The sequence below is a fragment of the Halichoerus grypus genome, chromosome 15 (assembly GCF_964656455.1).
Source record: "Halichoerus grypus chromosome 15, mHalGry1.hap1.1, whole genome shotgun sequence".
Lineage (NCBI taxonomy): Eukaryota > Metazoa > Chordata > Mammalia > Carnivora > Phocidae > Halichoerus > Halichoerus grypus.
In genome coordinates this window covers 42,071,853-42,315,645 of record NC_135726.1, presented here as the reverse complement: position 1 = coordinate 42,315,645, position 243,793 = coordinate 42,071,853, and the positions used below count along the sequence as shown (strand labels likewise).

General features: G+C 42.5%; 2 protein-coding genes across 14 annotated transcripts; both read right to left on the bottom strand.

Moving 5' to 3' along the window:
* Nucleotides 1-6,515: 6,515 nt before the first annotated feature.
* Nucleotides 6,516-78,691, bottom strand: DPY19L3 (dpy-19 like C-mannosyltransferase 3). Of its 8 annotated transcripts, XM_078063005.1 has the most exons (20): nt 77,577-77,790; nt 76,178-76,276; nt 75,721-75,862; nt 72,274-72,407; nt 50,774-50,864; nt 46,881-47,002; nt 45,783-45,928; nt 43,674-43,797; nt 42,994-43,128; nt 34,370-34,501; nt 32,921-33,022; nt 30,923-30,996; nt 30,586-30,744; nt 27,588-27,710; nt 27,136-27,247; nt 26,252-26,308; nt 22,261-22,343; nt 14,098-14,230; nt 11,681-11,839; nt 6,516-10,287 (listed from the first exon to the last, which is right to left on the bottom strand). In XM_078063005.1, the coding sequence occupies exons 3-20, from the start codon at nt 75,821-75,823 to the stop codon at nt 10,126-10,128; spliced, it is 2,151 nt and encodes a 716-aa protein (XP_077919131.1). In that variant the 5' UTR covers nt 75,824-75,862; nt 76,178-76,276; nt 77,577-77,790; the 3' UTR covers nt 6,516-10,125. The 8 variants fall into 8 exon arrangements, with proteins under 8 accessions (XP_077919131.1, XP_077919133.1, XP_077919132.1 ...); XM_078063007.1 differs by lacking the exons at nt 76,178-76,276; nt 77,577-77,790 and adding an exon at nt 78,567-78,691; XM_078063006.1 differs by lacking the exon at nt 76,178-76,276.
* Nucleotides 78,692-93,179: 14,488 nt separating this feature from the next.
* On the bottom strand, nt 93,180-134,529 carry ZNF507 (zinc finger protein 507). 6 transcript variants are annotated; one of them, XM_036068993.2, is made up of 8 exons: nt 134,365-134,527; nt 132,824-132,917; nt 131,312-131,434; nt 124,968-127,096; nt 123,404-123,521; nt 119,650-119,764; nt 97,153-97,287; nt 93,180-97,039 (listed from the first exon to the last, which is right to left on the bottom strand). In XM_036068993.2, the coding sequence occupies exons 4-8, from the start codon at nt 127,092-127,094 to the stop codon at nt 96,673-96,675; spliced, it is 2,862 nt and encodes a 953-aa protein (XP_035924886.1). In that variant the 5' UTR covers nt 127,095-127,096; nt 131,312-131,434; nt 132,824-132,917; nt 134,365-134,527; the 3' UTR covers nt 93,180-96,672. The 6 variants fall into 6 exon arrangements, with proteins under 6 accessions (XP_035924886.1, XP_077919278.1, XP_077919279.1 ...); XM_078063152.1 differs by having other exon boundaries at nt 134,331-134,365; XM_078063153.1 differs by lacking the exon at nt 131,312-131,434.
* Nucleotides 134,530-243,793: the final 109,264 nt, after the last annotated feature.

Here is a 243,793-nt window from a genome sequence, read left to right as displayed (position 1 = left end):
ACTTTTGGAATCACATTAATGTTCTAAATATTAAATAATTAGAATAACAACCACAATGAAGTGGTGGGAATAGAATTAATTCAAGTGACGTTTAAACATAATACTTTGGGTATATACTCACAAAGAAATAATAAAAGAAATGCAAACAAATATTGAACTCTTTTGAGTAGGTTTGATTTTCATAGTGATTTAGAAGTATAGCAATTCTGAAACTATTTTGTTGATTTTCTTTAAAAAAATTTTTTTTAAAGTAATCTCTATATCTAATGTGGGGCTCGAACTCATGACCCTGAGATCAAGAGTTGTATGCCCTCCTGACTGAGTCCCTATTTTATGTGATTTTGAATTGATAGTATTGGGAGCCAGAGTGGAAATAGGCGGATATAAATATAGATTTTTTTTTTATTGAGAGAAGGCAAGGAAGAACCTTGTGGAGTTGGATTGGAATTGGTGGTATCAGCACAAACTTACGTTTGTGCATATGTGTATGTGTTTATATTAATTATATTATTTATATTATATATATTATATATTTTTATATATTATATATATATTAAAAATTTTTTTTAAAGATTTATTTATTTGACAGACACAACGAGAGAGGGAGCACAAGCAGGGGGAGTTGGAGAGGGAGAAGCAGGCTTCCTGCAGAGCAGCGAGCCCGATGTGGGGCTCGATCCCAGGACCCTGGGATCATGACCTGAGCCAAAGGCAGATGCTTAACGACTGAGCCACCCAGGCGCCCCTATATATTATATTATATATATATTATTATATTTATATTATATTATATATTATATTAATTTTCTTGTGCTCACATGTATGTGTGTGTGAATTTCCCCACATAGTCCAGCAAAAAATCCTAGAAGTCCATGACAATAGCAATGAGCACACCTAGCATCCAGATTTTGGTGTCTAAATAGTATTTCCCACTAAAATGACCAGGGCTCCTTGGAGAAATGGTTGATTACAGGGCTGGGGTAGGGAATATACAAAATAGGCATGGGAGGTCTTGTTGTACCAGAAAGAGAGTAAAGGCTAAGAGAAAAGACGGGGCACGTAAAAAAAAAAAAACCATAAGAGCCAGCTTGATGGACTCTCACTGTTCAAATCTGGAAGAACATGAACATTGAAATAAAAAGATCAGTGATGGGTGGTAGATCTAGTAGGAGGAGCAGGGATTGATGAAGAACAGGGTTTTTGATCTCAAAATATCTTTCCACACACCACTTACTACTGATCCTTTTGTAATTAGTAACTATACAGTAAGTAATTGGGCAACACCTTAACTAAGTGATCAAAATCAATATCACTGAAAAGGGAAACATGGATCTCACATGCCTCCAGATGGGACAGATAACCCGAGAAGGACATAACATCACTGTGTAGTAGCACTGTATCTACCCCAATGTATCTATCATGATTACATTAACATCTAAACAGACTAAACACTCTTATCAAAAGGAAAAAAAAAAAAGGTCAGGATGGAGATCCCCTCCAACTCTATGTTTATAAGAGACACATTATAAATATAGGAATACAGAAAAGTTCCAACAAGAAGGGTAGAAATATATATACACCATACAGACTAACTGGTATGGCTCTGCTAATATCAGACAAAGTGAGCTAAGGCAATAAGCACTACTTAGATATTAAGTGGGGGCACTTCCACAATGTTAGAGATTCTTCTGCCATTAAGTTACAGCAATTCTAAATCTTAATGTATCCAATAGCATTGCTTCAAAACATATAAAGCAAATTAACAGGACAAAACCAAGAAATATACAAATCCATAATCAAAATGGGAGGTTCTAACACTTTTCTCAACAACTGACTAGTAACAACTGACTAGTAATTATATATATTGAAAATATGAACAACAAAATTAAACGTGGTTTAATTAATAAATATTGGAGCAGTGCTCCTGATAATGACATAGCAGATATCCTGTTGAAATGGACATATAGTCTGTCACTAGCAGTTCTTGTTGTTGTTGTTGTTGTTTCTGTTGACTTGATGCCTGGACAATTTTTCAGTGGAGTTTTCACAGTCATACATTCCTCTTGGAATGTGTAGTGGATCAGTTTCCTCAGTTGGCAGCAGGAAAGGAAAGTTAGCTTGCCAGACATCACGGTCCATGGTCCCATTCCGTTTCTCTCTCTGGGAGGAGTCGACTAACTATAACTCGCTGAATATTATTTAATCCGATGAACCTGATCTCAACTGCAGACTCCGATGCAACAAGGCTTTATGACACACTCACTCTGAGCGTCCAATGGGAACTTGAAGACAAAAAAGAAATAGCCCCTACCCTCAGGAAGTTCACAGCACAGTGTGAAGGGTAGAAACATATGTAATTAACTAGAATTCAGGGTGACAAGTGCCATGAGAACCATGTGAAAAAGGTGTAATGAGAATAAAGAACATTTAAAAAAGATGTCTGCCTCAAGAAAACCAGACTCATGAGAACTCTGCCTTCACTGGAGTGTCTTCATCAGGGATCATTTGGTTATAAAGAATGGACGCTCACACTAGCTCAAGTCAAAGAAGTAATTTATTGAAAAGGTAACAGGGGTGCTTCATGGAACCCAAGAACAGTGAGTGGAGGTAGTATGTTAATACTAATTGCAGTAAAGCAGTGAAGTGGGCAGAGAGGCACATTTCTTGGACACGCCATTGATTAAGCATCTCAAATTTACCATGGCCGCTCCATAACCCTTTATTCCTTTTCCTGTAAAAGGCCTGCTCCTCCTTAGTATGTTAGGTCAGGATAAGCGATATTGTGGCGCAATAGCAAACAGCCCTGAATCTCAGTGACTTAAAACAACAGAGGTTAATTTTTCAACTGCATGTGGAATGCAAGTCAGCAGGAAGCACTGTTCCGTGCTGCCCTTATTCCAGGACCCAGGCTGATGGAGTAGCAGCCACCATCCGGGAGAGAAAGAATCTTGAGGATTTGGGGTTGGCGTTAAATGCTCTGAGCCAGAAGGGACACATCTCATTGGCCAGAACTAGTCATAAGGCCACACTCAACCAAAAGGAGGACAGGAAGAAGGGAGAACCAGAAATATTTGTTGAACACCAATAATGACTACTGTACCAGTCTTCTCCATCTCAAGAGAAGGCACTACCATCACATACCCAGTTAAAAAAAAATCTAGGTGTTACCCGTGATCTCTTTCCCTTATTCCCAATGTATAATCCACCAGCAAGTTCTACACACCTTACTTCTCTTCATTCTCCACCACTACCATTTTGCTCGCCAGACTATAACCTTTCACTGGGAGGACTAAAATACCCTTAATGCAGGTCTTCCTGCCTCCAATCTTACCCTCTGCACACCCAAGTCTAATTTCTATACAACGTCGTAGGCTGAATCTGTCCCCCATCCCCGGTCTCCACTTCCTAATCTCTAAAACTTGTGGATGCATCATGCTACTTGGGAGAAGGGTCTTTGCAGATCTGATGAAGGTTACAAACCTTGAGATGGGGAGATCATCCTGTGTTTTCTGGTGGGTGCAATCTAATGCTGCACACCCTTCAAAGTGGAGAACGTTTTCCAGCTGTAGGCACGAAGATGTGGCAGAGAGGAAGTAGAAAGTGGTGCAGCAGGGTGGGGAGCCGGTGCGCTGTTGTGGGTCTGAGATGGAGGGGGCTGTGCACAAGGATCCCAGGGAGGCTTCTAGGAGCTAAGGGGGGTCCCTAGCTGACAGCCGGCAAAGACATGAGAAATTTGGTTCCACAAACACATAGAACTGAATTCTGCCCACAACCTGAATCAGGCTGGAGGTGGACTCATCCCTAGAGCCCTCAGGGCGGGGCTGGCTTTCCTTGTCCTGAGACTCCAGGCAGAGAAACAGCTGAGCCATGCTGACTTCTGACTACAAGACAGAGAGACAGTATATCTGTAATGTTTTTTTAAAAATTTTTTATTGTTGGGGCGCCTGGGTGGCTCAGTCGGTTAAGCGGCTGCCTTCGGCTCGGGTCATGATCCTGGGGTCCTGGGATCGAGCCCCACGTCCGGCTCCCTGCTCAGCGGAGAGCCTGCTTCTCCCTCTCCCTCTGCCTGCCGCTCTGCCTACTTGTGCTCTCTCTCTGTCAAATAAATAAATAAAATCTTAAAAAAAAATTTTTTTATTGTTATGTTAATCACCATACATCATTAGTTTTTGATGTACTGTTACATGATTCATTGTTTGTGTATAACACCCAGTGCTCCATGCAGAACGTGCCCTCTTTAATACCCATCAGCAGGCTAACCCATCCTCCCACCCCCCTCCCCTCTAGAACCTTCAGTTTGTTTCTCAGAGTCCATCGTCTCTCATGGTTCATCTCCCCCTCTGATTCCCCCACTTCATTCTTCCCCTCCTGCTATCTTCTTCTTCTTCTTCTTCTTTTTTTTTTTTTTAACATGTATTGTATTTGTTTCAGAGGTACAGATCTGTGATTCAATAGTCTTGCACAATTCACAGCGCTCACCGTAGCACATACCCTCCCCAATGTCTATCACCCAGCCACCCCATCCCTCCCACCCCACCACCCACTCCAGCAACCCTCAGTTTGTTTCCTGAGATTAAGAATTCCTCATATCAGTGAGGTCATATGATACATGTCTTTCTCTGATTGACTTATTTCGCTCAGCATAACACGCTCCAGTTCCATCCACGTCGTTGCAAATGGCAAGATCCCATTCGTTTTGACGGCTGCATAATATTCCATTGTATATATATACCACATCTTCTTTATCCACTCATCTGTCGATGGACATCTTGGCTCTTTCCACAGTTTGGCTATTGTGGACATTGCCGCTATAAACATCGGGGTGCACGTACCCCTTCGGATCCCTACATTTGTATCTTTGGGGTAAATACCCAGTAGTGCAATTGCTGGATCGTATGGTAGCTCTCTTTTCAACTTTTTGAGGAACCTCCATACTGTTTTCCAGAGTGGCTGCACCAGCTTGCATTCCCACCAACAGTGTAGGAGGGTTCCCCTTTCTCCGCATCCCCACCAAAAAGCTTTTGCACAGCAAAAGAAACAGTCAACAAAACCAAAAGACAACCGACAGAATGGGAGAAGATATTTGCAAATGACAGATCAGATAAAGGGCTAGTATCCAAAATCTATAAAGAACTTCTTAAACTCAACACCCAAAGAACAAATGATCCAATCAAGAAATGGGCAGAAGACATGAACAGACATTTCTCCAAAGAAGACATCCAAATGGCCAACAGACACATGAAAAAGTGCTCAACATCACTCGGCATCAGGGAAATCCAATCGAAACCTCAATGAGGTATCACCCCACACCAGTCAGAATGGCTAAAATTAACAAGTCAGGAAACGACAGATGTTGGCGGGGATGCGGAGAAAGGGGAACCCTCCTACACTGTTGGTGGGAATGCAAGCTGGTGCAGCCACTCTGGAAAACAGTATGGAGGTTCCTCAAAAAGTTGAAAATAGAGCTACCATACGATCCAGCAATTGCACTACTGGGTATTTACCCCAAAGATACAAATGTAGGGATCCGAAGGGGTACGTGCACCCCGATGTTTATAGCGGCAATGTCCACAATAGCCAAACTGTGGAAAGAGCCAAGATGTCCATCGACAGATGAGTGGATAAAGAAGATGTGGTATATATATATACAATGGAATATTATGCAGCCATCAAAAGGAATGAGAGCTTGCCATTTGCAACGACGCGGATGGAACTGGAGGGCGTTATGCTGAGTGAAATAAGTCAATCAGAGAAAGACATGTATCATATGACCTCACTGATATGAGGAATTCTTAATCTCAGGAAACAAACTGAGGGTTGCTGGAGTGGGGGGTGGGGTGGGAGGGATGGGGTGGCTGGGTGATAGACATTGGGGAGGGTATGTGCTATGGTTAGCACTGTGAATTGTGCAAGACTGTTGAATCACAGATCTGTACCTCTGAAACAAATAATACAATATATGTTAAAAAAAAAGAAGATAGCAGGAGGGGAAGAATGAAGGGGGGGAAATTGGAGGCGGAGACGAACCATGAGAGATGATGGACTCTGAGAAACAAAATGAAGGTTCTAGAGGGGAGGGGGGTGGGAGGATGGGTTAGCCTGGTGATGGGTATTAAAGAGGACACGTTCTGCATGGAGCACTGGGTGTTACACACAAACAATGAATCATGGAACACTACATCAAAAACTAATGATCTAACGTGTGGTGATTAACATAACAATAAAAAATAAAAAAATAAAAAGAATTCCAGAGGTGAAAACAAACAGCATTAACCTCTTTGAGGATAAATTCTTCTCTTCAGAAATACAACTATAGCCCTGAGGTTCAAGTGAAACAAGTACGCGGCTATCAAACCAAATTCCATGAAAAAATAAACTCCTACGACATTAGCAAGTCCAGACAAGATCTTGGCACATCCATCATTAAGGACTAGACTCCATGTAGCAGATACTTAATACACTTTAATAGATGGTTCCTTGGTTTCTGACCTTCAAAGACAGGAAAAACACTCATCTTGTGTACTTTAAAAGAGCTTTATTTAGTATATAATGTCCATACAACTCAATACAACAAATTATAAAAGCTCTTTGTAAGATTTTACCCAGAGGATGTTAAATACAGAAAGTCAATTGCCAGTTGCCATAAGAAAGCAAGCTACTCTCATCTTAAAAGTTTTTTCCATCAACAGATAAGCACTCTCTTCTGGGCCAAAAGGCTGTCATATATAAAGCATTTGGGAGCATATTAACCAAGATACATGATCTGAAAATGTTTTAATATCTTCCTATTAATTCCAAGATTTAAATGAAATCTAAAAAATGGAGTATTTCTATGTTAACTCATGTAGGATTTGGCCAAAGATGAGCTAAAATTGGTACATCTTAGACAAAGTTCACGTGGAATCAGAATAAACATTTTTAGTTAATTGTGAAGTAAAGATGCAGACCAGATGAAGTATCTACATCTGTCCTTGCCCCACCCCACACACGCGCACACATGCACGGCGACACACACACCCCTAGCTGACCTCACAAAGTTCAAGAAAATCATCTCTAAGTGGACAACAGATGGCTTAGATAACACCTAATTATGCTCCTGGCTCTTACATCTGAAATGAATCCCTATTTCTTAAGTCTGTAATAAAAGAGTAACTGGAACCTTTCAACTGTAGTAGAATCTCTATTAGCCACTGTGATCAGTATCAGTCATTTAATGAAGTCATTTAATGAAGTAAGTAGATTTAAGTAGGGAATCATAACTTTAAAAGTATAATTGTCCATTCATTTGCTAATCTGCTGTGAAGCCAAGGTCTTTCCTTTGCAATAAGGATTCAATGGTTCCAGTTCTATGCTTGCATAAATCATACCTGTAATACGGTTTGGGTACATTTTAATACCTCTGGTCAGTCTAGATATTTTTAAAGGTGGAGCGAGTACTTAAATCTATAAAGCAATCGAAGCTCAGAAATTTTCTTGAATTTTATGTTTTCCCAATATTTTAGAATTTTCCCAACCACACCTAATTTATTTAAAAGCAATTTTTATCAGCAACTCAACCTTTATCAAACCTTACCAAAGCATTCCAGTTAATGTTCACAGAAATAGCTTTTTCCACCCCTGTTTCCTAGTTTGTGTTGAACTGTGTCCTCACAACAAGAAGGAGAACTGGCACAGAGCAGTTTGGCACGGGCACTGAGCACACAGCAGGGAGGGGACACGGGGAGCGGCCTGGTCAGTCAGCTCACAGGACGGATGGAGACTGTCGGGGAATCTGGTGAGTCACGTAAGCAGAGGATCGGTAAGAGCACTTATTGTACTTAGAGGTTCTTCTGAATGCTAACTCTGAAGCAAAATCAAGTGGTTATTCTACCCATAAAAAAACCCAGCCACAATCTGAGGCTATTACCAAATATTCACACAGCCGCTGTGATCTGTGTGGCGGGGAGCCAAGGCCCCGGGTGGCGTGCTCCGGCTTGGCAGAGGGCCAGGAGTCAGTCACTCTTCCTGTTTCCTCCTGTGGACTCCAACGAGAAGGTCGTAAAAGAGAAACTGATGAGCACTAAGAATGTTCAACATGATTTGTTGACAGACTTGGTCATCAGAAAAGAAAAATGTCTACATGGTCACAGTGTCTTGGAAAGAGCGTATGCGTGGATTTTGTCTTGCAAGACTTTTTTTTTTTTTTTTTGGCACTTTATATTTTTCACTGAAGACTCAACACTCAGTGTCTTGGCAACAATGGCACCTAAACTAGGAGAAAGAGATCCCTGTGTGCCATCAAGGTGGTGATGATCAGCGTACAAATTTAAGTACATGTTTCTTACACTGAGACTCCACATACCCAAATGCTTAGATTAGTGCATACAGAGAAATAGTTAAAATAAAACCGAAATCTATCAGGAAGGTAATAGAGGACTTGAAAAAAAAAACTACGTGGTCTAACATGTACCTTACATGTGCTTCGTTTCAATTAGGAGTAAGGCACTCGCCGAAGGAAGTACTGACCCATGCTGTCAGCCACACCACGCATGCATCATTACTGGCTTAATTAAAGTTCTCGTACTGATTACAGTGTTTTATTATTGTATTATCCTAAACTGCAGTGGTCTCCAACCTTATTACAGGATACAGGAAAGACATAATTCAGGAGTTTAAGCTGCCTAATTTAGTAACCCGGCCAGTGTCAATTTTTTTTTATTTAAATAAGTTTTGATAAAAAAGCCACGTATCCTGGAGTCCGACATGACAGTGTAACATTTCTTTCTGAATACTGTTTAATAAGTAGTAACTGAATGTGAAATAATTTGAACATGTGATATATCTATCTTGATGCCTAGGGTAATTTACTTCAGTACAACTGCAAGGAGAAACCTTTACATCATTTCCAACTGGCAAGAACAGGGGAGAAAGTTAATTTCATTACCCATCTTGATTTAATTAAATGTGCAATATGCTTTTATCAGCAGCTTTTACATGTCCCCCTCATTAGAAATTAATTATAAAAGCAATTATCAAAAAATTTTTGAACAGGTATACATAATCCTCTTTGTTGTTTACAAATAAGCATGACTTAGAGGCACTTGGTTACCTTTTAGTAAGAAAAACAGTAACACTACCCAGGCCCTCACAGTAAGATTGGAGACCACAAATCAAATTTGGTATGAAAATGCTCTCTGCCAAAAATACTGTATTAATGAATTAGTTAAGATAGAACATTTTAAAAATATTCAGACTTTGCAAGGTTCTAGGCTGTAAAAAATACAAAGGCTAAAAACAAAAAGTTTAGAAAATTTTGCAAACCCAGTAAATTTAAATGAGTAAGAAATGAAGAAAAATTTTCTTACTTGCAGGATAGGCTAAATAGTATCAATAGGTTTTAAAATAACACTAAACAGTAACAAAACCTGCTTGGCTACATCACATTTCTGCTCCTTTCACGACTTACAATAAGGAATTTGTCACACTTTCCTGTATCCGGCATTTAAACATGCACCCACATGCGCGCACACACACGCGACACATGACTCATATACTGAGGTGCTAAACTTTACATTTCAGACAGGGCACAACAAAAAGTTTTAGATATATACAAAAACCTAACATGATTTTTAAAAAAAATATTAAAAGCATGACAGTTGGAAAACATTATAAAATTTTTAGGTGAAACAGGATGATAAGGAGTTTTTTAAAAAGCCATCCATTGGTCTTCACTAGTGAACCAACACTAAAGAATTTAATTATGCATCCCCTTAATTCGATTCCACCATAGCTGTCTGAAGTCAATTAACAGTACTTCAATCCTGAACAGCCTCTGGATTTCCACCATGATGTGTGGCTGCTCAGGCCACTGTGGCCCACTTAGTATTCTCCCCAGCAACGAAATTCTAGACCACTCCTAGGAAGTTGAGAAGTTTAGGCTAAAGAACATCAATGAAACAAGATAAAAAAGACAGAAGCTTGTGTAAGATACTTTCAAGGACAGTGACGCTTGTGTAAACATCTCTACAACTTACTCATATCACAGCTTTGTGGTACAGGCTACCTAACGACATACGAAATGTTACTGTTGGTTTCATTAGGATGGACTTTCACGTATCAAAAATAGAGGCTGAACAGAGAGCTTGGTTACTTGTTTCTTGATAGCTTGTAAACGTGGAATGTTTTGTTCTGGAACACTCTAGTGAAGTATGCTGTGTAGGGTGGCAGGTTTCTCTTTATCTCTTCACAGAACCGAGGGTGGCCCGCAAGTTTCAAATCGGGATCATTCTCTCCTGGGCCATCCATCATCTAAAGCCAAAACAAAACCAAATACAATTTGGGGGAAATATCACATTTATAGGAGACAAGACAAGTAGGAATAGGTGTTGGGTTTCTTTGAGAGTGGTATGTTAGGTGAACATAAATTGTATTATTTCAATGTCAGTGGCTACTTAAAAGATGATCTGGTCCAACTTCCCCTTGGAAGTATACATCAAGGCTGAGGAGGGAAGCTGAGTGTAACAGGATGATCACCTTTAATGGCAAAGCTAGAAGGAGAACTTGGATCTCCTTGTTCTTAGGAATGTACTACACTGTCGCTCTCACAAAAATGAAGTACAGAGAAGAATGACTATGACCAGAGGAAATCCTCCAACTCATTAGTTAGAAAAAATTAAACACAAATCAAAATTTAAATGCATGTCTTTGGTCTGTTATCCTCTGAATTCAAGACAGTTGGGCAAAAATTTGAATCTCATGTTCTCTTTCCCCCGGGTTTACTGAGGCGTAACTGACAAATCAGACTGTGTATGGTTAAGGGATGCAACCTGATGGTCTGATTCACATAGACATGGTGAAATGATCACCACAATCAAGTGAATGAGTACATTTGTGTTGGTCAAAGGACAAACCTGCAGTTATAAGGTGAATGAGTCCTGAGGCTCTAATGTACAGCATGGTGACTACAGTTAAAATAAAATACCCTATACTTGAAATTCGCCATGAGAGTAGATCTTAGGTGTTCCGAATCTCCAATTTTGTACAGTCAAGTTTTTTCTTTTTTTTTTGAGATTTAGGCCAGGTTTATCATTTTTTCCCATTCATTTTTTAAAATATCTGTCAGCTTTTATACCAAATAATTACAGCACACACCACCTCTTAAAGGATGAAAATCTTCTGCTTGCGCTGATCTGAGACCTGGCATAGCTCTAAGAACATTTTCCTCAGGAGGAGGAGGGAGAAATAGCTTGTTCTTCTGCTCTGGAGTGGAGGCTTGGCCGCAGAAAGCCATCTCTGTGGCACTGTGCCCGTGGACAAAGGGGACAGTGACAGGAGCGGCTAGGAGGGAAGCCCTGCTGTCACAGTCACACTCACGTGCCAGCCAAAATGATGCTTCGGAGCGTAGGTTTTAAAAGGTCAAGGTTTTGTTTCTGATTTTAACAGCAAAGCTTTAAAAAATGGATGTTATGCAGAGCCTCAGGATACAAATCAGCTGAAGACAGAGCTGCTCTATTTGACATGAAGCTCCCTCATCTGTCCCCTCAGCAGTCCCCACGGCCGTCACTGAAGTGCCAGAGCCGGGAGTCCCACAGAATGCGGTGAAGCTGGGTACTCGATTCATGTCATCATTCTGTAACGTATAGAGGTTCCGACTGGACCCCCGTCCCCAGGAGTCCCGCCCAGGACGAGGGGACAGGCTTACGTGCCCGTTGGCGATGTCCAGCAGGTCCCGCAGCCGGCAACCCCGCTGGTGCCTTCGCTCGTAGCAGATGCTGTCTTCCAGGATGACGTAGTCCGCGCCGAAGGACCTCAGGAGGGCATGCACGTCCTCTGGGGACCTCTTTGCATAAATCTGATAAACCTGCACGATGAGAGGAAAGGAGAATAGGGAAAAATGCCACTCAACTGCCAGGAAGTTAGTGGAGGGGCTCTGATGCGGTGGCGTCCCACGGGGGTTGTCTAAGACCCAGACACCTGTTTCCGTGCGGGCCACTCCCTCACCCACAGATCTGCAGCACGTGGGGGACACTGCCAAACAATATTGTGATGACTCAGCCTTGAGAAAAGGAAGGGTGAGGCATGCTGCATACATTTGGATTTAGACACCCGACAGATACGGATTTAGAACTATCACTGGGAGTTGTTCATTGGTAGGTGCCAATTCTAAGGCTGCTTCCCAAAGGTAAATAACACGGTGGAGTAAATCAGACTCACTCTCTACCTTTAAAAAGATCCTTGGACGAAAAGGGTCCGTTAAGCATGATGGTGCAGTTTGGGGCACCTACACTTGTCAGGAGCCCCAGCTTCTGACAGCAGCAGCTGTGGAGAAGGAGCGCCACAGGTCCCTGGTGCCAGGCTGGTTGGTCCCTGCGTGAGCAGCAGGAGACCCTACGCTTCTCTCTCTCTCACCCTTCCCAGAGCAAGAGCACCTTGTAGCCCCCAGCGGCGGTTCAGCGGGAGGCACGTCCTTCCTGCTCATCACCAGCGTCACATCCCTTCCGTGAAGACACAGATGGCGAGCACCCTGTGTTCTGCGACTTGGCAGCAGGAGGAGGCTCTGTGTCTTGTGTGTGTGTGTGCACGTGTGTATGTGTGCGGGGGGTGGCGGAGAGGGCTGCCGACTCCTTTCCGGCACACTGATTTCTAATGATGTGGCTCTGACTGAAGAGACGGGGCGCCGAGGGCCAGCGTGCCCGCACAGATGGGCGCTACGCCAGGGGGGTGGTCTACTTCTGCTGCTGACGCCGTGGGGCCATCCTGGTCGGAGCCCAGTAGCGGGCCTCACGCCGAAGGTGTTCCCGTGACTGCAGAAGGGCACCAGGACCTTCGGGACGTTAGTTCTGTGAGAGCACAAAGCTCGGTCCCCAGACACGGACGGGGTCCCGGAGGTGGTGGCGCGTGGAGGAGCCCCCCCGTGCACCTGCTGTGGCTTCTCCGCCCCTCCCCCGAGTCCCAGCCACACGGGCCACCGCCCCGCCGAACTCTGGGTCTGGGGAGCCAGGCACCCTCCCTGCTTCCTCCAGCTAACCTGGGGCAATCTCGAACACTGGCACCAATTGAAAAATTCCCATTTTAGCAGGACTCTAGGTTCAGATATTCTCATAAAATCCAATGGATTTAGTAAAAATCATGTGCTTTTAGGCTAGTTAAGTCTCAGGCCAAAACAAGACTTTTCAGCAAATTTTCAGCGACTAAGATTAAGAAGTGACTGACAGAAAACATTAAAACGTTTGACGCCACCGCTGGGGAGATAGGTGCCTCCTGCCCCGCGGGCTGGAACGTCCCTGGTTCCCTCTGTAGAGCGTGACTCAGGACGTCCATCTCGCTCGGCTACAAACGCCGGCGCGTCCACCTCTAAGAATCGATGTGCAGAGTCATACGTATGCAAGTCTATCATTTGGAACATTGTTTACATAACTTCAAAAGACAGAGAAACAACCCCAATGGTTAAATAAAATATGCTACATTTGCATAACACAATTTCTGTAGATTTAAAAACAAGAAAGCTGTTAATATACGGATTTGGAATGAGCTGCAAAATATATTAAGTGCCAAAGAAACCAAGATGTAGTATGTGACTTGTCTCGTAAAACAGGGGGAAAAGAATATGAATATGGGGCATGTGTGTATGTATACACATTTGTATATCATAAAATCCCTGTGGAAAGATATACAATAAACTGGTAACGCTATTTGTCTCCTGTGAGGGGACCCAGTAGCTGGCAGAGGGCTGGGATGTAGGCTTTTCACTAAGTTCCCTTTGGTTTATTCTGAAGTTTGAACCATGTGGCCATATTACCAATTAACACACACACACACACACGCACACGCACACGCACACAACGGTCCATAAAATAAGTGACCAGTGTGCCCCTACTCCTTTTCCTTCCTTCTCCGATTCAAAAGCTGACAGCTTTGTTCTCAAATGCTCTTTTCAGTACATCTCAAGCTGTTTTTCTTCTGTGATTCTTCCAACCAAGGGGAACACATATGGATGCCTGTAGTGGACGTGGGGCAGGGCAGGGCAAAGTCTAGGCTCAGCAGCCGCCAGCCCCAGGGGCTCAGGCCCGACTTGCTCTGATCAGCTACAAGGCAAGGAAAGGCCGGCCGGGTCCTCACCGCTTTGGTCCGCTCCCTCAGGCTGTTGTCTTCGTAGTGTGGGTGGTTGGTCAAGGTCCTTCCTGTGCACAGCTTGACTCCGGCCAGTAACTGCATGCTCCCAGCAAACACGGCCTTCCTTGGAGTGTGAGAGCTGAAAGATTTCAAGGGTCTGAATTAACCTCACAGCTAAGATCTCCTCACAGACAACAATGAAGACAACATCACACTCCCAGAATCACCCAGCTGTGTCAGGAAGGGCTGAGACTTTGGGAAAAACACAAGAGGTCCCTTGACATTTGCACTCAAATTGTTCTATGAAACTTCTATCTGTTTTTGACAATGGTTGGGAAATTTCTCATTCACTGTTTTGCTGGGTTTACTCTTATAACGAATGGTCTTAGGATGTGGGTATCTCCTGGCTCGAAGTCTTCCAGGCTAAATCCCATAATCCTCTCCTACTCTTGACAAAAGATTCTGACAAAAAAGAACTTAGAAGACTGTCATCACGTTTTGTATTAAAGTTAACTAAAGGGCTGCCTAGAGTAAAACAAATTATAAAGCCAGAAACTGCAGCTGATCATGAGTCAATTCCAACAATTTCCTTGTTTTTGTTTAAAACCAGAAAAAAAGATCACAGATATTATGATAAATTGCTTTCCAGAAAAAAAAAGAATTTGTAAAAACAAAAGAACACAGAAGATTCTGAAAAAGCAAGTAATTTATTACTCAGTATGGGGATATACACCATTTCTGATGTGGGAACACAAGTATTTCCTATGTTCCTTTCCTCAGTCCTGATTATGAAAGTCTAAGGAATGTGGGGGAATACGGGCACTCTTATATTATTAAATCATGACCTCGCTCCCCGTGTGCCACCGAGCTGCAATCCTCTGCCTCCCCGTGGGGTGTGAAGGACAAGGAAGGAGGATGAAGGAAAGACTCCCCGATTACAGTAAGAGCATTTTTCCTTTTCCCTCTGGAAAATAGTTTTAGTAGTTGATTTTAATTCCATATTTTTGGGAACCTGGGAGTCCCTTGCAAACTGACAAGGTGTCAGTTTACTGTGAAGAACATAAGCGCCCTTCTACAGGCTCTCCTCAGTGCGGCGCGTCCTCAAGAGGCCCACTGGGAGCACCACCGGCCACACGTGCCCTTCCTGTGCTCAGAAAGAGGAGTCTCGGCCTGCCAGGGGGAGTGAGAAGATGGACAGTTTTGAGAAGGAGTCTAACTGAAATTATTAAAACGCAACATGCTCTGTAGAAAGAGCTAGAGCAGGCTGTCCTCCTCAGTGTTTTTGGAGGTCAGGGCAGAGACTTACTCTGGTGCTACATTTCTAAGAGAGGCCGCCATCATATTCCCATATGGCACGAGGATGTTCCATGCACTTCAGTGTAATGCTAAGGTAAGACTACAGTGTGAATGCCATCCAATAAAGGCCTCAGGATGCCTATGAGTGAGACATCCTACAGTTTAAGTTGCAACACTTACAAATAACTTACTTGAAGAACTCAGGCTTTTCTAACAATGACACTCTCATTCACTTGGATTTCAAGGCGCTTTCTCAATGGGCACCTGGGGATGACACATAACCTGCGTCCCCCCTTACTCACGCCAGAGCCCAAGGTGTGGATTCCAAGAGAAAACAGTTTTTAGTTAGCTTGGCTGTGCTCGGTAGGTTGTGAGCGTTCTAACAAGCAGACCCAGGAGCACGAGAACAGACAGATGTTTGCTCTGTCCCCTTGAACTGACAATTTACAGGGAATTCTTGATATCTAGCCCCATGTGGTCAGGGGGACACAAGGGTTTCAATGACAACATGTGAAGGTGTAGTGCTCCTTAGCGGGAGATTTTACAAATACTTAGTTTAATTCAACTGACCCTTATTAAACACTTAGTCTGGGCCCCAGGCCTGGGCCGTTCTCATCATAGTGTGTTAGAATTGCCAAGGACGAGTAAGCGCGGGCAAATACTAATTCAAGAAAATGTCAACGTTTTTCCAAGCCAGTCTTTCTTTTTGTATACTCCTAACTGGCTTAAACCATTCCACTGCAATAAATAATGCAATAATGCCGCATATTAAATAATGCCCCACAGTGCCTGTCTTTGGGGCCACTGACCTGATCAGATGCAGAATGCAGGAAGGAGTGAAGTCTGGTCTCCCTATCTGGCAGAGCGTGGGGTAGAGGTGAGACTTAACTGTGGTTGAGCTATCCTGGTTTCTGCCTAGAGGGTGCCCAACTGGTCTTTCTACACAGCTGAGCTGATAACATCCATTCAAATCTTCAGACTGTCTTAGCATCACCATTTTGAATTAGAACAGGGGTCAACATCAGGGAGATGCACAGAGCTGTTGCTAGTCTACATTTATTTTATAACTGTGGCAGACACAGATGACTGTTGTCTATTCATGGCTTATGACCAAGGTTTCATCTCCCTCCCTGGACTCTGACCATACCACTTGTATGAATTACACAGTTCATAAAGGTTTAAAATGTCCCAAGTCCTGAACTGCTTGCTGGGGAGTTAGAGAGTTATTCTTTATTCAAACTACAGCACCGAGGGCCTACAATGTGCTGGGCGGCAAAACACCGTACGGCGATAACCTGGCTTCGAGAAGCTTACTAGCTAATAAGCGAATAGAGCCAGACTCAGCTCCCACTACAGGCAAGCACTTCCGAATAAACAAGTAGTTAGTCCAGCACGTATTTACTAGCACTTTCTGTGGGCCTTTAGCTATCCTGGAAACAGAACACACAGGGTGCAGTCCCCGGGAGAGCAGTCATCTCCAGGCAGAGCAAGGTGATGGGTCCCATGACTGCTGAGAGGCGCTGAGGGAAAAATGAAATAAACTGCCCTCATTTGCGACGTGTTTTAATGTTTGGCCTCACTAGTCAGGAGTCAGAAGTTTAAAAGTAATGTAATCTGTTTCAACTGTTGGTGCAACAATCTTCTGGATTGTTCACAGAGTCTTTCACTAAGGTCCTTGGTTTTATTTTAAAGGAGCAAAATACAAGTATCCTAATGCCTATCAAATGAACTAGAAAGACTACTTCTTTGAAATCTACTGACTTCCAAGCATAGCGGAGATGATGTTTATTTGCTTTCTTCTACTGATTCGGTTTTCCGTGCTAGCCCATAGTAAATCTGGGACATTTCACTGCTACTTTAAATATTTAAGTTTACCCATAAAGCAAATGCAAAGTAAAACAAACAAGCAAAGTGGAACAGAATGAAAAACAATCACACATTTTCTGAACTTTAAAAACCTAGATTCACTGTGTTTTATATTTTCTGTGGTAAACTTAGCAGGCAGAGGGGAAAGGCATTCTTTGTCCTTAACTTGAAACATGCAGTGTGGCAGGTGTAATGCTTGTTCTTCTTCCTTCCCAGATACTTCTGCTGACACAGACTGTGGTCTGTGTCTAAAATAGCTTTAACCACTGAATGACACTTCTCTATTATAGAAAAACAAAGCAATTTTTACCAATGTGTGAACAAATGATGTATAAAATGAAAGGATAATTTGTTTTTATAGCTCTCTGCCAAGCTCTATAGGCAGGCTGCCCAACCTGCAAACAATTTATTCTGTAAGAAATGTCACTAAATAATGACAAGGACTCACAGGTCAAACGGATTTACATTACATAATTTAAATGTCATTCCAGGAAGACCTGATGGCATTTTGAACAAATAATCTCATTTATTTTTGAAGCTCTAAGCTTCAACAAGTTAATTACTGTTGAACTAATGGGTAAACTGAGCATTATAATATAATGTGTGAACATTTGCTTTATCTACACTTCAAAAATTTATAGAATTATGCAAATACCACAAAATGATTCATTAAATATAAAAGAGGCTTATAGGCATTTAAGGTCTGAACTTAACCTTCATCATATTTAAAATATCCAGTAATTCTTTCTGCTTTGATAAAATGATAAGGAAGTTTGGGCCATTTTCTTCGTCCCATTGAGAAAATATTGCACATGCAGGCTTCATCACTGAAAACAGACTACTGCTAGTGAAAACTCTTCTAAAGCCCCGTAGTTAAAATGTCACATCTCAAAATATTCAAATCTATAGGATTGTTTTTTTTTTAAAAGATTTTATTTATTTGACAGAGAGAGAGACAGCGAGAGAGGGAACACAAGCAGGGGGAGTAGAAGAGGGAGAAGCAGGCTTCCTGTGGAGCAGGGAGCCCGATGTGGGGCTCGATCCCAGGACCCTGGGATCATGACCCGAGCCGAAGGCAGACACTTAATGACTGAGCCACCCAGGCGCCCCATAGGAGTGTCTTAACTGCAAAACGTTAGAGAAGAATTTCAGGAACCGAGACTGAAACACTCAAGTGGTCACAGAAGAATGAGGTATGAAGCCTGCTATTGTGTTTGGCCTCGTGGAAGGAAATGTGCTTCCTAGTCACAGAGAAGGCCCAACAAATACCACCCCAGGCTCGCTGAAAGTGATACCAGAACAGAAAAAAAAAAAAGAAAGAAACCCAACAACCTCAAAAAACCAAAAAGCCCAAGATACCAGGTTTTTAACCTTTGTATTTGGGAAACATTATCAGCAAAAAGGAGTTAATATGAACACGGCACTTAATCTGGGGGGAGCAAGGTGTGCAGCCCGTCAGTGTCACGTGGGAGGCAGGTGACCAAGTGAGCGAGCACACGGGTGGTGTTGTGGAAGGGGTGGGGTGAGCAGCCTCCCAGTTCTCCCAGGGAAGGTTCTGGGGCTGATTTCAACAAAATGTCCTTGCTGGTTAATGAGGAATTGAATCTCAAAGTGTTCTTAATTTATACTTATATTTAAATCTCTACTCCAGGGGCGCCTGGGCGGCTCAGTCGGTTAAGCATCTGCCTTCAGCTCAGGTCATGATCCTGGGGTCCTGGGATCAAGCCTCACATCAGGCTCCTTACTCAGCACGGAGCCTGCTTCTCTCTCTGCCCCTCCCCCCACTCGTGCTCTCTCTCTCTCTCTCTCAAATAAATAAATAAAATCTTTAAATAAATAAATCTCTAAGGAACTAAAGATAGGACATTTCTGTACTAAAAATTAAAACTTTAAAAATATTTCAATTGAAACCTGGTAAGCCTCTCAAAGTCTTAAAATAGAGTCAACAATGAGAATATGGAAAAAAAAAAAGAATGAAGACAATGGCGCTGAGATGAGGCTCAACATTTGCCCTAGCAAAGAGGCAGTATTAAAATGGATGGAGGGGCATCTGGGTGGCTCAATCGGTTGAGTGTCTGACTCTTGATTTCAGATTAGGTCATGATCTCAGGGTCATGAGATCGAGCCCTGCATCAGGCTCCATGCCCAGCATGTAGCCTGCTTAAAATTCTCTCTCTCACAAAAAAAAAGGACAGCCACCCCATTTACGCATTCATCATCATGTCCTATATCTAGTTGGTGCTCAGTAAATAGCTGTTCGATTGTATTCGTAAGTATACAAGTTCAGATATAACTTCATGCATTAAGGCTTTCAATATTTTCACAGAAATCTAATCCCCCCCGGTATGGCCCCTCTCATATTAATAAGTGGTATCCTAATGGAATAAGCTGTCTGGTTAGCCAATAAAAGGTCATACCTGAGCCCCTCCGAAAGAAAAGAAAAGAACTAAGTCCTGCTGAGGTGATGGAATCCTTCAATTCACCCTCCGACCCCGAGAAGCCCAAGTGAATACCTGGCAAGACCTAATCCCCAAACGGAAGCTCAGGGTCCCTGGAGCACAAGAGCGATGCCGAAGGCCGGCGCTAAGTACACGAAGCAGAGACCGGGACATGGCGGGTAAGCTTCCTCTCAACGTTTCACACGGGAGGTGCCCTGTGCCATAATGGAGGGTCACTCGAGGTTCCCCTAGAGTTTCTGCAGGTCACTGCTTCTCATCCTGACGCATCCTCAAGGGCAGCCATCCTTAATGGAGGGTGACTCCCCGCCCCCGTCTGTGCTGCTGGCGGACGGCCATGGCATTGCCACGGTGGCTGGCTGAGGACAGCAACAGGCCAGGCCGGGAGAGGGAGGCGTTCCTCACTGACAGGGCTGGGTCCCCAGCGGAGGCCTGGGGGCGCCCTCGGACAATTGCAAACAGACTTTCGGACACACGCCATGTATCCTTAGGCCGCAGCCTGGTCTCCAGCCCAGCTCCTACCTACTCATGTCATGGGCACACGTGACTGATCAAAGTACTAAAATGAAAGCTGAAGGTCAGAGTTTATGTTTCCAAAACAGAGGAAATCAAGGCGAGTTAAAAGAATATTAAGTACATTCCCTTGTGTTTGGAATTGAAGGTGACAGACCAGAGCCGATTTAAATGTTGATTTAAACAAATAAATTTTGTGTCTAAATAGACCCTATTTTGGCATATATTCATCATCACTTAAGCTTATTTCACAAACATGCCCAGCAGCTATTTTTGCAAAAACAATAATTTGGATTTGAAGAATTTTAAGAGGAAAACAAGCAGGATTAGATCACAATGGAACCAACATTTTGGAACAATACAAAGCTTTCCAGTTGCTGAGGATTTTTTAAAAAGTAAAAAGAATATGTCTCCATACAGGGAGCGGACCTTGTTAATGAAAGGAGAAAGTAAGGAACAAAGATCGCTTTCCCAAATGAGAGAAATAACAGACTAACAGACTGTCTTCTTTACACCTGGAATATAATCTCTCATCCACAATTTTTCAGAACCAGAAACTTTAACTTTCTGTGAGGACAAGCACGGAAATAGAAGCTCTACAGTAAGTACACCCAGGCCGACACTGCCAAACCCGGGATCTGCCAGGATGCGTGCTGACTGACGTTACAAGTCATTCCCGTAAGACTGGGGAGTGGAGGTGGGATGTTTACAACAATGATCTGGGTAGATCTGCCAGAACCGCCGGCTTCGGGATTCTACCAGACAGAGAGCGGGTGCCCTGCATCATTCGAATTGGGAGTGCAATTTTAAAAACAGAAAACATCAGCCTCACCTTCAGATGTACATGTCATAAATTTCCAGCTGACTACAGTTAATGCAAAAGTAATTAGCTTTTCTTTATACGAATAACCCTCTTTCCCCATACACAATAAATACTGAAGGAATTATTTACTCTATAATTGTCTGCCATGATTTAAAGTTAAATAAATAAATAAAGACAAAGCCCTGCTTCGTAATCTCAGCACTGGAAATAGATGAAAAATTATACTCCCTGCATCCAGTCAAAGCCAGTCCGACATTGGGACCAAAGCCACATATATATTTTAGACATAAATCTCTATAAAACCCATGTATTGCACTCGAGAGACCTAAGCTATCAAACATTTACCATCTCTTAATACACAAGCAGTGCAAACTATACTGGTTAGTCAACATTAGTCACGAGCAAGTGCCAATATGGCTACTAAAATCCTAAGTAAGGGATGGAGACGATTCAGCCGATGCCTTCGGAATACGTCACACAAGATTTGCGACATGTATTTACATGTGAATAATTACACTGCTGCTTTTTGGTTATGAAGCAGGGAAATACAGTAGTACAGGGCACAGGAATACTGCTCTGGGTAGAAAAGTTTATGTGTGCTGGTGGGAGGCCGGTTTCACGAACACAGAGTTCATCCTGATGCCGGATGCTGAGGCAAAGCAACAGAACGCAGGCAACAATAAGAACCAATATAATGCTAAACACGACGATGTTCGAGAGAAAAGACTTTGTATTTTCAGTTTCCTTTAGGCCTAGGCTTGGGCAATATACTTCGTTAAAATGAAATGTGCACGGAGTTAGTAGGACTCTAACTGTGGTTTCCAGTGTAATTTTTACATGATTAACAAGGAAAGAATACTTCCATGTGTCAGCAGTCACAGAAAATCTGAATGGTATTAAAAGGAAAGCAACAATAAAGGTGAAATTGGCCAAGAGTAGAAAGCTTTCTTTCCACAGCTGTCAGTGGCGTGGAGTACATCCTCCAGCTCTGTTTTCCTCTCTTTGTGGGGTGTTTCCCTTCTTCATGAGATTGTGGTTAGAGAGAATATTTCTTGAATGGAAAGAAATTATTTCCAAATACAGAGTTTTAAAGAAAAACTTGAAAATGAATGTTATCTTTACAATTAGATTCAGAAAAAAGAAAACACCAAATGAGGTCTATAGTGACTCTTAAAAGGCACTTTACATTTTAAAGGTTAAAAAAAATCCTCTTACTTAATCCAGTTCATCAGCTCCACTGTGTCTGGATCATAGAATTCTCTCAACTCGGAGAGTTCATCCATCATTCCTGGCCAGAACTGAAATTAAAAACAAAACAAAAACAAAAACAAAATCCACCCCCGCGCCCACAACTATCACTAAGATTCAAACGAAAGAGGAGAAACTGCATAGAACTTGCGAGCTAGATCAACAGGACAACAGCAGTATCAGAACGACCTCACCTCCACAGTCTGCCCTCCTGGCCTAAGCGAGCCAACGTCTGAGACCAGTCCCCCAAATTATCTTGAGCCAAAGCTGCTCAGGGCTAGAGGGGTTGTCAACTTTTTAAAAAAGAGCTTTTATTTGAGGAAAAGTAAAATGCTGTCGTATGTGGTGTTAATATCTAGGCCAACGTTAATTTGGGTATCGGGAATGGCAACCACGAGGAAGCTCACAGGGTACCAGCAACTCTGACTTCCATCGCGCCATCTACCCTTCAAGACAGAAAGTGCCCTCACAAGACAGCACCGTTGTGGAGCTACAAACGTGCTCTGGAACGCAGAACCTCCTTCATCCCCGCAGTTACCCAGGGAGAAAGTGGACACAGAAGGCGTCATCCCTACTGCTGTTCACTTTTTATTTTACTAGTCAGGAGACGCTTGCTCAGGGAGATGACTTGACCAGGTCAAAAGGGACAGAGCTACCACTTGAAACCGGACTCCAAATCCAGCCCCCTCTTCACTGTGATTACAGCGTCTGCACTGGAAATCTGGACAAATGCCTCGATGTATTTTAATGTAACTGCAGGTACAATGGGAGAGAAGAGTATTTGGAAGTAGGACTGTCTAGGAAAATCTGGGGCATTTGAATATTCTGTTTATGCCACCGGTGCCTCCTACTCAACTTAGTTAGTTAAGGTGATGCAGAGAGTGTAAACATCCCACTCCGAGTCCACGGCTTTTCTAACATAATTGCCTGTTTAATTCAACAATTAATTACGTGTTCACTGCTGTATCCAATGATGATTGGCTAAGAAGCCTGGATCATCTACATACACCCTAAGGTGAAGAGCAGAATTCCTATGCTGGAAGAAGGCCACTGCCAATGGGTCTGTGCTTCATTAATGTGGAAAATGGAGTAATTGTACTTCAGAACCACTAACTGGAACCAGAGCGGCGCCCGACTCGTTGGTAGCTGTGCTTCAGCCCTGTCACTTTCTTATCTTGTCATCTCATCTTCGGCCATTTTTAGCACTCATTCTCCTCTTGTCCCCTGGGTGCGTGAACCAGGAAAACTGCTGGTGATAGAAAATCAGTACTTCTGGCTCCGAGTTTTAGAAGAGATGTAATCACAGGGACTCAGTGATAACCTGTGTAATATTTCAATTATCCCTACTAACTTGGATAATCAATAGAATGCCAACTTTTTAATGATATGTCCTCATTCTTTTGGTATAAAACATATGTTGAAATCTATGAATTCAATGGATATTAGATATTTTTCTAGCTTAGAAGATGCTGTTGTTAATTCTGAAAATGTTCAAATCTTGTAACACCATCTTGTGATAAACTTCTTAAACAACGTGAAAATAAGTGTTGGATTAACTAACTGCTGTTTCTAAATGATGTGAGATTTCAGCAATGCCAGTAAGTTAATCAACACGAGAGTAGTAATTTTATTAAGCTCCTGATTTTAGAGTGAAGTACATGCTTTTCCCTTTTAAACAGGATTGTCTTAAAGAGACATACAGCAAAATTGCTACTATCAACAAGAAAATTGGAAATCCTCATTACAATTGCTCCATAAAACTCAAAATCAGGCTTTGAAATACAGGAGTTCATTTTACTTACAGGTAAATCTGTTCAATAGCTGGAAAACAGCCTCAGTTTCACGGTACTTCTTACTATACATAACATCTTAATTGTCTTTGTGATTTTACATTTTGAGAGGCTGGACTATCTAGACTGTTTTGTACTGTGAAAGCTGGATGCATTGGGGTTTCTTGTACTGGGAAGGGCAATGCTGATGCCAGGCCAATCTTAGGAGGGAGTCTTCCGAGTTACTAACTCTCTTATTCAAAGAATGTCTACTTAGATTTCGTAAAATGATGGTTTTGGTGCTATAACTGTTTTTGTTTTTTGTTTTTAATAGTAATGTTTTTCAAGAGGGGTGCGTGGAGGGATTTTGCCCCACCCCCAAGGGGATGTTTCCCAATGTCTGGAGATTTTTGATGGTCAAGACTGGAGGGAGGTGCTGTTGGCACCCAGGGGGTAGAGAGTAGGGATGTTGCTAAACATCCTACAACACACAGGACAGCCCCCTATGACAAAGAATAATCTAGCCCAGAATGTCAAGCCCTCTGCCGAGAAGCCGAGTTCTATGCATTAGCCCCACCTAGAGGGCCGAGGAAAACACACATTTCTGGACTCCACTCCCAGAGGTTCTGATTCAGTAGGTCTGGTCTGGAGTGGGACCCAAACATCTGTATTTCTAACAAGTTCCCAAGTGATGCTATGCTGCTTCTCTGGGGACCACACTCTGGGAACCAGTGCTGTATAGCTCAGTTTATTTCTTCTATACTCTCCTTGCTCAATTTTACCAAGAACAAGAGATTTAAGTCCTCAAATAGCTGTAAAAAAATCAATAAAATTCCAAATACATAGCTGAGACCTAAGCACTCAGCCTACGCACAGAGAGACTGTGGAAAAAAGACTGATAGTGTGCGTCCGTCCTTAGTGAGAGACAAGAAGCATGATGAGCTCAGTCTTTTCTTTGAGGAGGGTGTTTTATCATTCAGAACCAATGTGGAGAGGTTAAGGTACCTCATTCATTTTTAAACATACACTCTGTTTATAATCTTTAGTTGTTGCTTTCCAGAGGTTTTAAAGAAGTTTCATTTATTTAAATTAGAGCAATAAAATTCCCAGAGGCGGGGGGGAAGAAATAACCTATTTCTGTTTTCCAGTATCTGAGTTAGCCCAGTGCTCTGCCTGCCACAGTAGATGCTTTGATAGACAGGAACATGATAGAGCGTAATTTTCTGAAATATTTACAGTAGAATCATCCAATATAGTGATTAGCAAACATGATTTTTAGCCTAAAACCTTTGGCTTCAGATAAAATCTTACATGAAAGTATAAGCAAATAAAACCAAAAGCTGAGCTGCTCTAGCTGATCCTCTCCGTGGGTGAGCCCCCTCTTCCCTGGAGCCCCCCGCCCAAATGAGGGGCTATACACAGTAGAGTAGGAAATCTATTGTTCTAACATAAAACCAAACTTGAAGGAAAAAAATCTAAAGTTAAAAAAAAAATGTCAGATTTTTAAAAAAGAGGGTAAAAGCTCAATTGGATAGCATAGTCTGGGCTTCCTGCCCAGGTATCGATTCAAGCCTCTAAATCTCAAAGATGGGACAAAAGTCACCAAATAGCCTGACTGGTGACTCCCTGTCTCTTACCGAGGATTCTCAGAACTGAACACAGTTAAAGCTATTTCAGAAATTAGTCAACTGAGAATCTGAAGAATTTCATGATTTCCTATTGAAACTGAAGGACAGCTAATGAGGCTAATCTGGGACTGTACATATTTACATATACGCAGCCTCTTACAAAGATGATTTTAACCGTCTAATAAAATACGTAGGTTAAAGTAAGATGTGTTTTAGGATCTCTCTCTATAAGGCAGGTAACAGCAGAAAATTATTTTTCTACTTTATTCACCTCAATATAGGTCTGAAAACATCTTTATTTTCCGAATTTGCATCAGCTGAATAGTAAGTCAGAACCAAAATTAATTAGAAAAATTAAACTGTAGTTGTTTTTACTTGTTAAATACTATTTGGGAAACAGATCAGTTTTCCCATCAATGCCAAGTGCCTTCATGAGAAGCGAAGGAGATGTTTGTAACCTCTGCAAACCATTCTATTTGCCAATAACATACAGAGTACACTGAGTCAAAGCAATTATTCTGCTAAATTAATGATGGCAAGAATGAGGAAAATCAGTCTTACCTTATAGCACAGATACAGCAGTATTAATATCGGTACTGAGTATCGCATTATACATATCTATATAAGAAAGACATTATTTAGATCACAGGTATTTTTGCCTTACAGTTTTGCTTTGTAAACACATGACTTTTTTCTTCTTAAAACAATAGAAATGTACTTTAATGGAGCGTGAGTCTCCAATTTGCCCAACAACTACGTCAATGTAAGGGTCCCAATCACTCATGAGATACTCATAGCTTCTACCATATTGCCACCTTGTGAATTTATAAGGGAGAACAACTCAAAACTGCATTTATAGGCTATTAATCATAACCATACACTTACTAATATTTGTTCTAAGTACAATTTATAATAATAATAGTGATAACTCTGGATAATGGAATTACTGGTGATTTTTAATTTTTCCTTGTATGCTTACAATACTTCCAAATTCAGTATAATGAGCATATCTAACTTATGGTCTGGGAAAAAACAAAGGATTTAAAAAATAAAGAATAAATTTATTTAAAAAATAACTCCTTATAAAATCATAATGTGTCGGGGCACCTGGGCGGCTCGGTTGGTTAAGCGCTGGATTCTTGATTTCGGCTCAGGTCATGATCTCAGGCTGTGAGCTCGAGCCCCGCATCAGGCTCCGTGCTGGGCATGGAGCCTGCTTAAGATTCTCTCCCTCCGCCCCTCCCCCCTTCCCTTGCTCGCGCTCGCTCTCTCTCTAAAATTAAAAAAAATCATAATGTGTCAGTTATTCTATTTTCAGCTTCAAATTTTAGTCTCCATTTCATCAGACCAATGAACAGGCAACTACTGAAAACAACAGTAACTGGTATGAAAAAGATCCTCAAACTCGTAACAGTAAGAGTGGAATGGCAAAGGACAGCACTGACCCTCTTTGGGTTATACAGATGGATCGACTTCAGGAGTAACTCCCATATCTCAGGGCTGCACAAGCCAAACGACGCGAACACACACATGTGCGACGTCCAGAGGTACTTCATTCTGTAAGAACAGAGACCCGTGCCAGCGGCGGACACACCCGCGGTGTGACTCAGCTGTGCTATCTGTGGGAGGGAAATCTGAGCCATCCACCAAGGGTTAGCTATGCATTTCATTGCCTTTTGAGAAAATCATAGAAGTAAAAATGGAGGAATGTTGGTAATTAGGAATAAACTGGTTACTCATAATATTTTGTACTGGAGAAGATAGTAAACAAGGGCATTTTTATGGGACCCATAATTATCAATGAAGAGGACTGTTAGTTTCCAAGTTGCATTGCTAAAATATGTCGGGTAAAGAGTGGTCGAATAAAAAAATCAAGCAAACAGGTAAGACAAAATACCTCATTGTACTCAATGCCAAGAATCCAAACAGAATGGTATGTATTAGGTTGTAGGCAGTTTCTGGTTTCAGGATGATCGTGCACTTTCCCAATTGACCCGTGGATTGCTGCCTTGTAGAATCACTGAATAAAACAGCACACATACAAAATAGAAGCTAGATACATCATTTTAAGTTAGTTAAATCTTTTTTAAGGATACCAGAAACTTATGCCTTCATGTATTTAGAAATGTGTTACTGCTCTAAGATAAAATGAATCAGCATTAATCAATTCTGAATTCGTGAGGATAAAACTGTTATATAACATAATGCATTAATAACTAAAATTTAACAAATTTCATTTTAAGTAAAAATTTAGAATGCTTCCACCCTTTAAATTACAATAGAAAAAAATTCTTTTGGAATCACTTAAATTGCAAGATATCTTTAAAGATATTTCATGAGTTACTAGGATTTTACAAGTTTTTACAAATAAGAAAAAATAAAAATGAATCCATAAACGTGGAATTCAGTTCCCTTATGAACAAATGATCACATTTTAACCAACCAATACCTCATTAAAGATGCCTGACATGATTTTTTTAATCAAATATGGCTACATTCAAATAATTACACCCATAAAATGAACAATAATTCCTTATCATGTAACGCCAAATTCATATTCTATTTTCCGTTAATGCCATTGCTTTTTTCAGGTGGTTTCTTTGAATTAGGACCCACAGCTTTCACAATGCATTTCATCAACATCTCTTAAATTATTTTCAATCAGTACAAGTATCCTCCACTTGGAGGCCGTTTATTGGTCGAAGGAAGTGTATCATTTGTCCTGTAACTACTCCCACCTTCTGGATTTGGCTGATTGTCTCCTTGTGGTGGTACTGAATACATTTCTCTATTCCCATGCTCCTTATAAACTTGTAATTAGATCTCGAGGTTAATTATTAGAGTCAAGTTCATTTATTCTGGCAAGAACACTGCATGGGGCATAGATATGCTGTACTCTAAACTGCATCACACCGGGTAAGCGCATACTGTCCTATCCTGTTGTCTGAACTTTAGAGACGCTGAGATGGGTGAGTGGGTTCGGATGTTGCACCATTTGTTGTCAAGGGGATAAGGAAACAGCAGGAAGGGCTGCCAGGTTAAGATCAAAACAATACCTTTATAAGGCCCCACTTATCCTTCATAAAATCCAACAGACCTGGGTATGTATGATGCTTCCATATAACTAAAGAACTCTTCTTTCCTAGAAATCCTTTCACCACCCTAGATTCACATGAGAATCAAGCTGATATTGCAGGGTAATTTTCACCACTGGTAATAATCTTTACTTAGATCTTATCTGTTACAACCCAAACTCTGGCTTCTACGTTGCTTATACTAAAAGATTGCTGCAGACAAGGAGAACATATGTTCTCATCTCCCCTTGGTACCTGAGAGAATTCTGCAACACCTCTCCCCATCTCCCTGGCCAAGCTGGAAAGCTCTTAATCAATCCCGTGAATACAGAGCCCATGAGTTAATCCCCTCGGAGTCCTATCCTTTACACTAATGCAGATGTGTTGTGTAAACATAATAGTATCATCCTTCCCAGTACTAAACTGGTAGAAATACTTCAAATACTTGGCATTGATAAAATATCCTTCAAATTACTTAAAAGTTATTTAATATTAAGATACTATAATTCTTGTATTACTTTAATTAATGTAATGTTTTTCTTTTAGTAAGGTTCTAATACCCCTACCTGGTAGATGAGGATGCTCTAAAATCTTTACCTACGCTCATACATCAAGTCAGCTTGCAGAGATGGCTCACAGATTCACACTGAGCACGGCAGACATTTTCACAAAATACTGCAGGCCAACTGAACTTCCTGCTTTGCATGCAGTCTAGAGTCCTGTCGACACTTGGCGTGTCTGGAATAATATTAAATTACACTGTCTAGAATAATTTCCATCTATTTTCACAGGGCTAAACTTTATCTTGGGCTAGGTATCGGGCTAAGAACACTTCTGAAAGATACTAAAATAGTTTATAGTCAATGAAATATTTTCACGGTTCAATGTGGCTTCACTCTTAATAATCATAAAGCATCTCAACTGATCTGGACTCATTTTAATGCCCTTTCCCAGCACAGCTCTCTGGTGGCTGCGAATCACAGCTCACCAGCACCTTAATTGGCAAGATAACTACAGAGAAAAGGGCTTCCTTCTGAGCTTCATTAAGTTTTCACAAATGACAGTAGCTTCAATTTCTTACACTTAATTTTCTTTCAATTGAACATGGATAGTAAATTCAAAAAACTCCAACAGCTTTGTAGGTCGGTATTCTACAAGCTTTAAAAAAGTCTTTATACTCCCTCACTCTTTCTTTTAGCAGATTAGTAGACACATTAAGTTTTTTAGACATAGTCAATTATTACTGAAGACTTTGGCGGATGCTAATAGTTATGGTCCACTCCAACTTTATAAGCCCCTTATAGCAAGATGCAACAAAACAAAAAATAGTTAACTCTTGATATTTTAGGAGCAATAAAAAAGGCAGCTAGATGAAAGGTAGAAAAACAACAGGAAACTAATAATGAGAACAAAATAGAGACTATGAGTCAGTAATAATACCAGCTAATGACAGCTAAAATCTACAAAATGTTCTAGGAGTGAGGCAGCATTCTAAGTACTATTGTTTTAACTTATTTATTCCCCACAAAACCCTGCAGAGTTAAGTCCTCTGAGTATCCCCATTCCATAATAAGGGCAGTGCAGAGCTGGCTCAAAGGGGACCTTGTTCCCAGACCAGTCTTTACTGCCTTGCCTGCTTTTTGCTGTCTCTTAGCTGGTTGATCCTTAACTACTGAGTGTGGGATCCCTTCTAATCAGGTTACGATCCCCCTTTGAGCTACCCTGTCTGTGTCTGACATTCTGAATTTCAACTGTGTAGTTTTTCTGCAACACAGAACAAGTTCATTAAAGCATAGGACAGGTTTCTGAAACATGCCATACCTGAGATTATGGAAGGCGACCGCTAAGGCTGCCATCACTGTGATGGACAGAACAAATACGTAAGCATAAAAAAGGAGAGTATCTGAAAGCCTTCCGAATGTATTAAAAGGTAAGAGGCCAAACGCTTCTTCACACAGATACAGATTTGCATCAAAATCTCTAGGGAACAAATGAAAAGAAAGCAAAGTATTAAATTCAGTACAAGATAAGTAAACCACAAATTTTTCCTCAAAATGAACCTGGAATTAATAGTTGAAGGCATAATGATAACTTAAGTTTTAAAGTCCCTGCTGATTTAATATAAAAAAGCAAACATAAATTTTAGATTCAGTCATACCTTGTTGCTCCAAACCCAAATTTTGCCTTCAGAAATTTAAATATGTGTTCGTCTGACTTCAGATTAAGAAGTTTCTATCAGGGAGGGAGAAAATGAAAGTTGTTATTAGTGCCTTATGCGTGCTTTCCTGATAACTTCCCATTGAATACATATATTCACTGTCCGGTTTCATAGGATTGTGTGCACATGGGTTTATAAAATTAGCAAATATTCTCAAGAGTGTTAGAACTGAAGAATTCTAACACGGGGACTTTCAAGCTCCCTCTGTTCCTTTTTTTTTTTTTTTTTAGCAGAATCATTTTTTCAAACCATCTTACATGTAAGTTCAACATGTAAAATAGATAAAAGATGAGCTTCTTTGGTATCAGTGAGAGGGAAAGGGCTGAAGCCCGGTAGGAGTACAAATTTTTTGATCAGAAAACCCGTAAGATGATGATCTGAAACCTCACACATATACAGAGCCCACAGGGCCTGTCTGGCTTTGGGGTTTCTGTTTGCAGACACAACTGATAGAAGACTCAGCCACACAAAGACAATCGACACCCCTGTGGTGGCCCTCCTGGGGAACTGACAAATGCCAGTGCGCATCATTAATGATTATAATTCACATCATTTTATTTTTAATATATGGCTTATAAAAATCCATCCAACATAAATGGGTGAAGAAATCCTGTCAGAAGGAAAATGAAGACAGAAAAGAAGATGAATCTGGGAAGTGAGGTCAGTACATAAAATACATTCGCTAGAGATGAGCCACACATTTGGGCTTACATATTCGACTAGCAAATGCAGAGGGAGATAAAAGCACAGGTTCTAAGATTAAAACAAAGCAGTTGCTCAAAAGAGGTCCTAACACTCCTAGAACTGAGACTCAAGAGAAATTTTCCCCATGGGTACAGTAAAAACAGCAGGAGTCTCAAAGAAGATTTTTTCTAACGCCTCTCATTGTACATAGTTGGCAAAACATCAAGTACAATTCAATAGATGTTATTCTTCGGGAAGTCAAGAATCAATGGTCCAGGCAGGCAGCTCTCCACTGACTTAATCCAGGCACAGATCACTGAACATCTAGAGTGGGGGAATGGATGAACTGCATATCTTTCAGCCAATCCTTCAGAAATGCTGATTGCTCAGCTCAAATAAGCTTTTGATAAGTACTGAACTCTATGGGGTTTAAGAACATAGGGACGAGGACCCAGAGTGGAAGTGTTTAATGCAGCTGGATGAGTGAGTCTTTGATAGTCATACAGACAGGAAGAGGGACTGCCATTCTCTTATGGAAGAGAAGGAGTCTGTCATGTACATGCAGATGTCCCCTGTCCTGAAACCAGCCTTCTAGGAGGGGCAAAATCATCTTAATAAATCACTGTGCTTCTGATAGTTAAGTTAGTTTACTTATCTCTTTTTTCTAAGTAATCTCCACACCCAACGTGGGGCTCCAACTGACAACCCTGAGACCAAAAGTCACATGCTCCACCAACTGAGCCAGCCAGGTGCCCTGCCAGTTTATTTAACTTAACCCAATAAAAATAATGTCATCTTTTTTTTTTTGTACCACAGTATAAGAAAATGCTCTCTAAAAAGTAGAATTTTTTAACTTTAGAGAAACACTTATTTAATGCTTTTAAAGTTGAGCTTTTACAAAGTTTAATAACTCAAAAAGTGAGTTCAAGTTAGAACATATTACAGAGTAAACAGGCGTGCCTGGGTGGCTCAGTCAGTTAAGCGTCTGCCTTTGGCTCAGGTCATGATCTCAGGGTCCTGGGATCGAGCCCCATGTCAGGTTCTGCACTCAATGAGGAAACTGCTTCTCCCCCCTCCACTCATGCTCCCTCTATCAAGTAAATGGATAAAAAAATCTTTAACAAGAGTAAACAGAAATCAGTGACTAAAAAATCAAGAAGACAACTTACTGAAACAAAGTTAAAGCTGAGCTTGTTACAAGTAAACCTGGTAATTCTGTAGTAATGTAAATTAAAGGTCATTTTATTAACCTACCTTAATAACGTTGTTGAGAAAAAGTGTCAAACATAAAACTGCAAATAAATGTACCAATAGTTTCCCAAGCCTATTAAAGAAGCTTCCAGTCTTCAGATTTTTCTAGAAATTAAGAAAGTTGAGTTTTAATTCTTAAGTTACTTCATAAACATTTAAGATGAGATTACTTAAGGATTTAAAACATTAGATCATGCAACATAGAGAAAAATATGTGGAAAATATAACCTAATTTTTATGAGGTTACAATGTCTTAATATTTGTAAATTTCTAATATAAGAGTAAATGAATTCCTTAACAATAAGTTTCATAAGATCAGAAAACTGTCCTAGTGTTTCTTCTTTTTTTTTTTTCTGCAGACCTTTGCAACCAGAGTATGGAGTCTGCCAGAAGGTACTCAGAATACACTGACTGAACAAATCTTGCGATCATTGATCCATTAATTAATGTAGCACAGACATGGCCATAACCCAATTAAATAAAAGACCTATCAGTATAAAAAAAGGTAAACTGTGCTCTTTGATATGTAATAGTTTTCTTATAACCCTTAGATAACTTTACAGATTATCAAATATAGTATCTAAAGAGTTCAATATGCATGATGTTTGTTTATAAGTAAAGTTAGAAGGATGAATTAAAAGTCGTTGTGACAGCTTGTCCACAACAGCTCTCACTCCAAAGAAAAAGGATTTATTCTTCCCAAAGCAGAAAGTAAAACAGCTTCTTGATATGAAAGTGTTTATGAGAAATGTTTCTCATATGCTCTTGAGAAAGAAAACAGGCTTTGTGACACTATATGAAGAGAAACAATGGACTCTTAATTAAATCTCATGTAACTTTAAGAAATGTGAATTATTGAATTAAGCCAAAAGATCAGGCCAGTGTTTTCAAACGTGACACTCTAGGAAATGTCCCCATAGTTCTAAACATATGTCATTGGAGTCTCAAAACTCTGAGTTAATTTTAATTCACTTACAAATCAATACCATGGTACGGAACATTGAGGTAAAGAGCATTGCTCCTACACATCAATAATACGGCGTCCACCTACTTGAAAGGCACTGTGGCAAACATATCTCCCCAAGCCACAGGTTCTTCTTACTCTTCATTCACACACAAAAAAAGTTAATGATTTTTGCTCTTTTATTTCAACTTTCTATCAATGGCATTCAAATAAGCATCTCTGGCTAATCTCTGAACTAAGATTCCAATTCTCTAAGAAAAGAAACATGTCACAACAAAGGGATGGCACATCAGAAAGCTAGAAAACAGAAATGCTATACCATGCATGTAAACCACTCCCCCCGACAAAACACCTAAATAATGCCCTCAGTGCTTTTCAGTGTGCATTTGCTCAGACATCCTCCTTTGTGTGCTGTATGAAAACGAGGCCCAACCAACCGCACAATTTAAAAAAAAAAAGTTTGCTTTAAGGACACAAAAATGTCCTACCTGAAGTTTTCTTGCAATTAATACGGAAAGGTTAAAACTGATAAGCAATGATCCAAGAATCATAGAATTAAAAAACTGAAGGATGCAGACCAGGAGCAAACCTGTCATTTGGATGCCATACAGCCACGTCGCCTGCAACAAGCAAAGATCAGATGGTGAAATGGGTTTTATCCAGAGACTACTGCATGCTGACATGTTGGTCACTGGCTGGATACATTTCGAGTTACAAACAACACACCTAGCTTCAAGTAGTTCAGTCTAAAAAAAAGTCCCCGAAACGAAATCATTTACATCCTGTTTACCTTTTAAATATACAGCACTTTAAACTTTGTAACGTTAATTAAGGAGGAAACAAACAGAAAAACTGAAGCACAGGAAGCAAACAATGGCATAAATATATTCTGGAAACGGGCAAATGTGATCTGCAGCCTTCCATTTTCTTCTAAATTCTTTTACAGTTACTGTCTACAGTATTTTCTCATCTTCTGTTATTTCTGAATGTTCTGCACTTCAGGCCTGTGTCCTTTACTGCTTCATTTTCTGTGTGTGCTGAATTCCATTAGACAGACAACTGCTCCCGGAGTGAGGCCTTTGACTCTCCGCCTCGTGAGCCTGAGGCAGGCGGCACAGTGCCGCGGTCGAGAACACGAGCCCTGAAGTGAACAGCACCTGCCGCTACAGCCCCGATTCTGACATAAACCAGCTGTGGGACCTTAATGGGCTGGACGCAGTTCATGTAGAAGAGGGATGATGACACCTTCTTCAGAGCTGCCATAATGGCCTGGCCTAAGGACCGGATGCGGTGATATTTTAAAATGCCTAGCACATAATGTGCACTAACTAAAGACAGCTCTTGGTGTAGAAGAACTGTTGCCAGATTGATATTGAAAGACGCAAAACTCAACCAACTTGAACACAGAAAATATGCCACGAAGAAAAAATGACAGTCTCTAATAAAGAGTTAATACCTTCTTTTTTCTTTTTAAAGATTTATATATTTACTTGAGAGAGAGAACGCGAGAGTGTGTGGGCGGGGGAAAGGGAATGAGAGAATCCTCAAGCGGACTCCCTGATGAGGGTGGAGCCGGAGGTGGGGCTCGATCCCAGGACCCCGAGATCATGACCTGAGCCCAAATCAAGAGTTGGATGCCTAACAGACTGAGCCACCCAGGCGCCCCAAGACTTGATACTTGGTCTCCTCTTTTAAGTTGGACAATTCCATATTCTTATTGGCATATGAAAAATTCTGCTTTTATTCAGCAGCAAATCAGATTTCCCTCCTAGTTTTGTTTTCTTCACCTCAAAGGAAACAAACCTCTATCAAGCATTTAAAGGCACACCCTGCAATGGTTCAGTGCTTTTGGTTGGTGTTAACAGAAACTTGGATGTTAGGATCTTTATAGACACAATATTTTATTGTAGGAGATTTAGAAAATCCAGGAACACATAAAAAGAAATAATGGATAGAAAGGTGGGCTCTAAAATCAAAATCCAACACCATTACCTACAGAAATAATATTGATTTCATAGTGGTGTATGATTTTTCATGTATCATTTTACTTATTTCACATTATATTGTATCATTTTCTCACATCAATGACTATTCTGTGAAAACTTAATTTTAAACAGCTATATAACATTCTACCATATGCCATAATTTGTCTGCCAGTGGACTGTTTCCAGCTTTTTATCATTATTAAAATTAATGTCATGAACAGCCTTTTAAAAAAAACCTCAGATCATTGTATCTGGTTACACTCATTCACCTTATCTGCCAGGGATATGTTCCAAGACCCCCAGTGGATGCCTGCAACCATGGAGAGTACTGAACCCTGTACATAGTACACATACCTATGATAAAGTTTCATTTATAAATGAGGCACAGTAAGAGGTTAACAACGATAACCAGTAACAGAACACTTATAACCATATACTGTACAAAATTTATGTGAATGTGGTCTCCCTCAAAATATCTTCTACTGTACTCACCCTTCTTCTTGTGATGGTGGGACGTGGTAAAATAGCTAAGTAATAAAACGAAGGATGGTGAGTGCTAGAGGTGTGGTAACAGTGTTAGGCCACGACTGAACGTATGTCAGAAGGTGGATTATGCTGCTCACCGTGGCTGACTGCACGGAACTGAAACTTGGATAAGGTGGGGGGCGGTGAGGGTGGGGACTACTGTCACTCCTTAACTTGTTCATTGTTGTATCCCTAGCACCTAAAACAACACCCACTAGAACAGTGTGGCTCAATTAATATGGGAGGAACGAATGAAGGAATGCATTTCCTTAGGATAGATTTCCTGAAAGTACAATTACTGGTTAATGAAGAAATAGCTTTTCTTTTTTAATAGCTTTATTGAGATATAATTCATATAGCACAAAATTCACCTATTTAAAGTGTACAATTCATGAATTTTAGTATTAATAGAGTTGTGCAAATATCACCAGAATCTAATTTTAAGACATCCTCATCATTTCCGCAACACCCCGCCAATCATGGGCATTTTGGGTGGGTTCCACTTTCTGGCCGTTATGAATCATGATGCTATAAACATCCATGTACAAATTTTTATGTGGATATGTCTTCATGTTTCATGGGTATATATGTGGCAGTGGAATGCTGGATCACATGGTAACTATGTTTAACACATGAGGAGATGCTAAATTGTTTTCCAAAATGGCTGCACCACCCTGTAATCCCACCAGCAATGTAGGAGAGTTCCAACGTCTTCATATCCTTGCCAGCATTTGTTATCATCTGTCTTTGTTGTTGTTGTTTTTAGATTTTAGCCATCTGAGTTGGGAGGGGGAAGGTAATGGTATCTTATTTTGGTTTTGATTTGTGTTTCCCTAATGAGTAATGAGGCTGAGCATATTTTCATGTGCTTGTTGGACATTTGCATATGTTCTCTGGAGACATGCCTACCCAATCTTCTGCCCATATTTTATTGTTGAAAGAGTTGTAAGAGTTCTTTATATATTCTGGAACTGCCTTATCAGATATAGGATTTGCAAATATCCTCTCCCATTTTGTAAGTTGTCTTTTCACTTTGATGGTATTATTTTGAAGCACAAAAGTTTTCTATTTTGATGAAGTCCAATTCATCTATTTTTTCTTTGGTTACTTGTCTTTTGGTGCTGGATTCTTACAAAAAGGCTTGGCCTACTCCAAGGTCATAAAAAATTATTCCTGTCTTCTAAATGTTTTATAGTTAAAAAAAAATTAATGTTTTATAGTTTTAGCTCTTACAACTAGGTCTATGATCTATTTTGAGTTAATTATTGTGTATGGTGAGAGAGGAGTCCAACTTCATTCTTTCACATGTAGATATCTAGTTATCCCAGCACCATTTGTTGGAAAGATTATTCTTTCCCCGTAATTATCTTGGCACCCTTGTTGAAAATCAAATTGACTGTTTATTTCTGAAGATTTATTTCTGGTCTCTCAATTTTATTCCATTGATTTATGTCCATCCTTCTACTAGTATCACACTGTCTTGATTACTATAGCTTGGAAGTAAGTTCTGAAATTGCAAAGTGGGAGTCTTCCAAATTTATTCCTCTTTTTCATGATTGTTTCAGCTATTCTGGGTCCCTTGAGTTTCCACATGAATTTTAAGATCAGCTTGTCAATTTCTGCAAAACATGCACCTGGGATTCTGAGAGGAATCGTGTTGAATCTGTACGACAATTTAGGGAGTACTCCCATCTTAACAATAGTGAGTCTTCCAATCCATAAACATGGGATATCTTTCCAATTTATGTAGGTCTTTAAAACTTTCAGTGTTTTGTAGTTTCCAGAGTATAAGCATAAGCACTTCTTTTGTTCAATTTATACCTAAGTATTTTATTCTTTTTGATGCTTTTCCTTCTAGGAAGTATTTTTTGCTCCCTTTCCTATTGGGGTGTAAATATTTTTCTTACTGATTTGTAGGACCTCTTTAAGGATAACAAATCACTCATGAATACATTTTAAAAAAATAAAACAATTTTTTGTCTGCCTTTTTTGAGTTATGGTGTTTTTTGGTGTTGCCAGTTCTTTTTATATCAAATAGGCATAATTCTAGAAAAGAGAACAGTTTAAGTTACAACAAGATTGCACAGTTTTTATAAATGTTATTATATCCTAGATTCATAAGAAATATTGTTGGTGAACAGCCAGAATGTAAAATTGAGCAGTACTGTGTATTAGAAAGTCCTAGATTATCAGTGGTAGATCTGATGTTTGACATTAGCTCAGCTTCTGGATTCTATAAGTTCCTATCTTTTGTGAAATTTGGGAAGTTTTCAAACATTCCTTCGAAAAGCACTTTTTCAAATACTTTTTTCAGCCTCATGCTCTTTCTCTCCTTTGGGGATTCTGATCACAAGAATATTAGAGTTTTTTTATAGTCCCACAGGTCCCCGAGGTGCTGTTCTTTTTTTTCCAGGCTATTTTCTCTTGTTTAAATTAGGTAATTTCTAACTTGTTCTAGCTTCAAGTTCACTGGTTCTTTCTTCTGACCACTCCATTCTCCTGCTGAGCCCGTCTATTGAGTTTTTAATTGTCATTATTGGAGTTTTTCAGCTCTAAAATTTCCATTTGCTCCTCATTTTTCTATTTTTCATTTGTTTCAAGTGTGTCTGTAATTGCTCAATGAAAAAATTTTTATAATGCCTGCTTTAAATTCCTCATCAGATAATCCAACTTCTGTGTGTTGGTGTTGGCATCTGTTGATTGTCTCTTTTCGCTCAAGAAGATTTTCCTGGTTCTTAGTAGAAGTAATCTTCAATTGCATTGTATTACGTTATGGGACTCTGGATCTTTTCAAAATTTCTGTGTCAGCAGGCCTCCTCTGACACTGTACCAGTGCTATGGCAGTGGGGGAAGAAGGATGCTGCTTCTTTATTTCCAGATGGGGTTAGATGTCTGGTTTTCCTCTTGACCTCCACTGACTTTTGGGAGACAGGGGAGAAGGGTGTCTCATTGCCGGGAGATGGTGAAAGTTTAGGCTCCTTACAAGGCTTCTGGCTGAGAAGGGAAAGGATGCCTCGTTAAATTGCTCTTCTCACGGCCTTCATTGACTGTGTGTGTGGAGGGGGGAGAGTGAAGGGAGAGAGGGAGGCTTGTTACTTCTGAGCGGTGGTAAAAACCCCGGCTTCCCTGTTGATCTTTTCTGACACCATCCTGTCAGGAAGGGGGAAGGGCTAGCTCATGACCACTGGATGAGGGCTGAAGGTTCTCCCTGTGGCCCTCACTGATGCTTCCGGGAGATGGCAGACTTCCGACATGGCCCTGGCAGAAAGTGAGTAGCTTGGTAGAGCTGGGTGAGGGTGGGAGTCTGGCTTCCCCACCAGCCCTCTGCCAATGGAGGTGGGAGTGAAACTGCAGTTTTTTTCTGTGCTGTTTGTCCGAAGTACTGCAGTTAATGTCCGAATGTTTTCTTTCTTGCTGGAGATAACTTGCCTCCCTTTTCCTGGTCCTTTTGGCTTTTCCTGGGGCTTCTGACTGAGTCCATTGGTGTTTCCTGGTTGCTGACTTTTCTAGCACCTTCTCTGGGATATACGGGGCAAAAAGAAAATCTAAGGGCCTCACTGCCGTGTTCTTCCTCTAGGCGCCAGGGCTCTAAGCAGCCTGCTTTCGTTTCTTCCCCACTCGAAATCTTCTTCTGTGAGTTTTATACACACTGTCCAGGGCTTTTAGTTGTACTAAGCAGGAGAAACAGGGAGAAGTGCATTCACCCCATCTTGTCTGGAACCATATGGAGTACTCTAAAATTTCCTCTTACGTAGTGATCATTCATGTGTCTTACTGTTTTCACAACGGGTTAATAAAACTTCATTAGCCTCCATATTCTTTAACAGAGCCAAAGTATATGCCTTATACCATCTACTATTCTGCTCTATATTTAAAAAGCCTAGACATATTTTTGAGTGAAACTTGAGCTTTTGATGGTAAGAGATTTTCCATTACCCAGGAAAAGATGAAATGTACTGAAGAGGATACTGCTTCTTGTCAGCACATCAGACGCTGAATTTGCATTACCTTTTTCTATACCAACTATTCTGACTCTCCCATTTGACATGATTAGAGGTCAGTGATTCCAATTTATGAAGATACGAAGGCTCCAAGAAGTTAAATCACTTTAAAGAGCTAGTTATTTTCATACCCAATAGCAGCAGCTTGGTTTTACAACTCAGGATTCTTTCATTACTATACTGTTCCTCCTCAAATTTTGATACTTACCACTACCACCACTAACATTGTTTCAACTATGAAAGTTTAACAAAGTAGAACTGAATATGACATAAATTACCTGTATTATTCTTTAGTTTTGTGGTGCGTGTGCCAACAGTATCTTTTTTTTGTTTTTTATTTTAAAAGAAAACAGAAAAAGTAATACATGTTCATTACAGAAAAATTCAAAAGATTTAAAGGACAAAAGGAATTTAAGAACATCATTCACATCAATCACAGTCAGCTGACTGCTAATACTTTGATGTATATCTTTTCGGAAACTTTTCTCACTTTCCCTATATGTGTTTTATTTTTTTCTATTTTTATTTATGTTTTTAAAGATTTTATTTATTTATTTTAGAGATAGGGAGAGAGAGAGAGAGTGCAAGCAGGGGGAGGAGCAGAGGGAGAAGGACAAGCAGATTCCATGCTGAGGGCAGAGCCTAATGCTGGGCTTGATCCCACGACCCCGAGATTATGACCTGAGCTGAAATCAAGAATTGGACACTTAACCGACAGAGCCAAGCAGGTGCCCCATATGTGTTTTACTTTTAAAAAAGAGAGAGGAAAAATAATGGTTATATAATACTGTTACATTGATATACCATATTTATTTAACAACACCCTATTGCTATTGACTTAGGTTTTTTCCAGCTAGCTTCTTCTTATTACAAGTATAACTAAAATGAACATGCTTGATTATTTCCTTAGGCTAAATCTCTAGAGGTGAGAGTGTCAGTGAAAGGGAAAACACATATCTAGGCTTTTCTGTGAAATTACACTGTAGAAAAATTTTATATAGTTGTTTTCAAAATGGCTCAATGTATTTATTTTTTATGTGACAACGTATAGAGTTCTTTTGAAAGTACTTGCTAGAAAGGGGGGAAACGTGCTATTACATACAAAGAGAGAAAGGGAGACCAACCGGCTCCAGAGAGCAGGCCGTGGAGAAATGCAAAGGCATCCAGGCATCCCTTCCCCGAAGCTTACACGTCACCATGATCAAAGTCCAAAGAGGTTACAAAACAGGAAAAGCAAATATAAAGAGACTCTGCTTCATTTGTACACAAGACTTTCTGAGGCACCTGGAGCTCCAATACCATTATCAAATATCATATATATACCCTACACACACACACACACACACAACACACACTTTCCTCTGCTCTACTTGCTTTCCTTCCTGTATTTTACCTTCATATCCTGATGCCCCCAGCACTCCATCTTCTCATTTGTGGCCCAGCTTGAGCCTCCCACTTCTGTGAAACCTTTTTAGCCTACAACGAACCTTCTTAGACTTCTAGCGCTTCCTGTTACTACAATTAACCTCTCTAGACATACGGACATCTCGTTGTTCTAACTGTCCACATCTTTACTTCCCACCATAGCACACACACGATGTCTCATACAGGTGGTGAGTCTCTGTCGTGCCTCTCCACTGACTGGCAGATGGACAACGCGTACTTGCCGGCGGATCTTAAGGTTTCCTAATTCAGATTCAGCCATTCTCTAAAGATTGCTGCATCTCTTTTGACACGGAATGAATGAATGCGACTCTTCTGTATTACAGTCTTGCTGCCTTAGAATTAGAATATTTTATGATACTGGGAAATACTTAAGTTACTTTAGAATAGTAACAATGAAGAGTTTTTACAACATCCACAATACATTAAAACACATTTCTGCATGTGAAAAACCCCTTGCCATGAAATGATAGCAGCACACATGGTTGTCACACACCATGAGACAAGCAACGGCTTCCTTAAAATGGCGCTGTCCCATAGGGGGCGCCTGGGTGGCTCAGTCGGTTAAGCAGTTGCCCTTGGCTCAGGTCATGATCCCGGGGTCCTGGGATCGAGTACCATGTCAGGCTCTCTGCTCAGTGGAGCCTGCTTGTCCCTCTCCCTTTGCCTGCCGCTCCCCCTGCTTGTGCGCCCATGCGCGCTGTCAAATAAATAAAATCTTAAAAAAAAAAAAAAGGCCCTGTCCCATGTGTGGCCTTTGGTCAGGCAATGGGGAGTCCCGCCTCATACCTGATCAATGTTACCATGAAAAAGGTGTTGTATACCCACTGATCTCCTTGGGGGACAAAGGCACTACATAATAAAACATTTTAGCTATCTTATATTTTAAAATTTAAGTCATCTCTGTAAAGGACAACTGATCTAGACATCTGTGCTCCAGATAAATCCATCTTTTACTGGAGGATAAACAGAATAAAAGTTAAGATGGTCAAACTAGGCTGCACAGATTACTCAACCGCAATCGACCACAGCGTATTTATGTTAGAACTCAGAAGCAGCTTGGACTTGATTGTTAAGCATGTGCACATTTTGAACCGTTCTGTCATCTAAACCGCTAAACGGCGGCTACCTCGAGGGAGAGAAGAGAGCGAAGCTTACCTTCACCGCCGGCAACATGTCCAAAGAGTCCAGTGTGAACAGCACTAATGCTTGCATCAGCATCATAAATTGATTAAATTGCCATGTCAGACTAAAGAGAAAAGTTGATATGAAAATGGCAAGAAGTGTCAGCCTCTGTAAAAAGAAAACCTTTGTGTAATTTCCATGTCTCTAGTAATAAAGGGCCCTGCCGACAAGTTCTCTCAAGAGCAGCCAGTATCTCCATAAACCAAATAGAGAAACCATAAACTGTGGCTCTGAAAACCCTTGCATTTGTTATTTAAGCTCTAAATATCCTAAAGTGACACTGGGCATATAAATATTCACATAAGGTATGTGTACTCCACAGTATTATGGAGGAGATAATGCACCATGTCACATCTCAAGGGCAATGGCTTAAGGATTCTGACAGTTTCGCAGAAATTGTGTGTGGGCTTGCTGCAACTATTTGAGGGCAGATAATGTAGGGTACATTTTTAACATCAAAAATGAAAACATTTTCTTTGCAAAGTAGGAAAGGGCTCAGAAAGGGAAAACTTAATTTAACTCAAGTTCAAAAACTGGTCATAGAATGAGAACTATTCACACACTCGATGGGACACCATGCACATCACATTTTCTGAAGCTTCTTCAACAAAACTGAATAATTAAAAAATATATAAAATATTACCAAAACTTACCTCAGAAAAAGGCTGTAAGTTTGGTCGCAGGAAATATGTGATTGCTGCTATCTGAATTGCAAAGAATGGCAGAGCCCAATTCTCCCTCAGCGGGATGGTAAACTCAACTCTTGTGGTATCTATTCTGCACAGAGAAAACACAAACGGCCACAGGAATAATTTTTACTATAATTACCTGAAAAGATCTCCTACAGTGAAAGATGTAGGACATTAAATATACTTAAGATTCTGGTTATCAGTTCTCAACAATAATGATTTGTCCTTACTGTTATCATCCCTGTACCATCAAGTTGCTTTGAGAAAATTTAAGGACTCTGTCCACAGGTATGCAGCTAGCTAAGGGGTAGAACTGGCCTCCAAGCCATGGTAGGTTGACTCCAAAACCCAGGACAACGCACTCATGCCTAACTGCCTCCAACTTTTATTTCCCTCAAAGTTATCAGTGCAAACTGGCAACGTGTCGATTTCTCCCTCTATTTCTTTGGTGCTTAGATCTGAATCTTTGTCATTGGAATAATTTGTAATAATAATTTGTATAAATATTATACCAAAAAAAAATAATTTGTAAAAGCTTCTTGTCCCTCTGGAATGTGAACCATCAGATGGTAAGTACAGCTAAGTTCTCACCTTTGTACACCCAGCACCAAGAAGCATCCCCACACAGACTAGGCGTTCAATAAATGTCTTCTCTTTCCTCTTGTAGAACAACAGATTTGACTTTCATTTACTCTTAGCAAGAATACTATGTTAAAATGTTAAGAGGTAGCATAATAGCGCTTTCATACTCTGTGTTTGAATTCTGATGGAGACTAAGCTGGGGCCGTGTGTGTGTGTGTGTGTGTGTGTGTGTGTATGACTTTATATATATATACACACACCTTTACTTTTTAAGTAATATGTGTGTATGTATGTGTGTATGTGTATATATATACATAATACATACATATATATATATATATATATATATATATATATATATATATAAAACTTAACTTTTAAGCTTTAATTTCCTCTCTCTGGGGCGCCTGGGTGGCTCAATTGGTTAAGCATCTGTCTTTGGCTCAGGTCATGACCTCAGGGTCCTGGGATGGAGCCCCTCAGTGGGCTCCCTGCTCAGCGGGAAGCCTGCTTCTCCCTCTCCCTCTGCCCCTCCCTGCTGTTGATGTTCATTCTCTCTCAAATAAATAAAATCTTTTATTAAAAAAAACTCATCATCTCTAAAACCGTCATAATATCTATACTATAGGATTGTTAAAAGAATATATATAAAGCATTTTTAAAGTGGTTAGCATAAAGTAGCACTCAATAAGGTTATAATACAAAGTAATTTGCTTAGGATTATAAAATAAAATCAATATTAGAACTTGGCGCTGAAGTTTTAAGACTCCTACTGAATACTGGTGTTGCTACTGTAGGTCAAGCAATAATTCAATGTATCTTGACTATGTTTTTCAAAAAATGTTATTTCAGGGTGCCTGGGTGGCTCAGTTGGTTAAACGTCTGCCTTTGGCTCAGGTCATGATCCCGGGGTTCTGGGGTCAAGCCCCATGTTGGGCTCCTTGCTCAGCGGGGAGTCTGCTTCTCCTTCTCCCTCTGCCCTTCCCCCCTCTCATGCTCGGTCCCTCCCTCAAATAAATCAATAAAATCTTTTTAAAAAATGCTATTTCATACTCTAGTATTTAGAATAATATTAACTAAATAATGTAAGAACCTCCTTACATTTGTACAGTGCTTTATGCTTTGCTAATTATGAGCCAAACACAACCCTATCAAGGTTGACAGTAAGGATACTATTAAACATCTTTAAGAGAGGAGACATGTGGCCAGAGAAATACTGATCACACATCCAACTGGTAATAGCACAGGAATTATTATGATGATTCTATTGACTTGTCATTCAATGTTCTCTTCCTCAGCTGGAAATATATGTATAAGCAGGACTTTCTACCTTGCTAATTATAAGACAAGTAAATACCACTAGGAAAACCAAAGAGAAAATACTCCCCTACAAACCAATGTGGCCGAACAACTTCCTCTGAACTGGAAATCAAGGACCTTTGTTTTCACTTCCATCTTAGAAAGGGAGAAGGGCTACTGATTGCAACTCACCTATTGGTGACGTACCAGAACGCTGCTAGAAGCCCCGAGAGCCATGTCCCACTAAGGAGCCAGCTGGTTATGTACAGGGCTGTGACATAGATCGCCTGCAGTCCAAACAAGGTATAAATATAAAAATAAACTGGCTCTAAATATTTCTGGAAAAAGGAACAATAAAAAATATTTGTTATGGAAGCCCTCATTATCTTTTCATTGTCACTTAAAAAATATGACAGTGAGGGGCACCTGGCTGGCTCATTCGCTAAGAGCATGTGACTCGTAATCCCAGGGTCCAGAGTTCAAGCCCCACCTTGGGTGTGGAGCCTACTTACAAAAAAAAAAAATTACAAAAAAATATGACAGTGGAAATTTAATATTCAGCAACTGGGTGTTAATTACAAGCAATAAGCCTCCATCAGTCCTTTCTGGGCAAAAGTGTGCTGGCAGCCTTTCCTCTTACTAGCAGAGTGGGAAAGGGATGGAAGGCCTGGAGAACTCTGGCTTCATTCTTTAGATAAGCCTTACATCTAACTGTGTCCAGTATTGCCTCATTCACACGGAGTAGTCACTGTGATTTGCGAATCTCCAATTTTTTAATTTAAAGATAAGGGAGGAATGATTACATGTTTCTAAATGAAAATATGTACCAGCCTCTAGGCTGCATGCATGTATTATTAGCCAGGATGCACCTATATGTAAAAAAATATCTTATAGGGGCGCCTGGGTGGCTCAGTCGGTTGAGCGTCTGCTTTCGGCTCAGGTCATGGTCCCAGAGTCCTGGAATTGAGCCCTCCATCAGGCTCCCTGCTCTGCAGGGAGTTTGCTTCTCCCTCTCCTTCTGCAGCTTCCCCTGCTTGTGCTCTCTTCCTCTCTCTCTCTGTCAAATAAATAAAATCTTAAAAAAAAAAAATAAAAAGGAGAAAAAAATATCTTATAAAAACATATATAAAAAGCAAAGTTCAAAACATATCTGGAGAAAATTAGGATTTTGTTGCTTTTCTACCAAGCCAGTGGAAGATCAGAATAACATATGTGAAAGTTGCAACTTAAAATAGCAGATTTTGACTTTCGTGTGGTATTAACAATTCAATGTCACAGAACACAACATACCTGTATGGGCAGGACTCTATATAAAATACTGAGGAAAACTTCTTGGTAAATATTCATTCGTTGAAGAAGGTTAATTGTCCTCATAGACTCAGTTTTGTTATCATATATTAAGCCATGAAAACCTAAGGTTGATATTTGAAAGATCAGGAAAAAAGAATTATAAATTATTCATTCATTTAAAACTATTCATAGATTCTTTAGTGTGTGCCAGAGAATGTGCTAGGCTTTGGGGATATGATAGTAAGCAAATAACACAGTCCCACCCTCAAAGAGCTTACTGTATATTAGATGGACATTCACATGTTTACACAAATACAGGTAAATTATAACTTGTGTGAGTATGATAAAAAAAAAACAAAACCCATACGTTCTTTTACAGAAATTTAGGCCAAGAGGATTTTATGTCCCCACTCTGCCCTCCCGCCATGAGACCTATAGTACCTCCTTTGGGGCTATAAGTAGCCTACGGGTTTGGCCACTGACTTTCTCTGACCAATGGCATGTGAGAGGATGTGACATCTTTTAATAAAAGACAATGTCTGTTTCCACCAGCAGTGTGATTATTTCCCTTTGTCATGACAACAGCAGGTTCCAAATAGGGGCTGGATAATAAAGGAAGAAATTAGCCTGTTGTTACAGAATTCCGTGGCTACGCTGAGGTCATCTACCGCTGTAACCAAGCTAACTAATTAACAGAGGTTTGAAGAGATGGTTCACAGAAGAAAACATGCGTACAGTCCTTACACGTATGAAAAGATGCTCAACCTCGCTCCTATGGGAAGTGCAAATTAAAACTACATTGAGAGGGGCGCCTGGGTGGCTCAGATGGTTAAGCGTCTGCCTTCGGCTCAGGTCATGATCCCAGGGTCCTGGGATCGAGCCCCACATCGGGCTCCCTGCTTGGCGGGGAGCCTGCTTCTCCCTCTCCCTCTACTGTTCTCCCTGCTTGTGCTCTCTCGCTCTCTCTGTCAAATAAATAAAATCTTAAAAAACAAAACAAAACAAACAAACAAAAAAACTACATTGAGATACCATTTCTCACCTATCAGCTTGGAAAAAAATTAAGTCTGACAACGTCCTCTATTTTATAGTCCTTATGAAATTAACAGATTCAGGCAATGATCACCAATGGTGCTAACCCTAATTAGGTGAAAGGCTAATTGAGAACTTATTAATGGGTCAGTCTCGACCCTAAAAGAGATAGTGCACATCATGTGCCCGGTGTGAAGTGTACACCACCACGTAGGAAGTACTCTTGCTAAAACAGAACCTAGGCCTGAGCAAGTCTCTAGATCTAACTACCAATTAATAGGAGATGCAGGCAACAGAGAATCATGAAATGACACCATGGGGCTCCAGCAATATCCAGAAAGTGAAAAACTCTATCAGACAAATGAATCTGTGTTTTCAACAAAAAAAATGAAGAAAAGAAGATGGAAAGAAATCTACAGATTAAATGAAACAGAGAGAGGGGTGCCTGGCTGGCTCAGTCGGTAGAGCAAGCAACTCTTGATCTTGGAGCTGTGAGTTCAAGCCCCATGTGGGTATAGAGATTACTTAAAAATAAAATCTTAAAAAAAAAAAAAAAAGAACAAATGATTGCAATGTGTGGACTTTATTTGGATCTCAAAAACTGTATTAAAACTCTGGAAGACAATCAGAAAAATGACAACACTGACTAGATATTTGATAGTAAGAAATCTCCTAATAGTGCTTTAAGTGTGATAATAGCAATGTGGTAATATTTAGAAAAGGGGTTACCATTCTTTAGAGAAATATACTGATATATTTACAAATGCAGAAATATGATGTCTTGGAGTTTCTCCAAAATCATCCAGTTTGAAAATGGGGTATAGAAAGGAGACAAGATTGGTTATGAGTTGGTAACTGTGTTAGCTGGTGATAGACATGTGAAAATCCACCAGAGGATTCTCTCTACCCTTTTATATGTTTGAAATTTTCTAGAAGGAAGAACTTAACAAATGACTTAGAGGAAGTGAAACAGAAGAACCATTGAGATAATAATGGTAATAATTCGAAAGAAAATACCCATTATTCATCTTTAAGAGCAGAGTTTCTCAACTTTAACACCACTGGTATTTTGACATTTGAGGCCTGATTATTCTTTGTTGTTGAGACATTGTAGGATGTTTAACAACATCCCTCACCTCTGCCCATTCCAGTAGCACAATCCTCCCCAACCCACCCCAGCTGTGACAACCAACAATGTATCTGGATGTTCTAGATGTCCCCTAGGGACACAACTGCCCCTCAATAAGAACACTGCTTTAGAGGATCCTAGAGAAGCAAATCACAATTTTGAGAACTCACTGACTCATTGCTCTCAGTAGTTATGTTCCACAAAGTTGCAATGAACACTGAATTAGCAATACTGAGCCCTGTAGGAAATACAGGGTTATGTTCTTATGAGCCTCTGCTCATGCATTTTCATCAACTGATCGACACATGACCTTGATTTACGTGTCTCTGTTTAAAGACACCTTCTTTTATATGAGTAATTCATTAACGCTGAACACGTGGTCAACAGCGCTCTAGCTCATGCCTGAACAAAGCTTATCTAACATATGTGTTTTCTCTGTATGCCTTCACGGCCTGCATGCACTTGGGAATTCCAGACAGCACTTTAGCATTATGCTGGGGGCCATTTCAAACTGCAGAATCACCGCCAAAAAGCAGAAAAATGCAAAAAGCATGGCCCTAGGTAGACCGTGAAAAGGACACTGTAGAAGGAGAGCTGAAACGAGATGGCAGTCATCACCTCGTTCCACCTCAGCTGGGAACATGCAAGCCAGGTGACTAAATGTTCTCACTGATCTGCACAAGCCCCTGAATGCCTGCCAAAGCACCACGAGTACGGATTCTGGGGTTACAAATAGGTTTTAGTAAGTGAATTTGCAAATATGGACTCCATGAATAAAGAGGATCAACTATATAGGGAAAGAAAATCAACACCTATCCTGCCTTTGTTGTATAAACTGTACCTCAGGGTCATCAAATAGTTGATGAGAAAAAGGTTTCTTAAATAACAGAGTTCCAGCTAACAAATACAAGAGGAACGCAGAATGTCACTTTTGCAACTACAGATAATAGGCAATAGGCATCAATGGCTGCTAAAACCAGTAAGTGAAAGGCAGATGGGTAATAATCTTACTATGGGGGAACCTGGCTATCTACACAGGAACCAACTGATTGATACTTAAGAGTGCAAAAAGAAAGATAACCAACTTTTCATGTCTCCTACTGTGATAGAATTAGAAGTGCAAAACATCACCCATGAAGGATTCTTGCCAAAAACGCATCCGCATCCAAGCAAAGCCCAGCAAATGTCTCTGTCGTGCGTGATCATGTTGAGCACAGCAAGCACACAGTAAGTAGGAGAGATCCTTTCTGGGGCTTCAATTAGTGGAGTCAAGGTAAAGGTTATGGGCTCTAAACCACTCACAAACAGCAAAAACGTGGGGAAATGGCAATTGCAAAATAAAGGACCGAATGGGGACACTGGGGACAAGAAGGACAACTGTAATTTTTGTCTGTCTGACCAAAATGCCTCCTGTTTTTAGACAATACTCCTTTCACTTGCAAAGACCTTTTCTAAAATGATCATGAGAAAAAAACTGCAGCAAAACCAAGAAATTGCAAACAGATGAGTTTTGGGATGGAGTAGAGCTGAGGAGAGGAGAGTTACATTAGGTATTACAGAACTTCTTCCAAAGCAAAACACTGGTTACTTGAGCAGGGAAAAACTGCACAAGTTTAAAAAAAAAGTGCACAAGTTCTAGAAAGCATTTAAAATGCTTGAGTGCATAAGTAGGTTTGGCTGAAATATTGAAAAGGATGAAGTAGATCCCCATAAAGCTGTTAGTTGTAATTACCTTGCATGAGGGTCGGAGCCTGCAGCATTTGCTTGTAGTAGGAGTAATACAGCCCACATTCTGTTCTGAATGAGATTTCTCGCTCCACTTCCTGAAACAAAGTTAGGTCTACTGGGTTTACATGACCTAGTTTTTTCTTTTTGTTTTGTTTGTTTGTTTGTTTGTTTTAATATCTATTGTCACTGCAGAAACAGGATCCAAAACTACAACTTAAAAGGAAAAAAAAAAAAACTCTCGAAATACAGTCTTAAGAAATCTTAGCAAACCGAAACAGTAGGAGGCCGGTAATTGTTGAAGCTGGGTGGGAATTACAGGAGTATATTACATGATTCTCTCTACTTCTGCGGATGTTTAAAACTTTCCATAACAAACGATTTTACAAAATGGAGACAACTAGTTCCATTTACGTTGATGTTTCACAGTTAACGTTTTTCTTTTATTTCACACAGATTAAAACTAAAAAAAAAAGCCACAAAACATACCACCAATCTTATGTAATATTAGTGCGAATCAAAATAGGGACAGTATAAAAAAAACTCCCAAATGAAAAGAACTATAATTGCATTAGACACCTACCTAAAAGCTAACAGTATTATATAAAATTAATAACTTTCTGTTTATTCTAAGAATATAAGGTATTCTGAGTGAAACGGGGCAGATCTTTTTACATGTGAGTTTTAGTTTGCCAAGTGTCACCCTGGTGGAAAGATGCTCACATAGGCAAATGGATACAACAGTTAACTGCTTTTAAGTAAGTATTCAATTTTAGAAGAACTGAAAATTGAAAGTGACAGCTATTAGTCAATTCGGTTGTAAGATGCTTTTATGAAATTTAAAATTTAAATCATTAACAAAATGTGGAGGCAGTTGGTGGTGAGGATGGGGAGGACATTCTGGAATAATCATATTAATATTCTTAAATACTGTGTTTCAAATATATACACATATATCGATATCTCTCTCTCTATATATATAACAGTATAAATGAATGAAATGGTAATTTGTCATTACAGACTCTTTTACACCAGTGTTTAAGAGGTCAGGCTGTATAAGTGTATTTCCATCTCTGTTTTTCCTACCATAGCTGATCCCTATTCTACAAACCCAACCTTACTGGTGGAAGCTGCTAAACATAAAACATGGTACATTCTAGGAGATAAGCTTCTTTTAACACACCTTTGTTTTTTCTCCCCTACCTCCAACTATTTTTCAAACTGTAATAAACATTTTGTGGAAAGAACCACTCATGCCACTTACCTGCAGGCCTAAAATTATTTCATGTATCTCTTCTACCCTTTAAATATTTCTCCTATCCTTTAAAAAAATATTACAAATTGATTCATGAATAAAGCACTCCAAGAAGTACTCAGTTATCTGAGTATAAATATCCAATTATTGACCTTGAGAAACAAACTTGTGTTTATCATTGTTTATCACTGTTCACTCTTTTTAAAAAAACTGGGAGGGAGGGGCAGAGTAGCAAACCTTATATAATGAGCTTCCTTCCATAGAAAACAGGTTTATCTCCGGGAAATCAAACATGGAAAAAAGGCCCAGTCAGGTTCTGAAATTTACTTTCATTAGCACACTTGCTTTATAAAAAGGACAATATACAACGATGGAACTCTTGGAGCTTTTGCATTTGCTACTGACTGGTGTTGTATCTTTCACAGCAGTAAAGGCAATTCTTAGCAGTCACGTTAATCCATTCATCTTTAATTTTTGAGAAAAACTGCTCTATTGCTTTTCTTAACATAAAACTAGACTGGTATCACTTTTTTCCATAATGTTCACACTCCTACTTGGTCAAGTAGCCACAGAGGCTGTGAAATGATGTTAACTGAGCAAATGTTAGCTTTTGTTCATGCAAATAAGGGGAAAAAAACCCCATTAAGTCTAATTACATTCCTTTTCTTCTCTCCAGCTGCCTTAAAGTGTTCAAAGTACGGCTGTCTTCAATGGAATATTCTAATGTCAAACCTATATCCCCAAATCAAACTGGAGAGCCAGATCAATCATTCACATGAAGGGGGCTAAGGATAAAAGAAGACTGGCCTCACAAAGATGGGGAAAAAAGGAAAAAAACAACAACAACAAAACACTGCTCAGGGTACAAAGGTAGAAAGCTTTAGTGCTCCACCCCTCTCTTTACTATACCCAGAATGTATAAAGAACAGAGGGGGTCCTAATTAGTAAAAAAGCATTCAAACATGATTAATTGGTAATCTTGGCACCAGCTGTATGGAACCAAATGCTAGACTTTATTAGACAGACACTTGCAAGTTTTACATCTGCTTCATGCTAAGAGAACATCTGCTTTACTCATTCAAACACTTTTCCAGTTTTACAGCAATTTATACTTTGCCTGCTGGATTGTGCTTATGAAAACGTACACCAATAGAAGCTATCCTCTGATGAATGCAAAATGAACAAATACTTCATATTTTAATTCGCATCGGTTCCACAGGGAAAGCAATGTCGGGAGAATGAAAGCATCTTTTCTGAAGACAATGACAGAAAGAAACAGAAAGACGAAATAATTGTATTTTTAAGGAATTGTACAGCTAACACCATTTAAGTAGTAGTTTATATAGTAATTTAACAAAAGTACTAAAAGGAAAAAGCATTAAAAAATGCTCATAATTAGTAATTTGCATCCCCTAGAAACACACAAAACGTACCCACCCCTTTTAGACAAATGACACCAAATCTGCCAAAGGAAACCTCTCATTAGTTTTTTAAAATCTCATGTAAGTAACTTTTGTTTACAGAAACTGCACCCAAAATAACGAGGCCGCTGGTAGTGGGGAAGCCATGGAAAGACTAACTTCATACATGTCATCTGTTTCAGAATTGGGTAACCAATCATCTCACGAAGAAACAGTAGCTCACGCTAAGACAGCTGTTCTTGAAGTTTTGCACTGGGAATCATGCCCTTAGCAAATATATTTACGGCACATACATGGTTTATGGTCTGGTTAGATTCCTGTCCATCTGTTGGAACAGAATGATTCTTGCCCTAGAGCTGATGAATGCCTTGATGTGTGATAGCTGCCAAGCAGCGTGTGGGGGCAGGTTAGACGGCTGTTGCGGAGACCGGCACCCGCTGGGCTCGCACAGAAGCCACCACCAGTCCTTGGTACCACCTGAAGTCGCCACTTCGTGGATTCGCCCTGTTTAGTCTAAAGAGTCCTTGTTTAGCAGGAGCATTCATTCGGTGGGACGATATGCAAATTCTGTAATATCAAGCCAATATGACAATAACAGGGGAAAATACTAGCCTAAGGAAAGATTGTACAAAATTGAGTGACAGGAGTGCTTTTTTAGCCAAATGATCTTTGGCTAAAGATGGAGAATGATCTTTTCTTATCACTCAACATTTATTTGCTTGGGAAACAAAGGTGTAAAACTTCAGGCCTTGATCCCAAGGGGTTTATGTTTCAATGAGAAAGAACAATGCATTTTTTAAAAAGGAAAATGATTCAAGGAAGGGTATCGATTAGAGGGAAGGAAGGGCCTTTTGCCTGAACTATTAACCCAGCCCCCACTGGATTCTGTGCTTCTCATTGGTCTCTTTTTCCCTCTATCTTCCTCATTCATTCATTCATTCATTCACTCAACGAACAGCTACTGACCAACAAGTGACAAACATTCACCTGCTGGGAGATTCAGCAGGGAACAAAAGGGACACAAATCTCTGTCTTCATAGAATTTATAATCTGGAACAGAGAGATGGATTTACTTGTTTAGTAAACAAGTACAATATAAGAAGTAAAGCAGAGAAGGGGATGGCGAGGGAGGGGTGGTGCTGTGGTCTTGCAGGTGGGTGGGGAAGGCTGCATCCATGAAGGGACAACTGAACAGAGATGAGGTGAGGTGGTGAGCCATGTGCAGAAGAGCCTGCCAGTCAGACAGGAGAGCCCACATACACCTCGAAGAACAATGAGGAAGGCAGTGTGGTCTGAGTTGGAGGGAGCAAAGGAGGTCAGGGGCGGTAGTGCAGAGTGGTCTGAGAAGTTAATATGGGGTCAGACACCCAGTCCTGGCAGGTGACAAGGACTCTAGGCTTGTACTCTGAGCTCGGTGTGTGTGTAAGGAGTGGTGCGGGGGGGAGGTCAGGAGCGTGGTTTCAGACATGCTAAGCTGGACTGTGAAGGATTCTGAGCAGGAAGGGAGTTGTTGTAATAACCCAGGTGGGGATAAAGGTTTTGAGAGGTGATCACATTCTAGATATTGTCAAAGGAAACCTTATAGTACTTCCTGAGGCTATAAGGTGGGACTTGAGAGCCAGGACTGTGTGAGAGCAGAACCCTAAGCCACTGAAGGATGAAGCTGCAATTTACAGAGATGGAAATACCAAGAGAAACACCCGAGGGCAGGGACGGTCAGGTGGTTGATGTTGCACCTGTTAAGTGTGAAATGCCCACTGGACATCCAAACTCAGGTGGCCAAGTAGGTGGCTGTATATACAAGTCTGGGGTTCAGGGGAGAGGTCTGAGCAGGGGACAGACATTTGGGAGCCATCAGCACAGAGATGGTATTTAAAGCTATAGGTAAGATTGTTCTTAGGAATGAGAGTGGACAGAAAAAACAGAGCCAAGTCCTGGGTTCTCTGCCAACAAGAAGTCAGAAGGCTGAGGAGGAGCTAGTAAAGGAGCCAAAGGATCAGCTGGAAAGGTAGGAGTAGATCCAGGAGACCACGTGTCCCGGAGTCAAGGAGAACTGCTAAGAGCCCAAGGAAAACAAGGACTGAGAAATGACCACTAAATTGAGCAACTTGGAGGGTATCAGTGACTTTAACCAGAACTTTTTAAGAGCGGTGCCATGGCTGAAGCCTGATTGGAGTGGGCTCGAGAGAGAGAGAGAGCGGGAAGAGAGGAACAGAGACTACGGGCCCACAAACTTTTCGGGGGAGTCTGGGTGTGAAGGTGAGCAGAACAATGGGACAGTAGCTGAAAGAGAAAGTGGGGCTCAAACAGCCTCCCCCACCCCCAGGACGGGAGAAGGCAAGAGAGACTCAATGGCTGGAGTGAGATAATTCAGAAGGCAGGGGAGGGGGTCTCACACACTCGGGGGGACAAGTTGGTGTACATGAGCAACATACGGGCAGATGTGGGGTGAAAGCATGTGGAAGGTCTCTTCAGCTTGCTTCTCCTTTCTCAGTTGACAGGGTTGGGAATACGCTACCTCCAAATATGGCATGCTGGCATAACTGAATGTTTGAAGTTGAAGGAATTCAAGAAATGGTAGGTGCAGGAAGGGCTCTCTGACCTCTCCCTTCTCCCCCTGAAGCAGGTCAGAAGACTCTCTTGTGAAAGCTGTACTCCCTAACCCGGGAGGAAAGAACATCCTTATCTCCAGAGATGCAGGGACAGGACAGGAGTCTGAACAAGCAGGCCTTGCTAAGTTCGCCCCGGTTTACTACCCCTAGCTCATACCTTTTGGTCCTATTATATTTTTCCATGGCTTTCTACTCTTGGTCAAATCTAGTATAAAAACGCTCGGGTTTAACCATTTCTTCAGGTCTTCATTTCCTTATGAAGGTTCTAGGGTCACGCAGAACTTGTATTAAATAAATTTGGATGCTTTTCTCTTGTTAGTTTGTCTTTTAAGTCAGCTCAGTGAACAGGACCCCAGCCAGAGGACCTAGGGGGGCAGTGGGTTCCCCTCTACAGTGAAACAGGAGGCAATGCAACAGCTGACAGTCAAGACTGGGGAAGGTCTGGGGGGAGAAAGGAGGGAAGACAAGGTGAATCATCCCAGGAGAGCTGGGGGAGGTGGTGGTAAATGGACAAAGGAAGTGGAATAGGCCTGCCAGGGAGCACTTCTAAAAAAGGCATGTTTGAGGTTTTCCTTCCCTATTAATTTCAATTTGACAAATTTCAAAAATATTTTGGTATCTGTATATTTAATTTTGGATTTAGTCCCTACTATTTTCTGAGTTTTCCTACTGCTTGTAATAATTTCTCAGATTATTCTCTTGTGGTTTCCAGGTATATAATGACACGATCTGCAAATAATGTTACCTCCTCTTTCCCAATTGTTAAATTTTTACTTCTCATGTTATGTTGCTGGTCCCTCCAAAGCAATGTTAAATAGTCCTAACAGACAGCTTTGGCTTGGTATATGCTGCCCCTTTTTTTTTTTTTTTAAGATTTTTATTTATTTATTTGACAGAGAGAGCCACAGCGAGAGAGGGAACACAAGCAGGGGGAGTGGGAGAGGGAGAAGCAGGCTTCCCGCGGAGCAGGGAGCCCGATGTGGGGCTCGATCCCAGGACCCTGGGATCATGACCTGAGCCAAAGGCAGACGCTTAACGACTAAGCCACCCAGGCGCCCCTTGGGATATGCTTCTAATGCCATGATGTCTCTAGCCACATGTGCCGACTTAATTAAAATGAAAAATTTAGTTTCTCAGTCCCTGAACACATTTGGTTAATGGCTAGAGTATTAATACAGCACAAAGAACTTTTCATTATCATAAAAAGTTCTACTAGATAGCACTGTTCTAGTGTTTCCCTAATGGGTAAGGTCTCAGCATTTGGTCTGAAATGTATGCATGCTATATTAAAAAAAAAATGCATTGATTTTTTTAAGTTTTACTGAAATAGAATTCGCACGCCATACAATCCACCCATTTAAAGTATATAATTCAATGGCTTTTACTATATTCACAAAGTTATGCATGCATCACTAGCATGAATTTTAGACTATTTCATAACCCCTACAAAGAAACACCACACCCCTGAGTTGTCACCCTGCAAATCCCTCATGCTTTCTAGCCCTGGGCAATCACTAATCTAATTTCTATCTCTTTAGATTGGCTATCCTGGACATTTCATTTTAATGAAATGATACAATATGTGCTTTGTGCCTGATTTCTTTCATTTAGCATGTTTTCAAGGCTCCTCTAATGTGGTAGCCTGTACCATGAATTCACTGCAAAATTGCCAAATAATATTCCATTATATGGATATGCCACATTTTACTTATCCATTCATCCATTAGTGGACATTAGGGTTGTTTCCTCTTTTTGGCTATTATGAAAAATGCTGCTATGAATATTCATGTACAAGTTTTTGTGTGGGTCTGTTTTCATTTTTCTTGGGTATTTCCTTAGGAGTAGAATGCTAAGATGATACGATAACTCTGTTTCACTGTCTGAGGGCCTGCCAGACCCTTTACCAAAGTGTTTGCGCCATTTTACATTCCCACCAGCAGTGCAGAAGGGTTCCAATTTCTCCACACCCTTGTCAACACTTGTTATTACATGTCTTTTTATTATAGCCCTGCTAGTGGATATGAAGGTCTGATTAGAATTTCCCTGACAGGCTAATGATGTTGAGAATCTTTTCAAGTGCTTTTTGCCCATTTGTAGATCATCTCTGGAAAAATGCCTATTCAGGTCCTGTGTTCATTAAAAAAATTAAACTGTATTTTTATTATTGAGTTATTATGGTTCTTTGTAGATTCCAGACTCAAATCCCTTACCAGGCATATGATTTGTAAGTATTTTCTCCTATTCTAAGTGGTGTCTTTTTGTTTTCTTGACTGTATCCTCTGGAGCACAAAATTTTCTAATTTTGAAGAAGTCCAACGTAACTATTTTTCCTTTAATCACTGGTGCTTTTGGTGTTGTATCTAGGATGGCTTAGCCTAACCCAAAGCCATGATAATTTATTAATGTTGTCTTCTAGAAGTTTCATAGTTACTTTTAAGTCTCTGATCCACTTTGAGTTAATCTGTGCGTATGTATGAGGACGGGGCTTAATTTCCTTGTTTGCTCACAAATATCCAATTGTCCCCAGATAATTTGTTGCAGACTATTTTTTCTTAACTGTCTTGGTATCTTTGTTGAAAATCAACTAACCATAAATGTAAGGGTTTATTTCTGGACTCTCAATTCTATTTCATCTCTCCTTATGCCAGTACTCACTGTCTTGATTACTGTATCCTTATGGTAAGTTTTGAAATCTGGGAGTGTGAGTCCTCCAACTTTGTTCTTCTTTTTCGAAACTGCTTTGGCTATTCTGGGTCCTTTCAGTTTCCATATGAATTTTAGGGTCAGCTTGTCAATTTCTGCAAAAACATCCACCTGGGATTTTGAGAGGGATCACGTTGAATCTGTACGCCAACTTGCCATCTTAACAGTACTGTCTTCCAATTCATGAACATGATTTATGTTTTATACTTCTTTTGCTCAATTTATTCCTCTAAGTACCTTATTCTTTTGTTGCTATTGTAAATGATACTTTTTTTTTTTTAAAGATTTTATTTATTTGAGATGAAACTATTTTCTTAATTTCATTTTTGGTTTGCTCATTGCTACTGTATACAAATACAATTAGTTTTTGTATATCGATCTTGTATCCTGCAACCTTGATATATCCATTTATAAGTTCTAATAGTTCTTTTTGGTGAACTCCATATGGAAGATCATGTTATTACAAACAGAGACAGTTTTACTTCTTCCTTTCCAATTTGGAGACCTTCTGTTTCATTTTATTGCCTAGTTTCCCTGACTAGGACCTCTGGTATAATGTTGAATAGAAGTGGCTAAAACAGACATCTTTGTCTTGTTCCTAATCTGAGGGGGAAAGCTTTCAATTTATCATCATTAAATATGATGTTTGCTGTGCAATTTTTGGCAGATGCCCTTTAGGAGGCTGAAGTTCTCTTCTATTTCTAGTCTGTTGAGTGTTTTTTATTGTGGAGAGTTGCTGAATTCTGACAAATACTTTTTGTGTCTTTTGAGATAATCACATGGTTTTTGTCTTTTATTCCAGTGATGTAATGGGCTCATCCGGTCTATTCTTAATTTTAAAGTTACATACGTCACATGGAAATGATAGATTTTTTTTCAAATAACCTTTTTTTTTGCATCTTTTGAAGTACTAACGTAACAAACAAGTATATTACTAGATTTCCCAACAATTTCCTTTAGTTTCCTGGCATAAAAATGACTCTTTCATGGTGCATTATACTTCTGATATGCAACTAGATTCTCTTTTTTAGTATTAATTAGAAGTTTTGCTTCAATATACATAAGTGGGATTAGTCTCTGAACTTTGTTTTTTTTATATTACCTAGATTATATACAGTTGATTCTCATTATTCACAGATTTCTGGTTTGCAAATCTGCCTACTAGCTAAAATCTGTAACAACAAAATTGACAAAATTAATACTTGCTGTGCTTTTGCAGCCATGTGCAGAGCAGTGAAAATGTAAGTTGCCTGATGTGCACGGTTCCCAGCTGTGCTCGGCCCCTTGCTCCAGCTCTCACACAGAAGCGATCAGAAGGTGAATACGGGAAGGGGCAGTGGGTGCAACACAGTGACTGAAGCCCCAGCTCTGAGCCCCCGTGGATGAAGTCTGAATACAACTCTGGTACCTGTTAGTGGGGCAGTCTTAGGCAAGGCACCTGACCATCCTGAACCTCATTTTCTCTTTTGTAAAATAAAGAAAACAGAAACTACCAGGAAGGGTTTTTATAATTTAAGACCTATGTGTGATACACACACACACACACACACACACACACACACACACACACACACACTTCCACAGGAACAATGGTTCAATATTCTCTAATTCAGTGTTCTCAGTGACTTTTAGAACATAACGTTGGGAATTAAGGAAAATTGATGGTAGTTATATTCTGATCCTCAGTTCTGGTGTGTTATATCTGATTTATAAAAATAATTTGGAATTTTTCTCCTGGGTGTTCTAGAATGGCTGAAATAGTACTAGAATATTTTGTTTCTTTAAGAGTTTGGTAAAATTCCTCCATAAAATCAACAGGGTCTGCTATTTAGGAGGATGTGGGATGGGTAGCTCTTCACCACGTTTTCTCTATCACATCTGCAGAAATAATTACATTTTCTGGGGCCAGTTTTGGTAATTTATATTCCAGAAAATCATGTTTCGTCCGTTCATTTAATTTGCACTGAATCAAACAAAATAGACTTGTGTGGCTATTTCTTATTTCATGGTCTCTATAGTTATTTCTCTGCTACATTTCATGATCGCTGTAATTATTTCTCTGTTATTTCTTATTTTGGATATTTATACTTCCTACACCTCATCCTTATCCTTATTTTTCACTCCCCAAATAACCATTCATTTATTATTTTCCTACTTTCTAGTTGATCAATTTCTCCTTTTACCTTTAGCCTTCCTTCCATTGCTAGATTTTTACTTTCCAACTACTTAAGTGGATAATCTGTTTGTTTATTCATTCTTATTTCATTATATAATACTTAAAGCTAAAAATTCTTCTGAATACTGCTCTAACTGTATTCCCTAGCCCTGAAATATGATTTCCACCCTTTTCTAGATTTCATTTATAATTTCTATAAATTCAGTTTTAATTTCCTGTGACCAAAAAGTTAGGAAATATTTTTAGATTTTTAGGAAGTGACCTTTTTCTTTTTAGTTATCTCCAGTTTTCATTTAAATGAATGAATAAATTAAAAGAGTATAATGTGAGTCTGTAACCATTATCCCCAAAGTCAAGAACAAGCCAAGACTTGAGATACCACCTTACACCAGTTAGAATGACAAAAATTGACAAGGCAAGAAACAACAAATGGGAGGTGCCTGGGTGGCTCAGTCATTAAGCGTCTGCCTTCGGCTCGGGTCACAACCCTGGGGGGTCCTGGGATCGAGCCCCACGTCAGGCTCTCTGCTCAGCGGGAAGCCTGCTTTTCCCTCTCCCACTCCCCCCGCTTGTGTTCCCTCTCTCACTGTCTCTCTCTGTCAAATGAATAAATAAAATCTTAAAAAAAAAAAAAAAGTTGGAGAGGTTGTGGAGAAAGGGGAATCCTCTTACACTATTGGTGGGAATGCAAGTTGGTACAGCCACTTTGGAAAACAGTATGGAGGTGCCTCAAAAAATTAAAAATAGAGCTATCCTATGACCCAGCAATTGCACTACTGGGTATTTACCCCAAAGACACAGATGTAGTGAAAAGAAGGGCCATATGCACCCCAATGTTCATAGCAGCAATGTCCGCAATAGCCAAACTGTGGAAAGAGCCGAGATGCCCTTCAACAGACGAATGGATAAAGAAGATGTGGTCCATATATACAATGGAATATTACTCAGCCATCAGAAAGGATGAATACCCAACTTTTACATCAACACGGATGGGACTGGAGGAGATTATGCTAAGTGAAATAAGTCAAGCAGAGAAAGTCAATTATCATATGGTTTCACTTATTTGTGGAACATAAGGAATAGCATGGAGGACATAAGGAGAAGGAAGGGAAGAATGAAGGGGGGGAGATCGGAGGGAGAGATGAACCATGAGAGACTATGGACTCCGAGAAACAAACTGAGGGTTTTAGAGGGGAGGGTGGTGGGGAGATAGGTTAGCCTGGTGATGGATATTAAGGAGGGCGCATATTGAACAGAGCACTGGGTGTTATACGAAAACAATGAATCATGGAACACTACATCAAAAACTAATGATGTACTGTATGGTGACTAACATAACATAATAAAATAAAATTAAAAAAAAAAAAAGAACAAGCCAAGACTATGCACTATCACACTGTGATAAGGAAATATTGTCTGCAGTTTTGGATGTGAGATTTTCTCTATGGCTTAACATATCAACGTTTTAGTTAATGTTCTGCGGATATTTGAAAAGAACATACATTCTGTCTTTAGATATTTATAGATTAGAACTCTTATTCATTATTTTCCCTATGTCTTCTATATTCTTATTTTTGACCACTTGCTTTTTTTTTTTTTATGAACTGAGAAAGAATTAAAACCCAGTATTAATGTGTTTCTCTATTTTTTGTATCTCCTGTGGTTTTTGCTTTATAAATATTGGTAAGTTATCTGACACATGGATAGTCCTATCTGTGGTTGGCATCTTTATTACTGAAAAATTGCCCTTCTTCACTTCATTTAACACTTTCTGTCCAAGACTTTCTTTCCCCCCTTTGGGGAAATATTTCAGCAAGTCCTTATCCACCTTTGGACTAATCCTTCTAAGGAACTCTGTTCTGGGAGAATCTTATGCATATAGTACGTGATTTGGATTTTGCTTTATGACAGAGTTTTTATCAGGTGACTAAAGCAGACAGATTTATTTATACAAAAGTATTTTGACTTATCTGTGTTAATACACATTTATCACATTTTTTGTTACCCTTTAGAATAAATCCTTTACTATACAGCCCGTGTCTGCGTGTGCGCGTCTGTGTGTATGTATGTCTTTTAATTTGAAAGGTTTATGTTTTTGTTCTAGGAGTTACCTTTATAACTGTAACTTTGAAGGATAACTTAATTCTCTATTTCTACAGATAGTATCTATTGAGTTCCTATAATAAGTAATGATAATCTCATGAAATTTATAGTTCTTCCCTGCCCCATTTTACTTGATAATACTTTTCTTGGAATTTTCTTTTACATACACTACACTGTTTTTTTTTTTTTTAAGATTTTATTTATTTGACAGAGAGAGCCACAGCGAGAGAGGGAACACAAGCAGGGGGAGTGGGAGAGGGAGAAGCAGGCTTCCCGCGGAGCAGGGAGCCCGATGCGGGGCTCGATCCCAGGACTCTGGGACCATGACCTGAGCTGAAGGCAGACGCTTAACGACTGAGCCACCCAGGCGCTCTACACATCTGTCTCTTGACTACGTATTTAAGTAGGCTCCACACCCAGCGTGGAGCCCAGCATGGGGCTTGAACTCACGACCCTGAGATCAAGAGTTAGACATTTAACCATCTGAGCCAGCCAGATGCCCCTTGACTTTTCATTTTGAAATGAAACTTGACTTCTATCTATAAAAAATAAAGAAATGGATTCCTCCGTCTTTTACCTTCTCTTTTCTTTCCTCTTCTAACTTATTATTACATTGTTATTCTGTTACTATTTCATAGTATAACACTGCTAGGTGTTACCACGTTGTTTACATCATATGTATTTTGTTTTATAACTATTTAGTGATAGTTCTACAGTTAAATATATTTGCACCTCAGGGGTAGTCTTTCTGCCATTGTTTTGCCTTTTCTCTCTCAGCTGGGTAAAGTTTTTCCTCTACCAATTTCTTCAGGTGTTTTAAAAAATACATTTCTCAGAATCAAAACAATTTGTATGGTGCTTTATACATGATAGAATGACCAGATTAAAATGGAACACCTGGGTGGTTCAGTCAGTTAAGTGTCTGCCTTTGGCTCAGGTTGTGATCCCAGGGTCCTGGGACTGAGTCCTGCATCAGGCTCCCTAATCAGCGGGGAGCCTGCTTCTACCTCTGCCTCCGCCTGCAGCTCCCCCTGCTTGTGCACGCTCTCTCTCTGACAAATAAATAAATAAAATCTTTAAAAAAAATAAAATATATAAACCACATTCTCTTATGTGAGTCTTCTGCAGCATCATTCCAGATCTTTAAGCATTAAATGTTACCATGGAGAAGTTGGAAGCCAGACTGACTTCTCTTATAGGTAAGGCGATCTTTGGTTTGGATGTCCAGGGGTTCCTTACTATTGAAGCCCAGCCATTTCACAGAACTATACCCAGCTAATGATTTTTCTAGGCCAAGTTTTCCTTTCCTGGGGCCCATTGTGCCCCGTCAATTTGTAGATTCAAGTCATCTTTCATTTTTCAAAAGTTTTCTTGAATCATATCTTTAGACGTGATTCTCCCTTCATTGTTTTGGTTCTCTTCTGTTGGGACAAATTATGCATGTTTGCTGTTGTCTTCCTTACCTGTCAGTTTCTCTCTACTATTTTAACTGTACTAATTTCATTTCGTTTTGTTTTCTTTTATCAGTGCAACATTTCTTATTCTGTGCCTTCTGCAGATTCTAATCTTCTATGTGTTGCTTCCAACATCATTGTGCTTTCTGTTATGGTTTTATCTTTTAATTCCACTTCTTGCCTAAGTTCTGCCACCTCATGTTTCATTTCCTTTTGTTATCTTCCTGTATGTCCTTGAAGATGGTCTATACCTTCTTACACCCCTGCTTTGAATTCATCTTCTATGGTGGCAAATGCTTATTATATTAGTTTTTTAATGTGACATGTCTGGTCACAATCTTCATGTCTCTGCTATAAATTGTTTCTGGTGACTACTCTTCATCTATCATCTGCTCCTGTTTTTCTCTTCCTTTTTTTCCTTGCAGTTTCATTGTACAGATCCTGTGCTAGTTCCTTTCCAGTTGTGAGCCATTTCTGAATGTGGCAAGTTCTTACCAAAATCAGCTACTTGCAGGAAGTTTATGTCGGGGAGAGGCCAGGGTCACCAGTCAGGCCAGCAAGAATTTTCCTTTTGATACAGCGTGGTTTATAAGAGTGAGCTCTTTAGTCTTTTCCTCATTTTAGTCAACCAAGACTGGCAGCCTCAGAGCTGTTCAACATGCAAGTTTTCTCCCTTTATCCTGGTCTTCTTAAACGCCACTTTTACAAAAATGGCTTGTCTCTGTGATTACTCCCTTCAGCCTGCCTAGCTTACCAGAGAGTCTCCAGGAAAGCTTCCGTCATTACTGCACACATCTGGCCCCGTGTTCTCCACAGGACACCTCAGGCTCACCCCTCAGGGTATGCCTGCAACCTCGGAGAAGTAGGCTTTGGTGACTTCCTCTAAAATCTGCAGCTCTGAGAGTCCCCCCCACTTCCCACACCCCTCTGAGTTTCCCTGGGCTTGGCGGCCCTCCCTCACACATTGTGGTTCCAGATCATAGACCTTTCTTAGTTTCATCAAGGATGGAAAATGACTATCTGTTTTTCATTTTCCTTAATTGCTTTGAGGTAATTCTAAAAAGATGAAGGAACCGACATCTCTACACTACCACTTTAAAACAAGAACTAATAAGCAATTTGAGGAGTTTAACTACACAATTAGGAACAATTTACCCCAAGTTGGGGAGCATAGAAATAGTGAAATAACTAAGAGTATAAAAATTTCAAAAATATTAAATTATATAAACATAATCATTTACATAATAATTGTGAAAGTTAATATAAATATGTAACTACATATGGGAAAAGCATATGATGTAACATCAGATAAATCTGATTATAAAAAGTATATTGGAGGGGCGTCTGGGTGGCTCAGTCGATTAAGCATCTGACTTATTTCGGCTCAGGTCTTGATCTCAGGGAGTCATAAATATGTAAAATATATACACATACAGGATGAAGCATGGAAGAGAAAAACAAAAACTGGTTTTTGTTAAGGGTAATGAGTACTGAGTAATGTTTTTTTATTTGAAGTTTTTATTGTTACGGTATAGTTTGTAATAAGTAACACAACACGTGTTCAAAAAATAAAAAGAATCATGCTATATATATTTTTACTCTAGCATCGACTAAACACAAGTCACTAAAAATGCACTGACTAGCACCCTACTTGCCAGTACTAACTATATCCTATCCCTGAAGGCCAGCTCCAAAAGCTGTATCCCTCTGCTCTCGTTCCAGCCCAGATCTTTTTATAGCAGCTGTTGTCCCCATCTCCCCTCTCTCCTGCTTATATCGCTTCCCTCACCTGTAGAGGTTAACTTGACTCCAAACAGACCACTGTTATTCAGCACTGATGATGTGCTGGGCACCATAAGGGTAGCACAGCAAGTAAGAGCACTGGCTTTGAACCCTTTTAGTGTGTTTTGTTTATAATAAAGGGCGGCAAAAAAGCACGTTGCATTTAAAGGACAATTTAGAATTAAAATGTTTGGGCTTTGGAGATAGCCAGATTAAATAAAATGTTTAAATTGTACCTAAAACAATGCTAAGCACACAGTAGACATTCAATAAGGAGAAGGGGGGTGCACCTGGATGGCTCAGTCAGTTAAGCGTCTGCCTTCAGCTCAGGTCATGGTCTTGGGGTCCTGGGATCGAGCCTCGAGTCTGGCTCCTTGCTCAGTGGGGAGTCTGCTTCCCCCTCTGCTTCTGCCCCTCCCCGCTGCTCATGCTCTGTCTCTCTCTCTCTCTCAAATAAATAAAAATCTTTTAAAAAAATGAGAAAGGGGAATCGTCTTGCACTGTTGGTGGGAATGCAAACTGGTGCAGCCACTCGGGGAAACAGTATGGAGGTTCCTCAAAAAGTTAAGAAGAGAGTTACCCTACTATCCAGCAATTGCACTACTAGGTATTTACCCAAAGGATACAAAAATACTAATTCTAAGGGATACATGCACCCTGATGTTTATAGCAGCACTATCTACAATAGCCAAATTATGGAAAGAACCTTAATGTCTATCGACTGGTGAATGGATAAAGATGTGGTGTATATATACGATGGAATATTACTCAGCCATCAAAAAGAATGAAATCTTGGGGTGCCTGGGTGGCTCAGTCTGTTAAGCATCTGCCTTTGGCTCAGGTCATGATCCTGGAGTCCTGGAATCAAGCCCAGCGTTGGGCTCCCTGCTCAGCAGGGAGTCTGCTTCTTCCTCTTTCTCTGCCCTTCCCCCAGTCGTGCTCTGTCTCACTCTCAAATAAATAAAAATAAAATCTTTAAGAAAATAATAAAATTATAAAAGAAAGAATGAAATCTTGACATTTGCAATGACATGGATGGAGCCAGACTGTATAATGGTAAGCAAAATAAGTCAGTCAGAGAAAGACCAATACCCTATGATTTCAGTCACATGTGGAATTTAAGAAACAAAACAAATGATCATAGGGGGAAAAAGAGAGGCAAACCAAGAAACAGACTCTTAACTGTAGAGAACAAACTGATGGTTACCAGAGGGGAGGTGGCTGAGGGGATGGGTGAAGTAGGTGATGGGGATTAAGGAGGGCACTTATTGTGATGAGCACTGGGTGATGTATAGAAGTGATGAAGCACTAAACTGTGCACCTGAAACTAATATTATACTTCATTTTAACTGGAATTTAAATAGAAACTAAAACTAAACTAAAAAATATGCTAAGAAAGGATAGTATATACACATTTTCTATGACCATTTAAACCAACATCTTCTTCAACTTTCAAGTTGCTCCCTGGTCCAGAGTTCCCACATGCAAATACTAACATTGTTAAGATTAGCAACTAACATTTAAAGTTATCATTCTGAATGCATAAACTCAATGTATGATTTGTCTATTTTGGAAGCAATGTTTTTACTCTGAATAATTACAACTAATTCAAAGTATTCAGAGAAGATCAAAGTATTTTCATAAAAAACAGCCTAGCAATTTTTGTAAGTTATGACCCATAAGTACAAAAGGAAAACAGATTTACACTTCTCAAATATTCCCATAATCCCCCAATATGAAAATGGTATAAATTAAGGAGTAAATTTCTGAAGGCGTATAAACTCTGAAAATGAGCTTTCCCTTTGGCTGACTAATGTCTCTGATCACTAATGGCTATCATTTTCATTGGTTTATTCACAGAAAATGTATACACATTTTAAAATTAAGTAAAATGTAAAATTTAGTTCCTCAGTTGCAATAGCCACATTTCAAGTGTTTAACAGCTACATTTGGCTAGTGGTTGCTACACTGAACAGTGCAGAAATAGATCATTTCCTTCACTGCAGAAAGTTTCATTGGATAGCACTGGGTTTACATAATCTAAGAGGAAAAATAAACCAAGCGCCTATGCAGAGGTATCGTCAGGTTTGAGTAGTTGAAACATCTGAGGATTCCTCTTGTGATACAGAGGGAAAAAAAAATTCTGTGCTACAAGCTATTGCTTGAATAAAGAGAAAAAAATGCTGTAAGACTGAGCTCAACTGTACGTTTCAGGGGGCGGGGGTGTTGGTGGAAAGAAACCTGTTAGATTTGAGGATGTTCCTGTTTTATAGCTTCTCCCAGATGGTATCTGAAGCATAGACAGAAACTAGCCTAGGGTCTCTTTCTCACTCTGCACACTCCTCAAACATTCTTGCCCACACGTCTACAAGCTGGTAATATGAAAATGTCCATTTCCAACACAGATGGATCTCCTGCCTCCAGATCCATGAATCCAGCTCCCTTTACTCTCCCTCTCTCTCCTTGGACTGTTTCAAAAGTGACTCATAACGTATCCAAACAAGGATGTATCATTTGCTGTCTTGCTGTCCCCTGGAAAGAATTTGGCTGGCCTCTGTCCCCAGTTCCTGGGAGAGAGCCAGTAAATCCTCGAATTTCTCAAGTGAGAACAGTGTCTTTGTTCACAGTGGGTTCCTCAGGACGACACTTGATAGTCTGTTCTAAGGAGATGACTCAGGATGGGGGCTGACCAAGCCAGAAAGACCAGCCGTGTGCTCAGAGGGTTGGGGCTTGGAGCCAGCTGATACTGGCCCAACCCCCGGGGAGGAGAGGGGGATTGGAGAATGAATTCAACACTGGCCAATGATTCCATCAGTCATACCTACATAATGAAAGTCCAGTCAAAGCTCTGGACACCAGAGCTCAGGTGAGCTTCCTTGGTTGGCAATGTTCAACAAATCGTCACACATCAAGGTGCCTAACTCCACAGGGAAAGGACAATGGAAAGCCTGAGTTTGGGGTCCTCTTTCAATGAGTCTCTGCCTTTGGCTGATTCTGATTTATATCTGTCCTAATAAAACTGTAATCATAAGTGTAAGGCTCTCCTGAGTTCTGTTAGGCATTCTAGTGAATTACTGAACCTGAGGGAATAGTGGGTATCGCCAAGTTTATAGTCTACTTGTAGTCAGAAGTGAGGGTAGCCTGAGGACCCCCAAACTTGTAAGTGGTGTCAAAAGTGAGAGCAGTTTTGTGGCACACTGTGCCCTTAACCTGTCAAGTTCAGCTTCACTCTGGGTAGGTGGTGACAGAAGCTCTTGCACTCTAGATCTGTTCCTCCCACAGGGTTCATTATCACAGTGGATGGCATATCCACCCATCTATTCAGCTGCTAATGGGAGAAAGCAGATCATCACTGATGATTCTTCCTTCTCACTCACCATCCACACAAAGGATGAATCGCTCCATCCTTCCTAAGCTCTGACTGTCCACTTCTCTCCAGCAGGATCCAGTCTTTTCTTCTCTGGTTCTATTCTCCTCTTTGCTTATAAGATTCTGGCCCCACGTGCCTTCTCTCTGATACTCAACTAGACAGGTTTTGTCCTACACAAGGGCCTTTTCACTTGTTGTTCCCTCTGCTTAGGAGACTTTCACAGACTTAGCTTGCCTGGTTCCTTCCTAGGATGTAAGTACTGATGTAGGTCTTGTCTTCAAAATGGTCTGCTTTCCCTCCCAATTTCAAGTAGCCTCCCAATAACTAGGTCACCACACTGTCTGGTTTCCACCATAATACACTTATTTTTTCCCTCCTCATCAGAATTCAGTTCCATATCCGATTCAAAGGCTATATTCTTAGGGCCTGAATCTGTGTCTGGCACACGTAAAACATGCATTTACTGACATTCAGGTATTACTGAATCCACTGAGTTGGATTTTCTTGGTGGTTTCCTCTCACTTTAGTGTTACCCTCTTCAAATCCACTCTCCACACTGTAGCCGGAGCCATCTTTCTCAAACAAGATGATGACATTGCTGTTCCTTCATGACCTGGCCTCTGTTTACCATCCCAGTACATGCTCTCCCCATCTACTCACCAGCCAGGCTGAACTACTGCCAACACCTTGAACGCTCTCAACGCTCTTGCCTCCTGAAGTTCCTGTACACGTCCCTTCCCTAGGACATTCATCTTTCCTCCCCAGTTTGTCTGGTTAACCCTTCTCATCCTTCAGGTCTCCTTAACCATTACTTCCTCTAGAAAACCTTCCCTAATCTTCCAGAACTGGGTTGGGCTACCCCTGCTCTGCGCTCCCGCAATACTCTATCCTACCCCATCAATGTACTGACTTTGGACGGGCTGTCGCTGTCCGCCTACTTGCCTATACCCTCCAGAGAGTAAACCCCTGAAAGCTGGGGCCTGGTTTTAGTTGGCAGTGTTGCTACTGGGCACCGCACCTGCTGGCATCCTGCAGTGCTCAACACGTATGTACAGAATTAGTGTATTACACTGGAGAGTCTGCCGGCAAATTCATTAGTCTTTGTTACTCTCTCCATGTTCCCCACAGTGTTTAGATCAATGCTACCATGGAAGAGGCGCTCAATAAATACTGGGTAAAAGTACAATGCCTCTCTAACCTGGCGAGATTGAAGAGAAAAATGAAGGGTGCTCAGGCTTCTTAATGATGGGGTGTATTTATTTGAGGTTATTAGCAAGGTCACTTAAAAACTTTAAGTTTTTAAACTTAAAGTTAAAATAAGTTATGTGATCTGTTTCAGCATCTTCTCCTTACTACAGAGTTACTAGCATTTAGTTTCAGCCATATGCCCACAGGGATATTTCAGTCTTTATTCAAAATACTTGTGTGGATAAAAAAGTATTACATTGTTTAGTTCTAAGAAATCTGTTTATAAGCACTCCATTTTAAAGAGATAAAAGTGAGTAGAATTTTTCTTGACAAGAAAAACTACCCACTGTCCGTGAAGGATAAGAATTATTCTTTGTACCATGATAATTTGTATGAAGGTATATACACACTATACCTATAGAGTAATAAGACAGGTTTTTAAAATAAATATACAAGAAGTTATTCCTATAAATTAAAGTTGTCATTCAAAGTAGTCTCTCCTTTGGAGACTCATTCCAATAATGGAACCAAAGCTCAAAATACTTTGGGAAAACTCTGAGAACTGTTTCAGATTCTGCACAGACTTTTTAAAATATTCACAGAGGTGATAAATATTTGACCTTTTCAAAGTGAATTTTACCTTTACCAGCAACTAGTCACTAGGAGCCATAGTAAATACGGTCAAAGATCATAACATTTTGGATCAAAAACAAAGTATATTTCGATGAAAAGTACTGGCGATGTTTGAGTTTCCTTGCATAAGTGATACTTGTTCCGAAAACAATGGCAAATTAACAGACGCCTAGAAATGTTTAAAAAGAGGAAACAGAGAACAAGGAAATTGGGGTTTAAGAAGTCACAGACCCTCCTGAGAACGTGATGAAAATCATGACTCCCTTCCTCAGAAAACCAGTGGCTCCCTGCCCTCTCAGCACTGCATCTATGACTAGAAAGGTATGAACACACCGCGGTCATCTGTAGCTCTATGGTTTACAGCACTGGCTTCTGATTTCTTTTTTACTGTACCGAACAGAAAAAAAATATATACTGTGACCCGGTTTGTACATACATACCTATAATTAATAGTTACACAAATACCTCTCAACCCTAGCGTATGTGATAATACTCTCTCCCATCTTATTTTAACTAAGAAAAACGTTACTCATGTTTTACTGTGCCAATTTCACAATGTACAGGTTGAAAAATACTGGTTTACAGTATCTGCCGTGTAACTGGAGCAAGTTAATGAAAATGAGAAAACTCACTGATTACAAAAATTCTGATGCAATTTTAAACTAACGAAGTCTTTTTACGCTACAGCCAAGCCTTTTAAGAGATTAGATTCTTTATGGCAAAACTGCATTATCTTGGTCATTCATCTATATGGTTAACTACTGGAGATACTGATGAGTAAATCATACAACAGTCATAGGAACCTCATACCTTAATATTAGAAAACCACAAATCGTTTTCATGTAAAGTGGCCAGGTAGACAGATGTTAGAAGTCCAATGCAAAGGGCAATGGTTCCACCAACCGTAAATGACAGAAGCTTCCACAACCTTCTAGTGGTACAACCTTTTAGAAAAACAAAACAAATAGCTAAGTGAGTAAAGAATGTAGAATTTACTAGTTCTACTTCAGCCTATCAGGTATGCTAAGTTCCAGCTGCCTGTCACTGCTGAAGCTTTCCTTATTCCCAGGAGACACTGAGAGGCTCCTTTCTGTGATTCTGGAGACCTGTTTTCATACTTTATTACACTTTTTATGCGACTGTATCTAATTGTTCACTTGTCCATTTTGCCAGACAGCGTGAGCTTTTGGAGGACAAGCAAGTTATCTTATTCATTTTTATATGTAGGGTCTGTGTTTGGCATAGTTCAATAACTGTAGTTTACCTATGAAATTCGGAGGAGTAAATGGGTTGCATGTCTAGGATAAAAAAAGTCTCTGTGATGGTCTACATATAATTTGTGGTTTATTCATTAAAAGCTACCAAAAAACTTGACAATTTAAAATCCAAAAACCCATCAGGGGAGAAAAATCCATCACAACTCAAGTTAAAGGACACATAAACTAGGAAAAAGTATTTATAGCGCATATAAGAAAGTTTAAGTATCCTTAATACGGGATGAACACTTTCAGGATTAAAAAAATAAATATTTCAGTTGGAAAAGATTAAACATACGAGTAGGCAAAGTACAAAAAAAAAAGACGGCCAATAATAGACAAAAATATTCACATTCATCAGTATTAAAGAAATGCAAATTGGGGCACCTGAGTGGCTCAGTGGCTTGAGCATCTGATCTTCCGCCCAGGTTTCAGGGTTTTGAGACTGAGCCCTATGTTGGGCTCTGTGCTGGCCCTTAAGGCTGCTTGGGATTTGTCTCCCCCTCTCCCTTTGCCCTCCTCCCTCCCCGGCCCACATTCTCTTTCTCTTTCTCTCTCTCTCTCTCTCTCTCTCTCGTTCTCTCTCTCAAAAAAGAGAAATGCAAATTAAAACGATGAGCTATAACTTTTTAGATGTTGGCCAATTTGATAGCTTAAAAATGCTAACACTGTTTTAATAAGGGTACAAAATATGAGTATTTCTCAAGCACTGCTGGTGGAAGAGTAACTTGGTAACTCTCTGGAATGCAACATGGCAGTAAGTAGTAAAAAGCTACCCAAATGAGCATACTATTTGACCAATAATTCTTTTTTTTTTTTTTTTTTAGATATAGTGTTCCATGATTCATTGTTTGTGCATAACACCCAGTGCTCCATGCAGAACGTGCCCTCCTCAATACCCATCACCAGGCTAACCCATCCTCCCACCCCCCTCCCCTCTAGAACCCTCAGTTTGTTTTTCAGAGTCCATCGTCTCTCATGGTTCGTCTCCCCCTCTGATTTCCCCCCCTTCATTCTTCCCCTCCTGCTACATTCTTCTTCTTCTTTTTTTCTTTCTTAACATATATTGCATTATTTGTTTCAGAGGTACAGATCTGAGATTCAACAGTCTTGCACAATTCACAGTGCTTACTAGAGCACATACCCTCCCCAGTGTCCATCACCCAGTCACCCCATCCCTCCCACCCCACCCCCCACTCCAGCAACCCTCAGTTTGTTTCCTGAGATTAAGAATTCCTCATATCAGTGATGACCAATAATTCTAAATCCAGGCATATACCCCAAAGAAATAAAAGTTTTAAATAAACATTTGGCCACAAGTATATTTATCATAGTTCTGTTTATATAGGTAAAAGGTTAAAAACCATCTAAATATTCAACAAGGAATTAAATTATGCTAGAGCCACACAACTACTACATTGATAACATTTTTAAAATACATTGACTGACTTATGATATGTTTGTAACATAATGAAAGAAATGTAGCAAGTTACAAAACAGCTGGGATCTCAATTTTGTAAAACCACATATGAATGCTTGCAGTTATATAGGGGCAGAGACATTTAGACAGCAAGATCAAGTTTCATGGGTGGAAGTCTAAGGATGGATTTGTTTGTGGGAGTATTTTCTTTTCCTTCTTTCTTTCTTTTTTTTTTTTGCTTTTCTTCAGTTTTCAGGGTTTTTTCTGACATGAATAAATAAATGCTGCTTCAGTAAAATGAAGAATCCTCAAAATTATGTTTTAATATAAAAAAGGAAACTTGGGGCACCTGGGTGGCTCAGTCAGTTAAGCATCTGCCTTCAGCTCAGGTCATGATCCCAGAGTCCTGGGATCGAGACCCAAGTCAGGCTCCCTGCTCAGTGGGGGGCCTGCTTCTCCCTCTCCTCCCAGCTCATGTTCTCTCTCTCTAATAATTTTTTTTAAAAATCTTTAAAAAATAAATAATAAACAAAAAAGCAAACTTGAAGTTACATTGTTTAAGTCTTTAGAAAGTACTCTGTCTTGTCCAAAATTGCTAACAGCGGAGTTGGATGGCATGACTTCTCAATACAGATTAATTTTATTTTATAAAACTGTTCCCCCAAATTACTTTACTTGTTCTGGCTGATAAGAATTAACATAGCTGCTGGGTGCCTGGGTGGATCAGTTGGTTATGCAACTGCGTTCGGCTCAGGTCATGACCCTTGAGTCCTGGGATTAAGTTCCACATGGGGTCCCTGCTCAGCATGGAGTCTGCTTCTTCCTCTGACCTTCCCCCCTCTCATGCTCTCTCTTTCTCTCTCTCAAATAAATAAATAAAATCTTAAAAAAAAAAAAAAAGAATTAACATAGCTGCCATTAATGTAAATTCTGTCGATATCCAAAATGGTTGATAGACATGGAATTTTTTCATGCTTATTTTTAAAAACCTTGACCACGCTTAGTTAAGAAAGCAACTCTGGAGTCAGGAAGCTGGTAATTAATATTTGATGTACAGCTTAGCAAGAGTCTTTAGCATTATATAAACAACTCACCAAATTCTGACCATCCTCCCTCCCCAAACCAAAGGAGAAAATTTCAGGAATTCATATAAAGAATAAAAAAAAAATGTTTGATTCATTTTTCAATACCTTAATGAAATGAGAAAGTCTCCCAAGGTAAGGGTGTCTAGAGTGAACAGAATACACAAACCCAGAAAAATTAGAAACAGACTAAAATCTGAACCGTGGGGGAAAGCATTACTTTAGAAAGTCAAAGATTGGCAAAACCAGAACCTACTGAACACACAGCTGAGAAACAAGGGGTTCTAATCAGAGCTGTTTCGCCTTTTATGTGATCGTAACTGAAACGCCAGTATTATCAAATTGCAATCAAATAATTTGTCGAACTAAAACATCAGGGTATTAGAACAAGTCTCCTCAACTGTTAGGTCTCACCAAATTCTTATCCTATTGGAGAGTGATATTTTAATATGCAGAAATAAAAGCAATCCCAAATGCTGCTTTAATTTAAATCACCTACCAGATGGCAATTTATTTTCCAACTTCACATTTGCTTCTTGTGCTGCATAATCCTCAGAAACTTCTGTGGTTTTCACTCCTTTTCTTTGCCTGATGGATATCATGGTGTCAAAGACTTACATGCATTGTTCTTCCAACCACTCCTACAAAACGACAGAAAAGTAAACTCCCTGTCCATATGCCAGTATCCTCTCCGCAACACACCCTGTGCTCATCTGTGCTTAAGTGACCTGAAGCCTTGTCCCTGACTTAGTATGCCCTCCCACTTTCCCATCTTAACCAGCCTTCAAAGTTACTGTGAAGACACAACACAAATATTTACTTAATACATCCCAACAAGAATTATGAATACAGGTGGGCATCCCAGACAAGCCCCTGCCCTTCTTCCAAGAAGCCTTCCTGTCTGTGGTTGTGCCAGCGGCCGCTGATCTTTCTCCTTCCTGAGCCACTGCAGTTACCTTGCAATTGGTCACATAATTATGCAGTTCTGGATCATGTTCTACAGTTCCGTACCACGGGAAGAGGTATTCAGTAGTAAATCTGTTGAGAGTCGGATTCTGAAGAAGTGAAATATTGTTTTGTCTCAGGTATCTGAATTTTAATACCGATGTTCTTTAAAAACAATTCATACTGGAAGCTTTAGGAATACGCCTCAGTGGTGATGGCAGCGGGGGTGTGCCAATCAGGGCAGCCTGCTATCCCAGGGAGCAAAAGTGGGAGTAAAGGCAGGGTGCAGAAGCCTGGTTTGGAAGCAGCGAGTGGGAGGCGAGGGAGTGGTGGCAGTGAGAAAGCTGGCTACAGTCCTCCGGAACATCTTGCTTCACTCCTCTGAATAATGAACAGCGTTTTACTAATTACTATGAAATATGACCAGGTGCCGGGCACCATTGTTTGGGCAGTTTATCAATTCCTAAACAACTTGCTTTATAGAAAGAACAAACCAACCAACCAAAATTATACAATTTATTCGTTCGTTCAGTCATTCATACAAAAAAAAAAAAAGTGAGACGCAAAAACAGTTAAGTACAAACAATGAAAATGGAGAACCTGTAGCAGCGAGGGAGGAAAAAGGAGTACAGGCAAAAAGTCATACTGCTGTAGATGGGCTCATCCCCCAGTCACCTTATCCTAGAATCATGCCCTTTCTAAGGGCTCGGGAGGAGTTGTAAATATCCCACAGCGGATACACTCTAACAAGTTAGGACAGAAGGGCAACAAATATTTTCGTGCCAACTCTGTGTCAGGCAACTGTGATAATCGCACGAACTACGAAACAAAAGTTTCCCCACCAAATGAAAGGGAATGCCATCTTAAACACTGGAAAAGGGAGATGAAAGCGACGCTTGTCCTCTACTCCGAGGCGCCAGCACGCCCCGAGCGTCCCGGGCGCTGCAGGGCACGTCACTCAGCATCCCACCGCACCCCAGCCCCACAGCTCCGGGTGTCCCCAGCGGACGCCGAGGGGCCGGCGGCGGCCGCCCAAGTTAGGGGACTTGCTCTGGCTGGGTAGAGTCGCGCGGCCGCCGAGGCCGGCACTGACCAGGCCGGCGCGGCCGGAGCGAGAAGTGGCCGGCGAACGCGACCCCGCCCTCGGCAAACTTCCTCACTCCCGACCTGCCGCCCCCGGCCCCGCAGTTCGCGCCGAGCAAACGTGCGCCGCGTCCCCCACCCGGGCGCCCCCAGACGCCCCGGGGCCCGGACCGCGCCCCCCGACTGCACGGCGCGGCGGGGCGGCCCGCGGGCTCCCGGTGGTCGCGGCCCATTCGGCGGAACGCCGGACACCCCGCGGCCCACAGCCGAAGCCTCGCGCCCGCGTGTCCCCTCGCGCCGCCAGCGGCCCGACACGCAGCCACAGACCTGCGGCCTCAGGCGTCCTGGCGCGCGGCTCCGGGCGGGGAAGGAGGCCGGCCGGCCGGCCGGGGGGCGCCAAGGGCCGCGGGGGCGGGGCCGCAGGACGGCCCGCAACGCGCCGCGAGGACAGAGAGGACCGGGCAGCGGCCACCGGGCAGCTGCGGAGCTTCGCGCGACACCCGAGAAATGGGGAACCGGGGGGCGTCCGCGGCCCCGAGGAAGGGGCGCGCCGGGGAGGCCGGGCCGCCGCGGCCGCATCCATAGGTCCCGGCAGCCGTCCGTCAGCGCGAGCCCCCGCCCCTTCCCGGGGCGCCCCGCCCCGTCTCGTGCGGCGTCTGCCGGAAGGAAGCAGCGCATTTCCGCTCGCTGCGCCGGCCCCGCCCCCCGCGTCCAGCCGCGGAGACCGCGGAGCTCCCGGCCCCCCGACCCGCAGTGCCAATATTGAGCCTCCGAGGCTGCTCTCGGCCACGCAGATTAACGCCGTTCCCAGGCCAGAGCGAGAGGTGGCGGCTCAGGGGGAGGAGGAGCCCGGCTCCGAGGGGGGGGGTCGCCTCAGGTCTGGCGGTGGCTCCACTGAGATCCCCAGGGTTGAGAGTGGGGCGCGCCTTGGGGCCGCGGAAACCTCTTGCTTGCGCCCGTGGCCGCCTGTTACCCCCCCGTGCTGGTGGATGCGGGGGACTTTGTAAAGGCCGCGCGGACCGAAGCAGGCCGACCCCTCGGGCCTCTCCCCGCCTCCCGCGTCGCTCGGCCCGGCGCGCCCCTTCTCGGGTCTCGGCCGCCCCCCAGGCCCCGCTGCCCGCTGGCGTGCGCTGGGAAGGCGTTTGCTGACTGCCTGTGAGAGCCCCCGGGGATACCTTCGCCTCTCCCAAGACTCCCCCCTAGTGTTGGGGTGGGGGCGGCGCGCTCGTTCCTTAATCTCGCCTTCAAGCATACGCTTGTCTTGCTCTCCAAACTAAGAGTGTAAGCCTTTTTTGAGGGCAGGTACTGTGCTCTTACCTGGGTTTCTTTCTCGTTCTTCTTCACTCTGCGAAGAACGGTAGATGAAGCCTTTTGTCAGCAGATGCGCAGACCACGTGTTTAATTGATTTTTCTTAAGGGATGGTCTGGTCGTCTGGGTCTTTCACCTGTGAAAAGACTGTCCTTCTCATTCCAAGACGAAATTCCTTCATCCAGGAAGCCTCTCCTGGTCACCCCTGTTGGGTATTTTCTCCTCCTCCCTGTGTCTGTTGCTATTAATAACAAGCACACATTCTGTGCAAATGGATTGAGGTATCTGCTGGGTGGCTTTAAGAAAAATAAGTAGTTAGGTGTCTTTTCAGATGGCATTTGTCATGTTTTAACTTGATTGTTGGTGTCTTTGATGTTACCGATTGGAGAGCAGGGATTATTTTTGTAATCCGTTTCTTTCATGTTTAGATGCCTTACATAAAACACGTTTGGGTCCTTAATAAATACATATGTGAATTGATTCTTCCTTCAATAAAATTTTTCCCTTTTTGTATATAGGGTTTTGTCTAAAACTGTGTCACTCTGGGGAAGATTGTGTCTGTGGTGCAATGTACATCCTCTGAGTAAAGGAAGTAGTACTCATTAGCAGCTGCTTGGTTTAATATGAAATGGCTTTACCAGCAAGATAAAGCTTTGAGACTTATAAAAAGTAGGCATCCACTGCTGAGAGTTAAGTCTTCAGAGCGAATATCTCAGTTAAGAAGGAGTCCTTCTCTGTGATAGAGTAACCATGAGGTGATAGATAGCAAGTAGTAGGCCCTGCCCTCCGTGAGCGCTAGTCACGGACTGACTGCGGTGGTATACGGGGATACTTCTGGTTTGCATTATGTTTTGAGATCCAAATGGATTTCTCTCTCTGTTGGGGCCAGCAGTCATTAAGCTGTGATGCTCTAGAGTGGTGCAGTTCAAACTGTGGTCTTGGGGAACTGTGGCATCACTGTCACCATCGCCAGGGAGGTTGTTAGAAACGCACATTATCAGATCCTGCCCCAGACCTACTGAATCATAATCTGTAGGGGCAGGCCCCAATAATCTGTTTCAAGACCTTCTCCATGTGAGTCTGTGCTCAGTGAAGTTTGAGAGCCTTGCTATTCCAGATGGCTGTGGGCTAGGAGCATCAGTATCACCTGGAACTTTCTTAGAAACACGATCTCAGGCCCTCCCCAAGACCTACTGAGCCAGAATCTGTGTTTTCATATAATCCCCAGGTTATTTGTATGTACTCCACACTTTGAGAAGCACCACACCAGAAGTCATCAATGCTGTTCACATCCTTCCCAGAAAAGTATTCTGTCTTAGGACTGAGGGAGAAAACTCTCTGTCTCTACTGTCTTTTTCTTAGCTGATGTACAATGTTTGTTCCGTTTTAAATTGCTTGGCTTAGTATGACCACTCTTGATCACCACTATCTTCTGTGACAGTAGACTCTCCTGGTGTTCCTCCTGTCTACCTCTCATTCCTTTTCAGTCTCTTGTAAACTCTTCCTTTTAAAAGCAACGATTCTCTGGCTCATGGCTGCCAGTTTCCACCGATATCCTGATGGCTCATGAGTTTTTATGCCCAGGCATAGCTCCTGACCTCCAGGTCCTATGGAGCCTCTGCCTATTCGACATTTCCATGTGTGCAGTCATCCCCAACTCAACTTGTTAAAAAATAAACTTTCTGAACCCCAAACCTGTTTTTTATCCCCCGTGCCCAATCACCTAATCGTTCAAGTCAAAACCCTAGGAGCCAAATGTGGTTCCCCCCATCGTGTAATCCATGTATCTAAACACTGAGTCCTGTTGGACTTGTCCCTAGATATCTCAGAACTTGCCTGACTTTTCTCCTCTTCTGTTGCCACCACCCTCATCCAAGTTACCATTCCTTGTCAGGATCATTTTAACGGCCTCCTAGCTGACAGCCTAACCTCCATCCTTACCCCCTTGTCCTTGTCCACTCAGTCCACCCTCCATGTAATAACCAGAGTTACCTTACTGAAATAGAACTCTGCTGGTGGCTTTGTGGCTTTATATAAAAATCAAGCTCCTTAACACAGCTTGGAATGATTGCCATGAATCAGCTTCCATTTACCTCTCCAGCCTCATCTCTACTTCCTGTTGGTAAATTTCTTTCAAGGTTTTTGCAGGTGTCTCCTTGCACTCTCTTTATCTGACTTCCCTGCTAGTCAGCCTTTGAACTTCAGCTTCAATGATCCTTGCTGCTGGTGTTTATACCCGCATAGACTCCCCTCATACTGAATTGTAGTTGTTCTGTGTGATTGATAGGATACCGTGGAAATGACGTTGTGGGGCTTAAAAGGCATCCCAGTTTCAGCCTTAGCCTCTCTTGGATTGCTCACTTCGGGTCCCCCAGCCACCGTGTTGTGAGGACACTCAAGAAACAGCCAGTGGAGAAGGCCACCTGGGTTGCACCCAGCCTCTGGCCAGCAACGAGCACCACCTTGGAGGAGGGTCTGCCAGCTCCAGGTCAGCCTTCAGGGAACTGCAGCCTCAGGAGAGATCCTGAGCCAGAAATGCCCATCTGTGCCACTCCCGAATATCTGACACACAAACAGTAAGGATAATAAATGTTTATTGTGGTTTTGAGTTTGGGAGTAATTTTTATTACACAATGATAGGTAATCAATCCATTAATATTCCTCCAGTAGATGTATCATAGTTTTATTTAACTATTCCCCTCTGGTTGGACATAATAGGCTGTTACAAGCAACGCTATGGAATTCTCTTATATTTATGTAATTCTTATGTATCCTTATATTTATGTAATTCTTTAGGACATATTTCAGGAAACAGAATTGCTAGAAGTCCTATTTGAAATGATAATGAACACTGGCAAACGACATCCCCAAAAGTAACGATTCTATTACTCTACCCTTCCACCGATGTGTATTACACCCTTGCCAACAATGGATATTTTTAATCTTTGCCAATCTTACGTGACAAATGAGTGATCACTTGAAATGCTCTGTGTGAGGTGGAGACAGTTGTGTCAGGGGTTTATTGGCTGTTTGTGGTTCTTTTTCTAGGATTTGTCTTTTTGTGTTCTTTGACCAGTCATGGATTTGATGTTGATAGGAAGGGACAGATTACGGAGATCAGCCTTTAGTTCTATGCCCTGCAGATATTTCCTCATTCTCGAATGCCTCGTCAGGTGTCTCGCTACATAGCAATTTTCCATTTTTATGTTGTCGAATCTATCACCTTTCCTTTAGAGCTTCTGGGTTTTTCCGTCATGCTTAGGAAAACCGTTCCCATTGTAAGATTGTAAAATTTTAAAAATACTTTGTTCAAGTTTTTAAAAATATGGCATCTTTTTAATATGGGGCGAGATGGGGATCTGACATAATTTCTTTCTAGCTGGTTGGTCAGCTGCTTCAACATTATTTTTCTATTGCTTTGAATTACCTGTATCACACCCTAATCCCTGTATGTATATGGCCTATTTGTTAACTCACTACTATGTTTAAGTGACTTAAAAAAGGAGCTCTATACAACAGTTCTACGCATTTGTAATTACTGTTTCTTTTAGAAAGCTTTGATACTTGCGAGAACAAGTGCCCCTTTATTATACTTTTTTTTTTTTAATTTTATTTATTCATTTGAGAGAGAGAGACAAAGAGCACAAGCAGGAGGAGAGGCAGAGAGAGAGGGAGAAGCAGACTCCCCGCTGAGTAGGGAGCCCGACATGGGGCTCGATCCCAGGACCCTGAGATCATGACCTGAGCCAAAGGCAGACGCTTAACTATCTGAGCCACCCAGGCACCCCTATTATACTTCTTTTAAACACATCTTGGCAAGTTTTGCATATTTACTTGCCCAGATGAACTTTATAATCTTTTAACGGTTTTTTCTTTCTTTCTTTTTTTGCTTGTTCATTTTCTTTCTTCCAAATTTTTATTTAAATTCTAGTTAACATATAGTGTAATATTGGTTTCAGGAGTAGAATTAAGTGACTCATCACTTACATACAACACCCAGTGCTTATCATAAGTATCCTCCTTAATACCCATCACCTATTTAGCCCATCCCCCCAGCCACCTCCCCTCCAGCAACCCTCAGTTTGTTCTCTATAGTTAAGTCTGTTTTCTGGTTTGTCTCTCTCTCTCTCTCTCTGTTTTTTTCTATGCCCTATGTTCATCTGTTTTGTTTTTTAAATTCCACATAGAGTGAAATCTATGGTATTTGTCTTTCTCTGACTTATTTCACTTAGCATAATACCATCTAGCTCCATCCACGTTGTTGCAAATGGCAAGATTTCATTCTTTTTGATGGCTGAGTAATATTCTATTGTATGTATGTGTATATACACCACATCTTCTTTATCCACTCATCAGTCAATGGACATTTGGGCTCTTTCCATAGTTTGGCTATTGTTGATAATGCTGCTAAAAACATCAGGGTGCATGTACCTCTTTGAATCTGTATTTTTGTATTCTTTGGGTAAATACCTAGTAGTGCAGTTGCTGGATCACAGGGTAGTTCTATTTTTAACTTCTTGAGGAACGTGCATACCGTTTTCCAGAGTGGCTGCATCAGTTTGCATTCCCACCAACATGTAAGAGGGTTCCCCTTTTTCTGCATCCTCGCCAACACCTGTCGTTTCCTGTGTTGTTGATTTTAGCCATTCTGACAGTTGTGAGGTGAAATCTCATCGTGGTTTTGATTTGTATTTCCCTGATGATGAGTGATGTTGAGCATCTTTTCATGTGCCTGTTGGCCATCTGGATGTCTTCTTTGGGAAAATGTCTGTTCATGTCTTCTGCCCATTTCTTAACTGGATTATTTGTTTTTCTTTCTTTTTAAAAATTTTTTTTAAAGATTTTATTTACTTGTCAGAGAGAGAGAGAGAGAGCAAGCAAGCACAAGCAGGGGGAGCAAGAGACAGAGGGAGAAGCAGGCTCTCCGCCAAGGAGGGAGCCGGATGTGGGACTCGATCCTAGGACCCTGGGATCATGACCTGAGCCGAAGGCAGATGCTTAACCGACTGAGCCACCCAGGCATTCCTGGATTATTTGTTTTTTGGGTGTTGAGTTTGGTAAGTTCTTCATAGATTTTAGAAGTATCCAAATCAGATACTGGATGTACCCTTTATCAGATATGTCATTTGCAAATATTTCTCCCATTCTGTAGGCCTCCTTTTAGTTTTGTTGATTGTTTTCTTTGCTTTGCAGAAGCTTTTTATCTTGATGAAGCTCCAATAGTTCATTTTTGCTTTTGTTCCCCTTGCCTCTGGCTACATATCTAGTAAGAAGTTATTATGGCCAAGGTCAAAGAGGTTGCTGCCTGTGTTCTCCTCTAGGGTTTTGATGGTTTCCTGTGTCACATTTAGGTCTTTCATCCATTTTGAGTTTATTTTTGTGTATGGTGTAAGAAAGTGGTCTAGTTTCATTCTGCATGTTGCTCTCCAGTTTTCCCAGCACCATTTGTTGAAGAGACTTTTTTCCATTGGATATTCTTTCCCGCTTTGTCGAAGATTAGTTGACCATAGAGTTGTGGGTCCATTATTCTGTTCTATTGATCTATGTGTCTGTTTTTGTGCCAGTACCATACTGTCTTGATGACTACAGCTTTGCAGTATAGCTTGAAGTCCCGAATCATGATGCCTCCAGCTTTACTCTTCTTATTCAGGATTGTTTTGGCTATTCTGGGTCTTTTGTGGTTCCATACAAATTTTAGGATTGTTTGTTCTAGCTCTGTCAAAAATGCTGTTGGTATTTCGGTAGGGATTGCATTAAATGTGTAGATTGCTTTGGGTAGTATAGACATTTTAACAATGTCTCTTCTTCCAATCCATGAGCATGGAATGTTTTTCCATTTCTTTGTGTCCTCTTCAATTTCTTTCATAAGTGTTCTGTAGTTTTTAGAGTACAGATGTTTTACCTCTTTGGTTAGGTTTATTCCTAGGTATCTTATTGTTTTTGGTGCAATTGTAAAGGGGATCAGTCCCTTGGTTTCTTTTTCTGCTGCATCATTATTGGTTATTTACCAGTTTTCAACAAAGAATCCATGGAGGTTTTTACTAGCATTGTATAAAATGCATAGAAACGTTTGGGCGAAGTGAGATCTTTCTAATACTGGGTATTCTTTTGTAGGAACATGTATTCAGTTGAAGACAGTTTGGCCAGCCACCTATGTTTTTCTAACAGTGCTTTCATCCAATTCATATTTTTCCACAAGGGTTGACTTTTCAAGTGTCTTGATAAAAGAGCAGACTTTTTGCTCTCATACCTTTATCAGATAAAAATTGTATATACATACATATATTTAGCTAAAGTAAATACAAATGGAAATGCTAGTATGTTCTGTGTGCATTCCACTGGATTGTTTTATACATCCTTGTGTAAGACTCACACGAGAGACCGCAGAGACAGGCCATGCCTGCAGCGCTCCTCTGAGCCTGGCTTGGCGTGCTTCGTCTTTGGGAACCATTGCTGAGTCCAAGGGAACGTTTCCTCAGTGCTTACAGATCATTACAGAGTTGCACAGGAATTGACCTGACACTGGAGTCCTTCCCTCCTTTAAGACATTTGTCAATATAGGGGCGCCTGGGTAACTAGGTTGGTTAAGCCTCCAACTCTTGATTTTGCCTCAGGTTATGGGATCCAGCCCCAGGACAGGTGCCATGCCATGCTGGGCATGGAGCCTGCTTACGATTCTCTCTCTCCCTCTCCCTCTGCCTCTGCCTCCACCCCCCACCCCGCTTGTGCACACATAGGGCACTCTTTCTATTTCTAAAAAAAAAAAAATGAAGAAGATATTTGTCAGTATATGGCTCCTTCCCTGTGTGATTCTTTAGAAAGGCATTATGAAATATTGTTAGTATTGATTTGTTTCTTCCTTTGATCAACTTTGTACTAACTAGATTTGTAGTGGTTTAAACAGTGAAATTCAGGGGCGCCTGAATTCAGCTGGCTCAGTTGGTAGAGCATGTGACTCTTGATCTGGGGGTTGTGAGTTCAAGCTGCGTGTTGGGTGTGGAGGCTCCTTAAAATAAAAAATAAAATAAAATCGTGAAACTCATAGGCAGATCAGCATAGGTGCGCAATTATCCGACTCTTAAGGTTAATAGTACTTTAGCATTACCAGTTTTGTTTCATTTTCCTTCTTAATACTTGCTACTCATACCTCTCCTTGTCTCTTGTTCCCACCTATACCTTCTTTTTTCATTTCCATGGTTAGAATAACCATTGGACTTATATATTTTAAATGAGGACATGAGGGGCACCTGGGTGGCTCAGATGGTTAAGCGTCTGCCTTCGGCCCAGGTCATGATCCCAGGGTCCTGGGATCGAGCCCCACATCGGGCTCCTGGCTCAGTGGGGATCCTGCTTCTCCCTGTCCCTCTGCCTCTCTCCCTGCTCATGTTCTCTCTCCCTCTTTCTGTGTTTCTTTGTCTCAAATGAATAAATAAAATCTTTAAAAAAAAATGAGGACATGAATAGTCAAGTTATTCAATTAAAGCAGATGGTGATGCTTTATCATATGAGCTTTTTGCCAAATGTGATGATTCCTAGATGTTGGCTGTTCTAGTCCACAAACCAGTGGCCTTGGCTGGTCTTCGCAGTTTGTCCCTTTGGACTGCTCTAATGTCATTCCCTGCAACAGGCCTAACACAACAGGTGTCTAAACTCCTAGAAGTACACATTTCCTACCAACGGTTGCCAAAGCGTATTGTCTGGCTTGGGAGTTTTTTTCCGTAGGAAGAAGTAGGACTTTGAGCCAGAAATGTATATGTTTCTAACACTCTCAAACTAAGTTATTTTATCCTGCCTTAAATTATGGCTAATCTAGCACTGGGCTGGATTCGTCACTAAGTGTTCCTGTGCAACCCTCCTGAGTCCCCCATGAGCACTGGTAAGCCAGCCGGAAGGACTCCTTCTGTGTAAGAATTCACAGGTGTGGCCGCAGCTCTCCAGGCCTGCCAGGCAGGGCTCACGCGACCCCCAGCAGCTGGGTGGACCGTGTACTTGGTGAATTCAGTACTTTAGTGATCCCCACATGATGGGGAAGCAGATACAGCCCCCTCGGAGAGGTTTTTACTCAAAATCTTTTGATGACCTTTTGAATTTTCAGTCTGGATACCAGAAAACAGTTTGTAGGTATCTTACTCTCTCGACAATGATCATCAAGCAGGTCATTTATATAAAGGCCTGCCTTCTCCATGGTAATATCCCCCTGACAGGGAGGAAACTGGTCTTAGGGGTTGAAAAAAATCTTACTCTTTTTATGTATCAAGCACAGATCTACAGTATATCTAAGGTATTCAAGTTTCAGGGACTGGGGGGGCTGATTAGAGAAAAAAGATCCTTAGAGGGGTGACAATGAAAAAAAAAAAGTTTGAGACACTGATATGGGTTAAATTTCAGTGGCCAGAGCCCTGCCCACAACCTGGAGGTATGCTTTTCCCTTTCCTGGATTTTCTCTATACACAGAAGGGGGCCGGTGGGTGGGGGGCCGCTAGAAATGATGGCTGAGGATTCAGTATTAATCAGGATACGGGTTGGATTGCTGAAGCCACACCTCAAAAAACAGGCTTCAACAAGACATTTATTTCTGTCATGGAAGCAACGCAGCTCCACAGTGTCAGGGACCCCGGGTCTGTGGCAGGGCTCTGCTCTCCCCAGGATGTCACACTTGTTCCTGCAGTCAGCGCGGGCTCGTCACCATGGTCACAAAACAGACAGTAGGAAACAGAAGGGAAGGGGAGGGAGCTCAACCCAGTAGTTTCAGGTCACTTCTGCACACACCCCATTAGCCTTCATGTGGTCACATGGCCTCACCTAGCCGCTAGGGAGATGGGGAAGCCGGCTAGCCATGTGGGTCCATCTAGAAACCCTCCAGCCGTGGGAGAGAGCGGGTGTCGGGGAACATGTGGGAGCGTGTGTCACAGCCCACGTGGGAAGTACTTTCTGCCGCGGGGCGAGGTTGAACGTGCGCTGGTTCATGCACAGCATTAGTCTCGTCTCTGATGGTCACAAACTCCGGGAGCACCAGCAGTAGAGAATCCTTCTCGAAAGCTAGAGCGTGGGAATGGCTCACAACCATGAAGCAAAACCAAAGTAACTCATAGTTAACGTGTATTTTGAAGGGTCCCAACTCGACCCAAAGGATACCTGATTGTCGAATTGGCTTCTAAATGAGGATTCCCTAGCTGTTAGTCCCCCCGGCGGCCCCCGCTTTATGGAAACCCATAGATTTCTTTTTTTTTTAAACCAGAAATTTGATCTTATGGGGATAGGTTTTACCAGAAGAGCTCACTTGGGGGCATTAGGAACAGTCAGTTTGAATTACTTAAAAAATTACTTAAAAAAATTAGTAGATGTTTGTTAAGTATTTGAGTAAATCAGTTGAAAGGTGCTACAGGTCACTGCATAGGTAAGATTTCGTGTCTTCTTGGAATTTCAGACACAAACCCCGAGGGGTATCTAATAACAAGGTATGGGTGTAGCTAGAATGTCATTCTGCATTTCTACCTAAGACAAAATGAGTGTCATCGTTTTAAGGTTTTAATTGGAAATCATGCCGTTGTATCTCACTTCCATACATACCCTTTTGTTTTGTAAGGGGTAACTCATACCTGGAAATACGGCTCCTTATTCTGTTTATTCTTAAGAGCGAGTTAGACCAGCGGATAACGCTTAAACACAAATGCCATTTGGTTTCTTCTCTGCCCCTTCTGTCACTTTCCCACCAGATCACAACCCCCCTTGGTGGAACGAGCACTGCTGGGCCCTGGGCCCTGAGGACAGACCCCCAGGGGAAGAGGCTGCGCTTCAGAACTGGGACTGCCCTCGTGTCACAGTCCCGCAGCTGGAACCGCCCCGGGAGATGGGGGGACACTGACTTAGGTGTGAGGGCCTTGCACGGTCTGAGGCAGGACAGGTCTCCTCATCCCCAAGAACCTCCGTCCCCCCAGACGGTCCAGCGCATGCACTCGCTCCCATACAGTTATCGGCTGATGATGCGGAGCGCACACAGCCCTAAGTCCGATCCACTCTCCTTGGGCCGAAGGGTCGCCAACGCTGCCAGCTCTCCGGCTCATTGAGGGAAGGGGTCGGTCTCCGGTCCTTAATGGCACTTGATAGGTGTGAGAAAAAGATTATATGAACTTAAGGCGACGGCCACAGAGTGATGTTCTAACACTTTCTCTTGGACTGTTACCTTTTTATTTTCATAATAAAAATTATGATTTTTATAATTTTGAGTATCCTGCCTCAAAACACAAGCCAGCAGGGTTCCTAGGTTCCTTTCCAAGGTTGTAACAAGAATCTTTGCTACTGTGATTTCTAAGGGCAAGCTTCATCTCCAACCCCCCTCACAGTTAATGCGCCCACCGAAGCTCCTAGATGGCCAGGCCCTGTCTTCGTGCGGTTATTAATCTTCACAACCGCCCTGCGAGGCTTTAGTAGTACCCTCTGTTCTACTGATGAAGAAGCGGGGGCTCAAGAAAGCTAGAATGCCCTCCTCAAGGTCACATGGCTTCGAACACAGTTGTGTCCAGAACTGTGTCAGCACTTGACTGTTTTAGACACAGTCTCATTTGAGCTAGGTAACTCTGTGAGGTAGGCTTACGTTTCAGAAAGCCGAAGAAATAGCTGAACTTCTAAGAGATTAAAAAGGGTAAAGCTGGGCGCCTGGGTGGCTCAGTCGTTAAGCGTCTGCCTTCGGCTCAGGTCATGATCCCAGGGTCCTGGGATCAAGCCCCACATCGGGCTCCCTGCTCAGTGGGGAGTCTGCTTCTCCCTCTCCCACTCCCCCTGCTTGTGTTCCCTCTCTTGCTGTCTCTCTCTGTTAGATAAATGAATACAATCTTTAAAAAAAGATTGTATTTATTTATTTCTCCCTCTGCCTGCCGCTCCCCCTGCTCGTGCTCTCTTGCTCTTTCAAATAAATAAATACAATCTTTAAAAAAAAAGTTATTAGAAAGGGTAAAGCCAGGCTGTGTTCCAACCTGGCAGAGGCGGGAGCACTCCTTCCGCGGGCAGCTCTGGTGGGCTGTTGCCCAGACCTTCCTCCCCTGGTTTCAGATGGGAACGCGGGCACCGCTTTCCCATGAGGAAGAGTCACACTTTTTTTTCCCCCTGCTATTATGAAGTTTAGTTTTAAACATTGTCAGGCAGCTTGCTGGGGCGGCTTCATCAGCATCCACGCACCAGGCACAAGGAGGCTCCAGCTGGGCACAGGTTCTGAAGAGCCTTATTTCAGTTTTTTTTTTTTTGACCTATATGGTGATACTCTGCATGGACTCCAATATCAGCATTCTAGAAAGACACCACCTCACCAACTGTGTTCTGCTTCACACCGGAGAAGGGCTGGAACAATGAAGGTAACCTTGAAAACACTGGTTTATTTATTTAATTATTCCGGCAGGACTATTTTTTTGTACAACGTGAGCTGTAGAAGATCAGAAATAAATACAGCTTAAGATTTGAACCACGTCCTGCTGTACTTTTTCTCAAGCCTGAAATAGAATTTTCTAACACCTTTTGTGGTTGGAAATACTGAATTTAAATAGGACTGCAGATATAAACAAAAAGAGCAAGATGTGGATTGATGTGCCTATTTCAGTAAAAATGCAGCCACATTATTTCTGAAATACAGATACAAAAATTGACAAAATGACAAGTGGAAAATACAAAAATCTGGAAATGTGCACTGTAGTGATAATAGACCTTTAAATAACACTATTAGGTACTAATAAAAGACCTGAAAAACGAATAACTTATGTTGTTGAGCGTCTCTTCAGGTCACGATTTTTAAGATTAATAATTAAAAACCCCATTTCATTATTATTGATACCAGTGGCAATGACATGGGTAAGTATTCATTTTTCTTTTTAACAAAAGATAAAGCTGAGAAATCAGAAAGATGAAATAACTAAGTAAGTCTGAGCTCATGGTCAAGATTCACTTTCTTCTGATTTGTGTTAAGTCAAATTCCCATCTACCTCTAACATGCAATGTCCTTTCCAAACAAAGGACCCAGGTACCTCAGTATTACTGTGGAAATCCCTGACTTACATTCAGTTTTGCAAACTGTTACTCAATGGTGCCTTCACTATCTGGATTAGGTGACAATCGATGTAAATGTCATTGAGTTAGGAAGCCAAAAGACAGCAACATTTGATAATTTAGTTAGGTAATGGTAAGAATTTATATTAGATGCCTAAAATTAAACTCTTTAATTTTAACAAAGGAAGATCTACTATCATCTACTTTTGTAAGGCAAACAAGTGGAAGTGATTACCCATTAATGGAAAAAATACTCAGTAGACAAGAAAACCAAGTATGTCATCATCTTACAAACACTTATGGTTCAAATAGGAAAATGCAGCACCACAAAATGAGGTCTAGTCAAACTGGGTCTTGCTGCACAGGTAGGAACCTGGAAATGGGTCAAGCACCTTACTTACAGTCATTTGGATTTTGAGCTATAAACCCAAACACACTACCTACGTAAGCCCGTCATATGGCACCCATTACAAACTTTTCTAAGAACTTACAAGGGCTGAAAATGTTCGTTTTACATCTTTGCCAGCGGATGTGGAAGACATCTAGGAAGGAAAGTACTGTGACTTTTTCTTCCCTCGGCCAGTTTGGTCAACAGATCTACACTGAAGCCAATTACAACCTCCGTGAATGTGGCTTTAGACTCAGACAAGCTATTATCCACCACAAAGAGGTGCATCAAAGACTCTCTTCTGTGTACCCTGGATTATTCCCTCAGCGGTCCCCAGGGTGAGGGGCGTGGCTTCCACAGTGACCCGGTTACCAGGTTACCAGGCACAGCGGTCGGGGGTGCGGGTAGAACAGCCACACCAGCTGAAGCGCCCGGGGCACCCAAAGGGTGAAGCAGGCAGGGGACCGGCGACACTGTCGGGCCGTCGGGAGGAAAACAAGACAGGACTTTTTAGTGCAGCATTATTTTCTTACTTAATGGTGCACTGTTATTTTAAAAACCAATTGTGTGTGGCTTTAAATAGCAGAGATGATGAAATAGGTTAAGTCATAAATTATGGATAAGGGCTGTGGAAGAACAGGAAGACTTTATAAAAATTACAGAGGGAGAAGTAATACGATTTAGCTAGAAAACAGTGCTATAAAAAGCTTTTTCTAGAAAAAGCTTTTTTTTTTTTTTTTTCTTTCTGGTAGCTTTAAAGCACGGGTCATACCATTGTTCCAGATCAGAGGTCAGCCAACTTTTTCTCTGGAACTATTTACTATCTGACAAAGAGTACCTAATTCGGCCTTCGTGGGCCATACGGTCTCTGTCTCAACTCCTCGACGCCGCTGTTGTACCTTGAAAATAGCCATGTGCCACACGGAAACCCACGGGTATGGCTTTACTCCATTTACAAAAACAAGTGGCAGGCCAGGGCTGCAGTTTGGTCTTCTAGACCAGCACTGTCCCACAGGAAAATTACATCAGCCACATGTGTAATTTACAATCTTCTGGTAGCTACACTAGAAAAATAAAATCAGGTAAAATTATTTTAATAGTCTATTTTATTTAACCCCAAATATTTCAACATGTAACGTAAAAACTATTAATAATACACTTTACCTTTTCTTGTAGTAAGTTCTCAAAACTGTTGTGTACTGTACGCTCAGAGCGCACTAGTCAGGTTTCAGGTGCTCGACAGCCGCACGTGGCTTGTGGCTGCCAAGTTGCAGCATTATGTTTTAGAACTTCCATGCTGGGATTTCTACAACCAGTCTGGTGTAGTGACGAAGTATTGCCATTTGCTTCTTCAAAGATAGGGGACGGAATTATGTTGCCTCGAGGGAGACAGGCGAAGGGATTACAGCTACTGGGAAGAGGTATGGGGCCTCAGACACTCTAAGCTGAGGTGGCCCAGGATGCTGGGGCACAAATGGGTAATTAGAGCTATGATACAGTCAGATGATGTTAGCTTCACGTGTCAATGCAACAAACAAATCTAATTCAAAAAAAAAATATCTGATATAGACCACAAAATGATCAAGGTGTGCACACATCACTCTAATTTTTGGCCTTCAATAAAGAATGCTAATTGTCCTTAACACAGCTGGTCTTCGGCACTGTCCCTGTATCAGAACTGAAAGTGTCTAAAAATGCGATTGGGAAGATAAAATGGAGAACCGTGTAGCAAGGGGAAAAAAAGCTTCGAAAGTAGACTGAATTTTTAAAATGATTAAAATGAACTAAGTGCTCTTCCATTTTTGTGTAACAGGGTTTAATGCTAGTTGGCGATAATTTAACAAGTTACCAAACGGTAATCTTTTTTTTTTTTTTTAAGATTTTATTTATTTGACAGGGGGCAGGGGGGAGAGCGCACAAGCAAGGGGAGCAGCAGAGGGAGAGGGAGAAGCAGGCTTCCCGCCAAGCAGGGAGCCCGATGTGGGACTCGATCCCAGGACCCTGGGATCACCTGAGCTGAAGGCAGGCACTTAACCAACTGCGCCACCCAGGCGCCCCCCAAAGGGTAATCTTAAGCCATAATCGTAAATTCAACCCTTGGGAAGTTCATCAGTATTTGAACCTAACTTTCCAAGTGACCAAATCAACATTTCTAAGATAAAACCGGATAGAACCTTTGGTAATAAAACATAGAGGCAAGTGTTTTTAACAAAAAATTTATTACCAAAATACAATATTAAAGTCAATACATGACAAACTCCTGTAAAGCAAAATAAATTATTCTAACATTGTACAGTATTTCCAAAGGTAGTTAAAGAAGCACTATAGACCTTGCTTCACTGTTTGTTGAACAGATAAACTGTCCTACCATGAACACAATCCTAGAGTTTTAGGCTTTTAAGGCATGCAGCTCGATGTGCAGGATAATTTTACAAAATGCAAATCATCCTATTTTAATAAGATACAGTGTCAGAATTAACTGTAGTCTTTACATGTCAGTGTTCCAGAAATTTTTAGACTTTGGCTATAGAAGCAATGCCATAGTGTTACACAATACTCATTTTTTAAAAAAATACATGTATTCATGTCCATGAATATCAAACTCAAATTTCTATTAAATATATTTTATAGAATATTACTTAGAGCACCTTGCTGTACAATAAAAAAAGATTAAATAAGTGTCTATGAAAACTAAAAATATAATAAGTCTCAATAGAGAAGCCTGCTTGTCTTTGTCAAGCCAAGTACATTGTGGGAAGATACAATGTAAACATGGGTGCCCACCATCTGCTTTGTGAGAAAAGACAAAGAAAATAAAGAAGCCACCAAGAGCTACCTCGAATAGGATGAGAGATCTAGAACAAAGGCTTCGTTCTGTCAGTATCCGTACACCCCGCAGGCCGGACACAGAACTAAAATCTATAGGCAGGGCACTGGGAGAACACTGGGGCTGCCCACCGTCTTCCGGGTTATTAGAGGAGGAGAGAAAACGTTGGCCCCCTGGAAAGTATTACTTATAATGATCAGAATGCATCGTCTTGCCCCCTCCCCACCTTTGCCTCACATCCAGTATGTTTCTTTTAAAAACTATTTTTACTATCAAATCTTAGAACTGTGTAAAGTGTTCAGAGTGGGAAACAAATACTATGAGCTTTATTATGGCAAAAGATCTACTACAAGTAAAATGTTATTCCTACAAAGATAATTCCTACTGATTAGTGTAATACCTATCTCTTCTACAATTAAAATTGCATACTTAGCCTTCATTATTACTTTTAGAAGTGTTCAATTGTTCTTGGTAGAGACAGCGTTCACTTAAGGCTTGCCACAAAATGGTAACAGGAAGGTACAGAACACCCATGGTACATGGTTCCTCCTACAGCCCCGGGGAAAGCGTTTGAGGATATTCTAGGCTAGGATCAGATGAACGTTTAAAGGTTTTGAACCTCTGGGTTAATTTTTTCTCCATGAGTTAGGTAAATTTTAAATCCATGATTCCAAATGGGAAATTTATGTAACAATCAATGGAAGTGGTTTAGGGAACTGAATGTAATTTAAAAAATTAACTATTGATGTTTTTGGGATTTTTTGGGTTATTAATATTTTCCAACTGATTACATGAAATTAAAACCAAGGAAACTTTATAAAACAAAATCCTGCTACTAAGGTTGTTAATTTTTAGAATGAGTGATAAAAATGGAACCATTTAAAATATTTAAATTTGAAACGAAATATAATTGTGTTTTAATTCTGAAAACAGGAGAAAATATATATCCACATGAATTTGGGTGATATAATTTAGTGTATATATATAAATTCATTTTATCTTTTTTAAAAACCACCTATCAGAGTGGTATTAACTCCCATAAATAAATTAAAGCTACCTAAATCAAACAGCCGCCAAGTTACAATCAATTGTTTGTTTAAATATCATCAACATGAGATTTAAAAAAAAAACTTAATGTTTCAAGATGGCCTGGCCCCACTTAAGTAGTTCCTGATGCGACCTTAAAAATACTAATTCATTCAATTCGTACCTGGACTTTGGGAAGGGAATTCTATCCTAAAATATGTCTACAAAGTATTCCACTCAAAAAATTCTGTTTTCAATGTCTTCTAAGTTTATCAGAGTCACAGCCTCAGCACTAGAAGATGTTAGAAATCAAGTTCAGAAAGAGCACCATGAAGATGGTGCACTGCATGGTGCACCGGCCTTTTGACTTGTATGCAGAATTTACTTTGACAAAACAATGCAAAAATAAATGATCAGTACAACAAAAGCCAAAACAAAAACAAAAACACCCCTCTTCTCTTCGCTTTGAAACACATTATAATACAAACTGTGTAATTAATGAAAAGATTACATGTATGCGATGGCGAGTTTTAGTGCGAAAGCACTGGTAGTTGGTCTTCCATATGTCCTATTGCACACTGACAAAATGGAATAACCTAGATAGGAGAAACCCTGTGGACTTGCCAAATGCTGTTTGTTATTAAAAGTTTTATAAACAACCTGAATTTTTACTATAGGTTAGCCACATTTGATTATACCTCTTATGCTAAGTATAACTAGATTAATAAACTCCCGGAAATAAAATCTCCACAGCAGTACTCATTCTAAGGGGCTTTTGAATTTCGCCCCTCTTCCCCCAAATGATTTTTATTTAAGAGTTCCAAGTACTTCCAAGGTCTGATGATCAAATGCAAATTTTCATACTTTGTTGCTTGAATAGACCTTCGCAATACCACGCTTGGTCTAGTTTGGGAGAGAGGACTATAAAGCATGTGTAGCTATGGAGAAAATTGCAGTGTTCTGTCAAACACTTTGAAAAGAGCCTTTGGGAATGTGCTGTGCTAAACGAGTCCCCATTTTCACGAACCTTCCGATTTGGTTTGAGGCAGGTGGGAATTCACCTATTTTCTCCTTTGCTCACAAGAAATTCACTGTAAATTTAAGACAATAATGTACTTCTTAAATGCCTATTTATACTCTGGATTTGGATTCAGAGGTCTCTTTCTTTTTTAATAAGTAATGTATTTTAAAAAAAAAAGTACTGTATCTTAGACTGAGTATATGATTAAATCCTATCGATTTGGGGAAAGACTTATAGGTAGATCATTTCAAAGCCCTCTGGTATCTTATCCTTGTTGACTCTGTTGGTGATAGTGAAAACCCCTCAGACAGCAGCCCCCCACCCCTCACAAGAGGCCCGTCCCTCTAGAGTTGGCATGTCCAAGCTCAGAATGAAGAAGAAAACTAAGCTCTGTTTAAGACTGTGACACTTTTACAACAAGAAGTTTTAGAATAGTTCCAGAAAAGCTCTTTCTTAATTCTTTTGCTTGCATTTCTACACTATGATAAGCTTTGAATAATAAATACACTCAACACTAAGAAGAGGTAACAGGGTTAACACAGGGTTACATCTTTGCTTCCTCCTCAACCCACTTGCCCTCACTCAGAATATTTAAATATCATTACCGTGTATCCACTTGCAATTTTTTTATTACACTGCAAATTTGGTTCCAAAGTCACATGCGTCTCTTCCTCAAAAAAAAAACCACCAAAAACCAAAACCCAAACACCACACCAACTATTTCTCCTGTGTCTAGTAAGTTACTTGATAGCGCAAAGGTGAAACCGTGGTTTAAAGGATTTCTCTTCTACCGTGTTCCTCTTCAAGTAGTTATTCAATCTAATTTGTGTTCAAAGTGGTGTTGTGGTCCTTATTGAGGATGATGTTTACGATCTCACCCTCATGCTCTTTCATATGATCCAAGAGATTTTCTTTGCTGGTAGATTCGAAGCCACAAATACAACAACAGAAGAGTAAAACACAATACTCCATGCCAGGAGGCGCCAGACTGGAGTTTTTTTCTAAACTATATGAGGTATTACTTGTAGGGCTCAGTTTCTCATTGTCGTTGGAACCTGCAACTTCACCAGGAGCCTGGGAAATCAGCTCTGAGGATGATACCAAATTTCCCGAACTTCCAGTGACAGGATCGGCTCTTTCCTCACTGCTGTTTAAGAGCATCTTTGCAGGGGATCTCCCCAGAACCCTTAAAAACAAAACAAAACACACCAAATCCTCAGTTGGTTATAACGTAAGACTAGGAGGTTTAACCCTCACTTTAGTTTACATACAAAAAGGGAAGGGGTAAGGATCAGGTACCTGCCACTCTGTGAAATGGCATCATTGATAGCCTTGTTTACTTGTTCGTAGTTGTAATTTTGGTCACTTGCATGCTTCCACATGTGAGACTTCAAAGAAGGAGGATGGCTGCACACGTACCCACACAGAGAGCATCTGAAAGACACAGGTGAGAGTCAGAGCGATCCCGTAACCTCATTTGAAGAATTACAGTGATTCTGTAACGACTATGAAATTCCTTCTCCGGAAGCCTTATGAGACATCCTATTTCACTAAATCTAAGATGTTACTCATTGTAAAGAGACGTACTGATTTCGGAGGCTGAAGTGTCCTAGAAGAGGTATCCTAGAATCAATAAAATTAAGTATTTTCTGTTATAAAAAATTTATTAGCATCATGACAAACATCCCAGATTACCTGGGCTATTACAGTATTTGGAAAGATTTCTAATATAGTAACATACAAAATCTTTGCTCTAAATTATTTAACCACACACAGGAAGAAAAATATACAAAATACATACTCTATACCACTCATTTTTTAAAAAATTTTTTAAGAGAGAGAGAGACGGCGAGAGAGGGAACAGAAGCAGGGGGAGTGGGAGAGGGAAAGGGAGAAGCAGGCGCCCCTATACCACTCATTTTTTAAGAAAGCAGAAAGGAGGGTGCTGGGGCGGCTCAGTCGGCTAAGCATTTGCCTTTCGGCTCAGGTCATGATCCCAGGGTCCTGGGATTGAGCCCTGCATCGGGCTCCCTGCTTAGTGGGGAGTCTGCTTCTCCCTCTCCTTCGACCCCTCCCCCCTGCTTGTGCTCTCTCGCACTCTCTCAAATAAATAAAATCTTAAAAAAAAAGAAAGCAAAAAGGAATTAAATAATTTTAACATGAACTATTTATTTACAGATCCACAGAAAATGGTAGTAGTCCTGAGAATAAATTAACAATTTAGATTTCATAAATAAAACTTAATAATCTTCAAAAAGTTTCTATTTAAAATAACATTTGTTTCACATAATTGGTTACATTTGGTAAAATCTGAACTGAATGAAGTATTTAAAAAAAAAGTGAAAAAAAAAGAGTATACATTTTTTGAATAGATTCTTTTAGCACTTTTAGGTTTATCTCCTTTCCCCTGCATCCAGTTCTCCCTCTTAGTGATATCTTGCATCAGTGTGGAGTATCTGTTACAAATGGTGAACCAAAATGGATACATCATTATTAACAGCTGACTGTTCACCGTTGGTGTTCCACAGTTCTGTGTGTTCTGACAATGCATAATGTCATGTATCTATCATGACAAATCATAAAGGATAATTTCCCTGCGTGAAATACCCTCTGTGCTCTATGTATTCACCCCTCACCGCCCCCAATCCCTGGCAATCCCTGATTCTTTTACTGACTCCACAGTTTCGCCTTTTGCAGAATGTCACAGTTGGAATCACAGAGTATGTAGCCTTCTGGACTGGTTTTGTTCATTTAGCCATATGCATTTAAAGCTCCTTCACGTCTTTTCCTGGCCTGATAGCTCTTTTCTTATCACCAAATAATATTCCATCGCCTGGACGTACCACAATTTGTTTACCCATTCACCTGCTGAAGGATATCTTGGCTGCTTCTACATTTTGGCTATCATGAATAAAGTTGCTGTAAACATATAGGTGCAGTTTTTTGGATGGATATGAATTTTCATCTTTTGGGTAAATACCTAGGAATACAATTGCTGGAGTGTATGGTAAAATTGTTTATTTTTTTAATTTTTCTTTTTTTAAGATTTTATTTTTAATTAATCTCTATAGCCAACGTGGGGCTCGAACTCCCAACCCCGAGACCAAGAGTCGCATGCTCTATCGAATGAGCCAGCCAGGTGCCCTGCAAATGTACTTTGTAAAAGAAAATTTTGTTAAATACTTAAGTAGAAGTCTAACAAATCAGGTAACTTATCTGAACTCTTCACAGCAATAAGAGACATGGTCACTGATAATGAAGCACAAAGAAAATAAAAATGCATAAATAAATATGACAATTAAACAGGCAAGGTCTAAACTCTCCCTCTAATCCACCTTCAACTTTATGATGGATACAGCAGTATTAGCTTTTTATTACATGTCCTGAGGCATCAGGTCCAAGGCCAGTGAAGGGCCTTTTACTTCAAGAAATACCAGGCCAGTTAAAGGCAATAAATGTGCAATTTTTGGAAGAACTTCCATAAATTCAAACATAAAAAAGATGTACAATTTTCATTAATAAGCAGAAAAATGCATCATGCCCATAAGCCTGACAGAGATGAATAAGTTTGATAATGCCATTTTTGTATAGATGTGAAGAAATGGAAATGTATAAATTGCATGTATTTAAGTACAAGCACTCTGAAGAGTAATTCTGTTAAGACTGAAGAGGCACACATCTGTGACCTTATATTCTAGTTCTAGGGTGCTACCCTAAAGATATTCTTGTGCGTGTTCACAAGGGCACATGTACAAAAATCATGTAGCCATGACCAGTTAAGATTTTATTTATTTATTTGACAGAGAGAGACAGCGAGAGAGGGAACACAAGTAGGGGGAGTGGGAGAGGGAGAAGCAGGCTTCCCGCAGAGCAGAGAGCCCGATGCGGGGCTCAATCCCAGGACCCTGGGATCATGACCTGAGCCGAAGGCAGACGCTTAACGACTGAGCCACCCAGGCGCCCCTAGCCATGACCAGTTTAAAAAAAAAAAAAAAAAGGGGAGGCAACTCACAACCACTGTTTTCCCACAGAAATATGGAAATAAAATGGTTTATTTTCATATAAAGGAACACTATACTGTGCCTAAAATGAAAGAACTAGATGTATACTTATCACATGAACCAATGATCAGTGAAAAGAAAAAGTAACAAAAATATTTGTTTGGTATATCATTTAAATAAATTGTGAAAATACCAAAGCCAGTGTATATTAATACATTCAAATATGTACACACACACACAGAGTAAAGTCTTGAAAAAATGCTAGGAAATGATACATATTAGTATCAGGACAATGGGAAGGAAGGGGAGAAGAAGTTTTACGTGTCCCTGTTTTATTTCTTCAAAATGTGGTAAGATGTTTGAAAGGTTTTATTATTTAAGATACTTTAAAACTGTTATACCATTCTCTTTAAGACTTTATAGACTACATAATAATTTTATTACTGGTCACACACAGAAAACCTTAAATCATTTTATTTTGCCTATTTATATCTGAGATGCAGTACTTTTTTTTTTTTTTTCCTAAGTAGGCTCTACACCCAGTGTGGAGCCCAACGAGGGGCTTGAACTCACGACCCTGAGATCAAGACCTGAGCTAAAATCAAGTCGGACACTTAACCGACTGAGCCACCCAGGTACCCCATGAGATGCAGTACTTTTTTGACACATCTCAATAAATCTGTTTCAGTAATATCTAGAAAAGGGCTGGCAGTTGGTGATCACTCCCATCTCCTTGCCATTAAGCTCAGTGTCCATATCTGACTATACTTGTTCGTTACACTGCGGGGTGAGTGTGCTCTGGGTACCGTCCCCGGTTCAAGTGTTTCTGGACTGGTCCCTTGAAAGGAGAGACTGCCCTGCACCACTGTGGCCTCGCACCCAGGTCTACACTGAGCAAGTGGGAGTGAAACAGCCAAGGCCAAGAGATGCCCACTCGTTCCCACCCAGTACTTTCACCAAGCACAATGCCTTTATGCAGGGCTAACACTTCCATGGTAATTTATAATATACACCTTTATATTTATCTTAGAAAAGGGGGATATATACACAAACTCTTGACTCTTCAGATTACTTGTCTCCCTATATTAAAACTCCTGCCCTGAAACCTCACCGGAAAATTCTGTACCCAGATGAACCACAGAATGCTGCACATCAAAGGGTCCTCTGAATGGAAAGTCAGTCTCATGCGATGAGAATTTCATACTTCGAGAAAAATGGGTCAAAAAATAAATGTCAGAAATTGCAAATTTCTCCCATGGAGCATCTCCAATGTAACTCAAACCTTTTAAAAATAAGAGTGGTGAATTATTCAGTTAAATAATTGATTTTTTTTTTTAAAAGCAAACTAACTTTAGAATAGTTTTAGAGTTTTACAAAAAAGTTGAGTTCTTCCTATTGTTAACATCTTTTATTGCTAAGGTGTATCTATCATAAATAAGGAGCCAAAGTTGATACATTATTATTAACTAAAAGTTCATACTTTATTCAGATTTCCTTAGTTTTCTCCTTTTTCTATTCCAGGATCCTATCCAGGATACCACGTTACATTTAGTCATCATATATCCTTTGGATCTTCTAGACTTTAACAGTTCCTCAGACTGACTTTGTTTTTAACGACCTTGACAGACTTTAAGAATACTGGTCAGGTATTTTGTAGAATGTCCCTCAATTTGGGTATGTCTGATGTCTTTCTCATGTTTAGACTAGGGTAATGGGCTCCTGGGGGGAGGAAGACCAAGGGGTATAGTGCCATTCTCATCACATAATACTGTCACAACATGAACTGTTGATGCTGACCTTGAGGCCAAGCTTCTCCACAGGAAAGTTATGCTTTCTTATCCCCTTTCCACACTGCACACTTCGGAAGAAAGTCACAACGTGCAGCCCATACTTCACTTAAGGAGTGGGAATTATAGTCCACCTCCTGACAGCAGAGTATCTATATAAATCATCGGGAATTTTGCACAGGAGCTTTCTCTATTCTCATCCATTTATTTATTCAGTCATTAATGTCAGTATGGACTGCTGGATATTTTATACTCCGGGATATAATTCAATACTGCACTATTTATTCTATTGCTGAAATCACTGAGGGCTCCTCCAAATGGCTCCCATGTTCTGTTGATATACTCCCATTGTTTTGTTTGTTGAGCACTTCCCTTACTTTCTGGCACTACAAGATGCTCCAGGCTTACTTATCTACCCATATAGATCAATCATTTCTCTAAGCCATTTCTCTTGTTCTTTTTATTGGTATTAGAAACCAAGATTTGGGTGCTGAATGAACTGCTCTCTTTCCTTTTTTTTTTTAAAAGACTTATTTATTTGAGAGAGAGAGTGAGAGAGCTTGTAGGGTGGGGGTGGGGGGCTGAGGGAGAGGGAGAATCCAAGCAGACTCCCCGCTGAGCGTGGAGAGCCCAATGTGGGGCTCGATGATCTCATGACCCTGAGCTCATGACCTGAGCTGAAATCAAGAGTCGGATGCTTAACTGACTGAGCCACTTAGGCGCCCCTGAACTGCTTTATTTCTATAAATAACTTATTTCCTGATTTCAAAAATTCACTGTAGGAAATTAGAAATAAAAATATACAAAGAAAACAAAAATCACTTATAGCTTAACCACTAGATGTAACCAATATTATCATTTTGATGTGTGCTTACCAATCTTAAAATACCATATATTTATAAAATTGGGATCATGTAGGTTAACTATTCTGTTAGTTACTTTAGATACTTTACCTATAAAGATACTTTACCTATAAAAGAGTGAAGGTAAGAATTATATCTGACTTCTCAAAAACCAGGCAAATGAGAATGGAGTGAAATATTTCAAGTATTGAGGGGAAAAAACAACCAACCTAGAATTCTGTAGCCAGCAAACCAGCAAGAGATAGTCTTGCAAGAAATGTTAAAAAAAGTTCCTCAGAAAGAAGGAAAATGATATAGGCCAGAAACCTGGATGTACATACAGAAAGAAAGAGCATCAGAGAAGGCATAGGAAATTTAAAAAACCTTCCACTTTTCTTATTCTTAATTGATCTAATAACAATTTGTTCAAAATAATAGCATACGCTTATGTATATGTGTGTACACACACACACACACCCTTATGTATAAATGAAATTAATGACAGAAATGATACAAGGGACGGGAGAGAAGAATTAGGATTATTTTATTATAAGGTACTTGTACTACCCATGAAGTTGGTATAATGTTATCTATGTGGATCTGGATTAGTTATAAATGTATATTCCAAAGTCTAGGGAAACCACTACTAAAAAGTAAAAAAAGAAGTGTAACTGATATGCTAAGAAAGGAAAGACAATGAAATCATACCACATCTTCAATCAAAAACACAAACGGCAGAAAAAGAGCAAAAGAAAAAAACAGGAACAAGGAACAAGGGCAACAAATAGAAAATAGTAACAAATATGGCAGATACAAATGCAATGTTATCAACAATAATTTTGAACATCAGTGGTCTAACAACACCAATTAAAAGACAGAGGTTGTTGGGAGTGGATTAAAAACAAGAATCAACCACATGTTGTCCATAAGAAACCCATTTTAAATATACACACACATAGAGGTGAAAAGTAGATGGATGGAGATACATATACCACACTAATACTAATTGAAAGAAAGAATACTATATTCATTTTAGACAAGGCAGACTTCAGAATAAAAAAAAGTGATCAAGGAAAAAGAGGGGCATTACATAATGATAAAGGGGGGTCAATTCTCTAAGACAGATGGTCGTTAGTATGATGTGCCAAACAACAAAGGATAAAACTGTATGAGGCATGGGTAATCCAGGTTCTGTTGGGAGAAATCAAGCTTCCCAGAGGATGTCTCAGAGAAAGTTACATGGAACAGGGGTGTTTCCCAGACTCCTAAGACCTCTCCATCCTTAACTGCCTGTCAGTAAGCTCCTGGCTAGAATGAGGCAAGGATTTCACAGAACTTGCAGCAAAAATCTCCCCTGCCATAGCTCTAAGCTGTGAAATTTTGAGGGAGCTGTAGGAGGGGAAAAAGAGACCTTCAAAGAAGACATGGCTTCCAGAGAAGAGAACACGAAAAGGACAAACAGAGTGCTAAGAATAAGGCAGCTGGATGCACTTGAACTGAACAAGGCCCTGGAGCAGCTAGTTTGGTCCCAGTTTTCTCAGTGCTTTCATGGATTTAAGCCAGGGCTGTTAGCCCACTTTGAACCAGAGGTGAAAGCGTTCTTGTGGCTTTTCTTGTGGCGATTCACCGTCTACTCTAAAAATGCCACCGTGGGACAATCCGTTTTGTACAAAAATGATTTTTCCCCAAAGCTGAGTAAGAATCAGAAGCTGTGGTATGCTGTGTGTACGACTGGCAGGACGTGGCTGGAAGAGCGCTGCTATGACCTGTTTCGAAACTGTCATTTGGCATCATTTGGGAAAGCCAGGCAGTGTGTGAATACCATAGTTGGACTTTTGAAATTAGGTGGGCTGATTAATTTCCTGATTTTCCTTCAGAGGGGCAAGTTTGCAACTTTGACAGAACGTCTCCTAGGCATTCGTTCTGTATTTTGCAAGCCCCAAAACATACGTGAAGTTGGCTTTGAATAGGGAGCTTCTCTGGCATGGTTTTGTTGAGTTCCTGATTCTGCTCTTACCACTTATTAATATCCAGAAGTTGAAAGCTAAGTTGTCTTCATGGTGTATTCCTCTTCCTGGTGCTCCTAATAGTGACGGTACATTAGCCACCAGCGGCAAACAGTGTTCTCTCTGTGGAGAGTGGCCCACCATGCCTCACACCATAGGATGTAAGCGTATCTTCTGTTACTACTGCGTGAAGAGTAGTTTCTTACCTGACATGTACTTTACTGGTCCTAAGTGTGACGCAGAGGTACACAGTGTGCAGCCACTGAAATCAGGAATCGAGATGTCAGAAGTCAACGCTCTTTAGAAACTAAGATTGTTTCCTTTGAGGAACACTGTATTATATTCAAATCCTTAATATTAGTCATCCTAAGCATAGTGTTTAGGTGTCTTTTATGAGGGGATGTGCTTCTCAGCCACCGTCTTCTGTTCCTTTCCAAGCATGATGAAATTCTAATCACTAGAAACCACATGATTCTGAACATATTAGGTAAACAATAATGTGTTACTTTTCTTTAAATCATTGCATTCAATTTTTAATGTTGAGAATAATGGACAGCTTTTGTCAGACTACTAAAAATGCTTTCATTTTGCTACTTCCTAGAAAGAGGTTAGATTCTAAAATGATTTCGGAGACTCTGGGATAAGTGTGTATTTATTTTCAGAGATGGCGTTATAACATCATAATCTGACAATGATAAAACCCTATTGTTTTGAGCCTTAAGATCTAGTGCCCCAGTTGTAATTTTAAACTTCTCTCTAAAACCTGTTTTTGAGGGGTTCAGTTCACTTCATTCTCGGGCAAAATGACGGCCACCAGGAGCTCCAGACTGATGTTCTGCCAGCTTTCTGATCCCCGGGAATGAGAGCTTCTTGTGTAATAGTTCCGGCTAAGTCCAGGACCTCATTGTCTTTGGTCTGCCTGGGATTACACATTTGTGAACCAGGACAGAAAAGTACTACTCTTGATTACTAGATGTGTACCTCGTGGACCCATAGTAGGAGAGCAGGCAGTTCACCACAGGAACTCAGGTGCCATTATAAGAATAGTGGATGGTGGGCAGCTAAAAACAACAGATCCCTGCTAGAGTCCACATTTGCCTTATTAATATCAAAAGTCTGTATGCATTCTTTAATTTTACCATTGATCTGAGTTGATGAGGACATAAGTAACTGAATGGTTAACTTAGATTGCAGATTTAAAAGGATTAAATAAACATTTTGTTATACCAAAAAAAAAAAAAAAACTATATGAGGCAAAAACTGACAGAACTGCAAGGAGGAAGAGATGAATCCACTATTGTACTTGAAAACTTAAGCACCTCTATATCATAAATAGATCCAGCAGACATAATTGAACTCAGTACCACCATCAATCAGCTGGATATAACTGACATCTATAGATTACTTCACCCAACAACAGCAGAATACAGATTCTCAAACTCACATGGAATATTCACCAAGACAGATCACATTTTTGGCCATAACACCTGACAAATTTAACAGAAGAGAAATCATGCAATGTCTGCTCTCAAACCACAATGGAATTAAGGTAGAATAACAAAAATAGTGGAAAATCTCAAAATATTTGGAGATTAAACAACACACTTATAAATAACACAAAGGAGAAATGTGAAGAAAAATTTTATAGTATTTTGAACTTCTGAAAAAGCAATTTATCAAAATGTGTGGAATCCAGCAAAAGCAGTGCTTGGGAAATTGACAGCATTGAATGCATATATTAGAAAAAAAAGAAAAATCTAAAATCGATCATCTAAGTTTTCACCTTAGGAAACTAGAAAAAAAAAATCGAGCATATTAAATCCAAATAAATAGGAAAAAAACAATAAAATTAGAGCAGAAATCAGTGAAACTGAAATCAGGAAATCAATAGAGAATACAACAAAACCAAGAGCTGGTTCTTTGAAAAGATCAAAAAGCCAGTAAGTAACCAGGCTACTTAACAGGGTAAGAGAGGACACAAGTGATTAATATCAGATATGAAAGAGAGGATATCACCACAGATCTTACAGACATTAAAGGGTAATCAAGGAATAATATGAACAACTCTATGTTCATAAATTTGATAACCTAGGTGAAACAGACCTTTCCTTGAAAGACACAATCTGCCAAAACACACATAAGAAAGACAATTTGAAGAGGCCCTGTATCTATTAAAGAAATTAAATTAATAATTTGTGGAGTGCCTGGCTGGCCCCGTTGGTAGAGCATGCGACTCTTAATCTCAGGGTCATGAGTTCAAGTCTCACATTGGGCATGGAGCCTACTTAAAAAAATAATATAAAACGAAAAAAAAAGAAATTAAATCAATAATTAATAACCCTTCAAAAAAAGAAAGCACTGTGTCCAGATGGGTTCACTGGTGAATTCTATCAAATATTTAGAAAGAAATTATACCAATTCTCTACAATTTCTTTCAGAAGATAGAAGAAGAAGGAATACTTCTTAACTCATTCTGTGAGGCCGGCATTACTTTAATACCCAAACCAGACAAAGACGTTACAAGAAAAAAACAAAGAAAACTATAGTCTAATATCTCTCATGAATGCAGATGCAAAAGTTCCTCAACAAAATATTAGTAAATTGAATCCAGCAATGTATAAAAGAAATTCTATACCACAACCAAGTGAGATTTATCCCAGGTACACAAGCCTGGTTCAATATTCGAAAATCAATGTAATCGACTTCATTAACAGGTAAAGAAAAATTATAAGATCCTATTAATAGATGCTGAAAAAGCATTTTACAAAATCCAACACTCATTCATGATAAAAACCTTCAGCAAACTAGGAACCTCTTCAAATGGATAAAGAATATCTACAGTAAACATACAGCTAACATCATACTCAGTGAGAAACTAGAAGCTTTCCTGCTAAGTTTAGGAACAAGAGATGGATGTCCCCTCTCACCACTCCTTTTCAACACTGTACTTGAAGTCCTAGCTAATGTAATATGGCAAGAAAAAGAAATAAAAGATAACAGACTGGGAAAGAAAAAAAAAACTGTCTTTGAAGATGACATTATGGTCTATATAGAGAATCCAAAAGAATGGACCAAAAAACTCCTGGAACTAATAAGCAATTATAGCAAGACTGCAGGATACAAGGTTAATATACATAAAAGTTAATCACTTTTCTATATTCCTGTAATGAACAGGTGGTATTTGAAATTAAAAACACAATACCATTTACATTAGCACCCCCCAAATGAAATACTTAATTTTAACAAAATATGTATAAAATCTCTACGAGGACAACTACAAAACTCTGATAAAGAAATCAAAGATCTAAATAGATGGAAGAGATATTCTATAGTCATGGATAGGAGGACTCAATATCATCAACATGTCAGTTCTTCCCAACTTGATCTATATATTCAATGTGATCCCAATAAAAATCCCAGCAAGTTATTTTGTTGTTTTTGCCTCTCAAGTTTATATGGCTAGGCAAAAGATCTAGAAGAGCCAACACATATTGAAGGAGAACAAAGTTGAAGAAGTGACACTATACAACTATGGAATCAGTTAAGAGATCAGTGGTCACTAGGAGTTTGGAGTGTGTGTGTGTGTGGGGGGGGACAAACAGGTGGAGCACAGGGGATTTTTAGGGCTGTGAAACTATTCTGCATGATACTGTATTACTATAATGGTGGATACATGTCATTATAAATTTGTTCAAAACACACAGAATGTACAGCACCAAGAGTGAACCCTAATGTAAACTATGGTCTTTGGATGATAATGATTTGTCATTGTAGGTTCATCAGCTGTAATGAAAAATATGACTCCTGTGGAGAATGCTGATAATGGAAGACGCTATAAATGTGTGGGACCGGGAGTATATGGGAAGTCTGTACTTCTCCTCAATATTACAGTGATCCCAAACTGCTTTAAAAAATAAAGACTATTAAAAAAGGTTGACAGTCATATATTAAGAATTTTAGGCACTTAAGGCTTTTGATGCAAAAAGTCATTGAGAATACTGGCCATAAACTCTAATGTTTGCACCAGTATATGTTCACTCTTTTAGAAGATACTTAGAGTAGAAATTAGGAAAAGAAATGAAATATCAATGTTCTTTTCAAAGGACTACCAGGTCCAATGTCTAAAGTCACTAGAAAATAGCCAGTTTCTTTGTATTCAAATTAGTTGTGCCTTCAAGTTCCAGAAAGTTTTTAAAAAGTTGTTCAAAGTCTTTTTACAAAGTCAGAATCACACTGATACTGAAACTTGGCAAGGGCAACTGAAAAAAAAAACTACATACCAAATCTCAGTTACGGATATCAATGCAGATTATCCTGAATAAAATGCTGGCAAAAAGATTCCCACAGTGCATTCAAAGAATAATATACCATGACGAAGGGAGGCTTATTTTAGGAATACAGAGAATTCAGTATTAGGAAATTTATTATTATCACTCACCATTTGAAAGGATCAAAGAAGAAGTCATATTTTCACTGTTGTTGCTGAAACTTAATCTAAAGAAATTCAGTATCCATTTAAACAAAATTTTTTACTATGGAAATCTTTTTTTTTTTTCCCTGAGAGAGTGTGCTTATGTGGGGGGGGGGGGGGGCGGGAGGTTGAGGGAAAGGGAGAGAGAGAATCCCAAGCAGGCTCCACACCCAGTGCAGAGCCCAATGCAGAGCTCGAGACCCTGAAATCATAACCTAAGCCTAAATCGAGAGTTGGACGCTTAACCCACTGGAGCCACCCAGGTGCCCCCTCAATTTCTTTTAATATGAAGTCCTTAAAATCTTCTCTAAGAGAGGAAGAGAAAGACAGAAAGCAAGAACAGTGTATGGAATAACTAAGCCCTAATCCTAGGAGCATCGACCTTAGGTCGGCAGAAAGGTTATTCTGGAGGGACATGCACAATGGTAAATATTCACAGAAAGATCTAAATATGAAAAAAGTGGGAAAATATTGGTTAATCGGTAAATATTATTACAACAATTTTCAACTCATTAGAGGAGGGGGATACTATAGGAGAACGTCAACTTCAAAATAATGTACAGGCCACTTACACCTATACTACCTGCTTTTATTAGAACAGGTTTCCTTTAGCTAAATCACTACTCTCCCACTTTCCATTCCTTCTGCATTCTCCCTACACAACTCCATGGAGCAAACCAAATTCTCTTAGTTTACAAAAATGAGAGTGAACTATTATTATACTATCATCTTGTTTTATTCACTTTGCTTACTATACACTTACTTTCTGAAATTATGTTGTTTACTTATTGTCTATCTTCTTTCATGAGGGTATTGTTTTTTTGTTTTTTTAAGATTTTATTTATTTGACAGAGAGAGACACAGTGAGAGAGGGAACACAAGCAGAGGGAGTGGGAGAGGGAGAAGCAGGCTTCCCGCTGAGCAGAGAGCCTGATGTGGGGCTCGATCCCAGGACCCTGGGATCATGACCTGAGCTGAAGGCAGACACTTAACGACTGAGCCACCCAGGCGCCACCATGAAGGTACTGTTAACCTAAAAAAAATAAAGCTGCCAGTTATTTATCAGGAAAAAAATGGGTTTATTCGGGAATAACAGAGAACTGCAATCCGGGGCAAAGGAGCTTTGGCAAAACCAAGTCTCCTGAACAAAGGATAGGGATGCCCTTTTACAGAGGAAAGCAGGACGTTAGGAAGGCTGTTATAAACAAAAAATCCACTGGGGTAAACTGGGAGCTGGAAACATAGTGGCTTCTCATTGGCTGAGCTGTGACCATCTCTCACTGCCTGTGCTGTTGGGGGCTGGGAGTGGTGGTGAGGAGGTAAGCCTTTCTTCCTCCTGCTGGGATAGTAAAGTAGTATCCACCTGCAAGGTCAGTAAATCTCTATGAGATTTTTTTTTTCCCTGAGAGAGTGTGCTTCTCTTCCTGCTGGGGTCTGCAACTGACAATGAGTGGTAGGGCGTGAGAGCTCCCCCTGATGAACCTGCAACTCCATTCTAGTGAAGCTTCCCTTTATTAATCTTCATAGTATAAATGCCACGAGTCAGAAAATGAACGGGTGACCCTATACCAACCTGACCAAAATACATGTAGTATCTTGAAAAAGCACAAAAAATATGTTTTGAAACAGAGGGCTATCTATGTCTAACAGATCATTTCTAACCATGTTACCAGCAGACTATCAACATCCCTATTTCCAATTACCCCATATATACTGGGAGAAGAGAAAAAAAAAAAAAAGAATAAAACCCAAAACAAAACCCTATTGACACAAGAATAGCAGGAGCACATTTACATGACATCACTTATCACAATTTTGTTTTGCTTTTTTAGTGGACCAGCCTGATGCTCTGATGATAATCCCATTTGGTACTTCAATTATTCACATCTATTAAGGCAAAGTATACGTGCAACATGAGGAAACAAGCGAACACCCTAACAGATCAATTGCTGGTGTAGCCTCTGAATAAAGCTGGACCAAAGCTTTGGAATACCAGAATGAACCCTATTTCTCTGTCAACCATTAAAGTCACATCCATATCTGTATGAAAAATGAGATTTCTTCCTATTGCAAGAAAGCTATTTTGGCAACCAAAAGAAAGCCAATGGAGAAACCCATGACACTGTTATTTCTAATAAGAAATACGTATTTGGTCTTTGTCCCCATTCCTGGCACAGAGCTCCAAAACCCTTGGAATTTCCTAAGTGAGGAGAGCGATCACCGTCTTTTTTTTTTTTAAAGTTGGACAATGTTTTGTGTCTTATGGTATTTCCTGTAACAATATTAGATGCTGACATTTTTATTATTTTTTTAAGATTTTATTTACTTATTTGACAGAGAGATCGATCACAAGTAGGCAGACAGGCAGGCAGAGAGGGAAGGAGAAGCAGGCTCCCCGCCAAGCAGGCTTGACCCAAGGCGGAGGCTTGACTGAGCCCCCCAGGCACCCCCACTGTGTCTTTTGTTATGTTAATGAGGCGACCTTCTGAACCTTTCCAGGTAACCTAAGGATGGGGGCTGGCTGCCAGAGGAACCAACCATGGGACTGGAAGGTTGGAACTTTCAGTCTCTCCTTCCTGGGGAGGAGAGGGGCTGGAGATCGAACCAATCCTGACTGTGTAATGAAGACTCTATAAAAACCCAAAAGGATGCTCTGAGAGCTTCCGGGTTGGTGACCACGTGAAAGTGCTGGGAGAGTGGTACCCAGAGAGGGCATGGAAATTCTGCCCCTCTGGGGCCTTGCCCTGTGAACCTCCTCATCTGGCTGCTCATCTGTATCCTTTATAATAGCCTTCAAAATAAACTGGTAAATGTGGGCGCCTAGGTGGCTCAGTTGGTTAAGCGACTGCCTTCGGCTCAGGTTGTGATCCTGGAGTCCTGGGATCGAGTCCCACATCAGGCTCCCTGCTCAGCAGGGAGTCTGCTTCTCCCTCTGACTCTCTTCCCTCTCGTGCTCTCATTCTCTCTCAAATAAATAAATAAATCTTAAAAAAAAAACAAAACTGGTAAATGTAAGTAAACTGGTTTCCTGAGTTTTGTGAGCTGGTCTAGCAAACCTCTGATTTACGGTCAGTTGGTTAGGAGCACAGGTGACAACGCGGAAGTGGGGACAGTCTTAACCCTTAACCAGTGGGATCTGATGCTATCTCCAAGATTGAATTTGTAGGACCCCTCAACTAGTCAGTATCTGCTGAGAATTGAGTTAACTGCTTGGTGTAGAAAAAAAACACACATCATCGGGGTGCCTGGGTCGCTCAGTTGGTTAAGGGGCTGCCTTCGGCTCAGGTCATGATCCCAGGGTCCTGGGATCGAGCCCCGCATCGGCCTCCTTCCTCAGCGGGAAGCCTGCTTCTCCCTCTCCCTCTGCCTGCCACTCCACCTACTTGTGCTAATTCTGTTAAATAAATAAATAAAAAATCTTAAAAAAAGAAAAAACACACCTAAGAAAACCCAATGCTTCTCACGATCTGGCTAAAAAACGAAAGACTGAATTTTTCTATAGGCTTTCTTCTATTGCTCGTGGGTCAGTTACTTTAGTCCCAGAACCCCAGGAAAATAAGAATGTGGTTCAAACACCCTATTTCCCTGGTCTTGGATTCTACTTGGACCTCACTCCAGGTCTGATTCAATTAGGAACTGCCTTGAGGGATTAGGGAGAAGAAAGCAGAACCTGGATGTTCTACAAGATTTGAAGTGACACGAGTAGGATTTGAATATGCACAAAAAGATTTCGATAAAAAAATTCTGCAGTAGGGTTTGTCTTACCACATTTGTTTCCTATGTTTTCAAAGGAATAAATAACTAAGGTTCAGAGAAGTGGCCAAATTTTGTGAAGAACCCAAGAAGTCTTTATACCACTGTGAAAAACAAACTCCTTTGGTCCAACCCTTTAAAACAAAACATATTGTTTTCCTTCAAATTAAACTATCTGCTATGTTTCCTTAAAAGACTTGAGTTTTTCCCCAAGCCAAGAAAACTGACTGAACTTCAACATGCCTTCAGATTAAGAGAGACTGAAGAAGTCTTTAACTGGTGGGAGTGATGGTCTGTGACTTCTAAGGGTAGGTCATAAAAGGTAATACAGTGCTTGCCTACTTGTAATCTGAGCATTCATTCACTTTGGGGCACTAGCACAGCTGGGATGCCCTCATGGGAGAAATCGTGCACGTGTTCCAGCTGAGAGCCCTGGCCGAGGCCCCAGCCAACGGCCAGCATCAACCACTAGACTGGTGAGGGAGCCTTCAGATGCAGTCAACTCCAGCCTTTAAGTCTGCGCTGCTAAGGCCCCAGGCCTGATGGAACAGAGACAAGCCATTTCTACAGTGCTCTTCCTGAATCCCTGAGCTTAATAAAACTGCAGCTGTTCTATACCACTAAATTGGGGGTGGTTTGGCATGCAGTGGTGGTAGGCCTCACAGTTTTCTGGCATACCCGAGACTTGAGAGACCTGGGTAGTTTTATCTACCCAGTTCCTCTTTGCACATCTATGAAATTGGTAATATTTCTAAGTTATTATAAGGATTAAAAGTGAGCTGACAAAAATCAAGTGCTGAGCACACTGCTTGGCCCATGAAAAATGTTCTAAAAAAATGTTAACTGTTACTATAATTTCTAATATTTTTATATTTATAGAAAGACCAGGCTTTATTCAATGACTGAAGTGGCAACCTTATCATTCCAAAATGTCATTCCCATTGCTTAAAACTTTCCTGGATTTTTTTTTTTTTTTTTTGGTATTTTTAGTTTTAGTGCCATATTAGAAAACTAGGCTCATTAATACAAAAATACACAATATTTTAGACCCAGCTGATGTGCACCCCTGAAAATCAGAATCATTATTCTATGAGCACACATTTTCACAAAAACACTGACATCAGTTTCAGAATATAAGGACACAGAAGTCCTAACTATAAAGAAAAAGATTAATAAATTTGACTACATTAAAGTTTGTCAAAAACATCACCGAGAGAGCAGAAAAACAAGCCGTAGTTTAGAAGATATCAGCAATATACATAACAAAGAACTTGTATTCAGAACCCAGAACTGCTGCAAATCAGTAAGAAAAAGGCAGACAACCCAATAAAGAAATAGACAATAGCACACAAACAAATGAAAAGATACTCAACCCCATAAATCATCAGGGAAATGCAAATCAGAACCACAACAACATACCTCTACACATCTACCAGAATGATCAAAATTAAAGACTAACAATATGAAGTGTTGGTGAGAATATGGACTGGTATAGCCACTGTACATTTTGGATAATTGCTGAGAGTATCTACCAAAGTGGAACATATATGCATGCCCTATTACCCAGATATTCTGCTCCTAGGCATAAACCCAATGAAAATGGCCTCGTTTTATATATACACCGAGAACCATGTAAAACAATGTTCGGGGGCACCTGGGTGGCTCAGCTGGCTGTCTGCCTTCGGCTCAGGTCATGATCCCAGGGTCCTGGGATTGAGCCCCTCATCGGACTCCTTGCTCAATGGGGAGCCTGCTTCTTCCTCTCCCTCTGCCCCTTGCCCCTGCTCATGCTCTATCTCAAATAAATCAAGAAAATCTTATATATATATATATATATATATATATATAATGTTCAAAAGGCATTATTTGCAATAAGGGGAAAATATGGCAATAATCCAAATATCACTAGTAGAATGAATAAATTGCTAGTCTTACAATGGAATATCATATAGCAAAGGAATGCATTTATACCACATTATATTTATACACAGTGATGATGAATTAAAAAAAGCCAGACATAAAAGAATGTGCACTGGGGCGCTGGGCTGACTCAGTCAAAAGAATCTTTTTTTTTTTTTAATATTTTATTTATTTATTTTCAGAGAGAGAGAGAGAAAGAGAGAGAGCACAATATGGGGAGCAGCAGAGGGAGAGGGAGAAGCAGGCTTCCCACTGAGCAGGGAGCCTGATGAGGGACTCGATCCCAGAACCCTGGGATCATGACCTGAGCTGAAGGCAGACGCTTAACCCTCTGAACCACCCAGGCGCCCTCAGTCAAAAGAATCTTGAGGTTGTGAGTTCCAGCCCCATGCTGGGTGTAGAGCTTACCTAAATAAACTTAAAAAAAAAGAAAAGAATATGTACTGTATGATTTCATTTCTATTAAGTTCAAAAAAGGGCAAAACTAATTTATGATGTTAAAAGTCAACTGAACGCCTGGGTGGGTCTGTCAGTTAAAGCACCTGACTGTTGATATCAGCTCAGGTCTTGATCTCAGGGTTGTGACCCAAGTGAAGATGGTTAGGGGGTAGAGGGTGAGGGAGTAGGGGAGGAGAAAGGCAGTCAGTGCCTGGAAGGCCCCAAGGCCCCAAGAAGAGGGCGCCGCAGAGGAGCTGGCAAGGGCTTATTTCTTGGTCTGAGTAGTTAAAAGGAGCAGTTTAATTTGTGACCCATCCATCAAGCTGTACACTTACAGTTTATGTAATTTTCAGGATATATACTACCTTAAATTATAAAGTATTAAAAATTTTAAAGAGAGAAAGACTTAAGAGCCTTATCAATCAAATGCAATGTTTGGACCTTGTTTAGCTCCTGATCTGAACAAACTAACTTTGAAAGTATATTTGAAACATTTAGGGAAATACTGGGTATTTTTGGCCTAGGTACTAAAACTGGACTCAAAAAATTCAACATACCTATCTGGGCAGCTCTTCTCCTTAAGAAGAAAAAGCATAGTAACACCACTATACATTTATTTTCAAAACACAATCAACTTAATAGAACCAGAGCCATTTCATAGGTAAGAAAAACTGAGGTATACAGATAACTATCAGTCAATACTTACACCTGGCGTGTATTAGGTACACGCCAGGTAGTGTACCGAGTACTTTAGTTCAAAGACCATTCCTTGTCATGTTGCCCCTACCACCTCTCGTCATGCCATGGTGTAGTTTCAAAACATAAAGACCAATACAACTGTGTTTATTTTTTTATTTTAATTTTTAATTTTTTTGGGGGGGGAGGGCAGTGGGAGAGGGAGAATCTTAAGCAGGCTCCATGCCCAGTGCAGAGCCCGACGTGGGCTCGATCTCACAACCCTGAGATCATGACCCAAGCTGAAATCAAGAGTCAGATGCTCAACTGAATGAGCCACCCAGGTACCCCTCAAGTGTGTTTCCAAGGGAGAATAGCTCAATGTTAGACAGTTAGAAGGAAACTTGGTAACTTCAGGAAAATGTGTTGTCATCCCATCTTCCATCTCCAGCCAGTCAGTCACAAAAGTGATATTGGGGGATGTAAACCAGGGGGAATTCTAAAACTGCAATATTAAACTAAACAAGATGATGTACTATTTGAAAATTCTGAATGGAGCCCTTTAACTGTGGGGTCAATGTTATAAACATCAGGTATGTGGTTTACACAGAAGTTCCTTAACGAAGCACTGAAAAACCAAGTTTGCTGCATTTGGTAGGACTGGGGTGGGATGATGCCTTTTTCATCTTTCCCTGTCCTCACACACAGGATGGCAAATAGCTCTCTTCCTTCTGTGACAAGGACAGAGTTTCCGAGATGACCATACAGGCGCAGGAGCAGCAGCAGAAAACCAGCCCCTTTGACGCACTAGGAAACATGCTGGTGTGTTTAATACATACGACCTCATTCAATCCTCACAAAGCTTTATGAGGTAGGCAGTATTCTCGCCAGTGTCAAATGGGAAAGTAAGGCTAAGCCTGGAATAACATCCACAAGGTCACCCAGCTAGGCACAGGCGTGTGACCCAGGCCTGAGGCTCTAAACTAAAGCATGAGTGCTACCCAAGACACTGGGCTGCCTCTAAGACAGGTAACACAGCACGAGGACCTCAGCTGTGACAGCATTTCTACCTGGGTGTAGCATCTCTCTTGTAAAAGAAATAAGCTATGCCTGTCTATCCAGAAACAAGATTACTCTTTGTTTCTGAAATGAGAGGTCAACAGCATTTTTGGGGGGGCAGGGGAGGTGATGTTGCACAATGAATTAGTGAGAGAGGACGAGGATAAAAACTGGGCCCAATGAGTATTAGATGGCCACCACTTAGTGAGCGCTTAGTCTGTGCCAGTATGTTACACATAGTATTTAATTTAGTCCTCATGCCTGTCCTGTAAAGCAGGTGCCTTAATTATCCTCATTTTAGAAAAGATAGGACCAAGCATAGCAGGGTGAAATAGCTTCCCCAAGGTAATAAATGCCATAAGTCAGAGAGCTCAGATTCAATCCCAGGACTATCTGCCCCTGGAACCAGGGCTCTTAACCAGTACTTGAAGCTGAACTGCCCAGATCACACAAATGGGTTCTGTGAAGGACTGGAATGGAAACATAAAAGGGAAAGGCAAGAGCAAAGAATAGTTATACATACTGCAGAAACTCTGTTACCTAACAGGCACATTAAAATACCAATGCACCTGCTCTGCCCTTGTGCAAAGACTAGAAGTTGTGCAACAAGGCACTTTAACTCTGGAAGAAATTCATCATTGCTCCTGGTGAGCATGTTTCTTAACAAAAAGTAGGTAATCAGAAATGTGTAGGGCATGGATTCTGAGAAAAGAAGCCTAAACTCTGACCAGTAAGTGTACAGGCGGCAAAACTGAATGAAGCATATATGCAATTAGCTAGAAAGACTATGGTGATTACTTAGATTAAATTAGATCTCAAGAAGGTGATGCTAACTAGCTTAACTTAAGGCAAACAGTATTGCCAAGGAAGAGAAAGTCCTAGAAGCATACCAGAATACAGTGTGTTAATTCACAATCTCATGTGGATTTAAAGTATTTAAATAAGGTCAAAAAAAGAGTCACAAGATTTGACAGTTTGAAAATAAGACTTACGAGAAAATGTTGGGTATAATTACAGGGAGGGGGACATATGACATTTCTCCTAAGACGTAAGCACTCAGGCCAAACCCAGTGACAAAGTGTAGTGTGAATAAACCTGGAAAGTAACACACGGAAGTCGCTCTGTTGTAAGAGGAAGAGGGTTCTCATCGTGCGTTGCCCACTGGTAGGAAGACCCTAGGACAATCACAACCAATCCTAGGAATCTGTGAATATTTTAAGAACATAAGAAAACATAAACTCTAGAACACCGAAAACTATCAAATTTCATCTTTAAGCTATAAGAATAATCTACTCAGGTAGATGTGAAACCCTCCTTTACAAACCCAGAATCTTTCATAAACTTATCATAATTGTATACTTGAGAGTTCACCTATTTATTGTTTATCTATAAACTTCATGAAAGAGGCATAATATCCTTTTTATCATGACTAAATTCTAAGAGCCTAACACAGCTCCTGGAACATAGTATTTGTTCAATAAATACTTCTCAATGAATCTAAATGAAGAGTCTAATTCTAGACCCCAAAAATGTTATTTTATTCTTGCCTGGATCACATGAGTTTGGCACGGTATGTCATTGCATTTAAAAATAAAGATACCCAAAATATAAAGGCAAAACTTTCTCCTCTTATCAGATGAACTAGTGTTCCCTGTTTCCATCATGTTCTTCTAAATACTTCCTAGTGTAAATCATAAATGATACATGCTAAGTACCACCTATCACTCCTCAGCTGTAATTTCTGGCATGGAGTTATTATTAATAATGGTTAATGGCCTTCATTGTATTCTGGGGAAAAATCTTTCTTAGGGATCCTAGTTTTAAAAATGTTTGAAATAAAAACAAACACACCCAGGCAAGGCCAAACACCTTCCATAGAGCTATGAGACTCTGCAAATGAATATACTGTCTGAAGAGTGATTATAAATAAGTTTGCAAACTAAACAAATGTTATAAATTTAAAACCATACATGTACAGACATACACTACAGCATCAAATAACAGCATTTTCAGGCACAGTCTGTCAGGTTTTCACTTAGCTACTAATACAAGGGAATTTCCCACACTCACTCGTGTCATACCTATATAAAGACTGGGGAGAGAAGTTAAAAAGCAAAACAGGTTTTGATAGCCATTAAAAAAGTTCATGTCCGTGGCCTAGCGCAATTAGTCATGGTGACGGGCTCAGCTTTGAGCAGGAACCTGGTATTCCGTCACGGCTGCAAGTGGAACAGATTGCTCTGTGACAGCTGGACAAACTTCTGCAAAAATGTTTGTACTTTTACTACATGAACACGCAGCTTATTCTCAAGAGCTGAAGTGTACTTAAGAAATAATGGTTTCTATCTTGATCACCTGAGAATGTCTTTATTTCCTGAAAAGAAGTATTAGACTTGGCTTTTGTGAAAAATCAAGTAACGAAATTAAATTAAATGATAGCTTAATTTTCAAAAAGAGAGTCTTTCATGGGGAATTTTATTGCTTTTAAGTTTTTAAGCATCTTTTGTTGGAATATGGAGTAGTTAAACCACCAAATTACTGAAATGTACTCTAAGCACTGAAGATTACTATGGTAATTCATACCCACGTGAAACCGAGAACATCAAACTGACAGATGTAGATATCTTCCTATATTTCAACTAGATGAAATATAGTTGTCCTAAGACTCAAGCTTAAAGTTCATATTCCTGAACAAACTAAACAACACTCATGAAACCAGCAGCGAGTTTCTTTGCACCTAACTTGTGTTTAAACAAGTGTTATGAATCTTTAATTATTTGTTTTTTTTTCTTTACTGTAAAATATTCTAATACAAGCATTAAACTCTAGGATCATCACACTTACCTGTATGGCTTGTCAGAGTTATGGATTCGTCTGTGGTTTCTAACACCGACGTATGTTGTACTTGTATAATCGCACACATCACATCTATACTGTTTCTGGACTGAAGACTTAGTCCCTAGACAAGGGATTGGAAAGCCTTAGCGACATACACTGATTAGATACAAATGACATAATTTCCACTGTAAATGAATATTTATAACACATAGTATTAACATTTCAATCAAGGCTTTCTCATTTAATAAAGTTAACAAGTTTGAACACGGCTTTCCAGGTTCTCCTGCAACTGGACTATCAGCAGATAGAAACTGAACATCATCTGACCTGTAAACATAGATACATTGGGTTAGTTTCTGCATAACCTTGTACAAAATGCTAAAATATAATAAACTTGAAGCCAGCTGCCCTGCTGACTGTGTAGCAGCTGAGTTAACCAGAGATATACTGTTAATCTGCAAGGTGTTGATCTATTTGACACTGGATACACTGTCTTAAGGAAACAGTGATTTGCCAACAAGCTGTGATTTAATACTATACACAATATTATACAGTACGGCTACAGAGCCTCCATAACAAACTCCAGATAAAAAGACTAAAGCTTTTTTATCCTGTGGGTTTCCTTTGTTTATAACTGAAAGTCAGCTGTCAGTGCAACAATGGAAGGAAAAACCACTGCAAATTATTCAGTGCTAAATAATGGTGTATAATCATAACTAGCAAACTGGCAGGTGACAAGGACAAGTGTTATCACTAACGTGAATACGTGACTCTCTGAAATCCAGAATATGTGGATCCAATGGAAAAGAGGCCATGTTACCACCCTCACTCTCCAGCAATAGGGATGGGTAATTTTAATGAGGGTAAGCCTGATTAAATACAAGCTGGATGCCTTGATCATGTAAAACTGTTCCTGAACACTCTCTTTACTCTTCTGTAAGCACAAAGTCCGCAGGCCATTCACAGCCTGACGGCTTTATATTCAGAAACAAAGCAAGCATGGAAAGCTGGAGAATAAGGCAGAGCAGGAAGGAAGCTTAGGTAGAACACTAGCACACAGTGCAGAATCGTAAAATTGGTGGCACAGAAGAAACCCACGCTGAAATTTTAACAAAACAAAGAAAATCCTTAAGTTAAATTTAAGCTTTCTAAAATTGAAATTTTCTTTTGCCTGTAACTACTTTTGCCAGGCAGAAAAAAATGTCCTAATTTCCTGGTGTAAGTCTACAACATTAATATATACACTAATCATAATTATAATGTAAGTATTACTCTTAATTGGTAGGTTAAAAACTTGGACTTGATTGTAAGTGGCATTGTTCCAAATTCAGTTTTTTAAAAAACCTTGAAAAAATGAAGTGTGAAATATTGGATAATGGTTTTGTGTGAGAAATATTACAGATCAATGACAACTAATAAAAATGACAGATGGAAAAACTTAATATAGCACAGAATGAGAGCCCGTGCTACTTCAAGCAACTGTTTCCAACGGAAAGAATATTAGATTTGAAGTTCAAAACTCTGGGCTTTGTCCTTGCTCTTCCACCTTGTACCAGGGTGATCATGGACAAAGCAATTTATCTTGTGAGGACTCAGTTTTCTGATCTACAAAATGGAAATTCTAGAACCTTTCAGCATGGTTTACTTAGTAAGCAGAGAACTCTCTATTCTTCCTTCACCGCAGTCTGCGTGTCACCTGCATGTCTGTGTCAGATCTCTGACCTGTCCCTAGCTGTAGACTCCCCTGAGGGCAGAGATCTGTGTGTTTTGTTTATGCTGAATTTCCAGGGCTTCGCAAATTGTATGTTTGCAATAAAGAACGATTTAATTAAATTTCACGAAGGAGCACCATATGAGAGTGCTTTGCCCGTGGCTCTAGTAGAGCACCCGTGCTGTGGCCTGACATCCCCGTCAGTACAATTCTGTCTGCCTCCCCAGCTGCGGTCCTTACAGGCACCGATGCCTTCACTGGACTCCGGGCAGCTAGCTCAGGATGGGCACTCCATGCCTTTTGGCAGAACGAATGTCTGAAACACCATTACACTGGGTCTCGGAGTCAAAAACATGTCCCAAGTTATCTGTGCCATCAGAGTGGGCAGAGGCTGGGGACCACTAAGGCACACATCCCCCAACTTGTTCATTAACTTTACTAAATGGCTGAAGAAGTTTTAGTAAAACATGAATTTCTTTGACCTTCTTTGTGAGCTAAACACTTGTTTCTTGGCCCGACAACCAGATTTCCAGAGATCTAACAGTGAATTAATAAAGTATCAGCATAAGTATGCAGGAGGTTATCAGTCATCTGAAGTGTTACACTACTATGACAGAGAAAAGTAAATGGAGCAAAGTGAGGGAAAAACAGACATGGCAAAAGCAATTTAAAATCCATACATTTAACCCCAAAAACAGAGCAGAATGTACAAAGAAAAGACAAGCTGTAAGATGGAATATGATGGACAGATGCTGTCGCCGTAAAGCTCAAACTGGTTACTTTAATTTTGAGCTGACATTTTTAATCTTTTTTATTAAAATTGTGAGTTCTAATTTGTTAACCCATTTGGACAGTTTTATTAATTACTGCTTTTGAAGATGGTGCTGGAAAAGACATATTCCACCACTAGTATTAACCGCAGGGGGTGCCACTGAGTAGTATTTACTTTATTCCTTCATTAGGGATTTATGGTCCAATGACATCAAATGTTTTAATGTCTCCTTTAAAGGGGGATATGGAAACATAATGAATTAAAATAAAAGGAGGCATTTAGGGCTATTTTGTTAAAAGGAAACAAAACTGTTTTAGCTCAGCCATCTATTGCAGAAACAGATGCTATGTCATAAACTCCTTTTGTTTGGATAGTTTTACAGGGATGACATCTGTTTGACAAGGGAATTTTGGTGCTACAGTGGTGTCAAAATCAGTTCTTTCAGAAACATTCTTGAATCAGTTATGCTTTCTGGGGTATAATTTAATGAAACATTATGGTAAAACATTTTACTCTGCAGTTGTTTCTAACTTTAATTCTTAGGAAATCTAAAAAGGAAAGTCACCCCAATATGTTTTATTTCCCATAAACACTATGTACCGCACTTGAGACATTTAAAGTATATCAATTTAAGAGAGCTGATGCAAGGAAGCACAGTTTATTACGCTTTATCCCTAATTCTCCGGATGTGGCATCCGCCTTTTCATGGAACTCTAATTAAATCTTTTGATTCTAATATTCCTATTAGCAGAAACTTGGCCGACTGGTACCTAACTAGTACATAAAAAGATCTTGTGTTTTTTTGTTTTTTTAAAATAATGCAGATGAAATCTGGCAGTCATACTTGGGTAAGAATAAGATCACAGCAGGAAGCCTCACTTAAAGTTTGAGGTGGGGGCCTGTCATCTGCAAAAGCTGCTATGTTCTCAGTGGGTCAACTGGTACTGAGAGAGGGAAGGGCTTGCTTTCCATGCTGCGGCTTCCCCAGCTTGCTCGTATGTCACCCAAGGGTTTATGCTGGACTTGGCTCTTACAGGACAGCATAAAATTTCAACCTATTATCTACCCACACTGTCGAAGCTGAGTACTTACTAATACAGTATTGCATTCAGTACCTCAGGATATCCCCAGGAACACAGGTAAGATTCACTCCGCAGTGTGAAAAGAGAGAACATATGCAGCTTTAGTCCTGAAATTAACCCACATGACAACTAAGGGCTTTTTATGAAAACTTCATATGCTGGTCATGCAGCCTGTACAAAAAAAATGCACGATACCTTCTTGAACACATTTTCCATCAGCTGTATCACCGGCAATTCTCGACTCATTAGAAGTTGCTACTGACAAGGTATCTGGAAGACTATGTTGCTCTCTCTCATGGTTCCTCAGTTGACTCTAAAAATATTTGAGAAATATTCACATGTAACCTTCAATAAATGTACTTGCACTGTTACTAAGAGACTGTAGAAGCAGTTAATTGCTTTCACGGCCTAGTACCTAGAACACATTACCAATATTTTAAAATCAAATGTGCTAAAAGATTACCTGACTTATTTGACAGTTTACGAGAAGAAATACACCAGGGAAATCACAATCTCATCAAAAAGGCAGTTCTTTTCGCATTCTCTGAGAGGAATCCCTTGCTATCCCCTGCTTATGAATGGCATGTGCACACTTACTTACATACCGGCCTGCCAGCAGAGGGAAGAGCAGGGAACTCAGAATAACCCAATACTTTCACAAAAATAAATCCAAACAGTAACTGCTGGACTCCTGCTAATTTTTGCCTTTCAATATCAACTAAATGTGTAAGAGAGACCTAAGTGGAACCTCTCCTCCACAGTATCTTCTTCCTCCACCCCCACCAATCAAAAATGCAGGAGCCAAAGAAACTTCTGGAACTTGATTTTGCTGCCCGTTTGGATGCACTGCTTGTCTAGTAGCCTGAGGCCACTTTAGAATTTCATGAGGGCAATCCAGGTAGGCAGTGCATCTCAGACTCAAAGGCTTTTTTATTCCTGATTATCTTTTTACTACCAGCTAGCCCCCAACTCTGGGAAATCTGAGGGAAAAAGTCTACATCCTGGTTACCCTCTTAGGACATTCCCCCCCCCGCCCCCCCCCCCCACCAAACAGTCAACTGGCACACTGGAGAAGAAAAGTTCAAAACTAATGATTCAATTAATCCAGTTTCCTTTACCAAAACAGTATCTCATGCTGGTTGTTGGTTTCAAGGTAGCATATAAGATGAAAAGCAGTCAAAATAATCCTTGAAAGTCCCTTAAACTGCCCATAAAACAACACATGTGGCTCTATTTCCACTTTGCTGTCTTTCATTAAGTCCAACACAGGTTATTTTTCCTCCTGCAATGACACAGATTGCTATTGGCTGGTTGTGTCGCTGAAATGAATGACCTATATTTTGGGGCCATGGAAGATGAAAAAAAGCTATTTTTTTGCACTGATGATGTCGGATTACATTTGTGTAAATCAAATGTGTGTACATCCCTCCATTGTACACTCCCTTATAATTACCCTGCAATTTAAAATCAACACATTTTTAAAAAAAGATATCCACGCTAAAACTAAAGCAGTAAACACAGAAACTGTTGAGGAGGCGGTAGGCAGGGAAAACAATCCTACACCAGAAATTCTGATGACCCAGATTTCAGTCCCAATTTTAATACTAATTCAGTTGGGATCCCCTGGGCAAATGATCCAACTTTTCTGGGTCTCAGTTTCCTTATCTATAAAATGAAGTGGTTGGGCTCTCTCTACTGGGTTCCCTCCTGGCTCTAAAAATTCTCAGGTCCTCTGAGTGATTTCATAACTGATGCCTACCTTATAATGAAAAGATTCTTCACACCGCTTGCACTGGTATATTCTTGCCTTACAGTGGTTGATCATGTGGTTCTCCAGATCCTTGCTGTTGTCAGCTATGTGCTCACAGATGGGACACTGATACGGCTGTCTCTGCCGATGGACTCTCAAGTGCTGCTTGATGTAGCCCTTGTTTCCACTGGCATAATGACAAAGGCGGCAACGGTAGGGCCGATCGGCATTGGGGATGTATTCCACCACGCTGCTTCCCGACAAGCTCGTGTCGCTGTTGGGTTGGCACTGGGCATTGTCCTGCAACTCTTTCAAAATGTCATCATCTGAAGCATTTTGGTCTGTCCTTTCCCTCAGCTTTTCAATGACAGTCAGTAAGGACATGCTGATGCCTGTCTTAACTTGCCCATCTGACAATTCCTGCCTACCCTCTGGGAGTGCTACCAACGTAGAGTTGCTTTGGTTAAAAGTAGTTAATCCATCTGCAGAGTTTTTGAGTGGTGACATCATTTTAGAATATGCTGCCAATGTACTATCTACTTGCCTTTGTCCGGTGTCTGGATCTAAAAGGTTTATATTCCCATAGTGCCCGAGGTTGGCCCTTGTCAGTTCTGCAGCTCTTATAGGCATCGTCACGAGGGCTTCTGCAGCTAATGAGTGTAGTCTGAGAGACTCAGAATTTGTTCTTCTTCGGCCTGGTGGGGCATTCTCATCAGCAGCCAGTCCTTTGTTTATTAACTCACTGTCTTTCTTCTCTGGGCTACTCCAGCCTATGATCAGCCCCCCGATATCAACAGTACATTTATCAGCACGATAAACTTCATCTCTTCCTTCACACCCAATCTGGGATTCTGTCGGGCTCAGGTTTTTTCCCTCTTCGATTTCAGCATTCATGAGGAAATGTTTCTGTGAAAGAGTTTCTTCAGCACTTGGCAGACGCTCCACGATCACATTAACATGACCTTTTTTATTTGGGCTGCTACTAATGATCTTCTGTGCAGACGAAAGTAGACTATCAGCAATCAGATTCTCCTCCACATCAGAAATCACCTCTAGCATTTCTTCCTCGTTAGGGTCAAGAGTGACTGACTGACCTAGATGAACTCCTCCTTCTGCACTCTGTTCTAAAGGAGACGAAGAGGATAATGTTTCTGAGCTGCAAATCTGCACTTGTACTGAAGGCCCATTGTGGATACTCAGTTCATTGTCTCCAATAGCGATGACTACTGCATCTAGCCCACCAGGGTCAGCAGCCACTGAAGAGTCCAGCAAGCCTAGGGGCTCGTTTTCATTTTCAAAGATTGGATAGGAGCAATCAACCTCCCCAGCATGCTTCCAAGCATGTGTTTTCAACATTCTCTGCTGGCCACAGGTATAACTACAAAATAAGCATCGGTACATGCCATACTGTTCATATGCATACCATTTCCTCTTACCCATCTCCTTCACGGATGCATTTTGGGCAGTATGAGTTTGCGGACTGTCCGCACTCAAGGCGATATCAGAAGTGGTTTCATTATTTCCTTCTGTGGGTCTCTGAGAGTTGGAGGGGCTTACACAATGTTGGGCTTTGGATTGAGTGCGACTGTTGGCATCGTTTTCATGGTCATTTACCACATGAGCTTCAAGTTCCTCTTGGCTTTTAGATGTAATATGGCACTCTGAGCACATTAATATCACTTCATTCTGCTGACCATGCTGCTTGATATGATCTTTTAACACAGAGAACGATGACGACAGAAACTTGCAAAGGCTACACTGGTAGGACATAGCCTTCCCATCATTCTGGGCAAGAGAGCCAGGGGTAAAATGTATCTGTGACATCTCAGCCCTTCTAATCTCGGCAGCAGGTGACTGGGTTACTTTAGCTGGAATCTCACAAAGTTCCTGGGCTTCAAGAGAGTGCGCTGTAGCACTTGAACGTGAGCGTTTTTTCCCAATTAAAAGACATTTTTGTGACTTTTCATGTTCTACTATCTTGCTTAACTTCTGGATTACATGGATCAATGGATCTGTTTTAACTTTTCTTTGTTCATCAATTTCCAATGATGAACTGATGACCGTTTCAGCAGTCAATATAGCTTCCTGTTCTCCAATATCTGGCACCAACATGGCAACACTGCTGCTTTCTTCCATATCTAGAAAGGATAATACACAACAGAAAGAAACGACCAGGTTATAGGTACCCCAGGTATGTAATTACAGGAAATCAAAGCTAATCTTAGAGTTTAAGCCAATCTCCGTATTCTCTAACCTGGGAGCTCCGTTATCAGTACACCTGGCTATCCCCAACAGAGACTTCAATTGTTTACAACTTCTCTTTGGAGTGCCCTATATCGAGACTGATGATGATCTTTCCATCCATTTCTTTCTTTGGAAATGACTAACAATTTGCATCTCCTTTTTCTTCACTTTCTTTCCCCTAGACATCTAACTGGGCCCAATCAGTACTCCCTCTCTTTTGCCCAATGCCAAAATCAGGACTCCTATTCCTTGACTGAAGGAACACAGGCATTCCCAGGGCATGTGGAACCACCTCAAGTTACTACAAAATACCACTCTGTAAAGCCAATACATGATCGACACAACTCTTGGGAGACAACTTCTTATACCAAATATAATTGTAGTTTTATTATTAAAATCATAAATTTGTTTTTTTCTCCCCAAATCTTTGGAATTATGAAAATATAGTCGTGAACCTCTTGTAAAGGGCAGAGTGAATTTTGAGAAGTACTATGCAAACGAAACTACATAAAAGCAATGATCTAGTTCCTTCTTTTACTTCCTTCGATTTATCTTCCTGAAGATAAACCACAAACTACGCTGTGGTTTTTTCCTAGAGGCCATATTAGTGGTCAACTACTATTCATATGCATGTATTTTTTTTTTTTTTTCTGAAAGGGAAAGGGGCATCAGAGAAGGAAAACAACTGATATCGTAGTTGCGTTTCAGGTCTAAATATTCAAAGTCCTTAAAAGGGGTTCTCTGTAAGTTCTAGCAATGCATTACAGCCAAGGAAGTTACAAAACAAAAAATACTCACAATATCTTTCTGCCTAAATCTTGAATCCTCTATTTCCTGGCAGTACTTTCATTTCAAACATTTCCTTTGGCTCAAAGTGAGATTAATTTGTTGACTTGGATCACATTTTTCAGTTTAGGCTTTTTTCCAGCAACAAGTTTTGTTTTTCCACATTTTAGGTGCATTCTGGAGTCTTACTCACAACATTCAATAAATGCCAGCAAAATTTTTAGTGGCACCAGCTATAGACCAAAGACCATACTATTCTTAAACTTCAGTTGCAGGCTCTGAATTCTTATTTTAGGAGGTGAATAATGGCTTCTCTCCCCCCAGGTGGCTGAATCAACATGGAAGGGCCCTTCAGCCCCTGCCAAGATCAAACCTAACTCCTGCTAGACCCTACCAGCACTCTGACCAGCTGCGGTGCCAGTCCTCCCATATCTACTCTTGGCAACAGTGATGGCTTTTCCTCTCTGATTTTCTGCTCTTTCTGGCACACAAACTTTCTATATCTAGGTCCACATCAGGCAAAAATGCAAACATTTTATTCTCGGTTTCTTTAGTACTACTTCTTCCCTCCTTCCCCCATGTTCTGTCCAGTGTGATCAGCTTTCTTTTCTTTTCCATGTCCAACTGCACTCATGGCAGGGAATGCATTCTATAGCCATTACAACAGTGACTGTTACCCCAGCACCCAGACCACTGGCCCTTTAGCCACTCTCTCCCTTAAACAACCTGAGGGCATTACCTCTAAAAAGACTGTGGAGTTCCTTTCCATCTTTGTCAAGTAGGAAGATCAGTATTTTTAAATCTCTACACTCAATCTTAAGTCACTAAAGAAGGGACCAGTACGGGAACAATTTGTTTCTTCAGGAAAATCCTTTGTGACTTCGTAAGTCATTTTACTGCCTGAGAGTTTCACATTTTTAGGCCAAAGGGCGCTGTGGCTCTTTCTGTGACTACTGATTTCCCTTTAAGGTCACTCACTTAAGGCTTTATTTCATTCATAACAATTGTCAAATGCAAATTGGTTAAGTAATTGTTAATAACAGGAATCCTTGGACATTTAATTTCTTGCACAAGATCTGGTGGTCTACTGTAGATCTAAGGTCTCCTTCTCCATGAAATGTGACATCCATGTAGGCTGATTGATAGTCTGCAGGTTAACAAGTGAATATTTGCTCAACAGACTGCATACCCACAGGGTTACAAAGTTGATTCATGTTATCCCTCTTCTACTTAATGATAGAATAGGAAAGAGAGCAGTGCAAATTGCTCCCTGTGGATATTTCAGTGTGTAACCTTAAAAAGGAAGTGAAATGAAGAGGAGGAGGAGTTCATCTTATCTGAAGAAAAAGACTAATACAAAAGAAACTGACAAAACATTCAGATTTTAAAAGCTGTGTCTGCTCAGGCATTAAGAGCTAATGGAAATTTGCAGCAGATGCTCCAATTTTCCCTGAACATTTATGTAAGTACCTCATTTTAGAGGCTGCATACATTTGGGGATAAGTACAGAAATGGCAGCTATAAAACAGATATGACAACATAAAATACATTAAGGAACACCTGAAAAACCAGTTTGAGTCCACATGGCAGAATCAATATACAAGTTAAGTCTCGTTAAAACAAAAGTCTCTGTTAGAAAGGTTAGATAAACAGTTCATAATAGAGTATACACAGGGACGGAGTTAAGCTGACCTTAAGGCCAACCTTTTAAATTTTCACAAAAATTTCACTTAGGCCACCCATGTGCACATATATATGGGTTTCCATGTCAAGTGAAGTAAAATTTGGGGGGGAAAAAAAAAGAGATGAAAATAAGGAGTACAAATACAATCCCAGTGGCTCAATAATGACGACAACATGGATTATGAACATCTGCATACTATCCATGGCCTTCAAGAGATCAATGTAAATGCAACTTTAAAAACTGACTATGGTCAAGGAGGTGGGGGAGGGAAGGGGGGATACAGTAGGATTGGTAAATTTTGTAATTGAAGTTGAGTGATGAGTATCTAGGAATCCCTTATACTATTCTTTCTACTGTGTATATGTTTAAAACTTTTCATAATAAAAAGTTATAGTAAAAATTGTTATGTACAAGGCATTAAGCAAAATACAGTATGGAAAAAAAAATCACAGTACTCATGGTTTAAAACTGGGTTGACTGGATAGGACAAACATATTTAGAAGTTAGAAAGAATTAACAGCTTTTAAGTAATGAAACAGTATACAAGGTAAAACAGTCGGAAGGCAACAGTCAATGACCAAATCCTAATAAGAACTGAAGAGCTAATTTTGGTCTAGGAAGGTAAGAAAAGACTTTTTGAAGAGGTAAGAGGTGCACTGTATTCCAAAAGACGGCTATGCCAGATGTCAACCATTTGCCCCTCTGGGCTCACTGTCTCCTTTTCTCCACTGTGTTCTCTTCCCCAGGAGGTATTACATCATTAGACTCCCGTGCCCTCTGGTTTCTGGTTGCCAATGGGGAGCCATGACAGGCGATCAGAGGGAGGTAGCAGAGTGAGATCAGGATATTCATGTCCTTGATTCCCTCCCTCTAGGTCACCTGGGATTGGCCATGTTCCTCAATGGAAGGCCGTTCTCTCTAGGCGAGGGGGCTCTACAAGACTCTCCTGGTTCTGGTACCTCTTCCTTCTCCTGATGTTGCTAGCTTCAAGTAACTGCACTGTCCCTGTGGTTTGCCGAGACAAGTCCTACATCTTTATTAAGAGTAACTTTGTAAATACATCCTCCTTGAATTGTCCTAATTAGAGTGCTTCAGTTGCTCTTCTGGAATTCTGTTAACACAAGGGTAAGACCGACAAGGAAAACAGCCACAACATTATTATATTTTCATAAATGAGAATAAACCTGCTATCTAGTGGTTAGAGAAAAGATCAATATGGCTGAACGGGAAAGGTTTACAGAAAGAGGAAAGACTAGAGGCATCACCAAAGTAGGGAGCTTCTTGTTTGGAATCTTTAGACATAACAACATTAGACAAAATATACCAAATTGTTACAAATAAGTAAATATAAGTTGTATCCCCAACCAGAAAAGTTCAACAATCCTTCCCACCCAGTCTCAAATCTTTCCTAGACAACAGGACAGGTTTCCCCGGCTCTCTGAAAGTAGAACCTTCCTATGAAATCTTTTAGAAGCCGAAATGATGTAAAGTGCATAAGGAATTACCATTAATTTATATGGAAGAAGTTTTGCGTGTTCCCCAAACCAATAAATAACCTCTCTTAGGCTTTCCTGATACCTCAGGACACACCTTGCTAAAGAACGCACAAAATAAATCAAGATAAAGCACAGATGCTCACAGACACAGTTCGAAGCTGTGCCGCCTTGATGCTGAGATGCTGAGCGCAGTTCCCGGGCAGGGAAGGAGCTTGGCGGGGCCACTCTTGCCGCTTGGGGTATGTGCTGCCTCTATTAATGGCTCACTGCAAAACAAAGATTGAAAACTACTTTCACTTTTTGTCTTTTTTTTGTATAAGTGAAATCTTCGGGTTTCTTTCAGTACTTTCAGTTAGAGAAAGTAGGTACTATTGTGGGTCTTTCATAAAAGCAAAGTGGCAGAAAGCAAACTGAAAAGTGGGGGAGACCTGTATTCCACAGGCAAAAGCTTATAATTAATGTCTTTCCCAAGAAAAGAACCAAATTATTTCAGTTATCTTTCTTTCCTTATAATTTACTACTTGGTTTCTTTGTACATCTAATTAGTTCCTTTCAGTTCCAGAGTAGGGTTAGGATAAGTAAAATCAAGTTGAACAATTCCTATGAGCCTGAGGGGGACTGGAGAAAGGCTGTCATTTTCTGTGCGTGTGCAAAGGCAGTTTGCTATTTTATAAAGAAACTTTTCTTTCAAATGAAGAATTTGTTATTTTCCAACTAGACAAAAATTGTGTGAAGTATGGCCAATTTCCCATTCTTCTAGATTATCCCAATTCTAAAATACAAACCATTTTGCTCCAGCCAAATGGCAGAAGTTTCTGATCTAGAATACCCTGTTAGTTGTGGGATCTTAGGCAAGTCACTGTTTCTGTGGGTTTTATTCAGATTCCTCAGATGTAAAACAAGAGACTGGTACTGGATGAACTTTCATGTCCCCGAATTGTAAACTGTCTATAAAAAATTACCTCGAGATTGCTTACACATTATTTATAGATTTATCTTACTGTCAGCTATAATTTATTTGAATCAAAATCTCCTTAGCTTCATCTGATTAATTGCCACTAAGAAAAAACAGTATAAATATCACAAGTACATGAATTTCATAATCTAAAATTTCTTAGCTGGCATCTAGCCTGAGAGAATATTCTAATTTGGCAGCCACGGTGAAGACATAAGGTCTAACTAACATTAACCAATATTAAGATTTAACATTTATTGGGCACCTATAATGTGCCAAGCACAGTGCTGGAGACTACAAAAATAAGTAAGAAGAAATCCTTGCCCTTGAAGTGCTCACCATCCAGGGGGCAGTGCCTATGTAGACTTTGTGTATTATTCATGTTATTTCTGGTAATAGTAGCCTCTTTTTTGCAGGTAAGGAATCTGAGGCTCACAGATGTAAAGTAGTAACTGGCTTAAGAATTGGAATCCAGGCCTATCTGATTCTAAATCCCCTTTCTTAATACACCAATTTCCCTCTTACATCTCAGCGAGAACAAATATGTATAAAGAATCAATAATGAAAAGAATAACAGCCCCTTACAGCTAGGTTGTATCAAACGTGTTAGCGTGTTTGATCTTCATAACGCTTTGGAACAGGCCAGGGGGGTGTTACACAATTTTACACATAAGGAAACAGTGTGGTTTAAGCGACTTACCCAAGGTTACATGGCTGTTAAGTGGCAGAGCCAATGTCTTTCAAATCAATTCCTGAAATTAACACAGTCCCTTGGATCAATCTTCAGAATTCAGCTGTGGCCAAGAATGAAAGTATATAGTATCAAACATTTATCTTTCTTGGTGAAACAAAGTAATGATTTCTTTTGGCAGTGAAAAATTTCCCAATATTCTATGTCAAAAAGAAATTCAGAGGAATGTTCATGCAACCCAATCATGTGATGCAAATTTACATAATTTCTCTAACAAGAAGACTATGATTTTGCACAAGTTAGAAAAAAACTGCTCTGGAAACTTCTCCCAATAATTGTGTATTTTGTTTTAGCTCAGAATTTAACTAATTGACTCAAAATACTATTGGTTTTACTGATATCACTTTCTAATGAATAAGGAACAATAAACTGTATATTACTATTTTAATCCTAACCAAAAATAAATCTAAAGGATGATTCTGCAAACTTCAAACAGTTCTGCAAGCACAGTGGGCATGAAAAGAGAAGACACAGTAGACTGACCTATATATCTTCTAATGCAGTTTCCTGCCCTGGTCTTACATTTCTTTGCTACTGTTCTTATACTAGCTAGGCTGAATCTCAAAAATCAAATAATGCCTATTCGTTTCTCCTAGAACGCAGCTACCTTATCGATTATGGTTAATAGTTCGTTGCCAGGGCAGAAAGCACGTCTTTGGTCCTTCCCTGAAGTTAATTTTAAACGAGTTAGTGAGGTAAAGAAATGAACGGCCAGGCTTTCTCTTTTAATCAATAACGCAACCCATACACTGAGTCAAGGCAGAGTACTGAAGAAAGTACAAGCTCAAGGAGGTGATAAATCCAGTAACTGCCTGATAAAAGAGATGCAGACTGAGAGTAAATTACAACCCACCGCAGTAACTAAAAAGATCGCCTACGGGTTGGGATGATGGCCTCCGCCTAATTAATCATCCAGGCCTTCCACACAAACCATTCCCTCCGGATGCCCGCAGGTCTTAAAAGGTGGGAGCTTTTCCCACTGATCTCAGTGATCTCTGGGGACACCAGTTCACCGAAAAGGTTCGTAATAGGGGCAGAAGGCTAGGCTTTCCTGTACTAGCTTTTTCTACACCAAGAATCGGCTAAAGGGCTGGGGAGATGGGGCGTGAGAAAAGTAATCAGGAGATGCGGTGAGGACACCGTCGTGAGCTTTATCCCGGCTGGCCTAAAGCAGTTTCACATCTGCAGAAGGGAAGGAAGCAACCAACGCCTCGCAGGCCCGCCTGCAGACCAGGCTGGTGACAGTATGCGGAGAGCGGCAGGTTTCCCCCCCACCCCCCACGGCAGGGCAAGCCCGGGGTCTCCGCAGGCCTTGCTGTGGGCGGCGCGGAGCGCTGGAAGAGGACGCGGAACTTGGGGCATGTGGCGAGCACCGGGCGGTGTTAGCCCGCTGAAGAGGAAGCGGGCGCCGGTAGAGGCCTGAGGGGAGGACGCACATGGCCGGCGGCGGCGCTACCTGCGGGCGGAGGGGCGGCCCCGGGGCGCGGTACCTGCGGTCGGGCGGCGGCTGCTGCTTCCGCGAGCCTCCTTTGGCCGGCCAGGAGCCCGGCCGTGCCCTCGCCCTCGTCCTCGCCCACCCCTCTCCCGGCTCTTTTCCCTCTTTTCCCCCGCTTTTCCCCTCCTCATCCGGAGCTCCAAAATGGCGGCGCTGGGGACGGATCACGTGAGCCGCGGGCAGGTCAGGTGACCCGAGTGGCGGGCGGCGGGGCGGGGCGATGCTCAGGCCCCGCCCACGGGCATCCTAGGGCATTCCGGCTGGGCGGGCGCGAGGAAGGAACCCTGGCGGGTCGGGGTAGCCTCGGTCCCGGGTGGGTTCGGGTCTGGGTCGTCGGCCTCCCAAGGCGTGTACGTTGTCCTCTCAGTGGTCGCCTAGGCCTGGAAGTCGGTGTGTCTTCCCACGTCGCTCCTATCTGCTGTGGGCTAGCTTCATCACTCCGTCTCCTCCCTAACTGGCTTTTCACCATGAGCACTGGCACTCTTTTCAGCCCTATGCTTATGAATTTGTACCTGCGCTTATTGGACTATGTTTTTTTGTGGTATTCTTGGCTAAAATGGAGAGGTCCCAGCTAGGTTTGTGGCTGGACTTAAGGTGTGACTGGTGAGGGGCAGGGCTAGCCCTGGGTAATCTATTTGCTTGAAAGACAGAAGATTTTCAGGGAAAGAATTCATCGTAGGGGTTATGGCCTGACTTGGTAGCTCCACACGGTAACACAACCTCAGTGTTTCTGAGGGCACCATGGTGTTTGTCATTTGGCTCTGTTTTTATTCATGGCATATACACCAGGGTTATAAGCAGCCTTTTTTTGTTCCCCTGCGAACAGAGTAAAATACAAAGGGAGTGAAGCATTTCATCCAACTTCACAGAGAATGCTGGACTGTTTTGGTACATTAGGAACTGCACAGCAGGGTTTTTGGGTCTGGACTCAGTAGGTGGGCCAGGAGAAGTAGGAAGGGAGCAAACCTAAGATTCCCTGCACAGTAATGGATTGGACTTGTTCATTGAGATAGCCCTTGGGGACTTCCAGATATATTTAGAAGTCTTTGCAGCAGGCTGGGCTCTCAATTATCAAGTGGGAGAAATATCTAGCAAAACTTAGGAACCTTTCAGACAGGTCAGTAATTCTCCTTGCTGTATCTCAGGATACAAATTCACCTGAATTGGGGGGGGTTAGGAAACCAGGAAAGTTAGATTTCGGCTAATCTACAGACTCCTTTGCCAGTTGGACCAAATAGCTAAGAAGAAGGAAAAATAAAGTGTTGAATAGTTTTTTTCAAGAAAAGAGATTGAGCAGGAGATGACCCTGGAAGAGGGGAAGGAAAAAAAAATAAGGAAAACCAGAAATACATGAAAAGGAGAAAGCGAGAACAAACAATGTGCAAATTTCTTTCCTTTTTTTGCGCTATATGAATAATCCTAGTTTATAGCTATCTGAAGAGAAAATTTAGTAATAACTGTAATGTACATGAATCTGAAAGTGGATAGAAGTCAGAGAATTATTTGATCAGGAAAGAGGGCAAAAACAAAGTGGAGAAATTGTGATCTGGGGAAAATAAGGGACTTCTCAACAAGAGAAAGAAGATAAGTTTATCTGTCTGAAGTTTCTGTGGAATTCTGAAGAATTCTGTGGAATACACCATTATTTTCCAACGTCCCTCTTGCAGGACAACGTTAGATAAAACTTCCCGGCCCTCCTCCTGGCTCAGAGGTGTGGCCTGTGACTGGTCCTGGCTCATGAATTGTGTGTGGTGGAGGTGTCATCTCCATCCTGGAGCATTTGATCGCCAGTGACGTTGCTTCCAGAGTACTGTCTTCCTGCTGACTTGATGACTGGCAATGTTCAAAATGGTGGCCATCCTGTCAGCCCCCATCTTAGAGTAGCAACGGTGAGCCAAGCCCCCAGCTGTCCCACCATGGATATGAAGGGTGAGGAAGTCACTGACCCTTGGAGCTGTTTGTTACTGCAGCATGGCATGGCCCCTGCTGACTGACATTCCTCCTCCCTACACTGATATAACAGGAAGAGGCAGAACCAATAGAAAGAAACCAGTCAGATAGTGATGTTAATGAATTAGAACCTTCATTCCTGAAGACAGAGAAGGTAGAAGACCCAGAACCAATAGGAAAACAGTAGCAACTTCAAAAAGCCGGTGGAGCAAAACCTCAGTATTTTTCTTTCCTGTACGAGAGTTCTCCAGAGAATTACAGTAAATATTTTTTTTTAATTTTTTTATTGTTATGTTAATCCCCATACATTACATCATTAGTTTTAGATATAGTGTTCCATGATTCATCGTTTGTGCATAACACCCAGTGCTCCATGCAGAACGTGCCCTCCCCAATACCCATCACCAGGCTAACCCATCCTCCCACCCCCCTCCCCTCTAGAACCCTCAGTTTGTTTTTCAGAGTCCATTGTCTCTCATGGTTCTTCTCCCCCTCCGATTCCCCCCCCTTCATTCTTCCCCTCCTGCTACATTCTTCTTCTTTTTTTCTTTCTTAACATATATTGCATTATTTGTTTCAGAGGTACAGATCTGAGATACAGTAAATATTTTTAAGTCAGAGGAATGCAGAGACACTCAGATGTAGTGAATGTCTTTGAGCCACTGAATTTGTGGTCATCCCACTGAACTCTTCTGAGCACCTTCCACTTGCCACAGAATGTTATTTATCATGATTTAATTAACTGATCATAGTAAGATTTAGTGTCACAGATAGGAAATTTGCTTACTCAGTTCTCTTGCACCTACTCACTGGAATCTGATTCTGTCTCCAGATGAGAGATGGCTGGATCCCTATCTCCACGTATCTCATTATTCCACTTTGTGATCATTAATTAGTGGATGAGGTTAAAAGTTTTGCTTCTACAAGTATCATGGGTCTGTATCTTCTAAAATGACCAGGGAGTCTGATAATACGTGGCATGTGCTTGACGACTTCAACAAGAACACTGTTTAAATTTTGGGAACGCTAAGGGCAGTGCAGTGAGCAAGTTGCCACGGTGATGACTGGTTGTAAACTGAATGAGACACTGAACCAGTCGAAACTTGAGAAGACCAACTTGTTCCCAGCCACGATACTTATAAAGGACACCTTGTCTTTGGTGTAATAAGATTAGATTAGATTTCTTTTGACAGGATTAATCATGTAAGTCTTTGGCACAGCATGGAAAATTGGAGGAGACATGTTAGCCTGCATTTCTTTTAGTTGTAATTTTTATCTTGACCTTTAAAAAAATATCCTTTGAATATATTGCCTCAAAAAAGGAAAGATGGTCGAGGGGTGGCAGGAGGGGGGAGGGGGACTAAAAGGAGAGAAAAAAAAGAAGAGTAGTGGTGTGAACTGAGAAGATAAACACAAACATTTCCCTCGACTTTCTGTTTAGCTCCAGTGGGACTGTGAGCAGGTGGGCTCCATCTTTCTGATGTTTTTTCATCCTGCCTGTAAAACAAGAAGTTCATTCAATTTATCTTTTTTTTTTGAGCTTCAGATGTCTGGTATATGGAAGTACAGAGTTTAATTATAGGAGCCCTCCAGATTCAAAATGGGACTTTATCATTAAGAATAATGGCAAGGCTTGATTTTATTAATGAATGAAAGGATTGCTTGATGTAAGTCAGAAGGCATGTAAGATTAAAAGACATGATATATTATTATACATACAGCTGTCAGTAATAAATTAACATTAGCTCTAGGTTCCTTACACTTTGCATCCTGAATATACACCTAGAAATACTTCATAATTACAGTTCAGATCTCGAGAATCATCATAAATTATCTATCTGTCATTCATTCTCTGCTAAAAGCCACAGACCTACATTATTTCCGCAGCGCATTGACATCTAAAATCTCTGGTGCTACGAGGCCCACATATTAATATATTTCTTACCGAGGACCTGAATAAAGCCAGAAGGCTACCCAATGGCCAGTGATGGCTAGGACGGATTGGAGGGGGCACCTGTTGTGAGAGTTAGGGGCTACTCCAGCTAACATTGCTCATACTTACTTTCAGCTCAGCTGTTTGGGGTCTGAGCCACCGACTGGTTTAGAAGAGGCCTGCGAGGAGCTCAGACCGTCCTAGCATCTAAGGCAGCCTCGCATTCCAGGTGGTGATGGAATTCTGTGTAGGCTTCCCTTAGCCCCTGGGACTGGCTTGTATGCAGGACCTGGGAATAAGGACAGGAATCCATGGTGGGGACATCTAGTGGCTTACCTGGAAGGTGCAGTCAAGCCACAGAGCACTCCCGTGGGAAGTGGGACATTAGCCTTGTCCAGCTCACCCAGGTCCGACCTCTGGGCCCCAAATCAGCCTACGAGTTTGGTTTCTGGCAGAGATTCCCTGAATTCATGTTGATTTATGGTTGGGATCCAGGAAAGGCAACAGCAGGCTGGGAGTGGAGGTGAAGAGGGGCTGCTTTTGAGGACGTCGGGAGGCTCCTTCCAGTCTGGTCTGCATATGCACAGGCTGGTGCGGCGGCACAGCGTGGCTCAGTGGAGCTGCCGCGGAGCAGGGAGCTCGCCTCCGCCAGACTGTCTCTCTGCTTCAACGCAGACTGGTTATTGGAACGCTCAAGCAATTTTCAGTCGTCTTTGTCAATAAAGTCAGTCTCTTTTCCACAAGGGGAATGAAAATGAGATTCTGAGGCCTCCGGAGGGCTGTCTCCTTTGGTCACTTTATCTGCCCGGGAGCCTCAGCTGAGGTGGGTGGCAGCTATTTGCAATGTCCAAAACCCCGCTGACAGGTAATACCACCTGCTTCTGAGCAGGACAACGTGATTATAATAGGATACTGTTAAATTCTTCTCAGAGAAGCGATTTCCTTAACGCAGTGACCTTTATTGATGAGAGGGGCAGAGGAAGGAAATGAAAAGAAGGAGAAGAAGATGAAGAAGGACACTAAGAGGAAAAGTAACTGCTAATCAAACCAGGAGGGCCTGGCTAAGGGGTAATCCTGTGACCGAAAAGTGTGTCCTTTGTTATTTTGACAGATCCTTTTGAGGTGATAGACTAGGAGAGGCCACTGGCATGATCATTAGCTGGCTGAGAGCTCCTCTTCTTGCTTCCTGAAGACGTCAGTAAGTGGACACCCATAGATAGCAAGTCATCCCCCTTTGAGGGTCTTCCAGCTCCAAGCTCCTCACATACCATGGAAAACCAAGCATAAAAAACATTGCTTAGTTTTTGACCTTGCGGGAGGCTTCTTTCATTGACAAAGAAACAATAGCGAGAAAGGACAGGGAAAATGTGTGTGGCTCCCAGAGATCGTCCATGCTGTGGTTTTTATGCCCTTTCTGGCCATGAAGCTCCAGCAAGTCGTAAGGTTGGGAAGGCCCAGTTGCAATCCGTTGTGCGTTGGAAGTGGCACCTCCAGAATCAGGCACGAGTGGAGTGAGCTTCCTGAGCAGGTAGCAAGACTCCCACGTCATCCACCTCTCTTGCATCCGGGCCACACGGAAGGAGATCCCCATGACCAGCTGATGGGAGGGAAAAAGCTGGCTGAGCTAAGTTTCTGAATGGATCCGTTCAGTGTGTGGAAGGAAATGGACCAACATGAATGGAGGTGTGAAGTGGGAGTGGATGCAGGGCATCTGTCTGGGTCATGGAGACAGCTCTGCCTGGTATGGGGGGCTTGCAGTGGGGAGCAGGGAGAGCTTTGGCTAGAAAGGCACACTGGGGCCGGGGCTGGCCCAGCCACAGGCAGGCATCGAGCATCTGTCGAGGGCCTTCCTGGGCCAGGGCCCTGTGTTAGGGACTCCGTTTGTCTTATTTCACACATCTTTGTGGACTGAGCTCTGTGGTCATTAATTACATATGTAATCCCTGCTTTACCATCTGTCTACCCTGGTGGAGAGTGAGTTCCAAGAGCCCAGGGAGCTTGTTAGTCTTGTTCATTGATATTCCCCCCCTGGTTTAGAATAGGGCTTGGAATATAGGTACACTCAATACCCATTCATTGATTGAATGAAAAAAAGTGACTTCATTCAGCAGACACACTCCTAGGTGTGGACTTTATTTGAGGAGCTACTCGAGACCCGTCTTTTGGGAAGATCCCGCATGAGATTGAGAACCAAGGGCTTGGGAGAGAGAAGAAAGACAACATCCAGTTAGGGACCTGAGAGCTGGCCTCAGAGAAGCCCTAAGAATCCAGGCTGTACCCTGGGTTTCACCCTGAACTTCAAAACCTATTAAGTGTTCACTAGCTGTGTGAGCTAGGGCAAGTTACTTAACCTCTCTGTGCCTCTGTTACTTCATCTGTAGAATGGGGATAGTGACACCTATTTCACAGGGGTGTTGAAAAGTTTAAAGGACAGAATGCATAGGAAACCCTGATACACCTGACCCCTAGTAAATGATTAGTAAACAATAAGTATTATTGTTGCAAAGGTTCAGATTGGAATGATACTAAATGGGAAGGGAGAGACAGAGACAAGGGACACTGAATGAAGAACATGTCGCATTCAAGGCAAATTGGAAACAGGGTGTGAAGTGGAGGGCCAGTGAGCATCTCTGTTCACTCAGTGCGCCCTCAGTGGGAAGCACAGACAGCTCTTGGCTCCAGCACCAATAACAGAGTCAAGCACAGAAGTCGGGGGACACACGGAAAAGAAGAGGCCAGAATCATCCAGCTACTCTAAAATCAGCTCATCAGTTGTAGAAGTTGATGTGAGCCCAGTTAGTCATGTCACATATGACTACGTGGGTTTTAAGCCTATTTTTCCTAAACGCGGATTTTCTTGGCAACGGAATGCGTGCTAACACCCTAAGATTTAGTTACATTTTGGTTAAGAAGTCCAGAAGACTTTGGACTTGGCTTTGAAAAATTGAAAGTGAATTGAATTTGCATTATTTAAGTGGCTTATTCAGATTAACACTGCTATCTCTTCAGATTTAAAATTTCAAAGACTCAAAGATTTGATATTTCAGCAGCAACAATGACATCTAGGGGTTGGTTTCTACAGGTTTAATCTTAGATATATAGCCTCTGCATTTTGAAGAATGAGGGTGCTAACATGTTGATTCAATCCAAAATGATGTTGATTCAATCCAAAATGTCTGGACTGTGTGAACTTGGCTGATGGCTAGGGCAACATTGATGGATCAGAGAAAAGAAAAATCTGGAAGTGGTTTCTGCTGTCATCTAAGAAACCTACTTTTCTTCTAAAATTGCAAAACCTCTCATTTTGCTTAATATACTCATTTATATATTCATTCCCCTCCCTGACCTTTTAACCAGAAATACGCTGTGTTCCACTTTTCCCTGTGGAAGACAGAATTGCCTTCCCTGCATGGGGAGGGGCTGGGGCCCCAGGTTTTAGCTCCTTCCAGCTTTTTCTGTTCCCATTCTTTGATGAGCCAGTGGAAGGAGTCTTTGACAGTTCACCTCATCTCTACCCTATATTTTTACCAGATTCTTTTAATATATTTTTTAAAGATTTATTTATTTATTTTAGAGAGAGAGAGAGAGAGAGTGCGTGCATAAGTGGGAGGGGCAGAGGGAGAGGCAGAGAGACTCTCAATCAGACTCTGGGCTGAGCATGGAGCCGATGCAGGGCTCAATCTCATGACTCTGGGATCATGACCTGAGCTGAAATCAAGAGTTGGATGCTTAACTGACTGTGCCACCCAGGTGCCCCATTTACCAGATTTTTTTAAGTGAGGGCTGGATCATTCTCTCGACTTTATGGCTTTAATTGTCAGGTTTTTGCAGCCTTTGGTCTGTTGTCAGTCAACTAACAGTATTGATTGAGCACCTTCTGGGTACACTCTGTGTGTGTGTGTGTGTGTGTGTGTGTGTGTGTAGTTTGCATGTGTCCTACTGGGGTTCAGGTGGGAATGAGAGGGACCTACAAGGCAATATACATAGGTTAAGCCCATGAAAAACAATTTATTTAAGGGACACCAAACATACATGTTAATAGGAAATAAATTATACATGAAAACATCTATGAACATACTGGAAAAATTCACAAATATTCAGATGATATTTAAAGTTCTTTTCAGCATGAAATTTCTGTGATTTTTGTGCAGATTAAAATTAGTACCCTGTTATACTGATGCATGATAATGCTGGTGTCAGCACAAGAATTATAGTTTTTTTTTTTTTTATGTTCTAGTGAAAGTAATGCCAGATAGAACCCATCTCCATGGTTGAGTATGAGTTGACCCTCAATGTTACCAAGCTGTGAGGGTCGTTTCTGGTTTGCAGAACCGTACAGGGTGGCCTGAGGGTAGTGAGTCCTAACTGTCCCCCTGTGGGGATACAATGCCCCACCCGCCGTTTAACTTTCTGATGATGTGAAGATGGGCCAGAAAACCCTTTCTGTTTCAACCCTTGCTGTTGACCTTTTCTTTTCTCTCTTAGTGTCTCCACTGCGTTTCCTGCCTTAAGTGAGTAGAGTGAACAGAAGTGATGCATTCCCTGGGCTGTCAGTGGAACCTTCTGACAGTCCTTGGCTCTTTTCCTTTCCGGCGGTGCCCTAGATCTCCAACGGCTTCTAACAAAGATCCAGACCTTTATCCAGCCTTGGGGGTCCGACCTGATGTTCCCGGCCGCTGCCCCAGCCTCAGTCCCTCACAGGCCCCCATTCTCAGGGGTGTTTTTTGGTTTCCCAGCTGCACCAAGCCTGGTGTCCTCCTACCTCTTCCCTGTCCTCTCCTGGTCTTGGCAAAGAGCCAGTGTCTCAGGCAAGCCTTCCCTGACCTCCATGACCAGGTGAAATGCATTTGCCCTCTCTTTGGTGCCTCGTGCCCTTTGACTGCAGCTCTTACCATAGCTATAGTTGATCTGTGTGGATATTGTGTTCACGTCAACCCCCTTCCATAAATGGCAAATTCTGTGAGGTCATCTGACGTGTTGGTGTGGTGCCTGGTGCTAGTAGATGCCAATGAAGAAACAATGAATGAATGAATGAATAAGTGAATGAATGATGAGTGTAGTGGAGTCTGTCTTAGGTGACTGAGATTCTTGTGCTTTGGGTTTCTCAGCCCATTTTGATTTAAATGAACACTTCACATTACGTTACCGGGCCTCAATGTTGAGTATAGAAGGTTCCAGTTCTTTCAGTAGTCTCATTAATCAAAGGTCCTCCTGCACATTAATGCTGAATGATGTAGAAGAAAAGGGCCCCTGGTATGGACAGTTTTGCATCGATGGGGAAATTCGTCTGTGTTAGCTGAGCATTCTCGTAATCCAAACCCAGGCAGAGCCCCAGATGGGCTTGCTTTCTCAGCTCTAGGGAAGAACTGCATTCCACTCCCTCACAGAAAGAATTTTCTGAATCATTTGCCTTGCTATCCTCAGGTTAAGTATAGTCTTGATGTTTAATCTATAAGGGAAAGATTACCAAGTGACATCTTGATTTGGAGCAGAGGTTTGTAATTTGTAATCTAGTTTGAATGAAAAATAGGAGTCAGCTCAAGGAAACGTAGTGTTAGTGCCCAGAGACTTCCCTTGGGGTATCTTTCTAATTATTTTTTTGTATTTATCCTAGATTTTAGAGTCAAGAGAAATGGCATAACAGGGAGCTCCGAGTCTGGGCTGGACTGCCTACATCTCCTCCCTGACTCCATCACTTACTTAGCTGTGTGACCTTGGGCACATCACTTTACTTCTCTGTGCCCCAATTCCTGACCTTTGAATAGTGCCCCTGCAGAAAGCCCTATTTCCATGTTGGCTATGATTATTCCTTGAGAAGTGGTAGGAGATGTGCTTTTGCCTATTCTGATGCATGGATTAGATTTGTGGTTTGCAAGCTCTCTCATTCACTTGGGTAAGTTCTAAAGCATCTAAGGTGTACGTGGTGCTGAGTAAGATGCTAAGGGGAGCATCCCTGCTTTCAGGGACATTATCTAGTTGAAGAGAGGACGACCCTCTCAGCACAACCTCTGAGCAGAATATATCGTTTCCATTTATTCATTCAACGAATACTTCTTGGGTGAATCTACTGTGTGTCAGGGGCTGTGCTAGGCACTAGGAACATGGCGGCGGGAAGGGCAGACCAAATCTCTACTCTTGTGGACCTTGGAATTGAGTGAGGGAGATGGAAGCAGACAGGTAATCAGGCAGACCAGTAAGTAGCATGGCCACAGGACGAGGAAGGGGAGAGAGCAGTGGGAGGGTAGAAGGCACGGGGAGTGGGAGTCAGTCACTGTTTTTGAGAAATGGGGTGTTCATGAGGGGCTGCCCGGAGGAAGACCAGAAGGATGAAATCCAGGAATTGGGGGACCGCAAAGTGAAAGAGCCCAGGCTGAGCTACACCCAGCTCCGGAAGGCCGAGAGGCAACCCAGCGAGTCTTGAAGAAAATTACAGGCATGTCTGCTCGTGCGGTCCGCCCTCACTTTTGTGAAGGGTGTTGTGGGGGCTGCAAGAGGTGCCTACAGCTCAGGCCCTGGCGCCCAGCACTGGCCAGTTTCTGCAGCTGGTGCCATATCAAGCTAAACCCCTTCTCCTCTCCCTTTTGGTATTGGGAGGCTGAAGCAGGTGTGTGATGCCAGTTGAGAGCCCAAGAGCAAATGGGATTTTAAAGTTGTTAGGGCGTTTTGGCATCCAGTTCCCCGAGATGAACAAAGTGTCTTGTCTGGTAATTGCAATTAATGGCTCTGCTATTCAAGCATATCCGTCAATAAATCTCCTCTAATAACCGATTGGGCACAGTCGTTGCCATAGTTATGTCTCTAAATTGAGCCCGGGGTAGTTGGCCACGACATGGACCTTCCTAGGGTCAGGCCTACTTCCTGACTGTATGACTCCATATCCCAGGAATTAAAGTTACCCTCCAAATGCTTGGCTTTGAGCCAGCTGAAAGACACACTCAGCCCCTCGCCTTAACTGCCTGGAGATTTCCTGTAAGTCTCTTAAATGCTGAATAAAAGTCTTCAAAACCCCACAACGTCAACAGTTGCAGTAATTAGTCCTGTCCAATCCACTTTTGTGCAAGGCTGGGATGTAGTCAGCAGGGGGCCCACACGTCAGATGTGTGATCCGCAGTGTTATTTATGACAGGCCTCACCTTGGATTTCCTGGCTGATGGGGTCAGTGCCTCACTAAGGAGTCCTTGACTTCAGTTCCTCCCTTCTAGAGAATTCCTTCCCTCAACCCCAAGTTCTGTCATCAGGAGCCTTTCCCTTCTCCCAGGGACCCTAATTCCACAGTCACCACGCTGGCTCACTTGGTTAAGGGCTCAGCTTCCTGAGACCAGATCTGCTCCCTTTCCTCCTCAACCCATGACAGGTCTCGTGTCCTCAGGAGATCTTGGATTTCTAGAATGCCATCTTGAAACCAAGTTGGGAACACCTAATGAGGTGGGGGTATTTTTAAATGTATCTATTTATATATTTGAGTTGATTGCAGGTAATTACACAGAAGATGGAGGAAGGGATCTGGAAACAAAAATACTCAGTAAAATGGCCTCGCTTAATTCCTACCTGTGTAGAACCCCGGGAAGGGGAGGGAGGGAGGGAGGGAGGGAAGACAATGGAAGCTTCTTTCCTCACTCTGGCGGGGCCCAGGCTTGACTTAAGCTTTCCAAACTCTTGTTTCCATTTCTTTCCATTTTCACTTCCTTCTCTGCCTTCACCGTTTATCTCAGAATGAATGCTAGAGACTTTTGAAGCTGAAGGACCTCAGGCATGTGAAGGACAGTGAGGTGGGGCCACCGTGGGGGATCACAGAGTAGATGTGAGCCCAGGTCCCGCACCACCTTCCTTCCTGGTGGGTCCCTTTCACACGGTGCAGCAGGGTTAAGCGTGTTCCTCTTTTCTCCATGTGTTTCTGTGAGGACAGGGGAGGGGGATTTCCATACGGCATCCCTTTTTATATAACCCCTGTTTATCGTTTCGCCTCTAACTTTTCCATAACCTCTGGATACAAAAAAAACCCTGACGGTGTCTTTTCAAAATGGGTAAAGTTTGTAAAATTCACTGGGTCAGTGCAGGAACACTCCCGATCTTTTAAACCGTAGCATTTCAAATTATCACCAAAAGAAAGCTAACCAGCCCACATGTGGGTCTGGATGGGAAACGGGCATGCTTTTAAAATGCTGCCGCTCCGTGGCTTAGTGTTTTGATGGATGTTTGATGAAATTTGAATGATTAAACAATGTCAAATAGAATTCAGGCTTCCCTATTAATGATTTGTCATTGAAAGGAGTTTTAAAAATAGCAAGAGGTTTGTTTTCATAAAAGAAGGAAAAGGGAAAGGCAAATTAAATCCAATAAAGGCATGAAGCTCAACAGCTGGAGACACCCACTTCCTTTCTTTGCCTCCCTCTCTCTAAGCTAGGCCCTCCACACTACCTTTACTGAGCTTCAATGCAGCCAGCCAGTTAGTACTGGGTGACCCCAGTCCATATCCGAGAACTAGCAGGTGGACTCCCCACCCCATTGCCTTCTCCTAGACTATGGAATATCTCCAGGTTTCCAGACTCCATCCCAAATGTGTTTCTTCTGCATCCTGGCCAGTGCTGTTTAGTGGGCAGATAGAGAGTTCATCGTTGTGGTACCTGGGCGTAGGGAAGGAGCTGAATGCCCACAATTCTCTGCTGAACTTTGAGTTCCAGTAGAGGGCAGATGGCTGCTGGGGCTGTTCACTGCAATGCTGCTTCTTCACGCTGTGTACCTCGAGTGCACACAGCGTGGACCTGGCAAGCCCAGCCACGTGCTAGCACCAGGAGCAGGAGGGCTGGCTCTCATCCTCCTCAAGTTGGGGACTATGGGGGCAGAGGATCCCTAGAAAGAGACAGACAGAACCCAAGGAATCACAGAGAAATTGAAATGAGAATTATCTAAAGGGTCAGAGGAGACTGAAAGGTACGAGGAGACCAGAGAAGAAATGCAGGTTTGGGCTGGATCAAAGCAGGGAAACCAGCAAGCCCCTGGCCCCAGCGCACCTTCCCTTAACCGCCCTTCCCTCGGGGCTCCCTTCTTCCCTCCCTCCTCCCCTGGGGGCCTCCTTTGTCTTTCCTCACTGGTTTTGATTTTCCCTTTGAAAGGCAATCCAAAGCAGCTTTTAAAACATTTTATTTTTATTTACACATTTCAAGTAGTTAATACATATATACAGTATAAAATTCAAGACAAAATGGGTATACAGTGAAAATCGTCTCCCCTGCTCCTGTTACTAGCCCCCCAACTCTTCCACGAGGGAACCATTGTTAATGGTTTATTGTATTTTTTACAAAGAGATTCTAGGCAAATACATACACACAAAGCATACGATACACACTATTTTGCACATTGCTTTTTTTTCCCTCTACTCAACCATATGATGTTGGAAATCATGCCATATTGGTATGTATAGAGCTGCCTTGTTGATCTTAAAGACTGCACAATGTTCTATTTTATGGATTTACTATAATTTACTTTACAAGTCTTCTGTTGATGGACGTTTAGTTTGTTTCCGATCTTTTGCTGTAATAAATTTCCTTGTACAGACATCTTTGTGTCCATGTCTGTATATATCTGAAAAATAAATTTTTAGAAAGGGGATTGCTGGTCAGAGGGTACATGCAGTTTAAGATTTGAAAAATATCACCACATTTCCCTCTCTTCTAATTTACATACCACCTTGCCAAACCAGTGTGATCAAAAGTTGATCTTTGACAATCTGTTAGGCAAAACATATATCTCTCTGAGTGAGTCGGCTCATTGGCATTTCCTTCTCTGTAAACTGTTTGTTCATGCTAAGGGTAGTTTTGATAAATCCATTTGGAAGAGACTCAGGTTCATAGAGGTCACCAGCTGGGAAAGATTTAAGAAGGAGAGGAAAAGAGCCAAGTGAGCTTTATGGAAGAAAAATAAACTCCAGGACTATTTCTTTTTCTAAAGAAACCACTGTGTCTGGATTATGCCCCATCAATATGCCCGTTATGCACAGATGCCTCTACAGTTTGATGAATTGACATTTCTTCCCCTGGACTGTGATAGAAGAGCCTTTCCTCTTGCAGACCTGGTACTCACAATGGCATCCTCCCATTCCTGGAGCTGTTTCCATTGCAAATGGCATATAAAACCCATTGTTTCATTGCAAATATAAGTTTAGATTTACTGTGACATGACCACAATGTGATATTTTCATCCTTAAAGCCCTCAGTTACTTACTTGCTTTAGTGCATTGGACTGAAGTGAGCCACCTCATTTTCAGTGAGTGACCTTGAGGTGGCAGCAACATTACATTCAATTCCGTGATGCACCAAGTCCATTACAAAGTGAAAGTAAAAATTGCAATAAATCAGAATAATACTGATTGTTATAATTTTATTATTGGAGCATTAAGTCAATAAAACTTATCTGAAATGTCATTTGCATTGTACACAATTTTTACTAGTTATCCAGTATGTCTTAAAAGCATGTTTAAAACAACAAAATGAAGAAATCGGTGATAAATTGTGCACAAGCTGGGATTTGTCTCCTGCTCTGGTAAAACTAAATTCTCTTTTGATTCCTTGAATTGTCAAGTATTCTTTTTTAGACTTGAACTATAGTGTAATGCCTTAAGTCTGCCCAACTGTATTTAGGTCCCTATTGTCTGATGACTTATTTTCCTGCAGGTGTCTGGCTCTTTTTCATTTATGATTTTATATAGGAAGGTCATCTAATATATGGTATCCTTTCGGGAAAGGAGAATGTGGTTGTTTTTTTAAATAATGAGGAATAATGAAACTTGTTTATGAAGGAAGTCAGAAAAATTTATTGAAGAATCACTATAAGAGAAACATGCAAATTAAAAAAAGCTGCTAAATAGCATATTCATTACCAGGGAGTTTCCAAATAATGAAATAGTTGTGTAAAAGGCAGGATATTAGGTGATACACTATTGCTTGTATCAGGTACAATACATGATTGCTATGCATTTTAGTCTTGTCAATTGCTATTAGGTTATCATAGTATTACTGTGTAATTACTTAAGATGCAAGACACTAAGAATGTTTGGGCCTATGTTTTTGCAACTTTTTTTTTTCATTTTTATGCTGTGGATTATATAACTGACATATAAGTTATACGAAGTTGGAGAAGTAGATTCTGAATATGTCCCTAGTTGATAACATTAATGATGTTCTAGTTATAGCTTTGGTCTTGGTCTTTGATTAAACTTTTTTTTTTTTAAGATTTATTTGTTTATTTTTTAGAGTGAGAATGCAAGGGCACGCATGCAAGAGGTGGGGCGGAAGGGCAGAGGGAGAGGGGGAATCTCAAGGAGACTCTCTGATGAGCACAGAGTCCGATGCAGGGCTGGATCTCCTTCAACTGAGATCATGACCTGAGCCAAAACAGAGTCTGGCACTCAACCGACTGAGCCACCCAGGGGCCCCTTGATTAAACCTTTTTAAGAAAATGCCAAGTTGAGGCACTCTGCTGTAGTGGGCAGGCACTGGGCTGGAAGTCAAGAGGCTCAGATCCCCCTTTCAGCTCTGCCACAATTAGAAGCTTGGCCTCTCTGAACCTCAATGACTTCGTCTCTATGGTGAGCAGGCATTGGAATAAGTGCATATATGCAACCATTCACTCACTCAACAGACCAGTGGTGGATTGGGAACTGTATTGGGGGCTGGAGATCCTGAGATGAATGAGACACAACCCAGGCTGGTGGAGAAGGAAAGTGTGTAAACAAAGCCTCGTAGCAGGCGTCATGCAGGGTGTGGCGATGGGGGTCTCAGCGGGTGATCATGGCTCATATAACAGAACTGAGCACTTCCTCTATACCGGGTGCTTGGTGAGTGCTTTCCATGTGTTATTTCTTATAACCCTCCCCCTTACCCATGTTGCAGAGGAATTATGACCATCCCCATATTACGGATAAAAACACTGAGGTGCAGAGGCTTGACCCTTACCAAGAACACATAGTTAATAGATGATGAGCTGGGAGTTCTGCACAGGCACTCCTCATCCGCATGCCATACCACACACACGTGTTCCTTTCCTCCCCCTTTATTCTCACTCAGAAAATACCCTTTGTCTAAAGAATAAGATGGACTGCCGCGTCATTTCTTACACAACACTCCTAGAGAAGGGGCAAACATCCTAGACAGAGGGAAACTGAAGCACTGCAAACAGTACAGAGAAGTGACTTTGACCTTATTTGGGGACTGGGTCATCTGTTAGGTCCATTCTAGTATGACCCTCTGATTATTGGCTAACTCAGAGTAGAAGGGAATCTTAAAGACGTCTCCACTTGGAATTACTCGCGCTGCTAAGAAGTGGAGCCAAGTAGTGGTTGGAAGCAGGGCTCTCAAGTCAGACTGGCTGGGTCAAATCCTGGGGTAAGTCACTTAATGTCTCAGACCCAGTTCATCATCCCTACAATGGGGATACCAATCATGGCTTCCTTGTAGACTTGTCTGAAGATTAAAGTAGACAATCCCAGTGATGGCTTGAGCCCAGAGTCTGCCATGTTACAAGTGCTCAATAAGTGTTTTCCATAACTATTGTTATTAGCGATGGTCTTTTCCTCTTGGGCAATTGGCATAAATAGATATGTCATAGGAAATCCAAAACAAAATTAAATTAGAAGCTCAAATTTTATCCAAATGCAACTGATACAAAGATCAAAGTAATGTATAGTCAAATGTAAATAATTGAAAAATGTCTTTTGGTAATAGCAACCAGCATTGTGAATCTCAAATAAGTTGATTATTAGATACTTATTCATCTTTCACAAGAAGTATTGATTTAATTTTGGTGACAGCATCAATTTGAGGGGGCTGACTGAGTATGTTGGACAATATTTGTGTGAAGTGGTCTAACAAGATGAGTTCTTTGAATTGCATGGACAGTTATATGTATTTATAAATTTCAGAATTGACCTGCCCCCTGGATGCTCTTGGAGCTGGGAGTCTGGCTGTAACCCAGTCCTCTGTATTGGACTCTAGGGCAGCTCTTGTCTGTCAATTTTCACAAAGCCACATATTGCCTTGATAAAGCTTATTTTATATGTTATGGAATCATCTCACAAACACATCACCAAACAAAAGGTAAGTCCCAAATGGCTTGCTAATACTGGGTTCTTTGAGAGAGACATTGGGGAAATATCCTCTTTTGGAAAGTGACTGTATTTGCCTGAAATATTAGACCACAGACATTAGATCACAAAACATGTAAAAACAATTCATGGCTCTTCGGGGAACAACTTTTCAATGTGCACATGTTGGTGTAAAACCAATGAGCTCTGCAACTTCTGGGCTTGGCCTAAGGGGCCACAGTGCTTGGGAGGATTGTTTTGCTGTGCTGGGATCAGAAATTTCACTGTGATCAATTGCCAATGTGAGTTGAATCAGGTGCTCAGGGAGGCCGGGTATGCACTTCCTGAGCTTCCTGACAATATTTTCCAGCTCATGGTCATCTTTCTGTTTTTGGTAATTTAAAGGGACCATGCACCTTGTCAGAAAATCAATGGATGGTTTGGCTTCTGGTACTTTGAAGGTGTCACACACACACACACACACACACGCTCTTGTACATGTATGCACATAACACAAACCCATATGTATACATGTGCATACACATTCTTTCCTGTCTTCTTCTCCAAGCTAAGAAGGCCTTTAATTTTCATTGTAAGTCAAAAACACTAGTTATTATTGCCACCCAACCCTTTTATTATTGTCACTGAAGTTTCGTACATTGATGGAGTATAGCTTTTATCATTTCCCTCTGAGGACCCCGGTGGTTCTGATTAGCTCTGTGCAGTTCTCACCGAAACTCAGAGCACCAAGATTCATCTTCCACAGAGACTGTGATCACCAGTTTCCTTGCCTTGACCTTGTGGCAAGGAGGTTTGAGGGTGAGCTATTTTACCCAGCAAGTGTCCCATTGCAAAAGGAGCAGTGACACACATGACTGAACACTTGTCGGTATCAAAGCTAATGTGCAGTTTTCTGGAAAGAGGTAGGAGGAATGTGGGGAGGAAAGCCACAGACTTTTCAAGGTAAGTGGTAGGCTTTAATGGATCTTCAGTGAGCATGCTCAGATCACTTTGGCTTGGTTTTAAGATTTGGACAAACAAGAGAGAGTCCATGGACAGACTACTTCTTCTGGAGATGGCGCTTTCTCTATCTCCTGCAGAAGAAAATTCCTACTTTCCTAGTGCTTTTATACAGGATGACTTTTCATCTATAATCAGGATTACTGAAGTCAAATGCCTTTGTTCCTGAATTCTGACTCCTTACTCTTTGCTCCACCCCCTCTGGCTCGGTCTGCCCCAAGCCAAACTCCCAAGTGTCCTGCTTACTCCTGGGCTCTAAATTATTTTGAGCCTGAAAGGGAAGAAATGGAGAGGTCTAGTTCTCCCAACAAGAACAGAGGGCAAAGAAAGGTTGAAAAATGGATTGAGCTCTTGCCTGGAATGATCCAGAAAAGATTAAAAAAAGGCCCATTATCTGGGTCATTTTAGTATGATGAGTTCAAGATTTCAAGATGGTAACCTGATTGAACTCATTTTCTTTATCATCATCATCATCATCATCATCACCATCACCATCACCTTCACCTTCTTCTTTTTATTTCAAGCAAAAATTGTTTCAAGTGCTATGAGGGTTTCTGGCTGTCCACCCAGAACCATAACTCACCAGGTTAACAGGCTGCAGTGCTTAATGCAAAACAAATCACCAACCTGGCACTGAGCAATGTGAAATCCAACTAGCTAGAAACTGTGTCTCATTAGAGGCCATCCACGCAGCGAGCAAATGCACTTGGAAATAGTCATGTGATTCCTTCACAGGAACCACAGAAGTGATATTTGCTGCTGGGCAGCCAATCGATTCCCTTAAATCTGTTTGCAGTTTCTCTTCTTTGATAGTCTGCCTCTTCTAAGATCTCATCCTTCCCCTGCACCCTCAGTTTCCTTTTGCCCACTCACCTCCACCAAACACACTAACATCCACCACAAAGACATTCCATTAAGTTAGCTTCCAGACCCACTAGGATAAGTGTAAAGTCTGGATCTCTCCCTCCACCAAAGAGTTGACTTAAGGCCTCTCCTGCACTTTGCAGATTAGAAACAAACACATTTCTGGCAGAGAAAGGACCTGCCTTTGGTTGAGTCTCCACAGAGTGGATGTTTACATTTATGCCAAGATTTGTTCCTAACCTCTACTCAACATTTGTTTTTCTGAAGAAGTAAGGGAAAAATCACCATATGCAAACAAAAGCTAAAACATTTCTCATGTTGCAGAGTTGAGTTTTACCAGCACTTCTATTTCTTATGAGTTGGCTTCTAACCTCCTAAAACAACAAAAACAAACGAACAAACCCCTTGTCTCCCTCCCAAGGATATAGGAAAGGGTTTTTTTTTTTTTTAAATTTTTTTATTGTTATGTTAATCCCCATACATTACATCATTAGTTTTAGATATAGTGTTCCAAGGAAAGGGTTTATCTATTAATCCTGACAGACTGATAACTCATTTCCAATCGAAGAGTTGTTCCAGCCAAAAAAACTCCAGGAGTCACCCTGAGTTTCTTTCTTCATATCCCACTTCAACCATTAGCAGGACTTGTTGGCTCCATCTAAAAAAAAAATCCCAAGGCCAGCTGCTTACCTCCACATCCATTATCTCAGGTAAGCATCATCATTTACCCAACACCCACCCAACAACCTCCTCCCTGGTCTCCCTGCTGCCACACCTGACCCCTGCAAACACTGCAGACAGTGGCCAGAGCCATCTTTAAAAAGCATAAAGTCAGGTCATGTCACTACTGTGCTTGAAAATCCTCAGGGTTTCCTGATGCCCTTAGAATAAAATCCAAACTTTTTGCCAACCCTCCTGCCTCTTACTAATCTCATCTGGTACCCTTCTCCCCTGTGCTTCACGCTTCTCCCCTGTGTTTACAACTTAATTGCTGGTCTCCCCTTACCAGAAAGTACCAGAGGAGCAGGGACCTTGTTGGCCTATCCCTGCTGTGTGGGGATTCAGCACCTAGGACAGCACCCAGGCCTTTGTACCACCAGCAAATGCCTGAGTCACCCCAAATCCCCTAGGCCAACACATTAAGCAGTTGAATCCTCTCTGTGTTTTTTTTTCCCTCCACTATGGTCCCTGGACTTATTTCTTGCTCTCTGGAAAGTTTTTAGGTGAGCTAGTCCTTCCAGTTTTACTTTTTATTCTTTGTAACAAAATAGCCATCTTGTTGCTCTGTCATGGAAGTCATTCCATGCAAATCCATCAGCAACTGTTCCCCAATGGTCAGAGGCAGAGTGGTGTCTAATGTTAATTTCCTAGTGTTTGTATGCAGAGCTAATCTGTCCTAGGATGATAATGAATCAGAGGCAAAATGCTGAAAAGAGATCTCAGTCACCTGGACAGCCCTTGCAAAGTCAAGAGAGGCCTCCTTTGTTGGAAAACCAGCTTGTCTACCCTTCTGGGGAACTGGTGTTGCTTAGAAGCTGCACAGCCCAGTTACTGCAAGGAAACACGGTTAAAAGGGCAAAATTGGTGGGAAAGTGGGTCCTGGAAGAGTGTCCATGGAGAAGGGCTGCTCAGCACTCCCCAGTGGACAGCCATGGTAGAGGCCACAAACCTTGGTAATTTAGCAGGATAATTTTTCATAACAGAAGTTGCTTTCTTTACCATGTAGACCAGTGAGTATGCATGCATGACTGGTTCTTTACATTGCCATTGAAGGACACCTAGTGCTCTGGCTGGAGAAATTTCTGTTGGCTCTGGGATGTCAGAAACCATCATCTCTCTGGAAGGAAAAAAACATTCTATCCAAAACAGTCTACTTCCTCAGACTCCAAAGTTCTGAGATTTTATGAACTGATTACTAGGAAGAAGAGGCAGATCATTCTGCTGGGTAAAATCAAATTGGGGGATGGTTGCAGGGAACTCAGGGATGGAGAAAGCTAAAATAATGAAAATCAATAGTGCATCTGCAGTGATCTTACAGTTCAATCTAAGCAGTTCTTTGCACATGTAATTTGTGAGAAAATTCATTATGTTGTTGTGGCAGCAAACACATTCCATACAGATGCAGAATGCTCTGCTAATAACCACCAATATTCCATGTTGTGTTGTGAAAAGTGTTGAACCAAAATCAGAGTCATAGAATGTTAGGCTTGAAAGGCTGTGAGCCCATTTTAGGGTTTAGTAAATAAAGCCCAGAATGAGGAGTTTATCCAGGGTCTCAAAAATCATTGGCTGCAGAGCTGGGCCTGCACCCAAGCCTTGGTCTCCTACTTTGTGCTCTTTCTCCAGTCCAGATGCCAGTTCTGCCTTCATCCCTGGCTCCTGTGTCTAGGCATGCTGTATGCATTGCCTTTATACTCCAAAAGTCTTTAGCCACAAAGGCACTCATGAGCACTGATGGCAGAGAGGGTCATTGCACAAAGACCCTATAGCATCCTCAGTAGGAATTTCTGCTTACCAATGACCACTACTGGTAATTCCCAGCAGTGCCCAGCCACCTGGTTCTTCATTGTGTCAGGATGCAAAAATCTCTCTCCTCTCTATGCCAAACAGCTCTTTCCTCAGTTCTTTTTTTTTTTTTTTTTTTAAGATTTTATTTATTTGAGAGAGAGAGAGAAGCATGAACCAGGGAGAAGGACAGAGGGAGAGGGAGAAGCAGACTCCCTGCTGAGCAGGGAGCCCCACGAGGGGCTCTATCCCAGGACCCTGAGATCATGACCTGAGCAGAAGGTAGTCGCTTAACGTCAGTCCCTCCTTCCTCAGTCCTACCCTCAAACTCACTCACCCAAATCCACTGACACAAAGCATCCTCACTTACAGGATACTCTTTAGAAGGCAGTTTGCTTGCCATCTTTATTACTTGAGCATGCTCCTGGAGTTTCACCCCCAAACCACAGGCAGCTTATCAAAGTATTTCCTCTAAACAGATACAGTTTTTCTCCAGGAGGAAGTCTGAAGTGAACACTTTCCCCCTTGTCCTATATTCCCATCACATCATGTAGATTCCTAAACTGGCTTCCAGAGGCCTCTTTCAATCTCTCTTTTCTCCTCTGGGAACCTTACTGGCAACCTCCCCATTGTGTGTTCAATCCGACCTCCTAGACCAGAACTGTTGATAATGATAGTCAACATTTCCAATGCCTGTGTGAGTGCCCCACCTGTGTCCTCTCATCTCATCCCTCCTGAGAGGTGGGGCTCCTCCCCATGACCTACTATGGTCCCCTTTGGTTTTATAGTAGTCTTAGAAGATACTGCAGGGAATTGTTCTTTATGGGGAGCTGGCTGGTGACTTGCATCACCCACCCTCTTGGTGACTGGGCATATGTGTGGGGTCTGCTGCTGAAGGCCCACCATGTGAAGATTGAGGGGTGGAGAACTGCTGGTAGGACTCTGTCCCATGAGTTTCCTAGGTGCCTCCTTAATGTCCCTCACATTTTGGTCACCATTAATTCCTCTCTCTTCTAGCTGGGGCTGTGGGACAGGGTAGCACAGGGTTTTCTTCCTTTTCCCCGCAACCCAGGTCTCTGCTAACTGCTCCATACCGCTTTATCACCTGATCCCGCTTCTGATGTCCCTGACTCTTTTCCATGGACAATCCCAAGGCTATGATCCTTGAGAGAAGCACCCTGGTCTGACCCCTGCTTCCTGGACGGTCCTGGGGAAGGTCACCCTGAAACAGAAGAAAGACCACAGGCAGGCTGTTTTCCTACACAATGGGTGACCATCAATTTCCTCCTCCCCTTCCATGTGCTACACTCCTATTGGATACTAAGTGTGTTATGTACATCGTCTTTAATCCTCACAACAAACTCAAGGAAACAGATGGTATCATTCCCAATTTAAAGATTAAGAAATCAAAGGTCCGAGAGGTTCTGAAACCTGCTTGAGGTCACACAACCCCTGGTGGTGGAGGCAGAGGTTGAACCCAAGCCTGTGTGTTGGTTGCCAAAGTTACATTCTTTCTGCAGCACCTTGCACAGTTCCCAGTAAGAGTCCCAGGAAAGATAGATCTTCCTCTCCTTTTGAAAACAGACAGACACAGGCAATTTGAAACTGAGTTGCCCAGAGCTGCCATCTGTTAAGAGGTCATACCATGGCACTTGTTGGAAGATGGGTTGTGGGTGAAAATGTGGGTCCCCTTGGAGGAGCAGTGTCTGCTCTGGGGTTCACATCTCAAGGTGCTGCCCCTCTGGACGCCAGGTCTGTCCTTTCTGATACACGATCTATTATTCAGACCCTGGGCACATGTCCCTTCACAGGCAAGCCAGGCCTGAGGGAGGCACAGATGTCCCCACGTGGTTGCATAGTGCCCAAAGCCTTGGTGGACCTTGACTAGACCTCAGATCCCTTGAGGGGATCAGTGGGCATCAGTCTTCAGCCAGGCCCTGTGTTTGCCACTCCTGGGGAGTGTGTTGTACAATTTACAGGTGTTGAGTTGACCAGGAAGATCAACACGTGACCGACGCATGTGTTGCTGTGGAATCACATCGATGCCGTGTGCGGCTGAATATGTGTTAAGAACGTTGAGAAGGGGGAGAATCTGAAGCAACAGCTATTGACCTTTCTGAGTGTTTGCATCGCTGTGGGGGGAGAAGGAAGAGGCCACTGCGGTGCCGCCAGCCAGCTCTGCTGTCCCGGGTTCACACTCCCCGACAGCCTGCGAAGGCAGCGCTTATGGTCGGGATCACGCGTCTCTGAGCTCGGGCTCAGACTGCTAGGAATCAGAGGCCTCAACGAGCCCCTGGAGTCCTCCTGGCAGTCTCTGAGGCGTGGGCTGCTGCCAGATCACGGATCCCAGACGGATGTGTGAGTGAGTGCTCTAACTCAACCCAAAAGAGCTTTTTAAAAAAATCAAAGGCAAATCTTTAGAAAGTAAGGGGAAGATGCATTTGTGAGTTATTGTGTTCAGTTCTTGGAAGTTACCGTGTACTGACTGCACCTTCCTGAGGTCCTAGGCCTGTTCGGGCCAAGCTGCTGCCGGTGACAGACAAGTGGCAGGTTCTGGATGTGTCTGCCCTGGGTGCCTGATTGTCGAATGCACAGAGGGCCCTCGGGATGCCATGACCTTATTCTGCCCCGAATATACCGCAATTCCAATCAGACTAATATCCAGAAAGGCCTCGTCTAATATGTATAGGTAAAAATAAATAGCACAAAAATCTTAGCATCTTGTGATCTGTGAGTGAGACTGAGGCAGGTAATTTATGACTGTTAAGGGAATAGATGAACCCAACATGGGGCTCCATGAGCCTCTTGGATGGGGTTTCTTGGAAATCTCCACTATCCATGGGAAGTTTATTAAACACAGGAGCCACATAGCATTTCTCCTCACTGTGGTTATTTGATTACCAGGTTTTCACTTTTTTACATTTTACCCAACATAATATTTTCTTACAGAGCTACGCCATGCCGAGATTCTGACAGAATCCCACAGGGAGAGGCACAATTAAGAATCTTATATAATAACACATTCTTTTGTCCTTATGATCAGCATATGTATGGACATCCACAGTGGGGAAAATAGTGCTGATGTAGGTTCTCTGAGTTTAGCTTTTTATTTTTGTAGACCATATTTGGGGGTTTTAGTTATTCTACCATAAGCCAGGGTATTATATACCTCAGCATTATGGTCACATTAAGGCACTGACTTCTAGGATAATGACTATTGCTTCTGTAGCAATCTGCTCTTACGGACACCCTGGGAATATTTCATACTTATCAGGTTTTTGACCTCTGAGGGTATATCTATGTAATTCTAAAACATATTGTCATTTCAGCATAAAACTTAAAAAAAGAAAAAGCAATTAACCAGTTGCCTAGTGTTGTATGGATAAAACGATCTAAATAATCAACCTAATCTTTGATTTGGCTTGATTAATTAATTAAACACTTATTGAGCCAGGCCCCCACTAGGTGCTGCCATGCTGTGTCTGGTATTCAGGGGCCTGGAAGGTAGTTGGCAAATGTTGATCCTGCCTGGGAGGGGGCCTGGGGAGAGGAGAGGGTGCACCGAACACCCTAGTCAGCCATGTAAAGGAAGGCCTTTTCCTCACCAACACCTGCACCACAACACGTACCCCTGGGAAGCCAGAAGGTTCAGTATTTGGCCATGGCAGTGGGTCTCTGTGTGGAGGGCACGTTGAGTATGAATGTGTGCACACAAACACACAGCCATGAGGATTAAGAGGGACCAGAGGGGCGCCTGTGTGGCTCAGTCGGTTAAGTCTCCGACTCTTGATTTCAGCTCACGTCATGATCTCAGGGTGTCAGGCTCCATGCTCAGGACGGAGTCTGCTTCTCTCTCTCTCCCCCCTCCCTAAAATAAATAAATCTTAAAAAAAGAGAGGGAGCAGAAATTCCACTCTAATGGTTGGTGGGAGTTAATTAATTATACTCCATGGAGTATAGTACAGTCACATCTATGAAACTATAAGATACACATACCCTTTGATGCAGCCATTCAGCTTCTAGGAATTTATCCTAAAGCTATACTCACACATGTGCCAATGATGAATACTCGGGCTATTCATTATTAATGCATTTATCAAATATTTAAAGAGCTGCTGGTGCATTCCAGGCACTGTTCTAGGTACTGGAGAAGCAGTAGTGAACAAAACAGACCAGTTCTTATCCTTCAGGAGCTTATATTCGAGAGGGGAGGCAGGCAATAAATAAATACAGACAACGAATACATATGTACCAAGTTCAGGTGGGGTGGCCTTGCATCCCGGTTGCCTGGGACAGTCACATTTATGTCCTAGTTATAACTGTTAATAGTGCCCCCTTCTACTCTCAGAACTGTCCCGGTCTGCATGATAAATTATCTGGTCATCCTGACGTGGTGCTGATATAAGTGCTACGAGAAAAAAAGTAGAAACAGGACAAGAGTGACAGAAGTGGGTGCTGTTGTATGTATTATTCATTGCAGATAGTTTGTAGTAGCAAACAACTGGAAACAACCTGAATGTCCATCAGTTGGAGACTGGTTAATAAACTACGCTATGTTCTTGCAATAGAATACTATGTAGCTGTCAAAAGGAATGAGACAGAATTATGTTTACTGCGATGGAACAATCTCCAAGATATACTGTTAAGTGAAAAGAGCAAGATGGAGGACAGATGTGTAGTTTAAACCACCGCATATAAAGAAGGGTGTATGGATGTGGATGTGTTTGGCCATGCACAGCAAAGCTCTGGAAGGACATAAAATTCTGGTAATAGTGATTGCATTTGGAGGGGAAAATTGGGACACAGGGTGTTAGGGATGGAGAGAGACTTGCTTTTCACTGTATGCTCGCTTGTATTCTTTGACTTTTAAAAAGCGGTGTGCATGTATTACCTATTTACAAAATAAGAATAGGGAAGAGAAAGAAAATATCTCAGGTTCAGCTGGATATAAAGTGCAGGAGCCTTCTACGGCCACAGTTCTCACTCATGCCACTTGAGAATCCCTTGCAGAACTTTAAAAAATGCAGGTGTCTTGGCCCCACCCCCAGAGATTCTGATACGGTTGGTTATAGATGGGTGTGGGCATTGGCATTTAAAAATGAAACTTGTCCCATTGATTCTAATATGCAGCTGGGGCTGGGGACCAACAGTTCCCAAACTTTAATGTGTGCATGAATCACTTGGGAATCTTGATGAACTACAGAGTCTGAGCCAGTAGATCTGGGGTGGGTGTAACAAGGTTCTGCATTTCTAACAGGTCCCGGGTGAGGCTGGTACGGCTGGTCCATGGACCACACTGTAGCAACACAAGGCTAAAATATCTCTGGTTCAGAACACATAGTCCCTGCACCTCTGCGTACACATTTTTGGAGATGAGCTGCTCACTTCTTTTTGAATGTTGCTGTTTCATGCAAGAGTGGGTGCGGATAATTAGCTTTCCTAAGTTGGAAGATCTGAATGCTACTGAAGTGGTACAGGATCTGGGGCTTGAATCTTGTGTTTCTATTATCCCTCTAGGTCTCCTGTTCTGAGAGTACAGGGCGAGGTGTAGTGTGATGACTCATCCATTCATCCATCCATCCATCCATCCATCTGTCCATCCATTCATTCATTCACTCATTCATTCACTTCAAAAGGTAGGTTCCAACACTGGTGCATGGCTGATCTTGGGGAAGCCCCTCCACTGTGGGCAGCTCAGAGAAAGGCATTGATGGGATGAGTGGGTGGCCTTGGGAGGCACCCATGGAAGGCATTGGAGAGGAAGGGAATGTGGCTAGGAGGTAGTAGGATTTCCATCTGTTGGCAGATGTGGGGTTCCATGCCTGGCATAGGGCAGCGGCTTAGTGCTCCTGAAGATCTCCGACACAGGGAGTCACCTTCCTGAGAGCAAAGGTGGCCTTGGCCAGGCACTAACAAAACTGGGGCTCCCACCACACAGGTAGAGATTTGAGGAAGTGTCCAGTGACAGGTGGACACCTGCGCCTGCCTCAGTAGGAATCTCTCATGAGTGTCCAGGGCCCCCTTCAGCCTGAGAGTTCATTGTTACGGTTGCGTGAAAACCTTAAGAAGGTGGGGATCGGTACTTCTCTTTGTCAGTTTCGCAGCCTTCAACCTGTAGCTGCTCAGAGCGACTGCCCTATCACAGGCCTTTCTCCTTTCTCTGTGGGCAGGCGAAGCATCTGCATTTGGACCTTCTGGACTCTTCAAAGAGGAGCGGAAGCAAAATATCTGGGGGTGGTTTGTTGCTTCAAGGCAGCAAGGAGGAAAAGAACACCTCTTTCTCTGCAGAGAGGCTGCCTCCACAAAGTTTAGCTGGGCCATGGGGTTTGCAGGAGCAGCTGCTTTTGCTGCTATCAGAGGATGCCTGCTGTGGGGGGCGGGGTGAGGGATTGGGTCACTGAAAGAGGACGTGAAATCTACAAAGCGTAGAAGTCCCAGAGCATTTTCAGCATGTGTGTTTAAGGGGGGGCTCCCAGGTGTCACTCCTCAGCATGCCTTGCCTTACCCTGTAATGCTTCTACCCCCATCCCAGTCACCACCTGCCCCTCACTGCATAACCTTCCCTCTTGGGAGGGGCCCTCTTCCAGAATGCCTCCTACCCACCTCCTCTACTCCCCACCAGAGGAGGAGCAAGCAGAGTCCAACTCTTCCACCCTGCGCCTTCAGGGCTGCTCATGATCTTGACCCTGCTGCTTGTCCCCTCAAGGCCTGAGCTCCCGGCAGCCTGTCCCCTTTGTCAGGGCTCTTGCATCCCTCATCCCCCAACCCCCCCGGGGCCAGAACCTGTGTGTAACATCACTCCTGGGTTTAATTGGCAATGTGGGCAAGAGGCAAAAGCAAATTTGAGGACCAGCCGGCAGCTCCCGACTCAGGGAAAGATCTGGATGGGACAAGCTCTCTGTTTTACGATTAACAGAAGAAAACTAAGCTGGAGAAGTGATGTTCTGGGCCAGCCGTAGGGAGATTCAGTGTGCCTCTCCCTCACCTCACCCCATATGGCCCTATTTGCCTGTGACCCAGATGGAGGCCGAACCCAGGGCAGAGGCCTGCAGGCCGGGGTGGGGCCAAGGCTCAGGGTGCAGGACCAGTGGTGCCAAAACCCAGAGTCAGAAGCAAATTTGGACCTAGAAACTCAGTGGTAATGTCCAAACTAAACAGAAGCAGCTTTGCATCAGCAGTAAGGGCAAGTCCTTGAGGCCCATGATTGGATGAACACGACTTTCCTTTCTTAGCCTTCGTTTTAGACATGTCCAGGACCCAGTGGATTTAGAATGCCCCATTGTACTTTCCGTGTCCCCACCCCCACCCCGCCTCGGACTGTGGGTACCACGGACTCCTCTGTACGTTTTTTGTAGTTTTCATGTCTGTCTTCCATGGTGGCTGTAAGCCCTTCAAGAGTGGAGACCAAGTCTTATTCCTGGTACGTCTGGCATGCAACCCAGCAGAAGCTCAATTACTAGTTTTTTGAAGGATTCTGAATTTATAATATTTTACGTCAACTCCAAGGCCCCTGATTTCATTTGCTTGATTTTGGGGGTTGATGTGTCTGACCCTGGCTTTGCTTATCCCCACCTAAACAGTTTAGTAGAAAGGGCCCGACACTTAGCACGTAGCCCAGGATGAAGCATATAGTAGCCCCTCAATAAATGCCCATGCATTCAACCTGCGGGAAAACATCGTCTGTGTTTTACTTGGAACAGGTCAGTATCACCTTCGCCAGGGTTGCTGGTGGGCTGTTAAGGAAATTGCTTTCCTACCCAGCTGGAGCCTAAATCAGCTCGTCCTCCCTGGCCCTCAGGACCCAATTGACTAAGTTACCTTGTATGGGCCCAACTCCTGAAAGATTCAATTTTCCTCATTTCCCTCCAGGTACAGAGCTGAGTCAGTGACTGATTAGCTCTGGAATAGTCATGTGCTGGCTGTATTTATAGCACTAATTAATTAATACAGGTAAAGAGTGAGGAAGATAAAGTGCTGCCTGGGTGCAGTGTCTTAAAATGACTGTTAGCTCACAGGCTGGGGAACCTTCCCATGAGAGCGTATGGCCGAAAAAGTGCCATCACAGGTGGAGACTTTTAAAAAGCATCAACTAGATTACGGAAGACATAAATTAACCGGGGGAAGGATGCTGTCAGTGACAGACTGCCGTCAGGATCCTTTCCCGTTTGGTTTCCATTTAAATCGTCACATATGGCGAGGGGTTGTTTAAGGGTTTCAAGAATATATGCACACGCTCCTGCAGGAATAGGGATGCCTCGGTTTCTGTGAACTCAGTGGGTGGTATGGTCTCCCAGACTCGCCTGCTTCTCCTGAACAACAGACAGGGGAGCCGTGAACTCTGCAAGCATGAGGGAGCCCCAAGAGGGCGGCTTGCTTCCTTTAGCGGCATTCATCGGAGTACCTGAAGCCCTTCGCAAAATGTTGTGTTGGCACAGAGGCCCGGGAAGAATTGGTAGCACCAAGGCCTGGCATGAGGAGCGTGCAATTTGGGGAGGACTTGAAGCCGCCCTCTGGGTTCTTCCCGTAGTGAGAGGGGCCACGGAAAAAGATTTGTGGCTGTTGGGGTTCTCAACGTCTGGGGGCTCCATGAAGGCAGGGATGGGTCAGCTTTGTTGTTTTCTCTCCGCACCTAGCTCGGGGCCACATAAAGTGGGATGGAGGCCTGGGGATGTGTTGAGCAATGGGACACTGGATTCGGCGTAATTTCAGAAGTTCTGCTGAGTTCTGAGTCTGTTCTGTTCTGGCCTCGCCTCGCCTTTGCCTCACTGGAGATGCCCGTCAATCCTGACCAAAATGCTTCCCCTCTGAAATACCCCAGTCACTCCAGGGGGCTTCTTGGGAGGAAGCCGCTGGCTCTGAGCTTTTTGGGAAAGAGCCTGCCCCACCCAGATTTGGGCCTGGAACTATTTCAGCAGGACTCTCACCAGCCCACATATAACTTAGAAGAAGTAGGGCACTTTTGTGCAGTGAACAACCAGCACAACTGTACAGAGTGGCCCGTGTCTCAGGTGGGACTGGGAAGACCATGGGGCTTCCTCATCGCAGCTTTTGCGGTGCAGAGATGAAGAGGTGGCACCACATCTTGAACGGCCCTGTGGAAGGGCCACCTCAAGCCTCCTAGATATTGCTTCAAGAATAAGTCAACTCTGTTAGTGAGTGTCCAGTCAGTCAAACGCTCCTGGGGATTTCAAAACAGGGCATTTAGCACAGGGGCTTGGTCCCAAAGGTGTTGGAAGGGTGGGAGCAGAGAGAAGGGTGAGGTAAAAGTTACGCAATGATTAACTGCTGCCGGAAGTTACTACCACCTCTGGGACTTGAGGAACAACAGGGGAAAACGGTGTCAGTCAGCACCCCCGGTTTGGCGCCCCTGCTGGGGCTGGGAACAAGGAGCAGGAAGCCAGGCCTGCACCTTCCGGCCTCTCTTGCAGCTGCCGCTGTAACTGGCTCGGCTGCTGTCCCCTCCCCTGCTGGCCGTCTTCCACACCCGCTGGTCCTTGTGCTGGAGGAGACGCAGAAGCTGGGAAAATGGCTTCTCCCTTCCTCCTGCCTCCCGCTTTTCTCCCAGTGCTTCCGGACAGCGGCACCTCGCCCGAGCCAGCCAGCCAGCCAGCCAGCACAGGAGTGTGGAAGCGGCAGCTTGCAGGCCCCCCCCCCCCGGTGCCGGAGAGGGGTGCTAGAAGGGTGACTTTTGCTGAGAGGCTGCACATTCACCTGGGCCTGACTCGCTTCCCTTTGTGGCTTAAAATGGGAAGATGAGAACATTCAGCGAGTATTTACTGTGTACCTACTCAGTGTCGGGCTCTCTGCTAGGCCCTGCAGCTGCAGGGACGAGCAAAACAGATGTCCTGTTCAGGTGGCCCTGATAGGTCAGGGAGAAAGGGCAGATACGGTGAGTGCGCTCCCGCGGCCTGGGACCGAGCCAAGTGTTGACACGGGTGAGTCCACTGCACGCTTACGAGAGCTCGACACGCTTCCCAGTGAGGTAACAGAGGCTCAGGTAACTTATGCTGAGACAGATTGCATCCGCTTCGAGGCTCCCTGCCGTCCTTGGGGAATTCATGTCAAGTCCTGGCCATGTGGGTGTGGGGTGGGGGTCTTGCCTGCCCCCACCCGGTGAGGAGCCTTTGTCTTGTCCAATGGGGCACAAGAGGGGTGGCACCCTTCACAGCCCATCCCCAGCACCCCACCAGGACACTCCTGTCCGGACCTCGTGGGAGCGACGTAGCCATTATTCCTGGCATTTCTGTGCTGGAGCCTCTTCTCTTTCTGGTGGGCACCGGAGGAGGGCCCTAACTTATCCATCTTTGTATCCCTCGAATCTGGCATAGCATCTTGCACAGTGCTCAGAAAGACATTATTCATGTAAATCACCTGTATAAAAAGACAAGGCCATGCAACCCATATTTGGCAGTCTTCAAAAGTACAGTCAGCCAAAAAAAATGGAAAGCGGGGACTTGAACAGATATTTGTACACCTGTGTTCATAGCAGCAGTGTTCACGATAGCCAAAAGGTGGAAGCAACCCAAGTGTCCATCAATGGATGCACGGATAAACAAAACGTGGTCTATACTTACAATGGAATGTTATTCAGCCTCAAGAAGGAAGGAAATTCTGACAGATGCTACAACACGGATAAACCTTGAGGACATTATGTTTATGCTAAGTGAAATGAGCCAGTCACAAAAAGACAAGTACTGTGTGATTCCACTTACATAAGATACCTAGAGGAGTGAAATTCATAGAGGAGAAACTAGAATTGTGGTTTCCAAGGACTGGGGGTGGGGGGAGGGAGGAGGGAATGGGGAGTTCTGATTTACTGGGGCTAGAGTTTCAGTTTGAGAAGATGAAAAGGTTCTGATGATGGATGTGGCCGCACAATGGGGTGAAAGTACCTGATGCCACTGAACTGAAATGGTGAAAATGGTGCATTTTATGTGGTGTATATTTTAGCACAGTAAAAACAAGTAAACTCAGGATTCTTCATTGTGGCATCTTGGTTTGCGATGACCCCTGACTCTCCCAACCTGAGAACCCTGTTTCGGGAGGGGTCCTTGAGAGAGTGAGTCTATCCCTGCCTCCTTGAAGATTATTAATTCCAAGGCTTATTTCTGGTTGTTCAAATAATGAAATTATAGCTCCTTGGGCCTTAACCTGAAGCCCCAGAGAGGCACACTGGAGTCCCTGGAGACAAAGTGAGTGTTTGCTCGGAGCGATGGGGTGTGAGTGCTTCCTCTGTTTGTCTTGCTAGCGTGCCTTGGGACCATGCCCATCTGTACCCATCAGCAGCTGAAATCCATCTTGCAAATATCAGCACATTAGGAATTTACTGGAAGACCCCAGACAGCTCCAAAACTAGGCTGGAAAAGCGGCAGAAGCGAGGGGGGCCCAAGACACCTGGTTGGTGGGGTGGCGTCTGTGAGTCCAGGCACCAGAGCTGGGGTGAAGGGCTTCCTTCATGTGTCACTTCCCTCAGGACTCAGGGCCTGAGTTAAGCAGCCTGATTGGCCAACAGGACAACAGGCCACCTCTTGGCTTGGAGCACTGGGACCTGAGAAGAACAGGAACCAGATACTGAGCAGCCGCGATGGCCACGGTGCCCTCAAACAAGGACCCCATTCCCTCTGAGACCTCATGGGAGCACAGAGCCACCCGGATACCCCATCATGGCCCTGCCCCCTGCTCTGAGCTCCAGACAGGCCTGGGGAGCAGAAGCAGTGCCCTCCTGCTAGTCCTGGACGGGCCTGTCACATTTCCTAGGTCCCTAGTCCTCCGGCTGTGGCAGGGCACTGTTGTCTCTGTTTGCAGAGCTCTGCTGCCATCTTGCAGCGGTTGCCTCCTGGTCTGTCTTGGGGAGACCGCTTACTGTTGCATTTCACCGAAACCCCATAAATCTCCAGGAGTAACAAAACAGCAGTGTTTGGGGGGCCTTCGCAAATCTTTACAGGACCCCGCGGGAGGGAAAATCAGCCGCAAACCAGTGCATGACCTCGTTTGCCCTAGAAAAATATGAATCTTGGCTAATTTTTTCCTTCTTCCCAAACATGCAGTAAAATGTTTACTTCCACATAGACTTTTAAATGCACCACTGATGCGCTTGCTCCCCAAGTATATCAGCAGATTTAAAAGGTTCATAAAAATTCCCTTCATATGGCTACGGTAAATTTTTGTGCAATTGTTCTTCTGTGAGATTAGTGGTTCACAGACCATCTTTTTAAGTTTGATCACTGATTTGTCTAAGAGCTAATTATCAGCAGACTGGGGAATGATGAAATTTATTTATCACTAGAGCTGGTGAATCAACATAGCCCATGAAGCCTCCAGGGCCTTGCATCTCAAGGACCTTATTCCTTTGTGGAGCATGAAGTGCTATTCTCTCTCCGTCTCCTTGTGCTCTCGTCTCTAGCACGGTGCTCCTCGGCAAGCAGCTGTGGGTGCCTCAGTTGGGGGCCAGCACAGGACTCCTGGGGCACCTGGATCAGGGCTTGTTAATCTAGGATGTCATCTGCACACACAAGTGCTCCCCAGAAGAATGTGCTTTACAAGATGCTTATCCCCCAACCCTGACCGGCGGGGGCTTAAGCAGGTAGACAGTGGATTGAGGCCTGTCTTCGAGGAACTGAGGGCCTGAACACGTCAGCCACATACACCATGACCGGTGGGCGTGACATCTGGGCAGAGGCTGTGATTCAACCCCACCAAACATCTGACTATGCTAGGTATTTCACATAAGTGGGAATCACACATGTGGACTTGGGGGATCATATGATAATTTTATTTTTAATTTTTTGAGGAACCTCATACTGTTTTCTATAATGGCTGCACCATGATACATTCTCACCAACAGCTCACAAAAGAGTTCCTTTTCTCCATATGCTTGCCAGAACTTGTTTTCTGTATTTTATCTTATTTTACTTTATTTTTTTATAGTAGCGTCCTAAGAGGTATCAGGTGGTATCTCACTGTGGTTTTGACTTGCATTTCCCTAATGGTCAGTGTTGTCGAGCATCTTTTCGTGTGCTTCCTGGCCATTTGTACATCTTCCTTGTATATCTTCTTTGGAAAAATGCCTATTCAAATCCTTTGCCCCTTTTAAAATTGGATTTTTTTTATGTTGCTGAGTTGCAGGAGTTTTCTTTTTTTTTAAATTTTTATTTAAATTCTAGTTAGTTAACATACTGTGCGATATTAGTTCAGGAGTAGAATTTAGAGATTCATCACTTACATACAACACCCAGTGCTCATCACAAGTGCCCTCCTTCATCCCCAACATCTATTTAGCCCATCCCCTACTCAACTCCCTCCATCAGCCCTCTGTTTGTTCTCTGTCACTAAGAGTCTCTTATGGTTGCAGGAGTTTTCTATGTATTCTATGTATTAACCCCTTATCAGATGTATGATTTGCAAATATTTTCTCCCATTCCATTGGTAGCCTTTTCATTTTGTTGATTGTGTCCTTTGATTAATTGAAGTTTTAAATTCTGATGGTGTCCAATATGTCTATTTTTTCTCAATATCCAATAAGTCATTGCCAAATCTAATGTCATGAAACTTTGTTTTCTTCTAAGTTTTTTTTTTTTTTTAATAGTTTTAGGTCTTATGTTTAACTATTTGATCCATTTGAATTAATTTTTGTATATGGTGTGAGGTAAGGGTCCAGCTTCATTCTTCTACATGTGGGTATCCAGTTTCTCCTATAGCATCTGTTGAAAAGACTGTCCTTTCCCCGTTGAGTGGTCTTGACATCCTTGTTGAAAATCATTTGACTCTCTCGTTTCTGAGAGTCTAGTTCAGATCAGGTTATTTCTGGGCTCTCTATTCCATTGGTGTGTATGTCCATCGATCTATAGGGTACCGTCATTATGTCTTTATCACCCTCTTGTTTACCATAGATTTTGTAGTATGTTTTGAAATCAGGAGGTATGAGACCTCCAACTTTGTTCTTTTTAAAGGTTGTTTTGGCCTAAATTTCACTTTCTCAAATAGGCCTATACCCCAGGGCCTGAGCTAGGGCGAGGTGCTGGTGCTGCCCAGGGTACGAAGCATATGGAGGGATTCACTCCGGTGTTGGCCCTGTGCTTGCACGACACTGAGAGGGTGCATCTCCTCACATGCTGCACCCTGTAAGGTGAGGTGAGGTGACACTTTCCTCACCCTAGTCCCTGCCTTGCTCAGCTATCACGCTTTTTAGTTCTGCAGCCCACTCTCCCCCACCCAACAAGCCCCCTCGCCTTCCTCTCCTCTATGTTTTCCAAAGCACTCAGCATCAGTTAGCCTACTATCACATGCAGTTATTTACTATGTTACAGCCGTTGTCTGGCTCCCTTCCCAGGAAAAATCAGCATCCCTATGGCATAGATCTTTCCTGGTTTGGTTCTCTATGTCTGCTGTGCCTAGGGCAGGGCCTGGCACATGGGAGGCACCAATAAATATTTAATGAATGAATGAATGAATGAAAGAATAGATAATACTGCCTTCCCTAGGCCCTAGTAGCCTTGCCAGCAGGCTGGACAGAGAGTCCATCCTCAGGAGCTTTCTCCTGCCATTGACACAACTCCTGCCTCCACCATCAGGCTGGGGAGGGACTTGGGGAAGTGGAGAGAGGTAAGCTAGCATCGGCAGCTGGCTTTATGACTTCATGCTGCTTAAGCATTATGATTCTCTGATGGATAGTCTGGTCCCGTCTGCCTCGTAGGACGGTGCTGAGGAAGGTCCCTCCCCTGCCCTGCTCAGTCCAGAGTGCAGAGCAGCTGCCCATAAGCCAGCCTTGGCCTCTCCTTGCTCGGACCACCCAGGCACCTCAATTTAAGACTGCTTGACCTCAATTTCATCATTCACCTTTCCTCCAAAGTTGTCTTTGATGTTATTTTATGTTGGCATGTTGAAGATTCTGCTCATGTTGACCAAGATGAAAGCAACCTTGTGTGTATATGTATATAATTTCCCCTGACACTGTATTAAAAATGTTCCCACTGCTGTGTATGTCAAGGAAGTGCCTGAGTTTTGGCTTCTTTAACTAATTTTCTACCCCCAGGCAATGTCTTCCTTTTGAAGTGCATGAAGACAATTTTATATAATGTTTATAATGGATTTAACAATCATTTAGATAGCACTCATTCTGTTCCAGGCACTGTCCTGAGGCCTTCCCATGGAGTAACTCATTTAATCCTCACACTACCCCACGAGGTACGTCCCATTATTATCTCTAGTTTTCAGATGAGGAAAAGGAGGCGTAGAGAGGTAACTTGCCCCAGGTCACCCAACTAGTAAGTGGAAACCAGTTCTGGAAACGAAACTACGTTTCTGAGAGTCTAGTTCAGATCATTTGCTTTGGTTCGCAATCATCTTAAGTGGATTGGCATTGTGACATTAACTGGTTTCTGTTCTGTTTCAATCATTTTCTGATGCCTCTGGGAGGACCTACCTGGGCCCAGGGGAGTGAGAGGGTTCCAGAGGGTCCTGGTAGTCCTGTGAGTCCTCAGTCTGGGGGCCAGGGGCCCCTCGAGGAAAGTATGGCAGTGGAATCAAGAGGTCTGGTGGTATCCGGTGTCAAAATGTTCCTTTTCCTTTCTAAAAGTTCACACAGAGGGCAAGGTGGACTGGAAAAGAGGGGACTCCAAGCCCTCCCTCACTTCCCAAAGCCCTAAAAACCTGAATTTAATAAACTTTTACTAAAAGGAGGGAATATAAGATGTTCTTAGGCAAGAAGAGAGAAGCTTATGGCGGTGGTCCGTGGGAAGGGCACCAGGCACCAGGGAAGAACATGTCAGCAATCCCTGGGCATCCACAGGCCTACGTGGGAGAAGGCGAGGATCCGAGATTGCATTCCCTGGTAGGGGCCCATCATCACAGATAACCACGAAGCTTCTATAGCTCGAGGGGCCAGGGCAATGTGTGGGCATCCAGCACAGTGGGAGCCTGCAGGGGTGGGGAGGACAGCAAAGCCAGGAAAGGCAGGGATGCTTGCGGAGCCCCCCGTGCCTTCAGGAGCCACAGAGACAGTCAGCAGGTGCTTCGAGGAAGCACAGACAGTTTACTCCGGGTAACTTCAGCAATCGCTGGGCAGACTTAATAAGGTTCTGGAGTCCTACATTAGCCAGATTCAGTGACAGTGGTACCTGTGTTTACATTTTAAAAAATCGGGGTAACATTTGCATACAGTGAAATGCACATCTTAAGAGGATATACGTTTTGACAACAATATACACCTAGAACCAACACCACAACCAAGATATGGAAAATTTCCATCATCCCAGGAAGTTCCCTGTGCTCCATTCCAGTGAATGCCTACCACCCATAGCCAACTCCTGCTCTGATTTCTATCACTATAGATAGTTCGATCTGCCTTCAACATTAATAAGATTATATAGTGTATATTCTTCCCTGTCTGGCATCTTTCATTCAACATGTTTTTGAGATGCATCCATGTTATTGCATGAATCAGCTGAGTTGTATTCCATTGTATGAATATATAACAGTTTGTTGATCCCTTCTTCTGTTGGTAGACATTTGGGATTGTACTTAGTTCTTGCCTATTATGAATAAAGCTCTTAGAAACATTTGTGGACAATTTCTATGTGGGCATCCATTTTCATTTCTCTTGGGTAAACATCTAAAGGTAGAATTGCTGGGTCATATAATACATGTATATTGAAATTCCTAAGAAACTGCTACTTTTCAGAAGTGCTTGTACCTTTTTAGCCCTCACTAGCAATGAGTTCCAGTTATTTTGCATCCTCGTCCACATGTGGTGGTGTCAGTCTTTTTAATTTTATCCATTCTAGGTGTTGTAAAGTGGTGTTTCTTTCTTTTTTTTTCAAAGTGGTGTTTCATTGGGATTTTAATTTGTAGTTCCTAGAGGATTAATGATGTTGGGCGCCTCTCCTGTGCTCGTTGGCCATTCGTATATCTTTTGTGAAAAGTTTGTTCAAGTCTCTTGTTCATTATAAAAATGGAATTGCTTAACTTTTCATTATTGATCTGTGTAAGTTCTTTATGGATTTTGAATACAGGGACTTTGCCAGATACATGAATTGTGAATATTTTCTCCCCATGTGTGGCTTGCTTTTTTGTCTTTTTAACAGTGACTTTTGATGAGTGGAAAATGTGAATCTTAATGATTTATCAATCAGTTTTCTTTTAAAGTGAGTGCTTTTTTTGTATCTTCTCTAAGAGACTTTTACCTACCAGGGGTCATTAAGACATTTTCTTGTGTTTTTTTTTTTTTTTTTTAAGATTTATTTATTTATTTTAGAGAGAGAGAGAGAGGCATAAGGAGAGGGAGAGGAAAAGAATCTCAAGCAGACTACCTGCTGAGCACGGAGCCTGATGTGGGGTTTGATCCCACGACCCTGAGATCATGACCTGAGCTGAAATCAAGAGTCGGATGCTTAACCAACAGAGCCATCCAGGTGCCTCTTTCCTGTGTTTTTGTCTAGAAGATTCATAGTATTGACTTCTCTAGTTAGTCTATGATCTATATTAATATTTTGTGTATAGCTTGAGGTAGGAATTGAGGGTCATTCCCCCCACCCCTATGTTTATTCAGTTCTTCCAGTGCCATTTGCTGAAAAGGCTTTTATTTCCCCCATGGAAAGGTACCTTGGTACCTTGTTCAAAGTCAGGATGTATGGGTCTATTTCTGGATTCTCCATTTTGTTTCACAGATGTATTTACTGTTCTAATCCTAATACTGTATTGTCTTGATGACTCTAATTTAGTAATTAATTAGGTAACATATTTCTACCAAATTATTTTTTTTCATTCTGTTTTTGTCTTTTTATAAGTTCTTTTCATTCCCATAAAAATTTTAGAACTCATTTATCAGTTCCTATAAAATTGATTGAGATTGCTTTGAATCTATAGATCATTATTGACTCTTTTATATCGAGGCTTCTAATATCAGAAGACTAATTAGGATATCAATCAATGTTGTGTCTTCCAAACCATGAGCACGATACACCTTTTCATTTACTTAGGTCTTTCATTTCTTTTACTGATATTTTGAGAGAATGGTCTTGCATGTCCTTTGTTAATGTATTTCTAAGTATTTCATGTTTTTGATGCTAATGTAAATGGCATTGTTTTAAAATTTTCTTTTCTTTTCTTTTTTTTTTTGCTGCTGCCATTGTATAAGAGTACCATTCACTTTTGCATACTGACTTATCTTGCAACTGTGCTAAATTTACTTATGGTTAACAATTTCTCTGTAGATACCTTAGGATTTTCTGGATAAATCATTACACTCTCTGTAAATGAATATAATTTTATTTCTTCTTTTTCAACCCTTGTCTTTTTTTCCCCCTATTGCATTGGCTAGGATCTCAGGACAATGTAGAATAGGTACGACGAGAGGACTTTTTTTTTGCCTTATTTCCAATCTCAGGGGGAAAGCATTTAATATTTTATCAGTAAGTATGATGCTGGTTGTAGATTCATCATAGAAGCCTTTTATCAGATTGACGCAATTTTTTTTCTTCTTAGTTTGAATTTCTTCTTCTGAATCGTAATAAATTTTTTTGTATATAGTCAGATGATTTTTTCATTCCCTTTTTCTGTTAATATAGTTCATTACATTAACTTATGATTGTTAAACCAACTTGCATTCTGTGATAAACTTTACTTGGTCATGATGTAGTATTTTTTTATATATTATTAGATTTTATTTGCTAATATTTTGTAAGCCATTTTTGTGCCTATGTGAACAAGGAATGTTTATTGGTAATTTTCCTTCCTTGAAATTCGTTTGTTAGGTTTGGAATCAGTGTCCTCTTGGCTTTATAAAACTGGTTGAAGAATATTTTCTCACCCTCTGTTTTCTTCTTTTTTTTAAGATTTTATTTATTTGACACAGAGAGAGAGAGCAAGAGAGAAAGAGCACAAGCACAAGCAGGGGGAGCAGCAGAGGATGAGAGAGAAGCAGGCTCTCTGCTGAGCAGGGAGCCCTTCACCGGGCTCAATCCCAGGACCCTGGGATCATGACCTGAGCTGCAGATAGATGCTTAACTGACTGAGCCACCCAGGAGCCCCTCACCATCTGTTTACTGAGAGAGTTTATGTAATACTGGTATTGTTCTTTGCTTAAATATTTGATAGAATCCACCAGTAGAACCATTTAGGCTTCAAGTTTGTTTTTGATTATAAATTCAACTCCTTTAATGGAATTAATGCTTTTCAGATTTTCTATTTCTTCTAATAACAGTTTTGATAAATTGAGATCTTGAAGGGATTTGTCCATTTTATATAAGCTGTCAAATTTACTGGCAATAAAGTTGTTCATAATATTGCCTTTTTAACCTTTTATTGTCTGTAGAATCTGTAGTGATGTTCCTTTTTTCATTCCTGATATGAATAAATTATGTTTACTTTTTTTCTTTCTTAGTCTTTCTACATCAACTTTGTTAATATTTTAAAATTCAAATTTTGGTTTTGTTTATTTTCTCAATTATTTGTCTGTTTTTTATTTCATTAATTTCTCCTCTTTATTACTGTCTTCCTTATACTTATATTAGGTTAAATTTGATTGACTTTTTCCGGCTTGCTAAGATGGAAACTTTTTTAAAAAATTTTTTATTGTTATGTTAATCACCATACATTACATCATTAGTTTTTGATGTAGTGTTCCATGATTCATTGTTTGTGCATAACAACCAGTGCTCCATGCAGAACATGCCCTCTTTAATACCCATCACCAGGCTAACCCATCCTCCCCTGCCCCCAGAACCCTCAGTTTGTTTTTCAGAGTCCATTGTCTCTCATGGTTCGTCTCCCCCTCCGATTTCCCTCCCTTCATTCTTCCTAAGATGGAAATTTTGATCATTGATTTTAAATCTCTCTTCTTTTCTAACATGTCCATTAAAAGCCGTACATTTCCTCTAATTACTGCTTTAGTTGCATTCCCTAAATTTTGATATGTTGTGCTTTTATTATCACCCAGTTTAAAATATTTTGCAATTTCCTTTGTAATTTCATCTTTGACCTATGGATTATTTAGATGTGTGCTGTGAATTTCCAAATATTTGCAGTTTTTACATTGTGGTCAGAAAACACACTGTTTAAACTCTCAATGTTTTGAAATTTATTGACACTTGAATTTGGCCCAACATAAGATTTATCTTGGTGAACATTCCAGGTGCACTTGGAAACAATGTGCTTTTTGCCCTTGTTGGACATAGTGTTCTAAAAATGTCAATTAGGTTAAATTCACTGAAAAGTGTTCATAAAATATTCTATGTATTTATCTATTTTCTTGTCTAGTTGTTTCATCAATTAACAAGAGATGGATGTTAGAATCCTCAGCAACTGTTGATTTATCTACTCTCCTTTGGTTTAGTTAAGTTTTGCTTCATGTATTTTGAAGCCATGCACACATATTTTGGATTGTTACGTCTTTCTGATAAATTGTCTCTTTATCATTATGAAATGTCCTTCTTTATCTATGGTTATCTTTGTTATAAAGTCTATTTGACTGGTACTAATATAATCAAACTAGATTTCCTGTTTATTTATTGTCTTTTTTCCACTCTTTTACATTTAACCTAGCTACATTTAAAATGTTTAGAGGGCATGTATTGAATGGAGCACTGGGTGTTATATGCAAACAATGAATCATGGAACACTACATCAAAAACTAATGATGTAATGTATGGTGATTAACATAACATAATAAAATAAAAATAAAATAAAATAAAAAATAAAAAATAGCTCAGGATGTAAAAGAAAATAAAATGTTTCTTGTAGATAGCATATAGTTGAATCTCATCTGACTATCGGTGCTTTTTGATTGGAGAGTTTAGTCCATTATATTTAATAATTGGTGGTCTGCAAGCCTACCATCTGTAGTTTATTTTCTAGTTGTTCCATCTGATTTTGTTTGTTCTTCCTTTCCTGAAGACTTTTGCATTATTGTGCTGCTTTTAGCATTCCACTTTAATACCTTTTTTAAAATTCTATTTTATTTAAATTCAATTAATTAACATATAGTGTATTATTAGTTTCAGAGGTAGAGTTCAGTGATTCATCAGTTGTATATAACACCCAGTGTTCATTACATCACGTGCCCCCCCAATGCCCATCACCCAGTTACCCAATCCCCCACACCCTTCTCTTCCAGCATAGGAAACCCTATGAGAGGGTTTGTCTCCCTCTCTGATTTCATCTTGTTTTGTCTCCCTCTCTGATTTAATCTTGTTTTATTTTTCCCTGCCTCCTCCTATGCGCCTCTGTTTTGTTTCTTAAATTTCACATCTGAGTGAAATCATATGATAATTGTCTTTCTCTGATTAACTTATTTCGCTTAGCATAATGCCCTCTAGTTCCAACCACATTGTTGCAAATGGCAAGATTTCATTCTTTTTGATGGCTGAGTAATATTCCTTATATATATATATATATATATATATATATATATATATATATATATATATACCACATCTTCTTTATCCAGTCATCTGTTCATGGACATCTGGGCTCTTCCCATAGTTTGGCTATTGTGGACATTGCTGCTATAAACATTGGGTTGCAGGTGCCCCTTTGGATCACTACATTTGTATTTTTGGGGTAAATACCTAGTAGTGCAATTGCTGGGTCATAGGGTAGCTCTATTTAAAAAAAATTTTTTTAATTGTTATGTTAATCACCATACATTACATCATTAGTTTTAGATGTAGTGTTCCATGATTCATTGTTTGTGCATAACACCCAGTGCTCCATGCAGAATGTGCCCTCTTTAATACCCATCACCAGGCTAACCCATCCTCCCACCCCCCTCCCCTCTAGAACCCTCAGTTTGTTTTTCAGAGTCCATCATCTCTCATGGTTCGTCTCCCCCTCTGATTTCCCCCCCTTCATTCTTCCCCTCCTGCTACATTCTTCTTCTTTTTTTTCTTTCTTAACATATATTGCATTATTTGTTTCAGAGGTACAGATCTGAGATTCAACAGTCTTACACAATTCACAGCACTTACCAGAGCACATACCCTCCCCAGTGTCTATCACCCAGTCAGCCCATCCCTCCCACCCCACCCCCCACTCCAGCAACCCTCAGTTTGTTTCCTGAGATTAAGAATTCCTCATATCAGTGAGGTCATATGATACATGTCTTTCTCTGATTGACTTATTTCACTCAGCATAATACCCTCCAGTTCCATCCACGTCGTTGCAAATGGCAAGATCTCATTTCTTTTGATGGCTGCATAATATTCCATTGTATATATATACCACATCTTCTTTATCCATTCATCTGTCGATGGACATCTTGGCTCTTTCCACAGTTTGGCTATTGTGGACATTGCTGCTATAAACATCAGGGTGCACGTACCCCTTCGGATCCCTACATTTGTATCTTTGGGGTAAATACCCAGTAGTGCAATTGCTGGATCGTATGGTAGCTCTATTTTCAACTTTTTGAGGAACCTCCATACTGTTTTCCAGAGTGAGGGTAGCTCTATTTTTAATTTCGAGGAACCTCCATATTGTTTTCCAGAGTGGCTGCACCAGCTTGCATTCCCACCAACAGTGTAAGACAGTTCCCCTTTCTCCATGTCCTCACCAGCATTTGTTGTTTCCTGACTTGTTAATTTTAGCCATTCTGACTGGTGTGAGGTGGTATCTCACAGTGGTTTTGATTTGTATTTCCCTGATGCTGAGTGATGTAGAACATTTTTTCATGTGTCTGTTGTCCATTTGTATGTCTTCTTTAAAGAAATGTCTGTTCATGTCTTCTGCCCATTCTTGACTGGATTATTTGTTCTTTGGGTGTTGAGTTTGATAAGTTCTTTATAGATTTTGGATACCAGCCCTTTATTGGGTAAAACATTTGCAGATATCTTCTCCCATTCTGTAGGTTGTCTTTTGGTTTTGCCAACTATTTCCTTTGCTGTGCAAAAGCTTTTTATCTTGATGAAATCCCAATAGTTCATTTTTGCCCTTGCTTCCCTTGCCTTTGGCGATGTGTCTAGGAAGAAGCTGCTGTGGCTGAGGTTGAAGAGGTTGCTGCCTGTGTTCTCCTTTAGGATTTTGATGGATTCCTATTTCACATTTAGGTCTTTCATCCATTTTGAGTTTATTTTTGTGTATGGTGTAAGAAAATGGTCCAGTTTGGTTCTTCTGCATGTGGCTGTCAATTTTCTCAACACCATTTGTTGAAGAGACTGTCTTTTTTTCCATTGGATATTCTTTCCTGCTTTATTGAAGATTAGTTGACCATAGGGTTGAGGGTCCATTTCTTGGTTCTTTATTCTGTTGCATTGACCTATGTGTCTGTTTTTGTGCCAGTACCATACAGTCTTGATGATTACAGTTTTGTAATAGAGCTTGAAGTCCAGAATAGTGATGCCACCAGCTTTGGTTTTCTTTTTCAACATTCCTTTGGCTATTCAGGGTCTTTTCTGGTTCTATACAAATTTTAGGATTATTTGCTCCAGCTCTGTGAAAAATGTTGATGGTATTTTGATAGAGATTGCATTGAATGTATAGACTGCTCTGGGAAGCATAGACATTTTAACAATATTTGTTCTTCCAAACCACGAGCATGGGACATTTTTCCATTTCTTTGTGTCTTCCCCGATTTCTTTCATGAATGTTCTGTAGTTTTCTGAGTACAGATCCTTTACTTCTTTGGTTAGATTTATTCCTAGATATCTTATGGTTTTTGGTGCAGTTGTGAATGGGATCAATTCCTTAAATTCTCTTTCTTCTGTCTTGTTGTTAGTGTATAGAAATGCAACGGATTTCTGTGCATTGATTTTATATCCTGCCACTTTGCTGAATTCCTGTATGAATTCTAGCAATTTTGGGGTGGAGTCTTTTGGGTTTTCCATATAAAGTATCATGTCATCTGATACTCTATGCAGATGTTCTTCTTTTTAATATGAAAAATTCTACCTGTTTGTATTTTTTAAGTTGATCATACTAGGCATTCCTATGTGCATTTTAAACTCATCACAGCCTATTTGAGTTAATATTCTACCACTTCACATAAGTAGTAAGAACATTACAACAGTAAAGTCCTTTTACCCCACCATTCTTTGAGCTATTGGTGTCATGTTTTTAATAATAATAAGCCCCAAACGTTGTGTTACTATTTTTTGCTTACATAGTTGTCTTACAAATAAATTAAGGGAGGAACCAAAAGTCTTTCATTTTTACCCACATATTTACCATTCCGATGTTGTTCATTCTTTCTTGTAGATTTGAATTCCAATCTGATGAGAAATCAGCTGTCATTCATATCATTGCTCCTCTGTATGTTGTGAGCCTTTATTGAGAAGCTGCTTTTAATATTGTTTCTTTATTTTTAGTTGTCAACAGTTTGACTGTGACATGATCTAGGTGTGGTTCTCCTTATATTTATGTCCTTTGGGCTTCACTAAACTTCTCGGCTCTATAAATTCATGTGTTCCACAAAATTTCTAAAAAATTTGCTTGTTATTTCTTCACATATTTTCTATTTTCTCTCTTTCCTTTCCATTCTGAGACTAGAATCATATATATGTTAGACTGATTGACATTTTCCTCACAAGTCCCTGAGATCCTGTTCATGTTTTCTCTACTATTTTTCTCTCTTTCAGATTGAATAAGTTCTATTGATCTGTTTTCAAATTCATTAACTTTGGTGTTCTGCCTCCAATTTTCTGTTAAAGCTACATATACAGAGCTTTCATTTCAGGCATTGTATTTTTAAGTTCCAGAATTTCCATCTGGTTCTTTTTTTGCATATATATATACATACATATGTATGTATATATATTATATTATGTATATATATATATGTATATTGTGTGTGTGTATAGATAGATAGATAGATAGATATACACATTTTTTGGATGTTTTTGCTGTGACTCATGATTACCTTTTCTTTTAAGTCCTTGATCACATACATATTTATAAAGCTGCTTCAAAAACTTTTCCTGATAATTTCAACATGTGGGTTATGTTAGGGTCAGTTTTTATTGAATTATTATTATTATTATGGATCACATTTTGATGCTTCTTTTTATGTCTAGTAATTTTTGAGTGGCTAATAGACATTGTCAGTGATGCTCTGTGGGGATTCCAGATTATGTTATTTTTTTTTTTTTAAGGATTGTAACTTTTGTTCTGTCAGGCAGTAACATTTCTAGATATTTTCTGTCCTGTTGGGGTTGGTTTAATTTGTTGCTAGGACCTATTTTAATTTTGAGCTTGTCTTTACTTTGGACTATTGTTCTTAATCTGAAGGCATGGCCTTCTGAGATCTCAACTGGACACTCTGAGCTTTCAATGAAGCTTCTCTACTTTAGCTTGGCTGAAACTTCGAGATCTTCCAGCAGTTCACAACCTCTGGTATCACCATTCCATTCTCAGGTCCATAGCAGGAGGCACCTACAAGGCTTCATGGAATCTCCCCTGTGATGCACATCCCAGTCCTTGGCCAGGGTACCACGGTGAACCCTTAACTAGATGCACAGGGCCTCTTTTTGTGAAGTTCTCTCTCTTTCGTTATTCTGCTCCACAAAATTAAACCACGTCAACAGCCTAGAACTCCGATATCTGCTGCTTTAGCTTAGTACAACTACTGGATTTGGATAGAAATAATGGGGTCCACTCCATTATGCCTTCTCTCAAAATTACAGTCCTGCACTGTATTGTTCAATGTCTGAAAACAGTTGCCTCATAGCATCATCCAGTTTTATAGTTGTTTTTGGCAGGAGGGCAAGTCTCATAGCAGTTATTTTGTCATGGCTGGAAGCAGAAGTTCTCCAATTTTTAAAAAGAGAGTATGTTATTTAAAATATAAATGCTGTTGGTTTTTGTCTATGTCAGTGCTTTAAATTTTAGCAGGGCCTGTTTAATGTATGGATGAATTAGATGTGATTTGACTCTTTCTCTGATATTTGAAAGGCCTTTAATAAAGAACCAACTATTTATTTATAATTGGAGATACAGATTAACTTTTATAGCAAGCTGCTAAAGAATGAACCCTGGGCTGGTTGTCAGGACAGCTGGGCCTTAGCCCTGGGTCTGCCACTCACCTTTTCTGCTTTTCTGGCCTCAGCTTCACTATATGTAAAATGAATTGAATGAGTTGTATGCCCTCAGGTCCCTTCTAGCTCTGACACTCTGGGATTGTCATACCCAATTTTTACATTTCACTCTTTGCTGACAGCAAGCTTTTCTTAGATGGGTGGATGGTGAAGATCCTGGTAGGTTGGGCTGCTGAATGGTTGAAATAGGCAGAAAACAAAAAAGGGGCATCTTGAGGCACAAAAACCAAATTTTATCAACTGGCAATTTTGCATAAACCAGACTTCATTATGAAAGATGAGAGTATCAATGAAAAGGATTCATGGAACAGGTGTGTACCATATTTTCTAGACCTGTACTAATGAGGGTAGTCATTTCTTGAGCACCTGTTGTGCTCCAGCTACTGAGATTCTCTCTTTCTCTCAATCTTGCTGTCACTCTCACTCTTTTTTGATACATTATGCCCCTTTCCTCCTTACAACAACTATCAGAGAAGTCCTACTATTCTTATTTCACAGATGAAAAAACTGAGGATCAAGGAAATTTAGTGAATTCTCAAAAGTCATGTAGTAAGTGCTGTGGACAGGATTTTAACTCAGGCTTTTCTCACTTGCTGTTCACTGTATTCCTAATATACTGGGAGATTTCTATCTTAACACCAGGCAATTGTTATATTGGCCAAAAGGACCCACTGTTTCTTCCTAATCCCTAACATAGGTATATAGTTTAACAGTTTGCAAAGTACTTTTGTGTAAAAAATCCAATTTGATTCTTACAAGAACATTATAATTATGGTCCTTTCACAGATCAGGAATCTGAGGCTACATGAAATTCTCCAAAGAAACACTCGCAGCTTAGTAAGTGGTGAAGTCAGGCTTTCAACTGAGCTCCGGCTGCCTCGCAAGCTCTACACGTGGTTGCCTTTAGTTGGGTCATGGTTAGGAACAGAGCTGAACTGCTCAAGGTGATAACAGCTAGTGGTTGAAGGTGTTCAGGGCAGTACTACTGCTGCTGGGAGCATAAATTGGTACATCCCCTTTGGAAGACTGTTTGCCTTTATCTACTAAAGATGAACACATAACCCAACAGGGTCTCATGTCTGCATGTGTATAAGAGTGTTCACAATGGTAACCAAAGATGATGATCACCAATAGATTGGTTACATCGTGTCCTTAGTTCGTTCAGGCTGCTATAACAAATTACTCTAGACTGGGTGGCTTATAAACAACAGAAATTTATTTCTCACAGCTCTGGAGGCTGGAAGTCTGAGATCAGGGTGCCAGCATGGGCCTGCTGGTGGCCCTCTTTGGGGTTGTAGACTGCCAACTTCTCTTGTGTCCTTACATGGTGAAAGAGGATGAGAGAGTGCTCTACGATCCTTACATAAGGTCACTAATCTCATTCATGAGGGCTTCATCCTCATGACCTAATTATCTCCCAGAGGTCCCACCTCCTAATACCGTCTCACTGGGGTTTATGATTTCAACATGTGAATTTTGAGGGTACGTAAACTTCAGTCCATTGCATACAGATTGCAGGATAGTCATGTAATGGATTATTAAAGCAGCAATGAACACAAATGAACTACTACTATGTGTAACAACTGGGTGAATCTCTTGAAAGAAAGAGTCCCTACACAAAAGAATATATACTGTATGACTCCATTTTTATGAAGTTCAAAAAATAGGCAAACTTCATCTATTAGAAAATCAGACAGTAGTTAACTTTGGGTGGAAAAGTTAGGATAATGATTGGTATAGGGGGTCCAAAAAGGGCTTCTGGGGCCTTGGCAACCTTAATAGTAGTTACTTAAGTGTGTTTACTTTGGGATAATGAATTGAGATGTACACTTGTGACTTGTGCATTTGTTCATCGGTGTATGTTGTGTTTCAACAAATAAAGTTTAATGAGCACAAAAAAGAAGATATTGAAGTTGAAACTATGTGGTTTCTTTAAAAAAAGTCTTGGTGTAGCTGTCTTTCTGGGTTTATCTATTTTCTAGAAAGCAATTACTTAATCTGACTTGTAATCTTAATTAAAAATTTGTAAAATATATAAAGCACAAGTGACTTGGTTCTACAGTTCACCTTAGGTGAACTGTATTAGCATTCTGGATCCCATGTCTCTTTGATATATGTATTTACTGTAATGCAGCCAAAGAACTTGCTCTAGTTCTTGACGAGGGACTTTTTAATCATCTGGTCTAAGCTTTATAACTCTAGAGTGACAGCTATTAAAATTTTGAACACTAGTGATTGAAAAGTTCACCTCCAGGAATCAGTTTTGTGAACCCTATGCAATCTGGATGCTGACCACTACAGGGCATTCCACACAAGTTAGTGACTGTATTCCCTACTCAAACTGTGAATAAACTCTGGGCATGCTACAGATTGGAGATTTGGGGTCCAACCAAAAATGGGGTCTTGTGATGCTCTGAAGAGGGCATTTGTTGAATTTTTACTCCCAACATCCATTCCTCCTGATTTTACTGGGTGGGGCTCACACGGCACTTCCCTGAGCCTGCATGCTTTGGCAAAGCTTTGGCTCAGGGAGACACATGAGACCCAGTTTCGGCCAATCAACGTGCTCCATCCCTCTGGGGGCAGTGATTGGTATAGGCACACGTACCCGACCCAAGTCCAATGCAGCGTGGGCCCATCAGTTTCAGTTCTGAGCTTTGGTTTGGACTCATCTTCCTCTGGCCTAAGTGTTTTATAGACACGAACCTCAGGCTACTAGAGTACCCCACCCACTGAGCTGTGGAAGAGAGCGAGGAAGCATCTGATTCATCATCTCTGATTCATTTCTGCTCTAAATCAGCTCACCTTTTGGATCCTTCATTTATGTGAGCCAATATACTCTCTTTCTCTTTCACCTTCAGCCTTTTTGGCTTGGATTATCTGTCACTGGCAACCCAAAGTGTCCTAATTGCTATACCCACCTATTCTCTGCCTCACCTGTATCTCTGGATCTTTTTTTCACATGAATGATGGAGGTAGTTCTGTTCTGTTCCTTTCTTCCTCCCTCCCTCCCTCCTTCCCTCCGTCCTTTCCTTCCTTTTCTGATGGAGGTAATTCCAACGACCACCCTCTCACGGCGGTTGAGAAAAATCCTAAGCACAAGCGCTTGGAAAATTTCTTTGGCTTGACAACAACAATGGCAATGATAACAATACTGGCAAAACCCCAGGTTTTTTCCAAACTTCTCAGCAGTTGCGTGGCAAGTTCACACCATCCTCTGTTGGCAAGATGTGGCAAATATTGCAGCTCTGTGGTAAGAGTGAGAAACCCATGTCCTGAGCAGTTGGGTGGCTCTTCTTCTTAGCTGCTCTGGCTCTATTGAAACCTCCCAAACTTTGGTCTGTGTGTGTGTGTGCGTGTTTGCCTGCATGTACATGTGTGCATGTGCATGTGTGTGCGCGTGCATGCATGTACATGTGCGCATGTGTGCATGCACGTACATGTGTGCATGTGCACGTGTGTGCATGTACATGTGCACGTGTGTAGGCACATGTGCGTGTGCATGTGTGTGCATGCATGTACATGTGTGCATGTGCACGTGCGTGCCTGCATGTACATGTATGCATGTGCAGTGTGCGCGTGTGCATGTACACGTGTGCATGTGCATGTGTGTGCCTGCATGTACATGTGTGCACGTGCACGTGTGTGCACGTGTGTGCCTGCATGTACATGTGTGCATGTGCACGTGTGTGTGCACGTGTGTGCATGCAGGTGCATGTGTGCATGTGTGTGCGTGTGTGTAGGAGGCTTTGGACTCTCTTCCTCTTTTGTTATGAGGGAGAACAGGGAGCAGATTGGAACAGGTTGTAACACTTCCGCACGCCAGTGTCCCGGTGCTTATTTCATAGTGCCGTCTGCCAATTGGCGTCTGGATCCCATGCCTCTTCGATTTATGTATTTACTGTAATGCAGCCAAATTTCAGAGAGAGGAGAGGATATTCTAATTTAATAGTGAGAGCAAGGTGTAGTTTCTTATGAAGGGAGGGAAATACACTGCCTTCTTATGTGATGTCAGAAAATAAGACTCTGTTCAAGGCTTTTCCCTATCCATTTAAAAATTAAGACATAGGATGTCGTTTCACCAAATGGTTATCTCAGTGTTTTATAAGATCTGATCATTTTTTAAAAATTTTTTATTGTTATGTTAATCACCATACATTACATCATTAGTTTTCGATATAGTGTTCCATGATTCATTGTTTGTGCATAACACCCAGTGCTCCATGCAGAATGTGCCCTCTTTAATACCCATCACCAGGCTAACCCATCCTCCCACCCCCCTCCCCTCTAGAACCCTCAGTTTGTTTCTCAGAGTCCATCATCTCTCATGGTTCGTCTCCCCCTCCGATATCCTCCCCTTCATTCTTCCCCTCCTGCTATTTTCTTCTTCTTCTTTTTTTTTAACATATAATGTATTATTTGTTTCAGAGGTACAGATCTGAGATTCAACAGTCTTGCACAATTCACAGTGCTTACCAGAGCACATACCTTCCCCAGTGTCTATCACCCAGCCACCCCATCCCTCCCACCCCACCCCCCACTCCAGCAACCCTCAGTTTGTTTCCTGAGATTAAGAATTCCTCATATCAGTGAGGTCATATGATACATGTCTTTCTCTGATTGACTTATTTCACTCAGCATAACGCCCTCCAGTTCCATCCGCGTCGTTGCAAATGGCAAGATCTCATTCCTTTTGATGGCTGCATAATATTCCATTGTATATATACACCACATCTTCTTTATCCATTCATCTGTCGATGGACATCTTGGCTCTTTCCACAGTTTGGCTATTGTGGACATTGCCGCTATAAACAAGATCTGATCATTTTATTTGTGCATATGTGATTTTAAATTAGGTACACATTATATTAGGAAATAAAGATAAGCAGAATAAAAAAAAAAAAAACCAGCCCAATCTTACAAACAAACAACCAAGCAAACAAATTCCCTAAATCGTATTGTATCGCCAACCACTATTTTCCTTTTTAAGTTGGTTAAAATATTACCTAAAGGCCAAGAGTTTGCATGTCAGAGTTTGAGGCCATTGCAAAATGTGGGCCGAGGTGGTAAGCACCTGTGATGGAAAAGCTGGGAGCACTGGGATGTGTCTGCAGAAGGAACTGGAAGGTGAAGAATAAAGATGTCTATAGCGTAAACCACTCCCTGAATTCCCCTGGCACTGGGGAACGCACTGGGGTGCACTGACTTGCACCAAGAACTGCCCCCCCAACCCACTCCCGGCCCCCATATCATCCCCATTGCCTTTGTAGGAATGTTTTCCACCTTGGATACCACCCTCCCAGGCTTCCCTCCACATACAGTAAATGTATTCGGTCAGGCTAACTGATGATGCTTAGCAAAATGTCAGTATGTGGTGGGCGTGTGGGCATCAGGGACCACAAGCAGGGCCCGGGTCAGCGGGGACATTGCCCCACCTCCTCCAGCGCCTGGCACTGTAGGGGGCTCAGTCACTGTGTGCTGCAGCCCCAGAATTCCATTTGTCTGGCTTTGAAATTTGAAGTTCTGTGTGTCTCCATCCTGCCCCATCTCCATGACTCCTACTTCCACTCGTACCTGCTCCCTTTGTGTACTGGAGTTCTCGAACCCTCCCGGGCACTTCTGGGCAGGCTGGTCTTGTCCTGGGTGTGCTGTGACTTCGAAAGGGCGGGCAGAGAATCCAGACCTTGTTTCTAGCCCTGACTGATGTGGAGAGTGTCTCAAACTCACACTGTGCCTCAGTTTCCCCTTCTTTCAAAATGGGTACAATGATACTTATCTTTTTACTTCTTGCAGACATTATGAAGTTAAAATGAAATCATAGATGTGAAAGTAATCAGGAAAAGGGCTCTATGCAAATCCATCACTGTGATTAGCATTATTGTTATTACTTTTATTCAGGCTCAGAATGATCACATACTTCTGTGAAAGACATGATCTGGGAACAGAAAAAGAAATAAAAGCTGCATCTACCTGCAACCTTGGAGTAGAAAAATCCCCTTATTCTGTTTCCTCTTTCAGAATAGGACTTGATGTGATCGGGTCATTGCATGTAAAATGCTTTAAGAATGTGATCTGCACTTCATCATTTTAAAATTCAAACATTCCTGAGCCTTTTCTCCCCTCACCCCGTTCATATTTATCTTCTCGGTCTTGCCTTCATTGGGCACCACATTTGTATTGATAAATTGTAGGTGGAGGGAGATGTATTGATGGGATTGAGACAGTTCCGAATGTAGAGAGCTGGGGCTTTGCATATCATTACACCTAGCTAGCTTTTTGCCTCCTGAAAGCTGTCGATTTGTGCATTATTGCTATTCAGGCTGATAAATGACAGTAATTGTTCTTAAGTTGAAGAGCTGGTTTAATATGCTGTCTGGCCTGGGAATTTCCTGAGCACCAGGGTTAAACTAGTGCTCCACTCGAGCTAGCAAAATGGCCCTTTTTTCATCTCAGACTATAGAGTTAATTGAATTACTCGCTATTCATGCAGTTTGTAGCCTTGATTCTAAAGATACCATGAACAGTAGGGGGAGGGAGAGGCTTTCTAGGGGGCTCAGGGTAACCGTGGGCCCTGCGTCAAGGACACGACCTCCCTTCCCCGAGTGGAGGGCAGTTGGTGTTCGACAGCGCAATTTACTTTCCTGTCCATTTGCTTGTTGCTGGTTCTTTTGGGGTAGCCCCTCCAGAGCTATCCAGATCATACAGCCCTGGAGGGCAGCAGGATTCCCAATGCTGTGAAGATGATTTCTCTGAGGCTATATCTGCATATTTCTAAAAAAACTTAGCTATCAGAGCACTTGAATTGCTTGCATTTTATTTTGTTTACTTTTTTTAACTTCTGGGTTGGGAACTTGGGCTATGATCGAGGTGAAGTCGAAAGTTGCCGGTTATCTGTGGCACAGCCCGGACACGTGTCAGGTGACTCTCACTCAACCTTTCGATCCAAAGGGCTCACTCAAGCCATTCTGAACCAGAGAGCCCTTCCCTTGACCGAAGGTCAGGGACTTAACTGCAGGCAACTGGGGAGGAGGATCTTCCCATCACGGAATGTCTCGTCTGAACTTGGTGAGTGGGCAGAGGTTACCAAAAACGTATCCCCTGACCAGTTGAACCAACAACCGTATCTTCATGGTGTCCCTTGGCAAGAATGAACACGAAGGCAAATGCAAAGCAAATGAGAGACCCAGCCCAGCTTCCTTTACCCCTAGTGTTGAGATGACTCTTTAAAACACCAATGGGGTTCAAAATTCCAGATTTGTTTCCATTTGGGGACCAATGTCCAGTTTCCCCACTTGCATAACTGTGTCTTGGCAGGGGAAACCCAGGTCATTTCTCGCACACATTTTTATGCTTTTGTAACAGTTTTTGGCTTCATTAGTGGGTAACCCCCTCTCTCTTTCTCTCTCATTCTTTCTCTCTGGATGGAAGAGAAAGTTTGGTACCAAATGGTGCTCAATGTCCTAACTGGAAACAGCTACCCTGTTTAGACCCAACTTAAAAGAAGTTTGGAATGCTCTTTTCATGTGCTCTTTCTCTGATCTCAGCAATCAAGTGTGCCCACTAAAGCAAGACTGAGGGATGGAACCCCACGCCGGAACAGCTGGAGTAGGGAGAGCCTCCCATTTAATGGCATTAATCATTTCTCACCACAGAAGCCATAAAAATCCATCTTTTGCTCCCCGACAAGGTGTGAGATAATGAAAGAAGATTGCTTAAAATGTAAATCATTTGGATCTGTTGGTAACACTGTTTAGAATTAAATTCATGTGTAATAGAACTTCCGATCAGAAACGAACGGTTTCCCAGACAAAGCCATCATACGTTCCATAATCTCATATGGATGCTTCCAACGTTAATGGAGCTGGTGCAGCCCCCTTGATAATGCTCTAGGCAGGAAAGGATCATTTTTCCCCGGTCTGTAACTAGCAAACATGACTGCAAATCATTCACTCCAGTTCTTCCTGTCCAGCATCCCAAAGAGTGCATCACACACCTTTACAGGGCTTGAGAGAGGTGCCAGGTGTGCTATTTCCCTTGCCCGTGACTCTTCTGTGCACGGGAGAGACAACTCTCTGGGGTCTAAGGGTGACCTGCTGAGTCGCCCAGGGCCTGACGAAGGTCAGGTTCCCTCCTTACTCTCTGGGCCTCCTGCTGCCCCCTTCTGTGCTGTCCCAGGCCTGGGGAGGGCTGGCTCAGAGCTCAAAGGGGTAGCAGGTGCTAGTCTAATGCGGGGCTTCCTTGGGGCTCATCTGTGAAACCCAGTGAGCTCTGGAGCTTGGGACATGTACTGCCCGTGGCATGTAAATACTCGTGGGTACTGCAGGGGCATGGCAATAAAAGACATTGAATCAAATATCAGTCTTCCTTCAATCCACTTTCAAGCCTTCTGATTATATCTAAGAGAGAGGGCTATTTGGTGCAAATATATCTTTAACACTTGCCTCTCTTACATTCGGTAACCTCCCTTTACTAAAAACAGGAGAGCTGGCCTTGGACTCAGGACCTTCTTTAGGGGACAGTATCTAGCTAGAACTAAAAAAAAATGCCACTTTTAAAAAATGATGTTTATTTTGTAGTTACATTTTATCTGTGACAAATGCTACTGATTTCCCTTTATGGTAGTGATACAGATTCCCTCTAAATACATTTTTTTTTTTTAAATAAAAGAGTCAATTTAAGGATAATATTAAGTAAACAAGAGTGCAAGTGGTTCTAGTTTGTGGGGAAAATCCTGAAGGTGCCGTGACTAGGGCTGCAGTCCGGGTGACCTCCCCATCGCTGGGGGGCCCTGGAAACAAGAGGGCAGGACTCCATCCTATTCTAGAAATCAAAGTAACTCAGCACAGATTCCAAAGTACTTTAAAAATACCACTGGCTTCTTTTCTGTTTGAAAAGGAATAGATGTTCTTTGCAGAAAATTTGGAATATATAGAGAACACACACAAATATAGAGGGCATAAAAAAAGGCAAAAGAAGGAAAGGAACAATCCCCTAAGATCCTATTCACCAGAGAGGTGGCCCTTGCTAATGCCTTGGTTTATTTTCCTTTAGTCTCTTAATATGCAAACATACATACATTTTTTCCTCCTTTAAACAGAGCTGTGGTTACAATGCACATATAGTCTTGCAATCTGTTTCTCTTTTTTCCGCTTACGATATTGTGAATGTTTTCCCATATCACAATTTTCTGTGGTGCTTGGAGTTTCATCACTGAGTTCAGATTAATCTGATTCTATTAATTGAAGCTCTTTCTAGACATTGGGGAGACACCGGGCCGAACAAAGACCCCAGCCTGCAGGAATTGACATTCTAGGTACATGTGGACAGAACGCAATCGCTCAACCAATCCCTTGTGGTTGGAGACATAGAAGTTCCCATTTTTTTTGTTGTTGTAAGTAAATAATGCTGCAATCAACATTCTGGATCCTGACATCCTTTTTGCACATTTCTGTTTCCTTTGGTGAAATCCCTAGAAGTAGCATCTCTGGACATAAAAATATGGGCCTTTCAAAGTATTGACATGTCCACTTTTCTTTTCATGTGATTATTTGACATCTGCATATTCTTACCGGTCAAGTGTCTTTTAATGTTTTCTGCCCATTTTATAATTGGACTGTTAGTGTTCTGTTAACTGTTGAGTTTGAGGGTCCCTTATATATTCTAGATACTAGTTCTTTGTTGGATGTGTGGTTTGCAACTATTTTCTCCAGATGTGGACCTTGTCTTTTTATCCCCCTTCACGTGGCTTTTGCAGGGCCCCAAATTTAATTTTGATGAGGTCCAGTTTGTCAGTTTCTTGTGCTTTTCTCTTAAGCCTCACTGTATGCATGACTTAATATTAAGAATAAGAATATGTATTTCCGGGGCACCTAGGTGGCTCAGTTGGTTAAGCGGCTGCCTTCGGCTCAGGTCATGATCCTGGGGTCCTGGGATCGAGCCCCGCATCCGGCTCCCTGCTCAGTGGAGAGCCTGCTTCTCCCTCTCCCTCTGCCTGCCACTCTGCCTACTTGTGCTCTCTATCTATCTGTCAAATAAATAAATAAAATCTAAAAAAAAAAAAAAGAATATGTATTTCCCGAGGACCTACTAAGCCCCAAGTACTTGTTTAGGGTGGGAGATACCATGCTGAGAAAAAGATACGGTTCTTGCCCATATAGAGTAAGGTAGTAAAAATATAATTTTTGATATATAGTAATATATAGAATTTAATATATAGTATATTATTTATAGTATTAGTACAGTATGGTATTATATACAATATATTTTTATGGTACATATTATTTAATATATAGTAATTATATTGACTGTATTGGTGAAAAATGCCTTCAAGGGAAAGAGGAGGTGTTCCAAGAGGGCGAAGTAGATGGCAAAGACCGCTTCCCTGAAGAAGCATTGTGTGCGTGGAATGAAGAGAATGAGGAGCTATTGGCCCATTGGAGAAAGAGGAGCGGACCCAGGGCCCAGTCTTGGAGTAGCAGGAGCTTGACATGTTTGAGTGCGGAAAGGCCAGGGGAGCAGGGACTGGCAGACATGGTCATTGGGAGGCAGGCCAAGCAGGTGTGCCCCATAGGCATTAGGGGGATTTGGGACTTTATCCTGAGACCAATGGGAGCCAGTGAAAGGTTGCTTGGGTTGAAGGTCCTTGTGAGCCATTTACTGAACTTCAGGAAGAGCTATGTCATATTCTTTGTTTTGCAGAAATCTCAAGTCTGCATTCATGTGAGTAAGCAGACACTGAGATTAGTTGTTGACTTATTTACAGATCCTGAGGTCTAGAATCCTCTGAAGTTAAAAAAAAAAAACGTTTTAGAAACTTCCACTTTATGTCTAGGATATACAAAATGGCCTATAAATTATGAGGGAGATACAGTTGCCCAAAGGAAAATGACAACAGCTCTGCCACTCTCTGATAAGTTAGATGACATCAAGGATTGCCAGAAGCCTGAGGTTTGCTGGGCATACGAACTGGGGATTGGACCGCTTCTGTTCGTTAGGCATGAAGTGGGGGTGGGGGCCTGGCTGTGGCTGACCGACTGGCTTGGATGAGGCTTAGAAGCATACGTGGTTCCTGGGTCTCTGTGGGTCACCTCAAATTTGCTTCTGGATGTAGGGAACATTTCTTAACACCTTGGACTCAGCAAAATTCTGGAAATGCTCACTCCCTGGGAAATGGATCACCTTTACCCATCTTGGGTGGCTGGGCTAGTAGGAGTCTTAGGGCTGTGTTGAGACAAAAGGACAAGATTAAAGAATACAAGGGGTTCTCAAGGGGCACCCGGCTGCCTCTTGATCTCGGGGTTGTAAGTTCGAGCCCCACGTTGGGTGTAGAGATTACTTAAAAATAAAATCTTGGGGCGCCTGGGTGGCTCAGTCGTTAAGCGTCTGCCTTCGGCTCCGGTCATGATCCCAGGGTCCTGGGATCGAGTCCCACATTGGGCTCCCTGCTCGGCGGGAAGCCCGCTTCTCCCTCTCCCGCTCCCCCTGCTTGTGTTCCTGCTCTCGCTGTCTCTCTCTGTCAAATAAATAAATAAAGTCTTAAAAAAAAAAATCTTAAAAAAAAAACAATAATAAAGAGCTCTCAAGGCATACTGTGTGCCCAGAATTCTCATTTGTAATGCGTGTGGGACACACATGCCCTGTGGACTACTCCTTAGTGGCACTGGCCCTTAACCCAGGCCTGTGGAAGGCATCTCCTTGGCATAGAGTGTGTTCTGGACCCTGACAGTGTCCCCAAAGGTGCGTACTGGAAAGTGGGGGATAATGTTTCAGGGGTGGGAAGTCCCCAGGGCTGTGCGAGGCCCCCACAGCATCCTCACCAGCCTCTGCAGCCCCTGCCCCCTCCCCGAGGAGAAGATGACTGTTGGAACGTGTGTGAGCTCCTCGGAGGCCGTCCACCCCCCGAGCTGGCTCTCTGTGGGGGCGGAAGGGAGTGGGCCAGTTGTAACACCAGCTGTCAGCATACAAACTGCTTAATTCCAAAGCCACGCCACAGGCAGAATTGAAAACACCACACTTGAGTTAAAGTAAGCTCAAGAAACAAAGAGGAATTTTCGACACAGGGCAGAGTGACAGTGGGTAGGAGGGACACGGGAGCCCGGGAGTCAGAAGGGGGTCTGACTTGGCGACGCTCAGGAAGCCTGTCGGACTAACAGGCAACCCTTTGCCATTTGCCCACCACCATCTTAGAATGAGCAGTGTCCGTGGGCTCTCTGGGTCATCTTTCCCCTTGCTGGTCTGACATGTGAAATGGGGCAAATTGTGGACCCAAGGATGCTGCAGATCCACCTTTATTTCAACTGTGTAGAAGATCTGAGAGGGTGGGAAAGAGAAGCATGCTAATACCCTCCCTGCCTGCCTTCGTCTAGGAGGGACATGCTTCTCTTACCTCCGTGTCTCGAGGACTCAGCCCCTGCCAGTGGTTAGGATGTTCAGCACGCAGCTCCAAGCAGAGTGGACTGGGAAGCATTTAGATATGCCACTTTACTATTATATATATATATTAAAAGTAGACACAGCTTCAAATGAAATGCAAAACAGCAGCTCTGGGTAGTGGCAGCCCCTTTCCCTGTCATGGTATTTGGGACGTGTCTGAAATACCTAATGGGAAGGGAGCCTTGAGTCACCAGTGGAGTTGGAGAGTTTCCTTTTATCTGCTGGGTGGGAGCGTGGGCCACAGCCTATGGGACCATACCTTCTTGTCCGTAATAAATTTCCCTCACCCTGTGCTCCTTTTGACACTTGACATTATTCCTTGGGCAGGTCTCTGTCGCTTTACCATCCACGTTCGGTCCATGGGCATTCATAGGTGCCTATTCTGGACCTACCTAGCCTTGGTTCCCAGGAAGACCAGAAGTAAGACACAGTTCTCATTCATTTATTTCCCTGCCTCTCCTTTCCCCTCCCCTAGGTGGGCTGTGAGCATCTTGAGGGCACAGGTAATGTCTTATTTATCTATGTATCCCCTGGGCAAAATAGAGCACCTGGCACCAAGTGGGTACCTGGCGGACCCTGAGTTGGAAATGGCATTAGGAACGCTGACCTTACTTCTTTCCCTCTTTGCTCTGCTATCGTCTTGGACTCAACATCCACTCCTTCAGCCGGCCCGTTCTGAGCACATTGCCAGATGCTGGGGCTAGGTAATGCAGTGAAATCAGGTGTGTGTCTTGGGGTGTCCTCGCCACAGGTGGGATGTCTGGCTGTCTGTGGCCACTCAGCTGGTGTGGCCTGCTAACCCCCCCAGATATGGAAGGAGAAGTGGTGGGATGGAGACTCAGGATCCCTGCCCCTCCCAAACGGAGGCAGTACGCTTCTGGATTTCCAAACTCTTGGGGGATCCAATGTATATCCAGGTTTACTAGTCAGGAAAACCTCTAATGGGTGAGCCAAATGCTCAGATCTTTAACAGAAGAGTATAGTTTAGGTAGGGGATTCATAGGTGGGCACAGTCATTGCTCCCAAGGAGAGCTGAGTTATAATACCAGGGTTGAAGCAAACTTCCAACACGTCTCCTGCTCTAGTCCCTCAGCCCGAGATGGGTCCCCACGGTGTGCCTACCAGGGACCAAGGCAGACCTCTAAACCCACCCTTGATCTCCCCTTTTTCTTGATGCTATCCCTGGGAAGGATGGAAGGCTGTAGGAATAAGACACATGGATGTGGGGCTGGGCGAGGTGAGCACATCATATTCTAGAGTTTATGGGACTTTCAACCTGTCCTCAGGGAAGATTCTGGAAGCACCCCAAGGCTACCCTCCAGCTTTGGCACCCCAAGACAGGGTGCTCCTGGCCCAGACAGGGGTTTGCTCCCCGAGGTTCCTGTCTCCAGCCCTCTCGGCCACATGGGTATGAGGCTTAGGCTCTGAGCTTTCTTCCTCCCTCCCCAGGGAGCTGCTTCCAGGAATTCTCACCTTCTCCAAACCACTAGGGGAAGCCCCTCCTTGCCTCATTTGACTCGGTTACATTGCTTCTTCTTTGAAACTCAAAACAGAGAAGTACACTGAGGAGGAGAACTTATTTTTTCTCTCTTCACTCTGGAAGCCAGCCTTGATCTGAATGTTCCTATAGCAACATTAATTCTCCCAAGTTGCACCTGCTGTATGATAAGTTATATATATAGAAGACCCACTGGGGTCCAAATACCCCATATGTGCAAGTGAATGAGTTAATGCTGCCGTGAGAATTAACAGTGTTCCGCTTCCTGATTTTTTTTTTTGCTTTCAAGCTACAACCCGTGTTTGCTGGGCGCTCTGGATGTAGGGTTTGGGGAGCAGTAGGTGTGGGTGCATTTCTGGCAGGGACCCGCCTTCACGGCAGAGGGAAGGGCGTCTGCAGAATGTTTGAGTCTCGAGATGGAAATAGACTTGGGGAAGCCAGTGTCCTTCGTAGTCACCACTGAATGATTCCTCGAGCTCAGTTCTAGCTGCTGCCTTGGCCTCCACAGTTCTCTGACGGTGAAGCTCCACAGCAGAGGCTTTGTGAAGAGTGTGGGAAAGAACCCAGGACTACACGCTGGCAGATGGGGGCCAGCCGGGGCCAGCGTCTGATGCTGCCTGAGTCCTGGGGGCTGGGGGAGATGTAGGCAATCCTAGGCCAGTGTTTGTGCCTGTTGGCGCAAAATGTAGATTGTTTGGCTCTGGGAGGGTTTGGGCCCTTTGTGAGTCTCTGGGTTGTTGTGTATATTGGATAGAATATATGCAGTGTCAGTGAGAGTTTTTTATTGGCCATGGGGCACCTGGGGGGCTCAGTCAGTTGAGCGTCTGACTCTTGATTTCAGCTCAGGTCATGATCTGGGTCATGAGATCGAGCCCTGCGTGGGGCTCCATGCTAGGTGTGGAGTCCGCTTGAGATTCTCTTTCTCCCTCTCCCTCTGCCCCCGCCCCTGCACCCACCCCTAAGGGAAAAAAAAGGAAGTAATGGCCTTAATGGTGAGAGAGATGGTTTACATTTTGCACCATGTCCCAGGCCAGGCATGGCGCTCAGCATTTTCTGTGCAGGGTGTCATTCACCCTTTCCAGCAAGTTCTGTGGTTATCTCCATTGTACAGGTTTCGATCCAGAAAGCCAGCAATGCCGGAGCGGGAGTAAGACCTCTCGAGCCCGTGCTGCTGATAACACACTACTCACCACACCTCACTCTAACAGGGGCCTGCGGGTGGCCTGAGGACCCAGGGACTCCTAGGCCTACCCTTGCCCCTTTAAGCCTTGCCTTGGTCCCTAACCCGGAGCCCACAGTCTGTCTTTCGCACAGACTAACCCTCTGTGGGTGAGATTCCAAGGGTAGGATGAGATGTTCTGAGGCGAGTGGTGAGATGCGGGGCACCCTGGGGTCTCCACAGCACACTGTGTAGCTGGTGGCCCCTCTGCTCCGGAGCCCGGTGGACATGGCTACCTGTGTCCGTTCTGTCAGCTGTCCCTCATTGCCCCTACCCCTGTGGTTCTCAGGAGGCCTACACGCGAGGCCTTGGCCATAGCTGGGGGCTTCAGGCCTCAGCAGCATCTCAGGCGAGAACTTAGAATGCCATCAACTGCCAGATAGTGTCACCCTGCTGGCAGCTTTCTGGTGGGGACTCGGGGGTTTTTAAAGAGTTACCTTGAAACCAGAGGGTGAAGAGTCCAACTCATTTCGGGCTATTTCTGTTTCCTGCATTTAATGAAAGGCCTTTTCCTACTCTGCCCACCGCTGCTGGATACCCTGAAGGGGTATAAAACTCAATAGACACAGAGATAAAAACCCTTGTAAAAGTTCTTGGTTCTGAACCTTCTTTAATGGCCCCGTTTGGGAGTATTCCTGGAAGGCTGTTTTGGGAAATGAAACAGTCCATTTGTCCCCCTGTAAAGCCGAGCTGAGCCCTGGGATGTCCTGTCATCCTGACTGTGCCTCTGGTCCTACGGCCCAGCAGAGGGCCGGGCACAGCAGCTGGGCACCTGCCATGGGCACGGGTGCCCCTCGGATCGATGTGCAGTGGTGAGGAACGTGCCAGGCTGCTCTGGGGCTCCGGAGCCTGGGCTGGGCACTCTGCAGGAATTAGCACCCACCCAGGGGCCAGCTCCCGGCATTGCTCTGTGTGCCCCCCCCCACCCTGGAGGCACAACTCCTGGAGATGGATGCCCATGCCAAGAAGTGCCCAACCTGGTGCAGACACACGGGGTTGTTCACCAGGTCTGTTCTGCTGACTCTGGCACCAAGGGGCAGAGCCAGATGGAAAGATGTGGCTCAGCTCAGGGGTCTCATGGCGTGGTGAGCAAGCCCAGTGGGTGGGATGGTGGCTAGGATGTGGGCTGAAGCTCTTCTACCCATCGTTTCTTCCCCCTTCCTCCCAATGACCAACCAACTGGGCAGGATTCACTTCATGGAAGGGATTCCAGCAGAATGCAGGAAACTGCAAGTCGGTTCCTAACTTTTGGGGTTCAGAGGTATAGTGGTTCGCTCAGGTTGCTGTAACAAAATACCGCAGACTTGGGGGGTTAGCCATCAGAAATCTATTTTTCACCAGTCCTTGAGGCTGGAAGTCCGGGATGAAGGTGTTGGCAGGGTTGGCTTTTTCGGAGGCCTCTCTCTTTGGTCTGTAGGTGGCTGTCCTCATATGGTCTTCCCTCCATGCGTGTTTGTGTCCTAATCTCTTCTTATAAGGACAGCTGTCACATTGGGTTAGGGCCCACCGTAAAGAACTCATTATGACTTAATTACCTCTTTAAAGACCCTATCTCCAAATATGGTCACACTGGGCTGTGCCAGGGGCTAGGACTTCAACATATGAATTTGGGGGGCACAAAATGCAGCCCAGTACTCCTTAAGTTTGATTAGTGTAGCTTATTAAGAAAACAATACAACAACATTGCAGACCCTCAATAGTAACTTAAATTATTTTTTTGCTGCAATATTTATTATTATAAAATAACAAGATTTAGTGACATTTACTGAGTTCTTCCCATGTGCCAGGCACCGTGTGAAGCGCTTTCCCTGCATGCTTTTCTTTGATTATTACGACCATGCGATGGATAAAGATCGTAATATTCTTGACTACAGATCTTATAGAAGTAGGTTAAACTCCGTATGCTTATAGCTTTTAGACAACCATAAAACCAGGCCTCATATACAAATTTAATATAAGCAAAATGATAAAACCAATGCAATTCAAAATAACGACATTCACTTAATGGAAAGGATGACGTTGTTTTGCTGACACTAAATCACAACTTACAGCGTAAATCTGGAACTGGCAAATATAACCCAGGTTCTCTCCAGATTGGCAAGATTACATGTCTTAGGGGTGGGGTGGGGTGGGGGCAGGGCTGGCTCAACTTTTCTACCATGTTTGAACCATCGCTGGTGACAGGACAGGGATTCCTTCTTTTCTGGAACCAATAAAGAGGAGATACGTGATTCGCCTAACAACACATGAAAGTTATGCTCTAAGACCTGCCAAGATAAGAAGAAAGGTTCATTGAGACGGTCTGAAGAATCTGAGCTATCTAAAATCTCAAAGTAATACAGCATCTGGAAGATCTGACCCTGCCCCTCCAGCGTGGGACATGGATCCAGAGGGAGGGTGTAGGATGGAAAGAAATCACGAGAGCTATAGGAGACAAGAGAAACCAGAGAGTGAAGATAGCAGGTGTCCAGCTGGTGGATTCCATGAGGACTGAGAGGTGACTCAGTGGAGAACAGCATGGACATGTTATATGCTATCCCCTGTGTTCTCCTGATGGGTCCCAGGTCTGTCACAGCACACACCCCCTTTCCCCACACCGTGGTTGGAATCACTCAGGGCTCACACTCCCATGAACAGAATTCTGCAATTTTATTTGGCCTTCCCTCAGCCCCAGTGCACACTCAGCCTCCACCCCTTTAGTCTTTGATGATGACAGAAGTGTGCTTTGATATCCACGGGACGGAAAACATGAGACCTGGCATGGAAATCACATGATGGTTGGTCACCTACATGATGCGGAATATGTTCATACTCATTGTGTCTTTTAGATGGATTTTCACCAACGTAAAAATACTCAAAAAAATTAAAAATTGCCAAAAGCAGTTGTGGACTCCCTGGGAATATATCCACGGGCTTCAGTTTGAGAGTCTTAGAGTCTGTCCAAAGGAGGACAGAAGTGCTCCCTGAAGGAGCACTAGCCCTAAGGCAGAGGAGGTGGATTTTAATTCCGTGGTGCTATTCACTGGCTTGGGGGACTTTAACACAGAGACTTCATTCCTCTGGGCCTCAGTCTTCCGAAAAATGGTGGTATTCACAAGATGGTGGTGGGGGCCAAATGTGACCATAAGGACAACAGTAGTGTGACCTTAGTCAGCCAGGGTGGGCTGCCCACCTGGACGGTGCAGTGCATGGCGCTGGTGGAGGGGACTGCAGGTGCCCAGGGTCTGGGGCTGATCTTCCTGGTCCAGGGGTCTGGGTGTGGGGGCAGCTGGAGGGTGTTGGAGGCGCATCCCTGTTGGGGCACCCTCTTTGGGAAAAAGGGAGGGGTGGCACCCCAACTATGATGTTTGACTCAAAGGGCAAAGGCACTGAGTGATGTCTCCTACAGAGGGCGAGGCTGGTCCTGAGGCAGGGCTTGGGTGTGGGGCATGGAAATCCTGCATTGTACTCAGAGACCCACCCCCCACCCCCCCACCCCACGGCCCAGCTTTTCTGTAGGGCCCTTTCCCTGCTAGGACACCTGGGACAGAATTCCCCAACCAAGGAAGGGCTGAAGAAGGCTCTGGGAGTAGGTAGGCATGTATCCCTGGAGGTTACCTTTGGACTCTCCATGAGCAGGGGTAAGCAGCTTTGGTCCCCTCCATCGCTGGGACACAGCTAGAGCTGTGAGTCCACAATGCTGCGTGGGCTGGAAGGGGTCTTTGGTGGGAAGTCAGGTGTCTGGAGAGGGGAGAAGGCAGGCAAGATGAGGCTACAGAGGTGGGTGAAAGCCAGAGCCAGCTAGGTAGGGTGGGGGTCTTGCCCTCACAATAGGAGGTGGCTCACCTGGTATTCCATTCCTTTCGATGTGGACAGAATAGGTGTAGGTCCTGGATTGAGAGCCTGCATGGCCTCCTCTAGCCAGCACAGCTTCCTTCTCCATCTTTCCAGGCTCTACCTGCGGCTCCAACAAGGACCTGCCTGCGCGGGGTGGGGTGGGGGGAGTCCAGCTCATTGCCATCCTCTTGGTTGTCACCCAGCCTCCCAGGCTTTGTTGGACCCAGCTCTGAACATGTCCATGTGCCACATGCATGCGTTTGTCATATGTAAATATGCACAGGGTGGGGTGGGGGTGGGAAGGTCTGGAGGAAGGGGCTGGACACCTATGCTTGGGTCAGGTATGATGGGAGGTGTTTGGGGACCAGCATGCAGCAGGCACCATGTGGTTAGTCCCTATAATCCCAGAGGAGCTTGGACACACCCTCCCCTTCCTGCAGGAAGTCTCTGCTCCTCCCATGGCTGGGGCTATTATCTTATGGAGCCAGGTTGCTGGCCGGCTGTATGTCCTTTGAATCAGAGCTGCGGAATGGGGTCTCCCAGCCACCCTGCTTCCCTCTCAATATGGGGTGCTCTGTGACCCAGTTCAGAACAGTTTCCAGCCTTGGAGCTGCTGGGGTCCGAGGTTGACTTGGTGACTCCGGGTCAGTACCACAAATTTACCGTTATTCCTGCTTGGTAATTAACACCCTTACTGGCTGCTCCAGCAGCAGATGGGAGAGATTTAAGGGAATATTTTAATCTGAAATCTAGCAGCACGGAGACGAGAGTGGCATGGGAGACAGGCTGCAACCGGCATATTTATCGTCCGAGGCTGACCATCCACCCGAGTGAGTGCTGTTCGTCACTTCAGACGGAGAGCTCATCATTCTCCGTGTTTATGATTTCAATGCCTGTCCTTCAATGGGGTTGCGGTGAATTAGCTTGGTGCCATTTTCTAAAATATCAAGCATTTTTATACATTAGGTATAGTGAATGGCAAATACTTGATGTAAAGTCTGCAGTTTTACTCCATAACCAGATTGTAAAATATGAACTGAATTAATCATAACTGCGAAGACTAATGGTACGTTTTCTCTTATTTTATCTTTAGTGCCTTTCAGATCATGTTTTAAAACCTTCTACGTCTGGCGTTGGGAACGCAGCCGCGGCTTGGTGGTGGATAGCAAGAGGCAAAGGTCAGACCGGAGGCTGCACAAATATTGTGTGCTGGATTTATTGTTTTAATTAAGAGCGTGGCAGTTCATCATAAACTGTTTATGGCGTTTCTGCACAGTGCAGCATTTTGAAATCAGCTGTTTTAATGAAAACATAATGTCATATCTGTCAAAGTTCTAAATATTTTGAAAGTGAAATATGGAAACAAGAACTTTAATTCTGGGTTTACTGAGATTAGGTCATTGAATTGCTTTTAAATCCCTTAAGAGGGTCACATCATGGGTACCATACGGTTTCATGGAGGTGACTGGGAAGAAAAAAAATTCTAGGAGGTTCTCAAGCTGGTTATTTAATAGTGAAAATACAAGTTGAAGGTTAATGTATCGAAAAACAAAACCATTACAGTTGGCGTTGGGGTTTGAGATTAAAGATGCAATCATGGGTGTGCAGGGGCCTTGAGGCCCAGTTGTTTGGGGAGACCTAATTGTGTCGAGAGGGAGCCGAGAGCCTCTCAGGGCGGGAGAGAAATGGAGGCGCCCCTGTCCTTTTCCAGTGGTAAGGCTGCTACATCGCCGTGTTTGCAACTAATTATTTATAATGACCTCAAAGATGATGAGGTTTCATGGACTTTTCAGGCTGAGCAGTTTGCAATCCTAATAATTCCCTCTCATGGTCGCTGGGCATCTGTGTAGACATGTCAGCCATTCCTGGTTACATTTGTTAGGGAGTCGGATAAAATATTTGTCTAATCTGGAAATTGTATTTTTAGCTGTACCCTCATTGGAAACAGAAATTAAGCTTGTCATTAGATGCCGGGCCACAGGAGTTGACTGAACAGGGTAATGTATGTTATATTCTGTGCTATACTTGGTCAAGTTTCATATATATCGTATTCCACATTATTTTATTAACTTTAATATCTGCACTTCCTATTACCAGACATGCCCCTCATTCAAAGCACAGAGGCACAGTTCTCTAATCAGAAGTGACAGGCTATATACTTTCTCTCAGCCATTACTCGGTAGCCTAGAGCAAAGAACTCTGTTTCCTTGAAAATGTTTTGAATTGGGTTATTTTTATTGAAGTATTAAAGTAATTCTTCAGATTTTAGGCTATTATTTAAGTACTTTTGGGAGAATACAATAACCTCTGGATTCTATAGGCTTTGTTACTTTAACAATACGAACTGCTAAATGCATCTTTTTAATGCTGGTTATATAAGTGTCTCAGAACTCATCTGACCAGCAGAAGCTAAGAGCATTCAGGTAATTATAGAAAATTAGCAGGCTAAATTAGTTTAGGAAAGCACAAAAGTATAATATTTAAGCTGCTTGCAAAACATGGGCCCTGCTTGCCAGATTTGCAGTGACAAATTAGCATTTCTAATGATTTTATCTTTGTCTTTTTTTTTTTTTTTTGTAATTTGGTTGAAATAGCCGATAGACTGGTTAAGCAAGCTGAACTGGGCACTGGCTAGTATATTCTGAGAACGGACCCATGATTTCAATAAAAATTCCGATCTGTGATATTGGAGGAGGCAGCAACAGCAACGGCCAGACTCTGACTGTGAGTGTTGGGCAGGAAAACCCATGGTTGGATGGGACGGCCCTGTTGGGGTGCTTCTGGGGTCAGAGGTCAAGCCACAAGGGCACCTTTCTGGAAGTGACTCCCTTTTACCAACAGGGAGGTGAAAAGAGGAGACGATTCACAGATACGCCTTGAACTAGTGTGCCCGTGACACTTACACGGGGGCACAGTTTCATCACACTTTGGATGCCCAGGGGTGAGTGTGTCACCAGGGGTTTGAGTAGGAGAACTGGATTTCACTGAGCACTCCATACTCACCAAGCCACAGTCTTTGGCATGTTGTCCGTGGAACCCTCCCTATATTGTCCTTCTCCCCTGCCAGGACGGGCCAAAGAAAGGGCGCCATTGGCTCAAGACCAAGTTAGCAAATGGCAGAGTTGAGATTGGAACCCAAGGTCAAAGTCAAGATTCTTCTACTCTGCTGTGCCACGCCATCTCCACTGAACCGGTGAGAGAGTTTCTACCTCATTTTTTTCCTTTTGTCGAGTGTCAGGGTAGTTTTGTTTGCAATCGGTCATTTCTAATGTGACCTAGAGATGATAAGTTGTCAAGAAGCTTTTAGGAAGGATAGTTTGTAATACATGGCTAACCAAAAAACAAACAAACCCCCCCAAAAACCCAGTGAGAAAATCAGCATTAGACCATCAGAAAAATAGCTGGATCCCGTGTCCTTCTCACATAACCATTAGAATTGACTTTCCAGTGTGGGAAAACTAACAAAATGAACCATGTGCTAAGTGCAAATCTGATAACCTGATAGGGAATCCAAGCTGCAATTTATCTCGGGAAAGTGTTGGAATTCATCTAAAAAACAAAATTCTGGCCAATAATCTAGGCATTCTGCTTTGGGACCAAGTACATGGAACCTGGGATTTCTGAAACTCAGTAAGAACTTGTATACAGGAGATAGGGGGAGGAGATGTTAAAGCAAATGGGAATACGGAGGGCTTTAAAAGCAATGTGGTTTCCAAAGCAACCAGCTAAACATCAGATAGAACCATTTGGTGACTACTCTGGATACCATGGTTCTAGTCATTGAACCAGGGCATGTCCCAACACGCTAAAACGCTGGCCAAATGGCTACGGATGTTATTTCTACTAACCTGTATGTGTGCACTCACAGTGCACAGTTTAAAATTCATGAAGTCTTAGGGGCACTGGGTGGCTCAGTCGGTTAAGCATCTGACTTCAGTTCAGGTCATGATCTCAGGGTCCTGCAATCGAGCTCTGTGGCAGACTCCATGCTCTGCTTGTCCCTCTGCCCCTCCCTCTGCTCATACTCTCTCTCTCAAATAAATAAATAAAATCTTAAAAAGAGTAAAATTCATGAAGTCATAGATCTTTATAGTAGGCTGTTAGACCGGCATTGTTACCCCCATATTATAGATGAGGAAATGACTTTGCCTTACTCTCTTAGCCCAAGGAATCCAGTTAAGCAAAGCACAGTTTAGTTGGAGACAAAGGGAGGAAACAGTTTTTTAGAAAAAGTGCTTGGAATGTCCTTCATTATATGTTCTGCTTAGGAACTGTCTTCCTTCTATGATGACCGATTCTCTGTGAGATCATTTATTAGCAGTGGTAGAGATAGTGATGTCCACCAAGCATTCCTGTCCGTTCTCCCAAATTTCCCAGCCTCCTTGCAAACACAGAGGGTGTGTCTTCTGTTTGGCCAAAGGGCTGCTTCCCGCTGAAAGAGCCTGTGTGCGGCTCATCATGGCTCTCTCTGACTTCCTCTGCTCATAGAGGCCTATGCTGAGATGTAGGAGCACAAGCAAGATTGACACAGCCTGGACCACTGAGTCACACGGGATGTAGCAGAGCTGTCCTACGAGCCGCCCAGATTTTCAGTGGGTTTCGTAAGAGCGGGGAAAGTAACATTGCTGTGTTAAGCCACCGAGATTCAGCAGCACAAGCGCATCCTATCCGGACTTTTACACATCCCTCTGGACACTTGCTTTGGCAACTTCTCCCCTCTTTCCAGACGTGGAGGCTCCTCCTCCTCCTTCTACTTGGTTGACTTCCCATCCTCTTGGGTTTAGCTCAGTGATGACTGACTCCATGAAGCCATTTGTGATCTTCATATTAGGGGCGTGGTATAAAAATGAATTCTATTGTGTGTGTAGTTGTCACCATTGTCCCCTCCTTGCTGAAATTGACTGTAACAAGTGGTTGGAGTTTTCACTGGAGGGTAGTTTATATTTATTTGAGCTGCCACCAACTCTTATTTAGTTTGCATAAACTACCCGGGACAGAAGAGGAATCTCCCCGGACCCTGTTTATCTTGCGAGAGCGGAGCTTGCTCTGGAGAGCGGGTCACTCCTCACGTGGGCCTCCGTCCATCCCTTTTAGCGATGAATAATCCGTCATCAGGAGAGGGGATTAAAAAATAGATTTATTGTTATTTCTAAAAGTCAGAACTAGAAGATGAGTAAACACAACAAGAGATGTATAAGAATGTAAGTAGAAACACTATTTTACAATAACATGTACTGGAGCACATTTATGTACTGGAAACTATGAAAAATAACTCTCTTTAAATGATTTAACATTTGCTCTTCCTTATATACAGTCGAATTTCCAGTGGGAGAACAAAGATATGCATGGCTCTCTGGGCCTTTCTTCGCGAAAACCCTTCCTTAAAACCTTCTGGAATGCTCCACGAGAGCCAGTGTGTGGTGTTAGCAGGAAACGGGGGCTGCCTTTAGTGCACACGGGTATGCATGTCCTGTCTTCCTGACTCCCCTCACACATATGGGATCATTACTGGGGTCCGGGGGACCCCATGGACAGTCAAACAAGAGAGTCATTTGGAATAAGGCTCTGGAGAAAAAAGAGAGTGTGCCTTTGGATGAGGAGACCTGCATTCTGTATCTGTGATTGTTCTCCTAGGGGAGTCTGTGTTCAGGGTGGTTCGGGATAAGTTGTTTCTTCTGGTGATGGGGATGCAAAGCATTAGTTGAAAAAAAAAAAGGCTGATTTCACAGCTTTGCCCCTTTTTTCCCTGGAGGCCTCATCAGGTGGGCCATGTGGTTGGCTGGATTGATAATATAGAAAAGGATTCTAATAAAAGGTGCTGATCTAGGGGTGCCTGTGTAGCTTAGTCAGTTAAGTAGCTGACTCTTGATTTCGGCTCATGTCATGATCTCAGGGTTGTGAGATCGAGCCCTGCGTCGGGCTCTGTGTTGGGTGTTGAGCCTGCTGAAGATTCTCTCTCTCCCTCTCCATCTACCCCTCCCATCACCTCCTTCTCTTAAAAAAAAGGTGCTGATCTAAACATCTAGGCATACTTCATAGTCCTTGAAAGTGGGTGAGATTTGTAGTGTCTTAAACGTGGATTGGTTGGAAGGGTATTGCCTTGGGGTTTTTGAGGACCCTAAAGGCCAGGGGGACCTGAAACTGGCAGAGTGACCACTGGAGTGACATGGCCCAGAGCTGGTGATGGCTACACAGCATCACAATAGCACCGAAACGAAGAGCTGGCTGACCATTCCAGTTTGGTCCACATACTGGGCATGAGCATCTTTTTCTAGAAGGGATCGCTTCTTAACGGCATCAGCTGCTTGTTTTGACATCTGAGTGGACTGTGTAGTCTTCTTTAATTTGGTCAAACCCAATGACTGGAGAACATAAGGGAACAGAGCAATTTGGAATAAAAGATGAAGTTGAGGACTCCGATCTCAGATACCTTTGATACGAACATTCTCTCCTTTACATTCTCTTCTGGGCACGGCTTGGATGCTGGAGGTCTGGTTTTTACGACCCTTTCCCTCACCCTGTGTAACTAGCCAACCTTCTTTCCTTAAGAAAGCGACCTGGATGGAATGTGATCACAAAAGTCCCCTCAGAAAAACAAGGACAGCATTTGCAATATTTGGGAGTGAGAAGTAAAATGTGTGGCTCGTAATCTTTGTTTTTACGTATGCCAAATCACAATCCCATGTGTGTGCGTGTATACACACATGTAATACCTAAGTTTAATTGCCTGCTTTGGAAATCTGTGACAGAAAAATAAGATCACATAGGTGTGTGTTGGTTTTTTGCATATGTTGAATCTCTGGTTTCAGTATTATTAAACTGGTTTCTATGCAGTGGCACTGAGCCACCTCCATACTAATGTAATATTAAGGACTGCATAATTAGCCACCTTAATAAATTTTTCCAAGATGGATAGGCAATGTTTGGCTTTCTTCAGAAGAAAACATTCCTCTAATAGTATTCTGTGGGAAGCTATGGAGAGAACAATGAACAGAAATATCTGGAAATATATTAAGATATATGTGCATATATTGGGCATTAGCACCATACCCTAAGCATATTGGGAATATGCTTCAAAATATTTCAAACATTGTTGACCTTTGTTATATAATCCCAGGCTCGGGGAAACATATTTGCATAGACTTAGCAATATATTGTAAATAACTACGTAGGACAGTGTGTATTTTTCCTTAAGATGCAGTATTATAAGCAAGACATTAAATTATGCCTATCAGACAAAGCAGCTGGATCTCGACATTTTTTTATAGCGCATTCTATTGGGAAGACATCCCTGCTTCTAAAAAGCACATGCATTAACTGCCTGATTCATGTGGTGACATGTGGCATATCCAAATGCATTATGGATCTCTCAGGAATAAAAACAACATAGCAAAACCATCACCTTGGGATGTTCATTGAGTGAATATTTTACAGACACACTCCTTTTATATTTATATAATAATTTAGTGTTATGACAATTTTTTTAGCAGAGTTGGCAGTTTTTCTTTTTTATAATGGTATTATATTTGTGAGCCTATTAAGTGCATATGGGATAAACTACAGAAAAAAGTATTTTTCATAATTCCTCAGGGTGCTTGTAGCAAAAAAAAAAACATATTGGTTTAGAAAAATGTTAATAAAAGGTCAAGCAGAACTTTCCAGTGCTTAGCATGACAGCGATGGCAATTTTGAGGCCTTTTTTGAATTGTATATCAAGGACACGTGGGGATTTATGGGGCTTCCAGAAGGAAAATGGCACCTAATGTCCTTTCTGAAAGGGAGACTGACCCTTTGGCAGGGCTTATGAGTCTTTAACAAAGAATCACAACAGCGTCTTGCTTCCCCCTCCTGCATCCATCCCCCCTCAACAATGAACCCGGCTGGTTTCTGGCTTGGCCTGGGTCCCTAGAGGCCAGCAGGGCTGGGCTGTTGGCATCAGGGGCTGCACACGGGCGCCTCTCTAGCTGGGCATCCTTCCAGGAGCCAGGGGTGTGCATGGTGAAAATTGGGGGTACTTCTTCCCTTTTCCATCCTCCCAGGCAAAAAAGCACAGCTGCTTCTCCAGACCAGAGGCAAAGGCAGGTGCATAGAGATGAATGGGGCAATGGCCACCTGCCGAGCAGCGTGTCAGGGGGCTGAGGTCCTGGCCCTTCAAGTGCTGCCCAGCGTGGGAACCCCTGTTGCTCATATGCTCCCCAGCTTCCCATTTCTCTTGCAACAGGGACATCAGGTAAGAACACGGAAAAATTCTGTATTTCTTAATCTCTCTCCCCCCCCTTTTTCCTTTCAAAGAACTTGTAAAAATGCAAAAATAGAGCATAGTTATTTGGGGATTTTTATTTAGCAGTTGTCTGAATTTTAGCATGTTTCAGGCAAACCTATACACTGTGATTCCAGACCAGCCTCAAATGGCGCTTTGTCAAAATAGAAATGTTCTCCGTGAAGAAGTGGACAGAGAGTGACTGCCTTGGAATGGACCCAACCTGGCTCCCCAGTAGCAGGAGCCCAGGAGGCCAGGCCCCTCGAGTAGCCGGACACACCCTCATCCCACGGCCATTTGGCTGTGGTCCTCGGGAAAGGTGGAGAAAAGTCGCAGGACCCACAGGACATCGGTCACACATTTATTCTGGATCTGCCTGATTGTTTTTCCGAGGCTTCACTTCATCTATCCGGTCAGCTCTGCACTTACTATATTATCGTGCAAATGACAGCAAAGGGCTCATCGGAGCCCAGCTTGAGCTCCTACCTTTGAGAAGAGGGGACTTGCTGGGCTGCAGTGGCCGGGCCTTTGGGGCTGTGTCCCACCTGCGATGCTCATTGCGGGGTTCCTGGGCACCTCTTCACCGAGGCCAGGCACACCAGGGCTAGTGAAGCACGCTGCCCTTGCCCTTGTGGGGACAGAGACTAATCCAGCCATCACCCCAGCAAGTATGGAATTACAGGGAGTATGGAATGTCCCCATGAGGACACAGGGCTCAGTGCCATGACGGTGTGAAGAGGTGGGGGTTCGGCAGCTGACCCTGTCTCTATTGAGAATTCTGAGATTTTTGTTCCTATGAATTTTTTTTTCACATCAATTGTGATTTTTGAAAATATTGCACTTGCCTTGATTGTTGAGTTTTTTGGTGCCTCCTTACAGTTTGAGGCGAGTGCCTCACTTTCCTCACCCTAGACCTGTCGCTGTGAGTCGGTAGACTAGGTCAGGTCTGGGGTGTGGGGTGGTGGTGGAAAATATGCCCCTGAGGAAGGGGGTGCTGATCTGCAATCGAGTGCATGCCTATCAGCTAATCAGGGAGAAAGTTCCAGAGAGAAGGGACAGTACACACTCAGTTGGAGATGAGGAGGAGGGCTTGGTGTGTTCAATGTGAGGCAGGAGCCATGTGGGATGGGGGCAGGGGGAGCCCCCAGTCTTTCAGATCTCATGACCCCTCCCTCCCCAGCAGGGTGCCCTGCCACTTCTGTCTGCGGCCCTGCTGTGAGCAGCCTGCTGACCCTGTCCCTCGCCCTGGCCTGGCTTTCAGAGGCATACTACTCCCCCCAGGACGAGCCCCTGCCTGCCCAGCCTGTATGGATCTCTGCCACCAGTCCTGCTCTGCTGGGCTCGCCGGGGCCACATAGCCCAGGGCAGTCCACCCTTGCCGCCTCCTCCGGGATCCCCTTGTAGCTTGGGTCTTCTCTCTCCACACTCACTATGAGCTCCCTGGGCTGGAACTGCCTCTTTGCCTTTTCTGGTGATCTCCTCAGGCCTAAGTATGGCGGATGTGGGGCAGGCTCTCAGGACACCCCTGCGCATCTCCAAATGGGCAGTTTTGTCCTTGGATCCCTTAGTGGAGCAGCTCAAGGGAGAGCATGCTGGGTCAAAATATATTGTATATCTTCGGTGAGCCTGAGGGTGGTGAAGGTCACTGAAGGGTACGGGCCAGCCCCCCAACATGTCAGGGGGTGCAGGAGTGGCTCCAAATTCCCAGAGCTCTGCCTAGGATGGGTTTGGTGTTGGTGCAGGGTCTCATCCTTCCCTTTCCAGCCCTGGGACCCTTTACTAGTCATGCAGACAGTGTGACATAGACCGTTCCCAGAGCATGTGGCTTGGTGGGAAAAGAGCAGGGTCAGCGCAACTAATCCTTTTGTTTCTAGTACGTTCTGCACTAATTTTGTGGAGGGAGCATGGCTGAGTGTCTGTTTAGGAATCTAATGCTGGGATAAAAAAAACAACTCAGTGTTTATTAAATGTGCTTATCTATTTCCTAATTTATCTCGCCTCTCATCCCTTAACCATTTTTGGGAAAGGAGGGGAGGTGCCCCCTGGGGAAAGGAAGTCACTTGGAGCACAGACACTCAGACATGGGGCTGTCCTGCAACCAGGAGCCCTCCCCTTCCTCCAGGGGCGGTGCATTGCTGAAGGTCCATAGCAGCTCCTTTGCTCTGCACTCAGCAGGGACTCATCCAGTCCCCAGTTCTGGTCCCCATGGGGAGGGGCAGGATGCCCAGGGCTACAGTTCTGGCCTCAGGTGTGACGCTGACAGGCATATTCACTTCCACCCACCCAACCCCTCCCTGCTCTGGCCAGCAGCAAACACGGCTTCCCTTAAACACGGCACAGTGATGCCTTCAGCCCCCTGGCTAGTGAGGAACTTTTGTGCTCATTATGTCATTAGAATCCTGGGACAAGCCACCAGCTCACAGATGGGCAGACAGAGACCCAGCTTTGTCCGACTCTGCTGTGTCCTTCCTCAGCAGCACGTGGACACCCCGGGGTCTTGGGGAAGGTGATTGGTTCTGAAGGTACAAGCCCCCCCAACACCCCCACCCCTGGACCGTGGGCATGGCCTTCTTCCCAGCAGTAATGCTTGTATGAAGTGGATCCCTGCCGCCTTTGGATACAAAGCGGGTAGAGAAACAAGCCACTGGAGTGTGTCTACGCATCCCTCCCACTCTCCTCTGTGCTTTCTCTGTGTGGCAAACACTGATAAGTATCTGCCACGTGCCAGGCATTATACCAAGCACCAGGACAGAGCCGTGGAGTCCACGTCCAGAGTTGGGGTGCTCACAGAGGCTCGTGCACACAGGCCACCCCGTGTGCGCTCCCGCTTCCCTTTGTTGAAGCAGGCAGGGTGGAAGGGGCAGGCCTCCCCACTGCATGCCCAGGCTGCCTCGGTCCCACGATGTGGTCTCGGGCTGGGCTGTGGCTTTTGTGAGACCCAGGGGGCCCGGGCCCCGTCAGAGTCTGCTGGCCCTAAGATGTCCATGGTCAGCTTTGTATTTCACTTCCTGCTTTCCATGTCAATACCATGGGTCCCAGGGTTAGCTTTTTGGGTGGAACTGTGCCCAGAAGACTCTTTTGGGGATGCCTTTTTTTTTTTTTTTTTTTTTAAATCACATGCCTTACTTGGGACAGATGGATTTTCAGGTGGCCGAGAGGGCGCCAACCTGGAATCTTAGTACCTGTAACCACCTGCTACCTCCTGTCTGGTGCCTTCACACATCTACTGAACCAGTTTGTCCCCGGGCATTTGGACCCTGCCTGAACTCCCGAGCTGTGTCGCACAAAAGAACCTCCCTCTCCCCCATCCCAAGCACAGGGTCCTCGAGCCAGCTTTGGATTTGGGTGAGGATGATGGAAATCACAAATTCATCTCTGAGCTATTTGCACAGAGGTGATGGATCCTAGTGTCTGACCCCTAGGAAGGCACAGGACTAACCTCACACTGTCCCCAGGGCCCAGCTCCCAGGTCCCCTATCCCCCAACACCCCAAGGGGGCTTACTGGGTACAAAAGGACAGCTTTCCCAAGCGTGGTAACACAGACCTCTTCAGATACTGGGGAAGCAGTGCACAGAGAAATGGGAATACGGTACCAGGGAGAAGCAGAGACCTCCTGTAATTGGGGAATGCAGATGTGGAGGTCTAGAACAGGCACCTCAATTTAGAAGAATAATTTTAAGAAAAAATTTTGATTAATTTTTATATACAAATGGTGATAATGATTTTTAAAAGATTTAGTAGGGAAAACATAGAATTCTGCCCCCCCCCCCATATAAATACAGTGGACTCACATTGGAACTCAGGAGGAAATAAGTCATGGAAATCCATTAGTGATCTCCTAACCCTGAAAAAAGGTGTAAAATCCCATATATTCCTCCTCCCATCACATGGGGCATTGGATGTAGGAAAACTTTCGATCTAGATTTTGGAGAAAGTATGATTTCTAGGCTGGACCACGTGGCGATGGATACAAAGTAAGGGTAGATGATTGAATGGGTCAATAATACATATTCTCCTCTCTTTGCTTCACCACTAACTGGTCAACATTTTGGTTGGACCCAAGGCCAATTTGTAGGATGATTTCTGGACTGAGGAGGGATGGCGGATGATGTATCTCCAGTCAATGCTCTTGGCCTGGTTCTCTTTTTTCAAAAAAAGTCCAGATCTACTGAGGGACGAACTGCCTGAGCATCCTTGTTGACCAGGGGCCCTGAGGAGAAAAACAAGATTCCACCCCCAAGATGCACTCATGGTTGCTTACGGAATTGTCAAGCGTGGGGGCCAAGGTTGCCGGCCTGGCACAAGCAAGGACACCCCAGCTCAGGCTCAGAATCTGCAGTGACCTCCTGACTCAACCGGAGTCGTGGTGTCTGCGGAAATGAAATTGGATCCCATCCTTCCGCACAAAATCTTCCACTGGTCCCATTGCAATTACACCCAGAAGAAAATTCAAACTTCCTACTATGGCCCAGAAGGTTCTCCAGGATGTGAGAACTCATACCCTCTCTCAATGTGCCGGACCCTACCTTCTGCCATCTTGCCTTTGCTTTTTTCCTTGCCTCCTTGCTGTTCCCGCAACCCGCTCCCCAATCCCCTGGCCTTCAACCTGCTGCTTTCTCTGTGGGAAATGCTTGCCCGGATGTGCGGTGACCCGCTTCTCACCCCACTCCGGTTTCTTCTCTTTGTTCACCTCCTCCGAGCGGCCCTCCCTGAGCCCCTCCCAGGGGTAGCTCCCTTCCCCAGCTCTCCCTCTCCGCTCACCCTGCTTCCTCCACAGCACCCTATCTCTGCTTTCTCCCTTTGTTCTCCATCTCTCGAAACTGTGACTCCATCAGGGTTTATGCCTGTGGCTCAGCTTCTAGAAAGTGCCTTAGTCTGAGTATGCATCAGAGCATATTCCATGAATATACGAACAAACACCTAAATGCACCACTGGCGGGAATGTAAATCAGTACATTTCTGGGAAACCACTGAAAACGATTTTTCTCATTAACAATTGATAAGAAATCATTAAATGTGCAAAGTTAGAAAATACCAATCAGCAAAAAGAATATTAAAAATTACTTACAACCTCACACACTATTATTATTTCGACGTGTACCCTTACAGTTTTTTCTGTGCATGCAGAAAGCACAGTTACATTGTTTGTAATTTACCTTTTATTACTTAACAGTATATTATGATAAATCCTTAAAGGTTAATAAGTACATTTTTAGGACATTACTCTTGAGGACTCTGTTGTATGGAGAATTTATATATATACATAACAGATCTATGTACACGTCTGTTTACTTTTCTCTTGTTGGACATATGATTCGTTTCCCCAAAGCAATGAACAGCTTGAGCTAAATCTCTATACACATTCGTGAGTGATTCCTTTGAAAGCAGAGTCTTTGGGTTGTGCATTTTTAAGGATTTTGATAAAATTACCAAATTACCCTTCATAAAGTTTACCCAACCTATCCTATCAACCAGTGGTGTCGAAAGGGTTCATTTCTTTGCCCTTGACAACACTCTATATCATTGTTTCTACCTTTACCAATACAGGAGCCCCTATGATCTCATTTTTGCTTAAATTTGCATGTCTTTGATGACTAATAAGGTTGAGCATCTTTTCTATGCTTATTTATCATTTGTATTTATTCTTTTGTGAATTGCTATTCATGTCCTCAATACGGTTTTTCCTGTTAAAATATTTCTTCGTTATTTGTTTGTAAGAAAGCTTTATACATTAGGGGAATTAACCTTCTGTTATATGTATTAAATTTTTTCCCCTGGTTTTGGTTTACCTTTCAATTGCAAAACTGTATTTTTCACATGTGGATATTTTAAATTTGTACAATTCAAATTGAGCTATCTTTTTTTCTTTCTAGTTTCTGCCCTTGGAATTGGATTTAGAAAAAGCTTCCCCATGACAATTTATGTAGATGGTACTTTTTCGTTTCACTTAAAGTTTTAAATCTTTAATTACTATAAGATTTCCTTTAATATGTGGTATCAAGCAGGGTGCTAATTTTATTTTCTGGATGAGTGGCAGATTGTACTTATATTATTATGGATTACTTATCCTTTCCTCATTGATATGAAATGCCTTTGTGTTAAAAATATAAATGTATGCATATGTGAGTCTTTCTGCACTCTCTTTTGCGCTTCAGTTTTTTTTTTTTTTTTTTTTAATGTAGGCTACACTCAGCATGGAGCCCAACATGGGGCTTGAACTCACTACCTTGAGATCAAGACTTGAGCTGAGATCAAGAGTTGCACGCTTAACCAACTGAGCCACTCAGGTGCCCCTGGGTGCCACTGTTTTAATTACTGTTGCTTTCTGCAATATGTTTTAAGATCTGGTTGAACGAATCCCATTTCTCCCTCTCTCTCTTTTCCTTTTTTAGGAAAATATTTCTTGGCTATTTTTTACTTATTTGTACTTACAAGTGAAATTTGAAATCAATGTGACAAAATATCAAAAAAGCTTTGAAGGAGTTTTTTTGGACTTGCATTTGGTTGAAAGATTAGATGAGGTAAGACCGACATAGTGAGGGTATAGACAGAGCCTCCCTGCCCAAGAGCCAGTGCATCTATTTTTATTATTCATTTGAGTACAGTTTGATGTTCACCCATCATTTCTCGTAATATTCTGCATATAGGCATTGCGCATCTAGAAAACAGTAATGTCATTAAGAGCCTTAAAAATGTTTATCTTCTTAGTAATTCCACCTCTAGTGATCTCAACAATGTGAACAGAAGTTCATGCATCAAGATTTTAGTTACAGCATTATCTAGAATGATTCCAACATTAGAAGCACTTTAAATGAACAATAATGGGGGATGGAGAAATAACTTTTGATACAGTCACAAGTTGAAATATTATGCAGCCCTTAAAAAGATATTTATGGAAATTAGTTTAGCTTAAATGTTGCATGGAAAATCATGATTGGACACTGCATGAACACTTTTATATTTTGTATGTCCTGAGTGGAGCGAAGTGAACGAAGTGAACGTCTGGAAAGTGAGCCTGCGCCCCACGCGCTTCCCCGGGGCGGGCAGGCGAGTCGGGCGGTGCCGGCCGGTGCAGTCCCGCGCGTGGCCGGAGGGTGGCAGTGTCCGCTCGCAGACCCGCCGCACGCGGCCCGCTGACCTTTGTCAGCCTCTGCAGTCTCTCGTTTATCACTGATCACAAGAGTGGAATGAACATATTTACTTGTGTTTTGCTTTCCACTTATAATATCTAGTGGCATGGGAGGGAAATGAAAACAATTGTTCATAGGGGAAATTTATGAGCTTCATCTGGCTGCGAGATTTCCGCAGTTGCCCCACGCCGCCCAGGGACTCGGATTGCTTTTTGCATCTTCAGGCGAGGGGGAAGGCGCGTTTCCATCTGCCCGAATGGCTCTTGAGTGTTCGTCATTCCTGGCTTTCTGTGGCGGTGGCCTCTGAACAGCAGACTTTTCCAGCCATCTTTCCCTTCCCCTTGAGCTTGAGAAGAGCGCGCGGCCCCCCCTTTGGGGCTCTCACATTAAAGTGGTCCCCATTTCACGCTGGGCCCTCCACCAGGAGTCTGGATTAGCCTGGGTTTCCTGACTATCCTGCAAGGTCCTAAAATTTCTTCCCTTTAATGAGCTGGGGTGGGGTTCTGCTGACCCCTTAGGAACTTCAGGAGGCCTCTTCAATCTCCGGATTTGGGGGCAGGCGGCAAGGGGGAGCTTGTGGGCAGGTCCCTCCTCCTGGGGGTCTAGCAGCAACCTGAGAGCTATTGTCCTGTTGTCTCCTATCCAGGATTGAGGGGTTGGTGAGCCTGGGAGGAGGGACACCTGAGAGCTGAGGGCTATGGCTTCCATCCCTGGCCAGCCTGGCTCTCTCAGCCTGGCAGAGGGCAGGGTGATGGGAGGGGAGCTGCTCACTCTGACTGAGGAGAGGACAAATCAGTGGGCCCTTGTTGTCTTCAGACCTCTTGGACCTTGGGCTCCTGGAACTTGCTCCTGGGAACCTGGAACCAGCTCTACCTGAAGCCCAGCCCTGGGTGGGAGTGCCCATGCACTGAGCTGTTCTGTTGCCCTCATGAACAGCCCCCTCCCAGGTTGTGCACCGAGACACTCGGCCTGGGCAGAGAGGCGCCAGGGGTTCACACTTCAGGTGAGGCTGGAGGCTGTGTGTAAAAGGGGGAAGCCAGGCTGGAGGTACCAGGGGCTTGTAGTACCAGAAGCACGGAAGATGTTAAAACCACAGGAACACGCTGCTAGTGTGCTTTGATGTGGGAGACTTTTCTACCACTTGATGCATGTCAGTATGTGTGTGTTTTTACAGGGGTGCTAATATTGTCTACAGCAGAAAAAGTTGTTTGGGGTTATAATCCATCTGGGATTCTGTCTGGTTCCCTCCTCCCTTCCTCCTTCCCTCCCTCCCTTCCTTCCTTCCTTTCTCTCTCTCTCTCCCTTGTTTTCTTTCTCTCTCTTTTTTCTTTCTTTTTCTCTCTCTTTCTTTCTTGTTTTCTTTCTTTCTTGTTTTCTCTCTCCCTTTCTTATTTTCTTTTTCTTTCTTTCTTTCTTTCTTTCTTTCTTTCTTTCTTTCTTTCTTTCTTTCTTCCTTCCTTCCTTCCTTCCTTCCTTCCTTCCTTCCTTCCTTCCTTTTTTTCTTTCCTTCCTTACTTTCTCTCTCTCTCTCCCTTTCTTGTTTCCTTTCTCTCTCTTTTTTCTTTTTCTCTCTCTTTCTTGTTTTCTTTCTTTCATTCATTCATTCTTTCTCTCTCTTTCTTTCTGTTTTCTTTCTTTCTTTTTCTCCCTTTCTTGTTTTCTTTCTTTCTTTCTTTTTCTTTCTTTCTCCCTTTCTTGTTTTCTCTTTCTTTCTTTCTTTCTTTCTTTCTTTCTTTCTTTCTTTCTTTCTTTCTTTCTTTCTCTTTCTTTCTTTCTTTCTTTCTTTCTTTTTCTTTCTTTCTTCTGCTTTCTTTCTTTCTTTCCTCCCTTTCTTTCTTTCTCCTTTTCTCTCTTTCTTTCTTTTCTCTCTTCCTTCCTTCCTCTCTTTCTTTCTCTCTCTCTTTCTCTCTTCCTCTCTCCCTTTCTTCCTTCTCTCATCCTCTCTGACTCCCTCTACCCTCCCTTCTTTCTTTCCCTCTCCCTCCCTCCTTTCTTTTCTTGGCTGGGGGAGGTTTTCCTAAAGTGACTGTGCCTTTGGGATCCCACAAAGCCCACAGGGTGCTCACTCCCTGACTACACAGTCTCACTTGGCTGGGACCACTCCAGCTCTGCACCTGCAGGGATGTGACAGGGTGTGGCCGCTGCAGTGAGAAGGGTCAGGCACACAGGTGAGCCTTCGATGCCGAGTGGCCAGCACAAGGGCCTTGTGGAGTCTTGGCCAAGACTCTCCCCTGCAGCTGCATTTCCAGCACGCCCCCCCCATGGGACCTGAGCTTCCCTGGGGACAACCTCAGCATCACTAAGGGATCCAGTCCTAATTCAGCCAGAGCTGTTTCCTCCCAGTGAGGTTTTCACTGTCAGGAACAGAAGAAAGGGAGCTAGTCCGCTCTCTGTCTTGGAGTGAATATTTAAAGACCCCATGTTATCAGCAGCGAGGACGCTGGCTTTACATTCACTGGTAGACGGTGGTCTGGTTCTGTCTCAGTGTCTCTCGCCCACAGGACCCTCCCTCAGCTCATTACAATCCACCGCATTTCCCCAGCAGTCTTACAATCAAATTACTCAAAATTGCACTGCTTTATTGCATATTGCTAAACTCCAAGACAAGCAAATACCCAGATAATGAACAATTATTTATGACAAATTATTACCTTTACATATAAGATTAACAGTTTTTATTAAGTTCAGTCAAGGTGACAACCCCTCCCTGAAAAATAGCATGCGGTTTTCAGAGTGCCTGCTGAAGGTCAGGTGTGGAGGGTGCTGTTTGAGGGGGTGTGTTTATGGGTTGTGGGGAGCCCCGCGCCGGTGGGGCCAGCCCTCCACTCTTTCCACGGAAGGCAGTCATCTTGCCACCTCGAGAACTGGGCAGCTTCCGTGGGGCTTCCTGCTCCCTTTGTCTCCCTTGACTATGTAATGATAAAAGCACTCAAGAACGGGACAGGTTGCACTAATTGCTTTTGCATTTAAGTTTTAAAAAATGTGTATTATTTGAAACTGAACTTAACTTTCACAATTATTTATGGACTCACTAACGTATGGTTTGGTGATTTCCCCCCATCTCCATGGTTCTTCTTGTGAACAGAAATCTCTCTCAGCTAATTATAACATACAGTATTTCCCCAGCAGTCTTACAATCAAATTATTCAAAATTGCATTTCTTTATTGCATATTGCTAAAACCCAAGACAAGCAAACATCAAGATAATAAACAATTATTTATTGCAAATTATTACCTAATATATAAGATTAACAGCTTGTAACTATTAAGATTAATACATGTGGTAAACTGTATTTATTATACTTATTTTGTAGCAAATATCTTTGTATAAAACATATGTTTATGTATTGCAATTAATGAGAAAAAGTGTAAGATTAACAATTTATGTTGGGTTTTGTTTTTAGATTTATGCACACTGTAAAACTTATTTATTGCACTTATTAAAAGTATTTAATGATGGACTTTTAGATGCTATATTTTTAATGTGCAAATATAAACTAAAGGAGTATTAAATTACAAAATGGAAAATTATAACCAAAGTCAAAGAATCTAACTATTTTCTGCTATAAATCTGCTTTAAAAAGATCATCACTGGAATTACTGAATCTTTAAATAGTGGCCTTTATAGGACATAATGAGTTCCAATGAGTTATCCTTTGAAAGGCTTTTTTCATCATTAAAACTAAACTCAACATCTTGCTCTTAAAGATAAATGTAGCTAACAGTGTAAACAGCAGAATCATTTCATTTTATGATGAGATGTTGAAGTCACATTGGTGAAGAGCAGTGTGCCTGGATGGGTCCCCCACAGCTGAGGGAGCAGGACCAGCAAGGTGGCACAGATTTAACTCACCTTGATGGCATTGAGCAGCCTGGGGGCGGAGGGGGCGGTCCTCAGCTTTGCCATCCTGGCTCGCCTCCCTGGGGTGGAATCTCTACGCCACAGAATTAGAAAATGATGCACCCCAAAGGTGGTGGTATTGAGACTATTAAAAGAGAAACGAGGCACTGGCTGAGCATTTCTTGCTTTGCCAGGGTTCAGAGGCCCCGGCTGCTTTGGTGGGATGGGAGGGGAATTCTAGAAGGCAGTCAGAGCAGAGGAGCTAAAGAAACCCCTTGAGAAAACCGGCACAAGTTCTGGGTCCCTAGTTTTCATGGACGTTTTTAAGGAATGAGTTATGCAAATGAGCAGTTCCTGGGTTTTCTTTGGAGAGAAGTTTCTGTAGCCAGGGGCTGCTAGCAAGAGGGAGCACCGCTCCTGAGCTGCCTTGTGTCCCCTGCATGCCTGTGGCCCGTGGCTTATACTCAGCTTGTGGACATGTGTTCTTTCCAACAACTGGGTGCTGACTCCTGAGTCTGGGGTCTTGTCCCACCCCACTTGCCCATGGAATGAGGCTGAGGATAGGGTTAGAGCATAGCTTACAAGCTGGACAGCACAGACCTCCAAACCATGGTCCTTGTGCAGGTGTGTGGAGACCCCGACAGGTGCTTGTTCCTCTGACCTCTGGACGAGGATTCGCCACACTGTGTGGGCGGGTCCCGGGGATGTGGGGGTGGTGGTGGCGGTGAATGTCCTTCTTCTCCTCCAGTGCTGCTCACGACCTAACCCTTCTTAGGAGGACAAACAGGAAAAGGTGGAAGGAGGAGGCCAGGGGAGGCAAAAAGGGAGAAAAGAGCTTTTTGGTCTTAAGCTATGCGGATTTCTGTTCACTGATGGAAATTTGGAAAACAAACCCCGCTTACTCAGAACACAAGTGCTCATTTACTGGGCAGTTTGTATATTTTTATTTCAGGTGTTGAGAGAACCCCCCCCCCCCACAATTATTTGATTTGTAGTATAGGACACATACAAACATTCTTTGAAGAATGTGTAGAAAATATAAAACTCTGTTATTTTGGGTCTGCAAGCGTCGTGGGTGCTGTTCGGTGCTCCTGTCCCCGGGGTGCACCAGCCCACATCCGGGCCGACCGAGGGAACGTGAGCACGGGATCTGCCGCTCCCTCCAGAAGGCTGCTTGCAACCTGTGTGTGTAACAGGAGGAGGTGGGCAGCCTGGTTGGCTTCCATGTCCGCCGCACCCTCAGACTCCCTGCTTGGGACGAACACTCCCTTACTTCTCTTAGACACATATTTATTTATTTTTATGCTTTTTAAATTCATTTTTTATTGAAGTATAATTAACACAGTGTTTATATTAGTTTCCCGTGCACAGTATAGTGGTTCAACATTTCTATACATGACTCAGTGCTCATCCCCCTCACTGTGCTCTTATTCCCCTTTATCTCTAGCACCCCCCCCACCTCCCCCCCTGGCAGTTTGTTCTCTGTATTTGTCTGATTTTTTTTGGTCTCTCTTTTTTTTTTTTTTGGTTTGTTCATTTGTTTTGTTTCTTTAATTCCACATACGAATGAAATCATATGGTATTTGTCTTTCTCCGACTGCCTTATTTCACTTAGCATTATACCCTCTAGGTCTGTTCACGTTGGTGCAAATGGCAAGATTTCATTCTTTTTTATGGCTGAGTAATATTCCATTGTGCACACATGTGCGCGTGCACACACACACACTAAATAAACATAAGTGTGCATATATCTTTTCAAATTAGTGTTTTCATTTCCTTTGGGGAGATACCTAATAGTGGAATTACTAGATCTTATGGTATTTCTATTTTTAATTTTTTGAGGAAACACCATACTGTTTTTCACAGTGGCTGCACAAATTGCATTCCTACCAAAGGTGCACAAGGGACCCTTTTTCACCACATCCTTGCCAACACTTGTTATTTCTTGTCTTTTTGATTTTAGCCATTCTGACAGGTGTAAGGAGATATCTTATTGTGGTTTTGGTTTGTATCTCCCAGATGATTAGAGATGTTGAACATCTTTTCACACGTCTGTTTGCCATCTGTATGTCTTCTTTGGAAAAATGTCTATTCAGGTTCTCTGCCCATTTTTAAATGGGATTATTTGTTTTTTGTTTTTTTTTTTTGGTGTTGAGTTGCATGTAAATTCTTTACATATTTTGGATATTAACCCCTTAACAGGTATATCATTTGCAAATATCTTCTCCCATTCAGTAGGTTGCTTTTTTGTTTTGTTGATAGTTTCCTTTGCTATACAAAAGCTTTTTATTTTGGTATAGTCCCAATAGTTTAATTTTGCTTTTGTTTCCTTTGCCTGAGGAGACATATCTAGAAATATATTTCTATGGCCCATGTCAGAGAAATTACTGCCTCTATTTTCTCCTAGGGGTTTTATGGTTTCAGGTCTCACATTTAGGTCTTTAATCTATTTTGAGTTTATTTTTGTGTATGGTGTAAGAAAGTGCTCTAATTTCATTCTTTTGTATGTAGCTGTGCAGTTCTCCCAACATCATCTGTTGAAGAGACTGTCTTTCCCCATTGGATATTCATGCCTCCTTTGGTGTAGATTGATTGACCATAAAAGCATGGGTTTATTTCTGGGTTCTCTATCCTGTTCCTTTGAACTCTGTGTCTGTTTCTGTGCCAGTACCATACTCTTTTGATTACTATAGCTTTATAGTGTATCTTGAAATTTGGGGTTGTGGTACCTCCAGCTTTGTTCTTTCTCCAGACTGCTTTGGCTATTTGGGGTCTTTTGTTTCTCCATACACATTTTAGTATTATTTGTTCTAGTTGTTTAGGAATTTATTTATTAAGAAACCCACTCACCATTTCTTCATTTTTAAAAAAGATTTATTTATTTATTGAGCGTGAGAGGAGAGAGAGAGAGGAGGAGCAGAGGGAGAGGGAGAGAGAGAATCTCTAGCAGACTCCCTGCTCCCTCCCTCCTGTCCCACTACTTCACTTCAGCAAAGCATTTCAAAAACCTTACAGTGTGCATACCCTTCAACTCCTGAATTCCACTTTTAGGAATTGTCTGCAGGGAATAGTCCTGGATGAAACAAAGAATCATGTATGGCGGCATTTACTGCAGCTTTATTTTTGACTTTTTACTATAGAAAATGTAACAAATATACAAAAGGAACATGACCAGAGAAACAGTACCCCATTTCCTGTTCCCCAGATCCAACTGCCGGGCTCCTTCCTGTCCTCTGATTTATTTTTTATTTATTTATTTTTAAAATTTTATTTTATTATGTTATGTTAATCACCATACATTACATATTAGTTTTTGATGTAGTGTTCCATGATTCATTGTTTGCGTTTAACACCCAGTGCTCCATGCAGAACGTGCCCTCCTTAATACCCATCACCGGCTAACCCATCCCCCCACCCTCTTCCCCTCTAAAACCCTCAGTTTGTTTCTCCGAGTCCATAGTCTCTCATGGTTCATCTCCCCCTCCGATTTGTCCCCCTTTCATTTTTCCCTTCCTACTATCTTCTTCTTTTTTTTTTTTTTTTAACATATAATGTATTATTTGTTTCAGAGGTACAGGTCTGTGATTCATCAGTCTTACACAACTCACAGAGCTCACCATAGCACATACCCTCCCCAATGTCCATCACCCAGCCACCCTAAACCCCCCACCCCCCACCACTCCAGCAACCCTCAGTTTGTTTCCTGAGATTAAGAATTCCTCATATCAGTGAGATCATATGATACTTGTCTTTCTCTGATTGACTTATTTCCCTTGGCATAATACCCTCTAGTTCCATCCACGTCATTGCAAATGGCAAGATTTCGTTTAATTTTGATGGCTGCATAATATTCCATTGTGTATATATACTGCATCTTCTTTATCCATTCATCTGTCAATGGACATTTTGGCTCTTTCCATAGTTTGGCTATTGTGGACATTGCTGCTATAAACATCGGGGTTCATGTACCCCTTTGGATCACTACATTTGTATCTTTGGGGTAAATACCCAGTAGTGCAATTGCTGTGTCTTAGGGTAGCTCTATTTTCAACTTTCTGAGGAACCTTCATACTGTTTTCCTGTCCCCTGATTTATTGAAGCAAATCCCAGATACCATGTTATTTCACCCATCAGTAATTCAGAATGCTTCTCTAAAAGATAAGGACTTCTCAAAAAAGCATAAGTGTAATAATACCTTTATCTCACTTTAAATTTCCCAAATTCCTCCATATTGTCAAATATTCAGTCGATGGTCAGTTTCCCCTGCTTGTCTCAGAGTCTGACTTTTTCTTTCTTTTCTTTTTTTAAAATTTATTTATTTATTTATTTATTTATTTATTTATTTATTTGGATTTTATTTCTTTTTTTAAAAATTTTATTATGTTATGTTAGTCACCATACAATACACCATTAGTTTTTGATGTAGTGATCCACGATCCATTGTTTTCGTATAACACCTAGTGCTCCATGCAGTACCTGCCCTCCTTAATACCCATCACCGGGCTAACCAATCCCCCCTCCCCCCTCCCCTCTAAAACCCTGTTTTATTTTATTTTATTGTGTTATGTTAATCACCATACATTACATATTAGTTTTTGATGTAGTTTGATATTAGTTTTCCTCAGAGTCCATAGTCTCTCATGGTTCATCTCTCCCTCCAATCCCGCCCCCATTTTTCCCTTCCTTCTCCTAGTGTCCTTCATGCTATTCCTTATGTTCCACAAATAAGTGAAACCATATGATAATTGACTTTCTCTGCTTGACTTATTTCACTTAGCATAATCTCCTCCAGTCCCATCCATGTTGATGTAAAAGTTGGGTATTCATCCTTTCTGATGGCTGAGTAATATTCCATTGTATATATGGACCACATCTTCTTTATGCATTCATCTGTTGAAGGGCATCTCGGCTCTTTCCACAGTTTGGCTATTGTGGACATTGCTGCTATGGACATTGGGGTGCATATGGCCCTTCTTTTCATTACATCTGTGTCTTTGGGGTAAATACCCAGTAGTGCAATTGCTGGGTCATAGGGTAGCTCTATTTTTAAATTTTTGAGGAACCTCCACACTGTTTTCCAAAGTGGCTGTACCAACTTGCATTCCCACCAACAGTGTAAGAGGGTTCCCCTTTCTCCACAACCTCTCCAACATTTGTTGTTTCTTTCCCTGTCCATTTTGGCCATTCTAACTGGTGTAAGGTGGTATCTCAATGTGGTTTTGATTTGAATTTCCCTAATGGCTAATGATGATGAACATGTGTCTGTTAGCCATTTGTATGTCTTCTTCAGAGAAGTGTCTTTTCATATCTTCTGCCCACTTTTTGACTTGATTATTTGTTTTTTGGGTGTTGAGTTTGAGAAGTTCTTTATAGATCTTGGATACCAGCCCTTTATCTGTAGTGTCATTTGCAAATATCTTCTCCCATTCTGTGGGTTGCCTTTTTGTTTTGTTGACTGTTTCCTTTGCTGTGCAGAAGCTTTTTATCTTGATGGAGTCCCAAAAGTTCATTTTTGCTTTTGTTTTACTAGCTTTTGGAGATGTATCTTGAAAGAAGTTGCTGTGGATGATGTCAAAGAGGTTACTGCCTATGTTCTCCTCTAGGATTTTGATGGATTCCTGTCTCACATTGAGGTCTTTCATCCACTTTGAGTTTATCTTTGTGAATGGTGTTAGAGAATGGTCGAGTTTCATTCTTCTGCACGTGGCTGTCCAATTTTCCCAGCACCATTTATTGAAGAGACTGTCTTTTTTCCATTGCATGTTTTTTCCTGCTTTGTCAAAGATTATTTGACCATAGAGTTGAGGGTCCATATCTGGGTTCTCTATTCTGTTCCATTGGTCTGTATGTCTGTTTTTGTGCCAGTACCATGCTGTCTTGGTGATCACAGCTTTGTAATATAGCTTGAAATCGGGCAATGTGATGCCCCCAGCTTTGTTTTTCTTTTTCAACATTTCCTTGGTGATTCAGGGTCTTTTCTGATTCCATACAAATTTTAGGATTGTTTGTTCCAGCACTTTGAAAAATGTCATTGGAATTTTGATCGGGATGGCATTGAAAATACAGATTGCTCTGGGTAGCATAGACATTTTAATAATGTTTATTCTTCCGATCCATGAGCATGGAATATTTTTCCATCTTTTTGTGTCTTCTTCAATTTCTTTCATGAGTGTTTTGTAGTTCCTAGAGTATAGATCCTTTACCTCTTTGGTTAGGTTTATTCCGAGGTATCTTATGGTTTTTGGTGCTATTGTAAATGGAATCGTTTCTCTAATTTCTCTCTCTACAGTTGCGTTGTTAGTGTATAAGAAAGCAACTGATTTCTGTGCATTGATTTTGTATCCTGCCACATTACTGAATTGCTGTATGAGTTCTAGTAATTTGGGGGTGGAGTCTTTTGGGTTTTCCACATAAAGTATCATGTCATCTGTGAAAAGAGAGAGTTTGACTTCTTCTTTGCCAATTTGAATACGTTTTATTTCTTTTTGTTGTCTGATTGCTGTTGCTAGGACTTCTAGTACTATGTTGAACAATAGTGGCGAGAGTGGGCATCCTTGACGTGTTCCTGATCTTAAGGGAGAGGCTCTCAGCTTTTCCCCATTGAGGATGATGTTCGCTGTGGGTTTTTCATAGATGGATTTTATGAATTTGAGGAATGTTCCCTCTATCCCTATACTCTGAAGAGTTTTAATCAGGAAAGGATGTTGTATTTTGTCAAATGCTTTTTCTGCATCAATTGAGAGGACCATATGGTTCTTCTCCCTCCTCTTATTAATGTGTTGTATCACATTGATTGATTTGCAAATGTTGAACCACCCTTGCATCCTGGGGATAAATCCCACTTGGTCGTGGTGGATGATCCTTTTAATGTATTGTTGGATCCTATTAGCTAGGATTTTGTTGAGGATTTTGGAATCCATATTCATCAGGGATATTGGTCTGAAATTCTCCTTTTTGATGGGGTCTTTGCCTGGTTTGGGGATTAAGGTAATGCTGGCCTCATAGAATGAGTTTGGAAGTTTTTCTTCTGTTTCTATTTTTTGAAACAGCTTCAGTAGAATAGGTATTATTTCTTCTTTGAATGTTTGGTAGAATTCCCCAGGGAATCCATCAGGCCCTGGACTCTTGTTTTTGGGGAGTTTTTTGATCACTGCTTCAATCTCGTTACTGGTTATTGGCCTATTCCGGTTGTCTATTTCTTCTTGTTTCAGTCTTGGCAGCTTATAGGTTTCCAGGAAGGCCTCCATTTAATCCAGATTGCTCAGTTTTTTGGCATATAGTTGTTGATAATAATTTCTAATAATTGTTTCTATTTCCTTGGTGTTAGTCGTGATATCTCCCCTTTCATTCATAATTTTATTAATTTGGGTCCTTTCTCTTTTCTTTTGGATAAGTCTGGCCAGTGGTTTATCGATCTTATTAATTCTTTCAAAGAACCAACATCTAGTTTCGTTGATCTGATCTACTGTGTTTCTGGTTTCTAATTCATTGATTTCTGCTCTAATTTTAATTATTTCTCTTCTAATGCGTGGCTTAGGCATCGTTTGTTGCTTTTTCTCTAGTTCTTTAAGGTGTAGAGTTAGTTGGTGAATTCGGGATTTTTCTATTTTTTTGAGTGAGGCTTGGATGGCTATGTATTTCCCCCTTAGGACTGCCTTTGCAGTATCCCATAGGTTTTGGACGGATGTGTTTTCATTCTCATTGATTTCCATGAATTGTTTATGTTCTTCTTTGATTTCCTGGTTGACCAAACATTCTTGAGCAGAGTGGTCTTTAGCTTCCAAGTGTTTGAATTTCTGCCAGATTTTTTCTTGTGATTGAGTTCCAGTTTTAAAGCATTGTGGTCTGAGAATATGCAGGGAATAATCTCAATCTTTTGGTATCGGTTGAGACCTGATTTGTGACCCAGTATGTGGTCTATTCTGGAGAAAGTTCCATGTGCACTTGAGAAGAATGAGTATTCTGTTGTTTTAGGGTGGAATGTTCTGTAAATATCTATGAGGTCCATCTGGTCTAATGTATCATTCAAAGCTCTTGTTTCCTTGTTGATTTTTTGCTTAGATGATCTGTCCATTGCTGAGAGTAGAGTATTGAGGTCTCCTACAATTTACGTATTGTTATCAATATGACTCTTTATTTTGGTTAACAGTTGGCTTATGTAGATGGCTGCTCCCATGTTGGGGGCATAGATATTTACAATTGTTAGATCTTGTTGGATAGACCCTTTAAGAATGATATAGTGTCCTTCTGTGTCTTTAATTACAAACTTTAGTTTAAAATCTGATTTGTCTGATATAAGAATTGCTACCCCAGCTTTCTTTTGAGGTCCACTGGCATGAAAGATGGATCTCCATCCCTTCACTTTCAGTCTGGATGTATCTTTAGGTTCAAAATGAGTCTCTTGTAGGCAGCATATGGATGGGTCCTGTCTTTTTATCCAGTCTGCAACCCTGTGCCGTTTTATGGGAGCATTTAGGCCATTCACGTTGAGAGTGATTATTGAAAGATATGAATTAATTGTCATCATGTTGTCTGTGAAGACGTTGTTTTTATAGATTGTCCCTGTAAATTTCTGTTGTATATCACTCTTGGGGTCTTTCTCCTTTTATAGAACCCCCCTTAATATTTCTTGCAGGGCCGGCTTAGTGGTCACATGTTCTTTCAGTTTCTGCCGGTTGTGGAAGCTCTGCATCTCTCTGTCCATTCTAAATGAAAGCCTTGCTGGATAAAGTATTCTTGGCTGCATGTTCTTCTCATTTAGTACCCTGAATATGTCTTGCCAGGCCTTTCTGGCTTGCCAGGTCTCTGTGGATAGGTCTGACATTATTCTGATGTTCCTCCCTCTGTATGTAAGGAATCTCTTCCCCCTAACTGCCCTTAAGATGGTTTCCTTGGTTCTAAGATTTGTAAGTTTTACTATTACATGCCGGGGTGTTGGCCTGTTTTCCTTGATCTTGGGAGGGGTCCTCTCTGCCTCTAGGATGCGAATGTTTGTTTCATTCCCCAGATTAGGAAAAGTTCTCAGCTACGATTTGCTCAGATACATCTTCTAGTCCTCTCTCTCTCTGCACTCCCTCCGGGATTCCAATTATTCTGACATTGGAACACTTCATGGTGTCACTTATTTCTCTGATTCTTTTTTTTTTTTTTTTTTTTTTTTAAAGATTTTATTTATTTATTTGAGAGAGAGGATGAGAGGAGAGAGAGAGCACATGAGAGGGGGGAGGGTCAGAGGGAGAAGCAGACTCCCTGCAGAGCAGGAAGCCCGATGCGGGACTCGATCCGGGGACTCCAGGATCATGACCTGAGCCGAAGGCAGTCGCTTAACCAACTGAGCCACCCAGGCGCCCTATTTCTCTGATTCTATTTTCATGGATTCTGAGTTGTTTTTCCCTGGCCTCCTCTTTTCCCTTTTTATCTATTATATTGTCTTCCAGGTCGCTTATTTGTTCTTCTGCCTCAGTTACCCTAGCTGTTAGATTATCTAGATTGGATTGGATCTCATTGATAGCATTTTTAAGTTCTGCCAATTCAGCTTTCATTTCTGTCCTTATAGACTCTATGTTGCCATTAATTGATTTCTCCATTCTAGCCATTGTCTTCACAATTGCTAGCCTGAATTCCACCTCCGACATCTTGGTTATATCTGCATCCATTTGTAAATCTGTAGCATAAGTCATAATCTCTGAGTCTTTTCTATTTTGGGGGCTCCTCCTCCTAGTCATTCTGTTGATGGGTGTTTGAGGGAATGTATAGAGTCCAAATTATTGACCAGAACCCAAGCAAGATGCACCTGTTTTCTTGGGACCTTAGGGTTGCTGGCCTCTTGTTTTCCCAGCCTGTCTTCTGCAGGAGGGGCCTGCTGCACTGTTACTCAGGCAACCCTGTTTGGGCGGTGTTGCCCTGCCCCCCTGTGGTGGGGGATGGGCTCAACGGGAATCAGTTTTTGGGGCTTTTGTTCTCTGGCGGCTTTCCCTGGTGGCTTTCTGCGTCTCTTCCCTGAGTCAGAGCAGAAGAGAGCATTTCCAACCCTCTGCCTCAGAGCAGAGAGATCGCAGTCTGTTCTTCAGTGAGCTCTCCAGGCCACACCCTCTCCATTTCTGTCTGTGCTGCTATAAACTGCAGCGTCCTGGGTTGTGCCCCCCTCAGCAGTGCTCCCAGTCCTGCCTCCAGGTCGGGGCACGTCTCTGCCCTTTGTGCTTCTAAAACCGCCAGCTGCTCCCACTTCGCACACACGACCCCACCGCTCCGGGTTTCTGTCCCGGGGGCTGCAGTTCGCAGGCGCGACCCCGCTGCTCCAGGTTCCCCACCCCGGGGGCTGCCCTAGAGTCCTTTCTCTGCCGCTACTGCTACCGGTCTGCGAGTCTGTGCCCATCCCCAGCGCGCAAGGCTGTCGCTCACCGGCAGTGTAGGATCCCCACGGCCAGGCACCCTCCCGCTGCCGTTTATCCTCCGATATCTGCCCAGGAATCACGGTTCCCCGCTTCGTACCTCAAAACCAACCGCCTGTGATATTCTGTTTGTAGAGATCCAGATCTTACATCTCAGGCTGGTTTCGTGGGTGCTCAGAGTGGTCTGGTAGATACCCAGCTCAATTCTGGGGACCAGTTGAAATAGGGTCCCCTACTCCTCTGCCATCTTTCCTCTCCCCCCTGACTTTTTCTCTGAAACAGTTTCTTTGTTTGAATCAGATAAGGTCAGTCCATTGTGATTGGTTGACGTGCTTCATCTTTTTTCACCCTTTCTCTCTCTTCCCTTTGGAATTTACTGAAGGAATTGGATGAGCTGGACTGTTTCCCCTCTACTTGATTTTGCTGATTGCTTTGTTTTCATGTCACTTAACATATTCCTGTGTCTCTTGTATATCATGTGACTTTGTCCCCCATAGAAATTATAGCATTATAGCTATTGCAGATATCTGTGTCTCAAAATACAACTTATGTTCATCTCCACTTTGAAATGATTGAATCTGCCACTAGACCTTTTTATTCAATAAGTAAATGAAGATCCACATATATTATTATGCCACAAGTTTGCTTTTTATAAACTATTTTGATAACTATATTTCAATAGTTTATAACCTATACATTTTATTAAATTTCATTTTCCTGAGAAGAGGTGCACACTCTTCACCCAGATGACCAGAGGGGCCAATGGCTCCCAAAGGTAAAATCTTCCAATATTTTAAGGCTGCAAAATGGTTATGTTCTATTTCTATCACATCTTCTTACTTCATTAGTTGGAACAATTTTATAAGAAGAAGTACCTATCATCAACTCTTTGGTTATCTTGATTTTTAGGGATTTGAAAAAATGAAACTTTTTATTTTGAGATAATTTTAAACTCATGTGCAGTTTAGGAAACCATACAGAGATCCCATGAACTCTTTACCGAGTTACCCTAATCATAGCATTCTGTAAAACTATAGTGCACTATCACAATTAGGATTATTGACATTGATGTAGGAAACATACAAAGCAGTTCTATCTCCATAAGAACTCCTTATGTTGTCCTTGTTTTATTTCCTCCTCCTTCTCAACCACTAATCTGTTTCTATACTTGTGTCATTTCAAGAATGTTACATAAATGGAATTATACCTTTGGGGATTGTTTTTTTCACTTAGCATAATATATGCATATTATATTCATTTGTGAAATTTTGATAGATATTGCATTAAACCTATATATTAATTTCAGGAGGAGTAATCATTAGCATGTTGAATCTTCTTATCCATGAACATGGTATGTCTCCTTGTTTGCTTAGATCTTTCATTTCTTTAATCAGTATGTGTAGTTGTCTGTATATGTCTTGCATATATTTCGTTAGATTTACAACTTAATATTTCATTTTTTGAACAATTATAAATGTACTTTTTTTTAAAACCTTTGGTGTTGATGTGTTTACTGCTAGTTAGTATATTGAAATACAATTGATTTTTGCATGTTTATCTGGTATCCTGAAAACTTATGAATTTGCTTTTAATTCTAGGAGATTTTAAAAAATATATTTCTACATAGATAATAATGTCATCTGCAAATATAAACAGTTTCATTTGTTCTCTTCTCATTTGTGTGCCTTTTATTTCTTTTTAAAAATTATTGCATCAACTAAAACTTCCAGCAACATGTTGAATAAACATGGTGAGGGTGACACCTTGCCTAAACTCAGGAATATCATTCAGTCTTTCACCATTAGGTTCAATGTTAGCTGTAAGTTGTTTGTAGATGTATTTTATCAAATTGTGGAAATTCCCCACTATTCCCAGTTTGCTGAGAGTTTCTTCTTTTTATAATATGAATGTGTGTTGAATTTTGTCAAATGCTTTTTCTGCATCAATTAATATCATCATATGATTTTTATTTTTTAATCTGTTAATATGGTGGATTGCATTGGTTGATTTTCTAATATTGAACCAGACTTGCATCAGTGGAATACATCCCATTTGTTATTGTGTGTATATTTTTTTATATATTCCCTAATCCCATTTGCTAATATTTGTGAAGGATTTATTCATCTACATTCATGAAGTTCCCCTTTCTCCTCCCTCTCTTCCTCCTTCCCTCCATCTCTCCCCCTCTCAGTCTCTCTCTCCCTCTCTCTTTCCCTTCTTCCTTAGCTCCCTCCCTCCCTTCCTTCCTGGCTTCCACAGTCTTTGTCTGGTTTTCATATCAGGGTAATACAAGTGTCATAATATGAATTGGGAAGCGTTCCTCTATTTATTTTCTGGAAGAGATTGTGTAGAATGGTGTTAATTCTTCTTTAAACATTTGATAGAATTCACCAGTGACACCATCTGGGTCTAGAGATTTCCTTTTTGGGAGTTTTAAAATTACAAATTCAAATTTCTTAATCATTATAGGGCTATTCACATTATCTTTTTCATGTTAGGTGAGTTATGGTTATGTATAAAGAATGTGATACCTAGAGCAACCACTAAAAAAGCTATACAAAGAGATACACTCCAAAACACAACAGATGATGTACTGGTGTCATTATTGCACTAGTTTAAATCAAGCATAGAAACATTTCTCCCTTTAAGTACCTTTATCTTCCCCAGTTTTTCAAATATTTTTTTCAAATATTTTCTCTACACACATTTAGAATCACAGCAAACAGTGTTATGATTTTTGCTTCAACCATCAAACATGATTTGGAAAACTCAAGAGAAGGGAAGTCTATTTATTTACCCACATTTTTGTTTATTGAATTCTCTTTTCCTTCTTGATGTTCCACATTTTTTTTTCTTTTCTTTTAGGGCATCCTTTCCATTTAAAGAACTTCCCTTAGCCATTCTTTTAGGGTTGGTTTTCCCCGGACAAATTCTAAGTTTTCCCTCACTGGAGAATGTCTTGATTTCTCCTTAATTACTAGTGGGTATTTTTGCTAGGTATAGAATTCTGGGTAGGCAGTTCTTTTCTTTTCAGTACTTGAAGAACTTCTACTGGCCTCCATGGTTTCTGATGAGAAATTACTATTATTCTAATTGCTTTTACCCATATATTAACATGACTTTTTTTCTGGTTATTTTCAAGATTTTTGTCTTTAGTTTTAAGAGGTGTAAATATGATGTATCTTTTTTTTTTTTTTTGTATATATATTGTTTGGGTAAACTTAGCTCTTTGATCTGTAGGTTTATGTCCTTTGTCAAATTTTTTGTCAAACTTCTTCGAAGCTGTGAGTACTTTCTAGTCCCATCTTCTTTCTTGTCTCCTTCCAGGACTCTGAGGAAATGAATGTTAGGTCTTTTGTTATAATCTCACAGGTCTCTGAGGCTCTATTATTTTTTTGAGTCTATTTTTTCTCTCTGTCATTCAGATGGTTGATGTCAATTCTTCTCTTTTCCAGTTCACTGATTCTTTCCTCTTTCCCCTCCATTCTGCTTTTCAACTCATTGACTTAGCTTTTCACTTTGGTTATTATATTTTTCAGTTCTAAAATTTTCATTTGGTTCTTCTTTATATCTTTTATTTCTTTGTTGAGACTCTTTTTTTCATTTCAAGTGTGTTTGCAATTGCTCACTGAAGCCTTTTTTAAATGATGAATGTTTTAAAATCTTTGTCAAATAATTGTAACATCTCTGTCATACTAGTGTTGGCATCTGATTGTCTTTTTTATTCAGTTTGAGACCTTTGTTTTCTGTGGTATGATGATGATTTTTTACAATGACACCTGGGAGTTTGTGTTATATTATGAGATTCTGAATCTTATGTAAACCTTTTGTTTTAGATGGTGTTGTCTAGTAAGGAAGTGGGGGCTGCCTATCAGTTTTGGCTTCAAATATTTTTCAGTTGTGTTATTTGGTGCACACACATTTAGGATTATGTCTTCTTGGTGGACTAACCCTCTTATTATTATATAATGTCCCTCTCTGTGTCTGGTAATTTTCTTTGCTCGGAAGTCTCTTTTATCTGATATAAATATAATCTACCTCCAGGTTTCCCACTTGCCTCTGTTGACACTGGAGGGAGCAGGATCCTTACTACTTTGGGTGTGGGTAAGAGTACTAGCTCCCCATGTAGGCACCACTGACATGGTGATGGGGGTTGTCTTGTTTGTGCTGGAGGATGGTGAAAGTCTTGATCTTCTGCTAGGCCTACTCTGACTCCCTCAGAGATGGGAGGCACGTTTTGTTAGTGCCAAGTGAGAGGTGAAGTTCAGGCTCCCCATGGTCTCTACTGACAGTTTGGAGAGACTTACCCTAGTGGGGATATTGGGTTTCCTTGTTACAGCCTCCTGAGGGTGGAAGTCTAGACTTCCCTTTTGGCCTTTGCTGGTGTAGATATGGATAGGACCACTTTTTTTTTTTTTTTTTTTTTGCTGTAGTGTTTGGCTGGAGTAGAACAGTTGTTGTCTAAATGTTTTCTTTTTTTTTTTTTTTTTAAGATTTTATTTATTTATTTGACACAGAGAGAGAGATAGCGAGAGCAGGAACACAAGAGGGGGAGTGGGAGAGGGAGAAGCAGGTTTCCTGCAGGGAGCCCGATGTGGGACTTGATCCCAGGACCCTGGGATCATGACCTGAGCTGAAGGCAGATGCTTAACGACTGAGCCACCCAGGCACCCTAAATGTTTTCTGTCTTACTTGGCTGACCCTTTCCTTGTCCTTTGGCTAGAGAGATCAGGCTTTCATTGGAAGTTTGTTTTCTGTGACTGTTGCAGTTTCCAGATTTCTGATTTCCTTAGTTCCAAGTCTAGCATATATGAAACAAAAAGAAAACCAAAGGAACTGACTACTATGTCATTTCCTGGATTTTAGGTCCTGGCCAGTCTGCCTTTTTTTTTTTTTTTTCCTACTTCCTCTGGGACCGGTGAGTAGCCTCCTTTCCCTGATCACTTTTTCCTGGGGTTCATTCCATGCTGTTTAGCACATTGGCCTTTGGATCTCATTCATTTCTTCTTTCATTCAACAAAATTGGTTGGGTGCCTACTCTTGTGGATATGGTGGTTAAAGACCTTGAGTTCCAGTTAGTGGAAAAAACAAATGATAATAGGGTCTGGGAAGACAGTCTCCCCGGAGCTGGCCTTGCATAGTCCTTGTGAAGGGGACTCTGTAGGGCAGGGCTTGGATCTGGCTGCTCTGCCCAGGACGAAACAGGGCTCCTGCTCATAGCCCTGTTGGGAGGCACCTGGGCGCTTGGCTCCTTCAGGACGCATTTGCTCGTCTACTGAGCATCTGCTACTATAGAGCCTGCACTGCAAAGGGATGTGGTATAAGAGAGGTGGAGCCAGCTATTGGCAGCTCCAGGATGGGCCTGGGTTGAGGCTGTAGAAATAATCAATACCTGGAAAGCTCACCCATAAATGGAGGGTGAGGGCGCCAGTGGTGGCAAGTGCTCAGGGTTTGGTTTCCTTAAAAAGAAGCTTCTGAGCTAGACCTGGGCACTGATTGGAAAAAAATCCTGGTAGAGACATGAGCAGTGAGCCCTAGTCTCTGCTCCTGTCAGGTGGAGCAGCTGGAACAGGGACCTGGGGGACCCAGGTTCCCTCCTAGGCCCCATCCTGGTGCTGTCTCTCTTCCCCCCCATGAGCATTGTCTTTCTCCTAGCATGATGCCCCATCCAGGTCCCCACCTGGCTTGCTCCCCCCCTTTCCCATGGGCACTGCTCTTCTACCCACGATGCCCGTCCAGGCCCTGCATTGTGTTGGGAAGATGTGGCTCATCCGTGTGGGTTATTATTAGCCTGCAATGAAGTGAAAGGTCCTGAATGGGGGATGCCAGGCTCCTGCCTGACACCATGGCTGAGGCAAGAAGGGAATGATTCATTATGGCTACAAGGCGTGCTCTAATTTCATATAACAAAATAAATGACAGTCGTATTTTGGGCGCCACCATGTGCAGATAGCATTGTTCCCTGATTGCCTCTCACCCGGGCTGCTGGGAGATTTAGAGCATCCTTTGTGCAGGGAGATGAGAGGCTGGGGGGTGCCTGGGGGCTGGCAGGGCCGTGACCCTGGGAGGCTGTGTAAAGTTGCTGTTTGGTGGCTGGCGTGGCCAGGGAAAGGGGCCTCAGGACCCCATCCTTCCATTCAAGGACCCCCAGCCTGCTGATCCCACCTCAACTTCCTGTTCTTCCCATATTCCCTTTCCATTCTCATGGTTTCTCCAGACCCCACGTCCCATCCAGTTCCCCATCCAGTTCAGCCCCAGCTCCGGGCCCCCTCCTCCAGGAAGCCAACAGCACCCATCCTACGATCTTCCAGTTCTGTGTGAGTGCCTCCCTCCCTCCATGCAGGCTCTCAGGCTCTCCACCAGCCTCCTTGCCCTGGCTGGGTGCTCTGCAACCACATGCAAACAGCTTTAGATGAGGCTTCTTTGGCTGTGAAGGTGGCCCCCAGTTTGAGGCAGTAGGCCTTCACCTGGGTCTCCTGGGGTAGAGAATTCCCCCATAAGTTGAGCCCCACAATGGTGTAGCTGGGTATGAGCCCTCTGAGCAGCTCATGAGCCCCCAGCTCATAACTGGAGGGTATGAGCCCTCCAGGGCAGGGCTGCTGCATGATTTGTGGGGCCTAGGGTCAAATAAAAACACAGGGCCACTTGTTACAAAATTAGCAAAGAATTTCAAGACACTGTAGCAGAGCATTAAACCCAGTGCAGGGCCCTTCTGAATGAGGGACTCTGAGCACTGAGCAGGTGGCAGGTGCACGAAGCTGGCTCTATCCAGCATCAGAGACAAGAGACCCAAGGTTGGAGCCTAGGGTCCCCCTGGGGACAACATGGGGTCATCTCACCTGAGCTGTGGCCAGGCAGGCTGGCAGGGCCATAGGGAAGGACACTGGAACGGCTGGGATGAAAGCACATGAGCAGGTTCCTGGAAGTGGCCACAGAATTGTGTTTCCCCAGTGCACTTCATTTGTGCTCTGGAACCTCAGATAAAAATAATAGAAGAGTAGGATAACATTCAAGGGCAATTTCATCCTTGGGCGTCTAACCAGGAAAGGAAACCTTGGGATCACTGAACCAAGGAATTCATATTCCTGCAATGTTTGCACACAAAATGGTCTCATGTTTAAAAATGTACATTAAGAATCATGTCAATCATAGACACTTGGAAATGGTGCTGACTTGACAGGGAGACAGAAATTTTTCGTGGAGTTTAATTCGTTCAAACACCTTTTACAATTGGGGTGACAGCAGGATCAAGGACCAGGGGACCCGCACCCTCCCTGGCCTGCTGCCACTGCCCGTGGCTGGGCCACTACCCTAGCAGAGGTCACTGCATGGAGCATGTCAGCAGCCAGCTGCCGGAGCCCATTGTGGAAGGGCCCTGGGCAACCATGCAGGACCTGGCCCTCTCTCCCTGGTCTCTCCACTGCTCTCCGAGATCAAGTCCTGGCATCACCTACATACCAGAAGTCGGGGGCTGGGCAGGCCAACTCCTGGGAGCGCAGACCCCCTGAGTCAGGGTCTGCACCGGCTCTCAGTCTGTGGGGACTCCTTCAGCTAAGCAGCCTTCCCTGGGCACTACGGAGGCTGCAGCCAGTTGTTCCATGGGCTGTCTTCAGGCCCAGGGCGTTTTTTTTTTTTCGGGGGAGTGGTGGTGGTTATGCATTGTTTTAACAAAATTTAAATTAGATGCCAGCCTGTAAATATCAGAAGATTGCACAGAAAAATCTAAATTTCTAGCTTCTCTTGGAAAAATCTGGAGATTCCTGCATGACCATGATTGGGGTGCTGAGTAGGGCTGCTTCTTTTTTTTTTTAAGATTTTATTTATGTATTTGAGAGAGAGAATGAGCAAGGGGAGGAGCATGAGCAGGGGAAGGAGCAGAGGGAGAGGGAGAGAATCTCCAGCAGACTCAGGGCCAAGCACAGAGCTTGATGTGGGGCTTGATCCCACAATCCCAAGATCCTGACCTGAGCCGAAACCAAGAGTTGGATGCTTAACTGACTGAACTACCCAGGCGCCCCAACACAGTTACGTTTCTTATACCTGTCTGGCATCACTCATTTAGGGTGTCTGCCTGTCTCCCTAGGCATTTTGCCCCTTTTCCCCTCATTTAGAAATTTCCTGTAGTGTTTTGCTGATCATGGGTGAGCCAGTGTTGGGGGACGTAGAAGGGTGTAGACGGGGAGGAAATGTCCATGCTGTCTATACCCGCCTCTGCCCTCGCACTCTGTGAATATACTTGATTTGTCCTGATGATCAAGTTATTGGGCTGATTTCTTACTGCCTCTTGAGAGCAGAGTGGGGGCATAATTTCACAGTGGGCAGAGGGAGAAGGAGGGGAGAGGGGACTGTGGGCAGGAGGACACAACACATACGGCTTCTGTCACCTGCCCTCTGCCCCTGCTGGCTCAAACGTGAATTTGCATCATTATGATCTTATCTTTGAAAAGCACCCTCCCTAAACTGTGTTTTTCTCCTCTAGAAAGCCTGTGCCCATGAGTGACGGCGAGAGCAGCTTGGAACAGGGCACCCCTGGACCCTTCAAAAGGGACAAGGCCTCAGCTCCACATAGCGGTCATTTCCTGGGGTCCAGCTCACTCTCTGCCCACAACCTGCCTCCCTGCCTCGGGGTGCAGGGGAGGGGCAAGGCCATGGCTCTTCCAGAAGGAAGCTAAGAGGGCAGGAATGTTTTCTAGTGACCTACACTGAGGAAGGTCAGCTGAACTGGCTGTTGTGGTTGCCCCCAGCCGGACATGCCTGTATGATCTGCCCCCTCTCCTTCTCTTGGATGTCTGTAGATCCAAGAGTGGAGAGACAAAGTCAAGTTCGCCAGGTGGCCCAGGAGGCTCTTGCTTGTGGCTGCTTCTCATCCCTGGGTTCTTGGAGAAGACCAGGCCTCCTGCAAGTTCATTGTCTCTCATGGCATTCTCTGGGGGCCTGGTCTCAGCATCCCAGCAGGTGTTGACTTGCTTGACCTTCTAGGGAGGCAAACAAAGTTTTCTTATCAATAGAAAACTGGCAAATGCAAGGAGGGGGTGTGGGTAGCTACCCCAATGTCTGATGAAGGGAACAACCTGCCTTTCGAATACTACCTTATTAATTGGTTGTGCAGTAGAAGATCGGGGCTTGATTGAGTTAGATCAAGGGTAACATCTGTAGTAGTGGGGATGTGATGTCCTGCAGCATCTGGTTAAGTGTTTGTTTGCGTGTAGTTGATGGACAGCATTGCCTGCCAGAAAGCCTCCTGGCTGTATCTTTGCTACACAAGTTATAGAGAGTCCTTTTGCTGAGGGTTTCTGGAGCTGGGTTATGCAATGTGACTGCCTGTCTCAGGAATGAATGACAGTGCCCTGGTTTCTGGGACCCACCACGGCTCTCAGTGGGGTGAGGGAGGTCTGAGGAGTGTGACCACCACCCTTAAACAGGCTTCAGTTGCCAAGTTGGTGCCTTACCATGGGTATATCATGTAAACTTCTAGGGTCCTCACCTGGAAAATGGAGTCAAACTCTGGAAGGAGTCCTCCATCTCCCTGAGGAAAAATTCTCCTGGTCCTTTTCTTCATTTTCTTCAGAGAACCTTTTCTGATTCTCAGAAAGGTGGCCATATGGGAAACCAGGCTGATGTTAAAAGCCATTCCATCTGGAGTTCGAGTGGTCTGGGGAGATGGTAGATGGGTCACCTGCTGGTGAAGGACAAACATTGGCCTTCAAGTGACACCCACGAGGGTCCCGAAGCCTTCTTGTCCAGATTATAGGGTCAATGACTTTTGTTCACGGTCAGGGCCCGAGTTTCCAAGAGCAAACAGAGTGTCTCAGACAGGCCCAGCAGTCTCTCATGCCTTTCCTACGGACCTTGGAGCTGTGGCTTCTGTCCTTTGAAAATCTGGGGGAGAGCAGGTGGAAATCCAGCCCGGTGGTAGCACATGCCCGCTTCTCCTCTGGTGTGGTCGGTTTTCCTCTGTAAGTCGGAGCCTGTGAGAAATGACAGTCCTCAGTAGCTGCAAGCACAAGCCATCTGGGAAGTGAGCCTTTGGACCATCTGAGCAACTTTCAGGCAAGAAAGGAGTCTTGAGGGTGTCTGAGAAATCCCGTGAAGCCAAAAATCAGCTCTGTAGGGCACGCTTGGCTCTAATGGTGGACTGGCCATCACCTCCAGCCTTAGGAGAGAGTGGAGGCTGACAGGGCAAGGCAGGCTCCACTCCATCCTGGAGGCCCCCGGGTTCGGACAGTGGGCTGTTCCTCTAACCGGCCCGCGGGGCATTGACAAACTTGTCCCGGTCTGCCCAGCACTCTCTAGGTCCTGGCACTTTGAAAGCCCACATCCTGGGAACATCCTCCGTCCTGGCAAACCAGATGGCTGGTCACCCCACCTGGACCTGGTCCCCAAGCCAGAGGGGCAGTCAGCATGTAAAATCCAGGACAGGGGTAAGGGCTGTCCGAGCATGAGGAGCAAGCCCCTGGAAGAGGCCGGCATGCTTTGACCGATGCTTCATGCATGTCTTACGCTTCGCCGGCATATACTGTACCGTGACATCATTGCCTATATGTACAGGAACTCCTAGCTTGGACACCGTGTAATCCTAGCGGCCCCTCCAATCACAGCAGCGCTCACGTGGAACGTGCAGTGCGAGCCACAGTGCTTCACGAAGTCAATACTCTCATCTCCCAGGAGCTGGGGGACCCTTACGCCCCTCACTTCCCAGAGGAGCAAGCTGGCCTGCTACTTGTCCAAGGTCAGCATGTGTGAAGGCGGGATTTGGAGCTGGGCTCTCAGGTTCTACGGCCCACACCATAACCTTTCCACCGATGGGAAATCGGTGACAGGTGCCACTTTCGGAGCTGGAACGTTGTTCCCCTGCAGCGCCCTCTGCTCACCCAACTTCTGGGGGTGTGACTAGGATGGGTCTGTCCCTCCCCCGCCCACCCTAGGAAAGGGGTGGATGCTCAGTGCACGCGTGCTGAATGAATGTCAGCATCTACGCATGGAGCCCATCCAGCCTCTCTTCCTCACTGAATGCCTGAAAGCACATGGAGCTTAGGGTCAACTCCACATGCAGACATGTAATAGCTATGTGACCTCTTTGGGGATTTATGTTGTCCTCCTGAGTCATGATTTTCTCCTGGTAAAATGGGGAAAATAAAAATGCACCTGCTTCATAGAGGCTCCAAGGCTACGAAGCTCTAGGATTCTGAGTGCTCCATCCAAGCGTCAGCCACGCATGCCTTTCTCCACCTGCCCACCCAGCGATGTCCCTTGGGCAGTGTGGGGGCAGCTTGCAGTCCCCACTTCTCTCTCTGCTGCATTTCCTCGCAAGTGGCCTGCCTGGAACCCAGAGGCCAGGGCCACGATGGGGATGAGGCTAGTGTACAAAGCTGCTGAGGAACCAGCTGGGCAGGAGGGAAACCTAGCTCCTGGGACGGCGGAGGGACTCATCCCTGTCCAGAGTAGAGAGGGGCACCCCGGGCTCTGTGTGTGCCTGGTGGGGAGAGCCTGGCATGTGCGCAGAGACGGATATCAAGAAGGGGATGGGTTCAAGTGACCACAGCCACTCCCCATCAGGCAGACCAGGAGACATCCAGGCAGTGAGGGAAGAAATGGGGCCAAGAAAAGGAACAGACAATAGTTCCCTGTCCGCAGAAATCCAGCTTGATCTTCAAGCGCCAGCACACAGCGATCCCCTCTGGGAGGCCTCCCTGTGTTCCCCATGCTGATCATTTCTTCACGTGGGTCCCCAGACTTCTTGCTCATGTTTTCATCTTGCCATCTGTCCTTCTCATATGATGGGAGGGCTCCTTGAAGGCAAGGCAGTGTCCAAGTCAACTGTGACTCTTGCTCTCAGGAGCTGGCAAGGACACGGAGGGGAGGGAGACAGACGTGCTGTCGTTTCCTGGGGCCAGCTGCTCCTCATTAGACATCTTGTGGCATCCCTACGTGCCCAGCTGGGACAGCGTTATCACAGACCCAGGTAGCAGGGTATAGTGAAGCTCTGCCCAGTGAACGAATTTCAGGGTCTTACCCTGGAACTGTGGGCTGGCCTGAGTCATAGCAGGTGACGTAGGACCACCTTTTAGAGTCTTATGCTGAGGCCGACTTGCTTTCCTACACGGTTGTGTTGTCTTTCCCCTTTTATTTATGTGCTTTGTACACACGGGTATGATTATTGGTGGATTGCAAGGGACCTCCACCTCCACCTCCAGACAACAACCCAGCGATCTGGGTGCTCTACATGGTCAAGATCACGCGATGACACAAAGTTGCAAGAGCTATGGTCTCGATACCTCCCTGCCTGAGCTTGTTTGGAGTACCTGAGACCACCTACGACTTCCTCTGAGATCTTTGGTGGAGGTGTTCTTTTCTTTCTTTTTTCTACGTTTAGAGAAGATGCTTGTGGGAGCTTTTATGCTCTGTGACCGTAATGATGGGGATTATAACGAAACACATGAACGAGCTGGCATAGAGCCGGGAAGGGTGAGGAGGTCCCCTCTGCAGGGTGCAGAGTGTGGACCAGGGCTGTTGGCTTTTGCAGAGTTTAACGCTCTATTAAAATTTGACTTCCCTTTGCCCCCAGTGCTCTGTGGCATGCTAAAGAAGGTAGGGCAGGGCAAAGTGCAACATGGCAGTAAGACCCCTGTCTTAGTCAGCGTGAGCCCCCATAACAAAATAGCACAGGCTGAGTGGCTTACACAGCAGAAATCCATTTTCTTGCAGCCCCAGAGGCTGGAAGCTGAGAGGAGGGTGTTAGCATGATTGGGTTCTGATGTGAGCTCTCTTCCTGCCTTGCAGACCGCCACCTTCTCACTGGCCCCTGCCTGAAACCCTCCAATGTCTCCCCATTCTATTTGAACAAACCCCTAACCTCTCATCACAGCCTGCCAGGCCCTTCATGATGCGGGCCCAGCCTGACCTCTACCCCAGGTCACTGTCCCTGATGCGCGGGAGCCACCGATCTCTGGGTTCCCCACGTTTGGGCCTTAGCATTTGCTGTTCCCTTTGCGTGCAAAATGCATTTCGTCATTTGGATCTCGGCCTCCTGATGGCACAGCTTCTGTGGGTCTTGCTGTCGCTGTGTCACATCACAACAGTTGTATTTCCTTATAGCTCTTGTAGCCAGGAGGCTTGGTCTTCCCGTTTGAGTGTCCGTTTGTCTAGGGCAGGCACCTCCTCCCTGTCCCACTGTTGTCACTGCAGTCGCCCATAGGAAGCGCACAATCAGTATTTGGTGGCTGAGGCTTTTTCTTAGGGGAAAGTGTGGGGGAACTCAGAGGAAGGTCTTTAAAGGTCTCCCTCCCACCCCCTGCCAGCACTCAGAGATGTCCGTTCTTCCCCCACGCATTCCTCCTTGCCTCCCCCACCCCTTCCTCCTTGCCTCCCCCCACCCCTTCCTCCTTGCCTCCCCCCACCCCTTCCTCCTTGCCTCCCCCCACCCCTTCCTCCTTGCCTCCCCCCACCCCTTCCAGCTCCGCCCCTT

Coding starts and splice junctions, on each gene's coding strand:
- DPY19L3 (XM_078063007.1), bottom strand. CDS start 75,823: ATGATATCCATCAGGCAAAGAAAAGGAGTGAAAACCACAGAAGTTTCT. Junction 43,798..45,782: donor TTCTGGTACGTCACCAATAG/GTGAGTTGCAAT, acceptor TTCTCTGTGCAG/AATAGATACCACAAGAGTTG. Junction 27,248..27,587: donor TTGGCATTGAGTACAATGAG/GTATTTTGTCTT, acceptor CTGTTCTTACAG/AATGAAGTACCTCTGGACGT.
- ZNF507 (XM_036068993.2), bottom strand. CDS start 127,094: ATGGAAGAAAGCAGCAGTGTTGCCATGTTGGTGCCAGATATTGGAGAA. Junction 123,522..124,967: donor AAGAATCTTTTCATTATAAG/GTAGGCATCAGT, acceptor AAATATTTTTAG/AGTCAACTGAGGAACCATGA. Junction 97,288..119,649: donor AACTCTGACAAGCCATACAG/GTAAGTGTGATG, acceptor TGTGTCTTTCAG/ATGCTCTCTGTGTGGGTACG.